This window comes from Acinonyx jubatus, chromosome C2, assembly GCF_027475565.1.
Source record: "Acinonyx jubatus isolate Ajub_Pintada_27869175 chromosome C2, VMU_Ajub_asm_v1.0, whole genome shotgun sequence".
NCBI lineage: Eukaryota > Metazoa > Chordata > Mammalia > Carnivora > Felidae > Acinonyx > Acinonyx jubatus.
The window spans coordinates 127,926,071-128,151,831 of NC_069384.1; the positions used below are offsets into that span (position 1 = coordinate 127,926,071).

The 225,761-nt window shown below is 37.8% G+C and overlaps 4 protein-coding genes and 1 pseudogene across 9 annotated transcripts; 2 read left to right on the forward strand and 3 right to left on the reverse strand.

The window, feature by feature from the left end:
• Positions 1–6,770: 6,770 nt before the first annotated feature.
• LOC128315393 (NADH dehydrogenase [ubiquinone] 1 beta subcomplex subunit 4-like) lies at positions 6,771–11,539 on the reverse strand (annotated as a pseudogene).
• Positions 11,540–61,584: 50,045 nt separating this feature from the next.
• On the forward strand, positions 61,585–104,971 carry NPHP3 (nephrocystin 3). 3 transcript variants are annotated; one of them, XM_027061834.2, is made up of 27 exons: positions 61,588–62,065; positions 64,330–64,455; positions 64,995–65,145; positions 67,238–67,390; positions 68,423–68,556; positions 70,068–70,228; positions 73,434–73,590; positions 77,158–77,232; positions 79,582–79,755; positions 81,731–81,834; positions 83,061–83,175; positions 83,618–83,761; positions 84,237–84,334; positions 85,671–85,773; positions 86,178–86,260; positions 88,766–88,904; positions 90,552–90,716; positions 92,103–92,197; positions 93,196–93,318; positions 96,621–96,810; positions 96,971–97,212; positions 98,262–98,337; positions 99,749–99,876; positions 100,795–101,035; positions 102,309–102,434; positions 103,239–103,354; positions 103,969–104,971. In XM_027061834.2, exons 1-27 carry the CDS (start codon positions 61,670–61,672, stop codon positions 104,147–104,149), a joined length of 3,996 nt encoding a protein of 1,331 aa, XP_026917635.1. In that variant the 5' UTR covers positions 61,588–61,669; the 3' UTR covers positions 104,150–104,971. The 3 variants fall into 3 exon arrangements, with proteins under 3 accessions (XP_026917636.1, XP_053077421.1, XP_026917635.1); XM_053221446.1 differs by lacking the exon at positions 90,552–90,716 and having other exon boundaries at positions 61,586–62,065; XM_027061835.2 differs by lacking the exons at positions 103,239–103,354; positions 103,969–104,971 and having other exon boundaries at positions 61,585–62,065; positions 102,289–102,434.
• A 2,752-nt stretch (positions 104,972–107,723) lies between these two features.
• UBA5 (ubiquitin like modifier activating enzyme 5) lies at positions 107,724–122,289 on the reverse strand. 3 transcript variants are annotated; one of them, XM_015085581.3, is made up of 12 exons: positions 121,922–122,289; positions 120,571–120,616; positions 120,372–120,461; positions 115,299–115,408; positions 114,396–114,482; positions 113,459–113,543; positions 112,211–112,315; positions 111,914–112,041; positions 110,027–110,162; positions 109,661–109,736; positions 109,409–109,515; positions 107,724–108,880 (listed from the first exon to the last, which is right to left on the reverse strand). In XM_015085581.3, the coding sequence occupies exons 1-12, from the start codon at positions 122,080–122,082 to the stop codon at positions 108,797–108,799; spliced, it is 1,215 nt and encodes a 404-aa protein (XP_014941067.2). In that variant the 5' UTR covers positions 122,083–122,289; the 3' UTR covers positions 107,724–108,796. The 3 variants fall into 3 exon arrangements, with proteins under 3 accessions (XP_014941067.2, XP_026917638.1, XP_026917640.1); XM_027061837.2 differs by lacking the exon at positions 121,922–122,289 and having other exon boundaries at positions 120,377–120,461; positions 120,571–120,592; XM_027061839.2 differs by lacking the exons at positions 120,372–120,461; positions 120,571–120,616 and having other exon boundaries at positions 121,922–122,132.
• Positions 122,290–122,532: 243 nt separating this feature from the next.
• ACAD11 (acyl-CoA dehydrogenase family member 11) lies at positions 122,533–210,889 on the forward strand. 2 transcript variants are annotated; one of them, XM_015085571.3, is made up of 20 exons: positions 122,533–123,032; positions 130,393–130,492; positions 133,192–133,317; positions 133,922–134,083; positions 135,623–135,787; positions 150,430–150,571; positions 150,934–151,055; positions 152,967–153,073; positions 154,519–154,645; positions 161,546–161,623; positions 162,377–162,515; positions 166,037–166,144; positions 167,516–167,614; positions 194,410–194,476; positions 195,113–195,198; positions 197,554–197,625; positions 199,120–199,274; positions 206,082–206,198; positions 207,142–207,251; positions 208,095–210,889. In XM_015085571.3, the coding sequence occupies exons 1-20, from the start codon at positions 122,884–122,886 to the stop codon at positions 208,207–208,209; spliced, it is 2,346 nt and encodes a 781-aa protein (XP_014941057.1). In that variant the 5' UTR covers positions 122,533–122,883; the 3' UTR covers positions 208,210–210,889. The 2 variants fall into 2 exon arrangements, with proteins under 2 accessions (XP_014941057.1, XP_053077422.1); XM_053221447.1 differs by lacking the exon at positions 122,533–123,032 and adding an exon at positions 123,128–123,320.
• On the reverse strand, positions 167,976–173,117 carry ACKR4 (atypical chemokine receptor 4). The gene is made up of 2 exons (XM_015085591.3): positions 172,822–173,117; positions 167,976–169,874 (listed from the first exon to the last, which is right to left on the reverse strand). The coding sequence occupies exon 2, from the start codon at positions 169,863–169,865 to the stop codon at positions 168,813–168,815; it is 1,053 nt and encodes a 350-aa protein (XP_014941077.1). The 5' UTR covers positions 169,866–169,874; positions 172,822–173,117; the 3' UTR covers positions 167,976–168,812.
• Positions 210,890–225,761: the final 14,872 nt, after the last annotated feature.

Genomic DNA, 225,761 nt, shown 5'->3' on the forward strand with positions numbered 1-225,761 from the left:
TGTTTCCTCATCTATAAAAGGAGGTCCTTCCCTTGTGGATCTTTACAATGACTTCTACCTCTTTAAGTTCTGTGATTCAAAGCATCTCAGTCAATATGTATATTGTTATCATTTTGGAAATACCCATATTACCACTTTTTCCATTTCATTCTATTACTCAAAAGCATATCAAGACTGTATTATAACTCAATAATTAGAATATAATCCAATTAAAAAGTAAGCAAAGGATCTGAATAGATATTCCTCTAAAGAAGATATACACATGGCAAATAAGCACACAAAAAGATGCCATCAGTCAAATGCAACTCAAAACCACAATGATACTACTTCACACCATTAGAATGGCTATAATAAAAATGATAATAACAAGTGTTGGTGAAAAGGTAGAGAAATCAGAACCCTGATACACTGCTGGTGGGAATGCAAAATAGCGCAGCTGTTTTGAAAAACAGTTTGGTGGTTCTTCAAAATGTTAAACATCGACTTCCCGTGTGACCCAGCAATTCTACTCTTAGATATATACCAAGAGAATTGAAAACATAGGTCTATGCAAAAAGCTATGTACTGATGTTCACAAATCACCACAGCATTATGCATAATAGCCAAAAAAGTAGAAACAACCCAAACATTTACCAATGATGAATGGATAAAGTGTGGTATATCCACATACTGGAATATTCTTCAACAATAAAAAGCAATTAAGTATGAATACATGTTATAATATGGATGAACCTCAAAACATTAAACTAATTGAAAGAAGATAGTCACAAAAGACTACATAGTGTATGATTTCTTTCATTTGAAATGTTCAGGATAGGCATATCCATAAAAATCCATGGAAAGAGAAAATGGATTCATAGATACCTAGAGCTGGAAAGACTGAAGGGAAGTGGGAGCATGGGGATGGGGTGGGGGGGCGGTAGGGACTGTTAAAGGGGAAACAGCTTCTTTGCGGATGATGCAAATGTTCTGAAATTGATTGTGGTAATGTTTGCACAGCTCCATGAATAAACTGAAAACAATGAGTTGTGCACTTTAAATGAGTGGATTGTATGATATATGAATTATATCTCAATAAACTTGTTAAAAAAAGTAAAAGCATATCAGAACCCCTTCTCCTTCTCCATTTCTCCCCCAGTCATAACAGATGACAATCAATGAGATACTAAACTAATGCATTTATGACTATGGTAGTCTGGAATGGAGTGCCATCCTACTGTATCTCATTCATTATTTTAATATTCAAGACGTTTGGATGCAGTGTAGATTGGCCAACACACGATTCTATGTTACCTTAAAATTTTTTTTTAATGTTTATTTATTTTTGAGAGAGAGAGACAGTGCAAGTGGGGGAGGGGCAGAGAGAGAGAGGGAGACACAGAATCTGAAGCAGGCTCCAGGCTCTGAGCTCTCAGCACAGAGCCCGACGCGAGGCTGGAACTCACAAGCTGTGAGATCATCACCTGAGCTGAAGTTGGATGCTTAACCGAATGAGTCACCCAGAAGCCTCCACAATTCTTTGTTACTTTTGTTCAAACCCAAATGCCTAACAAAAAGCATTTACCAAGATGAATGCTAGAAGCTGCTCTTTTTATTATTATTATTATTATTATTATTATTATTATTATTATCATTATCATATTGGAAATGACCACCACAAACTAATGACATGCTTTGAATTGGGCACAAACAGGATATCCAGAGAATGAGCAAAATTTCTCAATTCTTTCTTTAGTCCTTGAATTCATTCATTCATTCATTCATTCATTCAGTGTGAATTCTCAAAGTGAATGTGAGGGGTTTGTATAAAGGAAACTTTATCTCTTCTGAAGCTCACTAGCTTTTTAAGTCACAGACACATACAAATGGTGCTTTGAAAACTTTTGCTAAATTATACACATGAACATAACAATCTAGGAAGCAAGCTCCCAAAAACCTGCAATGATGAGGCTAGTTACAAACATAAATTGGGCCTTACAGAGCATGCTGAATAGGCGATTATTTCCTACCTGTTCTATTTCCTCAAGTTCAAGGTAGACCAAAAGACATTCCTTGTATATGTCTCCATGACTAATTTTTCCTTAATCAAATCAGGACTGCAAATGTCCTTTTCTAATAGCACAGGACCAGAGAACATGATTTTCATTATAGAAAGGACTGTGTATACAAGAGGATATTTTAGAAATCTGGGCCAAATGGTATTTTAAGACATTAAGAGCTAGTAAGAATTTGTGTTATGTTTAACTGCATGTTACAGTAAAACAAAATCTTTAAGATGTAGGAATATAAATAGTTGATTGCTGCTAGTTAATTATGGCTTAGGCTATCAGACTGATTTTAAAAATCACATCTTTAGAAACTGCTTTTTCTATGATTGTTAGCATTTTGAGGGAATGAAGGGCTACTTTAAGAAGCTGCAATGTATAGATCTTATTCTCATGAAAATGTAAGTGGGCATAAATTTTTGCATACAGCTTCATGAGCATACCCCAGGGCAGTTCCACAGATAGCAGTTTAAGATTCCAAGAAAACTTGGAAGAAGAAAAAAAACAAACTAAAGATACCAGGACACACCCATGGCTGTCCTGAAAAAAAGTCTGACAACACCAAATGGCAACAAGGATATGGAAAAACTATAATTCTCATACACTTTGGGAAATTATTTGGCAGTTTCTTAAAAAGTTACACATGCATCTGTACTGTGACCAGCAATGTCACTCTGAGGTATTTGTCCAAAAGAAGTGAAAACATGTGTCTGCTCAAGGTCTTGTATAAGACTTTCCTTAGCCTTATTCTTAACAGCCAAAATCTAGAAACAATTCAAATGGCCATCAATAGGAATATAAATAAATTGTGGCATATTTATACAATGGAATTCTATGCAGAAAACAATAAAATAATGTGCTACTTACATCTGCCATAATATATAGCTAAATTTCAAAAACATTATGCTGAATGGAAGAAGCCAAGCACAAGAAAGTATGAAGTTCTACAACAGGCGAAATGAACATACTTCAGTAGAAATCAGAACAATAGCTGCCTCTGAAGGGTGTGATAGACTAGAAGAAACCTCATGGGATTTTTCTGGAATGCTAGAAATTTTCTACGTCTTGATAGAAGTATGGATTACACAGGTGTATCCACTTGTCAAAATTCGTTGAACTGTGTACTTAATATCTATGTGTTTTGCTTTTTATAAAATATGTCAATAAAACATTTTGTAGAAAACAGATAAATTGGAAATCTGTAAGTATCAGTAGAGTAAGAGAATTTAGATTTTTACCTATATATTCAAGCAAGTATTAATATAATTACTGGAAGAGATGGAGTTGCTTCTTTAAATCGTATAGACATTACATATGAATGTGAAGCTGTAGATAGAAAGGGTGACACCTCTAGAAGAAATATGACTTTGTACTTTTATACGGCTTATTTAGCATTTTTCCTACATCTTTTGTTTGAGTCTCATGGAAACTCTGTGAGAAGCAAGTACGATTGCTACCCCCTTATTGTGCAGATGAGGAAACTGAGGGTTCCACCGAGGCCACAGAGTCCATTTGTGGCAGAACTAAGACCAGAACCCTTATTTTCTTCTTTTTTTTTAAGTTTATTAATTTATTTTTGGAGAGAGACAGAGACAGCACGAGTGTGGGAGGGGCAGAGAGAGAGGGGGAGAGAGAATCCCAAGCAGGCTCCTTACTACCATTGCAGAGCCCCACACAGGGCTCGAACTCATGAAGCTGTGAGATCATGACCTGAGATGAAATCGAGCCAGATGCTTCACTGACTGAGCCACCCAGGTGCCCTAGAACCCTTATTTTCTAAAGGAAGTTTAGTGCTTATTTTACCTCTATTCCTTTAGAGAAAGGAAAATTACAATAGCCAGAGAAACACATAAGATTAGATTCCAGAACATGAATTTTATTTAGTGAATTAAAAATCCAAAGTATCTGATACATACCCTTTAGAGCCTCTAGAGCCCTCCTGTATTTAGGTCTCAATAATACTTTGCTCACTGGAAAAGCATGGCTGGACCATACCAACAACACTCTGGGTTAGTTTGAGCTTCTCTGTTACTCAGCATCAAGCTTCAGTAGTAATTTTAAGGATACATGTAATTAAGAGCATGGGCAAAGCCAGGAGAGGTCCAGGACATGGATGGTAGCTGCCCAGATCCTTTTGTCCTGCATCAGACATGTACTCTCTATCCCAGAGCAATAATAGGGCCTCCAAAGAGATTTGTGGATTACCTCACACAGCAAGGAGATTTTAGGTTATGAATCATCTCCATTTTATACCCAGATCATTATGTGACTGACATGAAATCCACCAAGGAGCCATGCCAATCCATAGACTCTAAATTAGTTTTCCATAAGCAATCCTAATCCAGGGTCATTCCTGCTTAAAGCATTCCATATGTGGATACTCTCCTCCTAGTCAATCTCAATTTATTTACCAGGAGACCAATTATCAGCATGTTTATCAGGAGATTACATCAGATCACTTGCTTTCTTTGTCTCCCAAAAGTGCCCTCCTGGTAGCAGGAGAGAAATACTTGTAGGCCAGCTGATTAATTTTCTCCTCCTCAGGACTGAAATCCAAGTGCTACCTCATGGACCACAATCTAACCCTACCACACCTTAGTTCTCTGATTCTCTATTAGGAGGCTTCTCTTGAGCAAACTGGAGGGCATGGAGCTAGTGAGGCACCTCTGAGCAGAGCCATCTCAAGGACCAGGTAATTGGGTCATGATGGTGGCAGTGATTTAGGGAATAGTGTGAAGAGGGAAAAAGTGCCACCTAAACAAAGAAATTAAATATTGGGGTCCATTTATTGAAGGCTCACTACTACAAGGTTAGAAGGGAGTATCACCTTGAGGCACCTGGGTGGCTCAGTCAGTTAAGCATCCGACTTCAGCTCAGGTCATGCTCTCACACCCTGTGAGTTCAAGCCCCGAGTCGGGCTCTGTGCTGACAGAGCCTGGAGCCTGTTTCAGATTCTGTGTCTCCCTCTCTCCCTGCCCCTCCCCTACTCATGCTCTGCCTCTCTCTGTCTCAAAAATAAATAAAAACAGGTAAAAAATGTTTTTAAATTAAAAAAAGAAGGGAGTATTACCTTGATTTTACTGATGTAGAGCTGAGGCTCAGAGAGGTTAACTAACTTGCCCAAGGTCACACAACAAGTGGGGGACAAAATCAAGATTTAAACACAAAATAGTTTGAGACCAAATTTCAACCTCAAAGTGCTCCCCATCCCCTTCTTCACCGTGCTTATGATGCTAGAGCTTGCAATCTGCAAACCACATTTTGGTTTTTCCAGCTGCTCATTGCTAGGCATTGCCACCAGGGACACTAGAGGAAGACTGCAAGGCTGATGGAGAGAGAAGGGATATGCTTTCTCCTGTTTACTTCCTGTTCCTAAAAGCGTCACACCAGAAATGCCTCTTCACCTCAACATTGGCAGGGTCCTCCTAGAGTAGCAGCTAAATCCAGTTTTTAGTTTCTCAGATGCTTGTAAAACCAGCCTCAGAAACCCCTGCAACAGCCAGCTCCTCCTCAAAGCTCTGAGTCCCAGACTCCAGGACCATTTTCTGAGTTTCCAAGTTTTAATAATTCTAACCTCTTCTATCTTTTCCCTCAAACCTAGGGGTGGTAGCTGCATCCTGCAATTGCTACCTCTCTGATATCTCTGTATTGTCTTTTTGCTCTTTTCAATTATGTAGTTAACAATCCTTTAAATTCCCTCAGCTCAAATACCTAGTATGATGTCTATCATCTACCATACATTCTTGCTCTCCACTGCCCATTCATGTCTTCCATTTGTCTCCATATGGCAAAGTGGGTAGGAGTGTCCCTCTCGCTTACACATATCCTGCTTATGTTAGCTTTAACTTTAGTGGGGATGTAAGGGTCCTAGGAAGGAAACTGAAGTTTATGTAACTAGTGCCCTCTACACCTTTTCAGTCAAGTCCAAGCCAATGAGTATGCTTAATTTGATATATATTATTTTTTACCCCTTTACTGAAGTATAATTTATGGAAAATGAACTGCATCCCTTCAAGAGGTACAATTTGCATTTTGAGACATGTATGCGTCTGGAAACCATTGACACTTCAAGATACAGAACATTTCCTTCCCCTACCCAAGTTTTCCCCATCTCCCTTTTCAGTCAGTCCCTCCCTCTACTCAGACAATCAACCAACCAATTTACTTCTGTTGCTATAAATTCATTTTCATTTTCTAGGAGTTTATATCAATGTAATCATATAATATGTAGTCTTTTTTCTCTGGCTTCTTTCACTCAATGTAATGATTTTGAGATTTATCCATGTTGTTGTATTTATCAGTCATTCAATTCTTTTTATTGCTGAAAAAAGCCGGTTGTATGAATGTACTATAGTTTGTTCATTCATTCAAATGTTGATTAACATTTGGGTAATTTCCAGTTTGGGGTTATCATGACTAAAGCCACTATGAATATTTATGTATAAATCTCTCTGTGGTAAATACCTAGGAGGGAAGATGTTACTTTTAAATTTAGGTGTAACATACAAAAAGTGCACAAATCATAAATATACATATTGATCATTGCTTATATTCATATGCACCTGTGCAACACCATCCAGATTAAGATTTAGAACATTTTTAATACTTAGAAGGTGCCCCTTCCTAGTCAGCAGACTCCTGCAGAGATCGTTACTATTCTTTTTTTTTTAATGATTAATAGAAGATTTATTTAAACAATAATACATAAAGTCATCATTGCCAGACTTAATTTGAAATGTTAAATGTTCAATCCAATTTTCTTTCCTGAATCAGTTTTTCTTTCCTATCTCTGTCAGTTTTGAAAATTAATACCAGAAGAAGAGGCCCAATTCCAAACAGAGCTCCTAAGAATAAGGTCTTGGGAGTAGGTCTGTAATTCGGATAGATATTTGCTGATCTTGCATAGGTCCCACGATTCAAGGCAGGATCTTCTATGAGCCCTCAGCGGCTGGGGTCATTGTATTGAAGCAGGTACTCCCGTTTAAGTCGGGTTCTTGTGGTCAAACTCTTGGCTTGCGCCTTCCATAGATATGTTGTATTCGGCTGGGTCGAGGGTGGAGGATAGGGTGGCCAGGCGCGATGGCTGGTACTTGGGGAACGACATCTTGGCAATCCAGCACACAAGTGCCGATCATCACTATTCTGACTTCTGTCTCCATTGATTAGTTTTGCTTGTTTTGGGACATCATATAAAGGGAATTATAAAGTGTATATGCATCCTTTTGTGTCTGGCTTCTCTTGCTCAACAACTTTCTATGAGATTCACTCATGGTGTTCTGCGGGATTGGAGTCCATTCTTTTTATTGTAGTGCCATTGCATTGTATAAATTGTGTACATTGCATTGTATAAATACACCACATTTACTTATCCATTCCCTTGTTGATGGACATAAGAGTTGTTCCCAGGTTTCTTTTCTTACAGCTACTATAGACATTCTTGCCCATGACTTTGGTGAACATATAATTGCATTTTTCTTGACCCAATAATGGAATTATGGGCCCACATAAAGGCCATGTTTAGCTTTTCACAGTGGTTTTATCTATTTACATACCTACCACCAATGTATGACAATTCCAATTACTTCATATCCTCATCAATACTTAGTATTGAAGGTCTTTTTAATTTTAGTCATTCTGGGAGATGTGCTGTGTGATCTCATTTTGGTTTTAATTTATATTTCCCTGATGAAAAATTATGTTGGGAACTTTTCATACACTTAATGGTTATTTGAATATACTCTTTGGTGAAGTATCTGTTCAAGGCTTTTTCCATTTTTAATTACATTGTCTTTTTATTATTGATTTGTAGGATTTTTTACATGTGCTGAATATAAACCTTTTGAAATATCTCCTTCTTGTCTGTGGCTTGCATTCTCACTTTTCAGTGTTTTTGATGAATATAATTTTTCTTATTTTAATGAAGTCTAATTTATCAACCATATCAACCATAGCTTTTATGATAATTGCTATTTGTATCTTTACAAAATCTTTGCCTAACCCAAGGTTATTTAATACTAATTTAAGATAATTTACTTATGTGAAATTTCAGGGTTTCAGGGGCCAGGGTTTACATTTTGTGTAATGAATTTTAAATTTTGTGCCCTAGTAGACAGTACTGACATTCATGAGAGAGTGAGGGGGAGTCTCACAAAATAAGGAATAAGGATAGAGACAGAGTTCAAAAGAGAAGGAAAGGTATGAAGGGAGAAGGGGATGAGTGAAAAGACATGATGGAAATAAACAGGAGGGAAAGAGAAAGAGGGTGAGGAAAACAAGGGACACCTCCCCAGCCTGAGCAAGGAGTGCTTTCAGGAATCTGAGGACTCAGGCCAGGAAGGGAAAAGCCAAGTAGGCAGACCAAAAGTCCCTCCTCCCGTCCTCCCAAGCCTTCCTTCCCTCTCTGTGCTCAGGCCAGCAAGCACTTACCCTTGAAAAGCATTTTTTTAAAGCACTGCATGCAGGGCACCTGGGTAGCTCAATCCATTAAGCATCCAACTCAATTTCGGCTCATGTCATGATCTCATGGTTTGTGAGTTCAAGCCCTGTATCAGGCTCTGCACTGACTACAGAGCCTGCTTGGGATTCTGTCTCTCTGTCTCTCTCTCTCTCTCTCTCAAAAAAAAAAATTTTTTTTTAAAACATTGGCTGATTTTATTATAAGAAATCTTTATTTCCCAAGAACAAGCTAAGACATCACTAATTAACATGTACCTGAAGACACATCTAGGTTATCACCAATATCTAGAAGTTAACCCTGACAAAATGTGTAGTACTTGTAAATGTGGGTTTTAGAGCCACATAAACCTAGGTGCCATTACTTACCCACTCCTGTCCTTGGGTAAGTTAATCAGCTTCTGTGAAGCTCAGTTTCTTCATGTATTAAATAAGTATTCATTCATCAAATAATTTGTTGAGTACCTGTTATGTGCCAGGGACTGTTTTAAGCACAGTGAGTTTATACATAAAGTGAAAAAGTTCTTTACTCTCATGAAGCTTTCCTTCTAACAGGGAAAGCAGACACTAAACAAAATGAAATAGTATAATGCCTCATATGTTATATAGTGATAAGTAGGGAGTAGTGAAAAGTGATAATATTCTGGGTGTATTTTGAAGGTAGAAGCAACATAATTTATTTCTGGACCCAGTGTGTAGTATAAAAGAGACATAAGGAATGTTAGGAAAAGTTAAGAAGGACACTAAGATTTGTGGCCTGAGCAATTGGAAGAATGGAGTTAACCATTACCCAAGATGGAGAAAATTGCAGGAGATACTGGATGAGCTCACTTTGGGGTACATTACATTTTAGATACTCTTAGACATCCAGAAGATCTCAAGTTGGCAGTTGTATGTACAAGTTCAGAGAAGAAGCGCAGATACATTTGGAAGTCATCAATGAATTAATAGTATTCAGAGTCATAAAACTGGATGAGATCATCCAAAGAGTGATTATGAAGAAAGAATATATAAATGTTGTTTCATTCATAGGGTTGTTGGTGGTAATGTGTGTGTCGTGTGTGTGTGTGTGTGTGTGTGTGTGGTGTATGTGTGTGTGTGTGGTTTAGTTGGATTAATGCTAAGAGTTTTATTTATTGAGTTTTTTGTGTATGCCAGATAATAAGAGCTTAGATCCCTTAACTGATTTAATTTTCTAGGAAACAGGTGATAGCGTTTTCTCCACTTTTAAGATTATTTTCTGAGAAAGTTTATATTTACCCAATGTCATAGGATTAGTAAGTGATAAAACCAAGATTTGAACCCAGAACCCATGTTCTTAACCTATATACTCTCTACCATGTTCTTAACCTATATACTCTATATAAAAATTTAATGTCTGTTGGTCTGTTGGTCATTCTAATACATGATAAGCACTTAATTAAATGCCTCTCCCCACCACTATATACCAGCTTGTACCTTGGACGATAACTGGTTTGACCATGGCTTTGAGATCCTCATTTTCAAATGTGCATATTAATAATCATAATGACTCCTCTACCCAACTAATAGAGCCATTATGAAGGCCAAATGAGGTAATGTCTAAAAATGTGGATCACAGATGGCTCCATACTTGTTAGAGCGCATTATCACTATCACTTCAAAAGAAGCCTGAGTTTTGTGATTATGATAGAATCAGATCAATGAGTTCTGCTCATGAAATATGCACTCCAACTACACAGAAGTATTGTACTTTAGAGAAATGTTATTCTTTGTCTGAGATGTTTGACCTTGACTTGGGACTAATATTTCAACATCTGACTGCTCATAAACTGGAACATAAACTGAAATACTTACTTGCAGAAATAAAAATAGAAAATTCCCATGATGGCAAGAATTTTTTTAAATCAAGGCTTTGGATTTTTTTTTCAGTTATACTACTGGAATTTCTCAACATTCAATTATCTTTGTAAGTTTAATGGACTAACATGAAAGCCTATTAGTTGGGTGAGAAGTATTTGTATCGCTCATTAGAAAATGTTTAGGAAACATTAGAAAATGTTTCTATACATATTCTCATAGCTGGAGGAAATTTGACCCAGTACTCAAAATCCCCAGTCTGTGCTTTTTAAGGAGTAAATAAACAGATGGACAAAGTTCTGACACACTGGCAAAACCTTTACATAATAGGCTTTTCAAATGCTCAGCCTAAATAGTTTTCTTCTCTTCATAGCATCTGCCCATAGATATGACAGAGTGTAAGACTCAAACAGGGAACCTCTCTGGTTATGGGTTACTTTCGTGACCACCAATCAGCAGAGTTTTGTCAGAAACTCCAGAAACTTTTCAGTCAAAACAATACAAGATAGAAAAAACAGAGCTACAATCAACTAAAATCTACTGACCTCTGATTATACACTGATCTTTGTACCCTATATTCTAAAGAGATTTAAAATTAAATAAATAAAAGTTTGCCCCCTCCTCTAGCAGCCACAATCTATGATCAAAACCACACATAGATGAAAAGCAATTTTAAATAATTATAAACAACATTTGAACAAAAATTAACAATATAAGAATGACCATGATTTTTAATATGTGAAGGGGACTCAAAACGAGGAAAAAGTATTAATGGAATGAGTCATCATGAAAGAGTTCATGGAGGTTGACTAGAGGTAGCTGTATCCATTTGAAACATTTTATTTCCTACCAGATAATTTATTATTTTCTTCAGTCATAGATATTGGATGATCTTTAATAGTATTTAACTGCTCTGTGACTCAGTTTCCTCATACAGCAAACAGAAAAACCATGCTCTTCATCTCTTATATAATTCCCAGTGATATTTGGAAAACACCAAGAAGTATCTCATTTTCTTATTGCAGGTATATTTGAGATAAAATGCAGATAAATTATATTATATGTCAAGGAAACTTATATCTATGATAATTAAAAGTTGACACAGTAAGCCAACTTATCTCTGCAGCCTAAACTTAAGGTAGATAAAAATAAAAATCTTATGACAAGGTAGATTCACACAGAATTGTGAATGAAGCTTACAGGTTTTTAAACATTTCAGTCAGCATTTTTAATGACCAGGAGTGGGATGTTGAGAAATAAATCAGTAAGGCGCTTTTGGCAAATGAATAAGTGTTTTTTGTCTTTCGTGGGGGATTTTTGAGAATTAAGTTTTTGAAAAATCAGGTCAAAATTAATTAACTCTATTGCCACCGAGAGCATCTGAACAATTTATTTTCCCTGTGTTAATTGGACACCAGAGATTTCTTTAGTCAATTCCTAAATAAAAGATGTACAAGGAATTCTTCCATCTAATTCAAACTCTGAGAACAGGCCCAGGAAATCTTTGTTAAATAAGTGAATCAGTAAATCAATCAATCATTAAAAATAGACATTTATATACTGAAAATGATCCTGCTCTTTTGGGATGGAATGGTCTGTAATTATTACTATATTTGTCAAGCATTTTTCTGCTCTAAAGTTGAAGTTACAGGATTCTAGAATTCACTTTGAGGTAGTTACCTGGGTGCCAAGTTATCAAACAGAACTATGTAAAGTAAGCAAGCTCAAGACCTATCAATATTCTTTGTTCTACCCATAAACTAAAAACTATAGAAATTCCTGACAAGAAACAGGAATTTACCATGGGTTTTAACAAGTTGTTCCAGCTAAAACAGAACGAGACAAGAAGTTTGTGCTAGAGGCAGCTGAGAAGCAAGCAGAACTGATAGACCCCTTGGAATAGGGCTCACCACTAAAGTCCCCTCAAAGAGGTTCGTATTCACAGGTGAGTAGATAAATAGAACCACACCTAATAACCTGCTGGTGAGTATAGTTCCGACACAATGGAAAGAAATGGACTTGAGATGAAGAAACTACTTCCAGGAGTCACTTCCACCTGTAGCTCAAGGCAGAGGAAAGAAGATACTATGCTACCTGGCTGAGGCTCAAGATAGTTCTGTGTGGGGAGGAAGGCCTATTGTAACAGGCTTCACAGACCAGTGCAACTTCTTCGAGGAGGCCAGGGCCAGAGAATGCAGGTCTAGGGTCTAAACCCAAGGCAGGTTCCTACTAAAGTTTGTTAAGGGAATTAAAATCTGCCCCCGACATAGTGGTAGCCTATGGGGGAAGCCCTGGGTAGACACCAATACCCAAAAGCTTACTTGAGAGCCCTTCTCAGCACCCTCAGATAAAGTTCAAACTCAGCATAACAAACACAAAAACCTCATGATCATTTCCTGAAAAACAGGTCTTTCACCTTTTATTGCTCCCTAACTCAGCAAGTGCATGCCCATCTCTACAGTCTTCTAATTCAGAAAGCTAGGCCTCCCTCTCTCCCACCCTCCACATCCAAGTCTTCTTAAACATGGCCACTCCTCTCCATGTCCTCCATGATGTAGTTCAAGCCACTATCATTTTTATGTGTGTGCATTTATAAGTAGCCTTCTAAAGAATATCCCCTGAACCACTTTTGTCCCCTATAATCCATTCTGTACCCACAGCCAGAATGGGCATCTTTTCAAAATGCAAATCTGATCATGTCATACCACTTAGTCAAAACCCTCTAAAGGCTTCTCATTACTTTGGGGATAAAGAGGGAAACTCTTCAGGGCTCCTGGGTGGCTCAGTCAGTTAATTGTCTGACTCTTGATTTCAGCTCAGGTCATGATCTCACAGTTCATGGGATCAAGCCCCACATTGGGCTCTGCATTGACAGCATGAAGCCTGCTTGGGATTCTCTTTCTCCCTCTCTCTCTGCCCCTCCCCTGTTTGCACGCTCTCTCTCTCAGAATAAACTTTAAAAAATCTATTCAGGGCATCTGGGTGTCTCAGTCAGTTCAATGTCCAACTTCATCTCAGGTCATGATCTCACAGCTCGTGGGTTGGAGCCCCATGTCAGGCTCTGTGCTGAGAGCTCACAGCCTGAAGCCTGCTTCGGATTCTGTGTCTCCCTCTCTCTCTCTGCCCCTCCTCCACTCACACTCTGTCTCTTTCTCTCAAAAATAAACAAACATTAAACAAATTTTTTTTAATCTGTTTAAAAAAAGAGGGAAACTCTTCAACACAGTCTATAAAGCCTGCAATGCTCTGGCTTCTGCCCACTTCTCCAGCCTTTTCTAGTTACACATTGTTCCTCAACAATTGAGCCACTGCTTCCTTCTCTCAAGCCTTTCACACTCACTAAATTCCATCTTACCAAAAGGCCTTTCCATCTTGGAATTCCATCTCATCCTTTCAGGCTTCAGCTCAAATGGCTTCTCCCCAAGAAAGCTTTCCTGACTTCCCTGGCCAGGTTAAGGCTCCCTTGTCTAGGTTCTCATTATATCAGGAGTCCTTCTCATGTAACTCTTCTCATGCCTACAATTTTACATTGACTCACACAATTTGTATTATTACTACTAGTATTCTCCCTAGACTCCAAATGCCCAGAGTATCCAGTGAGAGACTGTTTTTGTCACCACTGGACCTCAAGCTCCCAGCAAATAGCAAATAGGCCACGTATTGCTTAAAACCTAAATGAATGAATGGCACATAAATGGAAGCCAAAAAGACCCAGAGACCATCTGAGTATCTATCTTCCTGTTTCTGGTCTCCTTTATGTGTGACCAAGAATAATTCTAAAACAAAGCGTATTTTGTTACAACTTGCTCCCCTAGCCCAAAACCCCTTGATGAATGAAGATTTGACTGTAGGAGGGTGAGGTCCTTGTTATAATTCCATCAAGAGACAAGGCTTTGGTCACTGCCAAGCTAGCATCTTTAAATCTTGTTGATAAAATAAAGAATTTTGCACCCCAATGTTTATAGCAGCACTATTGACAATAGCCAAAGTATGGAAAGAGCCCAAATGTCTATCAAAAGTTGAATGGATAAAGAAGATGTGATGTATTCACACACACACACACACACACACACACACACACACGCATGCACACACAGTGGAGTATTACTCAGCAATCAAAAAGAATGAAATCTTGCCAGGGTGCCTGGGCGGCTCAGTCAGTTGAGTGTCTGACTTTGCCTCAGGTCATTACCTCAGGGTTTGTGGGTTCGAATCCCACATCAGGCTCTGTGATGACACCTTAGAGCCTAGGGCCTGCTTCAGATTCTGTGTCTTCCCCTCTCTCTCTGCCCATCCCCCACTCACGGTGTGTGTCTCAAAAATGAATAAACGCTAATAAAATGTTTTTAATAAAAAAATGAATGCAATCTTGCCATTTGCAACAATGTGGATGGAACTAGAATGTATTATGCTAAGCAAAATTAGTTAGAGAAAGATAAATATATGACTTCACTCATGGAATTTAAGATACAAAACAGATGAACATAAGGGAAGGGAAGCAAAAATAACATAAAAACAGGAAGGGATACAAAACATGAGAGACTCTTAAATACAGAGAACAAACTGAGGGTTGCTGGAGGGGTTGTGGCTGGCAGATGGGCTAAATAGGCAAAGGGCATTAAGGAAGACACTTGTTTGGATGAGCACTGTGTGTTATACATAAGGGATGAATCACTGGATTCTACTCCTGCAATCATTATTGCACTATATGATAACTAACTTGGATGTAAATTAAAAAAAAAAAGAAAAGAATTTTTTTTTACCTGTAATGTAAGTGCAACTTTAATGAAGGTCATTTTTGAAATGTGTAGAGTATAAAAATTGTTAAACCTAGGACAATGGAAAAATACTTTCATAATAATGTTTATCAAGGTTCTTTTTTTTTAAGTTTATTTATTTTTGAGAAAGAGAGCACTAGTTGGGGAGGGGCAGAGAGAGGGAGACAGAGGATCCAAAGTGGGCTCTGCACACTCACAAACCATGATACCATGACCTGAGCCAAACTGGATGCTTAACCAATTGAGGCAAACAGGTGCCCCTATTCATCAAGGTTCTGATTCAAGATGGTGACTTAGCCAGATCCTAAACTCACCTCTTCTCATTGACACCCCAAATTTACAGCTATCTACAGAAAAAAATTCCTCCAAAAGAAACCCTCTAGAAACTGTGAATAACCCTTTCATATTGAGCAAATGAGATGAAAACCACATTGAAGCAGGTAGAAGCCGAGACACAATCGCCATAAACCCTGCCCCCACAACCCAAAGGGAACTCAAAACCTGAAGAGGAAAGGGTTTGTACCCCACATCAGGTTCCCCAACTTTAAAATTTTTTTTTTATTTTTACATTTATTTATTTTTTGAGAGATAGAGAGGGAGGGAGACACAGAATCGGAAGCAGGCTCCAGGCTTCAAGCTGTCAGCACAGAGCCCAATGCAGGGCTCGAACCCACAAGAACTATGAGATCATGACCTGGGCCAAAGTCAGACGCTTAACTGACTGAGCCACCCAGGTGCCCCCAGGTACCCCAACTTTTAAGACTGACACCTGAAAGATGAGCCTCCAAACATCTGGCTTTGAAGACCAACAAGGCTTGTATCCTTAAGACCCACAGGACTGTGGTGAACTGAGGAATGTCTCTTACAGAGCCCACATGCAGACTCACCCACCCCAAGGCCCCACACAGAAGCAGCCCTTTGAAAAGTGCCCAGACTTTATGTGAAAGATTCATTTCCTAACTTTAAAGCACTGGGCAGGGGCCTGATAGGATACTCTCCAAGATCAGAGGCCAGTGGGCACTATTTTCATGTTCTCCCTCTGCCTTGCTAAAGCTAACAGGCACCATCTTTTTTTATACCTTTCCTTCAGGGGCCACCTTTATGCTCCATCTGGTGGACCGATACCATATGTCCTCTTCCTCTGCCTTGGTAAAGCCAAGGGTCATCAGCTTTTTTTAAAAATTTCCTTTTCCCCTTTTTCTTTTTTTTTCCTTTCCTCCCCACCCCCAATTTTTTAGGTAGATGCCATCTTTGCACTCTCCTTCTGCCACACTTCAGAGTGCCAGTATCTTCCAGATATACACAACTGGGTCCCTGGGGTTTACATCTGGTGACCCAGCTTTTGCAGCTGCCACACAGGGGCTATCCCTTGATTGCCTGGCTCTGGAGGACAGGGGGCTTACATTTCTGGGCCCCATGGGGCTTATACTCATGGGTCACACAGAATTGTAACCAATGAGGAAGGCACTCATAAACAGCTACCCGCCCAGGGCTGAGTAAGAGACAACAGACTAAGGAGCTCAATTTTTCTGTGAAAGAAGCCAATTGGCTCATCATCATAGCTGCAGCATGAAGGGCAGCTTTTAATTAAACATACATCTAAGGGCTGAGTCTAAACTTTTCCTGAGATCTCTGAGGTCTCAGGTCACTTATAAAGCTAGTAGGAAGGTTAAAAGACAAAAGTACTAAAAATAACTATGATTACAATAATTAGTTAAGGGATACACAAGATAAAAATGTATAAAATGTGCCATCAAAAACAAAGCATGGTGGAGGAAGTAAAAATGTTGAGCTTTAGAATGGATCAAACTTAAGTTGTTATCAACCGAAGATAGACTGTCTATAAATAAGTTGCTATATATGAGCCACTTGGTAACCACAAAGCAAAAACCTACAGTAAATACACAAAAGTTAAAGAGAAAGAAATAAAAGCATAACACTAAAGAAAATCATCAAACTATAAAAGGAGTAAGAAAAAAAAGAAAGGCACAGAGAGAAACTACAAAAATAGCTAGAAAACAATTAACAAAATGGCAGTAAGCATACACCTATCAATAACTACTTTAATGTAAATGGACTCCATTCTCCAATCTAAAGACATAAAGTGGCTGAAATGATTTTTAAAAAAGACCCATCTATATGCTGCCTATAAGAGACTCACTTCAGATGTAAGGACACACAGACTGAACGTGAAGTGATGGAGAAAGATATTACATGCAAAAGGAAACCAAAACAAAAGCTGGGGTAGCTATAATTACAGCAGACAAATAGATTTTGAAACAAAGAGTGTAATAAGGAGACAAAGAAGGGTATCACATAATGGTAAAGGAGTCAATCCAACATTTGTACATATTTGTGCACCACCCATTAGAAACACCTAAATGCACAAAGGAAATATTAATAGAACTAAAGGGAGAAATAGCAATACAGTAGTAAGGGGCTTTAATACCCCATGCACATGAATGGATAGATCATACTGACAAAAGTCAATCAGAAATCATCAGCTTTTTTTTTTAATGTTTTTTTCTTTATTTTTGAGAGAGTGCAAGCAGGGGAGAGGCAGAGAGAAGGAGACAGAGGATCCAAAGCAGGCTCTGTGCTGACAGAAGAGAGCCAGTTCTGGGCTCAAATTCATGAACTGTGAGATCCATGACCTGAGCTGAAGTCCAATGCTCAACCAACTGAGCCATCCAGGTGCCATGAAAACATCAGCCTTAAATGACACATTAGACCAGATGGACTTAACAAATATATACAGAACATTCCATCCAAAAACAGCAGAATGCACATTCTTCTCAAGTCCACATGGAACATTATCCAGAACAGATCCTATGTTAGGCCACAAAATAAATCTTAACAAATTTAAAAAGACTCACTTCAAGCATCTTTTCTGACAGCATGGGTATGAAACTAGAAAACAATTTCCAGAAGAAAACAGGAAAATTCACAAATATGTGTGGACTAAACAACGTGCTATTATCAAACAACCAGTGGGTCAATGAAGAAATCAAAAGTGAAAGCAAAGAATACCTTGAGACAAACAAGAAGGGAAATACAACATGCTAGACTTATGGGACACAGAAAAAGCAGTTCTAGGAGGAAAGTTCATAGTGATCTGATATACCTCAAGAAACAAGAAAAATCTCAAACAACCTAACTTTACACCTAAAATAACTAGAAAAAGAACAATGCCCAAAGTTAGTAGAAGGCAGGAAATAACAAAGACCAGGGCAGAAATAAATTAAATATATACTAAAAGGACAATAGAAAAGATCAATAAAATCAAGACCTGGTTTTTTGAAAAGATAAATTTACAAACCTTTAGCTAGACTCACCAAGAAATAGAGCTGAAATAAACAAAATCAGAAATTAAAGGGGAATTTCCAACTGATGCCACAGCAATACAAAGGATCATGAGAGACTACTACAAACATTTATATGCCAACAAATTGGACAATCTAGAAGAAATGGGTAAATTCCTAGAGATATACAACCTTCCAAGACTGAACCACGATAAACAGAAAAGCAGAATAGACCAAACTAGTAAGGAGATGGTATCAGTAATTTAAAAATTCCCTACAAACCAAAGTCCAGAACCAGACAGCTTCACTGGTAAATTCTATCAAACATTCAAAGAATAATGAACACCAATCCTTTTCAAATTCTTTCAAAAAAGAGGAGAGAAAACTTCCAAACTCATTTTATGAGGCATTACCTTGACATCAAAACGAGACAAAGACACCACAAGAAAGGTAAATTACAGGCCAGTATCTCTGGTGAGTACAGATGCAAAAATCTTCAAAAAAATATTAGCCAACTGAATTCAAGAAAACTTTAAAAGGATCATATGTCATAATCAAGTGGGATTTATTTCAGAGATGCAAGGATGGTTCAACATCCACAAATCAATCAATGTGATACACATAATAAACAACATGAAAGATAAAAAATTATATAATCATCTCCATATAAGCAGAAAAAGCATCTGACAAAATTCAACATTCATTCTTTATAAAATATATCCATAAAGTGAGTATAAAGGGAACATACCTCAACATAATAAAGACCATATATGAAAGGCTCACAGCTAACATCTACTCAAAAGCTGGAAGTTTTACCTCTAAGATCAGAAACAAGATAAGTATGTCCATTCTTGTCAGTTTTATTCAACATAGTACTGGAAGTCCTAGCAAGAAAAGGAAATAAAAGGCATCCAAATTGGAAAAGAAGTAAAAGTGTTACTATCTGCATATGACATGATACTATATATATAAAACCCTAAAGAATCCACCAAAAAACTAGTAGAACTAATAAATGAATTCAGTAAAGCTGCAAGATACAAATAAATATACAGAAATTTGATCTGTATATTTATCTCAGATCTCATGACAGTGAGATCAAGCCCCACGTTAGGCTTCACACTGAGTGTGGAGCCTACTTAGGATTCTCTCTCTCCCTCTCTCTCTGCCCCTTTCTCACTCATGCACATGTTCTCTCTTACTCAAAATAAATAAACATTTTTTTTAAAACAGCATGGGGAAAAGTGGATGGCTACATGCAAAAGAATGAAACTAGATCACTGTCTTACACCATTCACAAAAATTAATTCAAAGCAGATTAATTACTTGAATATAAGACCCAAAATCAAAAAGTTCCCAGAGGGGTGCCTGGGTGGCTCAGTAGGTTAAGTGTCCAACTTCAACTCAGGTCATGATCTCACAGTTCTTGGGTTCGAGCCCCACGTCGGGCTCTGTGCTGACAGCTCAGGAGCCTGGACCCTGCTTAGATTCTGTGTCTCTCTCTCTCTCTGCCCCTCCTCTGCTCACACTCTGTCTCTCTCTCAAAAATAAACATTAAAAAAAAATTTTTTTAACAAAAAGCTCCCAGAAAAAAATATGTGGTAAGCTCCTTGACATTGTTATTGGTGATGTTTTTTTTTTTATTTCACACCAGAAGCATAGGCAACAAAAACAAAAATAAACAAGTGGGACTTCATGAAACTGAAAACTTTCTGCACAGCAAAGGAAATCATCAACAAACTGAAAAGGCAATCTACTGAATGAGAGATTATATTTGTGAATCACATATCTGAATAGGGGTTAATAAAATATATAAAAATATTTTTTAAAAACTCATACAACTCAATAGCAAAAAAACAATTTGATTAAAAAACAGGCAGAGGATCTGAATAGACACTTTTCCAGAGAAGACATACATATGGCTAAGAGGTACATGAAGACATGCTCAACATCACTAATAATCTGGGAAATGCAAATCAAAACCACAACAAGATATCACCTTAAACCTGTTAGAATGGCTAGTATCAAAAAGACAAGAAATGACAGTGTCAGAGAATATGTGGAGAAAAGGGAACTCTTGTGCACTGTATTTAGAAATGTAAATTGGTGGGGCACCTGGGTGGCTCAGTCAGTTAAGTGTCTGACTTTGGTTCAGGTCATAATCTCACAATTTGTAAGTTCAAGCCCCGTATTGGGCTCTATGCTGATAGCTCAGACCCTAAGCCTGCTTTGGTTTCTGTGTTTCCCTGTCTCTCTGCCCCTCTCCCACTCATGCTCTGTCTCTCTCTCTCTCTCAATCTCTCTGTCTCTCAAAAATGAATAAACATGTAAAAATTAAAAAAAAAGAAATGTAAATTGGTGCAGCCACTATGGAAAACAGCATGGATGTTCCTCAAAAAGTTAAAAATAGAACTGCTCAACTATCCAGCAATTGTACTACTAGGTATTTACCCAAAGAATACAAAAACACTAATTTAAAGGGATTCATGCAGCACAATATTTATAGCAGCATTATCTACAATAGTAGATAGAATTTAGAATCACGATAATAAGAATACTAGCTTGGGTCGAAAATAGATTAGAATCTCTTTCTGAGGAGATAAAAGAAGTAAAAGCTAGTCAGGATGAAACAAAAAATGCTATAACTGAACTGCAATCTCAAATGGATGACATGGCGGCAAGGAGGGATGAGGCAGAGCAGCAAATCAGCAGTATACAGGATTAATTTATGGAGAATAATGAAGCAAAAAGAAAAAAAGAAAAAAAGAGGGATATTAAGGCAAAAGAGCACAATTTAAGAATTAGAAAAATCAGTGACTCATTAAAAATAACAACATCAGAATCATAGGGGGTCCCAGAAGATGAAGAGAGAGAAATAGGGGTAGAAGGGTTATGTGAGCAAATCATAGTGGAAAACTTTCCTAACCTGGGAAAAGACACAGACATCAAAATCTAGGAAGCACAGAGGACTCCCATTAGATTCAACAAAATCAACCATCAACAAGGCATATCACAAAATACTCAGGCAATGAGAGAATCATGAAAGCAGCAAAAGAACAAAAGTCCTTACGCTACAAGGGAAGACAGATCAGGTTTGCATCAGACCTATCCACAGAAACATGGCAGGCTGGAAAGGAGTGGCAGGATATATTCAATGTGCTGAATCGGAAAAATATGCAGCCAAGAATTCTTTATCCACCAAGGCTATCATTCAAAATAGAAGGAGAGATTAAGAGTTTCCCAGACAAAAAGATATTTGCAAATGACATATAGGACAAAGGGCTAGTATCCAAAATCTATAAAGAGCTCACCAAACTCCACACCTGAAAAACAAATAATTCAGTGAAGAAATGGGCACAAAACATGAATAGACACTTCTCTAAAGAAGACATCCGGATGGCCAACAGGCACATAAAAAGAGGCTCAACGTCACTCCTCATCAGGGAAATACAAATCAAAACCACACTCAGATATCACCTCACGCCAGTCAGAGTGGCCAAAATGAACAAATCAGGAGACTATAGATGCTGGCGACGATGTGGAGAAACGGGAACCCTCTTGCCCTGTTGGTGGGAATGCAAACTGGTGCAGCCACTCTGGAAAACAGTGTGGAGGTTCCTCAAAAAATTAAAAATAGACCTACCCTATGACCCAGCAGTAGCACTGCTAGGAATTTATCCAAGGGATACAGGAGTACTGATGCATAGGGGCACTTGTACCCCAATGTTTATAGCAGCACTCTCAACAATAGCCAAATTATGGAAAGAGCCTAAATTTCCATCAACTGATGAATGGATAAAGAAATTGTGGTTTATATACACAATGGAGTACTACACAGCAATAAGAAAGAATGAAATATGGCCCTTTGTAGCAACGTGGATGGAACTGGAGAGTGTTATGCTAAGTGAAATAAGCCATACAGAGAAAGACAGATACCATATGGTTTCACTCTTATGTGGATCCTGAGAAACTTAACAGGAACCCATGGGGGAGGGGAAGGAAAAAAAAAAAGAGGTTAGAGTGGGAGAGAGCCAAAGCATAAGAGACTCTTAAAAACTGAGAACAAACTGAGGGCTGATGGGGGGTGGGAGGGAGGGGAGGGTGGGTGATAGGTATTGAGGAGGGCACCTTTTGGGATGAGCACTGGGTATTGTATAGAAATCAAATTGACAATAAATTTCATGTATTAAAAAAAAAAAGTTTCCCAGACCAAAAAAAAAAAAAAAAAATTAAAGGAGTTTGTGACCACTAAACTAGCCCTGCATGAAATTTTAAGGGGAACTCTCTGAGGGGAGAAAAGATGGAAAAAAAAAAAAGACCAAAAGCAACAAAGACTAGCAATGATGCCACCAGAAAATCCAATTCTACAATAAATTCTTATCTTTTGGTACTCACTCTAAACATCAATGGACTAAATGGTCCAATCAAAAGACATAGGGTAACAGAATGGATAAGAAAACAAGATCCATCTATATGCTGTTATAAGAGACCCACTTTAGACCTAAAGACACCTTCAGATTGAAAATAAGGGGATGGAGAATCATCTATCATGCTAATCATTGAGAAAAGAAAGCTGGAGTAGCCATACTTATATCAGATAATCTAGACATTAAAATAAAGACAAGAGATGAAGAAGGGCATTATATCATAATTAAGGGGTCTATCCACCAAGAAGACCTAACAATTGTAAACATTTACACTCTAAATGTGAAAGCACCCAAATATATAAATCAATTAATCACAAACAAAGAAACTCATTGATAATAACACCATAATAGTAGGGGACTTCAACACCCCATTTACAACAGTGGACAATCATCTAAACAGAAAATCAACAAGGTAACAGTGGCTTTGAATGACACAATGGAGCAGTGGCTTTGAATGACACGATGGAGCAGATGGACTTAACAGGTATATTCAGAACATTTCATCCTAAAGCAGCAGAATATGCATTCTTCTCCAGTGCACATGGAACGTTCTCCAGAATATCACATACTGGGACACAAATCAGACCTCAACAAGTACAAAAAGATGGAGATCTTACAGTGCATATTTTCAGACCACAACGCTATGAAACTTGAAATTAACCACAAGAAAAAATTTGGAGAGGTAAATACTTGGAGACTAAAGAACACCTACTAAAGAATGAATGGCCTAACCCAGAAGTTAAAAAGGAAATTTAAAAATTCATGGAAGCCAATGAAAATGATAATACCACAGCCCAAAACCTCTGGGACGCAGCAAAAGCAGTCATAAGAGGAAAGTATACAGCAATCCAGGCCTTCCTAAAGAAGGAAGAAAGGTCTCAGATACACAACCTAACCTTACACCTTAAAGAGCTGGAAAAAGAACAGCAAATAAAACCCAATACTAGCAGCAGACAGGAAATAATAACAATTAGAGCAGAAATCAATACTATTGAAACAAACAAACAAACAAACAAAAAAACAGTAGAACAGATCAATGAAACCAGAAGCTGGTTCTTTGAAAGAATTAACAAAATTGATAAACCACTAGCCAATTTGATCAAAAAGAAAAAGGAAAGGACCCAAATAAATAAAATCAAGAGTGAAAGAGGAGAGATCACAACCAACACAGCAGAAATACAAATAGTAATAAGAGAATATTATGAGCAATTATATGCCAATAAATTGGGCTATCTGGAAGAAAAGGACAAATTCCTAGAAACATATAAACTACCAAAACTAAAACAGAAAGAAATAGAAAATTTGAACAGACTCATAACCCATAAAGAAATCGAATTAGTAATCAAAAATCTCCCCCAAACACAAGAGTCCAGGGCCAGATGGCTTTCCAGGGGAATTCTACCAAACATTTAAGGAAGAATTAACACCTATTAACTCTTTCTATGAAGCCAGCATTACCTTGATTCCAAAACCAGACAAAGACTCTACTAAAAAGGAAAACTATAAACCAATTTTCCTGATGAACATGGATGTAAAAATCCTCAACAAGGTATTAGCCAACCGGATCCAACAATATATTAAAAAAATTACTCACCACAACCAAGTGGGATTTATACCTGAGATGCAGGGCTGGTTCAATATCTGCAAAACAATCAATGTGATTCATCACATGAATAAAAATAAGGACAAGAACCACATGATCCTCTCAATAGATGCAGAGAAAGCATTTGATGAAATACAGCATCCTTTCCTAATAAAAACTCTCAGGAAAGTAGGGATAGAAGGATCATACCTCTATATCATAAAGCCATATATGAAAGACCCAACACTAATATCATCCTCAATGGGGAAAAACTGAGAGCTTTCCCCCTAAGGTCAGGAACAAGACAAAGATATCCACTCTTGCCACTGTTATTCAACATAGTATTGGAAGTCTTAGCCTCAGCAATCAGACAACACAAAGAAATAAAAAGGTATCCAAATCGGCCAGGAGGAGGTCAAACTTTCACTCTTCGCAGATGACATGATACTGTATATGGAAAACCCAAAACTTTCCACCAAAAAGCTACTAGAACTGACCCATGAATTCAGCAAAGACTCAGGTTATAAAATCAAGGCACAGAAATCGGTTGCATTTCTATACACTAACAATAAAGCAACAGAAAGAAAAATCAAGGAATCGATCCCATTTTCAATTGCACCCAAACCCATAAAATACCTAGGAATAAATCTAACCAAAGAGATGAAAAATCTATACACTAAAAACTATGGAATTAAAATAATATATATATAATATATATAGAATTAAAAAATATATTATATATATAGAATATATACAGACTACATAGAATATATATATATATATAGAATATGTATATAGAATTATATATATATGGAAAGAAAGAAAGATGAATGGATAAAGAAAACGTGATATACACACACAGGAATATTATGCGGTTGTAAAGACAAGAATGAAATCTTGCCATTTGCAACAACATGGATGCAACTTGAAGGCACTATGCTATGTGAAGTAAGTCAAAGAAAGACACACACTGTATGATCTTACTTCTATGCTGAACCTAAATACAAAACCAAGTTCATAGATACAGAGAACAGACTGGTGGTTGCCACAGGTAGAGTGTGGGAAATGGGTGATGGTTGTCAAATGGTACAAACTTCCAGTTTTAAAATGAATAAGTCATGAAGATATAATGTACAGCATGGTGACTACACCAATAATGAAGCAGCAGAAAAAGAAATCAAGGAATTGATCCCATTCACAATTGCACCAAAACCATAAAATACCTAGGAATAAACCTTATCAAAGAGGTAAAAGATCTGTACTCTGAACACTAGAGAAGACATATGAAAGGAATTGAAATGACACAAAGAAATGGAAAACCATTCTATCTATGCTCATGGATCAGAAGAACAAGTATTGTCTATACTACCAAAAGCAATATACACATTCAATGCAATCCCCATCAAAATTACACCAGCATTTTTCACAGAGCTAAAACAAACAATCCTAAAATATGTATGGAACCACAAAAGACCCCAAACAGCCAAAGCAACCTTGAAAAAGAAAAGCAAAGCTGGAGGCATCACGATTCCAGACTTCAAGCTACATTACAAAGCTATAGTCATCAAGATAGTAGGCACTGGCACAAAACAGACACTCAGATCAATGGAATAGAATAGAAAATCCAGAAATAGACCCACAACTAGGGTCAACTAGTCTTTGACCAAGCAGGAAAGAATATCCAAAGGGAAAAAAACAGTCTCTTCAACAAATGGTGTTGGTAAACTGGACAGCAACATGGAAAGAATGAATCCGGACCACTTTCTTACACTACACACAAAAATAAACTCAAAATAAATGAAAGACCTGAGCGTGAGATAGGAAACCATCAAAATTGTAGAGAAGAACACAGGCAGCAACCTCCTTGACATCAGCCATAGCAACTTCTTACTAGACATGGCTCTGGAGGCAAGGGAAACAAAAGCAAAAATGAACTATGGGGACTTCATCAAGACAAAAAGCTTCTGCACAACAAAACTAAAAGGGAATGTCTGGAATGGGAGAAGGTATTTGCAAATGACATATCTGATAAGGGGTTAGTATCCAAAATCTATAAAGAACTTAGCAAACTCAACACCCAAAAAAACAAAAAATAGAGTCAAGACCCAGGAGACATGAATAGACATTTTTCCAAAGAAGACATACAGATAGCTAACAGACACACGAAAAGATGTTCAACATCATTCATCATCAGGAAAATGCAAATCAAAACTACAATGAGATATCATCTCACACCTGTTAGAATGACTAAAATTAACAACACAAGAAACAACAGATGTTAGCAAGGATGAATAGAAAGGGGAACTCTCGGGGCGCCTGGGTGGCGCAGTCGGTTAAGCGTCCGACTTCAGCCAGGTCACAATCTCGCGGTCCGGGAGTTCGAGCCCCGCGTCGGGCTCTGGGCTGATGGCTCAGAGCCTGGAGCCTGTTTCCGATTCTGTGTCTCCCTCTCTCTCTGCCCCTCCCCCGTTCATGCTCTGTCTCTCTCTGTCCCAAAAATAAATAAACGTTGAAAAAAAAATTAAAAAAAAAAAAAAAAAAGGAAGGGGAACTCTCTTACACTGTTGGTGGGAATGCAACCTGGGCAACCACTCTGGAGAACAGTATCGTGGTTCCTCAAAAAGATAAAAAGAGGGGTGCCTGGGTGGAGCATCTGACTTGATTTCAACTTAGGTCATAATCCTCCGCACTGAGCATGGAAACTGCTTGAGATTCTCACTCTCTCTCCCTCTGCCCCTCTCTCCCATTCACACACCAACACATACACACACACACACACACACACTCTCTCTCTCTCTCTCTAAATTTTTTTTTAATTTTTAAAAACGGTTAAAAATAGAACTACCCAGCAATTGCACTACTAGGCATTACCCAAAGGATACAAAAGCACTGATTCAAATGGGCACATGCACCCCAATGTTTATCATTATCACCAATTGTCAAATTATGGAAGGAGCCCAAATGTCCATCAACTGATGAATGTATAAAGAAGATGTGGGGTGTGTGTGTGTGGGTGTGTGTGTGTATCTATATCTATATCTATACCTATACCTATATCTATATCTATCTATATATAATGGAATACTAGTCATAAAAAATAATGAAATGTTACCATTTGTAATGACGTGGATCGAGCTAGAGTGTATTATGCTCTCTATATATGTAGCATAATACAAAATAAGTCAGCCAGAGAAAAATACTATATGATTTCATTCATATGTGGAATTTAAGAAGCAAAACAGATGAACATAGGGGAAAGAAAAAAAGAGAGAGAGAGAGAGAGAGAGAGAGAGAGAAACCGTAAAAGAGACTCTTAACTATAGAGAACGAACAAACAGAGGGTTGCTGGAAGGGTGGTGGGTGGGGGGATGGGCTACCTGGGTGATGGGCATTAAGGAGGGCACTTGGTGGGATGAGCACTGGGTGTTATATGTAAGTGATGAATCACTAAATTCTAGTCCTGAAATTAATATCACATTATATGTTAACTCACTCAAATTTAAATAAAACTTGAAACAAACAACAAATAAAAACTGTATTTATTACATACTTGAAAGTTCCTAAGAGAATAAATCTTAAAATTTTTCAACACAAGAAAAAAATCCATAACTATGGATGATGATGGATGTTAACTAGACTTATTGTGGTGATCATGTCACAAAATATGCAAATTTTGAATCATTACATTGTATCTGAAACTACATCTGAAACTAATATAATGTTATATAGGTCAATTATACCGCAATAAAAGGAATTTTAAAAAAAATTTTAACATTTATTTATTTTTAAGACAGAGACAGAGCTTGAGGCAGGGAGGGGCAGAGAGAGAGAGGAAGACACAGAATCCAAAGCAGGCTCCAGGTCTTAGCTGTCAGCACAGAGCCTGACACGGGGCTCGAACTCACAGACCACGAGATCATGACCTGAGCCAAAGTTGGCCGCTTACCTGGCTGAGCCACCCAGGCGCCCCTAAAAGGAATATTTTTTAAATGGTGTTTATCATTTGAGGCTAGAAATTTTTTTTAAAAGGTATTTTTGAAGACCTCACTAATGCGATAATATAGAAGAATCATTTTAGAAAAGAGAATTTTTATTCTTTTTTAAGATTTTATTCTTAAGTAATCTCTATACCCAAAGTGGGGCTTGAACTTACAACCCCAAGATCAAGAGTCACATGCTCCACCACCTAAGCTAGCCAGGCACTACAGAAAAATAATTTTTAAATCCAATGTAATATCTATACATATTTTCTGTTGGAGAAGAAACTCTCCTTCAAAGGTTTCCATATTAAGAACTCATTAAAAATAGAACAGGTATAGAGTCATATATTCTAGCTGCTTTAGTTGACCTCTATTCATGTTTTGGAGCAGGGCTTTTTTTATTTTAAAAAAAATTTTATTTATATCTGAGAGACAGAGAGAGAGCACAAACAGGGGAGGAACAGAGGGAGAGGGAGACAGAATCCAAAGCAGGCTTCAGGCTCCAAGCTGTCAGCACAAAGCCCAACATGGGGCTCAAACTCATGAGCCATGAGATAATGATGTGAGCCAAAGTTGGATGCTTAACAGACTGAGCCACCCAGGTACCCCCAAACCAAGATTTTTAATAGAAGTTCTCACATTGTTATTTTCAAATAATCCACGCTAAATATTCATAATATGCTTCCATACTACTGTAATTCTAAAGACAATGTTTGTTCAGTGAAGTCTGTTCCTTATGTGTTTTTAGAAATTCCAAAAGGTTTTGTTTTAAAGCACCAAACCTAAGGAAAAATAGACAAACAAGTTTTTGTAGGCAAAACACCCATACACTCAAATGTGTGCATGCACGCGTGCACAAACACACACACACACACACACACACATCCTCAGTTTTACTACATCATTAATAATACCAATATAATTCATTTATTGAATGTTTATTATGTGCCAGTCCTGTGTTTAACACTTCATGGATACTATCTCCTACCACCCAGTACAACTTTGTGAGACCGACTATATTTCTGTTACTATTTTATCATCCCTTTTATAACTGAAAAAATTCTAAAGCTTAATAGGGTTAAACAAGTTGCTCAATATCATACATATCCATTAAGGGTAATAATACTAACCTTGGTTAAATAAAACATTAGTCTTAAATGGAACAATTACTACAGGAAAAAACTAAACTGTTAATTATTGATTGAATTTAACGTGAGTTGAGGGTTTGGCTTTACCATACCCACATATGCATGGTGACCTAAAACACGGACTCAAAGAAGGAAATAACTGTAGAACAAATGAGATGTTGACTAATATATCATCCTTTCTATCCCAAATAAAGATTTCTATTTATTTCATACATATATGTATGTATGTGTGTGTGTGTGTGTGTGTGTGTGTGTGTAATTAAAAAGCTCAAAAAAGTAATCCTGTAGAAAATATCAATTAATAGTTTGCTGTGAATAAATGTTTGACTTGGTCTGTGATTAATGTTCTAGAAATGATTAGAGCTGGATCCAATGGAGCGGTCTTTCCTGGTTGCTGTATTTCAAGGAGCACAAATCTCCTTCAGCATGAAATCTCCTTCAACATGAATAGACATAATCATCAGGAAACTGGGTGACAGTCACCACTCTGAATAATCATTGTCATCCTGCTTGTGTTTCTATTTCTCACTGGAGTTTTAGTTAAATTCATAAGCAGTTTCATGTTTGGATATTTTATCTTTTCTTGTTTAACAAGAAGCTCCATTCAGAGGCAAAAATTGCAAAGTAATTACCATGTAGCGGTCACATTATTTCAATATTTGTCAGGGACCATCTTTATCCCCACAGAGCATATGTGCCCTCATTCCACCCTACGGCTCTATGCCAGCAAGACCCTTGATGCTGCTCTCGACACAGTCAACACCAATCTTTCCTTTAAGCATCATAGAGCATATTGCCAAAAACTAATTCTGCAGCACCGACTCTACCGACCTAAGTGAGACACATGTCAAGTTAATACCAAAGCTTGTTAGAATAGGAGCAGCATTTCTTCACTCTAATCATTAGTTAAGCAATCCCACTTCTGATTTTATAATTCCTTTTGGGAGTTGTGATGTATACTTCAAAATCTCCTGAGCGCTGTTGGAATATTTCTTTTTGACCTAGAAAGGGGAAACTATAATAGATTCCCTGCTGAGTTAAATCCCCCAAAAAAGAACTGTTTGGTAAATATAGTTATTTAACAACATCTCTATTTCCATTTTCATTAAGAAAAATGTGACAAAATGAAAACACCAAGTTTTACCTTTGCCCAGTGCTTCTACAGATGGAACTCTTTCTTAGCATAGGTTCAGAGAGCTCTGAACCTGGCACCAGAAACTGAATTCTAGAGGTCCAGCACTCTACCATCAGCCCTTGCAACCTGCTAAGAAGCTCAATACTCTTCCTCCACAGCCAAGCTTATTCACTTCTGAAATGGGCTTACACTTAAAAAGCCTACACCAAATCATTGGTACAGTCACTGGTTCAAGTTTTCAAAACACACACAATAGACACTTAATTCAGTAAAACAGAATAAGTGACTCCAAGTATAGGAACTGAAGTTTACTCTGGGAACATCTAATTAAAATACTTTAAAATACTTTAATGTTCTGTAGAAGAGTGTGACAGGAAAAAATGGGCAACTTTGCTGAGCTGGGCCCACCAAGTTAAATATATTGACTGTACATCAAAAATCCCATCTTCAAAAAAACAATTGGGCCCCTGGGTGGCTCAGTTGGTTAAGTGTCTGACTCTTGGTTTTGGCTCAGGTCATGATCTCATGGTTTGTAAGATTGAGCCCTGTGTTGGTTCAGCACTGAAGGCATAGACCCTGCTTGGGATTCTCTCTCACTCTGCCCCTCCCCGCCCCCTCTCAAAATAAATATATAAACATTTTTAAAATCCTGTATTCAAGGGGCACCTGGGTGGCTCAGTCGGTTAAGCACCCAACTCTTGATTTCAGTTCAGGTCAGGTTCTCTCCTCAGTTCATAGGTTTGAGCCCCACCTGAGGCTCTGTGCTGACAGCAGGGAACCTGCTTCGGATTCTCTCTCTCCCTTTGTCTCTGCCCGTCCTCTGCTAGGGCAATAAACAAACAAACAAACTTTAAAAAAATCCTGTATTGCGGCTCCTGGGTGTCTCAGTCGGTTGAGCATCTGACTTCGGCTCAGGTCATGATCTCACAATTCTGTGAGCTCGGGCCCCAAAACAGGCTCTGTGCTGACAGCTCGGAGCCTGGAGCCTGCTTTGGATTCTGTGTCTCCTGCTCTCTCTGCCCCTAACCTACTCGCATTCTGTCTCTGTCTCGCTCAAAAATAAATAGACATTAAAAAAAATCTTGTATTCAATATCTTACTTTCTGATTAATTTTCAGAAATATTCTCAAAAAGCTTCAGACTCCCTTGTCTTCCAGGATGTCCATATAGATACTCATGTGCACACGAAATATGTTTGCAAGGGAAGTAACTAAATTAATAGCATCTAGTTGGGTCCGTTTTTTTACTGATAACTACTGGAACTACATTTTGTCCAAACAACAGTCCATCTAACTTAAAATAAATCTAGATAATAACAAGCTTTCCGCATAGCCTACAGAAAGGAGTTCATTCTGCAAAGGTCAGGGGATCAGTTCCATTTGTCATGCTCTGCAGTAGTTAACAAGAGTGTAGATAGCATGTTTATCACTGTAACACTAGAATGTTTTTTTTTTTTAATTCATCATTTCAACTACTTAGTTTGCCACAACAAAGCACTGGTTTAAAGCACAGCATTGAGCTTTCCTTCTGATTTAAAAGCCGTATGCATCTCTGACAGTTCTGAGCAATGCTTTTTATGGCTTTGTTTACCTTGTTCTAAAATGAAATGACAATTCATTTTTCACAAATAAGCTGAAGAGTCTTCGCAGCAGATATTTTTTCCTCTGAAGTAAATTTAAAAGAGGTTTTCAGAGGTAGACATTTTTCTTAAGCAGCAAATGGAAAATACTTCCAAAAAATTTGCTTTCTGACATCTGGGAGTGAGCCTTATAAAGCAGAATCCATTCTATAAGCAAAGGGCAAACTGTCTGAAAGTCGCAATTTGCACCTCTTTCTTTAAGTAGGCTCTACACCCTACCATGGGGCTTGAACTCACAACCCCAAGATCAAGAGCCCCATGTTCTTACCAACTGAGCCAGCCAGGCACCCCTTTGCATCTCTTTTTAAACACATTATTTTCTACATGTTGAGTTTGGTAGTTTCTTTCCTATTATATTAGAACATAATAAAATCATTGCTTTAGAACGAGAAAACAAGCGGCTCTTGGACAAGTGAACCTTAAGCTAAAAAGTACAAATTTTTCAATGCCCTATTTTTTCATTTTGAGGTAGCTGTACTTTGTTGTTTTTAATTTTTTTTCCACGTTTATTTATTTTTGGGGGGACAGAGAGAGACAGAGCATGAACGGGGGAGGGGCAGAGAGAGAGGGAGACACAGAATCGGAAACAGGCTCCAGGCTCTGAGCCATCAGCCCAGAGCCTGACGCGGGGCTCGAACTCACGGACCGCGAAATCGTGACCTGGCTGAAGTCGGACGCTTAACCGACTGCGCCACCCAGGCGCCCCCGTAGCTGTACTTTTAAAAATTTACTTACTGGAACACCTGGATGGCTCAGTTGGTTGAGCACCGGATCTGGGTTTTGGCTCAGGTCATGATCTCACAGCTTTGTGGGTTCAAGCCCCATGTCAGGCTCTGCATTGGCAGTGTGGAGCCCGCTTGGGATTCTCTCTCAACCTCTCTTCTCTGCTCCTCCCCCACTTGCACTGTCTCTGTGTCTCTCAAAATAAACACATTTAAAAAAAAACTTAAAAATTTACTTACTAACTTCCTTTACTCAATATAGAGTTATGGAAAACTCCAGAGTAGAAGCAAAAGATTTTAGGTCTCATCTAGGCTCTAGCTTTAGTTTTTAGGAAATACTAGTTCTTGAGAAAATACTAAAACTCCTTAGTCCTCAGTTCTTATAACAATAAAACTAGACAAGATAGTCTTCCAATCTTCCAGGTCTGTAACTCCATGAGACTATAATTACATAATATAAAGGAGGCAATTGGATATAAATAAGATGGTTTGAATCCATAATGAAGATCAGTGAATTCTGCTATTATCTACCAAGGGGAGTAGCTATACATGTTAAGACATCAGAAAGCAGAGCTGTGTCTGATGCAAACCATGTCTTTAGAATGCATTCTCTTCATTAAGACTTTCCTTTCTTCCTCAATTTTCCTAGGGTATTACATATAATGGTAATTGAATCTTCTACCAACGACACATCTTTCCTTTTAGGGAGCTGTTTATCTTAAATATAATAGATTTACTTTTGTCATAAAAGTGAAATGATACATGCATTTTTATGACATTTTTATCTCCTATACAAATATATGAAAAAAGGAAAATGGGTCTCTACTTAGCACACAATGTGCAAGCTAAAATAGCTTATAGGCGTAATACTTTGCATTTAATTATCCTGTGCAATCATCCAGAACTCACATAAATTTTTAGTATTAATTCATAAGGTATGTAGTGTTAGCTGTATTTTATACATGGGGAAACAAGCAGAAGATAAACATGGGACCTATTCATGTATAGCTAGTAATCTCTGAATGTGTCAAATATGAAAGTCCTTACTCTGCCATCCCAGTGAAAGCCACTATGCTTAGCTCACTCCTACTACCTTCCCCCGCCTCTGAAGTTTGAAAAAATTTTTTTAATGTTTATTTATTTTAGAGAAGGAGAGAGAGACACAAAGTACATGCAGGGGTGGGGCAGACACACACACACACACACACACACACACACACACACACACAGAATCTGAAGCAGGAGCTGTCAGCACAGAGCCTGACGTGGGTCTTGAACTAATGAACCACAAGACCATGACCTGAGACTAAGTCGGACACCCAACAACTGAGCCACCCAGGTGCCCCTGAAATTTTTTAATTGTTATATTCCTAAATATCTTTATAGTACTGGCAATTATTTTGGCTAGAATCACTAACAATATCAAAAATCATAAGCAAAATTCTCAAGTAAAAACTGACAATAATATGAGCATACAGTAAAACAAAACAAAAGATTAACAGGTTTAATACATACATTTCTGTTACAAACTGATAGAAAATAAAGGTAGAGGCCGTATAGATAAATCATAAATAAGTGAGCATAGAATATGAATTGACTATTCAAAATTAAGGAAAACAAGTTTAATAAATCTATTTTTTACTGGGTTTTTTAAAATTTAAATCCAAGTTAGTTAACATGTAGTGTAATAATGGTTTCAGGAGTAGAATTTAGTGATTCATCACTTACTTGTAACACCCAGTGCTCATCCCAACAAGTGTCCTCCTTAATGCCCACCACCCATTTAGCCCATCCCCCTACTCAATGTTCAAACTCGTTTTAAGAGTAAACCTATCACAATGAGCACTGAGTAATGTATAGAATTGACAAATCACTATATTGTACACCTGAAACTAACATAACACTGCACGTTAACTATACTGGAATTAAAATAAGGAAACTTAAAATTAAAAAAAAAATTCAAACTCATTAATAAAAAAATACAAATTGACACTATCTTCCTTAACATGTCAAAGGAAAAGATTTACAGTACTCCATGAGAGGCTATGGTGAGATAGCTATCCTCATATGCTGTCGGAGGGGATTTAAGTTGTCACATTCTTTCCCAGAAAGCATTTTGGGAATATAATATGCATTAAGAGTCTTAAAGATATTCTGTACTGCTGGGCTCAGTAATTCCCCTTCTAGGAATGCACGCAAAGAAAGATTATCCAAAATGCACATAGATATGCAAAAAGCCTACTTTTCCATTACAAATATTATTTATAACAGAAAAAAAGAGAGAACAACCTAAATGTTCAAACATAAGTAGTTAAATAAATTATGGAACACCCACAATACAGAAAATTATATAGCCCCTAACATTATTCATAAAGTATTTTGAATGATCTATGAAAAGTTGATGAAATACAAGGAGGGGGACAAGTTAAAACGTAAATATACAGTGTGACCTCAAGTGTGTTAATAAAGGGAAACAAACCACAAGAGACTCTTAACAATAGAGAACAAACTGAGAGTTGATGGAGGGAGGTGAATGGCAGAGGGGCTAGATGGGTGATGGGTAGTAAGGAGAGCACTTGTTGTGACGTGGGTGCTGTTTGTAAGTGATGAGTCACTGAATTCTACTCCTGAAACCAATATTGCACTGTATATTAACTAAAATATAAATAAATAAATAAATAAATAAATAAATAAGACCTAAAAAAAGATAGATCATACACCACAACATAAAAATAAAACCATAAACCTTTCCAAGAAACATAGGAGAATATTTTCACAACCTGAGAGTGGACAAAGATTTCTTAGGCAGAATGCAAAAAGTGATAACTACTGAAGAAAATGTTGATGAATTAGACTTCATCAAAATTTAAAACTTGTGCTCATCAAAAGATAATATTAAGAAAACAAATAGGCAAATAACTATAAATCCTATCATTGACAAAGAACTTATATCTAGAACATATAATGAATTATGACAACAACAAAATAATAATAGTAAATGATTAAAAAAGGCAATATACAGAAGATACTTCACAAAGGAAAATATACAAATGGCCAATGAGTACATGAGAAAAATGTTCCACATTATTAATCATTAGGGATGTGTAAACCAAAATCCCAATGAGATACCACTACATATACACGAGAATGGCTAAAATTAAAAAGACTGAAAACACCAAATGCTGACAAAGATGGAGGGCAACCAGACTCTTAAGCATCCCTAGTAGGAACATAAAATGGTAACAACCACTTTGGGAAAAGGTTTGGCAGTTTCTCATGAAGTTAAACACACACTTACTCTTTAACTCAGCGATTCCATGCCTAAGCATTTATATGAGAAAAATCAAAACTTATGTCCATAAAAAGGTTTGTATAAGAATGCACATAGCAGCTCTATTCACAATAGCCAAAAATGGGAATCAACTCAAATGTCCATCATCATGAGAACAGATAAACTGTGATATATTCATGCAATTAAATCCTACTGAACAATGAGAAGGAATGAACTACATATTCACACAACACCGATGAGTCTCACAGACATAATATTGAGCAAAAAAACCCCAAAAAGACAACATTCTGAATTATTTCATTTATATGAATTTCTTAAGCAGACAAAATAAATATAAGGTTAAAAAAATCAAGGGCACTTGGTGGTTCAGTTGGTTAAGCATCCAATTCTTGGTTTCAGCTCAGGTGATGATCTCATGGGATTCTCTTGGGATCCTTTGTCACTTCTCTCTGCCCCTCTCCCACTCACACTGTCTCTGTCTCTCTCAAAAATAAATAAGTTTAAAAAAAATAATAAAACCGCTGGGGCGCCTGGCTGGCTCAGTCAGTTGAGTGTCCAACTCTTGATTTTGGCTCAAGTCATGATCCCGGGGTCATGGGAATGAGCCCTACATCGGGCTCCATACTAAGGAGCCTGCTTAAGATTATCTCTCCCTCTGCTGCTCTCCCCTGCTTGCATTTTCTCTCTCTAAAATAAAAAAAATTAAATTAAATTAAAATTAAAAAAAAATCAAAATAGTGGTTGTCTCAACAGTAGGAAGAAGAGCATCAGGGATAGTCTGGAAAGAAAGATGAGGAAATTTTCTGGGTAGATAAGAATGTTCTCTGTCATTCTAGGGTATGTGTTGGTCTGCTAGAGCTGTCATGAGAAAATACCATACATTGGGAGGCTTGAACAACAAAAATGTATTTCTCACAGTTCTGGGAGCTGAAGTCCAAGAGCAAGGTGCTTGTCAGTTAGGTCTCATTCTGAAGCCTCTTCTCTTGGCTTATAGGTGGCTACCATCTGGCTGTGTGCTCATACAGCCCTTCCTTTTTGTGTGCAAAGAGACATCTCTGTGTCTCTTCCTCTTACTGTATAAGGACACCCTGTCAGATTAAGGCCCCAGACTGATGCTCTCACTTAACGTTTACTATCTCCTCATGGGCCCCATCTCCAAATACAGTTACATTGGGGGTTAGGGCTTCAAACTGAATCTTAAGGAAACACAATTCAGTCCATAACAGTACAGTTACATGAGCAGATCTACTTGCCAACATTGTACAGTTAGATTTTTCTTTTCAATGTTTGTAAATTCTACCTCAAAAATTTTGTGAAAAAAATTGTAAATTGAGGGTTGGTGAGTAGGTAATCCAATGAAATAATAATTACACAAAATAATAATTAGAATGTTGAACAATTTTGAACTTTGATGATATTTTCATGGGATTCATTACTTTGCATATATAAATATTCCATTTACTGTACATATGTTTAAAATTTTTATAATAAAAAGTCTAGTAAACAAAGGAATATATGTCAATGGAAGATACTTTATAGAGATGATGATTCTGTGACATTCTGCTGAACTGAGCTCCATTTTAGCCATGCTTGCATAATGGCTCCTGGGCAGGTCATCTGGGCTTGATTTACTCATCCAGAGAATACATTCATTAGATAGACTTACTGAGTGTTCATTAGGTGTGAGACATTAGACACTATGGTGGGTTTTGCTGACATTATCACTAAAGTGTTATTCAGCATTTAAATTCTATAACCATTTTGTGTCATAAATGCAGCTCATCCTCTCTTTTGTTATATATAATTCTCATTGCTTTTTAACCTTTCTATCTTGTGTTTAGTGTTCCCTCTTGTAGAAATGAGATTTAATAGGCCAGGACAGCAGTCATCCTTCAGCAGATTTATTTCCTACCAAACTCTTTTGGTCTAGTGGGTTTTCTAGGAGACTAATAGGTTCAAGAAAATAGATGACAATATGGAGACTTTTATAAAAGGACTGGACTCTACCTGAAGGAGTTAAGATTCTAGTAGAAATAAGCAAAAACAACTAAATGAATAAATATGACAATAGATGATTCTAAAGGCAGATTAAATTCAGTATTTGTGAAGATCAGTAAAAGTGTTCAGTATAAAATATCCAGAATGAAGAACAGGGAGCATTTAAAAAAATGGAAAATGCAGGGGTGCCTGGGTGGCTCAGTCGGTTAAGCATCTGACTTTGGCTCAGGTCATGATCTCGCAGTTCTCGTGGGTTCAAGCCCCACATTGGGCTCTGTACTGACAGCTCAGAGCCTGGAGCCTGCTTCGGATTCTGTGTCTCCCCCTCTTTCTGCCCCTTCCCCGCTCGTGCTCTCTGTCTCTCAAAAATAAATAACATTAAAAATTTTTTTAAAAAATGGGGTGCCTGGGTGGCTCAGTCGGTTAAGTGTCTGACTTCAGCTCAGGTCATGATCTCACGGTTCATGAGTTTGAGCCCCACATCGGGCTCTGTGTTGACAGCCCAGAGCCTGGAACTTGCTTCAGATTCTGTGTCTCCCTCTCTCTCTGCCCCTTCCCTGCTCACACTCTGTCTCTCTCTGTCTCTCAACAATAAATAAATGTTAAAAAAAATTTTTTAATGGAAAATGCAGAAAACAGATAAAAGACATATAAGATAAGGTCAAAAGGTCAAATATATATTTAATCAAAGAACCAGAATAAAAAGAGAGAGAGAAAGAGATTTGGAAACAAACAAACAAACAAACAACATTTGATTTGTTTAAAACAATATTTGAATCAAAGAATGACTGGCTGGGAATTTATAAAACTGATCACCATCAAGATTTAGGCTCAAGAAACTCTAAAATCCCAAGCAGTGTGCAAAAAAAACCACAGCCAAACTGCTGAAAGTGAAAAATAAAGAGAAAATAAAAAATCAGCCATGTAGGGCAGACACAGGGTAAGCATTATCTTCAAAGGCTCAGTAATGAGTCTTATATTTGACTACCAAACATATGCAATGAAAGTAGAAATCAATGGAAAGAAACAAAATTTAAGATGCTGAAAGAAAAAGCTTCCAGCCTATCATCCAATAAATACAGTATACTCAATAAACTATATAAAAATATAATGCAATAAAAATATCCTTCAAAAAAGAGAATGAAATAAAGATGTCTTAAGACAAACAAAAATGGAGAAATCTGTCACCAGCAGACCTTCCCTAAAAGAAAACACTAAAGGGAGTTTTTCAAGAGAATAAAAATGACCCAGATGGAAGCAGAGAATGTAGCAAGGGATGAAGAGCAACAGAAAGGATAAATGTGGCATAAATATGAATAAATATCAGGGTGCCTGGGTGGCTCGGTGGGTTAAGCATCGGACTTCAGCTCAGGTCATGACCTCACTGTATGTAAGTTTGAGCCCTGCGTCAGGATCTGTGTTGACAGCTCAGAGCCTGGAGCGTGCTTCAGATTCTGTGTCTCCCTCTATCTCTGCCCCTCCCCACTTGTACTCTGTCTCTCTATCTCTCTCTCAAAAAATAAATAAACATTAAAAAAATATACGAATAAATATCCACTATATAAAAATAATTCAGAGGATTTTAAATATATATATAAATAAAATGCATATCAAAAACACAAAAGTTGAAGGAGAGTAAATGAAGTTTATGTTTTCAAATACTTGCATTATCTGAGAAGTGCTCAAAGTTCTAATTCATGATAAACTTTAATAAACCAACAATACATGTTGAAATGTTTAGAGCAACCACTAAAAGATTAATACATAAATGTACATGTAACAAGCTCATATGGAGAGATGGAATAAGTTTAAAATACAGTACCTGATTAATGCAAATAAAGGTAAGATAGGTATATATTTCCCCTTTTAAATAGAAGTAGAACTCCAGCATCTGCTGGATATAGGTCTTTGGTTTATTTTGATGAAAAAAGAAAACTAAGAGGAAAAATTTTTTAATTAAGTCATGAGTATTGACAAAAAATATTGTCAATTTATACGTGGCATTTGAATCTATTATGTTTAAGTCTATGAAGTTGCTAAAGAAAAATTACCCAGGATAGAAACTTTGTGATAGAGTTCAATAATGTATAGAAATTACTTCTACGAAAAGAAATTTCAAAAACACAAGTAGTTCTGGGGAAGCCAATTCACTCTAAGAAGCTGAAATATTCAGTATAATTTAATGTAGAGGGAAGAGTGACAAAAATCACTTTTTAGGAGATGATGGGAACCTGAAATTTTATTGAAGAAGGATCTAATTTACTCAAAGGATGTTTGTTCATAATCTAAGGAAATGGTATTTGATAGATGTGGTTTTGTCCCTTGAGACCTTACTGCAGCAATGTTCTGTGAAACCATAACAGAATTAAAAATTTTTATACTCTTAGAAATTGCATCTCCTAAACTAGAGTTCAGAGGAGATGCCCTTTACATGAATATTTTATAACAAAATATTATACAGAGAATTATATGTTTGTGTGCGCGCATGCGCGCGCGCACACACACACACACACACACACACACACACACGAATAGAAGTAACTGACATCACAGACATTCCACGTATAAAATTTCAAGATAATCGGGAGCTTCGGAGTTGGCGAACGCATGGAGATTTCGGGAGAGTGGTGTGCCTAGCAAAGGCATGGAAACTGCATTGTTTCCCACATACCTTGCCTTTTGCATCTCTATCACCTCGCTATTCCTGAGTTATATACTTTTATAATAAACCACTGATCTAGAATCACAAAGAGAATACTTTGATATGGGAAAAAAAAATCTCAGAAAATTTGTCATTTTTGTAAGAGACTTATCTCCTGAATATTTCTCCAAGCTACCCAGACACTAGTCCAATCTAAATAGGGAGGCATCTTAAGAAATTCCTCACAAACATCCCCAAAAATCATAAAATAAGGGTCTATGATCTTTGCCTATGTAAACAGATAATGTTCAAATCTTTCCACTGACCAAAGAATGAAAATCTTACCAAAAAATAGTTTCAGAGAGATTGGAGCAGGAAACAGATTCAGTAGAACTCTCAGATTGTGTATTCCTTGTATTACATGAATACAGTTATTTAAAATAAAATGTTGGTTAATGGGGAGGCTGGGTGAACAGTTCAGTCATTTAAGCATTTGACTCTTGATTTGGACTCAGGTCATGATCTCACGGTTCACAGGTTCGAGCCCCACATGGGGATCTGCTCTGACAGTGCAGAGCCTGCTTGGAATTCTCTCTCTCCCTTTGTCTCTGCTCCTCCCCCATTCATTCTCTTTCTCCTGCTCTCTCTCTCAAAATAAATAAACAAAAGGGGCACCTGGATGGCTCAGTCAGCTGAGTATCCAGCTCTTGGTCTCATCTCAGGTCATGATCTCATGGTTCGGAGATCCTGCCCATATCAGGATTCTGTCTTGGGATTCTCTCTCTTGGGATTGTCTTTCTTCCTCTCTCTCTGTCCCTCCCCTCCTCTCACACTCTCTCTCTCAAAATAAATAAACATTTTTTTTAAATAGTGAATTTATAAAAAAACAAATAAAAACATTTTTTAAAATAAATTTAAAAATGTTAGTTAAAAAGAAGAAAAAATAATAAAATTAAATGTTGATATTATTTTTAATTTTTTAATATATGAAATTTATTGTCAAATTGGTTTCCATACAACACCCAGTGCTCATCCCAAAAGATGTCCTTTTCTTTTTTTTTTTAATTTTTTTTTTCAACGTTTTTTATTTATTTTTGGGACAGAGAGAGACAGAGCATGAATGGGGGAGGGGCAGAGAGAGAGGGAGACACAGAATCAGAAACAGGTTCCAGGCTCCGAGCCATCAGCCCAGAGCCTGACGCAGGGCTCGAACTCACGGACCGCGAGATCGTGACCTGGCTGAAGTCGGACGCTTAACCAACTGCGCCACCCAGGCGCCCCAAGATGTCCTTTTCAATACCCATCACCCACCCTCCCCTCCCTCCCACCCCCCATCAACCCTCAGTTTGTTCTCAGTTTTTAAGAGTCTCTTATGCTTTGGCTCATATTTTTTTAATGTTTTATTTATTTTTGAGAGAGAGAAATACAGAGTGTGATCAGGGGAGGGGCAGAGAGAGAGGGAGACACAGTATCTGAAGCAGGTTCCAGGCTCTGAGCTGTCAGCACAGAGCCTGATGCAGGGCTCGAACCCATGGACCATGAGATCATGACCTGAGCTGAAGTCAGAGTCTTAACCAGCTAAGCCATCCAGGTGCCCCTAAAATGTTGGTATTATTATAACATGAAAAAAATTTCAAGATAATTGAAATTTCTTGATGAAGGGCCACCAACATCTTTTTTAAGAAAACATATTAACTACTTAGCATCGAAATTTTAAAAAATTTATTACATACTTACCAATATATTTAAACTAACAAAAACCAACATAATATATGCTTTTAATGACAATTAAGGAACCATTATGGACATTGACTATTATACTATCCTGCAATGCTCTCAGGGACTACAGGAGTGCTAAAATAAACGCTTTAAAAAAAACTTGACAGTTGTTGGAGGGGGGCTGGTGGTTACACAAGTTGGCAGAGCAGCATAGAAGTTCTCAGTTTGTCTTATCCCTGAAATGCAGCTAGATCAGCACCATTTTGCACACCTGAGAAATTGATTGGAGGATTAACACAACAATCTGCATAATTTGAGCCACAGAACTTGGCAGGTATGCAGTGCAGAGAGGTGAACTGGGAGGTGGAGGGTAGGGAGCTGTTTTTGCAGAGAGAGGACAGAGAAAGTGGGGGGACAGTGTAGCACACTGGGAGAATAAAAGGAAAAGCACTCCCTCGAAAATAGCTGGAGAGAAAGAGAAGGAGTGAAAACACAAGGGACTAAACAAGAAATCTGTTCCCCAAAACCACTGACAGGGAGAAAAGAGAGGGTTTCAATACCATTAGGATTCTATAAACAGGGGAGGACAGAGTTGGAAGTTCTGGAGCTCAGTGCCTGGCAGTGCTCTGGTGAGGAAGTAGGGTGAACGACCAGAGGCAGGCAGCGGGGTCTGTGGCATCCATGTGCCACAAGGGAAGAAGTGGTTCCCCTGCTTGGAGAGTATTTGGTAGAGGCCATACAGCCTTCCCACAGGCAAAGGTCCCAGCAGACCCCAGAGAGGAGCCATATTTGCTGGTATTGGGACAAAGACTCCAGATTGCCATGAAACGTGGCACCATCTGTGTGTTGTGATTTGCCATAATCTCTGAACCTCTGCCACTGTGCAATCGCAAGAACGTTTTCTGGGGCAAGCTGGTACCCAGCCACTGCTCAATGAGACCCTATACCAGAGGGTTGGTGTGGGTCCAAGCCACAGGGTTCTCTGAAGTGAGGAATTTTGTAATGCAGACCCATCTGAGAAAAAACTCCGGAGCAAGGTGTCGCCTGGCAGGCTGATGGCATGGACACAGACAGGGTAGAGGCGGGGAGTAGACAGAAGCCTGAGACAAAGGAGAGGTGCTTGATCGTGGGTCGGTGAGAGTGCAAAGTTCTAGTGCCAGAGACCAGGAAGCTGGGTAAAGCCATTTCCACCTCTCCTGCACATGCATACACACACACACACACACACACACACACACACACACACACGCATTATTGTCACACTGATCCACCTCAGTAAGCCAAGCAGCGCCACCTAGTGGAGAACTGAGCCATTATACCAAGCCCCACCCAACTGTGCCCTCCAAGCACATCCGCTAGACCAGCACAAGTCTCTCTGCCTGCTCAGTGTATGGGCTATAGAGTGCTTCATAGTTTGAGTTCTAAGGGAAACTGGATGTAACTTCATTCAGGTTTCATTCTGTTTGCTGGTTCCTATATTCGGTTTTTTTTTCTTCAGTCTTTAAATTGTTTTTTCTTTTTTTTTCATCCTTTCTTTTCTTTTTCTTAGATACAGAAAGAAAAACTTTTATTTTCAATTTTTATTTTGTTTTTAATTTTTAAAAATTTTTTACTATGTGGTTTTGTAAATTTTTCATTCTATTTCACTTTCTTTATTTCATTTTATTCTATTTTATTATATACATTTTTTTCTAATTTTTAAATTTTTTAATACCTTTTGAATGAATCAGAAAAAAAGAGGGAAACAAAGGCAAAAGAGCATGATACAAGACTTAGAGAATTCAGTGACTTATTAAAAAGTAATAACATCCATATCATAGAAGTCCCAGAAGATGAAAAGAGAGAAAAAGGAGAAGAAGGTTTATATGAACAAATTATAGCAGAAAACTTTTGTAATCTGGGGAAGGCCACAGACATCAAAATCCAATCACAGAGAACTTCCATTAGATTCAACAAAAACTGACCATCAACAAGGCCTATCATAGGCAAATTCACCAAATACACAGAGAAGGCAAGAATTATGAAAGCAGCAAGGGAAAAAAAAAGTCCTTAACCTACAAGGGAAGACATATCAGGTTCACAACAGACGTATCCACAGAAACATGGCAGGCCAGAAAAGAGTGGCAGGATATATTCAATGTGCTGAATTGGAAAAATATGCAGCCAAGAATTCTTTATCCAGCAAGGCTGTCATTCAAAATAGAAGGAGATATAAAGAGTTTCCCAGACAAAAAAAATTAAAGGAGTTTGTGACCACTAAACCAGCCCTCCAAGAAATTTTAAGGGGGGCTCTTTGAGTGGAGAAAACATGAAACAAAACAAAACAAAAAGACCAAAAGCAACAAAGACTGGAAAGGACCAGAGAACATCACCAGAAACTGCAACTCCATAGGTAACACAATGGCACGAACTTCGTATCATTCAGTACTCACTCTAAATGTCAATGGACTAAACACTCCAATCAAAAGATGTAGTGTATCAGAATGGATAAGAAAATAAGACCCATCTCTATGCTGCTTACAAGACACCCATTTTTTACCTAATTACACCTACAGATTAAAAGTAAGGGGATGGAGAACCATCTATCATGCTAATGGTCACCAAAAGAAAGCTGATGTAGCCATACTTCTATCAGATAACTACATTTTAAAATAAAGACTGTAATAAGAAATGAAGAAGGGTATTATATCATAATCATGGGGTCTATCCATCAAAAGAGCTAACAATTATAAATATTTATACCCTCAATGTGGAAGCATCAATTAATCACAGACATAAAGAAACTCATTGATAATAATACCATAATAGTAGGGGACTTCAATACTCTACTCACAGCAATAGACAGATAATCTAAGTATAAAATAGACAAGGAAACAATGGCTTTGAGTGACACACTGGACCAAATGGACTTAGCAGATATATTCAGAACATTTCATCCTAAAGCAGCAGAATACACATTCTTCTTGAGCGCACATGGAATGTTCTCCAGGATAGATCACATCCTGGGACACAAAGTAGCCCTCAACAAGTACAAAAAGAGCGAGATCATACCTTGCATATTTTCAGACAACAACACTATGAAGCTTAAAATCAACCACAAGAAAAATTTGGGAAAGACCATGAATAATTGGAGTCTAAAGAACATCCTACTAAAGAATGAATGGGTTAACCAAGAAATTCAAGAGGAAACTAGAAAGCACATGGAAGCCAATGAAAATGAAAACACGACAGCCCAAAACTTCTGGGATACAGCAAAGGCAGTCATAAAAGGGAAGTATATAGCAATCCAGGACTTCTTAAAGAAGTAAGGAAAGTCTCAAATATACAACCTAACCTTAAAGATCTGGAAAAAGAACAGCAAATAAAACCCAAACCAGCAGAAGATGGGAAATAATAAAGATTAGAGCAGAAATCAATGCTATTGAAATAAATAAATTTAAAAAAAAACAGTAGAACAGACCAATGAAACCAGATGTTTCTTGGAAAGAATTAACAAAACTGATAAACCTCTAGCCAGATTTATCAAAAAGAAAAAGGAAAGGACCCAATAAATAACATCAAGAATGAACGAGGAGAGATCGCAACCAACACTGCAAAAATACAAACAATAGTTAGAGAATATTACAAGCAATTATATGCCAATAAATTGAGCAATCTGGAAGAAATGGACAAATTCATAGAAACATAAACTACCAAAACTGAAACAGGAAGAAACAGAATATTTGAACAGACCCATAACCAGTAAAGAAATTGAATCAGTAATCAAAAATCTCCCAACAAACAACAGTCCAGGTCTGGATGGCTTTCCAGGGGAATTCTACCAAACATTTAAGGAAGAGTTAACACCTATTCTTTTGAAGCTGTTCCAAAAAATAGAAATGGAAGGAAAACTTCCAAACTCATTCTACAAGGCCAGCATTACCTTGATTCTAAAACCAGACAAAGACCCCACTAAAAAGAACGACAGACCAATTTTCCTGATTAACAAGGATGCAAAAATTCTCAACAAGATACTAGCAAACCGGATCCAATAATACATTAAAAGAACTATTCACCACAACCAAGTGGGATTTATACCTGAGATGCAGGGCTGGTTCAATATCTGCAAAACAATCAATGTGACACATCACATCAATAAAAGAAAGGACAAGAATCACATGATCCTCTCAATAAATGCAGAGAGAGCATTTGACAAAATACAGCATTCTTTCTTGATAAAAACCCTAAGAAAGTAGGGATATAAGATCATACCTCAAGATCATAAAAGCCATATATGAACGACCCAGCGCTAATATCATCCTCATTTGGGGAAAACTGAGCTTTCCCCTTAAGGTCAGGAACATGACAGGGATGTCCACTCTCACCACTGTCATTCGACATAGTGTTGGAAGTTCTAACCTCAGCATCCAGACAACACAAAGAAATAAAAGGCATCCAAATCAGTAAGGAGGAAGTCAAACTTTCACTCTTCGCAGATGACATGATATTCTATGTGGAAAACCCAAAGACTCCACCAAAAACCTGCTAGAACTGATCCACGAATTCAGCAAAGTCTCAGAGATAAAACCAATGTACAGAAATCAGTTGCATTTCTATACACCAATAATGAAGCAGCAGAAAGAGAAATCAAGGAATCAATCCCATTTACAATTGCACCAAACCATAAAGTACCTAGGAATAAACCTAACCAAATAGGTGAAAAACCTACACATTGAATACTATAGAAAGCTTATGAAAGAAATTGAAGAAGACACAGCAAAAAAATGGAAAAACATCCCATGCTCATGGATTCGAAGAACAAATATTGTTAAAATGTCAATACTACCCAAAGCAATCTACATATTCAATGCAATTCCTATCAAAATAACACCAGTGTTCTTTTTTTTTAATATGAAATTTTCATCAAATTGGTTTCCATACAACACCCAGTGCTCATCCCAACAAACACCAGTGTTCTTCACAGAGCTATAACATAAAATTCTAAAACATGTATGGAACCAGAAATGATCCAAATAGCCAAAGCAATCCTGAAAAAGAAAACCAAAGCAGGAGGCATCACAATTCCAGACTTCAAGCTATATTACAAAGCTGTAATCATCAAGACAGTATGGGACTGGCACAAAAACAGACACATAGATCAATGGAACAGAATACAGAACCCAGGAATGAACCCACAAACATATGGCCAACTAGTCTTTGGCAAAACAGAAAAGAATATCCAGTGGAATAAAGACAGTCTCTTCAGCAAGTGGTGTTGGGAAAACTGGACAGCGACATGCAGAAGAATGAACCTGGACCACTTTCTTACACCATACACAAAAATAAACTCAAAATGGATGAAAGGCCTAAATGTAAGACAGGAAACTATCAAAATCCTCGAGGAGAAAGCAGGCAAAAACCTCTTTGACCTTGGCTGCAGCAACTTAACACATCTCCAGAGTCAAGGGAAACAATAGCAAAAGCAAAGTATTGGGACCTCATCAAGATAAAAAAACAAAGAATCCAATGAAGAAATGGGAAGAAGACATGAATAGACACTTTTCCAAAGAAGACATCCAGATGGCTAATGGACACTGGAAAAATGCTCAACATCATTCATCATCAGGGAAATACAAATCAAAACCACAATGAGATACCACCTCACCCCTGTCAGAATGGCTAAAATTGACAACTCGGGCAACAACAGATGTGTGTGTTTAGATGCAGAGAAAGGATCTCTTTTGCACTGCTGATGGGAATGCAAACTGGTGAAGCCACTTTGGAAAACAGTATGGAGGTTCCTCAAAAAGGTAAAAATAGAACTACCCTACGACCCAGCAATTGCACTACTAGGTATTTATCCAAGGGATACAGATGTGGTGTTTCGAAAGGGCACATGCACCCCAATATTTATAGCAGTGCTATCGATAATAGCCAAAGTATGTAAACAGCCCAGATGTCCATTGACAGATGAATGGCTAAAGAAGATGTGGTATATATATATATATATATATATATATATATATATATATATATATATTGGGATGAATACTGGGAGTTATACATAGGGAATAAATCACTAGAATCTACTCCTGAAATCATCGCTGCACTATATGCTAACTAACTTGGATGTAATAAAAAAATAATTAATAATAAATAAATAAATGTAAAATAAAATAAAATTGGAAATGAATATCCAACATAATAATACATAGGATCTTCATAGAGACCTTAGATACTTTCCTGTGAGTCAAGTGAATGTTGGCCATGCAAAGCTTAAGGACTTTGGAGACACCACTTTCCTCCTTTTGCATTTATGTTGTTTGGGTGGTATTCCCCATAGCAGAGGTTTCTCTATAAATGAATTTTTCGGAAGTGACAATTACATGTTTGGGTTTTTTTATTAACAATGCATATAATGTCAGAACCTACTTCTGTCTGAACTTCAGCCCTTTAATTCTTTAGGAAATTGGTTCATTTAGTTCCCAGATGCAAGGGGGTACAGAGGTGAAGGAGAAACGAGCTACCACTGACTGAGAAAGGGAACGTGCTAGATAAAGCTCAGTCACCACTGTGAAACCAAATTTAATTCTTATAGCCAGTCTATGAAGCAATTTCATTTTATTATTAAGGAAAAAAAAACTAACAGAAAAAAGGTTCAGAGAGGTAAAGTAACTTGTCAAAAGTCACACTGCTAGAAAATGGCAGAGCTGGGATTCAAACCCTGGCATGGCTCATTACCTCCTATTATTCCTTCCACTAAGCCAAAGCTTTGGAAAGTCTCAGGGATTAACTGGAAAAGACTAATACTGGAGCGTGTACTATGGTGAAAACATAGCTCCATTATTCTGGGCAATATTATTGTGGATCGAAAACCACAAAGATGAAAAAGATAGCATAAAAATCTAAAATCCTCTAATGAAAAAGTGAATAATCCTAAGTAATGAATAGTATATAATGGAGAAAGACAAGAATGGATTTTAAGTGAATCTGAAGTTTCTTCTTATGTGGTATTTTTAAACTACTCTAAAGGGAAATTATGACCCAGCAATTGCACTACTAGGCATTTATCCAAGGGATACAGGTGTGCTGTTTTGAAGGGACACATGCACCCCCATGTTTATAGCAGCACTATCAACAATAGCCAAAGTACGGAAAGAGCCCAGATGTTCATTGATGGATGAATGGATAAAGAAAATGTGGTGTGTGTGTGTGTGTGTATATAATGGAATATTACTCGGCAATCAAAAAGAATGAAATCTTGCTATTTGCAACTACATGGATGAAACTGAAGGGTATGATGCTAAGTAAAATTAGTCAGAGAAAGACAAAAATCATATGACTTCTCTCATATGAGGACTTTAAGAGACAAAACAGATGAACATAAGGGAAGGGAAATAAAAATAATATAAAAACAGGGAGGGGACAAAATAAAAGAGACTCATAAATATGGAGAACAAACTGAGGGTTGCTGGAGGGGTTGTGGGAGGGGGGATGGGCTAAATGGGTAAGGGGCATTAAGGAATCTACTCCTGAAATCATTGCTTCACTATATGCTAACTAATTTGGATGTAAATTTTAAACAATAAAAAATACAGTTAAGTCATTTATAAAAAGGTATAAAAAAATAAAGGGAAATTATGGATAACCACCAAGGATAAAAATTAACCCGTAGAACGCGTAGGATAAGGCAAGGGCAGTGAACCTGAATCTCTGGAAACTTCCTAGTGACTGAGAATCATGTAAATTTGCATAACTGGCTTTGTGAAAGTGGTGAGACCTTATTGGTAGGTCACAAATGTTACTTAATTGCCTGATTTGAAGATTAAATGGTGTAAGAAAAAAGACTGTGGCTGCTACCCTTTGCTGGAAAAGATTAGAAGATGGGCTTTCCCCAGGTACATTTGAATTGCAAATAAGCATCCAGCGGAAGTACACTTGACAAAAGGTAATACAAAAATGGACAGAGAGGAGTTCAAGAGTGAAAGGGTGGATTTAAATGTCATTTGTACACAGAATGCAGCTGACCTTGTAGCTGAGGATGGGGCCACTCGAAACCTAAATACACTGGAAGAAAAGCCAAAGACAGTTTTGTGGAGACTCCGTGAGTCCAATAGGAGTGCAGAAAACATTAATTACAGGTAATAAAAAGTGATTAGGCAAGCTATTCCCTATTTGCTATAGTCTGTAATTTTGTGCTACCAAATAATGATGTGTCAAGACAAAAATTGTATTCTCTTCTGGTTATGTTTCTTCCTCCATGAAAAACAATGCTTTCTGCCATCCTCAGGGGAGTGTGTTTTGTGGATTTTGGTTTGATTTGGTTCAATTTGATTTGTGAATCTGCTGCCATCTTAAAAACTGATATATGGAAGACATCTCAGATGCTGCTAAAAAGAAGTCTGACATTTCCTGTTTCTTGACCTCAGAATCTAACAGACCATCTTCTTGGAATGATTTGATTGGCTCAAAATGGAACAGCCACAAAAGCAGTCGAGAGATACTGTTTTTAGGACAGTGGTGATGTGTGCATAAGGATGCAGATACGCCAGTGCTTTCTCTGTCACAGAGAGGCCGAGTCTTGGTCTATCAATCCAAGTAGCCTTCAGAGAATGAATATATCTGTCAGGCTTGTCAAACTTCCTTTGCGCGACCCTACTAAGTTACTTAAAGAAGAGAATTAAGCTAAATTAGGTAGTGTGTTTCTGGATTCCCTGAGGAACAAAATATAATGAATTCCAACACTTCTAGACTACTCATTTGGCTGTCCACAGCTGCTATGAGGTGAATTTCTATCATCTTCATTTTCAAAAAAAAAAATTATGTTTATTTACTTTTGAGAGCAAGGAAGACACAGCACAAGCAGGGGAGGGGCAGAGAGAGAGGGAGACATAGAATTCAAAGCAGGCTCCGGGTTCTGCGCTGTCAGCACAGAGCCTGACACGGGGCTCAAACCCACAGACCATGAGATCATGACCAGAGCCTAAGTCGGATGCTTAACCGACTGACCACCCAGGCACCCCATATCATCTTCATTTTCAAATGAGGAAACAGAAGTGCGAGAAGTCAAATAATTTGCACAAGATCTTGCTAGAATCTAAACAATGGAAACTATATAACAACTTGTTCCCTTTCCCCTCTTCCAGGTCCCCTCCCTGCTGGAGCATGTTTCAGACCAGTGGGATGTGCCCACTTTGACCTGTGGCTATAGGTGTCCTCTTTTTTTCTTTTTAAGAGTGAATTTTCTTTATTAAAATAAATAAGACATACAGAAAAGTACACCAATCTTAAGTGTAAATCTTGGCTAATTTTTATAAAGTGAATAACTCATGTTATTGCCTTCCAGATCAAAGATAGAACACAACCAGTACCCAAGAAGTCCCCAGTCTCCCTCCCTCCCTCTCTCTCTCTCTCTCTCTCTCTCTCTCTCATGCCAAAGGAAGCTACTGTACCCTCCCATCATCAGTTACTTTTGCCTGCTTTGGAACATACTATAAATGGCATCATGAAACATTATCTCCTTTGTGTCTCCTTTTGTCCAATATTTGGGAAATGTAACCATGTTACTACCTGTTGACATAATTTATTCATTTCATTATTGTGTAGTATTTGTCTGTGACCATATACCACCATATATTCGTCCATTTTACTGTTGATGGGAACTTGGGTAGTCATGAGTAATAGTACTCTTCACATTCTCGTATGTGGCTTTGGTGCATTTGTGTAAGGATTATGCCTAGGACTAGGATAGGTAGGATATGCAGCTTTAAGAGATACTATGAACAATTTTCCAAAGTGTTTATGTTAATTTATATTCTCAGTGCACAGAGTTGCAGTTTCTCCAAATTTTTATCCTTCTGACACTTAGAAATCATCCCTTTTTTTCTTTTTCCTCTAGTTATGTGGAAGAGTATATGGAGGAATCTTTTTCCAGATTTATTGAGATATAACTGACAAATAACATTGTGTAAGTTTAAGGTGTACAATGTGATGATATGAGATATATATATATATATATATATATATATATATATATATATATATAGTGAAACGACTACCACAAGAAGGTTAGTATATACACACCCATCACCTCATATAGTTACCATTTCTGTGTGTGTGGTAAGAACATTTAAGATCTATTCTCTTAGAAAATTTCAAGTATACAATATTCTTAACCATAGTCACAGGGCTGTACATGCTGTGCCTCAGATCCCCAGAACTTACTCATGTTATAACAAAGTTTGTCCCCTTTGACCAACATCTCCCCATTTCCTCTACCTCCCTACCCCTGGTAACCACTATTCTACTCTCTGCTTCTATCAATTTGACTTTTTTAGATTCTGCATATAAGTGAGATCATGCAGTATTTGTCTTTCTTTGTCTAGGTTATTTCTCTTAGTATAATGCCCTCAGGGCTCATCTGTGTTGTCACAAATGGCAGGACTTCCTTTTAAGGCTGCATAATATTCCACAGGGTATGTGTACCACAGTTTCTTTATTCATTCATCCACCAGCATCCATCCATTTAGGTTGTTTCCATGTTGTGGCTATTACGAATAACACTGCAATGAACACAAGGTGCAGATTATCTCTTTGAGATGGTGACTTCATTTCCTGCAGATGTATACCCACAAGTGGGATTGCTGGTACTTCTATTAATTTTTTGAGGAAACTCCAGACCATTTTCCATAATGCCACCAACAGTGGGGCAAAAGTTTTCCCTTTTCTCCCTACCCTTGCCAACACCTATTACCTCTTGTCTTTATGATAACAGCTATTTTAACAAGTGTGAGGTGGTATCTCATTGTGGTCTTGATTTACATTTCTCTATGATTAGTGGTATTGAATACTTTTTTGTGTACCTGTTGACCATTTGTACGTCTTTGGAAAATTACCTATTCAGGTCCTTTGCCCATTTAAAAATTAGATTCTTTGATGCTTTTAATATTGAGTTGTCTAAGTTCCATGTATATGTAGTTCCTTATATATTCTGGATACTAACCCCTTATCAGATATACAATTTGTAAATATTTTCTCTCATTCCCTAGGGTGTTAATTTATTTATTTTGAGAGAAACAGAGCACATGCAAGTGAGGGGAGAAGCAGAGAGAGAGAGACAGACAGACAGACACAGAGAATCCTAAGCAGGCTCCACACTATCATCATAGAGCCCAACACAGGGCTCAATCTCACGAACTGTGAGATCATGACCTGAGCCGAAATCAAGAGTCAGATGCTTAACTGACTGAGTCACCCAGGTGCCTATTTCCCTTTTCATTTTGTTGGTTTTGTTTTGTTTTTTTCTTGCTGTACAGAAGCGTTTTCATTTAATGTAATCCCACTTGTTCATTTTTTATTTTGTTGCTTGTGATTTTGGTGTCATATCCAAAAAAATCACTGCCAAGACCAATGTCAAGGAGCTTTTTCTCTATGTTTTCTTTGAGTCTTCCTTTTTTCTCAAGTCTAGCTAAAATTTTGTCAATGCTGTTTATCTTTTCAAAAACCAGCCAGCCATTCATTTTGTTGATCTTTTCTATTGTTTTTCCATTCTATTTCATTTATTTCCACTCTACTCTTTATTACTGCCTTCTGTAGTTATCTTCTTCATGGAGACCAACAGTCCACAAATATGAGCAGAGGTGATATCTAAGATTTTATAACCCAAAGATGGATGTGTTCCTAGATAATCTGAGTTAATATGCTGAAAGCATGGCTCTATAGATGACATGTTACAATGGCATCTGAATTATTTTTATTCTGCACTTACCATAAATAGTATTCTGTGTGCTGAGATGAAACAATAACCATCTTATCTAACATTGTTTCTTGAGAAAATATGCTTCAAATACTAAATATCAGATTATTAAATTAATCATTGGAACACAACTCACTTACAGATTGAGGCAATAACTCAAATAACTTCCATCAGTTTTATAAGAGTTAGTAAAATTTCATAACCATGAATAAATCATATCTAAAAGATAAACTCTTCTATATTTTAAACTCTGAAAGTTAAAACCTGCTGTTTTTATTCACATATTACTTGTGAAGAAACAAAAATTTCTTCTTACAACTACCGATCTCAGCTGACTCTCCTCAGTGCCTGACTTAAGTCAGAAAAGGCACATCCTTTTTCACATTTACATTTATACAGTAGAGAAAACACTTCATTTCTCCTTTGTGGGAGCTGATTAAATCTGGCTCCTTGCCTGCTTCCTGCCATGTGGGTCATGGGTGTGGGTAAGAAGTGACAGTCACTAATGACAGCCTAAAGTGGACATTGACTGCCAGATTTGAAATGGGTGGCTCAATTAAAAAAAAAATTAAGGTTATATTCAACTTCAAAAGAACAAAAAAGGTTATATTCAACTTCACAGCTGAATGTGAGTAGAAGGAGGGGGGAAGAAAAATGCTGAACTTGAGAAACAAAGGGACATTTTTCAGCAAGCAAGAAATAAATGGCTTCCTGCACCTCCAAGGCTGCTTCTGCTCTGGAAAGACAGAATCGCTTTATTTGTTAAATAAGTGTCCAAAATGTGCGATCTGTTTTAGGACCACTAGTAAATATATTTGCTATCATATTCTTAAGAAAACCCATTGCAACTCTTTTTAGAGCATGTCTTTCTACATACCCATATATTTATTTAATCCAAGGTAAAAAGCCCAGGGCAACCCTATCTTCAGAGAACACACATCATGAAGAATGGATACTCCATACATAAAATATTCTTACCCAACTTCCCTGCCCACTACATCTGTGTTGCCTTTGTTTCACCTTTGTACTCATCCAGGCATTAAACTCCTCTCCTTCCCCAATTTCTTAAAAAAAAAAAAAAAAAAAAAATCAAAAATTCAATCACAGCCACCTTTTTTGTAAATTTTGTAGATTTATTGAAGATTTAGGACATTTGGGAGAGATCCCGCACAACATTCCACCATCTCACTAAACTCTTCTTTCTCCTTTTTCCATTTTCTTCAGTCTCCTCCCCTTCCCTGTTCAAACTAATTCCGTATGCCCCTCTACCAGTCAGGATGGGCTAACATGTGCTGTGGTACAAAACAACCCCAAACCATGCACACAATACAAACATTTACACAGAAATGAGGCCTTCACTGGTGCACTTTGATAGCACCCATAGGATAATCTAACCCTAAACTCCACATATATATCTTTTACAATGTATTCAGATACTAAAAATATTATAAAATGCCAAGGAGGACCTTACAATTCCCAAAAAGGGCAGTTAACTTTATTTTGGCCTAATGGTTACTAAATTCATATTTGTTGCAGGGTCACATGGGGACTTAAAAAAATTTAGATGCCAGGGCCTGGTCCACAGATATTTTGATTTAGTAGATTTGATGTGGGGTTCAAGACTCTACATTTTTAACAAGCTCCCCAGGTACTTCTGAACATTTTCCAGGTTTGAAAATTGCCCCTGTAGTTCAGGGGTCAGCAAACTACAGCCCTCAAGCCAAATATGCCCTGCCATCTGTTTTTGTAAACCAAGTGGAATTGGAATGCAGACATGCCCATTCATTGATGTCTGTGTATGGCTTTTTTCAAGCTATAATGGCAGAGTTGAGTAATTGAGACAGGGATCAAATGGCCCACAGAGAGTTAAATATTTACTATCTGGTCCTTTACAGAAAAAACTTTGCCAAACTATGCTCTTGTCTGTTTCAGGACTAATTTCCAGACAAGTGTTATTAATTGTGATGGGAACTAAGTAAGGCAATGTAGATGATCACTACTGAAAACAACACTTGGACTAAATTCTTTAAAATGGTATCTTCAAAAAAAATAAAATGTTATCTTCATATGAGGATTCTTTTTTATATATACAAATTACCAGCCAAATTAATTTTTCCTGAGTTATACTGCCCCCTAATGGTAGAAATGTTAAATCACAAATGCTTAATCAGATTAGATGTTGCCCATTGTTTACTAATTCTTGAAATCCGAGTCATACATATAGACTTTGTAGCAAGGGACTTCAGGAATCAGAATTCCTGATTCTGATTATGAATGGTATAATGGAGCAGGACTAAATGGCCTGGGAGAACATTGGCAGTTTTAATGAGAATTAGAATCCCTTCCTTCTGTAAAGTTGCTTGCTCTCCAAGCACTATTACCCCATGCAGCATTTCCAATCAGATTTTTGGGGAGATATAGTGACCACTTGTGATGTCATGTCTATTTCTAAAAGTGAAGCACAATACTAACAATATGGTCAAAATCGCATGTGCACTCACTATGATGAACTGAGATTAAAGGAAAGAAACCTTCAATAGGAAGCTAGATGTATGCAAACATATGCCAAGACAGTTACCAAGGTGGATTGCACACATGCTGGAAATAATGAGACAGCAGAGGATGAAGCCATTGGTATTCCCCCTTGACTGCTGATTAAAATCCTCTGAGGAGCTTTTAAAAAATAATGATGGCCATATCCCCACCTCTGGAGATTTTGATCTAATTGTTCTGGGGAGAGACCCAGGCAGTAGTATTTTTTTTTTTTTAAGTTCTCCAAGTGATGGTGATGTGCAACCAACATTAAAAACATTGTTCTATAGTAGTTTTCAAATTTTAAGGTATATACAAATCACCTGGAGATCTTCTTACTCTGCATGTGATTCAGTACATCTGTGACGGCACCAGAGCCTCTGACTCCTAACAAGCTGTAAGGTGATGCTGATGCTCCTGTCCATAGATCACACTTTGAGTAGCAAGGAATTAGGTCATCCCTAGCCACAATTTTTATGCAATTTCACTGGTTCTGAGATCTTAAACTACATAAGTGTCACCTGGGAGCTAATGAAACCTGCAAATTTGCAAGCTCCAGTCTCAGAAATTAAAATTCAGTGGATCTTAATTTTTAACAGGTGTCCCAAATGATTCTGAGATGCATAGTCTGAGAACCAAATACACAGTCACCACCACAAATGCTATTTATTCTACAAATCACATTTTTAAAAAGGTGGTAGCATTAATTTTACAAGCTACTTTCACCAAATGCGGGGAAATCTTTCTCCCAGATGTGAGAAGAAATTACCTCAAATTCAGTGGCTTAAACTAACAACAATTTTATTATATCTCATGATTTTGTTGGATTAGGAATTTGGGTAGAGATCATCGGAGTGATTCTTCTGTTCTCCCTGTGGTGTTAACTAAAGTCACTTAGTAGTATCCAACTAGCAAATAGTCTGGTCCAGAGAGTCCAAGATGGCTTCACTTCCCATGATTGTTGCCTGGAATGTCCACACATAACCTTTCCAGTCTGGCAGTCCCATGTGAAGTAGTACGTTTCCTTACATAGTGGCTGAAGTCTCCCAGACAGACTGTTCCACGACACAGGAAGTGGAAGCTGCCATTCTCGCAAGTCCCGGACTCAGAAACTCGCACAGTGTCATATCTGCCATAGTCTACTGGTTAAAGCAGTCACAGAGCCCAACCAGATTCAAGGGGAGGAGTCATAAACAAGCGGGAGTCATGGTTGTGCAACCCATGAAGAACCCCAAGTGCTCAACACAAAAGGGCTCTGTGCTTGTGGTTTAATGCTCTGTTGCCATCTTGAGATTCTTTACAATTTTTGAACAAAGGGCAACACGTTTTCATTTTACACTGGGTCCCACAAATTATATAGCCTGTCCTCATAAACTTCACTTTACAATAAAAGGAGTAATTAAAAAATTTGTAGCCATCTTTCATTAGTCATAAGCTGTTTGCCGGAGACTTTATTCCTCACCATACGTCTGTATTCAAAGTTATACTTTCTTAAATTATTTTTAAAATTGTTTTTAATGTTTATATATTTTGGAGAGGGAGAGAGAGCGAGCAGGGGGAGGGGAGGAGAGAGAAGGGACACAGAATCCAAAGAAGGCTCTAGGCTCCCTGACATGGGCTTCAAACTCATGAACAGTGAGATCATGACCTCAGACAAAGTCGGATGCTTAACCGACTGAGCCACCCAGGCACCCCCAAAGTTATCCTTTCAAAATTCAAACTGAGGTATGTAGGTTAAATTCAGCATAAAGAAGAAAAACAAATTATGATGTTGAAAATTAGACTTACAATTAGACTAAATTCCGTGATGTTTTACAATTAAGAAATACATTGAAAACCAACCACGCTATTATGCTGAGTACCTGCTAGTACTCTAGATCTGATCACCTCTGGGCTCACCCAGTTAGGTGGCTTAGGCATTAACCAACAGTTATCCAAGGTCAGTATGCATGCAGTATACACAGTGTCCTTGATGAGAAAGGCAGCTAGTAATTACTATATGGGGAAAGGAAAAGTCTCCATGATCTCAGCAAACTTGGATTTGTGTTTTGGGGCATCTGCTGAAACTATTTAAAGGTTATCAAGGAAGGCAGAGACAACTCACATGCTTTTTGAGAACTCAGCCACATTTAACATCTCTTTGGGTCATCAGTCATTTGTGCTACATTATGTTTCCAGCAGGAGCTCAATAAGGGTTGCTGGGATGAATCTAAGCAACAAATGGCATACCAACAAAAACAAAAACAACTACTGAAAGACCAAGATTGATAGACACAATGAATGAAGAACAAGGTCAGGAAAAGTTAAGTGTAGTACTTTGCACATGGGGGGCAAGGATTACGGAGTTGAAACTACTGATATGATCAACTCAAAAGGTATAATTATCCAGGGCAAGTTTCTGAGGGAAAGAAGGTAGATGTTGAAAGAGATGGAACTTGGCAGACAGTACTGAAAGGAAACAGAAACCCTATTGGCTTGAGGAGAAGAAAATTAGCCCGACTAGGATAGAGTAACGTGGGTAGAGGGATGTTACTGGATAGATGAGAAGTGAAGAAAGGAGAGACTCATTGCTTCAGGCACTCAGTACCAGGATGCAGAATCTGAATTCACTCCACAAGCTGTGGGAAGTTTACTGCAGTTTGTTGGTTACTGGTTTAAAGGGGATGGGTGATGGCTTTTTATTTTATATGCAAGAATAATAATGGAAGTCTTCAACTGAGCTACATTCCAAAGAAGGTGCAAGATTAAGATGCAGAATTTTTCAGAGGAGGTGGTCAGAAACCTAGTGAATGATCCTTAAAGCACGGATCCACATTGAGGGTACAAGGATTGGAAATTAGAGATCAGAAGGGACTTTAAAAGGGAGAGAGTTCCTGAGGTACTGGGATGGTAGTAATGATTCCCTTAATCTCAGGAGACAACCTGAAAACTTAATATGTGTCTCCTGGAGTTTGAAGAACCGTAATGGCCTGGTGTCTGATTCTCTCCTGATGAAAATCTAAAGGGTAAGAGAAAGGACGACTAGCTACTTTGGTGGGGAATTGGCTTGCACTCCCAGAGTTCTTCAGGGAAAAGATTGTGTTTCCTACTGTGGTAGATGTTGTGATAACTGAAAGACTTGTTCCTCCTGCCACTGGAAGTGATACCAGCAGAGAGCCCTCAACTATGAGTCCCCATGGGGATTGCTTTGGCTGAAGAGAGCTTGCTGATGACTGGCTGGTATTAGGGTATAAAGTCCCAGCCCTGCACCCCAATTTAGGACCACTCTACAGGGCCATTCCAGCATCAGAACTCTCTGAGGACTGACTGAGGCCTCCACTGAGATGCAGCAAAGCTCAACTTCTGCTGCTGCGCAAACATGCTTCTTTCCCTTACTTTCCATAGGTGTTGATCCCAAGGACACTCCCTAATAAACATCTTGCATGGCTGTCTCCATCTCAGAGTCAGCTTCCCAGGAAACCTGACCTGTAACACCTGTGGATCAAATGTGGGCCTCTGGGTCAAGTGAACCAGTGGATTATCTTGGATCTGAACAAACAGCAGAGAGGATGTTTAATGTATCACTGGATTCCATCTGGGGAAAGAGTGAGCAACGGCTTGAATAGAGCCACACCAGCCTGGGTCAAGGTTTTTAATTATGAGGGGGAGAGGGGTCTTTGAAAAATCTAACAAAAGTACCGTGAGGAAAAAAGGCCAACTTTGAACTGTTTACCAAGTCCAAAGAGTACCAACATACAGTTCACAGGAGTGTCAGTCAAATACTTTCTTGTCCTCTCTCCCAGGCCTCCCAACCTGGAGAGGTTAGAAGCCCGAGTTAGCAGGGGCAGGGGCAAGAACCCAAGATAGGGTAAAAGACGTCAACCCTACCCCTTCCCTGACTTTATTTAAAACAGTTCCCCCATCTTCTGAAAATTTTCATATCACCTAGAGCCCACCCTTGCCCCAAATACCGTAATACTCTTATCTTTCCCTTTATTTGGTGATATGCCCCACAGCTCCTTTGATGTGCAGTCTCTAAAATCCGTACAAAAAGTCAAAAAACCTCACCTTGTCTAAAGATTGTCCCTGGTGGTCTCAGGCTGCAAGGCTAAAAGCTTTTTCTTGTGTGGTACTATGTCTTGCTGGCCATTCCAACTACTTGCATACCGTGAAACACAGAGTGACAGGTACACAGCAGGCACTCAGTACGTTTCTCAGATTTCCCAACTGCCTTTGGAGAGGAGCGCTGGGTCTCCCACAGCGGCAGAACAGGAACAGCAGCCGCTAAGGTACAGCAACCCGGGACCCTGCCAGCTGTGAGGCACGCCCTCGTCAGGGGGCCTGGGACCGAGAAGACCCTGCTAAGAGGAGCCATGCACGCGCTGGTCCGTAGCCCCCGACTTAGGACAGTATAGGTCCCGCACGCGCGGCCGTCCATCTTTCTTTCTGCCCCGCCCCTCCCTCCTGCCACGCCCCATCCATCCCGCCCCGCCCCGCCCGCCTTGAGCTCTGCCCCGCCCCGTCCTGCTGCCCCTCCCCACCCGAATCACACCGCCCGCCCCGCACGCCTTGCGCTCCGCCCCTCCCCGTCCTGCTGCCACGCCCCATCCCGTTAGCCCCGCCCCTTCGCCCTGCCCTGCCCCTTCTTGCTGCCCCGCCCCGTCTCTTTCGCCGCGTCCCGCCCCTTTCTGGTACACCGCTGGCTGGTAGGGGCGGCCTCAGGCGTAATGGGGACCGCCTCGTCGCTTGTGAGCCCCGCTGGCGGGGAAGTGATAGAGGACACGTATGGGGCGGGCGGCGGCGAGGCCTGCGAGATCCCCGTGGAGGTGAAGCCCAAGGCCCGCCTGCTGCGCAGCTCGTTCCGCCGCGGCGCTGCAGCAGCGGCGGCAGGGGCCGGGCCCGGGTCGCTGCCCCGTGGAGCGGGCGGCGGCGGGCTGCTGGGAGCTAGCTTCAAGTCTACCGGCTCGTCCGTGCCGGAGCTGGAGTACGCGGCGGCCGAGTACGAGAGGCTGAAGAAGGAATACGAGATCTTCCGGGTCAGCAAGAATCAGGAGTTGTTGTCTATGGGCCGCCGCGAGGCCAAGCTGGACACGGAGAACAAGCGGCTGCGGGCGGAGCTGCAGGTAACGCCCGGCCCGCGTGCGCGGCGGGGGCAGTCGGGACGTCCCCCCCCCCCCCCCGTCCCGCCCCGCCCGCGCCCTGCCAGGCTGGGCTTTGGACGCCTAAGTCCGTCCTTCGTCCATCCTGCCCCCTCTCTAAACCAAGTAGTTTTGAAAGTTGGCTAGGAACCGCTCTGCATTTTAATTTGAGAGACACATTCTCTTGGGGTCTATCTAAACTGATTTCCTTAACTAATCCGCCCCTTTTCTATTTCTGGTTCATTCATTCAGACACCTTGAAACAATTAGCCTGAAAGTGTCCTGAAGCAGCAAATGCCAATCTGCATGGGGCTCCAGGAAGTAGGTTAACCCAGGGCTCACAGACACACAAAAGATTTTGGTGACATCTGTTGAAGCCAACTCATCAAATTCCCTAGGAGTTTTTAACTGCACTCCCCGCCCCCTTAAATATATCTCTCAGTTTCTTCGTGTGGAGCTCTTGAGTTTTAATGATCTTGAAGTGAATTTTTCTGGAAACCTGATTTTCACCATCCTAACTGCTTTGATTGAAAACATTCCCTAGGTGTAGTCAAATGCTCTTAATGCACTTGACTAATTTACTCAGAAAAACAATTATTGTGTGGTCTCCCTCTAGGAGATGTGTTTTGACTCATTAAAATGGTATGTAAAGCAAGAGGTTGCTTTTCTGTGAGCAAAGTTGTCAGACTCTGTGTCATCTGTTTTAGGCCTCTCTGAGGGTTGTGGTTTTACTTTTTTTTTTTTTTTTTTTTTTTTAACTGTGGAAGAGACTTCTAGACAGCCCAAGTGTTTCTGGGCTCATCACAGTAGGAATTGAATAAATACCTCACACTGATTTTTCTGAGAAGAGCCTTCTTCAGGGGCACCTGGGTGGCTCAGTTGGGTAAGCGGCCAACTTTGGCTCAGGTCATGTTCTCAAGGTTCATGAGTTCCAGCCTGGCATCCAGCTCTTTGCTGACAGCTCAGAGCCTGGAGCCTGTTTTCAGATTCTGTGTCTACCTCTGCCTCTCTCTCTTCCTCACCGCCCCCAAACATAAACAAACATAAAAAAAAAAAAAATCCTCCTTCCTTCTAGACTAGGCACCTTTCCTAGTAGCTGTTGTAAAATTAGACTGTTATCTGGGAAGAATTACTTACCAGTCTATCTGTTGTCTTACCAGTTTTCCTACTGGGCAGTCTTAATGCACTTGCATTGTATAAAATGGACTTAACGCATTTCAGATACCTGATTTCATGCATCGAAGCTATTGTCTAATGGATGCTGCACATTGGAAATGGCTGTGAGATGGGGGGTAGAAAAGAAGGCTGGACCAACCAGGGCAGAGTGCAGTAAGGGCTGACAAAAGCCAGTCTCAGGTTCCTCCTGTTACTTTATGTAGTAGTTCCGAAAGTTGAGTAGAATCCACTATGCATTTTAGTATTATCTTGAGGTCTAAACTGATTCCTTAACTAACCCACCCATTTTTTTATGCAGCCTTTTTGATTCCTTTCTCATATATCTAGGCATTAAAAAAAAAAAAAAACCTCTTCCATATTTATTTAACCCATTCAGTCATACACTTACTGGGGGCCTTCAATGTTACAGGCACCAAGAGGGCTCTGGGGATAGCAAAATGAAAAAGACATGGAGCCAGGAAGTGCATGGTCACACAGAATTAATTATCCTTCAAGTTAAGACTTACAAACTATATACTTTTTTTTTTAATTTTTTTTAACGTTTTATTTATTTTTGAGACAGAGAGAGACAGAGCATGAACGGGGGAGGGGCAGAGAGAGAGGGAGACACAGAATCGGAAGCAGGCTCCAGGCTCTGAGCCATCAGCCCAGAGCCCGATGCGGGGCTCGAACTCACGGACCGTGAGATCGTGACCTGAGCTGAGGTGGGACGCCCAACCGACTGAGCCACCCAGGCGCCCCATATACTTTTTGTTCTTTTACAGATGGGAAAACTGTGCCATAGGGAAAATTAAGAGTTTGACACAGTATTTCAATTTCAATTCACAGTACTAATTTCCATTAAAAGCTTAACATTGAAGTGTCTTCATTTATTATAGTTAAGCATGTTTGCATTTTTTTTTCATGATTCATTATGTGTTTGAATAAAATGGCAATATGTAGTCCTTGATAACTGGTAAAATAGTAAGTAGATTGGTACAGTTCTAAGGTATGCATGTAATATATATGTAAGATATTGAAAAATTTGAGAGGAATATTATTTTTGTTAGAAATAACAAGGTCAGTTATTTCAGGCGCTTCAAAAAACGTATCAGAAGATACTTCGGGAAAAGGAAAGTGCTTTAGAAGCAAAATACCAAGCAATGGAGAGAGCAGCAACATTTGAACATGACAGAGATAAAGTGAAAAGGCAATTCAAGGTAAATGCCTTATGTTTTTACCTGCAGAGTGATGCAGAATAACAACATATTTTAAAAGTTTCTATAATGCTGCATGAATAAGTAGATGTAGTCCTGAAGGTTCTAAGAACTAGAGTAGAGCACTTTTTACATTTTTGAGATGGACCTAGTAAACGTGAGATCATTTCAAGGAAAATATAAAAAAGTGAGCACTGCAATAGGGATTTGGGGAAAAGAAAGTCTTTCCATATGGGGGTAAGGCATTTGGAAATATTTGGGGATGTTTTGTATGGCAGGGCATTACTGGCATCTAGTGGGAGGGAGACAAATTTGCTAAACGTCAGCAGTGCACATAACAGCCCCACGGCACAGACAGGCCTCCTGCCCAAATTCCAGTGGGTTCCAGTTACAAAACAGTAGAGTTACTTTAGTTATTCATCCTACGGGTCAGGACCGAACTGCATATTGGTTTCATGAGTGAAAGATTTTTTGGTTAAGAGTTGATGACACAACCTTTTGATTATGGGAGAGGTTTCAAAATTAACATCTGTCTTTTAAAGATTTTTAGGGAGACCAAGGAGAATGAAATTCAGGACTTACTGAGGGCTAAGCGAGAGTTGGAAAGTAAACTTCAGAGGCTCCAGGCTCAGGGAATCCAAGTATTTGATCCTGGAGAGTCTGATTCAGATGACAACTGTACAGATGTTACTGGTAAATTTACTTCCTATTTATAATATTTTAAGTTTTCACTATAGGTGTAATGGTATTGTAGAGCCAACGTTGAATCCTTTTAGTTGTGAGTGGTTGCTGTTATAAATAGAATTGCACTTTCTGCCTCTTTCTCAGGTGTTATGACAGCAATTTTCCATGAAGTCCATGACATTGTTAAGAGCCATGTTTTCTTCTGACTTGCATTGCCAACCTCACCCCATAGATTTTCTCTCTCTGGTCTCAGCTCCTTCAGGTCTCACCATGATATCTCCATTTTGGCTGGGGGAAGAGGGAAGGGAATTCATTCCTCTCCTTGAAAGCACAATCTGAAAGGGGCCCCTGGGTGGCTTAGTTGGTTAAGCGTCCAATTCCTGATTTGGGTCCAGTCTTGATCTCCTGGTTTGTGGGTTCGAGCCCTGCATCTAGCAGCAGTGCTGGTAGTGTGGAGCCTGCTTGGGATTCTCTCTCAAAGTAAAGAAGTAAACTTAAAAAAAAAAAAAAGGAAGGAAGGAAGAAAAAGAAAGAAAGAGAGAGAGAAAGAAAAAGAAAGAAAGAAAGAAAAAGAAAGAAAGAAAGAAAGAAAGAAAGAAAAAGAAAGAAAAGAAAAGAAAAGAAAAGAAAAGAAAAGAAAAGAAAAGAAAAGAAAAGAAAAGAAAAGAAGCACAATCTGATACCGCATTGGCCAGCACTACACTCAGGAAGATTGAAGAGTGTAATCATTAGTAGGAGAGTCACGTATCCACGTAAAGTTGGAAATTCTGTTACTAAAGGAAGAAGGGGAGAATGGATATTGGAGGATAGTTGGTAGTCTCTGTTACATTATTTTTCAACATAATGATAAATTCTTTGCAACCATCCATTAGAATATCTGCATGATATTCCACTAAATGGTTTCCAGGACAGTCCCGTAAGCTATTCAAAAAGTTATATTCTATAATTAAACATATAAAAATGTTTTTCTAGAAATAAAGCTTGGAGCCATAGAAGGCAAGGGTCTACCATGTTCTAAGAAAATAATAATAAACTGTGACTGATACTGAAAAATGAAAAATATTCTATTGATAAATGCAGTAGAAAAATGTAGTCACTCTCTCATTTACAGGAACCTGCATTTTATTCTTACAAACTGATTTGGGAGTGAAATATGGCAACTTGACAATTCCCTCTTAGTTTACATTTTAGAACCATTGGAATCTGACCAGCATTCTGGGATTTTTATTACTAACTTTTGAAGGGGAAAAAAATGAAGTGATTCTTAATGGCTTTGAGTGACTAAGAGGATCCTCTTGTTGACCCCACATTAGTCTTAGTGGTTATTTCAGTGTTGACATGTTTTAAAATGTGCAGTGTTTCAAAACTATTATATCGTAATTACCTTGGCAAGTTAATAAGAACAAGTTAGTATTTCCTCCTAGGTCTTTCTTCATATTTTGATTTGAACATAAAGAAAGGATACTGAGGGAACATCATTCATTTCACATTCAAAGACCTACAAATAATGATCTCATTTTTGCCAGATATTGAGTCCAAATACTAGTGTATGCATATTTAGTCAAAGATGCTGTGTTCATAAGCACCAACTGATTCAGACATTAATTTTATTTCTCTGGAAGTTTAAAGAGGGGGCACTCTTTACATCCTTAGCTTACATCCTAATGAATTACCAACGATAATTATGGGTGTGCTAGTAATAGTCTTCCTTTTAAATTCTTTCCTTCAAATTTTACACTGATGCCTCAACTATATGGTTAGAAATCTTGTTTAGAATTTTTGTATGGGGATATTTTTAACTTCTCACAGTTGTTACAGTTCCTTTGGTTACTATATCATTTATTTCTTTTCATCTTTCTCTCTTTAGTCCCCTCTTTGAGTTTGAGATGACAACCAGAATTATGCTAACCAGCACCTTAGAAGTTGCCAAAAGTTGGTGACAAAGTACTTTCAAAATCATTAAAGATTGAATATTTGGGTATTTGTTGTATATAATATTATAGTTGTTTTTTTTAATTAGAAATCCTGTGTAGTACATGTGATAAGTTTTTGAACATTCACTAATTTGGTTTTCACAAGATAAAATCTCTTGCATTTATAGCTGCTGGAACCCAGTGTGAATACTGGACTGGAGGAGCTTTGGGAAGTGAACCTTCCATAGGGAGTATGATCCAGCTTCAGCAGTCCTTCAGGGGTCCTGAGTTTGCCCATAGTTCTATAGATGTGGAAGGACCCTTTGCAAATGTCAACAGAGGTAACACAAGCCATTTGCCAATTACTTTGGCTAATGGTAATGCCTGTTCCTATGCTGTAATCTTGTGTGCTGGGAAAACAACCATCAACCAGGCATGAGATTTTTATTCTGGGTGTCTTCCGCTGTCAAACCAGCATGTACTTACCGGTGCTGTCACTGAGCAGGGCTAAGTAAGTTCTGTAATTCACATCAGGATCAGATGGTGTTCCCTGGCCAGACTGACAAATCAGGTTCTAAAAACTTCGCTTCTGGTCTGAATTCTCAGGGGTTTCAGTTGATCATTGAGAGTGTAATATAGATTAACTGAGAAACAGTAGTTTTTAGTCTTTCCCTCTGTGTTTTTGATGCTTTTAAAGGTTAGAGAAGGCTGCAGAATAGAGTACAAAGTTATGCAATGTAGTATCCTTAGTCAGAAGAATATTTTCATTATTTTTATATAATTTGGTGTCCAAAACAGCTCTGAGATCTGTTCAGAATTTCAATGCCAGTGCAGATCTGAGATGTTATAAGTAGCTCTATTTTTTTTTCTTAAACTATAAGATTATCAGCAAAATGAAAGTGTTTAATTATGCCTTTTGAATTAGCCAAATATGTCTTAAAATGTTCTTCTTCACTAAATAGCATTTCATTTTATGCCATTCTTAAAGTTTCTTTTTGACTTAATATACCTCAAGAATAATAAGTAGGTAAAAGTATAGGCCAGCCTGCAAATGTAGGCCCTCCTACAGTTGCAAACTAATTAAACAGCTCAAGTAACATAGGTTCATGATATTGACTGGAACCACTGGTACCTCAGCAAGGACCCTGGGTGACATTGATTACTTTATGCCCAAGGATAGAATTTGAGGTTAAAGAACTGTTTGCCTTCTAATATGTTATTCCAGAAGGTGTGTCATTATTAACGAGTAAGATCAGATTGCATTCTATGTTGCCTGTTGTGTTTTTGCAGACTTTTAAAAGACTTTTAAACATCTTGTCAAATGTTTTTTGATGTTTTTTTTTTCATGAACTCATGATAAATTTTATTTTTAGATGACTGGGATGTTGCTGTAGCTAGTTTATTACAAGTTACTCCGTTGTTTTCACATTCTCTGTGGAGTAACACTGTCAGATGTTACCTCATTTATACAGATGAAACCCAGCCTGAAGTGGATCTTTTCCTTAAGGTGAGGATATTTGTAAATTCTTTATTCACTGATTTAAAATACAAGTTAATATTGTGTCCTACTTATGACACTACTACATCTAAACCAAGTAGTTTACTACCTATCAGATTATATGTCTTAAAGAGCAAGAAGAATTTGGGTTTTTTTAAGAGAAAATCTTGCTCAGTTTTATCAGTGTATTCAAATAAAGGCTTTGGAACTTAATTCTTATGAATGCTTTATTGTACATTGTGCACAGCGTTTAAGACCCTTTTTGATAGCGCCTGCTTTAGGTAATATCTGCCAGCCCTAGCCTTGAATCTGTTTCAGGTTATAACAAAGTTTAATCTTTATCATGGTTTTTAATTTTTCAAGGCAGTCATTGGGGTTAACCTGAGGGAGAGGGCAGGCATACTCCAGCCTGTGGGCCAGATCTGGCCTGCAGCCTGTCTTTATAGGACCGAAAGCTAAAATTGCTTTTTACCTTTTCACATGGTTGGAAAAAAAATGAAAAGATGAATGTTTTATGACATGTGAAAATTATATTAAATTCAAATTTTAGTGTCTATAAGGTTTTACTGGAACACAGCTAGTGTTCATTTACACACTATTAAGCTGAACACAGCTTATTCATTTACACACTATGTCTGCTTCATACTACAATGGCGGAATAAATCACGAGAGACTAAATGGACCCCAAGGACCTCTGCTAAAATATCAAGTCATTAAGCTATTACTAACTTGTAAGAGTACTTGCCATTTACAGAAAAAGTTTGCCTATTACTGTTCTAACTGAATTTTAAATAAATCTGCATGTCACATGCTATACCTGCTATATTAACATTATTGATTAAAAGATTGTTGATTAATGAATTTATTTAGCTTTGCTTTTTGATATTGTTCAACTTGGGTTGAGAGATAAAATATTTTGAAAACCAAAGTTTCTACTCACTAACTGAATATAGGTTATTACCAAACTGATGTTGAGGGAATTACTCATTTATTGCATAATAATGCTCATCATTACTTAGTAACTTAATTTGTTATAGACCAACATAATTTTTTTATTTATATCTGTTTGCTTTAATGTTCTAATATATCATGGTGGACACTTTTTACAATATAGATTCATGGATTTGGGTTTTCTACTCTTTATAACAATAAAGCAGAAATCATTTATAATAATAATAATAATAACAAAAATAAATACCAAAGGAAATTATCCCAATATTTTTCTTCCATTGTTTTAGGTTTTATTATGAAATAAATTATTTTCTGAGCTAGGAAACAGCCAAGTTACTAAGCTTATATATTTTTGTTTTAAGGGAAACTTGCCTTTTCTCTTAAAGATTTTCTTTAAAATATGATTATATTTTTAAGTTTTAAATTAAAAAAACATTCAACATAACCTATTCTAAAGCATGCTTTTTTATTTTAAGTAGTATGAAGCTGACTAGATCTTTAGTTTTATAAGCTGTGCTTTTATTATGTTTGAATTTCTTGTGTTTTGTTTTGTTTTAATTTCTTTTTAGGACTATTCACCTAAACTTAAAAGAATGTGTGAGACAATGGGATATTTTTTCCACGCTATATATTTTCCAATAGATCTTGAAAATCAATACCTTGCTGTTAGAAAATGGGAAATTGAGAAGAGTTCATTAGTTATTTTATTCATTCATTTAACCTTACCAAGGTAAGCTGAAAATTCTGTCATTTATTACAGGAGTTGTATAGAATTGATCACTTCTTGGCCTTTTGACTAAGATCAAGTGTAGGAGTTGTATAGAATTGAGACTGCCACAAAAAGAATGAAATCTTACCATTTGCAACTACTTGGATGGAACTGAAGGGTATGATGCTAAGTGAAATTAGTCAGTCAGAGAAAGACAGAAATCATATGACTTCACTCATATGAGGACTTTAAGAGACAAAACAGATGAACATAAGGGAAGGGAAACAAAAATAATATAAAAAAAGGGAGGGGGACAAAACAGAAGAGACTCATAAATATGGAGAACAAACTAAGGGTTGCTGGAGGGATTGAGGGAGGGGGATGGGCTAAATGGGTAAGGGGCATTAAGGAATCTACTCCTGAAATCATTGTTTCACTATATGCTAACTAATTTGGATGTAAATTTTAAAAAATAACATTTAAAATAAATAAATAAATAAATAAATAAATAAATAACAAAAAAAAAAGAATTGAGATTGCCAAACGAACTTCAAAGGTAAGTTCTAATTGCATCCTTATAATCAAAAACAATCCACAAAATTCAATAAATGTTTTGGCTTTTCATACAGAAACAAAGAATTAAGAACTTTACACTGTTTGCGTTAACAGGTCCTAATGTTGGCATCATTAATGCAAAGATCATTTTAATCAGGGGTAGCTAACTATGGCCTTCAGGCCAAATCCAGTCAGCCACCTGCTTTTATAAATAAAATTTTATTGGAACATAGTTATATTCATTTATTTATGTATTTTTACAGCTGCTTTCATACTACAAGAGCAGAGTTAAGTACTGCGGTTACAACAAAGACTGTGTAGCTCATGAAGCCTAAAATGTATACTCACTGGCCCTGATAGAACAAGTTGGCAACTCCTGATTTCAATAATCTGCATTAACTTTCATTATTTTCTTTCTTCAGATACAAATTGAGAGCTACTTGAACACTTATATAGATGTTAAATCAAGTTTTTAATTCTCTGAGGAGCTTACTTACTTAATTCCAGTAAAGTGAGCAATTTTCTTATAATGTGAATATAATTAACACCAATGAGTTAGTCTGCAAATAAGGATTTTTTTTTAACCAACTAGATATATAGATGAAGACAAAATATATTTAATAAGAGGTTTTCTTTCTACATTTGCTGTCTGATTGGATTTAACCCTTCCAGAGCATTTTTCTTTTTATTGAGGACCAACTCTGACCTCAACTGTGTGCAGAAGTATGTGGAGCCCTAGGCTTTACCAGAGACCCTGCAGTGTGATCCATCATTGCTCCTTAAGACTGCCCAGTGGCCAAGGAACCACTTGGTCAATGAGCCTCCACCCAAACAAGTTTTAAGGATTCTTTCCACTTGATTCCCTTTTAGTTGGGGTTCTTTTCCTTCCTCGCCCCTTTTCTTTTCCTGTTATTTTTTTGTATTTATTAAGGATATATTCTGTTTTATTATTTAATATCTGGGTAGTATTTTATCTCAGGTGGTAATATGTCATTTGTTTTTCTCTTATTCTCTAATCCTTTAAACCATCTTGTTTTTTCTTTACCTTTTATCCATGTTTAGTTAATAAAATATTGCACATTATTTTTACATTTTTAACGTTTATTTCTATCTTTCTCATATTAAATCCCTCTTAATCTTTTACTCTTCATCTTTTACCCTTTATCCTTCATTTCTTTCATGTTTTATTACTTTGCTTGGCAGATTTCAGCTTATCTTCTTTAACTAAAATTTTATTTATTTTACATTTTAAAAACTTTATTCTTAAAGAATAAGAATTTTAATTTCTAAAATTTAATCATTTCTTCATCTATGCTTTGCCTTTATTTTGCTTTAATTTTTCATATTCCATCTGCTGATTATTTTATTTCCTTAATGTTTATTTCATGGCTGTCAAGAAATATGGCAGTAATTTTAGGCTTCACACCGTAAACAAGGGTTGATAGAACTTTTATTTTTCTCAGGTTGTTCCTTCACCTCTCATGATGATTCCCCCATTCTTCTCAAAAGATGACTCTGGAATCATGTCCCCTGAGCAGTACCCAGTAGCCCCATATTCTTCCCTCCCACCAAAGAATTTGAACCAAATCCCAGATGTCATATCATTTCATGTGAGCCCCACGTGTCAATTTTGTAGGGAGTGATTTTGAAATAGCAACATGTGCCTGAACAGTGGCCCATTCTTTAGTATTCACATGTACCACAGACTTTTCTCCCAAAGTAATAACAAAAGAACCAAAATCCAAAAATTATATAGAACATGGTCAGAATGATTTGAACAAGGAAAAATTCCTTGGTTTGGTTTGATTGGATTGGCACAGAGACGTATGATAGAACATTACTCTGTTTTGTATTGGGGCTAGTATTTTAATATATTATGTAAATTTTGAATCATGTAATAGCTCTCCCTTGCATACACACACTAATTTGCCTCTCTAGACAATCTTTCAATTAATGCTTTTTAGAAAGGGGAATTGGTTGTAATTTTCCTTGCATGTAGAAAACACTGGTAGGTTATTTTAAGATTTTTCTAGAATTTAAATAGGAATAATAAAAACTGTCATTATGGTACCCTGTAGCAAAGTTAGAATTTTTTTTTAACCCTGTACTTCAACTAAGATTTTACTAGCCATCTGACCTCCCCCATCTGCCTCTGAATCTTTCTCATACTGTATCTTGGGTATAAAGATTCAGGTCGTTCATTGGATGAGAAAGGCTAACAGACTAGAGAAGAGAAAAATCTTGAAGCACTGGGTTTGATAATAATTGTATTTTAATTTGGAAATTATTTATTTCTAAGTGGAATTAGGTTTCCATTTATTTGCAAAGTCTCATGAGTCTGGTCCATTATTTTGAGCCATGTTTACAGTATTTTTTGAGAGGTTTTTTTGTTGTTGTTGTTAGATTTGAAAAATTAAAGTTATGTATGCTTTGAGATTCAATTTAATGCAGAATTTATTGTACTTGTTCTGTCTGCTAACGAATGCATTATATTTTCTGGCTAAGCTGGAACAGAGCTATAAAACATCCATTTTTGGAAAGGTGCACTTGTTCTGTCCCTGGGCTTCTTCTGGCCCCTTGTCATTGCTTTAAACTGCCATTATTGACACTTAGGTTGATTGTTTGCTGCCATAGTGCAGTGTAGGACAAGAAATACTGATTTCCAATCTAGCCTTTTATTGGAAGACTGCGAAGAAGCTTTTCTGAAAAACCCTGAAGGCAAACCACGATTAATTTATCATCGCTTAGAGGATGGGAAAGTCAGTTCCAACTCCATCCAGCAATTGATTGATCAAGTTTCTAACCTGAACAAGACCAACAAAGCCAAGGTAAAATTCAGAAGGTTATTTTTTTAAGAACCTGGTTGCCCAAGGGAAGTGTTAGAGCAAAGGCCATGAGGTGGGAGTGAGTAAGGGGAGATTAATAGGACAGGTGACTGGGAGCTAAGGGTAAAGAACCTTGGAGATCACTATAGAAACCTTGTTTTTTTTACTGCGAGTGAGATTTTTTTTTTTTTTTTTTATCTGGGGGTTTTTACTGGAGTCATTGGAAGACTTTAAGCAGCAGCAGAAGAAATACGATTCTGACAAGGATGTTCCTGGGCTGCCGTGTAGTGGAGGAAGGCAGAGTTGGAGAGCTCTTGCAGTCACCAGGTGAAAGATGCTGGTGGCTTGGACCAGGGTGGAGGTAGAGGAAGTGATGAGAAACAGGAATCGGTAAATTTTGACAGAGCCAATAGACTTAGTTGTCGACTATGAGAAAAAGAAAGGGATAAATAGCAATACACAGCTACAAAGGGTATGATCTATGAGTGGAAAAATCAGATTTTTTCCTGTGCTTTTCTCCCCAAGTGCAGAGTCCTTTTGTCTACTGTTGACCAAGGATCAGTGTAAGAAAGAGCCTTTTCATAGCAACCTCTTCTAAGGGCATTGGGAAAAGCAAAACAGTGAATAAGAGTATGAGAGATTTGACCATTCTTAGATGCATGGTGGGATAATATTTAGAATAGAGGTTACAGGCTTTGCCTTACTGCACACTGAGATAACTTAAAAATTCTTACAGTTGTGTTAAGAATACAGTTGAGGGGCACCTGGCAGGCTCAGTCAGTAGAGCATGCAACTCTTGATCTCAGGGTTGTGAATTCAAGCCCCACAATGGGTATAAAGATTACTTAAAAATAAAGTCTTAAAAAAAAAAAAGAATATAGTTGAAAACAACTTGGATTTTGACATTGTTTTTATTTCTCTGTGCCCATTCAAGAAATAAGATCGAATGTGAACACAAGCATTTTTTTACATCATTTAGTATTGAAAAAGCTTGAGCCCAATGTAATATTAAAGAGCCCAACACAAAATAGTGTATTTTGTTATAATCTCCAGAACCATTTCATTATTTGCTTTAATTACATTAGTATGAGCTTAGTCCACTAGATCCTAAGAGGAAAGATACTGACTTTTCTTTCAGATCTCTATTCTATTTGTAAATTGATTTTTAAAATTAATACACTAGAGGGATGAATTTATTTTATAAAATAGGAGTAAAATAAGATCTGTCTACCATGATTATAAATGGAAACATAGGATAAACTTCCATTCTGGTTCACTTGATGTGCTTTGTAAAACCATTGCCCTACTCTAATTTTATCCAATAATCATTTACTAGCAACACACATGTTCTTTATAGGTAGGGCATTCTTCTTTCAGAAAACTCAGAAGACTACTGTTTTACATAGCAGAATACCATTTTGCTTTTTTGTTTTATAGAATTATAGTCTTATTATAAAAATTGATTTTGATGTATTTTGAAGGTCATATATATTGAGTGGTATGGATGTATATAAGACAGAATTTGGATAAGTAAGTGAAAAAAGTGTATTTTTTGTTTTATTGCAACACTGTTCCCATTGTTCACAATAAATCCCCTTGTGTGACCTCCAACAGTTTGCATAACTTGCCTCTGTTTCCTCTTCTGTGAAATTGAGGTATTAACAATACCACCTGGTGGCTCAGTCAGTTAAGTGTCCAAGTCTTGATTTCAGCTCAGGTCATGATCTCACATGATTGAGCTCCATGTAGGGCTCTGCCCTAAGCATGGAGCCTGCTTGAGATTCTGTCCCTCCCTCTTCTTTGCCCCTCCCCCTCTTGGGCACACACTTTCTCTTAAAAAAAAAATTAAAAGTAATAGTGTCTGAAGATAGTGGACCACCATGGAGACCCTGAGTTTGTCTTATCCCTGAATTGCAGCTAGATCAGCACCAAACCCTTTTGAACACCTAGGAAATTGATCTGAGGATGTCCACTCTCACCACTGATATTCAACATAGTGTTGGAGGTCCTAGCCTCAGCAGTCAGACAACACAAAGAAATAAAAGGCATCCAAATCAGCAAGGAGGAAGTTAAACTTTCACTCTTTGCAGACAGTGATACTTTATGTGGAAAACCCAAAAGACTCCACAGAAAACCTGGTAGAATTGATACACGAATTTAGCAAAGATGCAGGATATAAAATCACTGTGCAGAAATTGGTTGCATTTCTTTTTTTTAAGTTTATTTATTTATTTTGGGAGAGACAGCACAAGTGGGGGAGGGGCAGAGGGAGAGGGCCACAGAGGATCTGAAGCGGGCTTTGTGCTAACATCAGCAGCCTGATGCCAACCTTGAACCCACGAACCATGAGATCATGACCTGAGCTGAAGTCAGACGCTCAACCGACTGAGCCACCCAGGTGCCCCATGGTTGCATTTCTATACATCAATAATGAAGCAGCAGAAAGAGAAACCTAGGAATCAATCCCATTTACGATTGCACCAAAACCATAAAATACCTAGGAATAAACCTAACCAAAGGGTGAAAAATCTATACATTGAAAACTATAGAAAGTTTGTGAAAGAAATTAAAGAAGACACACACACACACAAAATGGAAAAACATTCCGTGCTCGTGGATTGGAAGAACAAATATTGTTAAAATGTCAATACTACCCAAAGCAATCTACATATTCAATGCAATTCCTATCAAAATAACAAGCGTTCTTTGCAGAGCTAGAACAAACAATCCTAAAATTTGTATGGAACCAGAAAAGACCCCCTAATAGCTAAAGCAAGGATGTAGAGAAAAAGGAACCCTTTTGCACAAACTGATGCAACCACTCTGGAAAACAGTAAGGAGGTTCCTCAAAAAATTAAAAATAGAAACTAACCTATGACCCAGCAATTGCACACTAGTAGGTAAATACCTTATCTAGAGGATACAGGAGTGCTGATTTGAAGGGGTACATGCACCCCAATATTTATAGCAGCACTACTGACAGCCCAAATGTCCATCAACTGATGAATGGATAAAGAAGATGTGGTATATATGTATATATAATGGGATATTACTCCGTGATCAAAAAATTAAATCTTGCATCTGTTTGCAACAATGTGGATGGAGCTAGAGTGTATTATGCTAAGCAAAATAAGTCCGTCAGAGAAAGACAAAATACCCTATGATTTCACTCATATGTGGAATTTAAGATACAAAACAGATGAACATAAGGGAAGGGTAGCAAAAATAATATAAAAACAGGGAAACAAACCATAAGAGATTCTGAAGTACAGAGAACAGTTTGAGGGTTGCTGGCAGGGTGTTGGGTGGGGGAAAGGGCTAAAGGGGTGAAGGGTAATGAGGTTGCAATGAGCACTGTGTTATGTGAGTGATGAATCGCTAAATTCTGTTGTTGAAAAAAAAAATGTAATAGTGTCTCTCTCATTGGATTGTTGTGAGGACAGATGAACTAATATGTAAAGTATTTAGGATAATCCCTGACATATAACTTCTATAGAAGTATTTACCATCACCACCTCCTCCTGTTATTGTTTTTTTCATGTTGTTGTTGAACTTTTTTCTTTTTTCCAGATCATTGATCACTCTGGAGATCCTACAGAAGGAGTATATAAAATTTATATTTATGTGGAAAAGATTATTAAACAGGTAAAAATATGCATTCCTTGTAAAATTTCATCTAAAATATTCTAAGGAGCGCCTGGCTGGCTTGCTCAGAAGAGCATGCAACTCTTGATCTCAGAATTGTGGGTTGGAGTCCCATGTTGGGTGTAGAGCCTAGTTAAAAAAAATTTTTCTTTCTAAGACTGTTTTCCATAAAGTTGGGTCTTCCAATGAAAACAACTTATTTGTGTTTTTGAAAATAATACCTGGGGGTGGGGGGGGGGGAATAATACCTGGGAAAGTGCCACTGTTTCTGGTGGTTGTCTATCCTGTGGTATTGTCATCGTATTACTAGTACTATGTATTTTTTTAAATTATTGTTTTAAGTTTATTTATTTATTTTGATAGAGAGAGCACATGAGCAGGGGAGGGGCAGAGAGAGAGAATCCCAAGCAGGCTCTGCACTGCCAGTACAGAGCACAATGTAGAGCTCAAACCCACGAACTGCGAGATCATGACCTGAGCCAAAACCAAGAGTCAGATGCTTAATCGACTGAGCCACCCAGGCGCCCCAAGTACCATGTATCTTTATCTGTCATTTGTTTCACAAAGCTATTGGATGCCTCAATACCTGATAAGTGTAAAGTAGATTGCAAAAGTGCCATGTAAAAAGTATAAGTATTTGAGGGAAGATGTTTATCTTATTCAAGGTTTTGTGTGCACCTTGAACTTTTATAAATTAGAAAAACCTTTTTCAAATTTATCCACTACATTATCCCTACAACACAGAGGGGTGAAATCATATATCTAAGAGTCTGAGGTCATGGATCATAGTAAGTGTCTCGGGCTGAAAGTGTCTGTGATATCTCAAGTATTATCTTGTAAATTTATGTGAGTTCTATATCCTGCTTAATGTTATACCTGTGTTTATTTTTAATATAAAAAATTATTTTAAATTATATATCCTCTAAAATGCTAGTAATGAGGGGCACCTGGGTGGCTCAGTTGGTTAAGTGTCCGACTTCAGCTCAGGTCATGATCTCTCAGTTCATGAGTTCGAACCCCACCTCGGGCTCTGTGCTGACAGCTCAGTCTAGAGACTGCTTCAGGTTCTATGTCTCCGTCTCTCTCTGCTCCTCCCCTGCTCATGCTCTATCTCTCTCTCTCAAAAATAAATAAACATTAAAAATAAATAAATAAATAAATAAATGCAATGCTAGTAATGATAATAAAAAGAAAAAGAACCCTTAAAAGAACCCACACCCTTAAAGTAAAATGGGCACAATAGAAAGAAGTACCACGTTTAGCCTGCAGTTGCCCATACCTGCGGACACCCCTGCAGGGTACCTGGGATTCTATTTGGGAAGTTAGGGATTAGATTACTTTTTCTAATTAATTTGTATTAAAAGTATGGAGATTTGTTATCAGAGAAAAAGAATGAGCTCGAGAATATAATGATATGACTTCTGGCAACACATTTTGTACAGTGTTCTTTAGTATAAAAATTAACATCAATTTTTACCTTCTCAACAATCTTGTGAATTTTAGGACCACAGTTAAATAAAATTAATTGAGCAGAATAAATGGCAGCAAAGGAAAGTGGACATATTTGCCATCTTTACTGTTTGAGGAACAACATATTTTCAGTGATATAAAGACTATAAATCACAACACAAATATTTGATATCAAGAAACCCAATCTTAGGAATTAAATTCTCACAAAAATGTAAAGCAGCATATTTTTAAGCATTATCACAATTTTTAAAATTGTTTTCCAGATAGATATAAATGAATATTATGTAACATTTTTCAGAAAATAGATCCCTGAGGAGTCAAATGCTCTGCTTTTTTTTTTTTTTTTTTTTTTTTTTTGTAGAGAGCATGCACTATCAGGGTGGAGGAGGGAGGGACAGAGGGAGAAAGAGAATCTTAAGAAGCCTCCACACTCAGTCTGGAGCCTGACACAGGGCTCAATCCCACAACCCTAAGATCATGACCTGAGCTGAAGTCAAGAGTCAGAGGCTCAATTGACTGAGCCATCCAGGTGTCCAGTTATTTTTTAATGTAAGCTCTGCACCCAGTGTGGGGCTTGAACCCATGACCCCAGAATCAAGAGTCACATGCTCTACTGACTGAGCCAGTTGGGGGCCCCAAATGCCCTTCTATTTTTAATAAAAGAGAAAGATCTTTGTGTTTATCATTTTAATATTTCTTTATTTTTAAACTCATGTTTTTTTATGGTTTTATATTTATTCTTGTTGGTAGTATACGAAGGCCATAGGTTTGGACTTGTCCCCCTCAGTAAGTAAAGGCCACCTTAGGCCTGTGTGCTAACACTGCTACAAGATGTTTAAGTTCTTTATTCACTTTCATGTGCTTGCTCTTGGTGTTCAGGACATCCTGGGCTTTGAGAACACAGACATGGAGACTAAGGATTTAGGCAGTGAAGATTCTATTCCAGAAGAAGATGATTTTGGTGATGTTCTGTGGGACATACATGATGAACAAGAGCAAATGGAAACTTTCCAACAGGCTTCAAATTCAGCCCACGAATTGGGATTTGACAAAGTGAGCATTTGGAGTATTGTTCCAACAAAGATCAGTCACCACTTAAGACTCTGTTATGATTGTGGTTTTACCTAAATATAGTCAAGGTTCATAATTGTTAGTGTTTGTCCTCGTGGCTTGATTATCCATATTGAGGCATATGCTTAACTTTGTATCATATGAAAGAAAAGTGAGGTTCAACTATATTTATGAACATCAAACATTTTTAGTTACAGATGAGGACTTATCAACTACATGTTCTTTATGCTACCATCTGAAGTTCACCAAACCAAGCTTAGGATAGCTAAGAAACTTGATAAAACTCGTAAGGCTCTCTATTCTTCCAAGGCTTGGAGGAATCAAAATGTCAAACATTCAGGAAACAGCACAGTAGGTAATGCAATAGGCTGATCAGTTCATTAGCATCCTCAGATATCTAAACAAATTAATGGAACTTGAAGTACACAATCTATGTCCAAATTCAAAAAAATTAATAATATTTAAAAATTAATGTAAGAATGAATGTTTTAAAGAATACTATCCTAGCTGTCACTAGCAGCAGGATTTGCATAGAAATTTTATAATTGAGACTGTCTGTGTTTATGTCCTGGTTCCACCATTTCCTAACTCTGGATTGTGATCTTTACTAAGCTCTGACCTTTGACTTCCTTGTCTGTAAAATGAGATTTAGTAGTTTACCTACCTGACAGGGTTGTTGGGAGGACTCAGCCAGGTAAAGCACATCGACCACTTGGCACAGTACCTGGCACATGATGAATGTAACTATATAGCATATAAAATATGCTATTTTATAAGAGAGGTATTGCTATCATTATTTCATAATTGAAGAACCTAAAGTTCATGTTACAGTTTGCCTAAGAGAGCACACATGGAGTAGACTGCAGATCTGGGATTTGAACCTAGATCTTCTGGCTCCTAATCCTATGCTCTTTCTTCTATGGCAAGTAGTCTGAACTTGGGAACTATGGTTTTATAAATGGGCTTTATGTGGGAACATGAACTAAGTTGTTAGGATTTACAGGGTTCTAAATCAATGAAGTCTTTTGCTTTTTGAGACGCACCATTGCTATCAGAATAATTTGAGTTCCTGAAGAATATATTCTGTGTTCATAATATGGCAAACAAAAATTGATTGAAAAACTATACCAGATAGTAACTTATTGTAGTTGTTAGAAATTTCTGCTTCCCTAAAGCTAACCACAAGCTACTTATTACAAATTCTTTTAATTCCTTATCTGCTGTCATTTAGACCACTGGTACATTTAATAACATCTCAACCCCCAAGATAACTTTGCCAAGTCCCCAGTAAATACTGAGGTATTTTTTGATTTCTGAGTGTGGCCTTTTTATCTCTGAACAACTTTTTAGTGTCTGGGGAAAGCCTGAGATATATGGGTTCTTGGACTTTGCCGAGAGCTCACTTAATTTCAGAAAGATCTCAGGTAGGCAGTCTGTCCTAACCTGATTCTCCGTGGCAGGTTGGGAGACTCAGATAAAGGGCCCACTCAAAACTGCTCTTGTTCGGATCCATTTTCAGAAATCCCTGGAAACTGTGGGGGTGTGTAGGATGGTGTTCTCCTGACCAGCAGACTGAGGATGCCTGCTGACGCCCTCAAAGCCTTCTGTGATACTTTCTGTGGTTTAGGGAATACAGGATAAAACATTGGCCTTCCTGCAGCATTCTGCAAAATCTGAATGTTGTAAAACCCAAAGGGGATCTTAAGTGTTGTCTCTCATCCGTTAATTTATAGCAGCACTATGTGTAGAAAAAATTGGGACTCATTCTTAGTTTACTATTTTGGGCATATTTAACCAGCCATAAAAATAAGCAATTATGAGGATGCTGTTGACTAAAAGTAGATTTCATTTTCTCATGCAGCTTTTCTCTAATGATTTCAGAGGATGATCAGAAGTTGACTCTAGTGTTATAAGAGGTGTATGCTTCCTTGCAATTTAAATTCATTTTTGTTTCTAGTATTACCAACGGCTTAATGATCTAGTGGCGGCACCAGCACCAATTCCACCCCTTCTTGTATCTGGAGGACCAGGTTCTGGAAAGTCCCTTCTTTTATCAAAATGGTATGATGCAGTCCAGTTACATTGTTACCATTGTCATCATTCGAATTACTGAACTCATTCAACAAAATGTATTATTGCCTGCCTGCCTTCCTGCATGGTCTGTACTAAACATTAAAAAAAGCAAAAACGTATAAAATAATAGGTTCATGCCCCGAAGTGTGTATGTACAATTTGGATGTTAGAATACAGAATGAGAAGGGAATTGGAAATTTGAGCATTTGTGATTGTTTATATTAATTATGTGGGTCACAGCCAAGCACGTGCTGTGTGAGGGAGTGGTCAGTGTGGAATAGAATTAGGTGAATTCTACAGGGGATGTGCCTTTGTTTTCAGTTATCAGCTTCATCTTAAAAGTTTCATTGGGATTTTAATATTGGAAATAAGACAAAGACAGACTGTTTAGAGTGAAATAAGTCATAAAGTACATCAAAATAAAGGATGACTTGGGGCGCCTGGGTGGCTCAGTCGGTTAAGCGTCCGACTTCAGCTCAGGTCACGATCTTAAGGTCCGTGAGTTCGAGCCCCGCGTCGGGCTCTGGGCTGATGGCTTAGAGCCCGGAGCCTGCTTCCGATTCTGTGTCTCCCTGTCTCTCTGCCCCTCCCCCGTTCATGCTCTGTCTCTCTCTGTCCCAAAAATAAATAAACGTTAAAAAAAAAAAACAAAGGATGACTTCTATTATGAATGTAAAGTCATTCTTCAAATTAGGGACTAAGGGTTATAGAGGCTGATGAACTCTCTTTTACCTTCATTTTAGTTCCTATTATTTAAAAACAATTAGAATATTTTCTTTCATAATTATGATTTACATTGAAGAATTAGCATGTGTTGTTTCCTCTTTTACTGCCCTTTTATTTAGTGGAAAATAATATTTTTTTAGAAAATAATATTTTTCTACCTAGCAAAGAAACTTCCTTTTTTCCTCTAATATATTTTTAGTTAAAGGTTAATGCTCATTTCACTAATACTTTAACTTCAAGTATACACTATGTTGGTTTCCATTAGTTAGTATCAATTTTTAATTAAAATGAACCTATAATTTTTAAAGGTTTATTTAAAACAATCTAAAAGTGGAATAAAGATGGAAATCTCCCATGTTTATTCAAAAGTGACTGATAGGTGATTGCTGAGAGCTAGGTAGCATTTGATGTTTAATGCATTGTGAATTCTTTTTTGTATTGATAACAAATGAGTTTTATCAGTCTTATAAAAGGTCTTTTTCTTTCAGGATTCAGTTGCAACAGAAGAATTCCCCTAACACGCTAATTCTTTCTCATTTTGTGGGAAGGCCCATGTCAACCAGCTCAGAGCCTTCATTGATTATTAAACGGCTAACTCTAAAGGTATAATATGGCATGATTTGGAATTACCAGAATTTTTTTGATGTTTATTTATTTATTTTGAGAGAGAGAGGGAGAAAGAGAAACCCAAGCAGGCTCCATGCTATCAGCCCAGAGCCTGACATGCAGCTTGATCTCGTGAACAGAAGCATAAGGCCATAACCTGAGCCAAAATCAAGAGATGATACTCAACTGACTGAGCCACCCAGGTGCCCCACAGAACTATCAGAATTTTTATTTAGGATCAGAAATCGTTGGGGCCAAGTACCCAATAATTTTCAATTTTCAATATTACCCATTTGTTTCGGATTTGTAGAAAGTTAAAAATAATACTTGATGCAGTTGGGTCCTCTTGGTTACTCAAGTTTGGTTTAAAAAGTAGGGATAGAAATTTCCACCAACTGTGATAACGTGCAACTACTTTGTATGTGTTTTCATCTTGTAGTTGATGCAGCACTCTTGGTCAGTATCTGCTCTGACACTGGATCCTGCTAAGCTTCTAGAAGAATTTCCACATTGGCTAGAAAAACTCTCTGCCCGTCATCAAGGCAGTATCATCATCATTATTGATTCTATAGATCAAGTTCAGGTACTGTTTTCACTTTGTAACCTAATGATACTCTCAGAAAGAAACAAAAATATCAGTAATGGCTATAGCAGGCATTTAAATATGTTTATGAGAAGAAAATGTTGATGTTGGTTCTGTTATTTCTACTTAATTTCTAGGGAGGAAGCATGTGGATAAAAAATGTTCTTTATGCCAGTAGACACTAGTATTTTATTGGGAAAGACCAATTGAATTCACCAATTAAAAAATTTGTTTGTTTTGACATACTTTTAGGGCCTGGACATTTCCTTAAGTGTCCAGAACTTGTGTCAGTAATAATAGTATTTTGCCACTTGTCTTTTAATATTCTGAGATAAATCATCCAAAAAAAAAAAAGATTTTATCCTCGATAATAATGAGAGATGTAATGAGAATTTCATTTTACTTGGGGAGCTATTATTGGGTTGTTTTGAAATATTTTGAATTAATAGAATGAATTTTGTTTTTATATTTTAAGCAAGTGGAAAAACACATGAAATGGCTGATAGATCCACTGCCAGTGAATGTAAGAGTAATTGTTTCTGTGAATGTGGAAACATGCCCTCCAGCATGGAGGTATGACCTAACTTTAGCTCTTTCAGATTACTGAAGTGTTTTAAGTACAAACAAGGAAAGGTTTTAAAAGATACGTGTTTGTGTTTTTATGTTTTTCATATAAGTGGCAGTGAGGATAGGGAGAAGTGGATGAATTCAAGAGAAAGATACTATCTATAGGATTTGGTGGGAGGCTAGATCTGGGATGTCAAGGAGGGGAAAGCTGAACGGCCCCCAAGTTTCTGACTTGGGAAATTAAGTAAATTGTGGCTCTGTGAACTGAAATGGGGAACAAAAAGGATGGGAAAGTTTGTGGAGGAAAGGTTAGAAATTTCGTTTTTGGACATGGTTGATTTGAGTTGCCAGGTGTAGCTCCAAGTAGTGATGGCTAGCAGGCAGTTAAATTTACAGATGAGAAAATTGAGAATGCATGTTGCATTGAGAATGCATGTTGCAGGATGATTAAATTCCAATCGGATTACGAGTAATTTGTGGACAAACGCTATCTTGTACTATCTTCATAGGCACGAATACAATACCTATGTTTAGTTTTATTACTAGTATAGAACATAGAGCTGGAAATGTTCTACCACTTTGCTGCCTAATGTATACACTATTTAAAAGTCTTGTTGGGGTCGCCTGGGTGGTTCAGTCGGTTAAGCGTCCGACTTCAGCTCAGTCATTATCTCATGGTTCGTGAGCTCGAGCCCCACATCGGGCTCGTACTCACAGCTCAGAGCCTGGAGCCTGCTTTGGATTCTGTGTCTCCCTCTCTCTCTGTCCCTCCCCTGCTTGCGCTCTGCCTTTCTTCTCTCTCTCTCAAAAATAAACATGAAAACAATAATAATAATTAAAAAATAGAAGTCTTTGTTGGGATTGATTGCTGAAACTAATGATACGCATGTTAGAAAAGAATCAAATATTACCTAATAAGATTAACTGAGATTAGTTTTGCTGGTATTACAAAGGCAATATAAAAAATTAACTCTTGGGGCGCCTGGGTGGCTCAGTCGGTTAAGCATCCGACTTCGGCTCAGGTCATGATCTTGCGGTCCGTGAGTTTGAGCCCCACATCGGGCTCTGTGCTGACAGCTCAGAGCCTGGAGCCTGTTTCAGATTCTGTGTCTTACTCTCTCTCTGACCCTCCCCCATTCATGCTGTCTCTCCCTGTCTCAAAAAAAAAATAAATAAACGTTAAAAAAAAAAAAAGTTAAAATCAATCTTCTAAAAAATAAAATAAAAATAAAAATAAATTTAAAAAATTAATTCTTGTAATGGATTTTGACTTGTGTTTGGGTAGATTACAGCTTTAGTTGTATTAGAAGAGAATTTCATTTTTTTTTCCTTTAAATAAAAGGTTGTGGCCTACACTTCATCTTGATCCTCTAAATCCAAAAGATGCAAAATCTATTATAATTGCAGAATGCCACTCTATGGACATTAAATTGAGTAAAGAGCAGGTAAGTGTTTTTAATTTTACTGCTCTTTTACTCTCTATCGACTGTCCTATAAGACACCTTATATGAGACTTAAAATTCAACGTAGGAACTCTCTATTGTGTTAAGAGAAATTGGAGTCTAATAATTGTTAAATGCATTTGCTCTTTAACAAATATAGAAGGAGCAATAAAAACCTTTTGGGGCTTAAGTTTTACTTTATTAACCAGGTGTTTTTAAAGGCAGAAGAACATATGCATTCCAACCACATCTGCGGTCCCCCACCACATGGCAGTGATGCCACTGATGGCAGGAGCCATGTCATTTCTGCCAGGGATATTTGTTGACGCCTCCATAGTAAAGACCGCTTAATTCCAGGGTGGTTTTGTTTTTGTTTGTCTGTTTTGTGTTTTGGTAAACTGGTACAGGAGAAGAAGCTAGAGCGACACTGTCGTTCTGCTACAACCTGCAATGCCCTTTATGTTACCCTTTTCGGCAAAGTGATGGCACGGTAAGTGGTGGCGAGCTTACATGAATTGCATGTCTTGTGTTTGCTGCAGACTGCTTCCTTGTCTTGGGAAACCGAGAGCTGATCACTGCGACAATCTCTTGTGCCACTCATATCAGATTCTGTTGATTCTAACAGTGACACTAACACCCTGTGAGAATGTGACTCGTGACTGCAGATTGATGATAGCCCATGAATTATAATAACTTGTTGGATATAGTTGTCTAATTTTCATCACGCTTACCATATCCCTACTGGGGGTTGCCACAGAAGGCCATCTTTGCTCTTATTTGGGGTCCATGAGTGTTTCTTGTCACTTGCTTGGGGCCCCTAGCTTTGGGAAAATGACAGGCAACTGAGGCAAACAAATGTTATTTCAGGTATCCTTAAATATTAGTAGGTAGGTATGTAGGAATTTTTCATTGTCTGTGTTCTAAAATCCTGATAAACCTTTCATCCTAAAATGGATTCTTCTATATCAGATATTCATTAGTTGAAGCACCTGGGTGGCTCAGTCAGTTATGCGTCTGACTTTGGCTCAGGTCATGATCTCACAGCTCATGAGTTCAAGCCCCGTGTCAGGCTTTGTGCTGACAGCTCAGAGCCTGGAGCCTGCTTCGGGTTCTGTGTCTCCCTCTCTCTGCCCCTCCCCGGCTTGTGCTCTGTTTCTCTCTCTCTCTCTCTCTCTCTGTCTCTGTCTCTCAAACGTAAATAAACATTTAAAAAAAATTTTTAAAAACAGATATCCATGATATCCATTAGTCATTTCCCTTTAGGTAAGCCTTACAAAATGTAACTACATTTCTTCTTCAGTACAGTCTCAACTTACTTCGACTCTTCACAACCGGAGGTAAAAAAGATGAATATGGTTCTGATGATCATCACAATAGATGGTAATCCCAGTACAACTCATATTCTAGACACTGAATCTAGTACTCTTCTCTCTCTCTTTTTTTTAATGTTTATTTGAGAGAGAGAAAGCATGGGTGGGAGAGGGGCAGCGAGAGAGGGTGAGAGAGAGAGGTTCTCAAGGAGGCTCCATGCTCCACAAGGAGCCCAGTGTGGGGCTCGAACTCACACACCATGAGATCATGACCTGAGCCAAAGTCAGATGCTTAACTGAGCCACCCAGGTGCCCCTGGTACTCATGTCTCTTAATTCCACATTCCCATCTTGAGCACCAAATTGGAAACGAAAACATCTTCTAAAATTTTGAATTGCCCATGATATTCCCACTGTTTTCAGTTTTGGCAGTCCATCTGGCCACTGTGAACATCAACAGCTTGCAGAAGTATGGCTCAAGAGTGTGAGTCCCTTTCCACACATTTCATAACATTTATTGAATTTAGCTATTTTAAGAGTGTTGACACAAGATGAACAAACCTTTTAGAATCTCTTAAAGTTTAACATTTATTTATTTTTGAGAGAGAGAGAACAAGTTGGGGAGGGACAGAGAGAGAGTGAGACAGAGGATCCAAAGCAGGCTCCACGCTCTGAGCACAGAACCTGATGTGGGGCTCGAACTCATGAACCACTCACGAACCGTGAGTCATAACCTGAGCCGAAATCAAGAGTCCGGCACTTAACCAACTGAGCCACCTAGGTGCCCGAAGAGAGTTTTACTCGAGCCCGCAGTAGGACACCTTCCCTAGGAAACATGATCTTCACAGGAAAGAAAGTTCTCTGAAGAATGAACAGTTTTTACAGGGTTATATACTGTTTTTGCATCTTGTGAAATCTCAAAAAATTATGGATTAACATAGGCAGGAATCATGAGTTTTAATGTCAGAATGCAGAGTGTAGGAGCATTGATTGACATCTTAAGGACAAGATGGCTTTCCTTTAGGCTACTTGTTTATAAGGCAAGGTACAATGAATATTTTGTGAGCCATAAATCAGGCTTTTGGTTTAAGCAAAGTTTATGTACAGTCATGCTGACTTAGAAAGAAATCTCAAATGGCTTCATGCTGACTTAGAAAGAAATCTCAAATTAGACCTTTAGAAGGTCTAATTAGACTCTAGACCTTTTTTTTCTTCTTCTCTCTCTATATCTTCATATTGAAAAAAGAAACTATTGGTAAATATTGTGTAATATTTTAAAACCACCCTATTTTCCGATTTTCTTAGCCTGATATCTTCTGAATCCTGGCTCTAAACAAATTTAATTTGCATCGCTAACTAATAACACTTACTTATAATTCTTTTCCTGCTTCCTGTATGTAGGTAGCCTGTCTTACTCATTTCTGTGTTCCATAATGTGCAGTAATTGCTTGACATATAGTAAGTCCCCAGCACGTGTTTACTGCATCGAGTTAAACTGTATACTAAAATAAACTTGATGATGCTGGCAGCCCCATAAAAGTACCATTTTCCTATATCATGTTTTATTGAATTTCTGTTAATTAGTTGAAGTATAAAAAATAGAGACCACGTTGTTTTTATCTACCCTAGATTTTTCACAGATGTTGGCTGTCTGTAAGAAATTAAACCTATTCTCAATTCCAACAGTGCTGGGAGAGCAGGCAATTTAGATAAAATCCTTCATCAGTGTTTCCAGTGTCAAGATACTATTTCATTATACAGACTTGCTCTGCGATCTATCCAGGAGTCCCTGGCAAATGATATAGATAAAGAACTCATGAAACAGGTAAAGGGTAATAAACTCATAGAAGTTTGCATTTATGTGTGAATTGAAGTAAATAGTAATTATTTCTAAATGTGTGCTTAAATATGTTTCAAGCATCTACAGGAATGCTGGCTACCATAGTGTGCTTGTGGCCAGAAGTGGTATCTCAAGAAACTTGCATTTTCCTCATGATCATTGAGATTTTTCATCTGTTCATGTTTATTAGTGATTCCTGTCTCCTTTTATGTGGTTTGCTGATCCAAGCCTTTTTACTTGAGTTTTAATTGAGTCGCTAAATACAAATCCTCTTTTTTGCAGAGTTTGTAAATTAATTCTTCTTCCTATTTGTTTCTTGTCTTAAGTTTTTGGTATCATTCATTGTACAAAGTTTTATTTTGATGAAGTCAGATTTATCAACAGTTTATTTTATGGCCTATGCCTGTTATATCTTATTTTAAAAATCTTTTATTGTCAAAAAAAATCTTTTGTTATCATAAAAATGTTCTCCTGTGTATTTTTTTTCCCTTTAAAATATTTTACAGTGTTGTTCTTTCTGTGTAAGTCCTTATCTTGAGGATTTATTTTTGTTTATTGTGTGAGGAAGGAATCTACTTTTTAATCTTTTATCATATGGTTAGCTAACTTTTCATTTTTTTTTTAATGTTTATTTTTGAAAGAGAGAGGCAGAGCATGGGTGGGGGAGGGACAGAGAGAGAGGGAGACACAGAATCCAAAGCAGGCTCCAGGCTCCGAGCTGTCAGCACAGAGCCCCACGAGGGGCTCGAACTCTCAGACCGCGAAATCATGACCTGAGCTGAATTTGGACGCTTAACTGACTGAGCCATCCAGGCGCCCCTCATTTTTCTGGAGTACATCTTTTCTGCTAATTTGGATATCACACTCACAAATTAACATGACTTTGTTTTCTGAGCTCTTCTGTTCCAGTTTTGCTCATTCCTTGCCAATACCATGGTGTCTTAACTATTAGAGCTTTAAAGTAAGCTTTCATATATGGTTGGTCTGTGGGATGATGTTTTCTCATGCACCCCTTCACTGAGGGTATAGCTTTTGGATCCCTGGTGTTGGCAAGCTTTCTAGTTCCAACTCCTCCCCTTACCGGGTTTAAGGGCTCACCTTCCATCCCCGCTGTGGGTGTGAAAACCCAAGCATTTGAGTTACTGGGAGGGTTGCCTGTCCTGGATCCCCACCTCCCCCAGGGACAGCAGCTCCAGCCCTTAGCCCTCTGATGTTCACTTTCCTATTCACTTCTGGCACCTGGGGGATTTCTTTTTCGTAGGTTCAGCTGTACTTTTAGAGATGTTTTGTTATATGTTGTCTTCTATTAACAGGCATCTGTAGTAAAAGAACTATTTTCTTCTACCATTGTCCCAAAATTGGAACTTTGTCATTAGTTTTAATCTGTTTCCTGAGGCTTTAATTGTCCTCAAACTTTTTTCTGTGTGTTATTTTTGGCATGCTAGATTTACTATATACACTATCTTATTCTTGATTAATGGCTTTTGGAAAGTATGTTTTAATCTAAGAAATCTGTTTCTTTATTAAATCATTTGAACAATAAGTTTGAATAAGAAGTTAATAACCTTTTAATGGCTTTTTGTTACTTACAGAGGTGGCTTATGATCATTGTTAATTCACTTCTCTACCTAGATTCTCTGCCTCATAAATGTTAGTCACAATGGTGTGAGTGAATCAGAATTGATGGAACTCTACCCTGAGCTGTCCTGGGCTGTCTTGACCTCCCTCATTCACAGTTTACACAAAATGTGCTTGTTGACTTATGGTTGTGGCTTGCTCAAGTTTCAGCATCTACAGGTAGATGTTATTGTAATAAGGTTTTTTAACTATAAATGTCAACATCCCATGCTATTTTAAGTGTTTCCATTATAAGACAAAGTTGAAATTTTAAATTTGGCATTACAAAATTGCTTTTGCAGTGATTTTAGGTTAAGTGTAAAATTTGGCTAATATTATTCTTACAAAGTACCTTTATGAAATGGCTATTACAACAGCCCCCCCTTATCTGTAGGAGACACATTCCAAGAACCCCAGAGAATGCCTAAAACCAGGATAGTATGGAGCCTTATATAAACTATGTTTTTTCCCTTACATGCGCCTACCCATGATAAAGTTTAATTTATAATTTAGGGACAGTATGAGATTAACAACAATAACTAATAATAAAACAAAACAATTATAACAATGTACTGTACTAAAAATTATGGGAATGTTGTCTCTTTCTCTCTCAAAATGTCTTATTATACTGCACTCACCCTTCTTGAGATTATAAAATGTCTACATGATGAGATGGAGTGAGGTGAATGGCATAGGCACTGGGACCTAACATTGGGCTACTACTGACCTTCTGACCATAATATCAGAAGGGTGTCTGCTTTTAAACCCCATTTGGCCATGGGTAACTGAAATTGCAGAAAGTGAACCTGGGGATAAAGAGGAACTACAGTACTTTACAAAGTAGTTTCTTTCCAAAAGAGAAAAAATATTTTTTTTTCAATTTTATATTCCGTTGATTGCTAGTGTAATTATTTACGCTTCAGGAGCTTGGACTCAGTAAGTCAGTATGCCTCAGTTCACAATCCAGCTGTTCACAGTTTAACAGCTGTGTAACCTTGGGTAAATTCGGTAAGCTGTGGGTAGATTTTTCCAGCTTACTACAGGGTATGTGAAGAGAATTTGTTGAGATGGTCCTTGACCCTAATGAGGTCCTAGACATGATGTCTAGCACATAGTAGTGAATGTTTAGGAAATACTGACTAGTATAATTGTTATCATCTGCAATGCCATGGTTGATTTATGTGTATACAAATGCAAGTTAAAGTCTTTCATGTGAGTATGCTGCATTGTATTTGTAGGTGTGAAATGTTTGTGATCTTATCATAGGCTCATCTTTCTGTTTTATTGTGTATTGCTTAAATAAATTCCTTTTTAGTACTTTTTCACTCCACATTTCTGCACTAACTAGAAATTTGAATTAAATTGTGTTTTAGGTGCCTCCAGGAGATTTTTATTCTCATGTCAGTTTATCACATAAATGTATGCTGAATTTTAAAATATTTTTATGTCATCTGTATTATACAACTATAAAATTGAAATAATTATAAATTCCTATTTATAAATTAATTTTTAGATATTCAGTGACTAACAGAAAATAGACTACAGTATTTTTTATTTTTTTTCCAGGCTTGGGAAACAGTGAGACTGGAATACATGGAAGATCCCACCATTATTTCTTCATACAGGCAAAAGCTAATCAACTATTTTACCATGCAGTTAAGGTATTATAAATATCCATAGAGTTCTTCTGTCACACATTTTATCTTTGTCTTTATTTCTCTTCCTAAGCTTATAACTTAATGTATAAAAATTTAATTATTAAAAGGTAATAATAAGTTGGCTCAGTTGATTGAATGTCTGGCTTTTGATTTTGGCTCAGGTCATGATCTCACAGTTCATGGGATCAAGCCCTGCGTTGTACTCCACACTGAGCAGGGAGCCTGCTTGTGATTCTCTCTCTTTCCCTCTGGCCCTTCTCCCCCATTCATGTTCACTCACTCTCTCTCTCTCTCTGAAATAAAAAAATTTTTTTTAAATTATTACAAAAAACATTAAATATTCTCCCTATTCTGGTAATGTCAAAAGAACTATAAAGATTATTATGTAAGTCAGTCTTTTAATATTATGCTAAAGATTTAAATTGATTTACATGAAATCAGTGTAGAGTTATTTTATTATTATCATTTTATTCCAGTTTAGTAGTTTAAAAATGTGTGTCTGTGTATATCCATGTGTGTATATTTGGGTTGATTGAGAGTTTTTTAAATAGTTCAATTTTAAGAAAATATCTTGAGAGTTTGATTGATGGTCCTAATATCACTTTATTTATTTTCTTAGTTACATTGACAGAGTTTCTGATTTTGACATAATTTTCTCAGTATTAGATTATATTTAGGGGCACCTGGGTGGCTCAGGCAGTTGAGTGTCCAACTCAATTTTGGCTCAGGTCATAGTCGCAGAGTCATGGGATCTGGCCCCATGTCAGGCTCTGTGCTGAGCATGGAGCCTGCTTAAGATTCTCTCTCTCTCCCTCTGCCTCTCTCCTGCTCACGTGTTCTCTCTCTCTCTCTCTCTCTCAAACTAAAAACAAACAAACAAAAATTTTTTTAATTACACTTAAAGAGTCAGAGAATACATTTTTCTTCCTTCACCATTTGCCTTTTGAGGCAATATCATTGTTGGAAGGTATTATTGAGTGTTGTCTCTTCCCTTCTAACAGTCGGGACCGAGTGACTTGGAGAAGTGCAGATGAACTCCCTTGGCTTTTTCAGCAGCAGGGAAGTAAACAGAAGTTACATGATTGCCTTCTCAATCTCTTTGTGTCTCAAAACCTTTATAAAAGGTAAGAAACTTATTTGGAGAACATCTTTCCCCAGAAAAACAGATTTAAACAATTGATCGGTGTAACAAAGAAAAATGGCATTTTTAATTTAGCTTTAAGACCTTAAGCCATAAAACTCCTAGAAAACATAGTATGTAACTGCTTGATGCCAGTCTTGGTGGTGATTTCCTGAATCTGACATGAAAAGCAAAAGCATCAAAAACAAAATAAACCAGTGGAACTAAATCAAACTAAAAAAGCTTCTGCACCGCAAAGGAAATCATAAACAAAATGAAAAGGCAACCTACTGAATGAGAGAAAATATTTGCAAATCATACATATGCAAAGCAATTAACATTCAAAATATTTAAGAACTTGTACAACTCAATAACAACAAGAATCTGATTAAAACATGGGCTGAGGATCTGAATAGACATTTTTCAAAAAAAGAGATACATGTAGCCAACGGGCATATGAAAAGATGCTCAACATCAGTAATCATTGGGTGAATTCAAATTAAAACCACACTGAGCTATCACCTCACACCTATAGAATGACTGTTATCAAGAAGACAAAAGATAACAAATGCTGGCGAGGACATAGAGAAAAGGGAACCCTGGTGCACTGTTGGTGGGAATGTAAAATGATGCAGCCACTGTGGAAAACAGTATGACGTTCCTCAAAAAATTAAAAATAGAACTGTGATATGATCTAGCAATTTCATTCCTGGGAATATATCTGAAGAAAACAAAAACAACAATTTGAAAAGATGTGCGCCATTGCAACATTATTTACAATAGCCAAGATATGGAAACAACCTAAGTGTCCATTGATACATGAATGGATAAAGAAAATGTGTGTGTGTGTGTGTGTGCGTGTGTGTGTGTGCGTGCATTCATATACATACAATGGAATGTTACTCAGCCATAAAAAAGAATGAAATCTTGCCATCTGCAACAACACTGACAGATCTTTAGGGCATTTTGCTAAATGAAAGAAGTCAGAAAGATAAATACTGTGTGATCTCACTAATATCTGGAATCTACAAAAAAAAAAACAAAAAAAAAACCAAACATGCCCTTGATACAGAGAAGAAATTGGTGGTTGCCAGAGGCAGAGGGTAGGGCAGGGGTTAAAGTGGGTGAAAGGAGTCAAAAGGCACAGACTTTCAGTTATTAAATAACTAAGTCATGGGGAGGTAATGTACAGCATGACGACTATATAGTTAATAATACTATACTGCATCTTTAAAAGTTGCTAAAGAAGTAGGTCTTAAAAGTTCTCATGACAAGAAAAGAAATTCTGTAACCATGCAGTAGGGACAGATGTTAATTAGACTTATTGTGGTGATCATTTTGCAATACCCCCTTTCCATGGGGGATATGTTCCAAGACCCCCAGTGGATGCCTGAAGTCACAGATAGTACCAAGCCCTATATATATTATGTTTTTTCCTGCACATACATACCTATGGTTAATTTTAATTTTAATTAAGTTTAATTTATAAGTTAGGCATAGTAAGATATTAACAGCAATAACTAACAATAAAATAGAACAATTATAACAGTTATACTATACTAAAAGTTATGTGAATGTGGTCCCTCTCTCTCTCTCAAAATATCTTCCTGGACTGACTGACCCTTCTTGTAATGATGTGAGATGATACAATGTCCACATGATATGAGATGAAGTGAGGTGAATAGAGTAGGCTTGTGATGTAGCCTTAGGCTACTATTGACCTCCTGATGATATGTCAGAAGGAGGATCGTCTACTTCTGGACTGTGGTTGATCACTGGTAACTGAAACTGCCGAAAGTGAAACTGGGGATAGGGGGAACTCTGTATATACATATTTCAAATCAGTAGCTGTACACCTGAAATTAATAGTTGTTTATCAGCTATGCCTTGAAAAATAAATAAATTACAAAAAAAAGATAATGCTGTAATAAAAGTGGGATTTAGAGAAGAAAGCAGCTGGCAAGAGGAACATCTGAGCGGGCCTGGAAAGATGGATGAAATTGGATTCTGCTGTAGAATTTAGATGAGCAGAAAGAAGGCTGTGTGTACTATGGGCTGAGCTCTGCTGATAAGCACATTACATTAACCTAACAAGTACTTATTGTATCCCCAAGTGCTAGGGATAAAACATAGCACAATTAAAAATAATAATGAAAAAAAACACCTATAAAAACAAGTCCAGATTCAGTGGTACCTGAAATTTAAAAAAACTGGGAGAAATTTTAAGACAATTTGCAAATTGCCACGAGATCTTTTCCCAAGAGGTAAAGTAAAAATGAATATTGCAGTTTTTAAAAAATCAGAACTGAAATGATCTTGAGATACCTTTCTATCTTACCCTTGCATTTAAGCAGGTTTAAATCCAAACCACCCATGGAGGTGGTTCATGACATTTGCCTTTCATGGCCCTCAGGTATCTCAAAGTATAGCCTTGAAACCAGATTCTGGGCCGGCTCGCCACAAAATCCGACTGGTGTTAACTTTAAAGAAAGGATTACCCCTTTTCAGAAATTGTATTGTCTCTTCTGGTTGTGTTTGAATTTGCCAGTGGCCAGACCACCTTTTCACTATCAAGCTTCTGACCTCTAAGCCTCATGGGAGTTTACGTTACTGTCTTACCTAGGAACTCAGACATTTCTCTTAACATAGCTACATAATTTGTTTTGCTCCTAAGTGAACTTTTCAAATTTCTTTGTTATACCTCCTAAATTATTTCTGATCTCCATTCCAACCTTTGAAATCATGATTCCTTTGAAATCAGATTTACTCTTTAGTTTGCCAGCTCTTCCATCCTACTAATGTCATCTCCAGATGAATACGCTTACTTTTGTATTTCTATTCTGACAGTTGCCTGTGTTTCATTAGTTTCTTCTGTTCTAATTTCCATCATTTAAAATAATGATCTGGGTGAATTTAGCAGTTGACTGCATATCACGAAATGTCTAGAAAGGATTCTGGTAGATTTCCACTGGTGAGTAACCATAATGATAGTAATGATAACAGCCGGCACTATGGAGTACTTGCTGTGTGCTATAATCTGCTTATAGTAACACCTTAGGCAGGTAGTGTCAGTGACCCCTTTCTGCAGATAAGGATGACAGAGTATAAGAGGTCAGACAACCTGCTCAAGACCACACAGCTAGGAAGCGGTGGACTCAGCAGGCTGGAGTCTACAGTTTTCCCTCTCTCTCTACTACACTTGCCTACTAATAAAGCGTCAGTAGCTTATATGAATTCTGGCACTTTCACTCAACACTGGGTTTTAATGTTTGATTTTCATTAAGTTACTGTTTTTTGTTGAAACAGAGGACACTTTGCTGAATTGCTGAGTTATTGGCAGTTTGTTGGCAAAGACAAAAGCGCAATGGCAGCAGAGTACTTTGATTCATTGAAGCAGCACGAGAAAAACTGGGAAGGCGAGGAGAACATGATTTGCCTGGCGGATCTTTATGAAACCCTGGGGCGATTTCTCAGGGATCTAGGCCTCCTTAGTCAGGTATGCTCAGCGAGGAATCACAGACTGTGTGGGTTTTTCCTGTGTGCTCTTCTCTCCTCCCTAGGAGTTATTGCAGCTTTCATTTGTTGTGCTGATCACATCACAGCTCTTAACGGTATTTCACTCACTTTACCTGGCCTTGAACCCTTTCTTTTCCTAGGCTGTGGTGCCTTTGCAGAGGTCTCTAGAAATTCGAGAAACAGCTTTAGATCCAGATCACCCAAGAGTGGCTCAGTCCCTCCACCAACTAGCGAGTGTGTACGTGCAGTGGAAGAAGTTTGGCAATGCAGAACAGTTGTATAAACAAGCATTAGAAATCGCAGAAAATGCTTATGGCGCGGAGCATCCACATATTGCTCGTGAACTTGAGGCACTTGCAACTTTGTACCAGAAACAAAATAAGTAAGATTTAGATGAGTAATACTCTGGTTTTATGATGGGGAGTCACAGTTCTTGATGTACTTATGTGTTAAGCTTTGTTTTGTGGCTATGTACTTTTCCTTATTCTATATTCTTTTCAGTCCACCATGTTCAAATATTATTCTCAGTCTTGGGTGTTTGTGGCGTAAACAGAAAACTAGCACCACAAGATTCATCTCTATTTGAAGATGCGTGCAGGCTAGAGCATGGACTTTGGAGTTGTATAGTTGGGTTTAAATCTGGGCTCATTCATTGACTGGCTTTGTAATATTAAGTGCATTACTAACACAGGGCAGCAAACGATTGCCCACAGGCCAAATCCAAAAGGCCCCTTGTTTTGTAAATAAGGTTGTATTGGAACATAGGCACATTTTATGTGACTGCTTCCATAAACTTCCACACGGCTGCTTCCATGATTCACTAACAGATTTTTATATTTGTAACAGACCACATGGCCCATAAATCCTAAAATATTTACTATCTAGCCCTTTACAGAAAAAGTTTACCAGTCCCTGGTGTAATAAAAAGTCTCATATCTATTAGGCACCCACTGAATGTCATCTTTTCCTCTATCAGAAATCATTGTCTTTGCACCATCGTAAATGATACATATTGGAATTTTTTCTTTTAATTTCTAGAAGTATTGTTTCACACAATTTTTTTGTGAATTTCACATTTATATTTGACCAGAAATTAGCACGTACAGAAGAAGGTGGTAGAACAAACTAAAATTTTAGATTTTCATTTAGTTAGGTCATCCTTTAGAGATTTGAAGTGAGTTAAGTCAGTTAAAAATCTATTAAATGTCAGCTACTTGGAGAGCTAGGTTTGTTTTGTTAGACTGTGTTTTATGAAGTTTTTTGTTAAAGATTTTTAATTCTGTGTGACTGTCATCTTTAGAAATTATGCTATATTTAAGAGCCAAAAACAAAACAAAAACTTTACACTAGGTAAGGAATGTTTTCATTTGCCTGAAATATGATAAATTGGACATGTGTTTCTTTTGTTTGACTTTATTTTTTTTTTTTAAGATATGAACAAGCTGAACATTTTAGGAAAAAATCCTTTAAAATTCGTCAGAAAGCTACAAGGAGAAAAGGCAACTCGGTAATGAGAGATTTCTTTTGTGTTGTGCTTTGAAGCAGAAGAAAAGAGCATGTCTGAATATCATAATATAGATGCATACACCTCACCTATTTAAGAACTTTAGATATTAAAGTGACTTCTATAAAAGTACTAATTAACATTTTCTTTATATGTATAATACCTGCTTAAGTATTAGAATTACTGGAAAGTACAACTTAGCAGGCTTTTAAAAAGTGGAACTAGGGGCACCTGGGTGGCTCAGTCCGTTGCGTGTCTGACTTCGGTTCAGGTCACGATCTCACAGTTCATGAGTTCAAACCTCCACATTGGGCTCACTACTGTCAATGCAGAGCCCTCTTCAGATCTTCTGTCCCCCTCTCTCTCTGCCCCTCCCCTGCTTGTGCTCTCTCTCTCTCTCAAAAAAAAAAATAAAAGAAACATTTAAAAAAAGTGGAACTATATATTACAGTATTTTGCAGTATATACATATTTCAAATCATCATGTTGTATACCTTAAACTCACACAATGTTTTATGGCAATTATATCTCAATAAACATTGAAAATAATTTTTTTTTTACTTTTTTTAAAGTGTAACTATAAAGTTCATTTGAAAGTTAGACTTTGGAAGATGGACTTAAAAGCTGCTTCTTTTCTTTAAAGGAAAAAAAAGATATTTTTAATATATTATGCTAAATGCAAATGCATAGGAATTCTTACCCTTGAGCACACACACAAAAAAATATTTTCATTTTTCTAAGCTGCTGATAAAATCTAAATATAGCCTGTTTATTTTAACTTCAAATGCTATGTACATTTTAATTAAATATTTTTGACATATAACACTGTAAATTTAAGGTTGTACATGTTAATTTGATACATTATATATTGTAATATTATTGCTATTGTAGTGATAGCACCTCTATCCTATCACATAATTATCATTTCTTTTTTGTGGTGGGAATAATTAAGATCTAATCTCTTAGCAAGTTTGATGATTATAATACAGGATTATTGTCTGTATTCACTATACTGTGCATTTGATTTCCAGGATTTATTTGTTTACTACTTGCAAGTGGTATATACGGTTTAAGTACCTGATGTTTAAGTGTTTAGCAGTGGGATTGGTAAATATCTGCAGGTTAACTTTGTGTCCTGACCTTTTTGAAGCACTTGGGGCCAGTTCACTTTGCTAAAATACGTCATCATCACTTTCACAAATTGGTACTTTTAATGAATTTAAAAATGTGATGCCATGTGGAAGTATGTGCATTTTCAATAATCATTGGATTAATTCAGTGTGATACTTAAAATAATTGTAATCTACTTTAAAGGGAACGAAAGGAGCCAGGATTTCTTAGGACTCCAGTATAGTGTTTCAGAATCAAAGACTGCACTTACCTACTAATGATTATCAATTTGTGTTTATTTCAGTATGGATTCGCCCTTTTACGTAGACGAGCCCTACAGTTAGAAGAGCTCACGTTAGGTAAGGACACCCCTGACAATGCTCGGACCCTCAATGAACTGGGAGTTCTCTACTATCTTCAGAATAACCTGGAGTGAGTACCATGATGTTAATTATGAAAACAAGTGTCCGTTTTTTCTCTTAGATGAAAAGCTGGTTTATGTTTCTATCAAGTCAAGCTAGAATAAATTGATAGAAACCATGCCAGATTTCATGTACAGTATGTTCTGAACATAGCCACACTTAACAAAGACCATGGCATAGTCTCTACTGTTTCTGTCACGTCACTTTGTTTCTTTAGTAACTAAAAAGTTACTAAAAAGAGTATCTGTAGCATCCCTAGTATGTTTTATGTTTATGAAAAGTGTTTTGTGTCAGTATTGTATGTGAGACTTCACAAAAGAAACTGGCACCAAGGGATATTAAAGAATAGAATATAGATGGCTGCTAGTTTTGGTCTTCAGTTTATTTGTACTTAAAGGACTCAAAAAAGCATTAATATTTACACTCTGAAAAAAGAAGTGTTTTTGGACTAACTTGGATTTCAGAAAACTGTAACAAATTTGATACTTTGGATATGGGGAAAGTATAACAAATCCTTAGTCTCCTTCACAAGGGGTTCTTGAATTAAAAATTATTTAGTACTAACATCAAAGGAAGGAAGAATGAATACCAAAATCTTTTGAGTTAGGTCTAATAGTTTTATAGGTATCAGAAGTTTGTCCTGGAAAATATTTATGGGTTTGTTTTTTAGAAGTCAGGTGGAGAACTGAGGCAATCATTCCAGATACTTGAGGCCCTCACACTATCAGGAAATAATTTTTAATTTTTGGAAAAGCGCAGGAAGGGATGAGGGGTAGGAAAGAGGGGGAGAGGACTTTAACCAAATGCTTTTTATTAACTATCTTGGATTTAATAATTAAAATGCTTCAGTTCTCCACCTGACTTAGGGTTAAGGATTCTTACTTCTAGCAAATACGTTATTTAAACCATTTTGGGGTTTTATTCATAGAACAGCCGACCAGTTTCTGAAGCGGTCCTTAGAAATGAGAGAGCGAGTTCTAGGACCAGATCACCCAGACTGTGCCCAGTCTTTAAATAATCTGGCAGCTCTGTGCAATGAAAAGAAACAGTATGATAAAGCAGAAGAGCTTTACGAAAGAGCTTTAGACATTCGGAGACGAGCATTAGCTCCTGATCACCCTTCTTTGGCCTATACAGTGAAGCACCTTGCAATCTTATATAAGAAAATGGTAAGTAATCCTTGATATGCTTACATGTGTTTTATAACATACCAATTAAGCCATAATTACTGGCAGCAAAATAATTTGTCTCCTGATGGATAGATTATTTTCTCTGAGCTTTTCAATCATGATTAATTTTTTTTAACAAATAGCTGAGTGGGGCGCCTGGGTGGCGCAGTCGGTTAAGCGTCCGACTTCAGCTCAGGTCACGATCTCGCGGTCCGTGAGTTCGAGCCCCGCGTCGGGCTCTGGGCTGATGGCTCAGAGTCTGGAGCCTGCTTCCGATTCTGTGTCTCCCTGTCTCTCTGCCCCTCCCCCATTCATGCTCTGTCTCTCTCTGTCTCAAAAATAAATAAACGTTAAAAAAAAAAAACAACAAATAGCTGAGTAAAACATTAAAAAATATTATATCAGACTTAACTAAATTAAGATACCAGTCTGGTTTTGTTAAAATACATTCCAAATACAAATGCATTTATCAGCATTCTAATTGGATGGAATTTACATTTCAGAAGTTCTAAAATTCAACCATGATTAAGTTTCCTGTGTTAAGCAGCCATAAACATAACAAATCACCCAGTTGTCAGAGGTGAAGGAGGAATCTTTGTAGGTGATTAAGTGACCATTTAAATTTCACTGTTTCTTTTCTTTGCCTGCAATGAAATGTAACCATTTTTTGCCATAGGAATCTAGCCTGAGATACTTGGAGTTTTTGTAGCTGTTCCCCTCCCCCCGAAAAAAAAAAAAGCCAAAGAGGTCCACTTTCACTTTATTTAGTGTAGTTATAGAGCTGTGTAGACAAGGTCTTTAGACCTTGTGGGACCCTTGCTGGTCAACCTGGCACTGAAGTTGATGATTTAGTAAGAACGATGATGCATTGTTGCTATTTCTGCGCAACTTTCAAGTGAAAAAGAAACAATTAGGAAAACCTGGAAGGGAGTTGGTGGAAAATGAGATTTTATTTTGATGCCAAATCTAAATTATATACAGTAGCAAACATATTTTCCCGGTATTTTTACGTCACCGGGAACTTAGTGGTAATGGGTGATCTTTATAAAAGGGCTTTTTGAATTATCAAAGAAAATGTTTTTATATTCAGTGTGGCTTTACTTCATTAGATTTCAGTTATCTATGAACTTAACCATTAAAGTGGGAGAAAATGCTTCTGAAATTTTTTTTCCCTCAAAATTACTTAATAGAAAATTTTATTTATGGAAAAAGCTCTGATCAGATAGTATTTATTGTTTTAATATTTTTGTTAGATTTCACTTTTGTTTTTTAGGGGAAACTTGACAAAGCTGTACCTTTGTATGAGCTAGCTGTTGAAATTCGACAGAAATCTTTTGGCCCAAAGCACCCTAGTGTAGCTACTGCCCTGGTGAACTTAGCTGTTCTCTATAGCCAAATGGTAAGTTGGCTACATATTAACTCTTTATGAATGGTTTTAAGGTATGAAATATAGATAAATATGAATTAGCTGTGACACAGTAGCAGTAATTAAAGGAAATTTAAGATTGCTAATGCTTCCTTTAGGGACACCTAGGTGGCTCAGTTGATTAAACATCTGACTCTTGATTTCAACTCAGGTCATAATCTCACAGTTTGTGAGTTCAAGCCCCACATTGGGCTCTGCGCTTACAGTGAGAAGCCTGCTAGGGATTCTCTCTCTCCCTCTCTCTCTGTCCCCTCTCCCACTCATGCACTCTCTGCCAAAATAAATAAACTTAAAAAAAAAAAGATTACTAATGCTTTCTTTAGTACTTGGGAAATTATTGAAGTTATATTTGTTAAACAGTCCCTTCCTCTTAGCATAAAACACCTACTGAGTGCTTAGTTCATTGCATAAGCTTGGTTTTTAAATTCTGGAGATTCTGTACATCTCTATATCTAATATTGTCTTTAAGCTGTGGCATTTGTCTATGATAGGTGAAAAGCAGGTGTTGTACCCACAGGGCAATAAATAGGTTTTTGCTTATATTTTTGGATTCAGGTCAATGGTCACCAAGACAGGTCTAAAACTTAGGTTTCTGACTTTCTAGTATACTGCTTCTACCATTATGTTTAATAAATCTTTTCTATCCACATCCTGTGGGAGGTTATTAACCTTTTTAGAGGTGCTTACCCAAGTATATCAGCTTAGTCTAGAATATGTTGATAGTAAGTTCAGCAATTCCATGTGTTCAAGTGAGTGTTGTTACTTTTTTTTAATAAGAAAAAACATATCGAAGCCTTGCCATTATATGAAAGAGCATTAAAGATTTATGAAGACAGCCTGGGTCGGATGCATCCTCGAGTTGGAGAAACATTAAAAAATTTAGCTGTGCTTAGGTAAGAATTTTTTCAGCTTCCTGATAACAGCCAAACTCCATTTTAGAACAGCTTTGAGTCATCATAGAACAAAACAGAATATTTGGTGCTGATTGTTTTTCCTTGGACTCAAGGGGGTAAAGGGGCTGTTTGGGGTTGATTTACTTCAAGATACTAAAGTAAAGTAGTATCCAGAAGTGAAATGAAGGCTGCATAATCTCTGTTGTAGACGAATGTATCAGGTAAGTAGTGAAAGATGGTTTACATTTGCAGCTAACAAGCTCTGGGGGTAATATGGGCAATTTGCTGTGCTCAAAACTAATTTACCATTAAGTGCATGTTGATTTTGCTTTTTCTGTGTTTGTGTATCTCAAGATGCGGAGACTTCCCTTAGCAATTTCACTGCATCCATTACAACATGGTCTCTCTGGTGTCTATATGAGGCACTGAGATATACTTTAGCAGTTCAGATAGAAAGGAGAGTTTGGGTATTGTTTTACTAGTCAGCCTGAGCGCATGCACTGGAAATAGAAGGGAGAAAGGAATTATTCACAGCTTGTTATTCTGTATCCTGTAAGGTCATTTCAAGTTGTTAAGAGGTTATATTCTCATTTCAACAATTTTTTCTCACAAAGCTATGAAGAAGGGGATTTTGAAAAAGCTGCTGAACTATACAAAAGGGCGATGGAAATAAAAGAAGCAGAAACATCACTTTTGGGTGGAAAAGCTCCTTCCCGACATTCATCAAGTGGAGACACATTTAGCTTAAAAACAACCCATTCTCCTAATGTTTTCCTTCATCAGGGACCAAGGTAATGGCAATTACAATTCATTGCAAATGCACTTTCGGACAAAATAATTAAGAAACATTTGGAACATTAGAATTTAAAACATTAAAAAAATGTTAATTTATTTTTACTTTGTGTAATTTGATATTTGCATGAAATTGCATTGGACTACATTGAGGTTTCAGTCATGATTGTGTCAGTGTATGCTGTTTAAAATAACTAACTTTCCTATCGTATGGGACCAATGGATGTGGACACCTTAGAATCCTAAAATGATATGAAGAATTGATCATGAAGAGTGGACTGGTCTGTTCAACAAGAGCTGGAAGAGCAGTAAAGACAAGGAGTTCAATTCCGTAATTCTTTCATCTCTCAGAGCTGCTCTGGCCTCACCATTCCTGGTCATGCTTTTCAGCAGTAGCCTGGCCTGATTCTCTACCTCGAAGTTTCAAAGAATAAAGGGACAATGTTTATGAAAGGTTTGAATTATCTTCTGTAAAATGAACTAGTAACAGTTGTCTCTGCTACCTTTTTAAAAATTCTACCTTTTCCATGAGCAGACTGGGCCAGGCCTAGTCTACATTGTCCTGCTGTGTTACATGTACCTGCATAATCTGAAGCCATTAATGCAGTAACAAGTCAAGCTCTTAGCATTCCTTGACCTTCCCCAAGATAGAGACATGACAGTCTCTTCTTTCTTAAATGGCCTAAATTGATCTCATTTATCTCAAACTCAGATTAGTCTGTTCTGTATTGAAAAATGAAATATATTTTACAGGTTTTATAAATGTTGCCACATTTTGGTTAAAACCATTTATGTATTTATATATAATAAAATCTTTAATTTTAATACTTGTAAGATTCCAACATATTAATTATAAAGGTGAAAGATGTAATAGCTATACTTCACTGTCTTAAAATAAAAGTGCAGGGCACCTGGGTGGCTCAGTTGGTTGAGTGTCTGACTCTTGATTTCAGCTTAGGTCATGATCTCATCAGTTCATGAGTTCAAGCCCCACATTGGGTCCATGCACTGACATTGCAGAGCCTGCTTGGGATTCTCTTTCTCCCTGCCCCTCCTATGCACAGAGGGCTCTCTCTCTCTTTTTTTTTTTTTTAAGGGAAATTTAAAAATAAAAGTACAATTTCAAGTTTTCTTTTTACCACTCCATTTTATACCAAATTGAGTTTTGGTGACTTTATAAGGTTTTGGTTAATGTTCTGTAAGGCTTGGCTATGCACAGGATGGTCCATGAACCAGAATCATCAGTACTAGCTGGGAGCTGATGAAAAATTAAGACTCTAGAAGTTCTCCTCAGACCTACTGAATCAAAATCTGCAGTTTGGCTAGATCCCCAGGTGATTCATATGCACCTAAGTTTGACAAGCAATGGTCTGATTCTAAGTCACTATAGCTGTGATTTAGAAGAAATTGGGCAGGATCTTATAATGAGCCTCCTCCCCCTTTTGTGAGAAGTTCAAAAGGAAAAAAGATAAAACACGACCGTAACACATCTTAATTAAATTCACAAATTACCATACACTCATTTCAGAATTAAGCTGTTAGAGTTTAAAATTTGATTATCTTGGGGCACCTGGATGGCTCAGTTGGTTAAGTGTCAGACTCCTGATTTCTACTCAGGTCATGGTCTCATGGTTCATGGTCTCAAGCCCTGTGTCAGGCTCTGTGCTGGGAGTATGGAGCCTGCTTGGGATTCTCTGCCTTTCCCTGCTTTCTCTCTCTCTCTCAAAATTAAATTTTTTTTAATCTATAAAAAAATAAAATGTATCTAATAGCTAGTAATTTAAAACATTATAAGTAGTAATATTAAGTTTAATGCCTTAAAAAAACTACTTTGTGGGATACCTGAGTGGCTCAGTTGGCTAAGTGTCTGACTTCAGCTCATGTCATGATCTCAAGGTTTGTGGGTTCAAGCCCCATATTGGGGCCTGCTTCAGATTCTGTGTGTCCCTGCTCTCTGCCCCTCCCCTACTCGCGGTCTCTCTCAAAAATGAATAAACATTAAAAAAATTTTTTTAAACTGCTTTTGGAAATAATCTGAGATTAATATTCTAGAAGAACCATGAAAAAAGTAAAAACCAGCAAAAGAATGATATGCATTTATTCTTTGTTCCTACATAATTTGGACTTGAAAACCTTAAGTGGAAACATAATTTATTAGAAGTGACTTGTGGTAAAAATTCATTAATTACAGTTGGGGCTTGAGGACCCCATATATTTCAAGAGATTTAAGTTTAAATATACTTTTGAAAGCTGTATTTTGATCTTACTACTTCTTGTACTGCCAATTCAAATGTTTCTATGTAAAATGCCTACTTAAGATAAAAATTTGCTGAAACAGACATCTATTTGAGGTTCTCAAATAGAACTATTATGTTTACATTGATATACACCTTCACAATGAAAAAGGTAGCTTTGAAACAACTCAATTATACATCTGAATTGGTAGGAACCAAATAATGGTGGTTATAGTTTTCATTAATACTTTACAGAAAAAAATATGGAAAAAATGTGATTGGGGAGGGTTAAATCTTAATATTCTTAAATGGTTACCACCTTTTTGTGTTGTGTCTGTAGGTATTCAAGGAGTATTTTTATGTGAGGAAACCATAATACATTTTTTTACTAAATAAAACATACAAGTAGTACATAAATTAGCTCCCCATTAACAATGGGGAAGGGAGCTGAATATAATTCTTTTACTATAATTTAAAGCCCTTGTGCTAAGGCAATTTTGGAAGTGTGTTTCCTTCTTTCACGTTTCTAGAAACAGTTGTTTTTACAAATCTGATCAAACACTGGTTTTATTTAGTAATGTAAAACTCAGTGTTGATTAATTTCTCATTATCAGCTCCTGTAAGTTTTCATGGCAAACAGATTATCAAAAGAGCACTCCACATAGCAAAAGGTACCTGTTACCAGATTTTTTTCTGGTAAAATAATCCAGTAACTATTTTTTAATGGAATATATTAAAGAATTATATAACTTAGATCTAAGATTTGATGCAGTATAAAACACCAGCAGTATGAAATCCTATGTTAAGAGCAGAATAAAAGTATGTTCTTGCTATTATACTCTATCAAACTATACCATTTTTAAATTATAAGCAAAGCCTTCCCAAATCAGTGTACCAGAGGTTCCAAAGGAATGGGATTATTTTAGAAAGACTTTTTTTTTTGAAATTCAAAACATCTTGAGTAACTAGAAAAAAAGTATTTTACACATGAATTCACTGATTTTTTTTGAATTGCAAATGACCTACCAAGGCAACATAAATAAGTTTCAAAGCTAGAAGAACTATCCCCCTACTTTCCAAACTTCACTCTAAACATAAGAATTACTATATGATTCTAGAATCTCAAAACAAATATATTGAACATATTTGATATTTGGGAGTTTCTGAAATCAGTTTTTAGAACTTTATTTTACAAGGGAATACTGCATTTTTCATTTTGTACTAATGTTCTTCCCTAGAAATACAATTTAGATATTACTATCTTCAAAGCAAAAAATCATCAAAATAGTAGCATAGTAACATCATACTGATAATGGTTACACATGCATATATATATATATGTGTTTGTTTGTTTCTTTTTGGTCTCCAAACCATTGGGAATTTATTTATCCAAGGCTCTCTAAACTTTCATTATTTGTATGCAACTCCAAAGAAAACCAGTTTATCAATTTATAACTTAGTGATCATAATCAGGGTAACTGATTCTCTCCCACTGAATAAGTACACATCAGTCATTACAGAGGTTTTTTACGTCTCTCTTATGCCCACAATACAGGATAACTAATTATCTAGAGAATCAAATTTAAATGAAGTATTCCGAAGGTAGCCCATACAATGGGTATAATCTAGAGGATCTTAGCTTAAATTCATTCCTTGCTGCTCAAAATAAAGTACAGTGACTCCAGATATATACGTTCCACAGATGCTATGATTCCTTTTCCTTGGTCAGTGCAGAAATATAATAACTTGTACTTCCTGAAAGTACCTTTTATGTGTTTATCCGTGAAGAAAGTTTCCTTTTATTTGCCTTTGTCTTGTTTTTAATATATAACTTACAGGTTTACAAACTTTTCCAATGACTACATTTCAGCTTGTATTTCATCAGGTAACATTTGAGAGGATATTTTTATTTTATAGGCTAATTATTTTAAATTCACTGTTGGCCAAGTTAATGGTAGTAGTTTTCTTGTAGAGAGTGATTCTAAACACAATGAGTGGAGGCCTGCTAGCTCTAACCAATAGGTGGTACCCCCTGCCCTGTCTACATTTGAGAACCACATACTACTTTATTGTCCATGGCCTCAGACAACACACCATAAAGAATTACTGGAAAGAAAAGAAACATAGCATATTATTGGTCCATCCTTCCCATCCCTCTCCAAAGGCCAAAACATTTCAGTGGCTAAGTTTTCAAGTTTTCTTAACAGGAATGAAACAGAAGTTTTAGGAGTTCTTGATTTAGTTGAAGGGAGAAAGTGATAAACGATACAGTACTTTCAAAAAGTGTAACAATTCTGTGAAGATTATGTATCAATTAATGTTGCCCTAAGCTTTGTAAGTTTTTAAGTGATTTTTTTTTTTAATTGCAAGGACATTTGCTTAAACTCAGGAAATAAAATGTAGGTCAGTCCATTGTCTACATATTCTTCATCTTGGCCATGAGGTCTTCCAAGCTTTCGCCAGAATCTTCCACAGTTACTTCAGCTACAGAATCTTCTTGCTATCAAATGAGGGAAACATAGCGAAAAAATAACCGTCTAAAATTCTTGATGCTTAGGAATATATAATCACTAAGTTTACTATGTTCAACTAGTTTATAAAGTAAACTTTAATAAATATACCTTCTAATTTTTAGGAGAGACAAAGTCTTTTACTTTCCCCACCAATATTTTGATTTACAAGGCAGTAATTTCAGTATTCTTAAGATCTCTACTGAAGTGGTATTTTTATATGGTATTATGGCTAAAATTCTCAATATAAAAAATGATATCTTCATTTAATTAAAACCTACTTGCTCCATTAATGAGTCAATATCACTATTTTAGGTCTATGTTTCAAACAGATGAAAATGTACTGTATATTTCCACATTAACACTGAATACCTGTCTCACACATCTTAACTGCTATAGCATAAAATATCCAAATTAGGAAATACTGTATTGGCATTATAAACTAGGATGAAGAGAAAGAAGGTAAGTAGACATTTTCTCTTATCTGACACTTATGGTAAATCAACTTTTAGGTGTACCTTTTCAGGAATTGTATATGCCACTGTAATTCCTTCAGGTAAGTCAGGAACTGGACCTGAAGAATTCTTCAGTTCCTCTTCTGAAACCTCAGACACCAACTCAATACCTATAGAGTTAAATGTGATATTATAATAGTTTTCAAGGAAATTTAATAAGCAGTAATTATTCAAAGTTTGTATAATTTAATTATATTTTCTCCCATAAGAGATTATGTTTCATGCTGCCATTTCAATTTATGAAAGAATTCCTACCCCACTCATTGTCTTCATGTATTATCTCTTCCTCTTCTTGAACAACCTCTGGTTTGGGCAGTGCTGCTACCTTTTTCTGTAGAAATCAAACAGTATCAAAGTATTCTTACTCATTCTCAGGCCTCTGAAGCATTAATCAAAAATTCAGACAGGCTTTTTATTTTACCAAAGTAAAAAAGGACTTCAAACAAATTTTTTCTCTTTGGTAGCATAGTGAATTTAATTTCTTACTAACATTTACCCCCGAGAGATACAATAAATAAAAATCCAGAATCCATTTATCTTATTTTTCAAATCTAAGTAATTGTTCTAAAATACTGTCCAAACAGTATGACCTCTCATACATTCTGACCAAGTGATGTATACCTTGTATTCTTCCTGCTGTTTCCTGCAATTTCTGTCATCACACTGAGGATTTGGCTTCATGGACATAGTAGGGAAAAAGTCCTGCATTGCATTATATCCAAGGTAAAAACTAACAGTACCAAAATTTAACAAAAACCTAGAAAAGCAAATCAAAGTACACTTAGATAAAGAAACAAACCATAAAAGAACCCAATTTTTAAAAATTGATCTTTAAGTACTTAATGGTTTTTGTGATAAGCAACAGTATTTTAAGTACTGTTGTCAGATTAAAATGTGGAGAAGAATCCCTGAGATTGGTACTACATCTAACTACTTTTTAAAAGTTTTTATATATAACTTACTATAAGGTTAACAATCTTAAATGTACAGCTCAATGAAATTTTCCAAAAGTCTTTACCCATGTAATCACTACCAGATCAAAATATAGAACATTTCCAACATGCCTTAAAGTTCCCTTGTGTTCCCTAACAGTTCTGATTCCTTTTAGAAGCTTACAAAGAGAGGAAAAATCACATACAAAATATAAACAACAAAAGGAAACACATTTGCACTGAGTGTACAAGACAAAAATTGAGCCAATGATATGAAGCAGACAATTCACAGGAAAATGTAAGTGCTCACCCCTTTTCATAAGTAACTGAAAATTAAAATGAAATACCCATTTTTTCCTATCATACTGACAAAGATTAAAAAGTTTGATAACACCCAATGTTATGAACTGGTATGGGCAAAGCAGGTATTCCTACCCTGTGATAGAAATACACAATCCTTCTGAAGGAGAAATTTAGTAGTATCTGTCAAAATAAATATTGCATAAACTCAGAAATTCCACTTCTAAAAATTCATATACAAAAACCTAACTTAGAGATATATTCCACTTCTAAAATTCCACTTCTAAAAATTCATATACAAAAACCTAACTTAGAGATATATGTAAGGTGCTATTTGCAGCATTGTTAATAGCAGCAAAAAAATCTGTAAGTAGCTTAAATGTCCATCCATAGGGGGCTGGCTAAATAGGACATGTCCTTAAGAAAATAGTTTGTAGCTATGATTTTTTTTTTTTTTTTTTGGAACATACTATAAAATATTTTGTTTGGATAGGGCCTACTGAAGTTTGTACAAGCTATTGCTCTTACATAAAATAGCCCTCGACAGTTGCCTTGAAAGTTCTTAGGTATGCTTTTTGCAATTTCTCTGCTGGTAGCTGACACTTCTGGTATCAGGATACCTCCCTGTATCATGTTGCAATTTGTTCTTATACCGGAAGGCATGGAAACATAACTAAGCTTATTAAAGTTGTAAAGTGAGAAAAAAATGGTCTGAGGAAAGGAACACCTAAAGGCTTTCTCCTTTTAATAAAATGTGAGTTGACATTAATAAAACTCTTTTACATTCATTTTAGCTGCAAAGGAACCTTTGTCCTTTTTCACTATAGTTTAGATGGTGTGGTTGTGAATATCTTTTTTTTCAGAGAGCAGAGGTATTATCCTTTTAATATTTAATCACATTCATATTATTTTTAGTAAGAGTTAAGTAAAGAAATGTGTTTATGTTCTTTGGTCAAACCTGCAGAGATTTAAATCATTTGGTTAATATTTCATAAACAAACACACCAGTACTACTGTACCATTTAACAAGAGCTATTCTAAATGCACAGAGTAACACACATGTATGTATATTATTAATATGTATGTTTATATTTAAATTAGATATACTAATATATGTAAATTCAAAGTATATATATATTATACATATATAAAAACCATATGCTGGATTTTAAGAAACTATATACTTAGATGGTAATTCCAATATTTGAAATGCTTTATGAAATATATTTCTATCAAAAGCAAACAAAACTATTCAGAAAAATTTGCCCTCACTCACTTCAACACATTTTGTACCAAGATCCCAGCAACCACTCCCATAGTGGTAGGAAGACTGGCTGCACAAACACCTTCTCGTTTCAGAGTCTTTTCATCAATATTTGCAGCAACCACAAGTGGGGGAGCACACTACATGAAAAATAAAGAAAATATATTTCAAAATGAAAGGGAAAAAGTAAGCAGGTTCAAAATAGTATTCCATCACGTTCAAAGTTTTTATTCCTTGAATTATAATACATTTTCAATACAAATACATTTTCAATACTTTAGTTAATAAGCCAAAATGAATCATGCATACCGCAAAACAAGCAGATTCTCCAGGAATTATGAGCTGTATATGCCCTGAAACTGCATTTTCACTGACCCCAGACTCCATCCATGTTTGTCCAAGTTCATTACAAGCCTTAGTAGAAACAGATGAAAACAACAAAAAAAACAAGAATTAATTTATCAAAAGTTATTTCATGAAAAACTGGAGCTTAACTAAATGATTACCAAAGGGTGTTTTAAATTTTCAAAAGAGGAAAGTTATCAATAATGGAATTCCTTGGCAACTGCCATTCTCTATTTAAAAAGTAAACTGGGGACACCTCGATTCCTCAGTGGGTTGAGCATCCAACTCTTGGTTTCAGTTCAGGTCATGATTCCAGGGTCGTGGAATTGAGCTCCATCTCAGGCTTCATGCTGAGCACTGAATGGAGCCTTAAGATATTCTCTCTCTCTCTGTCTCTCTCTCTGTCTCTCTGTCTCTCTCTCCCCCTTTGCCCACCCCACCTCCACTCTAAATTTTTAAAACATTTTTTTAAAAAGTAAACTGACAGCATTCAAGTAAGCAGCCAATAAATATTTAATTAAATTGAGTGATTAAGTTTATTGTATTTCTGATTGTAAAAATTCATTTTTCTAAAATAATTTCAGCAACAAAAAACTGCAAAATACCTTCTGAAAAGCTGAAACCACAGTAATTCCAAAGAATTGTTTTTATTTCTGAGAAACAAGGTTTGTAAGCAATGTATACACATTTATATCTTAAAAAATAAAGTAAAATATTAAAACCAATGCTAACATAGAATAACATATTTTAAGATAGTCATTTATTTTAAAAATTGTACATCAGAAGTATCTACTATTTATAGTTTCCTCTACTGGCATAATAAAGAATAGGATACTGAAACATAAGCCACACCAGCAAAGCTAGAGACGCCCCACAACTATTAGAATAAAACTTTTTTAAATGTCTATTTTATTTTCAGAGAGAGAGAAAGAGGACGAGCAAAGGAGGGGCAGAGGATGCTAAGCAGACTTCACTGTCAGCATGGAGTCTGACGTGGGGCTCAAACTCATACACCGCGAGATCATGACCTGAGCTGAAATCGAGAGTGGACACTCAACCAACTGAGCCACCTTGGCACACTAGAATAAATTTTAAAAGTAGGCTAAGAGAATATTAAAAATTAATGAAACACATTATAAAAGGGTTTAAATACAGAACTATACAAGAAAACAGATGAATGAGTATAACATCTTATACAATAGGAATACTCACTGTATTTATTGTCATTCGAGCTTCAAAATTGTCCACACAGCTAAGAACTAGGTCAACGGGTTTTCCCTCTTCTAATCCACCATTACTAGGTAAAGAATATAAATTTTATTTGGGGAGGAAAAAGAAATCAGAACACAAAATACACTCTAATTTGTTTAGTCATACATTTATGCTTTCAGTAAATGTTTGAGTACAGTTAAGGCATAGTATTTAATGTTAAAGATCCAGTATGTATTGAGTAATATGTATATAACATCAATGATACTACAGTGCTTCTCACAGAAGACACAAGAAGTATAAAGTCTGTTCACAAAAGTTACCATTTCCCCATCAGCTTTCATAGACTTTTATTCCTTTTTCACTCCAAATGTAAATGTAATAAAAATTGAATACAATTCAGTATCTCAGTGTTGTTACAATCTGGAGAAAACCACCTTCACATAGAAATATAATCTAGAACACAGAACTTATAGTTGAGGATCCCTTGTTATAACACCGTAACAACAGAGTTTTTGATTTTTGATTTTTAATTGTTGTTACTATTGTCTTTTGGACGTATTTTTACTGAGTTACTAACACAAAAATTAACTACTTTAAAAAAAATATATATCAAATCTACCAACTCGCTGAATTAAACATCAGATTTTTTTTATTAAAAAACTTTTTTTTAATGTTTACTTATTTTTGAAAGACAGAACCCAAGCAGGGGAGGGGCAAAGAGAGAGCGAGACACAGAATCTGAAAGAGGCTCCAGGCTCTGAGCTGTCAGCACAGAGCCCCACATGGGGCTCGAACTTATGAACCATGAGATCATGACCTGAGCCAAAGTCAGATGCTTAACTAACTGAGCCCCTCAGGTGCCCCAACATCAGTGGTTTTCTAATAATACTTGTTTAACTGAGCTGGACACTGCAAAATATTCATAGTAAAATTTTACCTTATTCTATCCATGAAATGTTGAAAGTTTTCTACTGTGGTTATATTGTAGTTGTGTACTTCAAAAAGAACATCTGGATTAATGTTCCTAAGAGGGGAAAAAGGGAATGATTATAAAAACTACTAGTAGGAATATTAAGAGAAAACAGGAAAAAGAACTGAAAAAGCTAAAGATCATGTAACAGAGGTAAGAAAAATGGAATTCAAGCTATTCAAAGAAAATCTAAAGTCCTCTTCCACCTCTTGTGCCCCACTCCAAGGAGAAGACTACATTCAAAACATGTTGACTGCAGGATTACAGAAATGTTCCCACCATCTATGTGCTGGGAATTAAGCCTTTAACACCTAGGTGAGCTATAGCTTAGCCTGACAAAAGAACTTCTTTGTTCCTTAATTCAGTGAAAGACGTTTGGGTTCACAAAGAAACTTCCTAGAATAAGGATTGGCAAAGTATGGCCCTGGGCCCAAGTATGACCTGCCACCTGTTTTTGTTTTTCCGAGGTCTGCAAGCTAAGAACGGTTTTTACATTTTTAAATGGTGGCAGGAGAAAAAGAACAGAACGATATTTCATAACATGCTAAAATTACACGGAATTTAAACTTAAGAGTCCATAAACAAAGTTTTATTGGAGCACAGCCACGTTCATTCATTTTTGTATTGCCTATAGCAGCTATCACACTACAACTACATGACTTGAGGGCAGTTTCATAGTGGGCCCTCAAAGCCTACAATATTTACTATCTAGCCCTATCTGAAAAAGGTTGCCAACACAGTATCAAGAGGTAAGAGAATTGATGTGAAACCTGCATTTCTGTAAAGAAAAATTCATGCATTAGGTTAACTTATACAAAATATGCAAACTAAGATGTCACTAAAGATGTCTTTAATCACTATTCCATTTACCTCAAAGTATATTCTGCTGCTTGAACTTTACTTAATCCTGCTTGATGAGGCTGGAAGAAAAGTCTATTCATATTGGCCAGTTCCACCTTGTCATAGTCAAAGAGTAGCAACTAAAATGAAAATAGTAGTATTTTGATGAAAAACATACCAAGAAATAAACTACAAATAACAAAGAATAAATTAGTGGACTTTACATTTGATGGGTTTAACAGAAATAATACCAGCTAACTCTAAAATACTAGGTGCCATATATTAACTCATTTAATGCTCCCATGACTTAAGTATATGGGGACTTTAATTCTCCTTTATAAATGAAACAACTACAGCACATGTTCAAAAACCTCATTCAGCTAATATATGCAGAAATGCAATTTAAATTCAGGCATTCTCAATCCAGCATCTGCACCCTAACATTTACTGCCTCTCCAAATGATCCACTGAGAAATTAATGTTTATTCCATTTCATTCCAATTGTTTACTAAAGGCCAAGAACACATTAGATGAATGAAATTTTAAAATAAGATAAAAACAGGGGCGCCTGGGTGGCTCAGTCGGTTGAGTGTCTGACTTTGGCTCAGGTCATGATCTCGCAGTCTGTGAGTTAGAGCCCAACGTCGGGCTCTGCGCTGACAGCTTAGAGCCTGGAGCCTGTTTCGGATTCTGTATCTCCCTCTTTCTCTGCCCCTCCCCTGCTCATGCTCTGTCAAAAATAAATAAAACATTAAAAAAATAAAATAAGATAAAAACAAATGCCATAACTTAAAACTATAGTATAACATGACTCCTTTTGTGACTATGACACCATACATACCCACAGCTAAAACATTACTCCAAAGTATATTTAGGCATGACAACATTTCACATACACACACACACACATCTTTTTAAAGATCCCATTTCCTATCAGTAAGAACAGGTTGCACCCAAAGATTTCTAAGGTCCCTTTCTTAATCTAAAATCCTGTGACTTCTTAATACAATTCTCAGCATCCTAAATTTAATAACAAAAACAAAAATGGGGAGAAGGGCAGGGCAAGCATAGATGCAAGGGCTAGAGCAGTGGTTAAGGGGGACTGTGGCTTGTGGTGCAACTGTCCTATGCATGGCTAAAATTACAAAAAAAAAAAAAAAAAGAAGGGGGGGATCTTATTAACAACAAAATTAACTCATCCCGCAGAACATCTAGGTAACCCTTAGTATCTTGCTAGAAAATATACCACCTCTGTCCCCTGTGGTAATTTTCTGACCCGACTTAAGAGTCTCCAAAATAAAGTTTATTTTAGCTCATTCAACAATATTTATTCAGTCAGACCAAGTATTAAATTTTACTCTTCAGCCTTGTAGCTGGCTTATAAGGTGCAGGAAATCCCAAATTTGGGGTTAGGAGGTGTGAGTTGGAGCTCTGTCACTAATAAGCTCTTATAATGGATAAGTCACTCACATTTTAGGCCTGTATCTTCAATAAAGCAGCTAATCTAGATCTGATGGTCCAAGGCACCACAAAGTACTCCAGAAACTTTCAGGGGTGAGAAGTGGGCTCTAAGTCTCCAATTCTCCACTTCCCTACTTCACCCCACGAATTAGCTTCTTGTTTATTTATCTGTTTTACATACTGAAAAAAGAGTTCTGAAACTTACCTATGTACATCCTTAACTTACAAACTTGAGAGTACACTGGCATCATTTAAAAAATACTGATGTCTGGGTCCCATCCCCATAAATTCTGATTCTATTCCAGTTTGGACGTCAAAAGTTTGAACTTCCCAGGGGATTCCAATTACAGCAATATTTGATAACTACTGTTCTAGATCCTGGCTACTCAAAACGTGGCCTGTGCAAGCAGCATCAGCAGCACCTGGAGCTTGTCAGAAATACAGGAGCACTGTCCCAACTTTAACATGCATGTGGATCATCTGGAGATTTGTTAAAATAACAGATTCTGATTCATCACATCTGGAAGGGTCTGGAAGTCTTCGTTTCTAACAAACTCCCAGGTGATGCTGATGTTACTAATTTGGACATCAGACTGAGTAGCAAGGATCTAGCAGTTTTTTTTTTTTTTTTAAGTTTGTTTATTTCGAGCGAGCGAGAGAGAGAGAGAGCGCAGCATGAGCCAGGGAGGGGTAGAGGGGTGGGCAGTGGGGGGGGCGGGTGAGAGACAGAATCCCAAGCAGGCTCTGTGCTGCCAGCACACAGAGCCCAACTCAGGGCTCAATCTCACAAACTGTGAGATCATGACTTGAGCCAAAATCAAGAGTCAAATGCTTACTGAGCCACCCAGATGCGCCAAGGATCTAGCAGTTCTTAAAGTCTGTCCTTCCCCTACCCCCACTAGGAACATCAGAATCACCTGGGAATTTGTTTGAAATTCCAATTCCAATCGAAACCTAAAGAATCAAAACCACCAGGGTAGGGTCTGGCAATCTATGTTTTAAGAAGCCTTCCAAGTGATTCTGATGCACACTCAAACCTGAGAAACTCAATTTCTAGGATATCTACTATCCTAAGTCAATCAGCCAGGGTTCTTATGTCAGCTCTAAGCAATTGGTGGCTGGCTTTTGTAAACCTCTTGAAAAACTTTAAAAGGTCAATAAACATTTTCAGTATTTTTGTATTGCCTTTTCTATATTGATAAATGAATGCCAACTTTGAAACTACTTTAAGAATTTGGGGCATGGCGGGGGGAGGGGGGCACCTAGGTGGCCCAATCAGTTAAGCATCTGACTCTTGATTTTGGCTCAAGTTCACAGTCTTATGGTTCTTGAGATCCAGCCCCACCTCAGCTCTGCTCTGCACCTGACTACTCAAAGCTTGCTTGTGATTCTCTCTCTCCCCCTCTCTCTCTGCTCCTCCCCCTGCTCACTCGAATACTCCCTCTCTCTCTTTTTCTCTCTCAAATAAATTTAAATGCATACATAAACTTTAAAAAAATAATTTGGGGTATGGGATGGACCAACATATTAAAAAGCACTGATAAACTTTGTGGGGAAAATATTTGCTTTATCAAAATGACAAAGGGGTGAAAATTGTGGAAAGTTTTGGTATTCAACCACTAGGAATCTAACATCATGGACTTTGGCTTTATAAATCTGAAATTGGTAGGTATACTAATTTCTAGTATAAGATTACCTCTTTTTCCTACCTACAACCTACATCAATTTTAGGAAAAAAGTAAAAAAAAAGAAAGTATAAGTTAAAAAAAAAGGTACAGGTTAAAAAAATCTAAAGGGATACCTAGCTGGCTCAGTCGGTAAACTGTGGAACTCCTAATTTCCGGGTTATGAGTTCTAGCCCCATGTTGGGTGTAGACATTACTTAAAAATAAAATCTTAAAACAAAACAAACATACATACAAAAAACAACCTAGAGCATTTTCCAGTTCAATTTCAAGAGTAAGAGAGGTATTTATTTTATAACTGGAAGTTTTTCTATCTTAATCCTCCTCACCTATCTCACCCATCCTCCCAACCCACTTCCCCTCTGGCAACCACCAGTTCTCTGTATTTAACAGACTTTGTTTGTTTATTAGATTACGCGTAGAAGTGAAATCATATAGTATTTGTCTTCCTCTGAATTATTTCACTTAGCATAATACCCTCTAGGTCCATCAATGTTGTCATAAATGGCAAGATTTCATAAGGCTAATATTCCATTTTACACTCACAGACCCCACATCTTCTTTATCCATTCATCTATCTAGGGACACTTGGGCTGGCTGCTTCCATATCTTGACTATTGTAAATAAGGCTGCTGTAAACACAGGGGTACATATATCTTTTCAAATTATTTTTCTTTGGGTAAAAATAAGACCTGGAGTTGAAAAGTACAGCATAGAGAATATAGTTAATAATATTGGAATAACATTGTATGGTGACAGCTGGTGACTATACTTATGATAAGCAATCAGTAATGTATAAAACTGTTGGATTACTATGTTGTACACCTGAAACTAATACAACCCTGTCAACTAAAAGGTTTAAAAGTATTTCTGAATAAGTTAATAAAAGGCCACTATTCTTTGGGGAAAAAAAGTAAGAAAGGTACATGCTTTCTAGTTCATCTTGTATAAAGCATGTTTAAAAAATATTTGTTAGGGGCGCCTGGGTGGCTCAGTTGGTTGAGCATCCAACTTCGTCTCAGGTCATGATCTCGTGGTTGGTGAGTTCAAGCCTCTTACTGGGTTCTGTGCTGACAGCTCAGAGTCTGGAGCCTGCTTCGGATTCTGTGTCTCCTTCTCTCTCTGCTGTCACCCACTCACACACTGTCTCTCTCTCTCAAAAATAAATAAATAAAATTTGTTAGGAGGGCCTGGGTGGCTCAGTCAGTTGAGCGTGCAACTCTTGATTTCAGCTCAGGTCATGATCTCATGGTTTTTAGGATCGAGCCCCACATGAAGCTCTGTGCTGACAGTGTGGGGCTTGCTTGGGATTCTCTCTGTCCCCCTCTCTCCCTGCCTTTCCCCTGTTCAGATGGTCACACGTGCTCTCTCTCTCAAAATAAATAACCTTAAAAAAAATTGTTACATGTTTTTGTTTCACACGTTATTAACTGCCTTCTTCTCAAAGCTCTATATCTAAAACACTTAAGTCCAAATTGTAATCTATTACCCCAAACAAAAAATTCCTGAAGACAATTTAGATATTCCTTGTTTTATTAGCATTAATATCACCTTCCATTTGGGTGGTATTATGTCTTTTTTTTAAGTTTATCTATTCTTTTTTTTGAGAGAGAGGAGAGAGAGAGTGAGCAGGGGAGGGGCAGAGAGACAGAGAAAGAGAGAGAGAGAATCCCAGGCAGGCTCCACATCGTCAGAGAGGATCCCAATGTGGAGCTCAAACCCACAAACTGTGAGATCATGACCTGAACTGAAATCAAGTGTCAGACACTTAACCGACTGAGCCACCCAGGTGCCCCTGGATATGGTTACATCTTAACTCCTTTGGGTAGAAAGAACAATCTGAATAAATACACCACAAATCAATAAACCATTAGTAATGAGGAAAAAATTCCTAATTTGTACCTGATTCACTCCATAAGTGAGTAGTTCCCTACATGACAAGGAGAGATGTTTTTACCTTACCAATGCCACATCTTGTCAGCATTTCAGCAGTCACACTACCAACTCCACCAACACCTACTATTGCTATAGCAAAGGTACGGATTTTCTGTGAAATGCAAAATTATACATTTGTTGGTTAACTTTTCATCAAAAATGTCAGAAATTATTTTCATTTACTGAAATCATCTTCAAAAACTTGGAAAGGTTTATCATACCTCATAGTCATTTACAATCCCCATTCGTTTCAATGCCATCAGGCGGCTTAAAACAAAAAAATGTTTTAAATTACAATCTTTTAATATGTGATATAGATAAAAATACATCATCCCAGAAAAACACAAACTCAATCACTACTAATGCTTTAAAAGAAATCTTTCAGCATGCCTTTACCAGGTGAGACTAAATCACCTGGGAAACTTTAAAAACACCCATGCCTGAAGATCCTTCCAAGTGTAGCCTGTGCAACAAGATTTTTTAAAAATGCACCTCAGATGTTCTAATGGGCAGCCAAGGTCAAAAACAATTGACTTAAATGTTAAGTGTCTAGATGAGGCAGGTCAAAGTAAAATTTCAACATTTTCCCATGCTTTCTTAGCATATGTATTTAACATTTAACACTCAGATTAATGTTCAACATCAGTTGTATCTGCCCAAAACGGATGATGTCTACTTTTAGTAAGCACCTACTGTATGCCAAGGACTCTAAGAGGTACTTTACCTAGTCTGCTCTGTTATCTTGAGTTCAATATATGTGTGTGTGTGTGTGTGTATGTGTGTGTATTTAAACCCATATACATAAAATTCCCATTCGTTTACACTTTAAAGAGTCAAATACTTCTACCAGGCTTGCTAAAATTCTGCAAGCTCCTGGCCCCCACGTCCCTTTTCCTCTCCTTCCTCATTTTCAACTGTTACTAACACATCTCTAAATAGCATGCTAATGTTGTTACTTCTGGATTTTCAGTTTTAGGTATTATTTGAACATTTCACTCGTACCATTCGTCCCTACTAAACACATTTCCCATGGTTGCTCAGCTACTAAGAGTTGGGATTTGAATCGAATCAATCTGGTTCTAGAGACCTTCCTCTTAATCCCTGCACTGTATCGAGCCAGCTGACAGTATTGGTAAAGTCAAACAGCTTTAAAACTAAAGCTAATTGTGCTTTCCCCCCACGCCCCCAATTTTGAAATTTTGAGAAGCCTTTATGAAACTCGAAGTCTATGCTTAGCGGGTTTTATATTTAATATCTTCTGAAAGTTATTACTATCAGTTTTATGCACAACGAGGCAGACTAAAAACAGAGGGAGGGGCGTTAGGAAACCGGCCGCGTGTCCTCAGCCGGCCCGCGAGCAGCACCATATGGCTGATTCGCTCGGGTTTTGTTTCTTAAGAGGAAGAATACCGAGTAGTACTGAGACTTGGCCCCGGGCGTTTGGGAACAGGACTCAAGAAGAGGAAGGTGGGCGGCGGTGTGAGCTGCACAGGAAGGGAGCGCCTCACTCCTGACCACCCGGAGACCTTGACCTCGCCCCCTCGCCGGCCTCCCACCCGCAACGCAGATCACCTGTAAGGATTGGAGTCCACCACCTCCGGGCTCATCTTCTCGATGCGGACCCGGCCGCCGCCTCCGTCGCCGCCCCCCAAGACCCGCCGACTCCTCTCCTGTGCCAGTTCCCGCTCCAGCTCCTCCACCCGCTGCTGCAGCCGCTCCACAGACTCGGCCATGGCTGGCACGCCGGCCGCCAACGTTCCCAGCCCCGGCCTTCGCCGTCGCCTCCGCCCCACGCTGCTAGGCCTGCTGGCCCCGCGAGGGGTAAGCGAGAAGGCACCTAGCCGCGGCCTTCCTAGCCCAGAACCCTGGGGAAGTGTTCCCACCGCCTCACGAACACGTCGCCGCCGCTCCCGGGGTCCGGCCGCTGTACCGCTTCCGGTGCGTTGCTGTCACCGCTCCCCCTCAGAAAAAAAACCCGCTCCTTTTTGCTTCCTTCTTCGCCAGGTCCTAACAGACCCGGCCGCACCAGGGCCAGAGTTCTTAGCGACCGGAGCCGGCGGCCTCTGATGGTGCCTTTCCAGCCGGGCGGTTAGGAGAAACACCCAGGATCTTTTATTCCTGGGCCCAAGGTCTCGACGGGCCCATTTCTGAACCGGACCCAGTAGGTCTTTTCCGCCTGTCGGTTCGTGAAATTTGGAGGTAGAAGAGGCCTCTTCATATTAGAAGCTATTAACGTGGCTTTGCCTTCTTCAGAATAGCGGCCTCCAACTGCGAGGCTGACTGAAATTGTTAAATGCGAGCACATGGAGGTCATCTCCCACAACCCGACTAAAGCCTGAATGACCAGATTCAGGGACCAATGTTGTTCAACCACGGTGCCCAGGGATGTGTGTGATTGGCAGAAGAGGCGGGGCCACCTCCGCCCCGTCGCGTTGGGACCTCGCCCCCAAGCCGTGGAGTAGCATTCCTCAGGCCAGAGGTCTCAGCGCGGAAGGCCTGTGGATTCTGCATCTAGGCGGCCGGCAGAGGCAGTCATGGAGGGCGGTGCCTCCCTCGAGCCCGAGACCACCGAAGTGCTGCCCCAGCACAAGTTCGACACCGGGTCCCTGGAGGCCTATCTAAACCAGCACTTGCCTGGCTTTGGGGCCGAGCCAGAGGCCCACCTGACCGTTGCTCAATACAGGTATCGACGCCGGCCTTCTCCTCCAACGGAAACAAATCTGTACAGTGTGCTTTTCTTTCTTTGGCCCACGGTGGGTTCGCAATTTCCCCCCAGTCCCCGCTTCTTTTCCTGCACTGACTCGCTCTGTAGGTGGGGGCTGCCGTCAGTGGTCCCCTGCATTTCGTCCTGGGTATTTCCAATTCGAGGACAATAATGGAAGCACCACAACATTCATGAGTCCAGCTATGAGAAGGAATCTTTGTTGAAGGATGCAGTCCTGTACCTGGAAGATTCACTGAGGCAATTAAGGTTGGAAGCTTTGTGGGATAATATAAAGAGGTTTTCTCTCAACTTCTGTTATGTGACCGTTAGATCTTTTTTTTTTTTTCTGAGAAGCAGGTGCAATTCCGTTGTAATTGGCAATGTTCTCGAAGGTTGAGTTAATGGCACCAGCTGGTGGGCCTGAATTCTAATCCTAGATCTTCCACTTAGCAAATGACAGCACTACTTTGGGCTTTAGTTCTTTTTGAAGTGAGGGAATGGAACTGGATGACGCTCCTGACAATACTGTTCTCCACCATGAATCTGGCTCTGGTCTGTTTTATAATAAACAAATTTTAAAAAAATTTATTCTAAAAGTAGTATTGTGATAAAGGCAGAACTATAGAAACAGTGCTGGCTTCCAGGAAATTCTATCTGCCACTTAATGACTGGGAATTTAAATGTTATATAAACTCCCTGAGAATTAGTTTCCTGATCTGCAATAAGTACTTGCTCCTTTTAATAATTAAATTGCATAATAGTAGGTGAAAGGTCTTAAACACTGTTTACAACACAAGGCTTCTAGGCTGGAAACCTAAGCTGTTTTTTATTACACCTACTTCAGCCTCCAGTATCTATTGGGATGTACCTTTTAATTCTATACCACAAAACTCTCTGATCCATCTCCTTTACCACTATTTTTATTTTCACATAAATCACTAGTCATGGAATACATATGCCAGTGATAAGTGCCAGAGGCATATGATATTGCATATTGTTGCAGGGAGTATGGCCGGAGTCGCAAAAGATGAGTCCACAAAGTGCAGTTAAGTGAAGGTCCTCATACTCGAGTCGGAATGAGTCCCTGACTCCAGAATGAAGCTTCTTTTTATTAGGATAATTGCGGAAGACTATGTGCATAAAGCCAGCTAAGCAAGTGTGTTCATCAATCTAATGGTTTAGCTTTTCAAGGTTGAATTTGAAGTTAATTGGTTTCTATAACACTAGGAAGGGTCAGGTGTGAAGGAGGATCTGACCCTGGACAACGTTAATGGCTCTAGGCGATCTTACAAGCCACAGCACAACCAGCTGTGTTCAGCTGTGTAAACATGCTAAGGCCTTATACCTTCTCCAGCCCTTCCCTTTTGAAGTCTTTTCCTTTGATACTTCTCTCCTGCATCTCCCACAGCATGTGATACTGACCATGTTTCTTTCTCCAGCTGGGTTCAGCTATATGAGTGTAGGCAAAGAGTTGGACTTAAACTAGAATGGGTGGAGTATGGGGGGCGGCAGTTGCCTGGGTGGCTCAGTTGGTTATGCAACTGACTCTTGATTTTGGCTCAGGTCAATGATCTTCCTGAGAACCAGCCCCACCGGTTTCATGTTTCACGCTTAGCAGGAATTTGCTTGGGATTTGATTTCTCCTCTCTCTCTGCCCCTCCTTCTCCCCACCCACTCTGTGCATTTATGCTCCCTCTCTCAGAATAAATAAACATTAAGGGGGAAAAAAACAGAATGGGGGAAGCCAAGCAAATAATCTGGAGAGGGGTTGAATAAGTATATTAAAGATGCATTCAAGAGGGTGGTTATGCAATTTACCATCAAATTTAAACGAGTGAAGGAAGGATGTAGGGGAAGAGAAGCTGAAGGATGCTAAAAGATAGTATGATCAATGAATGGTAGTTTCCAGGATTGAAGGATTGTTGGAATCAAGGTACCAACCAGCAGGAGTGAGTGAAAAGATAATGGTCAGAGATAGAAATGCTTAACGAGGATGGATTATGCAGTGCTTGAACTGGTGTGTAAGGTGTGTCCCCTAGAGTAGGTGACTGAAGTAGTATAAAGGAAAATATCACCGGAGTAGAAGAATTCAAGGAGCTGACACAGTCCTGAGTGTTAGAATGAACATCTGAGTAGATTTTGAAATTATTAATGAAGATAGGAGTAGTGTAAATAAGAGCAATAGTGAATCAATAGGCAATGAGGGGGAGTGATTTAAGAGCAGTTGGTTGCAACAAGAAAGGGTAGAGTGCAGTAGTCTCATAACATGAGATTCAAAGCTGGATTGAAGGGTTTAGGCAGGAGGGAGGGCAAAAAGTTTGCAAGTGGCGATGAGTATCAAGAGGGACGTAGACTCCATCTCCAGGCCTACAGGATAGGTGATGTGGGGGAGGGGGGTGGAATCTACTGTGTAATAAGCCTGCAAAGGAAACAGGGGCCTCATGGAACATTCAAGCTTTAGTCACAGCAAGAAGGTGAAGTGTCCATTCAGAGAGTGAAGCTGTTTGTGATTATGCTGAAAGACAGTTCCAGGGTACAGAGAAAAGATATCAAGAGTTGGGGGAGGGGAGGGTGGGAGAAGAAGACAAAACAGGGCCTGTGCAGAGCCTTATGGGAATTAGAGTATAGTAGGTAAGTGGTGATATGGGAATCTGGGACTTTTGTTGATGACCTAAACAAGGATAAAGAGCATAAGGGGCATCTGCCTAGCTCAGTCAGTAGAGCATGAGACTGTTGATCTCATAATGGTGGGTTAAAGCCCCACATTGGGCATAGAGCTTACTTAAAAACAAAAAAACAAAACATGATGAGACCAATCCTGGGGGGTTCATGACAGTAGTGATATAAATGATGGGAAATAAGAAAAGTGAAGTGTTTGGGACTACAGAGGGGCAGTCTTATACTAAGTGCTCTGGGCTCCAACCCCCACCCCCCCCCCCCCAACAAATGATGCCAATTTAAAAATAACTTTGTTCAGGGTGCCTGGATGGCTCAGCTAGTTAAGTGTCCAACTCTTGATTTTGGCTCAGGTCAAGATCTCACTGTTGTGAGATCAAGCCCCATGTCATTTTTCCATGCTGGGCATGGAGCCTGCTTAAGATTCTCTTTCTTCCTCTCCCACCCTCTCTCTCTCTCAAAAAACAAACAAACAAACAAAAAAAAACAAAGAAACTTTGTTCTCTAAAATGAATAGCACTTTCCATTTATTTCTCATATGAATAGAATGAACCTGTATTCTCTTCCCCTGTGTGTATTCAAGTATTCAAAATGTCTAGTAATAGCTCAAATATGATCTTTAAAAACTGTCACTGATCTCTCTACAAATTAGGATCTTTCAGACTTCATAACCCTGTGGAATGTGTTATGTTGTTTTGGTCAGCTTGGTCTATTACTGCATTCATGGTTCCACAACAGGCATCTTCTGTTTGACTTCATCTTTGATTCTGCTTTGATGTGTCTCATCTTCCACCATGGCCTTACTGTTGAAAATATAGGATCAGAGCATGTCCTTAGGGGATATTTTGCCTCTCTGCTTCTAATCTCTAGCTTTGTACTTCTAAGCCTCTTGTACTGGATACTCAATGTTTTCCATGCTTGAACACCATGACAGTGGTCTTTTAATCTTTAATTTTCTTGATCTCTTATCTAGAGCAAATACATTTAAAATGCTGTTAGCATCAACATCAATAGTTACTTTAGGGGCACCTGGGTGGCTTAGTCGATTTGAATGTCTGACTTCAGCTCAGGTCATGATCTCATGGCTTGTGGGTTTGAGCCCCGTATTGGGCTCTGTGCTGACAGCTTAGAGCCTGGAGCCTGCTTCAGAGTCTGTGTCGCCCTCTCTCTCTGCCCCTCCCCTGCTCGTGCTGTGTCTTTCTCAAAAATAATCATTTAAAAAATTAATGAAAAAAAGTTCAATTGTACAACTCTAAAGTGTGCAGGAGGGATGTTTATTAGTTCAAATTTTCCAAACTACTTGTTATCCTGTATCATTGCTCAATTTCATGAATCTGAATGAACACACTAAACTGATTGTCAGAGTAGATAGTGAAGGTCAAAGTCCATTTGGTATGATCTGTGGTATTGCACGTAATCAGAACATTACTCCATTACTCCACCAGTGGTTTCAATACCAAAGGAGATGGAATGATATCAAAGAGCAGTGAATTTTGAATAGTTTCAGATTTATCCCTGGACAAGAGACAAGATGGCTGCCTACATAGCCGCAAACATAAGTAACACCCTTGTCAGGATTGATGCTTTTTTCTAATTTCTTGCTTTTGAAAGAAAATTCCTATAGATATTTCTAAGTTTCTGAAGCTTGGAGATGCAGCTGAAACCACCCAGTAGGATGACCTTGTGGGCCTGAGACTTATCTAGCAAGATGTGAAGGCTTAAAGAACCTTTTCTCCTTCTCTATGGACAAATTAAGTTAACTTTCTAGCTTTGTTACTCTAGTAACTCCTTAAAGGTGGCATGTCAGCTGTGTTTCTAGGCAACATTACTTCCGGTAAAAATAATATGTAATTGATAAATTCTAATCTAAACTAGAAGTCCTGGAAATGAACTCTAAGTATCTGGTGGGGTACTTTGGGCTTCCCTAAGTGTAGCAAGTTCTTGTACCTGCTCATGTCCCTTGCCAGGAAGCTGGGAGCTATGTCCAGAAGAATGTTACTAGAGACAATAGCTCCTGTGGAACATGAGGCTTCTAAGCCAGGGTGGAACCTATGTGGTCCCATTTCTTAGAACCTGAGCCATCACCAAAGGGACACAGGGGTCACAGAGTAGATCCTAGAATGCTGCATGGATTACTGTGATGCCCCTGCTGTAGAAGTTCATCTGATGTTGCCCTGCTGCAAAACTGTATTTCCTGACTTCATATGCTTCCTCTTCTTCTTCTTTTTTTTAAGTTTATTTATTTTGAGGGGGAAAGAGGGACAGAGAGAGAGGGAGAGAGAATCCCAAGCAAGCTCTGTGCTGTCAGCATTGAGCCCTTATGCAGGGCTCAAGCTCACAAACCATGTGATCATGACCTGAGCTAATATCAAGAGTCAGCCACTTAACTGACAGCCACCCAGACACCCCTGACTTTGTATGTTTCCAAGTGAACTAGTGCAGAGGGTAGTCAATTAGGTTTTGTGAGACTGATTGTCTAATCAAAGTCTTCTCCAGCCGAGTGCATTTCCCTAACTGCATACTTAAATACGAAGATTCCATCTTTGTTAACTAAGATTTGGCAAATCAAAAATACCACCTCTTTGGTTATAGCAACACATTTCTTTCAGCACCAAATATCTTGTCCAACTCCTAAACAGTAGCTATGGCTATTGGCTTATTGATGATTCTTATCATATTGGTACCATCAGTGGTTTCTGGATTATATGGCAACCTGATGTTTAGAGTGATTAAAGTTAGCTATTACTATGTGCACAGTGTTGGTGATGATCTTCCCAAGGTGGGCTTCTGCATTTTTGGGGGTTCTTTTTAGGAACCATGGTATATACGTACACAGAGGAGAAGATTTTAATTGGTGAGATTTTAACAGAAATATGTATTTTTTAATTTATTTTTCTGTTGACGTATAGTGTCACTGGGATTTTTTTGAGACAAAATTTATCTTACATAACATTTAAAATTTGAACTAGTTTTAAATATACAACTTAGTGGGTTTTAGTATATTCACAATGTTTTGTCACCAGCACCTCTATTTCCAGAACATTTCCATCAACCTAGAAAGAAATCCTTACCTACCAATTCTGCCCTCCTCCCATCCCTTAGCAGCCACTAATCCACTTTCTGTCCCTATGGATTTACATACTCTGGACATTTCAAAGAAGTGGAATCATACAATACATGGTCTTTTGTAACTGGCTTTTTTTCACTTAGCGTCATGTTTTCAAAGCCCATTCTTGTTGCAGCATGTATCAGAACTTTATTCCTTCTATGGCTAACAGTCCATTATATGGTTGTGTTACATTCTGTTTATACATCTGTCTATTAATGGACATTTGGGTTATTTCCATTTTGGGGCTGTTGTGAATAGTGCTGCTATGAACATTCACGGACAAGGTTTTATACAAATGTGTTTTCGGTTCCCTTAGATCTATACCTAGGAGTGGAATTGCTGGGTCATATGGTAACTCTATCTTCAATAAAAAGCTTTTTGTTTTTTCTTTATATTTCACTTACGTCATTTACTATGTTGAAAGGCTGGTACTTCATATATGATTGCATCATCAAAAAATGCATCAATCAGACTTTTGGCATTAAAAAAATGTTGTAAGTTTCATTGCAACTTGACTCTTTGTAGCATCACAAATAAATTTTCCCATGTCCCAATAATCAACATAGCTTGAGGTGATCCCATTCTTGACCACTGGCAATGATCTCTATTTTTCCATGTTAAAAGGCACCCACACAGGTTTAGATGGTGCCAAAATCAGTGTTCTTAGATATGATTCCTGGGAAGGATGGGTCTGGCTTGTAGAAGAAAGATGTAGACAATGGAGCTGCTACTGCATTCAATCTGGACTAGTTTTGTCCTTTGCAGATAGAAGCTAAAGGCCTAGGGAGAAACTTCAAAGATTTTTTTTTCACTTCCTATTACCTGTTACCTCAGAGACTGATTCTTTTAATTATTTGTGTAAGGCCTCTCTTTCATGCTTTTGGAATCTTCAAAAGCTGGGTAATTCTAAACTGCTATATTGTGAATGAAGGTGTAAATTGAATAGTTTTGATATCTGGAGGATGTTTTTAGTCCATGTGAGAATTTTTGCTCTCCTTTCAGGGAAAGCCAATGCCCTGGTATCTATGAGTTCCTTGGGGCACTGTTGTATCTCCCTGGCCCAGATGTTCACCCTAGTCCAGACACTTCTCTCTTATCAGAATTCCCATTGTGGAGAGCTATACTTAGATGCTAGCCTTGGTGAAGCATCTGGGGGTTATATCTCTAACAGCAGATGAGGGGCCATTTACCCACCTATTCCAGCATCCTTTAATTAATTTTCTGACTGATCACATACAATCTCTTTTCCCAGCCTTCATTTACTTAGATCTAGGCATTATTCTAGGGGTACTACTGATAAAATTCATGATTTACAGGCAGGGAGTGAGGTCCTCTCTTCTACCTATGTGGATTACAGATTCTCCAGCTGCCACTGTGTTATCATCTGCTTTATATCATCCAAAAACTAGTGTTTTGAGCTGCTGGTAGCACCTCTGTTGATTTCCCAGCACTGAAATTTATTTATTTTCATTTTGTGCTTCTTTTGACATCTTGGTAGCATTTGGGGAAGGAAAATATATCTTTGTAATAGGCCTTTTCTCTACTCTTACCCAGATCAGGACAGTCCAATCCAACCTTTTATCTCCAGAAGGGCTATCAAGCATATGTACTCAGAAAAAAACCATCTGGATCACTTCTTCCTAAAGCACATAAGGTATGGTGTACAAATGCAATAATTCTTTTTTAAGTTTACTTATTTTAGAAAGAGAGCAGGGGAGAGGCAGAGGGAGAAGGAGAGAGAGAATCCCAAGCAGGTTCCTTGCTGATGGCATGGAACCCGAAGCAGGGCTCAAACTCATGAAATGTGAGATCATGACCTGAGCCAAAATCGAGAATCAGACATTCAACTGCCACCCAGGAACCCCCCCTTTTTTTTAAATTTTAGAGTACATGAGCAGGGGAGAGGAGCGGGAATCGGGGGAGAGAGGGAGAGAGAGAGAAAGAGAGAGAGAATCCCAAGCAGGCTCCACACTTGGTGTGGAGTCCAACACCAGGTTCGATCCCGTGACCAGGCTCCACACTTGGTGTGGAGTCCAACACCGGGTTCGATCCCGTGACCCTGGGATCATGACCTAAGCCGAAATCAGGGGTTGGACACTCAACCAACTGAGCCATACAGACACCTCTACAAATGCAAGAATTCTTTGTTGACAAATAAATGCTTTTTATGCACACACACAAAAAAAACATTTTAAATTGCTTTTATTTTTTATTTTTTAAAATGTTTATTTTTGAGAGAAAGCACTCACAAGCGGGGGAAGGGCAGAGAGAGAGGGAAAAAGAGAATCTGAAGCAAGGCCCAAGCTGTCAGCACAGAGCCCAGTGTGGGCTTCAAACTCATGAACTGTGAGATCGTGACCTGAGGCGAAGTCTGACATTTAACCCAACGAGTTACCCAGGCGCCCCTAAATTGCTTTAAAAGTCATCTCATGTTACTAAATAATAATGTATTTTATTTATCAGATGAAAATTTCACTTGAATTGTATCCCTTTTTGTTTTTAAAAAGGACTTGAGGAGGGGTACCTGGGTGGTTCAGTTGGCTAAGCATTGGACTTAAGCTCAGGTCATCATTCCAGCACCAGGGTGCTTACAAACACTTCTGTCACAGCCTATGGCTCTGCTGGCTTCTCTCACCTTGGTCATTGTTTAGTCATGTCCCTGCTCTAGTTAATCTTTATCAACTGCTGCTTTATTACAGCTGTCAAAGTGAGCTGCGTGGTTTCTCCTCCTTAGAAGTCATCAGTCACCGCTGAGTCTGGGGCCAGATGAGTCAGCATCACAGCTCTGCTGTGAGCCATGTCCTGAGGTCCTGAGTGATAGGCTCATATATCTGTCCTGGTTGAGGAGACCCTTTTATCATATTTGGGTTCCTGTTTCAGTGTTAGCTTACATGTCTTTGCCTCCTTTCCCCATGGTTATCTTGAACTCCATGGCAGCCTTGGATACCGGGAAGGATTCCCATCCTCTGCTTTAGAAACAAATACCTCTTTAGATCTCCAGAAAAGCTAGTGCTTTTCCCTTCTACCAACACTCACTGGCCTCCCCCAGCACCATGTAGCTGACTGTGCTCAGAGCCTTAGAATAGAGACTTGCCTGAGCCCCCTTGAGAGACAGAAAAAGAGAGAAAGAGTAAACGAGAGCGAGCCAGTGAGCCGTGAATTGCTGAGAGCATCTCTTTGTAAAATATTATGAAATTTGTGAAATATTGTGGTCAGGAACTGTTGCCTTCATATGAGCAGAGCCAGGATGAAGCCCCATTCATGTGCTATCCTTTAGCCTAATTAAATTTCTTTCTTTCTTTCTTTCTTTCTTTTTTTTTTTTTTAGTGCTGGCCTAATTTATAATTGTAATAATTGCTATGACTACATGACTACTTTTAAGGAAAATATTACCCCCCAGGTCATTTGTTGATACTGTTTTAAAATTGATTTGTAGGGGTGCCTGGGTGGCTCAGTTGGTTAAGCATCCGACTTTGGCTCAGGTCATGATTTCACGGTCTGTAAGTTCAAGCCCCATGTCAGGCTCTGGGCTAACAGCTCAGAGCCTGGAGCCTGCTTTGGATTCTATGTCTCCCTCTCTCTCTGCCTCTCCCCTACTCGTACTCTGTCTGTTTCCCTCTCTGTCTCTGTCTCTCTCTCTCTGTCCCTCTCAAAAATAAATAATAAACATTAAAAATTAAAAGAAAAATTTTACATATTTATTTTTGAGAGAGAGAGAGAGAGAGACATAGTGCAAGCAGGAGAGGGGCAGAGAGAAAGGGAGACACAGAATCTGAAGCAAGCTCCAGGCTCTGAGCTGTCAGCAGAGCCCAATGCAGGGCTTAAATCCACGAAATGTGAGATCATGACCCAAACTGATGAAGCCACTGACTGAGCCACCAAGGCAGCCTAATATTTAAAAAATTTTTAAATAAAATTGATTTCTAGCATTAATGTAAGGTCACAAATCGTTATTAAATTTCTGTGTTTCTAGGGTACCTGGCTGGCTCAGTTGGAAGAGCACATGACTCTTTATCTTAGGGTCAGGAGTTCAAGCCCCACACTGGGTGTAAAGATTACTTAAAAAAAATTAATTAAAACTTAAATTGGGGCACCTGGGTGGCTCAGTCAGTTGAGCCTCTGACTTCAGCTCAGGTCATGATCTTGCCGTTCGTGGGTTTGAGCCCCACATTAGGCTCTGTGCTGACAGCTCAGAGCCTGGAGCCTACTTTGGATTCTGTGTCTCCCTCTCTCTCTCTCTCAGCCCCTCCCCTGCTCATACTCTGTCTTTCTCTCTCAAAAATAAACATCAAAAAAAATTTTTTTAACTTAAATTTCTGTTTCTGATTTTTAATAATCCATCATCCTATTTAGATTGATAGAGAATTTAAAGTCCAGAAAGCTTTGTTTTCAATTGGATTCCCCGTTCCCAAGCCTTTATTGTACTGCAGTGATGCTTCTATCATTGGAACAGAATTTTACATGATGGAACATGTGCAGGTAAATTAACACTTAATCTTTATTGTTGCTTTTATTTTTAATCGTGAAAATTAGATGTTAATAAATAATAGTTTATTAACATTTTAGGTAATTTGCTTTGCAAGGGCTTAAACTTTCATTTGAATTTGAGCACAGGCAATGTAGGAGGGATGAAATAGACTAGGAACAAATTTAGTAATTAGCAGGTGTTGACTTATTCTCAAATTTTCCTCTAGATGGCAATAAAGAGCTATATGTAGTGGCAATAACCAAACCCTCCAGATGGTGGACAGAAAAATACTACTCCAAAGAGAATATCAATCCCTTAAGAACAATAAATTCAAAGTGTTTAAAAAAAATTATTTTGTAAACTGTAACTTGAGAGTAGTTTTGTCCATTAAGTTCATTTTGGAATATCGTTGTATATTCCCTTTGGCATACATAATCTATTAAACATGTTTCCTAAGTGAATGTTTTTCTAGCATATTCTACAAATAATTGTTTTTGTTGGAAAACTGTTATCCTGATTTTTTTTTTTGTGGACAATGGGGATTATGACACTACAAGTAATTGGAGTGAAAAAATGTATTTTGTTTTAAATTATCTATTGTAATTGTTTCTATAGGGTCGAATCTTTCGTGATTTTACAATTCCTGGAGTTAGCCCAGCAGAACGCTCAGCCATATATGTGGCCATGATAGAAACCTTGGCTCGGTTACATTCCTTGAATGTACAGTCGTTGCAGCTGGAAGGATATGGTAGAGGTGCTGGGTACTGCAAAAGACAGGTAATGCGTCCACATGAAGAGCTCCTTTTCTCAAGTTCTTGGAAATAATATCCTTGATTAGTCAAAATAAAAACCCATTATACTTTCCTGAAACTTGGGTATAACTTTTAATATCAACCTTTCTATTGGCTTTTTGTTAGCAGAAAATAATTTTATATTTTTAGATCAGGTTCAGCCTAAGCTTCTGTAACTAACAACATGTACATGGATGCAAATTTAAAGCTTTTCTGCCTCTTCACTTAATTTATCAATATGTTTTCTATACAGTTTTCCTTTTGAAGTTAACATTTATTAAGCACGATTGTGTGTGTTTAATACTTCCTGAGTACACTGTTAAATATCAAGAAAATAGAAATAAGTTCTTCCCCTAAAGGAACATTTTTTTTTGAGAGACCTATACATGAATCTCATTTATGTGAAACTTGAAAATAGAATAAAGGAGTATATAATCTAGTAGTAAATTGTTTGGTACCCATCATGAGAGCTGTTCTATTTACAGGGTGCATATCAGTGTGCCCTTACTTGGGTGGGGAAAGCTTTGTGGGAGAGATCTGCCTTGCACTGTGTATTTAAGTAAAGAGAAAATCTAGAGTGATAGGGAAGAGATGGTGAGCATTTCAAACCAAAGAGACAGCAAGATCAGATATGTATGGGACTATTTGCCTATGTCTGTCTGTCTGTCTGTCTTTTTGAGGGGGGCTAAGGGAAGAGAGAAGGGAATAAGATTTAGAGAGTATTCACACTATGCCAGGCCCCATGGTAGGTAGGTTGCTTTTAAAATCTTCGTAATAACCCTAAGACATAGGTATTATTACCCTCATTTTGCACATGAGGAATCTAAGGCTACTGCGTATCAAATAATACGTGAATAAGTGGCTTAGGCATAATTTATACTTGAGTCTGTATGATTCCACAGATGAAGGTCTTTACTGCACTAAGTTGACCAGAGATACCTTGGGCAATGGGGAGAGAACTATGAGCTGATGAATAATATGGTTTCAATTGATGGAGGACTTTGAGTATAATTTGATTTGTTTGTATTTGATTCTAAGAACAATAAAAAGTCTTTGCACTCCTTATACCTGAAATATATTTAGAAGATTCTGTAGGTAATAAGAAAAAGTGTTAAAATGAAAAGTAAAAATCTCCCTTCTTCTCCCAGCCCCCGTATTTCCTTTTTCAGAGATTACTTGTTTCTTGTGACCCTTCCAGAAATCTGCTGTACCTTTTTATTTGTGTATATATGTGTTTGTGTACATTCTTTTATTTTTTCACAAAATAGTTGCAGAATAGAGGCTAGAACCCACATTTCTTGATCCCTGTGCCAGTATTTTTTTTCCTGATAAAAATCTAAGTTAGTAAAAGGGAACTAGATGGAAGAGAGATTTAAATGTTTTAGGTTCATGTGAACGTCACTTAGAGGGATTTGTCTGGAGCATTGAGGAATGAAACCAAATTTGATATGATTGAATTTTGTTTAAATTTAGAACCTAAGTTCTATGTTCAACTTTACAATTTTTCTTATTTATATATCTTTAGGTATCAACCTGGATAGAGCAATATAAAGCTGCAGCTCATCAGGACATCCTTGCCATGAACCAGCTATTTCACTGGCTAATGAAAAACTTGCCAGATAATGACAATGAAGAAAATTTGATTCATGGAGACTACAAACTAGATAACATAGTTTTCCACCCTACAGAGGTATTTAAGCTGTATTTATAATAAATTAATTAGGTCTTAGCACTTTTGACTTGGGACACAAGTACTAGCTAAATATTCCCCTCAGGGCTCCAATGGAGACCAACCCAACCCAACCTCACTCTTCCTCTTTGGTGCTGTCTTCACCACTCAAAACTTTCAGGAATGAGTCCTACAGATTTTATGGCATAGGTAACTGCCTACCTTTAAGGCCAAGTGCAATCCTCAGGGTATCTGACTTACTGCTTAAAGAGGATTTGGGAACTTACATTCATGTCACTGTTTTCTTCAGAAAAGTTTTTCATCTACAACAAGTATTTAGCTTACCCATATTCTTGCTCTTTTGGTTCACCTTCAGTTCCCTTTTCTTATCTCATGAAGAATTTTTAATGTGACTATTATAAGCTCAGAGAGGACAGAATTCCAAACGCCTCTTTTGACGGTTTGAAAGAATTATATGAGCTTAACGTGACCTTGCTCTGTGTAAATGTACACAGTTTCATCTTTATAAAAGGTTCAAACAAGTAAAAACTATAACCTCCCTCCACTGAGCACAGACTGTGAAGTCTGGGATTGGAGGAATATGGTGGGAGCGAGGAAACCATCTCAGTCCTCCTCATTACCTGTATGCCATTGGACAAGATATTAATTCTGACATTAATGTGAAAGATTTATACTTTCCTGAATCCTACTTGTTAAAAAGAGTTTTTTCTGGGTTCATTAATTTTCTCAGATGCTGAGATGTTTTAGGGCAGTAAGAACTGCTCTGAATTCGCGTGCTAAGCTTCTGGATTTCATGTTCTTTCCATACAGGAAGAGGACAGGAGAAAAATAGCATTGTAAATTACATTGCTGTCATAATTCAAAGTAGTACTGTATCAAGTAAGAATTCAAATATAGCATAAAGACATGAGTACATTCACCAGCAAGACAGAAAACATAGGAAAGTAAATTTTGATATTAAAATTATGTGTATGTAATTATAAATGTGTATGCGTAGACTTTTGTTAATGGCACTGATGAATTCTGAAATAACTTTGTTAAATATAGATTAGGAAAATTAAAGAATGCTAATTAATAACTTGGAAAAAATTTTTAAAAAAATTTTTTAACGTTTATTTATATTTAAGAGAAAGGGAGACAGGGAGTGAGTGGGGGAGGGGCAGAGAGAGAGGGAGACACAGATTCCGAAGCAGGTTCCAGGCTCTGAGCTGTGAGCACAGAGCCTGATGTGGGGCTCAAACCTACGAACCGTGAGATCATGACCTGAGCCCAAGTTGGTTTCTTAACCAACTGAGCCACCCAGGTGCCCCATAACCTACAAAAAATTTTAAAGCTTATACCTTTAAACCTAGCAGGATCAGGCCTGTATTTGATCTGTACCATAGAAGTGTCTAATATTTTAAGAGCCTATCTTTGAATAAGTCACGGTTTTCTATGGGTTCTGTAACTATGTACTTTTCTACTCATTGCTTAAGCAAGGAAGGAAAAATTCAGACCTAGATCTCTTGAATTTTGTGTCATCTACCAAGATGTTTAAATTTAGGATTAATCATAATACGCTGAAAATAATGGCAAAAACACTAAGTACTAAATGGTTACTCCCCCCTTTAATTTTTAATCTCCTGTTAGAAAACCACTTCTTTTTTTTTTTTTATATGAAATTTATTGTCAAATTGGTTTCCATACAACACCCAGTGCTCATCCCAACAGGTGCCCTCCTCAATACCCACCCCCCACCCTCCCCTCCCTCCCACCCCCCATCAGCCCTCAGTTTGTTCTCAGTTTTTAAGAGTCTCTTATGCTTTGGCTCTCTCCCACTCTAACCTCTTTTTTTTTTTTCCTTCCCCTCCGCATGGGTTCCTGTTAAGTTTCTCAGGATCCACATAAGCGTGAACACATATGGTATCCGTCTTTCTCTGTATGGCTTATTTCACTTAGCATAACACTGTCCAGTTCCATCCACGTTGCTACAAAGGGCCATATTTCATTCTTTCTCATTGCCACGTAGTACTCCATTGTGTATATAAACCACAATTTCTTTATCCATTCATCAGTTGATGGACATTTAGGCTCTTTCCACCATTTGGCTATTGTTGAGAGTGCTGCTATAAACATTGGGGTACAAGTGCCCGTATGCTGATGTATCCCTTGGGTAAATTCCTAGCAGTGCTACTGCTGGGTCATAGGGTAGGTCTATTTTTAATTTTTTGAGGAACCTCCACACTGTTTTCCAGAGTGGCTGCACCAATTTGCATTCCCACCAACAGTGTAAGAGGGTTCCCGTTTCTCCACATCCTCTCCAGCATCTATAGTCTCCTGATTTGTTCATTTTGGCCACTCTGACTGGCGTGAAGTGATATCTGAGTGTGGTTTTGATTTGTATTTCCCTGATAAGGAGCGACGTTGAACATCTTTTCATGTGCCTGTTGGCCATCCGGATGTCTTCTTTAGAGAAGTGTCTATTCATGTTTTCTGCCCATTTCTTCACTGGGTTATTTGTTTTTCGAGTGTGGAGTTTGGTGAGCTCTTTATAGATTTTGGATACCAGCCCTTTGTCCGATATGTCATTTGCAAATATCTTTTCCCATTCCGTTGGTTGCCTTTTAGTTCTGTTGGTTGTTTCCTTTGCTGTGCAGAAGCTTTTTATCTTCATAAGGTCCCAGTAATTCACTTTTGCTTTTAATTCCCTTGCCTTTGGGGATGTGTCGGTAAGAGATTGCTACGGCTGAGGTCAGAGAGGTCTTTTCCTGCTTTCTTCTCTAAGGTTTTGATGGTTTCCTGTCTCACATTCAGGTCCTTTATCCATTTTGAGTTTATTTTTGTGAATGGTGTGAGAAAGTGGTCTAGTTTCAACCTTCTGCATGTTGCCGTCCAGTTCTCCCAGCACCATTTGTTAAAGAGACTGTCTTTTTTCCATTGGATGTTCTTTCCTGCTTTGTCAAAGATGAGTTGGCCATACGTTTGTGGGTCTAGTTCTGGGGTTTCTATTCTATTCCATTGGTCTATGTGTCTGTTTTTGTGCCAATACCATGCTGTCTTGATGATTACAGCTTTGTAGTAGAGGCTAAAGTCTGGGATTGTGATGCCTCCTGCTTTGGTCTTCAAAATTACTTTGGCTATTCGGGGCCTTTTGTGGTTCCATGTGAATTTTAGGATTGCTTGTTCTAGCTTCAAGAAGAATGCTGGTGCAATTTTGATTGGGATTGTGTTGAATATGTAGATAGCTTTGGGTAGTATTGACATTTTGACAATATTTATTCTTGAAAACCACTTCTTATAGGATTAAAGTTGTCAAACAGGTGTCAACTTCCTTTAGATAAGCAGAATATTCAGTAGTTCTTCCAACTATTTTTTAAAAAAGAAACAACTTCTAGAGGCACAGCATGAAGCTATTTCTCTGCAATACCAATTTGTGACATGTATCTTTATCTTTTATTAGTTATATGGTATCTAGTAAAATTTCTTCTACTCTATACCCAATAATCTCATAATTATTAGTTAAATTTAATCAATTTCTGCCTCCTATTTAAATATTGTAGCTAATTTTTTATGGAAATAACATATGCTTGGCAGAGTACAAGTCAACTAGCATTTATTCATTACCAACTATTTGCTCTGAAAGATGGAGTTGGAAAGGAAGTACAGCTCTTAATGAGGTCCAAACACAACTGTAGAGAAAAATATATAACAGCAGAGAACAATATATATCCAAGTGCTAAAGTATGTCCTACAAAATGAACTGTAAGAGCAGTCAGAGGGAAAGATACACTGTGCTGGCATTGAAAGCTGTGAAATAGCTTAATAGTTTATCTTTTCCACCCATTTTTTATTTTTATTTACTTATTTTTTAATGCCCTTCTTATTTATTTTCTTAAGTGAACTCTATCCCCAGTGTGGGGCTTGAACTCATGATCCCAAGATCAAGAGTTGCATGCTTTAGCCACTGAGCCAGCCCGGCACCCCTCCACCTCGCTTTTTTAGATTTCATAAGTAAATGGGAAAATATTAGATATGCTTTTTTTGTGAAGGCACTCCACAAATCAGAAAATCAATCCTTGGACTATAGAAAGCTGAATATGTGTCTGTATGTGCTCACCTATATTCCTAACACTATGATTGAAGGCTTTTTATTTTTTTTCTTTGAGGATAAGGATTATGTCTTAATTTTTCTTTTTTTATCTTCGTCTCTAGAGTCTATATGGATGCTCAATAAATGGGGACATGCTACTCTATTACCTCCTTTAAAGCAATGACTGTAGCATTTATGAAGCAGGTGTTTATGTTTCTGAATCAATCTAAGTTGAAAGAATTGATTTTAATTAATCACTATTTCTATATCCTATGTTTCTGCTTAATTTTTATTCTCTGACAGTGTGACCTTAAAGCAAATAATTTAACCTCTCTTTGTGCTTCAGTTTTTATTTTAATTTGTTTTTATTGATGCCTAATTGATATTTAACATTATATTAGTTTAGGTGTACAATATAATGATTTGATACTTGCATATACTATGAAACAGTCACCACAATAAGTATTGTTTCTCCCTTCACCATATGTAGTCATATAATATACAATATAATGTTGTTGACTCTAGACTCTAGTACATTGTATCCTCATGACTTACTTATTTTATGGGGAAGTTTGTACCTCTTAACCCCTTCTCCCATTTCACCCACACCATATAACTTCTTACCTCTGGCAACTATGAGTCTGCTCTCTGCATGTTATGTATGAGTTTGGTTATATTTGTTTTGCTTGTTCATTGGTTTTGTTTTTTTAGATTCCACATATAAGTGAAATCATATGGTATTTGTCTTCCTTTGTCTAACTCACTTCACTTAGCATTATACCCTCAAAGTCCATTCATGTTGTCACAAATGGCAAGCTTTCATTCTTTTTTATGGCTGAATAGCATTCCAATGTGTGTGTGTGTGTGTGTATCTCACATCTTTATCCATCCACCAATGGATGCTTTAGTTGTTTTACTATCTTTGCTATTGTGAATAATACTGCAGTGAACGTAGGGGTACATATATCTTTTCTAATTAACGTCTACATTTTCTTCATATAAGTATACAGAAGTAGAGTTGCTGGATCATGTGGTAGTTCTCTTTTCTTTTGAGGAAATTTCATACTGTTTTTCATAGTGGCTGCATCGATCTACATTCCCACCAGTGATGCACAAAGGTTCCCTTTTCTCCATATCCTCACTAGCAGTTGCTATTTCCCATCTTTTTGAAAATAGCCATTACAACAGGTGAGAGATGATATCTCATTGTGGTTTTGATTTGTATTTCCCTGATGATTAGTGTTGTTGAGCATTTTTTTCATGTGACTGTTGGCCATCTGTATGCCTTCTTTGGAAAAGTGTCTATTTAGATCTTCTGCCTGTCATTTAATCAGATTGTTTTTTTGTTATTGAATTATATGAGTTCTTTATCTATTTTGGCTATTAACCCCTTATGAATATATGACTTGAAGATGTCTCATTCAGGAGGTTGCCTTTTTATTTTATTGAGTTTCCTTTCAATTTTATTTTATTTAGTTTATTGAGTTTCCTTTCAATAAAGGAGGTTTGTAGAGGTTTGTAGAGCTGTGTAGAGGTTTTTAGTCTGATGTAGTTCCATTTGTTTATTTTTGCATTTGTTGCCTTTGCCTGGAATCAGTTACATATATGTATACATATATGTATATATATACTGCCAAGAGCAACGTCAAGTAGCCTACTGCCTATGTTTTCTTCCAGGAATTTTGTGGTTTCTGGTCTTATATTCAAGTCTTTAATCCAGTTTGATTTAATTTATGTATGGTGAAAGATAGAGGTTCAGTTTCATTCTTTTGCATGTGGCTGTCCAATTTTCCCCAATACCATTTATTAAAGAGACTGTCTTTTCCCCATTGTATATTCTTGCCTCCTTTGTCACAAATTAATTGACCATATGTGGGTGGGGTTTTTTCCTGGGCTCTTTATTCTGTTTGATTTACCTTTATGTCTATTTTGTGCCAATACTGTTTTGATTATTATAGCATTGTAATTGAAATCAGGAAGCATGATGCTTCCAGCTTTATTCTTTCTCAAGGTGGCTTTGGCTATATGGGATCTCATGTGCTTCCATACAAATTTTAAGATTCTTTGTTCTATTTCTGTGGAAAATTCTACTGGAATTTTGATAGGAATTGCACTGAATCTATAGATTGCTTTGGATAATATGGATATTTTAATAATATTCTTCAATCTATGAGCATGGGATATCTTTCCGTTTGTTTGTGTGTTCTTCAGTTTCTTTCATCAGTGTTGTATAGTTTTCATTATACAGATCTTTTACCTGCTTGGTTAAACTTAGTCCTAGGTATTTTATTCTTTTTGGTGCAGTTGTAAGTGGAACTGTTTTCTTAATTTCTCTTTCTGATAGTTTGTGGTTACAGCATAAAAACACAACAGTGTTGTATGTTGATTATGTATCCAGCAACTTTACTGAATTTGTTTATTGTAATACTTTTTTTTGGTGGAGTCTTGTAGAATTTTCTATGTGTAGAATCATATTGTCCACAAATGGTGACAGTTTCACTTCTTCTTTTCCAATTTAGATGCATTTTAATTTCTGTTTCTCACGTAATTGCTCTGGACTTCCAATACTATGTTAAATGAAAGTATCAAGAGTGGGCACTCATGTCTTGTTCCTGATTGTTAGAGGAAAAGTTTTCAGCTTTTTACCATTGAGTATGTTTGCTGTGGGCTTATCATATATGGGCCTTTTTAGGTTGAGGTACATTCACTATAATAGCTTTGTTGAGAGTTTTTATCATAAATGGATATTGAATTTTGTCAAATGTTTTTTCCACATCTACTTAGATGATCACATGATTGTTAGCCTTCATTTTCTTAATGTGGTATGTAACATTGATTTGTTTGCACATGTTGAAACATCCTTGCATCCCTGGAATAAATTCCACTTCATCATGTTGTATGATCTTTTCAATGTATTGTTGAATTTGTTTGCTAATATTTTGTTGAAGATCTTTGCATCTATGTTCATCGGGGATATTGGCCTGTAATTTTCTGTTTTTCTGGTGTCTTGCCTATCTTTGGTATCGAGGTAATGCTGGCTTATAAAATGAGTTTGGAAGCATTCCATTCTCTTCAGTTTTTTGGAAGAGTTTGAGAAGGATAGATATTAAATCTTAGTAAAAGTTGGATAGAATTCACCAGTAAAGCTGTCTGGTCCTGGACTCCTGCATCTGCAACTCTGTTTCCTTCCTTAAGTTAGGGAGATTTTCAGTCATTATTTCTTCAAATAAGTTTTCTGTTCCTTTCTCTCTCTCTCTTCTCTTGGACCCCTATAACACAAATGTCATTCCACTTGATGTTTCATAGGTCCCTTAAACTATTTGTCACTGTTTAAATTTTTTTTCTTTTTGCTGTTAGATTTTGGTGAGTTTCACTCCCCCATTTTCTAGGTCACTGATCCTTTCTTCAGCTTCATCTAGTCTGTTGTTGAACCCCTCTTGTGTATCTTTCAGTTCTGTAGCTGCATTCTTCAGCTTTCTAATTTCTGTTTGGTACTTCCTTATATTTTCAATCTCTTTGTTGAAGCTCTTGCTGTGTTCATCCACTCTTCTGAAATCAGTAAGCATCTTTAAGACCATTACTTTGAACTCTTTATCAGGTAAATTATTTATCTCCATTTCATTAAGATTTTTTCTGGAGTTTTATTTTGTTCTTTTGTTTGGAACCTATTCCCTTTACCTCATTTTGCTTGATTCTCTCTTTGTTTCTATGTATTAAGCACAACAGCTATCTCTCCCAGTCTTAAAGGAGAGGTCACAGGAAGGTAGAATGTATTTCAATCTGCTCTCTGTGCAGTCCCCTGAGGGTGGTAGCCTGCCAAGGACTGTCTCTCTGATCATTTCAGTCACCATGGGGCCCAGAAATGCAAACCCCCTGGCCACCAGAGCCAGGCACTCAAGAGGTATCCCTTTTGTGGACAGCATACACCTGCCAGCTTTGGTGGGGCCATAGGGAGGGATGGGTCAGGACAGTACCTTCCATTGGGTTTACTGGGGTGAGGCCTCAAGGGAGCACCCAGCTGGGTAGCCTATTTGCTGAGGTCAGTGAGGCAGAGCCATTTGGTAGCACAGGGCCAGGGCAAGCAGCACTAGCAAGATAGAGAATGCAAAAATGGCACCAGCCATCATCTTTATCCCCAGAGAGAGTTCGAATAGACCCCTGCCACTCCCACAGATGATTTAAGATTAGCCAGTAAATCTTTTCATATATGATCTAAGTTCTTTCCAACCTGCTGCTTTTGTGCTGGGATCCAAGATGGGTAAGTCTGTGCATGAGCCCTTTAAGAGTGGAGTCTCCATTTCCTGGAGCCTTTTGGTTCTTCTGGTGTTTTGGTTTTCAAAGCCAGACATTTTGGAGGCTCATCTCCCTGGTGCAGTTCCCAAGGATGGGAATACCTCATATGGGGCTTGAACCCCACACTCCTCAGGCATATAGTCCATATTTGTGGGATCCCTCCTGCTTGTGGGTTGCCACACTGGAGTGTGGGGTTTTGGTGAGACTACATCTCTACCTCTCCTACCCATCTTGATGTACCCCCCCCCTTTTTTAATATTTTATTTTTAAGTTATCTCCACACCCAACATGGGGCTCAAACTCACAACCCCAAGATCAAGAGTTGCATGCTTCACTGACTGAGCCAGCCAGGTGCCCTTGATGTAGCCTTTTTATCCTTTATTGTGGTGGAGCTGTTCAGCTAGTTTTCAGGTCTTTTTCAGAGACAGTTGTTCTATATGGAGCTGAAGATATGGTGTTTGTGGAAGAGTTGAGTTCAAGGTTTTCCTATGCTACTATTTGAACCACTCGCTTAATTTTTTATTTTAAAATAATTATGGACTCACAAGAAGTTGTAAAATGAGTACAGAGGGGTCTTGATACCTGTCATCCAAATTTCCCAAATGGATCTCACACAACTGTAGTATATTTCAAAGCCAGGGAATTGACATTGTGTGCCTTTTAAGTTGGATAAAGAAATACCAAAATTTCAGGGTTGCTGGGAAGCTAAAACGAAATAATCAGTTTGGAGCAAGTAGCTAGTACCTGGCATAGCTGTGCTCAACTTGTTTCAATTCTTTTTTCTTTTCCATTTTTTCCTCTATTTCTCTATTTTACTTTTCTAAAATTGCCTACCAAGCTCTATTCTTCATAAAACTAGTAAGGTAAAAGTAAGTATTTCATAATATGTACTAAAACTTAAGCAGTGGTTTTAAGGGATCAAATTATAGGAGACTTATAAGTTGTACTTTTCTGTAATGTGTAAGGTTTGAGGTTTTATCATTTTGTGTTTTTTCCCGAAGAATAGCATGTTTTATTTTTGTCATCAGAAAACATAAGAAAGAAGACAAAAACAAATCTAAATGATAAACCTTCCAGGAATGTGTGTGGTAAGCCAGTAAAGGATTACTAAAAAGGGTATGGCAAAACCAAAGCTTATTACTCAGTTTTGCAATCCCTATTTTCCATTTACTTATATGTAAAGTATTTGAAGCATGTTTGAGCGAGTATTTCAGAGTACAACATGCTTACTGCAATGTTTAAAAGAAATCCAGTTTTCCTGAAAAATACTGTTAATTTTTTTTTTTTTTTTTTTTTTTTTTGAGAGAGAGAGAAAGAGTGCAAGCAGGGGAAAGATGCAGAGGGAGTAGAGAGTATCCTAAGCAGGCTCCACACTCAATGCAGAGCCCAACACAGGGCTTAATCCCACTACCCTGGGATCATGACCTGAGCTGAAATCAAGAGTCAGATGTTCAACCACCTGAGCCACCCAGGTGCCCCCTTGTTAATTTTTTAAACAAGATCTTACCTATTTGGCAGAGAAATGTTTAAGGAGTTTAGTGTGCATTTCAACTTGAAAAACAAGTATATTTAACTAAAACCAGATAAACCTTTTCATCTGTATTCATTAATTAGTAGTCAGATATATTTCAGATAACATTAACAGATAACTTCTTCTGAAGTCCTCTATCTTAAAGCCTTCTATATATTAATTTATGAAGAAAAAAGATTTGATATGCAAACAAAACTTGTATTTAAATGGCTTTTTCTTTTTAATTTTCTCCGTTATCTCTTAAATGTTAGTGTAGTTGAGGAGAGGCATAGTTATAAAATTTAATTTTATTGCTAGAAAAGGTGTGGCATTTGGGTTTTTTTCAACCCCTTTACATTACAGATATTTTAAAAATACTCTTTAGTAAGTGCTCAGTGGTAGTAAAGCCAGGTTTTGAACTCAGGCCTATAGACTTGCAATGTTGTATAATTTTTTCTACATCATACTGCTTTTCCCCTCTATTGGAATTGGTCAACTTCACTGGTATAGAAATTGAAACCCCTTGGGTTGCCTGGGTGGCGCAGTCTGTTGGGCGTCTGACTTCAGCTCAGGTCATGATCTCGTGGTCCGTGAGTTCGAGCCCCGCGTCGGGCTCTGTGCTGACAGCTCAGAGCCTGGAGCCTGCTTCGGATTCTGTGTCTCCCTCTCTCTCTGCCCCTCCCCCACTCACACTCTGTCTGTCTGTCTGTCTGTCTCTCTCTCTCTCTCTCAAAAGTAAAGATTAAAAAAAAATTAAAAGTAAAAAAGAAATTGAAACCCCTTGTCTTTGACCACACCCTCTTTACACTCTATTTCTCTCTTTTTTAATCTTTAATTTTTTTTAACATTTATTTATTTTTGAGAGACAGAGCACAAGCAAAGGAGAGGGGTAAACACAGAATCTGCAGGCTCCAAGCTCCGAGCTGTCAGCACAGAGCCCAACGTGGGGCTCGAACTCAAAACTGTGAGATCATGAGCTGAAGTCGCATGCTTAACCGACTGAGCCACCCAGGTGCCTCTGCCTGTCTCTGTCTCTCTGTCTCTGTCTCTGTCTCTCTCTCTCTCTCTTTAAAAGAGAGAGAAAGCACACGAGTGGGGAGAGGGACAGAGGGAGAGAGAGAATCTTAAGCAGGCTTCATGCTTGACATGACCCTGGGATCGTGAGCTGAGCCCAAATCCAGAGTCAGACACTGAACTGACTGAGCCACCCAGGCACCCCTCTTATTTCTTTATACCTCCCCAAGATGCTACAAATTTGATTGCTCGCTCTTCAGAATCCATGAACCCCTTATGACTCTATTTGTCTTCTTATCTTGCCTGGCGCATGTGGGCATGGATCAGTTATTTCAAAAACTATTTTCTTTATTATCAATTGAATTAATTCTTTGACTGTGGATATATACAAGTAATATAAGAGTTATAAAGTCCTGACCTTATATTTTTTTAATCTTCCAGATTCTTCTCACCTCTTGACTTTATAATAGTCTCTAACCCTAATCTTGGGTCATTTTATTTTTGCTTCAGAATAAAGTCATGAATCACGTTAACAGAATCTGGGACATATGTATATGTTGCTTAATTTCATCTAGGCTGTAACCTCATCTTTTCATAAAATCTATGACTTTTATACACTTTTTTTTTTCCAGATCTTTTCTGTTTTTTGCAAACTATGAAGTTGCTTTTCTCATTTAGATTCCAACTCTCAGTGTATTGTCTTGCCTTCTGCTTAGTTCATTTCACAAAATGAACTAAGTGCCAGTCACTTTCTGGCACAAGCTGCTTTCTGGGGATCACAGGCTCCTTGAAGTCCTCTTTACATTGTTGAAGACATTTTAGCACTCTATACAGTCTTTCTTTTTTTTTAGGTTTATTTATATATTTTGAGAGACAGTGCACATGTGAGTTGGGGAGGGGCAGAGATTGAGAGAGAGAATTCCAAGCTGGCTCTGCACTGCCAGCATAGAGTCCAGTGCGGGGCTCGAACTCAAAAACCATGAGATCATGACCTGAGCCAAAATCAAGAATCAGTCACTTAACAGACCAAGCCACCCAGGAGCCCCAACAAATATCTGTTTCATGCAGGTTGATGGGTCAGATTTTTCTTAAGCTTCATTGCCAAGAAAAGTGGTCACTCTGAAGCAGCTGATTTATTTTTAATCTGTATATGCTGTAAACGTTTTGACTGGTCATGCTTCACACTTTATTTTGCCCATTGAAAACTTGAAGCGATGTTTAACTGTCCACACTAACAAAATAACCTTACCTCTAGTTTCATCTTTTTATTTAAAATTCTATTAACATCTTCTTCCCTGCCTTCTTCATCTCCTGTGTGTAATGTTGGATCGCATGTGTTTCTTTTGTTTTGAAGAGGTAATACACACACACACACACACACACACACACACATTTTAATAAAATCCAGTAGTACAGAAAGCACACTTGGAAAAATAAAACTCAGTGTAGAGGATAATCAGCAAAATGAAAAGGAATTTGTTGTGCTGAGGTTTCAGAAAAACTGTCAGAAGTCATTTTTTTACTAAGTTCGTTAGCAGGAAGATGAACTAGTAAATGTTCATTTTAACCACTAGGACTTAGACTGAGTTTGTTACAGCTCTGTACATAAACAGGTGTAGATGGTGTTCTCATAAACTATTGCTGCTTTACACTAATTTATAAAGTTTGATGAACCATCAACGTTTCTTACTAGCCATTTTTTTATAGCTTTGTGTAATTACCTAAAAATGTCTTAGATAAATTTAACTACAGAGAAGATTCCCAGGCTTCATTGAAAAAAAGGTAAACATTTACAGCATAAGCAAGTATCTCATCTCCTTTCCCTGGATGGTAAGAGCATAGAAACAAATAAATTAATATAGAGAAAAATGCACCCAATCCTTTTTATTGTTTTCTTAATAAATCTAGCTCATATAGTAATTTACAATATACTATAACCACAACAATAAAAGGTCTTATTAAGTCAAATCATGGAGGAGGGGGTAATCAATTTTTCCTTTAGTTATAATAGAAAATTTTTGAATGCTCACTATAGGCCAGGCTCTGTACTTATTGAATATTGGCCACCTATTATGTGACAGTTACTTTGCTAGGAACTGGTAAACAAACACCACATGCTACTTGCCCTCATTTAATCTGCCCACTAACTCTATGCAAGAGGTATATTATGGCTGAGAAAATTTGAGGCTCAGAGAGGTTAACTAGATGGTTCAGAGTCACACAGTCATTCAGTGGTGGAGGTATGATTTGAATATAGGTCTGTCTTATTCCAAAATTTGTGTCTTCCCACAAAGTTACAATATGAGTGTGCCAGAGGGGCAGGGGGAGTACAAGCACATACAAAGTTATATAAAGGCATGGAACCCAGTAACCTGCATTGCCTAGTTGAGCCTGCTGTTTTAGCTGGCTTAGATAATCTTGTCTAGATGATTGGTGTAGCCCCTCACTGGCCCCTCTATAGTCTATAGCAGCCAGAGTGACCCTCCTAAAATATGAACCCTATCATGTCACTCCTCTGTACAGAAACCTCCAGTGGAGGTTCCCCCCTCTATACCCGCATTCCTTTCCTCCTGCCTCCATACCTTGAAATAACCACAGCCATTGCCATTAGTTTGTTGTATATCCTTTCAACTTTGGGTATTGGTTTATAACCTTTTTATTTAAACAAAAATAGGATAAACTATATACATTCTATGTATTCTGCAAATTGCTTTTTCTCTTATATTTACAGTTGAATAGCCTATGTTTTTTTTTTAAGTTTGTTTATTTTGAGGGAGACAGAGACAACACAAGTGGGGTAGGGGCAGAGAGCAGGAGACAGAATCACAAGCAGGATCCACACTGTCAGCACAGAGCCCGACATGGAGTTTGAACTCATGAAATCGTGAGATCATGATCTGAACTGAAACCAAGAGTCAGACACTTAACTGACTGAGCCACCCAAGCACCCCAAATAGCCTGTGTTACAAAGCAGAATGAGGAAAGTTTTCTGTTTTATTGGTTCCAAATTACATGACTATTTTATGATACTGCCATATAATTGTGAATTTTATCTACATAAAACAACATCTTTTAAACAATTATATTTTTGTATCTACAACATGAAATAACTCATTTTAAAAATTACTGTTGCCCTAAGAGTGTAATGTTTGTTGTGCAGAAAGATTTTTCACCAGAGCAAACTCTTTAACTATACATGACTTGGCATAGATGCTTGAATTATAAGTAATTATTACAGTTTCTTTAAGAAAAAATCTTTTGATGTTTGTTTATTGAGAGTGTGAGTGGGGGAGGGGCAGAGACACAGAATCTGAATCAGGCTCCAGGCTCTGAGCTGTCAGTCCAGAGCCCGACATGGGGCTCGAACTCACAAACTGCAAGATGATGACCTGAGCCCAAGTCAGACGCTTAACTGACTGAGCCACTCAGACACCCCAGTAATTACTACAGTTTCTTTTTTAATGTAGTTAACTCTCAGTTGAGCAATTTCAACTGCTTTTGCCTCCACTCATTAGTAGAGATAGTAAGGGTATATAGAGTAAAATGTAGGAGAACTGAGGGCCAATAATGGAGCCAGAGGACTTGGCTCTACATGATCAAGGCTAATGAGTTATTTGATAAATGCAATGTGCCATTGTAGGTAAAGACTGCAAACTATGGCCTCAGATTTGCTTTTGATGAAAAACAGGATTTCATTTATTTCCTTGTTTTAGTTTTGTATTAAATATGTTAAAACTTTTTCATTTTTAATTGCAGTCTCGAGTTATAGCTGTACTGGATTGGGAGCTTTCAACCATTGGTCATCCTTTGTCAGACTTAGCTCATCTCTCCGTGTTCTACTTTTGGCCAAGGACAGTTCCAATGATAAATCAAAGTTCTTATTTTCAAGAAAACATAGGTATGAAACCATCATGTTGCCTAAATTGCTATTAATATAAAATTATATTTATTATTCTTCATAATTAAAAGGTAAGATTATATAGCAAGTTTAGTTAAGAACTTTTAATTACTTTCTTGAAATGTTTCTAAATCATTTTGTTCTTGATTTTTCTGAACATAGCATTTCACTTTTAGCAATTTATGTAAAATATAGCCTTTTATATACATCATTCTTTTTAGAAGTCAACATTCAGAACATGTTTCTTATTCGGATTAATGGTTATTATATTCAGTTTTATACACATATGCAATTTTATTACAGTTTGAAATATTCACCATGATATCTTTCATTAAATTTTACAGTATGTGCTATTTTTATAGGGATACCATCAATGGAAGAAATGATTTCAATATATTGCCGCTGCAGAGGAATTAATTCTATTCTTCCTAACTGGAATTTCTTTATTGCCCTGACATATTTTAAAATGGCTAGCATAGCACAGGTAATTCACTATTTTTAACCTGTGTTTCACTTTTATTTATTAATGTAATGTTCACAATATTTTCTGGTCTTCAGGAATTTTACATTCTTTGTCCTTAGATCATTTTGCTTTTGATAATGACAAATACCAAATATGGTTGAATATGAATCCAGAATTTACATAATAGGAACTTGGCAAGGGAAAAAACTGAGTAGCAAAATGTGTTATCACTTTTGGGGGAGGGGAGGGAAGAAAGACATAAAGAGAAAAAGAGAAAGCCATGTGAAGATTTGGTATTACTTGAATATCCATTTTAAGAAAGAGCTAAAATCTTTTAATGATGTTTGCTTCAAATATAAAACCATTTATTAACAAGGGTCATGATAAAGAAAGAAATAATTTTTGCATGTCCCAAAGCCTCGCATAGTACCTAGAATATAGTTGCCTCTTAATATGTTTTTGAGAGAATAGATGAGTAAAATTTTCCATTTTCTAACAAGGTCATATTTATGTGATTAATTTTGAGAGGAAATTGAGCATACATTTAGTTTTTTATATTATGGCTTCGTCTGAAATGTATTCGTCTTTATACTGATTTAGTTTCCATGTGCTTTGAATCTCGGGAGTTTATTTAAGAAACTGAGATGCTTTATCAGTGGCAAAGGGCTAGGGCTTGGTGGAATAAGTAAATAAGAGATTTCAGAAACAAAAAAGAATGGGAAAAGAATTAAGGTTTTTTTCCCCTTGTCTCCAGAGTCCATGCTATCCATGAACAACTGAAATGTCTTCTAGGATATAGTTGTATTACATTTCATCCTGTGTTTTAGAATCATGTTAATCACGTTGATTGGATGGGTTTCTCAAAATAGGGATTATGGTATGTTTTTTATATTTGTCAGCTTCCACAAATAGGCTTTGAATTTAAAATGGATTTTCTTTTCAAACAAAAGTTTGACGTGGGTTATGTTGAAATTAATATGTATGTCATACGTTATATGTGGTAACCTTAGAGATGATCATAAACATTCTATTCTAACTATAAATATGAAATTGGAAATGATGGAAAAACTGTTAGGGTATATTATTACATAAAGAATTACATGAAGAAATAAAACTAAGGAGATTCAGTTGATTGTGTTTGGGTGGAAGAAGCAAGGGAGAGGAGAGTGTGCTATGTTGAAAGCATAGAACATGGAGAAGAGAGGCACCTGGGTGGCTCAGTTGGTTAAGTGTCCCACTCTTGGTTTCGATTCAGGTCATGATCTCCTGGTTCCTGAGTTCAAACCCCATGTTGAGCTCTGCATTGACAGCAGAGCCTGCTTGGGATTCTCTCTCTCTCTCTCTCTCTCTCTCTCTCTCTCTCTCTCTCTCTGCCTCTCCCCTGCATGTGTGCTCTGTCTCTCTCTCTCTAAAAATAAATGAACTTTAAAAAAAAGAACATGGAGAAGAAAGAAAAACTAATTAGAATTCAACTAACACTGGTCAAGGAGACAGTTAACTAATTTAGGAGTCAAAAAAAAATGAGGGAAAATTTTCTTAGAGATCATGTCATTGTTTGTTTGTTTGTTTTTACTTTATTTTTGTGTCTGTAGATTTTCCTCCAGTATGAAGGGAAAATAGTGATCTTTAGAGGTGATATAATTTGCCAATTTGGTATCTTTGTTAGCTTCTGAACTCATTTTCAAGTTTGATTTGATTTCCAGTTATAATTCTGTTAGGATAAGAGTGTGTCAACCAAATTATGCATGTATAACTCTTTAATTTAAGAAGGTATAATTATCCTTGCGTGTAAATAAGTAGAATTGGTGATCTGATTTACATTTTGATACCTTGTGAGTTTAGGGACTCACATAGCTGGGAAACTGGAAAGACTGGATAGCTGAAGAACAGTTTTTAATGAATCTTAATTGCTCTATGTTAATTTATTTATAGGGAGTATATCGTAGATATCTTCAGGGAAATAATGCATCTGAGAATAGCTTTCTGTTTGCTAAGATTGTGCAACCTCTGGCAGAAACTGGATTACAACTCTCAAAACGGTAAGCAAAATGAATTCCTTGGATACCTCAAATTAGAGCCTTTATTAGATATATGAAGGTTGTAAACTTTGGGATAGGGACTGTTTTTATTGATTACACCAGGATTGCTGCTGCCAATCACAGTAGTTTTTTGGTAACTCTCTTATATGCCTGAAAATAAAAAGACTTCAAATATAAAAAAAAATTATAATCCATATTCATGATTAAAAGTAATTTTTTTTTGCCAACTTGAGTATATAAACATATAAACTTTTTTTTTTTCAACGTTTATTTATTTTTGGGACAGAGAGAGACAGAGCATGAACGGGGGAGGGGCAGAGAGAGAGGGAGACACAGAATCGGAAACAGGTTCCAGGCTCTGAGCCATCAGCCCAGAGCCTGACGCGGGGCTCGAACTCCCAGACCGCGAGATCGTGACCTGGCTGAAGTCGGACGCTTAACCGACTGCGCCACCCAGGTGCCCCAAGTATATAAACTTTTAAAGAGATAGATAAAACTCTCAAATGTTTCGTTTCAATAATAAGTTACTTACATATACCTATTTAAAATTACATATTACAGGGACGCCTGGGTGGCTCAGTTGTTTCAGCATCCGACTCTTGATTTTGGTTCAGGTCATGATCCCAGGGTCGTGGGATTGAGCTCCGTGTGGGGCTCTACACTGTGTGAAGCCTGCTTAGGATTCTCCCCAGCCCCTCTCCCCCACTCACACACTGTCTCTGAAAAATAAAGTAACATAAAAGATGATTTATTAACTTTAGCAGTATTGCTCTTTTCATCATATTTCATGAAATTTTATTCAATCACGTCATAAGTGTCTCTGAAATCCATATCTCCATCAGTGGAGCACTTTTCAAGGCATCTAATTCACTTGCCAACCACACACTCCCACCTGAGTGCTGTGATTTATAGCACTTACTGAGTGCATGGATGATGGTGTCCCTGGAAATTCTGTCCAAGCCGTAAGTTCCCATGGCATAACATTAGGACAGTTATGTCTTACAATTCATTTATAGATGGATATTTGTGTTCTCCTCAACATAACAGCTGTGTTGCTCTTCATAAAGATCTTTAAAGTTCTTGTTTATAATGACAGCCAACAGTTGTACTTGTGAGGAATATACTAAGAATAATTACTAAATTTGTTCAATTTCTTCACTTGCTTTTTTTAGAGATTGTGATAAGTGGCTTTAATAAAGATTCAAAACTACCACTGATTAAGGTCAGGCCAGGCTTATGTTTTACCAAGTAGTGCTTTCAGCATTAGCGTTTAATGTTCAAAGTAAAGGGATTCTGCATTCATTCCATAATATGAAAAACTTAAGAAATTACAAAATATGGCTACTCCTGAGGTATATTTTGGGGGAGTTGGGGAAGTCTTCACATTATATTCAGAAGTATGGAATAATGATTTTGGACACCTTTATAACTTTTTTTTAATAAAGGATTTTTGGTACTACGCCACCACAGATTGATACTTCCCAGCAGTTTTTTGTACAGAGTAAGACAGGCCAGGAAGTTCTTATTAGGATGAAGCATTTCATGAAACAACACATCCTTCCAGCTGAAAAAGTAAGTACCATACAAACAAATAGAATGTATTTGTGCTCAAGGACTGTTGATGAATGACGTCTGTTATCTCTGTTTCTAGGAGTACCTTGGTATCCTATCCTATCCTTACCTCATTCCACTCTTCCCCTTAGCACTGAGCTACTGCAGAAGCTGATAAGCTTCTAAAATATGTCAAGGGAATGCTACAGATAAATGACTGGAATTAAAATTCAGTCAAAGGGAATTAACTGTTGTAAAGTTGAGATCCTAAATATATTAGAGTAAAGCATTACTTTAGGGCCTTTGCCTAAGGCTTTTTTTTATCTTTATAGACTCCTTTGAGAATTAAGAAAACTGCAGAGTAAATAAGATGGACATAACCAGAAAATTTTGCATATCATTTCAATCTATTCACAGATATACTACCTCTCTCCCCATAAGTTACTATTTTAAGGTGTTAAGTAAATAACCGTAAGTTCACTGAGGGTAGAGAAGTAACATGGTACATTCAGTCATTTAGTTAACATGTAAGTATTAGGTACCCTAATAATGGGTTAGGCATCTGGAGAACTATTGAAAGAAAAAGAAAGAACAAGACAGAGCTAATGCTTCCACAGAGCTTACACTTTAGCACAAAAGAAAGACATTAAATAAGGAAGATAAATGCTGTGAAGAAAAGATAAAAGCTATTATGAAAATAGATAAGGCGGGTGGGGCCAGGTATGTGTGTGAGTTGAACACTGGTGTAGAAATTATAATGGTTTGATTCTAGTCCATTCCTTCTACAAGTTAGATGGTCATGGGCAAATAACTTTAATTCTCAGTGCCTCAGTCTTTTCATCTGTGATGTGAATAGATATGAGTAGATATACAATAAATTCTCATTTTAATTTTCCATGATTCTGAGAAGTCTACAGCTGGACTGACAAAATCAAATAGGAAACTGAAAAAGCCCAAAATTCTTTCAATAAAAATATTGAGTTGATATGTGTTTATAAGGCAGTTACTATTGTTGCTTGAATTACATAAATATTGTTGCTTGAATTACATTGTTAGTAAAGATCTGGCATGAGATTAATTTTGCTGACCAAGTAGGGTATAGTTTTTATTTTTTGTCTTTTGTTTTTTAAAGAAAATGCTACTTAAATAGGAAGTTCTTTCTAAAATAGTCACCTCTTACATGTGTTCAGTGATTAAGATATCACTTTGGAAACTTTATGAACTAATTAGTACATATACAATTTTGAGTTTTAAAATTCTGAACTTTTGGGTGTTAAAAAGGAAATGCAACACTTTTGATTCAAAATGGCAGTCTGAATTCAGCATTTATCTCCTTTCCCTCAAATAAAATCCCATTAACAATAAAGAAATTTGGTTAAAGAAATAGCATAAATTGCTAAAAGCTCAAAAACAGAAATGGGACACATCAGAGGACTAAAGGTTTTGAAAAGAGAATGGAAATTGGATTTGGAAAGCAGAATGGATCATACCAAAGAATAACCTTTAACAGAAAAAGCCACATCTTAAAATCATTTTGAAATAAGAGAAGGCTGTAGCACAGGCAGTAACTTTTTTCTTTTTTTTTTTAATTTTTAATGGAGTCTCCTGTGATTGGCTGGTATGGAGAGCAAGAGTGAGAAGGAAAAGAGAAATCAAGTTGTTTGACTAATTAACCTGCAAGTGGGCCGTGGGGTTAGGTCTCTAACACTCCTGAATAGTAGTGGCATTTGCTTCAAATGAAAGGCTGTAAGAGTACTTTTAAAAAGTAAATGATCAGCTTAGACTTATCATGGTGATCATTTCATAATGTGTATAAATGTCAAATCACTATGTTGTACATCAAAAGCTAATGTAATACTGCGTGCTAACTATACTCCAATTAAAAAAAAAGACAAAACAAAAAACAAAATGAGGAAATTGAGGCCAGAGAAATTCAGCAAGTTGCCTAAATCAAAGAGAGAAGGAAGCCAATGTGGAACAGTGTGGAAAACCTGGATCTTAGAGTTAGAGCATGGGTTCTGATTCAGACTTTGCCTAAATTCTACCTTCAGCAAAAAACTTACTTCAAACATTTGACAAACACTGAGCACCTCTGTATGCTGGTCACTGTGCTAGATGGTGGGGACATGGTGATATTAAATCTTATTAAGCATGACAATATTAAGCAAAGTTGATATCTTCACAGTCAAATGCAAGAGGAAGACAAACAGTGAATCAACAGTAGCGACACTAGTTAATATGCATTAAGAACTTACTTCTCTGCCAGATACTGTACCAATAACTCATGTACACGTACACTGACTCATGTAATGCTTGCTGAGGGGGTACAGTTATTACTCTGGCTTGAAAATGAGTCAGAGAACATTTAAGCTATGAGTAATACATTTAGAACTCGAAAGAAAGAAAGAAAGGGGGGAAGGGAGGAATGAAGGAAGGAAAAGAAAGGGATGGAGGGAGGAAGGAAGAGGAGGGAAGGAGGAAGGAAGAAAGAGAAAGGACAAACTGAAAAGAAAGACAAGAAAGAAAAGAAAGAAAGAAAGAAAGATAAGAAAAGAAAGAAAGAAAAACTAAAAAGAAAGAAAGAAAGGAAGGAAATGAAAAAGACAATAACAGCAACAACAAATTATCCGTTTCAAAGAAGCCAGGGCTTCAACATGAGGATTAGTCCTCTAGAGTCCTCCATTTTTGGCTTTTTTCTTTCTTTTTTTAGTGGGGGTATGGTGTAGACCCCCAGCTTGCCTGTCAGTTTGCCTGATTCCTATCTACTCACCCTAAAATGAAGCATATTTGTTGACATGCTTGTGCTTGGAACCAGCTGATTATTCGAAAGAGAGGCCACAATTGGCAGAAGAAACCAAGTAGCCTTGCTCTTTCATTTATAGATGTGAATGGGAATCAAAGGAAACATGCAGCACAGAAAAGAAGTATCACAAATTGGCTTGTGATACATCTGCTGAGCTTAATAGCATGCAGCTATGAAAATATTTACAAAGAATTTTCAATGTAAAAGAAAATGCTTTCTTATAAGCAAAAAGCAGTCTATAGCTTTAAAGGGAAGATTGTCAGTATTTTGTGTGGCAAGGAAAGCAACAATCATTTTTTCGTTGCAGATTGTTCAGATCTAGAATACATCCACACATAATAATGTGAACTTTTTCTTCCATTAAAAATCTTAAACTGGGATGCCTGGTTGGCACAGTCAGTGGAGCATGTGACTCTTGATTTCAGAGTTGTGGGTTTGAGTCCCATGTTGGTGTAGAGATTGCTTGAAAATAAAATCTTTGAAAAAAAAATCTTAAACCGACATCTGTAAAAATGTTTTATCCTGTAGAATGATTCTGAACAATACTAATCCCTATCTGTGAACATTGCCATTTGAAATGATATCTGGAGAAAAGTAATTAGCTTTCTCAAAATGGGAGGGAGAAAAGTCTATAAAATTCTATCCAATATTATTATAACTAAGTTTGTAAAAATTAAAAATCATGTCTAGAAAAAAAATGTCTAGAAAGCAAGATTATGTCACATAATGCACCAGTTTTTTTAGCAATACACATCTTTAGTAAGATTCTTAATGAATTTTTCATAATGCTTTTACATATTTTTCCAAATTTTTATAATGGGGAAAAAATAAGCTTCATTTAAACTATTCAAATGACCATGGAAATTCCTTGGATATCTTAAAGTGAGAACATAAGAACCCATTACTTATGAAAATGTTAAAAGGCAGTTCTTCCTAATTAATATGGATAAGGAGTCCTAAAAAATAGCATGTAAAACAGGAACTAGCAACATGTTCTTGAGAACACACTTTTAACGTAATGATAACATTAGCCATATTTTCCTACTCAGTGTAATAATGTACTGGTAAAGAACTATTGTTGCTTCTTTCTAATAGACTTAAGTTTAAAGTGAAAAACATATTATATGGAAAATTATTTGTAGGCTCAGATTTAAGATTCTGAACCAACATACTTCAAAGCCGCATCTCAATCAGTGAATGAGGAAGTTAGCTGTTAAAGGTGTTATTCGGGGAGAATTGATCAGGCACCAAACTTATTTTCTGCTTCCTTCTGTTTTTCATACTCTAAGAACTAAAGAGAACTTCATTCTGATGAGATATTTTAATTCTGACTCCTGCCATACCACAAATAGATTTTGCAGATCTCTTGAATGGATAGACTTTAGAATAGGAATTTTTAAATCACACAAGTTTTTAAATAATTTTATAAACATTGGCATATTTTAACTTCTCAGAACTGTAGTATCATAAACTGTAGTATCATAACTTCTCACAAACTGTAGTCAGAGATGAGGAATTTGTAAATGTATTGCATAATATATTTCTTATCAAACACAGTAACATTGACTATTTCCACGGCAATACGAGGGATGGAAATAATAAACAACCCTAAACAGGAAATCTCCAATTTAACTGACTTCCTGACACAAATGACAAATGCTGTTTATCCTATTGGCTTTGAAAAAGCTGTCCTTTGTCTTCTTGAAGTTTTCACTAAATACATCAGTACCCTGGACTGCCATGCTTTAATAAAAAGAACATTTCTGGGGGCGCCTGGGTGGCTCAGTCGGTTAAGCATCTGACTTCGGCTCAGGTCATGATCTTGCAGTCCGTGAGTTCGAGCCCCACATTGGGCTCTGTGCTGACAGCTCAGAGCCTGGAACCTGTTTCAGATTCTGTGTCTTCCTCTCTCTCTGACCCTCCCCCGTTCACGCTCTGTCTCTCCCTGTCTCAAAAATAAATAAATGTTAAAAAAAAATTAAAAAAAAATTTCTGAATATTATATGACTGTAAAGTGATAGAACAATTTTAGAAAATGATTTTGTAATGTGGACTTGTGACAATATTCATAGCCTTTAATCTAGTAATTGTACTAGCCTAAGTGTAAAAAAAAATAAGTACAGAGATGAATAATAGCAAATATTGGAGAATACCATCATAGACCGTATTTTAGTTCATCTTGATTCTTTTAGTTGCACAAATTAGAGATTATTGTTACTGTTTTATGTAGCTAGTTTTTAAAACTTTTTTAAAGTTTACTTATTTATTTTGAGAGAGACAGAGACAGCATGAGTCGGGGAGGGGCAGAGGGAGAGGGAGAGAGATTCCCAGGCAGGATCTGCAGCACCATCAGCACAGAGCCTGACGTGGGCTCGAACCCATGAAACTGTGAGATCATGACCTGAGCCAAGACCAAGAGTAGGACACTTAACCAACTGAGCCACGCAGGTGCCCCATACATAGCTAGCTTTTAATTTAGATTTACCCATATATTTATCACTTTAGTTACTGTTTCTTCTTGCAACTCAGATGTTTCTTTAACGATCAACTTTCTTTAATGAGAATCTGCTAGTAACCTTTTATTTGATAGTTCTTTTTATTCCTTTTTTCTTTTTTTTTTGCTCAGGAGAGGGAACTAATGATTCAGATTCCTTGTCTCTCTGTCTCTCTGTTTCTTTATTTCTAATGCCTTTATTTTGTCCTAATTCTTGAAAGATTGTTTTATTGGATATAGAATTCTAGGTTGACAGTTACTTTCTCTCAGCAAATGAAGGCCTTGTCCCACTGATTTCTGGCTTCATTTGTTGCTCTGGGAAATCAGTTCTCAGTCTTACTTGTTTATCAGTGATCTGTCCTCCCCTCCTCTTTCTCCTCTTAAGAGCTTTTATTTTTCTTTGGTGTTGTATAGTTTGTGCTTTGGCTTTACTTTGTTTTCTGAATTTGAAGATTGGTATCTTTCATCAGTTCTAAAAACTCAGAAGTAAATTTTTCCAGTATCCCCTTTTGTTATACTCTTGATCTTGGGCCCTAGTTAGACTGATGTGAGAACATTTCTCTATTTGCATCATATCTCTTAATCATTCATATTTTCCTTCTATTGAATTTCTGTGCCTCATTCATAGAAAGGAGTAATTTCTTCATGCTTTTTCTTCCAAATTATTTTTGTTCTGCTATATCTAATCTACTTTTCAACCATCCATAGAACAGTGGTTCTCTCAAAAGTTGGAGAGTGTCAGAATTGCCAAAGATAGTAAAGAATACAGAAGCCCTAGGCTCATTGAAGTAAAATAGGTCATGGATTCTTGTCTTTTCACCAAGTGCCCCAAGTGATTCTGATACCAATGGTGTTTGAGAACAACTGCCATTGAATTTTTAATTACCATGGTTTTTCTTTTCTCAAGTTGCATTTGGTTCTTTTCTTTTCTTTTTTTTTTTTTTTTTTTGGTTCTTTTTCAAATTTGGCTTATTCTGATAACCCTTGTCATACTTTTAATTCTCCTTTATTCTTGAAATCTATTGGACACAAATACTTTATATTCTGTATCTGATCATTAGTTTGTAGTCTTTGGAGAGTGTGAGTCTGTTAAACTATTGGTTAAAATAGTTAAAAAATGTGAGTCTGTTAAAAAATTGGTTTTGCTAATTTTTGCTAATGGTGGCTTGAAACAAGTACTTTAGCAACACTTGAAAACTCAGGCTTCTTTATTTCTGACCTTTGAGAAATTTCCTTATTTTTCTTCTGACATAGCTATTCATTACTACATGTATTTTTTAAATTATTTTAAATATTTTCTCTGGCATTTTTAGTTGTTCTGCTTTAAGAGGGGTTCTTGTGACCATCCAGTGTGCTGTGTTGCTAAAATTGGAACATTCAAATCTTAGTACAAGATTTTGTAAGGCTGTCATCTAATATTGAGGCAGCATAATTTTGTGAGCAGCAAACCTCTAGAATTTTTTATACTCCTATATCTGGCTTCAGAAAGAAATATTACTGATCAAATAGCAGCTTTAAAAACCTCTTCATCTAAATATGTTTACTTTGGATATTAGCAGCTTATGGCATTATTTACTTTGTATTAACTTTAGCTAATGAACTTTTTTCTTGTTATTACTTTAAGGAGGTAATTGAGTTCTATGTTCAAAATGAAAATTCAGTGGACAGATGGAAAAAACCTTTAGTGATTGATAAACTCAAGGTAAGAAAATAAGAAAACCTTTAATAATGGAAAATTTATATACAGGTTTTGGTTTTTTTTTTTTAATGCAGGTGTTTTTCGTTTGTTTTTTGAGACCTCAGTTTGTTATTTGCTGTTGTTCTGTATGTAGTGAATAAATACATCAATAACTTTTTAAAAAGAAAATATAGAATATGTAGTATGCAAATTAGGCTACATAGTGTTTTGTGTATGGTATGTGATGAAGACAGAGACAGCCTCTTAGAGCTGTTCAAAGAAAAAATATGATCAACACCACTCACTACCATCTGTCACTCAATTGAGACAGAAGTCAAGCAAGACATTTGTCCCACCTGGGCTCAATCTAAATTTGATGTTTTTAAATCTTAACCACCACACACGTAAGAAACTGAACTGTGCAAAATAGTATGTGTGGCATAATTATGCTCAAATGTGGGAGATTCTGTAAGAATTCTGTAAGATTCTATAATCATAATTCTGTGATTCAGTAAGAAGTACCCAAGAAAGCAAATTTAGTTTTTCAGCCAAATCTAGGGAAACTTGGAGGAAAAGGCATTTCTTTAATGCCTTTTGATTGTTGTTTTATAATGAATTAATAACTATTTGGTTTCACACACTGTAGGATAAATGAAATAAATAATTTCATAGGTGTTTTTAAATTGCAAAAAGTATAAATAACAATATCTTTTAAAAATAAACTATTTTATTTCATGGTAAATTATGATCACACTGGCGTATTCATCACCTTGACAGGAAATGGCCAAAGCAGAAGGCCTCTGGAACTTGTTTTTGCCAGCTGTAAGCGGTCTCAGCCAGGTGGACTATGCTTTGATTGCTGAAGAAACAGGAAAATGCTTTTTTGCTCCAGATGTCTTTAACTGCCAAGCACCAGGTTACTGCATTATTTAAAAACAAAACTTTCTCAGATATTTTAAGGAGTGTTTGAAATTTGTCTATTTTATGACAGGAAGTTTTTCTACACAAAATCATGGATTTATAAACTTGTCTGTAGTTTTACTTTTCACTTACTTTGATTTAAATATTAAAAAATGGATCCAGTGTCCTCATTGGATTATTCTTTGGTTAAATATCATTACATTAAGAGTATTAGTGAATAGAGATCACCACCAAAGGATTGCATTATAAGGATTGCAGTTTCATGATTGGGTATTGGATATTTCTATGGCTAGTTGGAATGGCTAGAGAGTTCTAACTCTTTTGGTTAGCCTGTCTCTCCATCTATTCACTAATTATTTAGTGTTCTAGATCCTTGGGATATATCAAGGAAAAAAATACACAAAAATTCCTGCCCTCATGGAGCTGATATCCTAATGGAGGGAAACAGAAATAAATAATAAATATAGGGGCACTTGGTGGCTCAGTCAGTTAGGCATCCAACTCTTGATTTTGGTTCAGGTCATGGTTTCACGGTTTATGGGATCGAGCCCTGTCAGGGTCTGAGCTGACAGTGTGGAGCCTGCTTGGGATTCTCTCTCTCCATATGATATCCTATGTTGTCACTGCACAAGTTAGACCTTGATACTGCCTATTGTGCTTATTGTATGGCCCTAGTGCTAAAGCTGTCTCAAAAAGGGTTAATGAAGGATGGAACTGCCAAAAAGAAGAATATTGGATGTCTGAGAGAAAACACAATATGGTTGCATAGCACAGTGTTTGCACCCTGGACTTTAACTCTCATTTATTTCCAACTATTAAGATAGTTCATGGACTTCTGATGATGGTTGAACTTATCCCTGACGTGGTAAGTGGAAGGAAATCCTCTTCAAAACACCAGTTTATCAAATTACTGCTGTACTACATTTTAATCTAATAATGAGGCTATTGTAAAAATCAAGAAATCTATCCTAGAATTTCTAAAGATTTCATCTCATTTGTGTGAAGCTATTATGTTATGCTACAAAGGGGGCATAATTTCATGGAAGGATTACTGGTAGTCTTTTATTTAGAACTTTTTTTATTGCTACTCATAGTAAGAAATATATTTCATATTGTGACCCAGTCTGTAGCCTATGTAGTTTTATGTGTATATTCGTGGATGGATGGATTGTACAAGGCGGGGGGCGGGGGGAAGACTGAAAAAGAGTTCCGTGAAATAATAGTTTCCCTTATTGCATGCAACATATTCAGATATTTTCCACTGAGTCTAATCTAATGTATTCTATTTTGATCTATTTCATTTTTTAAAGAATGTTAGCCATATTCCATTAAATTTATTTCATGACCTACTAATGGGTCATAATATGAAAAATAATGCCACAGAAGACTTCCTCTGTAGACACTGCTCTGCCACTATTTCTTCATTTGACCCGTGAACTCACTTTTCACTGGAAGGTCTTTTTTTCTAGCATTAAAATTTCTAGTATTAAAGTTTCATGAGTCTGTTAGTTGTATTATCTAAATGACATCACCGTTCTGCTGAAATTTTTAAATTGGCCAGGAAAATACATTTTCTTTGACCAAAGTTTGATCAGCAACTCTCCTTAGCAAACAAAGATGTGTAAAACTGTAAATAGAACACTAGGCGTTTACCGTTTGTGGTGGAGCTATCTTCATGAAGCCCTTGGGGATTGGGTTTTGGAGCATTTCCAGAGCAGATGAAGAAGGGAATGTAACTGATGTCAATTAAATACTTTGGGAGTTTTCTTAAGTATAAAAGATAAATTTCTACTCAAGCTTCTCAAATAGTTCTAAAACCTTATGGGAACCATATGTAGCTTTCCAATTTGTCTTTTGTTTTTTTGCCCTTCATTAAGTCATACAGTATTATATATTGGGATATTGAAAATAGGAATTTTTTAGAAATGTTTATTGATTTATTTTGAGATAGAGCACCAGCGGGGGAGGTGCAGAGAGAGGGAAAGAGAGAATCCCAAGCAGGCTCTGTGCCATCAGTGCAGAGCCCCACATGGAGCTTGAACTCACAAACTATGAGATCATGACCCGAGCCGAAATCAAGAGTTGGACGATTAACCGACTGAGCACCCCAGGTGCCCCTGAAAATAGCAATTTTTAATTCTAAAGCTCTTACTAGAAAATTTGGGGCCTTTGGGCTGATTTTGGGGCTGGTGATTTTTTTGTAGAAATAATTTATCTAGGTTTTTTCCCATCCTGTAAAATATAACTTTGTTTTGCCAGCTTCTCAGAATAAACTGATAATTTTTGGAAAGATCTAATTCAGTATTTACTTCATTTGAACTATAACAAGAAACAATTTAAAATAAGCAAAGAAAATGATGAGTTTCATTAATTATAGCTGAGGACTCATTTTTTCCCTCATTCAAAAAGCTTTTAAGCTTTAACAAATTTTAAGAATTTGTTCATCTATACGAATTTTGTGCATTTTAGTATAACTTTGGCTCTGTTAGTAGTGTCTAATCAGAGTGCAAACATATTTTAAGAGACTTAACATGCATTTAACTCAGTTTTCATAGGCATTTCAGTGACTATCCGTAATGTCATTTTAAGAGGTGATATTGAAAAATGCTTCCTCAAAATTTTGAGTAATCAGTTTTCAAAGGAAGAGTTTCAGGTAACATTTTTTGAAGTTTGATAGGAGTGAATATCAGAGGAAAGCCTCTAGAGCATTTTGCTCCATAGCAGACATGAAGTATTCTTTTTCTTATATGAGAATGATACTAGTGTATCAGTCACTGAACAACACCCTCTGATGTGTTGGAAAGGGTCTTTGAAGTTATCTGCCGTCACTTTCTGTTGGGGATTCTGTGTTTAGCATTCTCGAGATTCGACCTGGTACTTTTCTAGATGGTAGGGGGCACACAGAAGTAAGAGCATTGGTAGAGGTAGAGACAATTACTCTGTGAGTTCAGAGGAAGGAGATATTTCTGACTGGGTAATCAGAGATTCTTCACAATGCAAGTGGCTCAGAAGCAGGAATTTACTTAGGAATGATGGGTAGATTTGTACTTGAAAGAAGGCTTGGCACAAGCAAATGTATGAAAGTTAGAAAGCACAGTGTATGCTTGAGGAACAGGAGTCTCAGTGCTGGATTCTCAATAGAACATGTAATGATAATTGTTTTCCAGGAGCCATCACCCCTAGCAGAGCATATTTGCAAGAGAGCCGGGAAAGATTAAGCCAGTAAATTGTTTCCCTTAGTCCTAATTGAGTCAACCTTCATTAGAGCCATGCTTTATTGAGATGAAGCAGACAAGTGTGTGTAATTCACAAGTTGAATAAATGTGCACCAAATGCCATATACTTATAATAACTATTTATGGAATATCTTCATTATAAATTATATTTACATTTCATGTTTCAAAATATTTTTGTTAGCAAATACTTAAAAGGTACATGTGTATATTGTCAACATAAGTTTGGATTTTGTATTGATAAATTTTTAAATGTAAAAGAAATGTTTTTTCTTATGTATAGACACAGGGAACATGGAGGTGCTCCACCTATATGGAAGTGAAAAGCAGAAGCAGCAGTGGCTTGAGCCTCTTCTTCAAGGAAACATTACATCCTGCTTCTGTATGACGGGTAAAAGCAAATCACGGTTCTTCCCTTGTGCAGAGAGTTATCCTGGAGCTATTATGGATGAGCTAAAGAAAGGAGGGAGGTGCCTCTGTGTTTCAGGCAAATTCACCCATGGCTAGAAATGTAAATATGATTGTTTTGAGTGCAGTTTCAAATTTTGGGATTTTTAAATGTGCAGAATAAAATTGCCTTCCCATTTGGGAGGATACCACAGCTGATGTTTTCTGGCTGTCTACTTTAGCCATTTAGCACAGAGTAAACCTAACTTCATAATCTTTTGACTAGCATTTCAAAAATTGTTATCTATGGATATTTAATATCTTTTTTGCCCTTATGATGAAATACTCATATTTGTGATAATTTTATGTTGATAGAAAATATTTAACCCTGCCATAAACCTAGAAAAATAGAACATTCACCAATGCTAGTTACATTGTTCAAATTATGTTCATGTGGGGAAGTAAAATTAGGGGCATGTTAATGAAAAAGGGTTTGGTACCAGTTGTACATAGGAAACAGCAATAACGAATTCTTCAAAGGAAAAAGTCATTGTATAGTTGAGTTTAGAATTAAACTATATGTCATCTGGCCATAATTCTGGCCAGATTTTAAACTCTTCTATAATATTGCATATGTTTATAATAGGAAAACTGATCTTCATTTAAAATCAGTAAGAGGCATTTATTGAACACCTATAGTATGATGTGTTTTCTACAAAGCACTAATTGGAGGTTACAGAGCAAGTACACCACTCCGTCTAAAGGAACTGGGTCTCTAGTTTTAGAAATAGAATATACAAAATATCTGAAGGACCCATTTAAAAAAGCAGGATATTGACAAGTGCACATTACTATGATTGAGGGCTAGCCTTTACATTCTGAAATGCCATATAATAAAGCAGTTGTGTAAGGGTGTCCCATGAAAAACTTTCTGAAGACATTGTGTTGAGCATGCAGAATAAATTGGTGAGATGGAATTCTCAAGGCATAGTTAGAAATTGTCTAAAATAGTAAATTATATGGAAATCTGACTTGTAAGTATTTAGTATATTTCCACTGTGGGAAATAAAGAACAGCATTTTAATCTAGTTTTGATGTTTGGAGAATGGATTCCATGAGTTATCTCAAATCATGTACCAGTGAGGGAGCCAAGAACACAATTCAGATTGCTGATCCCAGTGTTCGAAATTCATTCTTCCAATGTACACTTTTTGAATACCTGTTATGTGTAGGTTCTGGGAGGACCAGGGTGGGATGGGGGGAAGGAAAGGAACATGCCTCTATCCTCAAAGAGTTCACATTTCCTTATTCAAAGTCTCTTTTGTAAGTAGATGATGTCTGCCTGCCCATAAATTCAACCTTTGCTTATTTATAGAGCCCGATGTAGCTTCAAGTGATGCCACAAATATTGAATGTAGCATCCAACAAGACGGAGATAGCTATGTAATTAATGGCAAGAAATGGTGGAGCAGTGGTGAGTATTCAGATCCATCCTTTGTGCCAGGTGCTGTGCTAGAATAACGTGATACATAGTTATTAGTTTTGTGATCATAGTTCCTTAAATTCTGCCTTTAAAAGCATATTGAAATTTAGAAATATTTGCTAAAAAGAAAAGTAATTTTAAAATAACATATCTTGATTCGGTGATATTTAAGAGCAAAAAACATGTCTTTTTTTCAGTTTTACAATTCACAATTTTTTAAGGTTTATGAGAGAAAATTCATATCTGTGCACACTATTTGTGATCATGGTAATTTTTATCAAAATTAAATTTTAATAGGGATATATTAAATGAAATATAATTTATAAATAATTGTATTTAAAGAGATAAGATGTACATGTTATTAGAAATCATTTATTGTGTCACGTTTCTTCATTGCTTAAAAATACAAGTGCTTAAGCAAAAAAATAAGAATCTACACATGAGAAAATGTATTCTTAACCCTCGGTAATAGACTCACATAAATGGATGAGTACTTTAGGAAGTCATAAAATTGGAACCTGGGTAAATATGATTATGTAAAGATTTCTTCTAGAGTATACATGTAAATCTAATAAGATAACCAAGTTATTATTAAAGAAAGTTGACATCATGGAAGCAAAATTATGTGTTCAGAAATTTAGCAGGGATAAAAAGAAAAAGAAAAAAAAAAGAAAAAAATTTACCAGGGATGTATTAAAAGGGCCATTAAAGCTTTTTATGTATTTTTTTATTGTTAAATTGTTTATTCTGTCTGGGGTCTTACAAAATCACAAACTACGAAATGGGAAAAAAGGATTAAATTTTGCTGTATAGTTATTCAAGTACTGAAATTATGCAGTGAAGTCATTCTTATATTAAAATTTAGATCATTTAAAATAATTATAAATGCTCCTTTATATAAGCCTCGGTATTAATCTGTTTCAGATGGCCTAATTTATAGCATAGTGTTTTCATTATTAATATCTGTTAATACTATTTTCCTATATTGTTAATGTTAAGTTCATGTTTTGTGCACTTGTGGTTTCATTTCCTCTTCTTCCTGGCTGCTACGTTCTCCCATCCTCCCCCACCTTTTGATTGTTATAAGTTGGCACCACAGTGTTTAACATTTAAGTTTCAGAATAAAGCAGATGTTTTCTCTGGGGAGAAGCATCATTCATGTGAATCGAAGCAAGAGACAGTTTTACATTTAAATGCTAAAAGTACTGGTTGGCTCTGTAGGATCTTCTGAGTCAAAAGGAATCTCGTCCACGTTTTGTCTTTGTCTTCTCCAGGACCCATATTTCTTGGCAACTTTCATGATGTAGTTTTTAAACGATGCTCCCATAAAAACATACAGGACTGGGTTGAGGCAGCTGTGAAAGAGTGCGATGCTCTCTGTGATTTGGATGGCAACATCCATGCGTTTGCTCATGTCACAATCAGTGATCAGGGAGTAGATGATGTCTATGACTTGGCAGAACCTGACAATGTTATAAGGCAGCTGAGTGACAATGAAAACTATAACCACCGTGAGCAGAACTTTGAGGGGTCGAGATTTTTTAATGTTGGGCATCCTGATGAGTGTCCTTGCTGTGACAAAGTAGCATACTCCCATAATAAGAAAGGGTATTACAAATCCAATGCAGATTTCCAACATTTGAATTGATGCTTTCACTGATGTTCCTAGGTGATATGGAAAGATGGGAATGCACCTAGCCTTGTGATTTACTGTATAAAAAACCAGCTGTGGTATACTCAGCAAGATGGCAACCATCCAGACAAAGAAACAGATAAGCCAGCATGGTTTCCCCACTCCTGATTGACTTGGGGCTTTCGTTACTGCCCAATATCTGTCTATGCTGATACAAGCCAGAAACTGCATTCCAGAGACGAAATTGACAGTGTACAAGGCTGAAGTGACTTTGCACATGATTCTCCCTAAAACCCACCCGTGAACTGCATTAACTGCCCAAAAAGGCAGAGTAAATAGAAGGAGTAAATCTGCCACTGCCAAATTCAGGATGTACACATCTGTTTTGGTTCTCTGTTTCTTGTAATAGGCATAAATCGCCACTAGTATGGAATTGCCTGCAATTCCAATGATGAAAGCTATTGTGAAGAAGGCAGGCAGGAAGACTTTTGCAAATTTTCTGACTTCTTCTTTTATACAGATCACTTCATACTGACTATAGTCATGAGTGCCATTCACTTCATTTTCCTCATAATAGTAATCTGTTGACTGGTTGTGTTCCAAAGCCATGGCTCCAATCTAAATGTCAAAAGGAATACAGAATATTCATTTTAATATTGTTTAAAAGGAAACAATTTTTGATCTAGCATGTATTTGTTCTTTTACTCAAGAATAGATTATTGGGGCGCCTGGGTGGCTCTATCAGTTAGCATCCGACTCTTGATTTCGGCTCAAGTTATGATCTCACAGGCACAGGAGTCAGGCTCCATGCTGATTGTGGAACCTGCTTGTGATTCTCTCTGTCCCTCCCCACTTATGCATACACACACACTCTCTCTCTCTCTCTCTCTCAAAAATAAATAAATATTAAAAACAACAACAAAAACTAGAGAATAGATTGTTGCCATAACATAGGTGAGACTGAATCTGCCACTCTTTGAAATTTGAAACCTTTTAATGGAAACCACTTAGGAATATATCCCCAAGGTTATTTTTTCATCCTTTGGTTTTACAAGTCTGTGTGTAAGAGCTAGGATTTAAACATGAAAGATAAAATTAATACCCTGAGGAATTTTCTTAGTCATTAAACCCTAAATGAAAGTAATGACTTTTATGTAAAAATAGTTGGGTTTTTTTTTTAAGGTTTTACCTTTTTTAAGTAATCTCTACACCCAATATGGGGCTTGAACCCACAACCCCAAGATCAAGAGTCACATCCTCTACCAACTGAGCCAGTCAGGTACCCACAAAGTAGTTTTTAACATATGAAAAATTAGATTTCAGCAAAAGGAATAACAATGTTATTATTTTTTACATATACAACTTTGTGATTCTTATGCAGTATATTGTCAGTAAATTACATTGTTCATCTAAAATAAAATTATTTTCAGGGAGCCAGGTGGCTCAGTCAGTTGAGTGTCCGACTTCAGCTCAGGTCATGATCTCACCATTCATGGGTTTGAGCCCCACCTTGGGCTCTGAGCTGTCAGCACAGAGCTGCTTCGGAGTCTGCTTTGGATTCTGTCTCCCTCTCTCTCTGCCCCTCCCCCGCTCACACTTTGTGTCTGTGTGTGTCTCTCTCTTTCAAAAATAAATAAACATTAAAAAAGACAGAACATTGTTCAAAAAATTAAACATCAAAAAAATAAAATATTTTTCTGGGGTGCCTGGCTGGCTCTGTCAGTTAAGCATCCAACTCTTGATTTCAGCTCAGGTTATGATACTACCGTTCGTGAGTTCGAGCTGTGTCAGGCTGCGCACTGACAGGCAGAGTCTGCTTGGGATTCTCTCTCTCTACCTCCCTTTTTCTCTACCCCTCCCCTGCTTATGTGCACATGCATTTTCTCTGAATAATAAATTAAAAAAATTTTTTTTCTTACTGCCACCAGAGCTCTATCTCTAAAATGTCAATCTGTCACTCTTCTGCTTAGCTCTCCCCTAAAAGACACATTTCTTCACCTGAAAGATGGAATCCAAGCTCCTTAGCATTATGCCCAAGACTCCCTCCCTAATGTGGTCCTACCCATGGTTCCTGCTATATTTCTCTACTATGTGCCTTACGCTGTAGACAGTAATAGTACTCATTTGAAGCACTTTGCTGGCATACACATGCTGCAGCACATATCTTCATCATTACTCATTCTGTTCCTTTATCTGATAGACTCTTTCCTGCTCTTCCCTTAAAGGGCCACTTCCTCCTCAGTTAACCTGGATCTCGCCTTGCCAGAAGACTTTCCTGATCCAATAGCTATATCTACATACATACCTACATTCACTCTTAGAGAATGGACCCCATCCTATGGAAAAGATGGGTTTCCTAGACTACCTTTTCCCTCTGTGCTTAAGTTCCCTAAGAGTGTGACTTATTGGGTTTATGTTTCTAATTAATACCTTGGAGAGTGCCTGGCACACACTAGGTGCTCAGTAAATATTTGTTAAACTAAAGGTTTTACCAGCAGAGGTATAAAGCTATTACTCTAGAATGGATAGATGATGTGCCAGGAATCTTCTTGTCTCATCACTAGTTATTTTACTATATTGGTTATTAACACCCTATAGAAGTAAGATAAGCTTGCACAGAATTCACAAGTTTTTAAAAGTATATAAAAATTACTTTCGGTGTTTTTATTTTAGTGCTGAGTTTTGTTTTGCTCCTTCCTTACCTGTTCTGTTTCCCTTTGATTGCTTTTGTACTTGGAAGAATCTCTAACATTCTTATGGAATCATTAATGAAACTACTATTTTTAAAACAGTATGCCAACTTGTACATTTTCAAAAGAATGTTCTTATTCTTACTAACCCTTTTTGGATAGTAAAGCAAAGAAGGCCCCCCCAAGGAAATATGCCACATAGAAGAACTTCTTTCGTTATGTAAAAACCAGGTGCTAACAATCTAAAATGACTATTTTTATCCTTAAGGTTATTTGAAAAGTTACAATCTGGAAGACCATTCTGATCATCATTTTCTTATGTGTTAATTATTAACACAGTATGCACTTTGTTCTTTCTTTCTCATTCATCACAAATCTTGAACCTGGTGATAAGGAATAACATGCCCAAATAATACAAGACATTAAGGAAATATATTTTTAAATAAGAATCTTATTAAAAATATGAGTAAGTAAAACAAGGACTGGAAATTATTTGCAGACATGATCCTTTGGCAGATATATAGGAATACATTTTAGATGTCTTTATAATTATTACCAGAACAAAAAAAACATAGCATTTATAAAACAAAGTAGAAAAAAAAGGTAGAGCAAAACTTATTTTCTCATTAACAAAGCTGTATAGGCAAGTAATGGTATTAAAATAATACCAGAAATAAAATATTTTCATCCTGCTATTTTCAGATTTAAGTTTTAAGATTAAAGTGTATAGCTGCTTTTAAATAGCTCTTTTTTGCACATATAAACGTTCAGACTTTTATGCATCAAGACTCCCTCTACATAGGTAAATATACAAAGTCTTTGGGCTTTAAAAAACAATCTTATCCAAGTTAGAATGAGAAAAAGAAAAAACCAACCTGTTTCAGTGGGCAGAGAGGAGCAGTCTTGAGTGAAGACTAAAATCAAATGACCTCTTTAACTCAAGCTACTTTTGTTTTCGTTTTACACCCCGCCTTTGTCTTGCATCCAAGAGGGCTTTCCTGAAATTTAACCTTGTGAGCACTTGATCTTTTACTTTTTGTATAACCATCCTGGAAGTCAAATCCAAGTTCTTAAGTGTCCTAAGATACAAACTTGAAAGAATTCCATCTTGTTTCAAAAACTACATAACTTTCAAAGTTTCCACTTAGATGAAGGGGACAAGAATGTGTCTGCAGCTGAGGAACCAATCGCCAAGCTGAAAGAATTCACCCTGAGAGTCAAGGCAGCTAATGAGCGCTCATAGGTAGCATCTAGAGAAATAACTTGTAAAACTTATTTTGTCTAGAAAAGAAAAATGACTTTACCTCAGAAAGTTATCTTTTTGAAGACTGAATTATTGCAGACTAAATTCTGAGTAACAACTAGGCATTTATAGAACTTAATATTTTTATGCCACATCATTTAATATTTTACTTAAACTATTAAAGTACTCTTAGCTTTGCTATATTTCTTCTTTGTCCTTGACGCCAGAGTTAAGTCTTTCCCCATGACTTTAAACTCTCTTGCCTTCTTGTAACCTTTTTCTTCAAAGACCAGCATACAAACCTTCAAAATCCTTTTGTCTGGGGACATTGTTTTTCCCCCGTGCTAACAAACAAATGAAAATGAGAGAAGAAATGCATGCAGATTAAGCCCTTGGGGGTCTATTTGAGCTTGACTTTCCTTACATTTGCATTAATAATTCCCTTTATTTCCTTTCTCCTGCAAGACTAGGTAGGCTCAGTCTCCACCTGCAGAAGTCCTTTTAGAGGAATGTCAATTTTTCTGCAAGCAGTTGATCAAAGTCTCTTGTTAATTCACAGAAAAGAGGCTCTAAGTCACTGGGCCTTCATCTTCCTTCATCTTCCCACAGTATAAGTCTGAGAGTACTGCCAGTTTCTCCTTGTAATCCACCACTCTTTTAGAAAGTCATTTGCATGCAGCTAAACCAGCTCAGGGATGCGCGCACGTGCGCGCACGCGCGCGCACACACACACGCACACGCACACACAGTGCCTGGATTTGTGGTGTTTGTCATTTTCCAATGTGTAAATACTCCCACCCTGGCCAATTTTAAGGTATCAATGTGAAGTCACTGAAGGCAAGGTTGCTAAGAGGGGAGCATTAATTATAAGCTGTCCTGAGCAGGCTCTAGCACACTTATTCAGAAAGAGGCATCTCTTCTTACCACGACTGATCATTAGTCTCTTGCTGACAGACACTGCACTTAATGTTATCCTGCCTGTCTAGAGTATCTGGTTTTTCTCCTCCTCTTACCTCTTGTTGTTTTTTGTTTTGTTTTTGTACAAATATAAATATTTATTTAAAATGAGAGATGCGGGGTGCCTGGGTGGCTCATTTGTGCAAGCATCTAACCTTGGCTCAGATCATGATCTCGCAGTTCATGAGTTTGAGCTCAGAATTGGCTCTCTGCTGTTTGCACAGAGCCTGCTTCAGATCCTCTGTCCCCTTCTCTCTGCCCCTCCCCTGCTTGTGCTCTCTCTCTCAAAAATAAACATTAAAAAAAATAGTTTTTGATGAGAAATATATCACAACAAGCTATAAAACTTAAGAGGCCAACAAACACCAAAACTTAAAGAAAAATCCTCAAGAAAATATTTTAGGGCTCCTGGATGGTTCAGTCGGTTAAGTGTCCGACTTCAGCTCAGATTATGATCTCACAGTTCCTGAGTTCCAGTCCCGTGTTGGGCTCTCTGCTGTTCTCATAGAGACTGCTTTAGATCCTCTGTCTCCCTCTCTCTCTCTCTGCCCATCCCCTGCATGTTCTTTCTCTCTCTCTCTCTCTCTACAATAAAATAAGCATTAAAAAAAGAAAATGTATTAATAAACTGCCTGACACATCTCAATAGTACTATTTTTCCAGAATTTTTCAGCTACACATCCTTTTCCTCCAACTTTAGATATAGTTGACAATTAAAAATTGTTTATATTTAAGGTGTACAAGTTGATAATTTGATACATGTATACATTGTAAAATATTGACCCCAATCAAGGAAATTAACATTGTCCATCACCTCACGTAGTTACTTTTTTGGGGGTGATGGGTAAAAAACTTAAGATCTCCCCTCTTAGCAAATTTCAAGTATACAATATAATATTGTTAACTATAGTTACATGATTGTACCTTGGATGTCCAGAATTGACTTCTCTTGCATAACTGAAACTTTTTGCCCCTTGAACCGCATCTTCCCATATGCCCCTAGTTGCATACCCTTTGATCACTTCTTCAGTTTTGTAATTTTGTCATCTGTTTTCCATGAGAATAGAAATATACTTCACAGGCAGGTGAACTTGCTGTTTGTGTTACTACTGCAGGTTTTTGCCCTCATGAACATAAACATTCATATATCCATTCTATTTCGTGTGATTTCTTCCAAAAATGTATGGTGCATTTTGTTTTTTGTTTTATTTTTTAAATTTTTTTCCAGTAAAGTTAACATACTGTTATATTAGTTTCAGGTGTACAGTATAGTGATTCATCAATTCCATACATCACCTGGTGCTTATAACAATTGCAATCCTTAATCCCCATCACCTATTTGACCCAACCCTCCCATCTCCCCTCTAGTAACCATCACTTTGTTCTCTATAATTAAGATTCTGTTTCTTTCTTTCTTTTTTTTTTTTTTATTCTCAACTTAGTTAACATACAGTGTAGTCTTGGCTTTAGGAGTAGAATCCAATGATTCATCACTTATGTATAACACCCAGTGCTCATCCCAACAAGTGCCCTCCTTAATGCCCATCACCCATTTTTCTCACCCCCTTACTCCCATCACCTCTCAGTTCTCTGTATTTAAGAATCTCTTATGATTTGCCTCCTTCTCTGTTTTTATCTTATTTTTCCTTCTCTTCCCCTACGATCATCTGTTAAGTTTTTCAAATTCCACACATGAGTGAAATCATATGATACCTATCTTTCTCTGACGTATTTCACTCAGTGTAATACCCTCCAGTTCCATCCATGTTGTTGCAAATGGCAAGATTTCATTCTTTTTCCTTGCTGAGTAGTATTCCTTTGTAAGTATATACCACATCTTCTTAATGAATTCATCAGTTGATGGACATTTGGGCACTTTCCATAATTTGGCTGTTGTTGATAGCGCTGCTATTAACATTGGGGTTCATGTGCCCCTTCAAATCAGTACTCATGTATCTAATTCCTGTTGGATAAATTCCTAGTAGTGCAATTGCTGGGTCATAGGGTAATTATACTTTTATTTTTTATTTGCTTAATTTATTTTCTTCATGTTTATTTTTGAGAGAGAGGGAGAGACAGAGCATGAGTGGGGAAGGGCAGAGAAAGAGGGAGACACAGAATTCTAAGCAGGCTCCATGCTCTGAGCTGTTAGCACAGAGCCCAATGCAGGGCTCGAACCCACAAACCACGAGATCATGACCCGAGCCAAAATCAGTCACTTAACCTATTGAGCCACCCAGGTGCCCCAGGGTAATTCTGTTTTTAATTTTTTGAGAAACCTCCATACTGTTTTCCAGAGTGGCTGCACCAGTTTGCATTCCCACAAACATAAGATTCCGTTTCTTGATATGCCTCTCCCTCTCTTTTTTTTTCTCTTTGCTCATTTTTTTAATTATTATATTATTTTCAAAAATTTTTTTATGTTTATTCATTTTTGAAAGAGAGAGACAGAGCACAAGCAGGGGTGGGGCAGAGAGAAAGGGGGACACAGAATCTGAAGCAGGCTCCAGGCTCTGAGCTGTCAGCACAGAGCCCAACACAGGGCTTGAACTCACGAACCGCGAGATCATGACCTGAGCCGAAGTCAGATGTTCAACAACTGAGCCACCCAGGTGCCCCATATTGTTATTATTTAAAGTTTCTTTGAGAGAGTGAGTGTATGAGCCAGAGAGGGGTAGAGAGAGATGGAGACAGAATCCTAAGCAGGCTCCACATTGTCAGTACAGAACCCCACATGGGGTTCAAACTCACAAACTATGAGATCATGACCTGAGCCAAGATCAAGAGTTGGATGCTTAACCAACTGAGCCACCCAGATGCCCCTCATTTGTTTCATTTCTTAAATGCCACATTTGAGTGAAATCATATGGTATTTGTCTTTTTCCAAGTGATTTATTTCACTTACTATTATACTCTCTAGCTCCATCCATGTTGTTGCAAATGGCAAGCTTTCATTCTTTTTTATGGCTGAATAATATTCCACTGTATACATATATAGGACTTCTTTATCCATTCATCAATCAGTGGACACTTGGGCTGCTTTCGTATCTTGGTTATTATAAATAATGCCGCTATATTGGGGTGCCTGGGTGGCTCAGTCGGTTGAGCATCTGACTTCGGCTCAGGTCATGATCTCACAGTCTGTGAGTTCGAGCCCCGCATCGGGCTCTGTACTGATGGCTCAGAGCCTGGAGCCTGCTTCCAATTCTGTGTGTGTGTGTCTCTCTCTGCCCCTTCCCTGCTCATGCTCTGTCTCTCTCTGTCTCAAAAATAAATAAAAACATTAAGAAAAAAAATTTTAGAAAAAAATAATGCCGCTATAAACACATAGGTACATGTATCCCTTTGAATTAGTGATTTTGTATTCTTTGGGTAAATAACCAGAAGTGCAGTTGCTGGACTGTATGATAGTTCTATTTTTAACTTTTTGAGAACATCCATACTATTTTCCATAGCAACTCCATCAGTTTGCATTCCCATCAACAGTGCAAGAGGGTTCCTTTTTCTTCACATCCTCACCAGCACCTGTTGTTTTTTGTGGTGTTTTTAGTCATTGACAGGTATGAGGTGATATCTCATTGTAGTTTTCATTTGCTTTTCCCTGATGGTAAGTGATGACAAACATTTTTTCATGTGTCTGTTGGCCATCAGTATGTCTACTTTGAAGAAATTTCTGTTCAAGTTTTCTGCCCATTTTTAACTGGATTATTTGTTTTTTGGGTGTGAGGTTTCTTGTTTTGTTTTTTAAGTAGGCTCTGTACCCAGCACACAGCCCAACGTGGAGCTTGAACTCACAACCCTAAGACCAAGACCTTAGCTGAGATCAAGAGTTGGATCCTCAACCAACTGAGCCACCCAGGTGCCTGGGTGTTGAGTTTTATTAATTTTTTATAGATTTTGGATATTAACCCTTTATCAGATATGTCATTTGCAAATATCTTCTCCCGTTCTATAGGTTGCCTTTTAGTTTTGTTGATTGTCTCCTTCACTGTGTAAAAGCTTTTTAGTTTGAAGTAGTCCCAATAGTTCATATTTGCTTTTTGTTTTCCTTGCCTCAGAAGACATCTAGAAAGAAGTTGGTATGGCCAAAGTCAAAGAAGTTACTGCCTGTGTTCTCTTCTAGGATTTTGATAGTTTCAGGTCTCACATTTTAGGTCTTTCATCCATTCTGAATTTCTTTTTGTGTATGGTATAAGAAAGTAGTCCAGTTTCATTCTTCTGCATATAGCTGTCAAGCTTTCCCAACACCATTTGTTGAAGAGACTGTCTTTTTTCCATTGGATATTCTTCCTGCTTTGTTGAAGATTAGTTGACCATATAGTTGTGGGTCCATTTTGGGGTTTCCTAGTCTGTTCCATTGATCTATGTGTCTGTTTTTGTGCCAGTACAGTACTGTCTTGATGACTACAGCTTTGTAATATAGCTTGAAATCTGGAATTGTGATGCCTCTAGCTTTTTCTTTTCAAGATTGCTTTGGCTATTCAGGGTCTTTTGTAGTTCTGTACAAATTTTAGGATTGTTTTTTCGAGTTCTGTGAAAAATGCTGGTGGTATTTTGATAGGGATTGCATTGATTGTGTAGATTGCTTTGAGTAGTATAGACATTTTAACAATATTTGATCTTCAATCCATGCGCATGCAATATTTTTCCATTTCTTTGTGTCCTCTTCAATTTCTCTCATAAGTATTCTATAGTTTTCAGAGTACAGATCTTTTACCTCTTTGGTTAGGTTTATTCCTAGGTATCTTATTATTTTTGGTGCAATTGTAAATGGGATTGTTTTCTTAATTTCTCTTTCTGCTACTTCATTATTAGTGTATAGAAATGCAAGAGACTTCTGCATATCAATTTTGTATCCTGCAACTTTACTGAATTAATTTATCAGTTTTGGTGGAGGCTGTAAGGGTTTTCTGTGTGTAATATCATGTCATCTGCAAATAGTGAAAGTTTTACTTCTTCCTTACCAATTTGGATGCCTTTTATTTCTTTTTGTTGTCTGATTGCTATAGCTAGCACTTCCAGTAATATGCTAAATAAAAGTGATAAGGATGGACATCCTTGTCTTTTTCCTGACCTAGGGGGAAAGCTCTAGGTTTTTCCACATTGAGTATGATGTTTGCTGTGGGATTTTTATATATGACCTTTATTATGTTGAAATATGTTCCCTCTAAACCTACTTTGTTTGAATGTATGTTGTACTTTTGTCAAATGCTTTTCCTGCATCTATTGAAATGATCATATGGTTTTTATCCTTTCTCTTATTGATGTGATGTATCACAATTTTTTTTGTGAGTATTGAACCACCCTTGCATCCTGGGAATAAATCCCACTTGATTATGGTGAATGATTTTTTTTAACCTGTTGTTGAATTTGGTTTGCTAGTATTTTCTTGAGGATTTTTGCATCTATATTTATCAGAGATATTGACCTGTAGTTCCCTTTTTTTTTTTTTTTTTTTTTGTGGTATCTTTATTTGGCTTTGGCTTCAGGGTGATATTGGCCTCATAAAATGAATTTGGAAGTTTTCCTTCTTCTTTTTTTTTTGGAATAGTTTGTGTAGAATAGGTATTAACTCTTCTTTAACCGTTTGGAAGAATTTGCCTCTGAAGCCATCTGGTATTGGGCTTTGTTTGACTGATTCAGTCTCCTTGCTGGTAATCAGTCTGTTCAAGTTTTCTGTTTCTTCCTGCCTCAGTTTTGGTTGGTTATATGTTTCTAAGAATTTGTCCATTTCTTCTAGGTTGTCCAATTTGTTTGCATATAATTTTTCATAATATTCTCTTATAGTTGTTTGTATTTCTGTGATGTTTCTTGTTATTTCTCCTCTTCCATTTGTGATTTTGAGAACTTTTTCTTTTCTTTTTTTTTTTAATATTTTTAATGTTTATTTATCTTTGAGACAGAGAGAGACAGAGCACGAGCAGGGTAGGGACAGAGAGAGAGAGGGAGACACAGAATCCAAAGCAGGCTCCAGGCTCTGAGCTGTCAGTATAGGGCCCAATGCAGGGCTCGAACTCATGGACCGTGAAATCATGACCTGAGCCAAAGTCGGATGTTTAACCGACTGAGCCATCCAGGTGCCCCATCTTTTCTTTCTTTTTTTAATGAGTCTAGTAGACGTTTATCAATTTTGTTGATCTTTTGAAAGAATTAGCTCCTGGTTTCATTCATCTGTTCTATTTTTTAGTTTCTATATCATATATTTCTGCTCTAATATTTATTATTTCCTTCCTTTTGCTGGTTTTAGGTTTTGTTTGTTCTTTTTCTAGCTCCTCTAGGTGTTAAGGTTAGGTTGTTCACTTGAGATTTTTCTTCTTCAGGTAGGCCTATATTGCTATTAATTTACCTCTTTTTGCTGCATCCCAAAGGTTTTGTACTCTTGTGTTTTCATTTTTCTTCGTTTCCGTGTCCTTTTTGATTTCTTCTTTGATTTATTGGCTGCCACATTCATTGTTTAGTAGCATGTTATTTAACCTCCATGTATTTGTGGTCTTTCCAGATTTTTTCTTGGGGTTGACTTTTAGTTTCATAGCGTTGTGGTCCAGAAAGACGCATGGTATGACTGATATTTTTTAATTTGTTCAGGTTTGTTTTGTGGCCTAAATGTTGTCTGTTCTGGAGAATGTTCACGTACACTTGAAAAGAATGTGTATTCTGCTGTTTAAGGATGGAATGTCCATCTGGTCCAGTGTGTCATTCAGAGCCACTGCTTCCTTGTTTATTTTCTGTTCGGATGATCTGTCCATTGATGTAAGTCAGGTGTTACAATCCCCTACTGTTACTGTATTACTGTCAATTAGTTCCTTTGTGTTATTAACACTTTTATCTATTTGGGTGTTCCATGTTGGGAGCATATATATTTACAATTGTTGTATATTCTTGTTGGATTGTCCCCTTTAGTATTGTCCTTCTTCGTATACTTTGTATACTTTAGTATACTGTCCTTCTTTACCTCTTTTTACAGACTTTGTTTTAAACTCTATTTTGTCTCATATAAGTATTGCTACTCTAGCTTTCTTTTGACCTCCATTTGCATGATAAATGTTTCTCTAGCCCCTCACTTTCAATGTGCAGTTATCTTTACATCTGAAACAAGTCTCTTCTAGACAGCACATAAATGGGTCTTGTTTCTTTATCCACTCTGTTACCCTATGTCTTTTTATTGGAGTGTTTAGTCCATTTACATTCAAATAATTATTGATATATATTATTGCTATTTTGTTACTTGTTTTGTGGTTGAAGTTTTTCTCTGATCTTCTCTTTCTCTCATGGTTTGTTGGTTTTCTTTAGTGATATACTTGGATTGCTTACACTATATATTTTTTTGTGTATCTATTACTGTTTTTTGAATTGTGGTTACCATTTGGTTTATATATAACATCTTCTGCATATAGAAGTCTATATTAAGCTGATGGTCACTTAATTTGAATTCATTCTTTATTCCTCTCCCTTCCATGTTTCAGATATTTGGTATCATATTTTAAATCCTTTTATTTTGTGTTTCTCTTGAGTGATTTTTAGACATATATATATATATATATATATTTTTTTTTTTGCTTTCGTGCTTCCTATTTTTTAACTCTTGCTTATGGTTTTTTTTTCCTCTCAGAGTCCCCCTTAACACTGCTTATAGGACTGGTTTAGTGGTCATGAATTCTTTTAACTTTTGTTTGTCTGGGAAACTACCTCTCCTTCTATTCTGAATGGTAGCCTTGCTGGATAAAGTATTCTTGGCTGCAGATTTTTCCCTTTCAATATTTTGAATACATCATGCCACTTCCTTTTGGCCTTCAAGGTTTCTGCTAAAAAATCAACTGATAGCCTATTAAGGTTTCCTTTTTATGTAACTCTCTTGTTTTCTCTTTATCACTATTTTTTTTTCTTTTTTCTTTTTTTCTTTTTTGCCATTTTACAACTTTTTTTTTTCTTTTTTTTTTATTTATTTTTGGGACAGAGAGAGACAGAGCATGAACGGGGGAGGGGCAGAGAGAGAGGGAGACACAGAATCGGAAACAGGCTCCAGGCTCCGAGCCATCAGCCCAGAGCCTGACGCGGGGCTCGAACTCACGGACCGCAAGATCGTGACCTGGCTGAAGTCGGATGCTTAACCGACTGCGCTACCCAGGCGCCCCTCTTTTTTGCCATTTTAATTACTGTGTCTTGGTGTGGACCTCCTTGGGTTGAATTTGTTGGGGATTCCTGTGCCTCTTGAATCTAGATCTGTGTTTCCCTTCCCAGATTTGGGAAGTTTTTAGCTAATACATTTTCTGCCCCCCTTTCTCTCCTTTCTACTTCTGGGATCCCTATATTGTGAATGTTGTTATTCTCGATGGTGTCACTGAGTTCCCCTAAGTATATTCTCATTATGCAGTATTTGTTTGTTTCTCACCTGTTCAGCTTGATTGCTTTCCATGACTCTACCCTGCAGGTCACTGATACATTCCTCTCCTTCCTATAGCCTACTAGTTACTTCATCTATTGTATTTTTAATTTCATTTTTTGAGTTTTTCATCTCTGATATGTTTTTATCTCTTGGTCAAGGGTGTCACTGATGTCATCTGCCCTTTTCTGAAGTCCAGTGAATATCTTCATGATCATTACTTTATTTATTTTTATTTTTATTTATTTATTTATTTATTTTTTGAGAGAGAGAGAGAGAGGGTACAAGTGAGCAAGGGGCAGAGAGAGAGAGAGTCCCAGGAGGAGCAGAGAGGGAGAGAAGCAGGGCTCACCCAAAGCAGGGCTCACCCAAAGCAGGGCTCATACTCATCTGAAGTGGGGCTCGAGCTCACTCAGTGCAGGGCTCAAGCTCACCCAATGTGGGACTCAAACTCATGAACTGCGAGATCATGACCTGAGCCAAAGTCAGGTCCTTAATGACTGAGCCACCCAGGCACCCTGTGATCATGATTTTAAATTGTTTATATCATTACTTATTTCTGTTTCATTTAGATCTCCTGCTGTTATCCTGTTCTTTCATTTAGGACATATTTGTCTGTCTCCTCATTTTGTGAACCTCTCTGTATCTGCTTCTGTGTGTGAGGAAAGTCAGCTATTTCTTTGGCTGTGAAAGTAGTGGCTTTATGAAGAAAAGGTCCTATAGTTCCCTGCAGTGCAGTGGCCCCTGTTCACAAGACCCTGGCACTTCCGGGGAGTCTCCTGTGTGTGTAGCTTGCATTCTGCTACTGTGTCCAAGTTGTTTTTCCTTTCAGTCATGACTCTCTGCCTGTTGTGGGCTGTGCTTGCTCTCTGTGATGTTAGTGAGACCTAGGAAGGCTCGTTCTGAGGGGGCATATTACAGAAGGGCTTGGGGGCAGGACATTGGTGTTAGCAAAATTTGCGCTAAGCCACTAGTCCTAGGCTGGATCCTCTGAAATGTGGAGGCATTAACAAAACTTGCACTGAGCCCAGGGCTGAAGACAACAGGCTTGAGGTGTGCAAGTCCTTAGGAGAACTTGTCTGTGGGGTGCACTGCTAGCAGGTTAGGTAGCAGGTGTCTGTAGCTCTGTGTTTATGCTGGGGGGATGGGAGAGGAAAATGGCGCTTACTAGTTCTTTTGTACCCAGAGAAATCCCCCAGTACACTCTGAATCAGTATAAACAGATCTTCCTCCCATTATGTAAACTGTCACTTCTATGTTGCCTCTCTGTGGGCTGTTGTCTCTTTAAGGGTGGAGGCCCAGCTATCACTCCCATCCCTGATTGCTCAGTGCTGACTCAGCTGATTTTTAAAGCTCCAGGCTCCAGGTCCCACTGGTTATACAAACTCATGGAATGCAGCCCCTCTGGTTTTCAAGGCCAGACGTTATAGGATTTGTTTTTCCCCTTGTGGGCTCCCTGATGCTTTCCCCTCTTTGCACCCACAGCTCCCTCCTTCCTTCAGGCACCTCCCAACCACCTTTTCTATTCTTCCTAACCTCTTTGATGTGGCTTCTTTTCTGTATTTAGTTGTCAGTTTGTTCTGCCAGTCTTCAAATAGCTGTCTGGTCTATGCACTTGGATGTGATTCATATCTACTTTTAGACATGGGATGAGGGGCCTCCTACTCTGCCATCTTTCCAAACCTCCTCTCTTACTTCTTGTTCTTGATCTAAATACATAGGAGCAGGAAGAAGTGAACAAGCAACACTCCCCTAAATTCTCAGACTGGCCTACAAAATCCCACAAGGTCTGTCTCCATCCCTCATTGCTTTTCTGTCCTATTTCCTACTACTTTCTCCTTTGCTTATTTGGTCGGCCACACCAACTTCTTTGCTGTTTTGGAATGTACCAGGCACATTCCTTCTTGGGGCTTTTGTACTGACTCTTCTGTCTGCCTGGAATGTGCTTCCTCTTAATATTTGCAAGGCTCACTCCCTCATCTCTCATCTTTGTCCAATCACCACCTCCTCACTGAGGCAGTCCCTAATTACTCTATTTAAAATACCCCTCACCTGCCTATATTCCAATCTACCTTAAACATAGCACTTATCTTCTGCTAATGAACTATATCATTTTGTTTTATGTTTACTATTATCTCTCATCCTGTATTAGAATATAAGCTTCCTCAGAGAAGGGACTTTTATTTGCTTTGTTCATTGATACACCCCAAGTGCCTAGGATAGTGCCTGGCACATAGTAGGTACCCAGGGATATTTTGAATTAATAAATAATTCTACTTTCCCTTCTGATTCTTATCCCATTTTGCTTTACCTTGATGCTATACTTCTTTAATGACTCATTTATAACTGCAGCCTGCATAATTAACAATTATATAATCTCTTCAGTCCATCTGTAGGTACACTACTAGGGGCACCTGGGTGGCTCAGTCGGTTGAACGTCCGACTTCGGCTCAGGTCATGATCTCACAGTCTGTGGGTTCGAGCCCCTCGTTGGGCTCTGTGCTGACAGCTCAGAGCCTGGAGCCTGCTTCAGATTGTGTTTCTCCCTCTCTCTCTGCCCCTCCCCCACTCATGCTCTGTCTCGCTCTCTGTCAAAAATAAATAAACATTAAAAAAAAAGTTTGTAGATCCACTACTATACAATACTGAATTGTGGGCCTTTGCTTGTGCTATTACTCCTATCTAGACTACTCCTCCCACTCCCTAACTTTAGCTCCCTAACTCCTATTTAGGATCAGATTCAGGTCTGAACTTACCATTACTTAATTCAGGAAGCCTTCCTTTAACCCTCCCAGATTAGATGTATGTACTCTTTACCCCGAGAGTACTGTCTCACTCTGTTGTTAGTAAAATCTTTTATCTTCCATAACAATCACATATCCTGCTATATCCTCAACATTTAGTTGGGTGCCTTAGTTATGGTACCAGTTTACTGAGTAATAATTAAATACATGAATGAATGAATGAATGAATGAATGAATGAATGAATCAGTTTCACTTATCCTCCACAGACTTACAAGTTTACCAGTGGAGCTGGAATTTTGGATCCAAATCTTTAATCTTAGACTATTTTCACTTTATCATACTATCTCTTATACATTTTTGTTATTCCATTATGTCATCTATTATAGAATCTTGGTACTTTTATAAAGATATTTAAAAGTATCTATCCTGGGGCACCTGGGTGGCTCAGTCGGTTAAGCGTCCGACTTTGGCTCAGGTCATGATCTCACGGCTCGTGAGTTCGAGCCCCGCGTCGGGCTCTGTGTTAACGGCTCAGAGCCTGGTGCCTGTTTCAGATTCTGTGTCTCCCTCTCTCTCTCTGACCCTCCCCCGTTCATGGTCTGTCTCTCTCTGTCTCAAAAGTAAATAAACGTTAAAAAAAATGTAACAATAAATAAATAAATAAATAAAAGTATCTATCCTTTTCCTTTGTTTTACACCCCCAATAATCACATGTTTTCTTATAAATAGGATTCCCTTCTTGTAAATTAGTTATAATACTATAATCTTTACATCTTTCTAATTTGGACAACATGTTTTGCTAACTCACACACATACCCATGCCCTGGGGCATAAAGGATCTCAGAATCAAGCCTCTTCTGGTAGTATATACCATATGAAATATGGTAAAACTAGTTTGTTGCCTGGCCTTTTCCTATATTTTCCTCCTCCCCAGACGGACTAGAAGAGATAGTGTTGATGGGGAAGACTTGACAAAATATGAAGGGCAATCATGTAGCTTGGAGATTAGGGAAAAGTATCACTTACCATAAGCAACTTTTCAAAGTGCTAACTTGATGTTCTTTTAGTGCCCCCCACCTTTTGTACTTGTCTCCTACTTCTCATTTCCCTAAGAACAGAGTCTTCATGATTCCAACTGGCTGCTCGCCATAAATTGTCTCTCACCCTTCCTGCCTTAACATAGCAATGTCCCTTGTTCCTGAAGAATCTCTCTCACCACACCCATTTATCAGCCTTCCTCTTGTAGCGGTATTTACTACAGATATTTGTAATAGATGTTTGGAAAGCAATCTGACTAAACTAAATATTGTATTATCACTGAAAATATCATGGATATTGAGATATCTATTGAACATTTAGATAATCTCATAACTTCTCTTTAAGTTCATATTGTATATGAGTTTTTTACTTAGCATTTTTCCTGAAGCATTTTTATGTTATTCCAAATTCACTCTGTTGTTTTCATAACTAAATAATATTTTGTTGTGTGGATCATAATTTGCCTTTCCATTCAGCTATTATATGACTTACAGAAGATTTCTAGTGTTTTGCTATTACAAATGATGTTACAAAAAGCATCTTTGTAGATAATGTGGGAAACTAAATTTAATCGGAGAAGTGAAGAATGATTAACCATGTATAATTGTCTCTTTCTTACACAAAAGATAGCATTCTTGCTCTTCTAACCAAAGGATAATCAGAGAGTTCTTTCAGATAAGTGCATAGAAAGATTCCTTATTCTTTTTTGGGAGGGTTCCATTATATGGACACAGCACAGCATATTTCAATAGTCTCCTATTGATGGATATTGGTTTATGTTCCAATTCTTTGCAAATACAAACAATACTACTGCAGTGAATAATCTCGTGCATCTGTCTTTTCATTCAGGAACAGTTATATCTGTAGGACAAACCCCAGAAGTTGGACTGATGGAACAAAGAGTAATTGAATCTGTAATTTTGATGGATATTGCCAAATTGTAATGCCTAGGGATATTACCTTGTACACCCATCAATAACGCATGTGTCTATTTCCACAGAACTTTGCCAGTAGAATGTGTTGTTTGACTACCATTTTGCTTTCTAATGACTTGTAACAGATTCGGTACTCTTCCCATCTTCTTGCCAGCCATGTGTGAAATATTTTCTCCCAATTGTTTTATTTTGCTTTTTAATTTTGTTTTTTAATGTGCAATAGTTTTATATCAACAAATCAATTGATCTTTCTTTTTATTTCATTTGTCATTTTTAAGTTTTAAAATTTCTTTCCCATCCATCAAGTTCATAAATACTAAATTATTTTTTCTTATAGTTTTTTATGGCTTGATTATTTAAATGTTTAAAATTTTTCAGGACACCTGGGGGGCTCAGTCAGTTAAGCATTTGACTTTGGCTCAGGTCATGATCTCAAGGTTCCAGAGTTCAAGCCCCACAGCCGGCTCTGTGCTGGTAGTTCAGAGCCTGGATCCTGCTTCATATTCTGTGTCTCCCTCTCTCGCTGCCCCTCCCCTGCTCACACTCTGTCTGTCTGTCTGTCTGTCTCTCTCTCTCTCAAAAATAAGTAAACACTAAAAAAAATTTAAGAATTTTCGACTCTGATATATTTGAAATTGATTTTGATGCAGCCATATTCTGTAATGATGACAGCAGTAGTGCAGCATTTAACAATAATTGCATAATTACTAGGTATAAACCTTTCTAGTGGTGGAATAAGTGAATTTCAAAGGGTGTTTCCCCCATTAAAAATAACACACACTCCAAGAGAACACATTAAATTGGGTTTTTTTTTTCTTAAATGTGGTTGTATGATCAACATTTTTTTTTAACAAATGGAAATTTCATTGTAAAATGGTATTGAACTCATAACAGTTTTTATTCCAATTTGAATTAAAGCTAAGTGTTAGTATTAAAGCTAAGACCAACTGAAGTTTAAGTATTTCACCTCAGAAATTCAATGTTGGTAGAAGAAATAGCTTTGAGACTCTGTGGACTGCTCACTGTGCTTCATGCTATATATTATTTGCATCATTTTCTTTATTGTTACCACATCCATACCTAATGGCCATGTTTTTTCTCCACCTGCCACCTTTTTTTGTGTTAGAGACTGATTTTGTTTGATAAACCATATGGTTTGTAAACGCCTAAAAAATTAAAACTCACCAGCAAATTTCAGAGAGATGTCATTTTCAGCCTGACTTAATCCTGGCACTTGAACAATCTTGAAATACCACAGAGTCTGAATTAAAAACAACATTATTTTATCTGTGCCATCTGTTTTCATTCATGAAGGGCTGTGACACAACAGATATTTTTCAATGTTTTCTGGCCTATTCAGATTTCCTCTAATATATTTCATTTACGACATTTGGTATCCTGTTCATTAAAATAATAAGAAAAGAGCAAAAGCTCTTTTTAGAAGAAGGTTATGTTTCAGCTGTTGCACCTGCCAAATTCTGCATGTAGCTGAGTTGAGATGATATATTTGTGAGGGGTTTTTCCCAGTTTCTGAAACATCAAGGTTAAATCAAAATATCTCAAAATTTACAAACTATGCATTCACCCTTATTTCCTCTACTTAATGACCCCAAAAGAAGAGCCAGTTTAGAAGTTTTATTTTTTTAGAATCTGAATTGTTTTCCATATTAGATTGAATGAGCAGAAGCAAAGAATTATTTGCCTTGTTTCTTGAGTTTCTTCAAAATTTACCTGATGTCTGCAATCTATTAAGCACGTATATAAAGCTATGGCAACAATTTTTCATGATAGAGCAAGGCAAGAAATGCTATTGGGAAATATTAGAGAAAGATATATTCTGAATATTAGAAAAAGACCCTGGCTTGCATCTAGGCTTGAGGGAATTGTAGAAAAGATTTTGCTTTTGAAGGATTCAGCTTGTGGTCATCTAAGGTTGGATAAAAGATTTATCCAAGATGTCCTTGATTACTAGGATAGCCAGTAGAGAAAGAAAAGATCTCTAATGAAAATGAACCCCAGATTGTGCCATTATGTTCTAATCTGATTTTCTGAAGTATGTCCACATGGAAATCATATGTGCTAAATGAAGCAAGTGGCCTGGCCCTTTCAGGCTGTGGGCCGCAAGGCTTCCTACAACTAAAACTCCAAAAACTCAAAGTAGAAAAAATACGTGAAAAATGAAAAGTGAGCCTCTCTGGAAAAAAATTTTTTCTCTAATTTCCAACTAAGAATCAAAGCACAATTGCATATTATTGCACAGCCAAGACCACTCAAGTGTAAAAAAGTTCCCCAGTCCACTATTTTCAGAGAAGAAATTTCAGTTAAGATCCACAATACACTATGGGTGTGTGTATACACACACACACCCCATATATGTGTGTGTGTATATGTATATATATGTGTGTGTGTATGTATATATGTATATATATGTGTGTATATATATATATACACACACACATATATAGGGGGTGTGTGTGTGTGTGTATACAATCATCCTAATGTTTTTCAGATTCTCAGATTAGTGGAATTCATTTTTTATCTATTAGCACCTATAAAAATCAGAAGGACACACTCTTATAGAACAGTGATGCACAGTTTGGAAATTCAAACATGATTAAATAAGTGAGTTAAGTGGACTCACCATCAAAGGTATAACATCTGAGATTTTTTTAACTTAATTTTGAAATATGTGAATGGGGAGATCTTTTCTCATTAAAATTTGGCAGATGCCAGTTGAAAGAAACATCCTTCTTTTAAAGAGAGCCCTGTGAGAATTGATTGAAAAGGAAATTCCATTAAATATGAAAGAACCCAAATTGTTTTAAAACAATTATATTTTAGGGGCACCTGGGTGGCTTAGTCGGTTAAGCAACTAACTCCTCATTTTGGCTCAGGTCATGATCTCACGGTTCCTGAGATCAAGGCCCACACTGGGCTCTGTAACACAGCACCTGAAAGCCTGCTTGGAATTCTCTCTCTCTGCCCCTCCCCCACTTGTGCTCATGCATGAGCTTTCTCTCTCTCTCAAAATAAATAAATAAACTTTAAAAATTCTTTTAAAACTGTAATAAAACAATTATATTTTAACCTTAAATATATTTTACTTTACATGTATGATTCACAATACAGAGTAGAGGGGATTAGAATTTTAAACTTTTGGTTCTTTGTACTGTAACTCCCTGCCCTTTCCTAATTAGATATTTATTTTATTGTTTTACATTTTTGATTACTTTTTAAGCCTTGAAATGACTTCTAAATCTCTCCTCTACATCCTCATCTGACAGAATCTCTTCAAGCTCTGTTTTATAACATAAGAATATGAGTACTCTTACTGCTGTCTCTACCTTTTATCCCTCCCTTCCATATTGTACCCTATGTCACCCACAGCGTCTATTTTTACATTGTCAAGATTACTAAATTTATGTTCCTTCTTGCAATATCATGATTGACCACAGGATGACTATAAACATTGAAAACCAACAAAAGCACTTGCCTTATAGGACTATGTAAATAGAAGTTTTCTTTCTTTCTTTCTTTCTTTCTTTCTTTCTTTCTTTCTTTCTTTCTTTCTTTCTTTTCTCTTCTCTTCTCTTCTCTTCTCTTCTCTTCTCTTCTCTTCTCTTCTCTTCTCTTCTCTTTTCTTTTCTTTTCTTTTCTCTTTCTGGCTTCATGCCCAGTGTGAAGTCCAATGTGGGGCTTGAACTCATGACCCTGAGATCAAGACCTGAACTGAGATCAAGAGTTGGATGTTTAACCAACTGAGCTGCCCAGGCTCCCCAATTTTCCTGGAGTTTCTAATTGCCATTTTTCTTTCACTGCATTTTTTACTTGTATCATATTATATTCCCACCTATACCCCTTTACACATACACACTTGTACCTTTAAATTGTACCTGTGATTCTAGTGAGTTTTCCCGTTTCTGGAGACCTTTCTCTTAGAGTCGTCATTTAATCCTGTTCCAATCTGGACTGAACATCTTTTAGGCATATTTCAGTACAATTATCCTGGATATCCATAGATTACTTTTCTAGCATCTACCATCTTTTGGATCCTATATCTTCCTTTGCTTAGGTACATTCTTAACTTTTTGAGGAAAAAATGCATAATAAGTCAAATTATCTGAGATCTTATGTGTCTGGATAGGTATTTATTTTGCCTTAACGGAGATTGACACTATGGTATCAATAGTATCAATCAACAGATTGAACTCTTCATTCTATGTAGCATCTCTTATTGCTGATGAGAAATCTGATGCCAGTCTAATCCTCATTCCTTTAGAGGTTGCTTATTTTTTCTTTTTGAAACCATTTAGGATTTTCTCTTTATTGTTGATGTTTTGAAACATCACAAGCATGTGTCTAGAGATAGATTCTTCTTGCCAGTCAGTGGTCCTTTTAATTTGAAGGGTTTTTTTTTTTTTTTTCAGTTTTAGAAAACTTTCTTCTTTAAGTTTCTTTGATAAATTCTTCCCTTCATCTTTCTCCCTTTTTTGGGGGGGAGGGACTGTTTTCTCTTTATTTGGCCTCTTACTGTGATGTTAGGACTCCATATTTTTGCTCTAAGTGTCTCTGATCTTTGCTCTCCTATTTTCAGTCTCTGACTTTTTCCTTTGCTCATGGGAAATTTACGTGATTTGATTTTTAGTGCTTCTGTTAAACTTTGTAGGTTTTTAGCCACCATATGTTAATCTCTAAGAGTTTTTGTTTTGTTCTCTGGTTGTTCCTGTTTCATAACATCCTCTTCTGGTTTTATGGCTGCAATACATTCAAATCTGTCTGATTACATCAACTAGAGTTTTTGTTGTTTGCTTTGGCTCATTTTGTTTTGTTTAGGTTCTCTCTTGTTTTATTTTGTTACTCTATAGTGAAATTTACAGTTTATTTATCTTAGGCATTCATTGTCTTTAATGCTGCAGGCAGGCTCTCTTCACATACTACAGATCTTTGGTTTTGTGTTCATACTTAAGAGAAAAGGAAGCGTAGGTGGTAGAGTTTTTCCCCTTTATTAACACAGAGATTTTTTCCAGCCATGTTCCTCTCCTGGGTGGGAATTACATAAGGAAACTTTTGGTGGTGCAGTGCTGGGACTCAGTTTAGAGTCAGCTGATTGGAAGCTAGCTTTCAAGCTACAGCCTCCAAGTCTCAGAATAACTTTATCCAGTTTTTTGGTAACATTCTACACACTTCTGTTTTTCAGGTTACATATGTGCCTGTAGAAGTGCTACCTGGTACATCTGCCAATCTTGAACTTATTCCCCTTTTGTAGCCTTGCTTCTCAGTCATACCTTCTGACTCTGGGGCCAGAACCCTCTCCCTTTACAGTTTCATACATCATTTTCTGGACTGACTTCTCTGCCCATTTCATTGGTCAACTTGCCTTTATCTTTTTCCTAGATATTTATTGAAATCTCTCATCCGTTGGTCACCACCAACACCCCCAGTTCTATCCCTCACCTTCTCTACTTCCTTTTCTGTTATGGTAATCCCTTCATTGTACTTTAATATTTTTATTTCAGTGGAATCTCAGGAGCAATGGGGGACAAACATAAATTTATGCCATCTTGAATCTCTCCAAGTTGGTTTTAGAAAAGCTACCAATTCAGTTTCCATTCTGAACTCTAGCAAATTTTAGATTGTTTCCACTGTATGGTTTTTTATTTATTTCGTATCTCCTCAGATAGAATGAAAACACAAGAGCCATAACTGTACATTCTATTTCATTTGTTTCTTCTATAGAGCCAGATACTCAACTGTAAGGAATTTTAAAATTTCAAATGTGAGTGTTGGGGTTTAAAGTAAACCCCTTTTCTCTAACTTTACTCTTGACTTTAATCCTTTTGTTTCTTTATCTCTGCTTGCCTTGGTCCCTATTTCTTGCCTAATCAACAACATTCACAAACTTTTGTTATAGTATGTTGTTTTAATTGTTCTATTTTATTGTTAGTTGTAGTTGTTTATCTCTTACTATGCCTAATTTATAAATTAAACTATATTCATGCATATTTCAAATAACACAGATCTCAGCACATACATCTCCTAGTATGATCACAAACTACAAGAAAATAAAGGGGCACCTGGATGGCTCAGTTGGTTAAGCATCTGACTCTTGATTTCAGCTCAGGTCATAATCCCGGGGTCGTGGGATTGAGCATGGAGCCTGCTCAAGATTCTCTCTGTCTCTCTGGGGCACCTGGCTGGCTCAGTCAGTTGAGCATCTGACTCTTGATTTCAGGTCATGATCCCAGGGTTGTGGGATCAAGCCTTGCATTGGGCTCTGTGCTAAATATGGAGCCTGCTTAAGATTCCCTTTCTCTCCCTCTTGCACCGTTCCTCCACTCCCCCGTTTGTGTGCTCTCTCTCTCTCTTCCTCTCTCTCTCAGAAAAATTGCTCTCTCCCTCTGCCCCTTACCCACACTAGTGCACTCACTCTCACTCTCTCTCTCTCTCTCTCTCTCTCAAAAAATATCTAGACCAGATGGCGTAGTCTGGATAGGTACTGAGATCCTCAGACCAATGAACCTTCACCCAAATTCATGCCTGGGGAAATGATATCTTTCTCAGCCACTGGTTGGGTAGTTAATATCATATGAGTTTAAGTACTTTCTTGTCCAGGGTCGCCTGGGTAACTCCAACTCTTGATTTTGGCTCAGGTCATGATCTCACAGTTCATGAATCTGAGCCCTACATGGGGCTAATAGGGCAGAGCCTGCTTGGGATTCTCGCTCTCCCTCCCTCTCTTTGACCCTCACTTTTTGTCACTCTCTCTCCAAATAAATAAACTGAAAAAAATTTTTTCTTGTCCATATGTCAGAAAATATGAGATCTAAACAGGACGAGATACACTAGAAAAATTTCACAACCTTTCTAACAGGCCGCGATAGTATGAATGGGGCAGCCGTCCTTAAGGGTTGCAGCCGTTTCGGGGCTTTGACTTCTGATTATTTTTGTGCAGCAGGTCTCATTAATGAAGTCCATTCTTGGCTTTGCCTGATCATTTTTCTTGGGTGATGTACAGTTTTATACATAAGCATTTTTTAATGAATCAAGGATTTTCTTCCTATTTTTTTGCAAGATAAACTTGGAAGGATTAGAACTTCTAGGGTAAAATGTCAGACTAAAAATTCCTTTTTATGATGTATTCTGCTTATTTTCTCCCTGATTTTAGGAGCTGGGAATCCAAAGTGCACAATCGCAATTGTTTTGGGAAGAACTAAAAATACCTCTGCAGCCAGGTAATAAAATAATTGTGATTGAAAAATTTATTTGGGAATAAGAACTACTCTTTCTACCCACATAATTTACTTAAAATGCACCATTTAGAATTACAAATCATAATAATATAAAGCATATTATGAGATTAATGTTACATTTGTGTTTCACAATTGTTTTGCTGTAAGATTATATCTAGGAACATTTTAGGGGGTGTTTCTATGCATTCTTCAATGTGGAATTTCTTGTATTAAAAAGTGTTGCTGAATCCTCAAAGCTGTTTGGGTCAGATTATGAGACATATAGAAATTTTCAGAACTGTCTGTAAGTAATTAAGTGATTATATATTTAGATCAAAGGCGATAGTCTTGCAACATTTGATACTGTATATCAGTTCCTAGTTTCCACTCTGAGCAATGAGAAGCTCAATCAAATAACTTTAACTTATTTTCAACTTATCACTGTTATTGTTCCCAAATACAGCCTGCATCCAACTGTGCATGATGTATGCCTTTTACACAATTCCCATTCCAGACATCATTGCTTACATGATTACGTGGTAACAACAAAAAAAAAAATGACAATTGCAACTCCACCTAGCATCTGTTTTATTTTTCCACATAGCAAACTTTTCCTAACATCTGCTTTTCTTTAACCAGACACAAACAACACACCATGGTTCTTGTTCCTATTAACACACCTGGAGTAGAAATAATAAGGCCTTTGTCAGTTTTTGGCTATATGGGTAAGTACTCAACCAAGATAAGCATGCATTAGCTAGCAGGAAGACGGGAATAGGCAGTAACACTGAAGGTAACAGCATTATAATATAGGAAATGTGTTCTTAGAAATCCTTTGGTGCTGACAACTATCTTAATATAAATGCCAGTGGTGGTGGTGGTGGGGGGGAATATATATATGTGTGTGTGTGTGTGTGTGTGTGTATGTGTATATACACACACACACATATATATGTATATATATACATACATAAATGTCAGTGGAACTCAGAAGAGAGCAAATAAAGCTGATACAGCACTGGACCTCATGTTGTTTACTTTTGAGAAAGGGTAGATTATATTCAAGGAACAGTAACTCTGGCTGCTATTCATCCCTTTGTCATCCAGCAAAATGGATTAACGAAATAGACTTAGAAAAATTAAATCTATATAATCCACAATGAAATTCACTTTTATCTTCAAGTTTAGCTTTCTTAACCAATCGAACTGCAAGGGCTATTAATAAGCAATGAGTTCTGGAGCACCTGCGTGGCTCAGTTAACTGTCTGACTCTTGTTTTCATCTCAGGTCATGATCTCACGGTTCGTGGGTTCAAGTCCTGCATTGGGCTCTGTGCTGGCAGCGTGGAGCCTGCTTGGGATTCCCTGTCTCCCCTCACCCTCACAAAATAAACAAATAAACATTTTTTTTTAAATCTACTTTTTTTTTTTTAAATTTTTTTTGGCGTTTATTTCTGAGAGACAAAGAGAGACAGAGCATGAGCATGGGAGGGGCAGAGAGAGGAGGAGACACAGAATCAGAAGCAGGCTCCAGGCTCTGAGCTGTCAGCACGGAGCCCGACACGGAGCTTGAACTCACAAACCGCGAGATCATGACCAGAGCCAAAGTCGGATGCTTAACCGACTGAGCCACCCAGGCACCCCTAAAATGTACTTTGAAAAATAAGCAATGAGTTTTGATTGATTTGAATGCTAAACTTTTCCATTCTTCTGTGCTTGGGTGGAATTTCTAAGAAGCAAGGATACTTTTGTTTCTGGCCACCCAGCTCAAGCTCATGTTTGTTGTTGCCTTGCTGCTCAGGTAATTCACTCAGCAAGTATTTATTGAGGGCTGACCACTGTTCTAGGTGCTTAGAATACATTAGTGAGCACAATAGGTTAGGATCTCTGACCTCATAGAGCTTACACGATAGGGGAAAGAGACAGGTGATAACTACAAACATGTAAATAAGTAAATTATAGCAAGTTAGCAGGTAATAAATGCTATGGAAAAGTTTATTGAACCTCAGGCTCTGTGGTGACCCTGGCTTTCTCTTTATTGTTGAATATGGCTAATAAAAATGTTCAAGTAGCAGATGAAAGACTTAGAGTTTTAGAGAACATTTGGCATCACCTTCCATAGGATGCACCCACAGATTAAGTGTCATTTGCAAGAAGGTGATGAACAAGTTCACTGGTGCAAATTGTGAATGGGAATTTGTTGGGTTGCAGAGCAATAGCCTGAAGACCCCCCAAAATGGATTTATAATTCAGGTTGCCTGGAAATAACCTCCACTTCAGAGCCTGTGTTTGAATTTGCAGTGAGACAAATTCACCAGCACCTCTCCAACTCCCCATGCCCAAGGCCAAAAGAAACAATTGTAGAGAAAGTTGATTATTAATGTCTATTCTGACAGGAAAAGGGTGTGGAGTTAGCCTGAGATTATCTCCAGAACCAGGGGTTGGGGAGGCAGTAAGGAAGGGTGGGCGGTGTGACGTAGACAAGAGTGTGAATGTGTTCCCATTCTCTGTCAGATGCCAGCATTTCCCAGAGGCAAACACATAGTGAACAAGCCTGGACTGGGAGAACACATACCTCAAGGCCCAATCTGTGCTGAGCCTGTTCTGTCCCTTTGAGCAGGCGCTTTGCATGTCCGGGCATTGGTTTACACAATGATAAAATAAGAAACCTGAATCACATTACTCACTTTTGACTTTTGAACTATTGGAAGCTTTTTTTTTTCCAAGCATAATTTTCTGTGGAAGGCCATACATAAAAAAAGTCTCAGGAAAGAAGCAATAATCAAACAATAATGATCTGATTGGATGTATGAAAATGCCTTCCCTTCTAGTAACTCTACAACTTCAGAGAATGAGTTTGAAAACCTCTGGATCAAATGATTTCTAAAATCTCTTCGAAGTGGAACAGTTGAGTTTTCTGGGTTCTAGGGTGCTAGGGTTTCAGAGTTCAAGATCTACCTAGGAATATCTGTGACATATGAGGCTTTTAACTTGGACTTCTTTTGAGTAATTATTAATTATATATGAGTATTTTTTGGTCAACCCATTTTGATCTTCAAAATTATATTTTTTATTTTATAGATTATTTACATGGAGGACATTTTGAGATCCATTTTAATCAAGTACGAGTTCCTGCCACCAATATAATATTAGGTGAGATAACTTTGGAAAAATGATTCTCCAGTACTGTGTACTAAAATATTTTCAGGTCTAAATCTGGAAAAGATATGAAGTCTACCTTAATTTAGGTATTTTTCCCTCTTAGATACCTTTCCCTCTTACCCCATTTGTAAGAGAACATTTTTCCATTTGGTGGATTTTCTTACATGGAATAATGTTTTATCTAAGTGTTTGATATGGTTTTATATATCACATTAATTGAAAACCTAGCTAAATACAAAAAATACACAATTCAGAACGACACACTGTTTCCTAAAATATGATCTTCAGGCCTCTACTTGTTTTAAGAAAACCTCACAGTACTTTCTGAATTTAAGTTTCACATACAAACACATTAGAATCATAAATGACTTTGCATACTGAATACCTGGAATGACTTGACCCTCTTGCTTATTGGAATCCTACCCAACCTTCAGAGAACATCTCAAGTGGTACCTCTTTCAGAAAGGTTTTTGTGTTCTTCACCCCATCCACTCAATAAACCCCTGCTGCCTGCCAAGTCCTGAGGATACAAGCTCTCTTTCCTTTGCCTTTCTTTGTTCTCCTCCATATCCCTTATCCTTAGCATCCTTGCCCCCGCTTCTAGATTCCGAACTCCTAGTGAAGGGACTGTGTCTTATTTACCTTTGTAACCATTACAGCATTTATAAAACAGCATATGCATAGTTGGTACTCAGGAGACATTCTTAAATTGGATTAAAATGTTTAATGATTGTGGTTTAAAAAACATAGAGATCAGAGGGGCACATGCACCCCAATGTTTATAGCAGCACTATCAATAATAGCCAAATTATGAAAAGAACCCAAATGTCCATCGACTGATGAATGGGTAAAGAAGATGTTGTACCTATATACAGTGGATTATTACTCAGCAATCAAAAAGAATGAAATCTCAACATTTGCAACAACATGGATGGAACTAGAGTGTATTATGCTAATGAAGTAAGGCAAAGAAAGACAAATATCATATGATTTCACTCATAGGTGGAATTTAAGAAACACAACAAATGAACATAGGGGAAAGGAAGGAAAAATTAAAAAAAAAAAAAAAAACAGGGAGGCAAGCCATAAGAGACTCTTAAATACAGAAAACAAACTGACAGTTGTTGGCAGGGAGAAGGGTGGGAGTATGGGCCAAATGGGTGATGGGCGTTAAGGAGGGCACTTGTTAGGATGAGCACTGGCTGTTATATGTAAGTGACGAACTACTAAATTCTACTGAAACCAATACTACACTATATGTTAACCAACTTGGATTTAAATTAAAAACAAAAAAAAAAAGATTTTCTAGTCCCCCTCTCCCCACAAAAAAAAAGTTCTACAAATAATGAACATTATTACAGAACTGACTTTTTTCCTACCAGAATGCCATTTTCATTGAGGACAGTTCATCATTTTCTCAGCATTTATTTAAATAACAAAGTAAATGGCTGTGGTCACTTTCATGTTCTTCTTTCTTTCTTATAGGTGTAGGCAGGGGATTTGAAATCGCCCAAGGCCGCCTTGGACCTGGTAGAATCCACCACTGTATGAGAATAGTAGGTCTGGCAGAACGTGCTTTGCAGATCATGTGTGAACGGGCAACAAAAAGGGTGGCCTTTAACAAGAAACTGTTTTCACATGTAAGGATGATTACTTACTTGAGTTTATTGTAGCCCCGTGCGCTACTGACCTTGAAACAAAATAGCATTACTTGGTCATAGAGAGATCTCCTCTACATAAATAAGATGGGTTTTTCCCCCATAAAGTATATTTATGTCTGTACGTAAATATAGTCTGATGGAGATCTTTAGCTTTGTGAAAGATTAAATAATTCCTAAAGTGCTTCAACACCTCAGTGCAAACAGTATGGACAATTCCTTCAACTTTCTCAGATTCTTGCTCTCTGGAGAACCTGGTACATTAGCACTTCTCTGTAGAGAAGGCTGTCATAAAGAAGAAGGATTGGCCTTGTTCTTTGGCTTTCTGGAGGGAGTACGTGAGGAAATATAGGAAAATAACCTAAAGCTCAGTAAAAGGAGAGAGATCAAAAAATGGAATGGACTGCCATTCTTTGCCTTTCTTTGTTCTCCTCCATATCCCTTATCCTTAGCATCCTTGCCCCCACTTCTAGATTCCGAACTCCTAGGAAGTCTAGGAAGTGAGTTCCCTGTCACTGGAAAACTGCAAGTAGAAATGGGATCAGTATTTGGTGGGATGTTCATGATGTTTTGAATTCCCAACTATAAATTATGTACTGCTAAGTCTGTTGTTTACAAAGCAGAGTAAACAATATAGTTACATGTGAGCAATATAGTCAGAATTAGAGAATATTTATCAAGAGGGAAAAGAAGCTGTCATTCCAACTTCCTTGGAAAACTTTATAAGAGAAGTGGGATATTCAAGTCATCTCCCAAAAACCCTTGTAACTTTTAAGGCAAGAAAATTTATTTTTTACATATTCAGTACTTCGGATGCTAACGGTTTAGTGGGGTGGTAGAATTGTGTTTGTGTTTGCTGGACACGTGTGTTTTAGTACTTTGGTCCCCTTGTCAAGTACATTTGTGAGCATCTTTTAAAATTTCGTAGTATATTTTTTATTTTAAATTCCTGTAGGCTATGTATGCTTTTTGTGATATTATTTGGCATATCTGTAATTTAGTTGTAACACAGTTTTATGGGAAAATACAGCCTATCTTATGGTGCACACCTGGGAGTAATCTGTGGGGAACCCTTTTAATATATGGTGAGGGCAAGGGTTCAGCTGTTGGATGGACACTGTAGGAGAAAGTAAGGTATGAACTTTTGGGGTTGTGGATACAACTCCGTGCTTCTCTGTGTATGAGCTAAAGAGTTGCTCGTGGCATCAATATCACTTCCTACATACACTTTTCTCTTTTCAAGATTGCCACCCAAACCCCGGAGCAGGATGAAGGGCGGGCACAGAGAGGTTGCCCCACAGACCTCTTAAACACATAAAAGCACTCTGCTTAAGTTTCATGAGAGATGTTTTTAACACTGTATCAGAGGGAGATTTCCCTCCTGCTTTTTGTAAGTTAATGTATCAAGCAGAACAAGCCCCAGCTTTTCAAAAATATGCCTCCCTTCACTGGAAACTTCTTGCACTTGGCACAAAGAAAATAATCTGGCAGAAGCAAAAGAGATGTGGAGGCATATCATAAACAAAAATCTGAGCCAGATTTTTTTTCAATTTATGAAAGTAACATTCCATTTCCATGAATTTGGAGATTCTTTCCAGCTGCCTTCTAAATTATTCCAGGCACTAAAGCAAAAAGTTCTGTATCAAAATTCTGTTTTAGTAAATAAATCTGACAACTCCTTAGAGCACTCAGTTTCTATCCACTTAATGCTTTTAAGCAAATCTAGGGCCTATAGAGACCCAGCTGAGAACACTTTCCTTTATTCCAAAGCTAAGAAATAAATGTATTTGTAGTCTGTTCATGAAGTTATAATCACCCAGCTTTACAGCCATCAAAAATATGCTCACTTACCACTGGGCCTTGTTTGAAATTGTTAATGCATAGCCTGGTTTCAACCTCTAGGGAGTCATCCGATAGAAATATACTGGTGACACACAAATGTAATTTAAAATTTTCTATCAACTACATTTTTTAAAAGTAAAAAGAAACAGAAGAAACTGATATTTGTAATATATCTTAACTCACTATATCCAAAATGTTATCATTTCAACATGAAATATAAAAGTATTATTAATAAGGTATTTTACTTTCTTTTTAAAAAAATACCCATTTTTCTAAATTGGTTGTAGATTTCACACTTGTAATGCATCTCAATTCAGACTAGGCATATTTCAAATGCTCATAGCCACATGTGGTTAATAGCAGCTACCATATTGAATGTCTCTGTTTTAGGGAAACTGATCAAATAGCCACTGTTTAAGAAATGTACTAGCACAAACATAACCAAGCATAAAAATGACTGTGGAAGGTTAACGTGGCTCAAATAATTGTACTGTAATTGGCTGCTGGTCAAACTTGACAAATATGGCTCTCTACTGTAAACAGCAGTTCTATGACTAGGATTGGGAACAACAACAAAAACCCATACGGTTAACCAGAAGCATTTGTTATTGTCTACTGAGTTTCAGTGCTGAATTCTCAATGTTTGCTTGCTTGTGGGATTTATGATAAGTTTTGGTCCCCCTATTCTCCACTTACCTCCCACTTCTCTTCGAAGTTTTTACCAATGGAGAAAACTTACTAAGACAATTAAGAAACAAGTACCAACTTTTTTTAATTAAAATTTTTATTTTGAGGTCATCATAGATTCACATACAGATGTAAGAAATAATACAGAGAGATCCCTTATTCCCTTTCCTAAGTTTCCCCCAATGGTAACATCTTGCCAAACTAGACTACAAAGTCAGAACCAGGATATTGTCATTGATATAGTCCAGATCTAGAACATTTCCATCATTGGGGCGCCTGCGTGGCTTAGTCGGTTGAGAATCCAACTCTTGATCTTGGCTCTGGTCATGATCTCACAGTTCATGAGTTCAAGCCCCACATCAAGCTCTGTACTGACAGTGTGGATCCTTCTTGGGATTCTCTCTCTGCCCCTCTGTGCGTGCTCTCTGTAAATAACTTAAAAAAAAAATTTACATTGCCATAAGGATCCCTCATCTTGTCCTTTCATGGCCATACCCACTTCCTCATTTCTTATCCTCACCTCCTCATTAACCCCTGACAACCTTTAATCTCTTATTCATTTTTATAATTCTATCATTTCAGGAATGGAATCATATAGTATATAAATTTTTGGGGTTGGTTTTTTTTCACTCTGCATAATTCTTGGAGATTCATCCAGGTTATGTGTATCAATAGTTGGTTCCTTTTTTTTTTTTAATTTTTTTTAACCTTTATTGATTTTTGAGACACAGAGAGAGAGCATGAATGTGGGAGGTTCAGAGAGAGAGGGAGACACAGAATCTGAATCAGGCTCCAGGCTCTGAGCTGTCAGCACAGAGCCCGACGTGGGGCTCGAACTCACGGATTGTGAGATCACGACCTGAGCCGAAGTCGGACGCTCAACCGACTGAGCCACCCAGGCGCCCCAATAGTTGGTTCCTTTTTAGGTCTGGGTAGTATTCTTTGGTATGGATTCTCACAGTTTAGCTGTTTACCTGATGAGGCACATCTGGGTTCTTTCCCGTCTGTGGCTGATACAATTAAAGCAGCTATAAACATTCATGTACAGGTGTTTGTGTGAACAAAGGTCTTTTCTTTCTCTGAGATTAATTCCCAAGAATGCTGGGTCATGTGGTAGTAGCATGTTTCGTTTTTAAAGAAACCAGCAAACTCTTTTCCAGAGTGACTATACTGTTTTTCATTTTCACCAGCTGTGTAGTAATGATCCAGTTTTTCCACATCCCCACCAGCATATGGTGTTGTCACTGTTTTGTTTTTAATTTTCTTTTAGCCATCCAATAGGTTTATAGTAATAACTCATTGTGGTTTTAATTTATATTTTCCTAATGGCTAGTCATGTTTGAACATCTTTCATGTGACTATTTTCCATCTTATATCCTCGTTGATTCATGTCTTATGCTCATGCTCTTCCTGGATTTTGTGTGTGTGTGTTTTGCTTTTTAATTGCTGAATTTGGAGAGTTCTTCATATTTTCTAGCTAATTCCATCGCTAAATATTGACTTGCAAATATTTTCTCTGTCTCTGTAGCTTATCTTTTCATCTTTTCATCCCCTTAACAGGGTCTTTCACAGACCAAAATTGTTTCATTCTGATGAGCTCTAATTTGTCAGTTTTCCTTTTATGGATCGTGTTTTTAGTCTCAAGTCTAGGAACACTTTGCCTCGCCCTAGATCCTGACGATTTTCTTCTATAATTTTTTTCTATGAGTCTGCAATCTATTTTGAGTTAATTTTTGTATAAGGTATATGAGAATTAGGTCAAGGTTTATTTCTTTGCCTATGGATGTCCACGTGCTCAGCGCCATTTGTTGAAAAGGCTAGCTTTCCTTAATGGAATTGTTTTACATCATTCTCAAAAATTAGGCATATTTGTGTGGGTCTATTTCTGGTTCTCTGGTGTATTCTTTTATCTATGTCTGCCCCTCTGCCAATACCATGCAGTCTTGATTACCATAGTTACATAATTAATCTTAAAATCAGGATGGCTAATTCATCTCACTTTATTCTCTTCAAAATTCTAGTTCCTTTGCCTTTCCATATGAACTTAGAATAATCTTGTCTATGGCTTCAAAAAATCCTCCTGAGATTTTGATAGGAATTATGTTAAATCTATATATCAGTTTAGGAAGAAATGACATCTTTATTATGTTGTGTCTTCTAATCTGTGAACACAGTATGTCTCTCCACTTTATTTAGCTTTTCTTTGATTCTTGCTATCATCTACGTGTAGCTTTTAGCATACAAATCCTATACATTTTGTTATATTTACATCTAAGTATTTTAGTTTTTTGAGTGATTATAAATGATATTGTGCTTTTAATTTTGGTGTCCATGTGTTCATTAATGGTATATATAAATATAATTGATTTGTGTATGTTTATCTTAAAATTCAGTGACCTTTCCAAACTCACTTATTAGTTTTGTAGATTGGGTGGGTTTTTTGTTTGTTTTTTTGTAGACCATGGTGTCATCTCCAAGTACGAGAAAGTTTTAATTCTTCCTTTCAGATATGTATATATTTTATTTCCTTTTCTGGCTTCATATCACTGGCTAGAACCTCTAACACTTTATTGAATAAGAAAGGAGAGAGTGTAAATCCTTGCCTTGTTCTCAATCTTAGGGAAACATTAAGTAATAATGTTAGCTATAGGTTTTTTTAATGTTTATTTTTGACAGAGAGAGAGACAGAGCACGAGTAGGGGAGGGTCAGAGAGAGAGGGAGACACAGAATCCGAAGCAGGCTCCAGGCTCCGAGCTGGCAGCACAGAGCCCGACTCGGGGCTCTAACCCACGGACTGCGTCATGACCTGAGCCAAAGTGGGATGCTTACCGACTGAGCCACCCAGGCGCTCCAAGCCATAGGTTTTTTTTTTAAGATATTCTTCATTGAGTTCCCCTCTGTAATTAGTTTTCTGAGGATTTTTATCTTTTATCATGAATGAATGGAATTTTGTGAAATGATTTTTCTGCATTGATTTATATGATCATGTGATTTTTCCGCTTTAGCCTTTTTAAGATGGTAGAGTGCATTAATTGATTTTCAAATACTGAACCAGCTTTGCATCCTTGAAATAATCCCAACTTTGTCATGGTGTATAATTCTTTTTTATATATTGCTGAATTCTACTTGCTAATGTTTTGTTAAGGATTTCTGAATGTGGAGTCATGAGGGATATTGGTCAGTTTTTTGTTTTGTTTTGTTTTTGTACTGTCTTTATCTGATTTTGATATTAGGATAATACTGTGTTTACAAAGTGATGTGGGAAGTTTTCCCATCTCTTTTACTTTCTGGAAGAGATTGTCTCGATTGGTGTTAATTCATCTTTAAACATTTGGTAAGAGTTCTCTAATGAACCCATTGGGCCTAGAGATTTGGGTCCGGGAGGTAGCTTTTTTGAAGATTGATTTCCTTAATAGTTATAGGGCTATTCAACTTATCTGTTTTATATTGAATGAATTGTGGGTGGTTGTGTTTTTTGAAGAAGCGGTCCATTTTATCTAAGCTGTCAAGTTTGTTTAGAGACGTTCATAATATTCTCTTGTTACCCTATTGATGTCTGCAGGGTCTTTAGTGACATATCCCCCGTTTCATTCCTGACATTGTTAATTTGTGCCTACTTTTTCCTTTGTCAGTCTTGTTAGAGGCCTGTTGCTCTTAATGATCTTTTCAAAGAATATAAAATATATTAATAGATAAAACTATCCAATATAATTGTTATATTAGGGTTTAACATTAACAGGATCTTTGTTTTATTGATTTTCTTTTTTTTCAATTTTACTGATTTCTGCTCTTTATTATATACTTTCTTTTGCTTTCTTTGGATTTATTTTGCTCTTTTATTTTGGTTCTTGAGGCCACAGCATGGATTATTAATTTGAGACTTTTCCTCTTTTCTAATGTATGGTTTTAGTGCCATAAATTTCCCTCAGTGCTGCTTTACCTGTGTCCCACAGGTTGTGATATATTGTGTTTTCATGTCCTAAGAGACTCTTAAATATGAAGAACAAACAGGTTCTGGGAGGGGATGGGCTAAGTGGGTAAAAGGCATTAAGGAATCTACTCCTGAAATCATTGTTGTACTATATGCTTATTTTTAATTTTTTTTTAAATTTACATCCAAATTAAGTAAAATAAAAATAGAGTAAGGCTTGGGAACAGTCAATAGCCTGGAGTATTTTACCAAACTACAAAGTTCTATTGGATGTGGACTCACAACTTATCCACTCCTCCTTTTTGTTGCCCTTTGCTCCCCCCTGCAGGAGGTTGTGGCTCACTGGATTGCTAAAAGCCGCATTGCCATTGAGAAGATACGTTTGTTGACCCTGAAAGCCGCCCACAGCATTGACACTGTAGGCAGCACTGGTGCTAAGAAGGAGGTGAGGCCCCTTGGACCACCATCTGCCAAGGCTTCTTTAGTTTCTTTCACCCACTGGGCATTTCAGGTTTCGTGGTACCCTGATGGCACTCAGAATATTGGAAGTTTCCATGTGATTTTGGTTTGCAAGATTATAGATACAGGTCACTTGCTAGTTTTCCTTTCACTTGCCTGTTTTAGGGAATGATTTTCAGGGTGCAGAATATCTTCAGTATTCTTGAGATGCAACAAGGAAGAGGGAAATGCTAGACTACACAGACTTGGAATTGTACGTGGTATGTAACTTTCTGCTAGCCATGTGGCCTTGGGCAAAGTATCTGATCTTTCTGCCTGTGGCCTAGGGTTTAGCGAAGAGTGGCAAAGATGACATAGAATGTGTAGCACTTTGCTACCACATAGTGAATGTTTCATAAGAGACTCCTTTCATTCCCTGCTTTATGTTTCTGGCTTACATGGAGTAAGAACGTGATCGTTTAATTCTAAAAGCCAATAAAATTGGTAAAAGAGAACTCATTAGTGAAGTCTCTTGAATTCTTTTTTTTTTTTTTTAAGTAGGCTCCACACCCAACATGGGCTTGAACTCACAACCCTGAGATTAAGAGTTGCATGCTCTGAGCCAAGCAGGTGCCCCTTGAATTCTTTTTTATGATCCCTAAGGTGATGAATGTGATTTATCAGCTGCCTTAAATCCTTTTGGAAACAAGTTATAAATAATAAAATATGATTTGGAAAAGATCTCTCATTCCAGAATGTATTGATTGCAATATGGCCATTAGTGGCATTACAACGGATCTCTTTGATGGATGCCAACAAAGATCCTGTTTCAGTGATGAATGTGGGAAAGTTCCCTTGTCTCATTTCACAAAGAAAATACAGATTATATAAAATTCTGCCACATTGTATATTGTCGAAGAGAGAAACCTTCTTATATCTTGCTTATGCAGATTTCAATGATTAAAGTGGCTGCCCCTCGGACAGTCTGCAAAATTATTGACCGGGCGATCCAAGTGTGTGGAGGCGCAGGTGTTTCCCAGGACTACCCTCTGGCTACCATGTGAGTAGATGTCACTTAGTAATTGTCTTCATCTGACAGGCTTGGAATGGGACTAGAAATCTATAGCTGCCTCGACACTGTTTAAGAAGAAAATACAGACACTAAAAGTATAGTTCAAAGCTAAATGAGGTAATATAGGTGCAATAAATGGTTGCTCTTAGGATCACAATTATTTCACTGGGCACATTGGGGCTCGTGGACTAGCGAGGAAATGGCATAGGGGTTCACCCTGAAACCAGTAGGATCACACAGGATCACAGATGGCAAAGGGAGCCCAGAGCTGGGCATAAGTATGTCCTTAGGTCTGTTTGCCACGTCCGCAGGGATGCCTCAGGCCAGCGACCATCTCAGGTCCAGATTCTGGTGGCTGGGAGCCGAGGAACACTCTCCATTGCCTGTCACCTCGCAGCCCCGTGCCACCTTCTCTCGCACACTGGAGAATCTGGTGCCCCACCAGTTTTTCCCAGAAATCTTTAACCATAAGAAAGAACTAAATATATAGTACTACATATAGAAGTGGTACATATTTAACTTCACTGCCTGTGGCTTACCTGAGGTATCTCTTACGTCTAGCAACTTCTAGAACCCTAAAGCAAACCAAGACTGAGATTAAGCCCATTGCACTGGGCCACTTAAGATTCCTCTTCCCAGGGCGAGAACTTTAAATGGCATTTCCAAGCCCTTGGGCTTACTTTCCTTGATTTTCTTTGTGCTTTTTCTCATCACCGTCTTGGCAAGATTTCAAAAATGAATAGTCCTGGCTTAGAATCAGAGTGACTGACATTAAAGTAGCAGGTTTCTCTTTGATAACTCCTGCCATCCCTGCGCTTTTTGTTTTTCCAGGTATGCCCTAACACGAGCTCTGCGCATAGCAGATGGGCCCGATGAAGTCCACCTCTCCGCGATTGCGGCACTGGAGCTGCGGGACCAGGCCAGAGACATGAGGTCCAAGGTGTAGGAGGCAGCGGCATCTCACCTCCAGACAGACTTCTCGAGCTCCAGCATTTGCACCTCATTCTGTTTTTGCACCAGTTTGAGCACAGGATTAATTGCTCGTTTTCAGTAAAGATGTGAGCATCTGTTTTGATCAGTGGGTCTTATCATTTTAAGGGTCACACAGGTTTAAGTTAAATAACAAATTGTATAGCTGCCATCATTCAGTCTATCACCTAAGCATTCAGCATTTATTTTTAAAACATTCAGCTTGTAAAGAGATAATGAAGTAAACTGCATAGGCATAAAAATATTTTCACCTTTGGATTCTCAGAAATTGTTCCATTTAGATAAATATCCAAGGAGTCACTGTTCTGTAAAAAACATATTGGTGTCATTTTTAACACTGGGTTTAGGGATTGGGTTAACACTTTTAGTATTACAGTGTTTGCACTGGAGAGAGCTGCAGGAGTCATTTAATGCACATAAGCCTCTTCATAATTCAACAGAAAACATTTATACATAAAATCTGAATACAGTTTAAACCTTACTAGAAAAGATGGCATATTATAAGAAAATGTAATTAAGAAAATTTTTAATTCTGTTGATGAGAACAGTGGATAGGTGAAGCTACAAGAAAGTAAGTTAGTTTTGAGAGATTAAAAACCGTCTGCTCTGAATGCCATTCTGTTAATATCAAATCCTAAGCAAACATTCTTGCAGCTTTTTAAATCAGTGTTGCCCAATATAGCGGCCACTGGCCACATGGAACTCTTGAGCACTTGAATTATGCCGAGTGCCACTGAGGAACTTCAGGTTTTTTAAAGTTTAATTAACTATTGATTCTTAGTTACTGGAAAACTTTTAAGTATGCCTATAATAACTTTGGTATGTGAATTTACTTTTTCAAATGTAAATTTTATGAAATCTAAACACGGAGGAAGTATTTTAGTTGAAAATTTAGAATCCAAAGTAGGAAACAGAGTCACTGTAAAATACCAAATTTTAAAGACTTACTATGAAAAAAAAAGGTAAAATCCCTCATTAATACTTTTTAAGTTGTGATTACATATTGAAATAAAATGTAGATATAAGGCATACCTTGTTTTATCGTGCTTCACTTTTTACACTTCTTAAAATTGCGGATTTGTGGCAGCCCTGTGGTCAAGCAAGTCAGTCGGCACCATTTTTCCAACAGCATTTGCTCACTTTGTGTCTCTGCCACATTTTGGTAATTCTCACAATATTACAAATGTTTTCATTATTATATTGAACTGCAATCTCGATAAAATTTGAATGGATGAGGACTCACTTCTTATGGATGAGCAAAGAAAGTGGTTTCTTGAAATGGAATCTACTCCTGGGGAAGATTTTTGAAATGATTAAAAAAAAAAAAAAAAAGACTTAAAATACCACATAAACTTAGTTGATAAAGCAGCAGCAGGATTTCAAAGATTTGACTCCAATTCTGAAGTTCCGCAGGTAAAATGCTACCAAATAGCATCACAGACTACAGAGAAATAGTTCATGAGAAAAATGCAGCAAATTTCACTGTGTTGTCTTACTTTAAGGAATTTCCCAGCCACCCCAACCTTCAGCAATCCCCATCCCGAGCAGTTAACAGCCACCAACATAGAGGCAAGAATCTCCTCCAGCAAAAATATTGTGACTTGGTGAAAGCTCAGATGATGGTTAGCATTTTTTAGCAATTAAGTATTTTTTTTAAAGATTTTGCTTTTCAGTAATCCCTACATCCATTGTCAGGCTCGAACTCACATCCCTGAGATCAAGAGTCACTTGCTCCACCGACTGAGCCACTCAGGTGCCCCCCCTAAAATATTTTTAATAAAGGTGTGTCCACTGATTTTTAGACAATGCCATTGCATACTTAATGGAGTATAGTGTACATGCCCTGGGAAACCAGAAAATTCCTTTGACTTGCTTTATTGTCACATTCACTTTATTGTGGTCTGCAACCAGTCCCACCGCATCTCTAAGGTATGCCTGTGACTGAAGTAAAATGTTATTAAAATCAATTTCACCTGTTTCTTGTTACCTTTTGATGCCACTGGAATATTGGTAAAATTTTAAATTTTCAAATGAAAGTATTTTTATTTCTAAAAACTTTAAAACTCTGTTATATGAGCATACACATCACAAACATTTATTGATGTCCAGAGATTATTTAAATGCCTTCTTGGAGTGGGGAGCAGGCATTTAACAAAGACCTGGCTCTGATTCTTGTGTGTCACATGGGCCTCCTAAACATTTGCCTTTGAGCCTTAACCTCTCTACACCTCAGTTTTTCTTTCTGTGCAGGGGATTAACTTCAATCCTTGCCTTCTGAGCATTCATTGTGACCATCACTAAAGCCATGTAGAAGCACTTGGATATTCTGAACCACAATATTTTATAAGATATCCTCATGTGAAGGAGATAAAATAACCCAAGCTATCGAATCTTATTTCTAGTTTTAAATGTCACTTAGAAGAAATCAGGATTGGGGTGCCTGGGTGGCTCGGTCAGTTAAGCATCTGACTTTTGATTTTGGCTCAGGTCATGATCTCAGGGTTTGTGAGATCGAGCCCTGTGGTGGGCTCTGTGCTGACAGTGCGGACAGAGCCTGCTTGGGATTCTCCGTCCGCCCCATGTGCACACGTGTGCTCTCACTCTCTCAAAATAAATACACTTAAAAAAAAATTAAAGGTTTATGTCTGGTACTTACAATTTTGTTGATAATTTTTTCCTATGCCTTTGAAGAAAATGGTCTCAATTGGTGGTTGACTAACTCATCTATTTTTACTTATGTCTGTCATGAACACAACCATCCCTAAGCCAAGTCACTCCATGTGATCCATATTCACTTCTCTCCCCTACCATTCATTTATTTAGATAAAATATTATAAAGAATGGTAAGGGTTGTTTTGAAAAGGAAAATTACAGTCTCCAAAGAATGAAAAGATCGAGGGATACTTTGCCTTAGCCATGGTGACTCAGCATGGAAACTCAGAGCCATTTCTAGGACGTCCTCAGGCTGTCCCTGGGAGTTGCCTTGTGGCCGTATGCCCAGGGGCAGTCAGCCAGCTTTGCCATGCCATGGTGTTCGATGTTCGAAATGAGAAGTTGCCCTCCATAATAACCACATGGCAGGGAAGGAGGAGCGCTCACCAGGCAGTGCCAGACGTCATGACCTCTCCAAGATCTGCATGTGGTCAGCCGAGGGGAGGAGGGACCTCGGGGACAGCCTGCCAGGGAAGTTCCCAGGAGGCTCCATACAAAAGTGGTCACGCAAGGTGTAGCAGTGCTTGTCCAGGGGAGTGGCCAGTTAAGGATCTCTTTGGTGGTTGATCTTTTACCTTCAAAACATACAGCAGAAAGTTTGTGGACAAGTAGATTTCCTCATCAAACTGCGATTACTTACGGAGGCTTCCCCGAAGTCTGCATCACCCTAGCTCTTTCCATACTCACTTTCTGTCCAAGAGAACTAAAGTGGGTGAAAACAGCAAAGTCCACAGCGGCATGTAGATATTTTAATAGGTTGATAGGGCTTGCAAAAAAGCCAAAACAACACAACCACGTTTTTCGTCCTTTCGTGAATTAAGCTACAACAGTTTCTGAGAAGTTCAGAAGGCAGGCATTTTTTTACCCAGGCTTCTGAATGTATTCAAATTAGTAAAGGTCTTAAAGGATATTATAAAGTGAAATGTATTTAAGAAAATGTCTGGAAAAAAAAAAAAAAGAAAATGTCTGCTATGGGGCACCTGGGTGGCTCAAACGTCCAACTTGGGTTCAGATCATGATCTCACAGTTTTTGAGTTCAAGCCCCACATCTGGCTCTGTGCTGACAGCTCAGAGCCTGGATCCTGCTTTGGATTCTGTGCCTCCCTCTCTCTCTGCCCCTCCCCCACTCATACTAACTATCTGTCTCTCTTCCTCAAAAATAAATATTAAAAAAAAAAAATTTGGGGGCGCCTGGGTGGCTCAGTCGGTTAAGCAGCCGACTTCAGCTCAGGTCATGATCTCAAGGTCCGTGGGTTCCAGCCCCGCGTTGGGCTCTGTGCTGACAGCTCAGAGCCCTGAGCCTGTTTCAGATTCTGTGTCTCCCTCTCTCTGACCCTCCCCCGTTCATGCTCTGTCTCTCCCTGTCTCAAAAATAAACGTTAAAAAAAAAAAAAATTAAAAAAAAAATTTTAAAGAAAATGTCTGCTATGAACAAATGCCCTGTTTCAATCAAGCCAGGTATCCTTGACCAGGCTTCTCCTCAGACATTTGATGATCCCTCCGCAAGGAGAATACAGGGGGTGCAGACCAATCAGCAGGCTCCTTCCTATTAGCGCTCTGGGCCAGTGTTTGTTGCATGTCTTTTTCCACCATTTCTTTTGCCTGAATTACTGTGGTAGCCTCCTGATTGGGCTTCTAGTTTGTTCTCACAGCAGCCAGCATGACCCTTTCAAAATTTTTCAGTGGCTTTGCATCTCACTTAGAATAAAATCTAGAGTCCTTGCCATGACCTACAAGCACTCATCTGAGCTCGTCCCCTGACACCATTTGAACTCATGCCCTAGGCTCCCTCCCTCCATCATGGCCTCCTATCTGCTATTCCAACATGCAACCCCAGCCAGACCTCTGACGCTTGGTTCTTAATGTTTTCTCTGCCTGAAAAGTTCTACCCTGAGATTTCCAGATGCCTATTCAAAAGTCACCCTAGCAAACAAGTTAGCAGCACCTGCTTTGTCATTCTCCACCTCTGTGCCATTCTCTTCTCACAGGACCTAACACCTAACATATTTCGTGTCTACTTATTTATGACATGCTCGCACACATGTAACCCCAGTTTTCCCCTCCTATAGTCACTTACTTCACCTACTTTATACACTGGGGCTCCCCTCAGTCCCTAGAACCATGCCTGGCCTCCATTAAGTACTCAAAAGTATGAATGAATGAATGAATGAATGAGCACGGATGATCCCTGATTTGCAACTGATGATAAGGCAAAACATTTATTTATAGATCTGCAAACAGATCAGAGCAGAAATTTAAGCTCCGGCCCATGAACACAGCCCCAGAATGGGTTATGGGTAGCTGGAGAGGACATCGGTGTCCCAGCAGTGGGCAGTGCACAGCTGTTTGGGCAAATCAGGCGATGAAATAATGTTTGATGAGTATTTGACAATCCAAAGGAGTGCACACACTTACTTTTTAAGTTTTCCTGCTTTCTAATCCAATCTAATCAGCCAGAGTGCTGTGACCAACTCTCAGTTCAAAGGGAAGTCGGGAGTCCTAAGAAAAATAAAACCACTGCTGGTGATCACTAGAATTTCCAAGTTTCCAGATAAACAGGATTCTGGGAAGTATCCTCACTTAATTCAGGGCAAAGAGCATTTAGGGTCTGTGATCCTGCCACAATATTTTTATTTCTCTTTTTTTCAGTATTTCTCATTGTCATGAAGAAAATCCACACACATTCTAGTCTAAGTGTCTGGTTGTGATAAGCTCCATGAAATAAGGACTTTTCTCTACCTTATCTTCACCAAAACTACCTGAATAAACAAAGGGTGATTATCCAAATAAAGGGTGATTATCCCAGAGTTCTGCCTCTCTCTCAGGACAGTACCTTAGCACCAAGCACCCTTTCACCCACTGGGCTGATGGCTGATACCACCTGGGTGAAAAGTCATGTTTCACTTTTTAAATGGGAGAAGATGGAGACTGCAGATGCCTCTTCCCCCCACGCCCTTACCTCTGACTTCAGTTGCTACCATTTTTTCCCTTACCCCACACCAGGCTCATTGGCCTTCTGCTGTTTCTCCAGTATCCTTGATTTTTTTTAAGTTAGAAATATTTGTTTCTTATTATAGGGTCCTCTCATGAGAAAAGAGTATGGAAAAAGAGGCTTCCTGGGTTTTCTCCCATTCAAAACTTTCCTCCTGGTGTAGGAGGGAAAGTTCTCCATCTACTCCTGGGAAATTAGGCTACTCTAGTTTTATTATTTGCATGCATTAAGAAAAAAGTCAAAACCCAACTATTAGCAGGCTATCTGTCCCTTGGTACATATGCCCAGTCCACTTGGACAGACAGGTGTGGACCTCAACTGCCCATCTCCACGTGCTGCCCAGAGTTAGATGGTACATTGGAAATAAGGTGCTCCTGGTTAGGGATCAAAGCCACCCTAGCTCCTGCATAGTGCCTCCAGTGAGACTCTGAGATTCCCTCTTCAGCAAGGAGGACGCTGGGTATATGTAGTAGGGCAGCCCTCTGGCCACAGGCAGTATCTGCTACAGAAGCTTGCTTACTTCTCCAAATTCTCTCTAGATTCCTTAAGTTGACAAGAGTGAATGCAAATTCTGAAATGACACACCAAGTTACACAAGGTAGAAAAAGTATTAAGGCCACAGTCTCTCCAACTCCATGCACAGAACTCTGACCCCACCATTCCCCTCCTTTCATCCTTTGGGACCACCTAGTTCTGCCCACCCCTTCTCCTCAGTGGCAGCTTCCAGCACCCAGAAATCTTGAGCAGCCTCAGCCTCAAAGGCTGGGAGTAGCCCAATTCAGGAACTTGAGGTCATCTTCAAGCCCAAGGTTCTACCTCAAGGTCTTTGCACTTGCTTCTCTATTTACCTAGAAAGCACTTCCCCAGCCCACATTGTCAAGGCTTGCTCTTTTCCTGAAAACATGACATTCTTCGTTTTCCTTCTGTGATCATCCCATCTAAAATTCTTTTTTTTTTTAAGTTTATTTTTATTTATTTTGACAGAGGGAGAGAGCAAGCAGGGGAGGGGCAGAGAGAGAGAGAGGGAGACAGAATCCCAAGCAGGCTCCATGCTGCCAGCACAGAGTCTGATACAGGGCTCAAATTCGAGAACTGTGAGATCATGACCTGAGCCGAAGTCAAGAGTCAGATGCAACGGACTGAGCCACCTTGGCACCCCATCCCATCTAAATTTCTAAGCCCTTCCAACACACACACACACACACACACACACACACACACACACACACACACTCCTTATCCCCTTCCCTGGTTGGTTGGGTTTTCTTCTTAGAACTTTCACCACATAATGTTTCTTTTTTTTTTTTTTTAATTTGGCTTATTGTCCCTGCTTCCCCCACTAAATAGCATGCTTTAGCAGAGAGAGGTTTTTGTCTGTTTTGCTCACTGCTCTATCCTTATTGTGTAGGACAATGCTTGGAGCATGCATAGCAGGTCCTCAATGAATACTTGTTAAATGCATGGAATTCTTCCAGCTGCAGGAGGGCAGGGATCCCAGGCAGTTAACCTCTAAATCAGAACTGTGATAACATAGGCTCATGGTTGCTCCCTGGCCATACAGATGCTTTTTAAAAGACCTAAAGCTAAGCTTCTCAACTCTAGCTAAGCATCAGAATCCCCTGCAGAGCTTGATAAAGACTCAACTGCCCCAGCAATTGAGTGACTTTGGTGGTAACAAGATACACCAGAGACCGCTTCCTGATCAAGTCCGTTAGGGTGTTTGACTGTAAACACCAGGAAGAGACTGGCTAATGTGAGCAAAAAGGGAACCTATTCGGTGGGTGTGGACCTGGGAGACTGAGACATCTGGAGGAGCACCCCAGCTGTGGCTTCCCTTCCTCTGTCCTGGCTGTGCTTGCTTGGGCACAGGGGAGACTCTGGTTGGCCAAACTCAGGTTACACTTCCACCCGCAGCCTATCCTCAAAAAGGAAGAGGAAAGAGAAACAGAATTCAAGCCACATGATTAAAAATTTTCTAGTGCCACATTAAAAAAAGTAAAAAGTTGGGGCACCTGGGTGGCCCAGTCGGTTGAGTATCCAACTCTTGGTTTTGGCTCAGGTCATGATCCCGTGGTTGTGAGATCGAGCCCCCTCTGCCCTCTCTCAACTGAGAGAAGATTCCTCTCCTCCTTGGCTACAGACTTCATGCCGGCTGTCAGGTCATCATATCGCTCGGCCTGCTCGGCCAGAATGGCCTTCTGCAGCAGGTCATTTGTATCCATGACCGGATGTGCCGTGTCCAGAGTGGGTGTGACAGATGGACAGGGGCTCAGACTCAGCAGTCTCTGGGCAGCAGTGGCCAGGCTGAGACTCTGTCCCTAGATCTCACTGTCCACAGGCTATAGCCGTGCGGCAGATACGGGGTTTCCTCCTAGGACTGTTTCAGTTGGCCTTTTGTTCACAGTTTTAATTTTCTGTAGCTTTCAAATCTGGTTGAGGAAGTCCTTAGCCATTTCTTTCACATATTTCTATAGTTTTCTTACAAATAGGCCATCAAATCATTTTGTTGGGACTCGGAGATTGCATTAAGTTTACTTTAGGGACAAGTGACACTTCTACACTAATTAATCATCCTACCAGGAAGAAGATGTGTCTTTCTGTTCAAGAATTCCTTTATGCGGTTCAGTAGAGGGTCAGACAGACATCAGGTAAATCTAGCACATCTCCTGTTAAGGCTGTGCCTAAATATTTAGTGTTTCTTTTTGTTGTGGCAGACAGTATTTTTTCTACCATTGTTTGTATGTACAAAAGCTGCTTTTATAAAGTTTTGGTTTTGCTGATTTTAAAATTTCCCTTAATATGCATTGATATTTTTTAATTTGGCCTTTTTTTTTGTTTTTTGTTTTGATTTGGGAGAGAGAGTTTGAGCACATGAGCCGAGGAAGGGAAGAGAGGGAGAGAATCTTAAGCAGGCTTCACACTCAGTGCAGAACCTGACGTAGGCCTTGATCCCATGACCCTAGGATCATGACCTAAGCCAAAATCATGAATCAGACATTCAACCAATTGAGCCACCCAGGCGCCCCTAAAATTCAGGTTTTAATAAAAGGTGTGTATATCAGAGTTAAAGAGTCAAATTAGGGGCACCTGGGTGGCTCAGCTGGTTAGGCGCCCAACTTCAGCTCAGGTCATGATCTCGAAGTTTGTGAGTTCGAGCCCTGCATCAGGCTCTGTGCTGACAGTGAGGAGCCTGCTTCGGATTCTATCTGCCTCTCCCCTGTTTGTGCTCTCTCTCTCTCTCTCTCTCTGAAAAATAAACGAACGTTAAAAAAAAAAATGAAATCCCCATTCAAAGCTAGTCATGAATGGGGCGCCTGGGTGGCGCAGTCGGTTAAGCGTCTGACTTCAGCCAGGTCACGATCTCGCGGTCCGTGAGTTCGAGCCCTGCATCAGGCTCTGGGCTGATGGCTCGGAGCCTGGAGCCTGTTTCCGATTCTGTGTCTCCCTCTCTCTCTGCCCCTCCCCCGTTCATGCTCTGCCTCTCTCTGGCCCAAAAAAAAAAAAAAAAAAAAAAGCTAGTCATGAAGCACAGCGCTCTCTCCTTCCCATGCTCCAATACGCTCATCTCCTAATCCCATGCACAACCACTTAAAAACTTTTTTTTAAATTTTTTTGATGTTTATTTATTTTTGAGATAGAGAGAGACAGAGCATGAGTAGGAGGGGGGCAGTGAGAGAGAGGGAGACACAGAACCTGAGGCAGGCTCCAGCCTCCAAGCCATCAGCACAGAGCCCGATGCGGGGCTCCAACCCGTCAACCACCAGATCATGATCTGAGCCGCAGTCGGACACTCAACCGACTGAGCCACCCAGGCGCCCCTTAAAAACTTTTAATTGATAAGCATAGCTATCTTCTTCTAAGTAATGCAATTGTACTAGTACTGATGTCCCAGGTTTTTTGAAAACATCTCACATCTTGAGAAAATTTATGGAGCATGGTGCACATCCATATACCGCACCTAGATTCACGCCTGCTTTCTTCTCTCTCCGCTGTTTGAGTTAGTTGCAGACATCATGGCACTTATCTATATAATGATTACACCCGGGAAACATGACCTTGATAAAACACTACTATTCGTATATAGTCTGTTATATTGCTACTCCTTCATTTTCTTGTTTTTTTGCTTTAGCCATCATCTATTGACTTCTGAATTTAGAAGATTCAATGGTCTTTCATCTTCTCTTCCCACCAAACATACATACACTCTCACACACATCCATTCTCTCATTCTCTAATACACTCATATTGGTATCATCATTATGGAAGTACCAGTCAGAACCTTACCTCACCATGTCGCACCACAGAGATTTTTCTGCTGTTCACCTCCTCCAATCTCCTTCCTCTCAGTATGTTCAAGCACAGAGACTTCATCTTCTTGAAGAATTTGTTCCCAGAGTCTCTGACCTGCTCAGGGCTGGGTTGGGCTTGGCTGGTTGTACTCTAAGTCAGCTGCCAGCTCTTGTCTTGATTCAACATCTCTTTTCACGACCTTTCAGAGAATCCCTCCTTTCCTTTCTTGGTTATCCCACTCTGGGGGAGAACATCTTTTAGGACCTTCTTACAAAACTTTCCTGGGAAGTAAATCTGAGAGCTGGTGTGTTTGATAATGTCTAAATGATGTCCCCTCACTTAACTGGGAGTTTGGCTGGCTTTAGAATCCTAGGCTAGGAAATCACTTTTCCCTTAGATTTTTGAAGGCATCACCCCTTTGTCTTTTTTTAGTGTTATTGAGAAATCCAGTGCTATTCTGATTCTTGCTCCTTTCTAAGAAATGTTCTTTCCTTCTCCTGCAATACCCTGGATGTTTATAAGAACTTCTTGTTTCCTATCGTAAAATTTCACAATGATGTGCATTTGTAAGGGTTTATTTTCATCTGTTAGACTGGATACTCAGTGGCTCACTCTTCCTTTCTGGGGACGCTTTTGAGTTTTTTATTTTGTCCTCCACCCACCTTACTCAGCTCAAGCTGCTATAACAAAATACCATAAACTGGGTGGCTTAATTTTCAGTTTTGGAAGCTGGAAGTCTAAGATCAAGGGACCAGCAGATTCAGCAGTGAGGGAGGACCCTGCTTCTGGTTTCCAGATGCTGCTTTCTCACTGTGTTCTCACGTGGCAGAAAGAGCTCCAGGGAGCTCTCTGGGGTCCCTTTATAAGGTCACCACCTCCAAGACCTTGTCCTCTCCAAAGGCACCACCTCCTCATACCATTACTTTGGGGGTTAGGATTTCATCATAGGAATTTTGGTGGGACACAAATCTCCTTTTCAAAACTACTATTGCTTTCTGGAACTTTTTTTTTTTTTTTTTTTTTTTTTGATAATGGGCCTCCTGGACCGGCCATCCCCTACTTTAACTTTGTGTCCTTTATTTCCATCTGTTTCTGCTTATTCTGCTTCTTAAGGAAATTTCTGCAACATTATCTCTCAGCGGCTTCTATTGTTTCTCATTTCTGCTGTTTGGGTTTTTGGTTTTTTGTTGTTTTTTTTCTTTGTTTTTTTTTTTTTTTTTTTGTAACACAGGATTTTCTCTGGGAAAAAAATGTTTTTTACAGTGGCTTCCTTTTGTTTTGTGCATGTAATGTTTATCTCTAAGGGTATTAAATATGATAGCTTTCTTTTCCAATGTTTTCTTTCTCCACTGTTTTCTCCAAATTACCTTTTTCTTTCCTGTTTTGGCCTCACTCCTGCTTAAAATCCTGCCTCGGGGGATGTACTTATTGGCACTTAATCTAAGGTCTGACCAAGCTGAGCCCCTTAAGAGTGAAGGGTGTGGTGTCTACAGCTCTGTGGCACCTGATAACGTTTCCTGCTCTAAACGCAGGAGGTACATAAATATTCTGAACTCATCTTGATCATTTCAGGGTTGACAACGATGTCTGTCTGGACAACTCCCACATTTAAAGCCAGGAAAGACGCTCCCATTTCCTGTCTTGGAAATTGGATAAATGTACATGGAGGGCTGTTCTCAGTCCTGCAAAATATTTAAGGGGGAGAGTGGGGTTTGAGCTTAAGCTCTAATTCACCAAATTTATGCATAACTAAGTATTTGCAGAATTACTTGCTTATGACTTTTCTTTTTAAAGACAAATGACTCATTCCTTCACTGACTCAAGTCACATTTTCATAAGATTTTCCCTGAAATAAAGAAAGTGAGGGCATGGGGTTCTTCTTTTCCTGCTCACAGACATCACCACTTGGCAAGGGCCAGGGAGTGAGGCGAACGTTCCTCGCAGACTGGAGAATAACTGAAAACTCTTCACACCCAGTGACCACATAATCTTGTTAGACAAACCATATACCTTTTCAAAGTTAAAAGAAAATGTAAGCTTAAACACTGATTCTTATTTGTATAAGGAACTGAGACTTCCATTAACAATTCTGGTACTTTCTCTTCTCTTACTAAATTATCTCCCTAAATTGGGGCTTTGTAAAAATGATGAAAATGTACACATCTTTGGTAAGCTTGGTGGAAAAACAAACTTTTTATTTTTTAAAATACGGTGTTTTTTAAAAAAATTTTTTAGTGTTCATTTATTTTTGAGAGAGAGACAGAGTGTGAGTTGGGGAGGGGCAGAAAGAGAGGGAGACACAGAATCAGAAGCAAGCTCTGGGCTGTGAGCTGTCAGTACGGAGCCCGACCTGGGGTTCACACACACGAACCGTGAGATCATGACCTGAAGTTGGACCCTTAACTAACTGAGCCACCCAGGCGCCCCGAGAAACAAACTTTTTAAACTGGCCACCCCTACTTACTGTATTTATGGGGCCCTGGATCCCACAGTAAACTGGCCTCGCCTTTTATTCCTTCAATCTGGACGTTAGTGGACGATCAACTTCAGATGTGAAGTTTTTTTGCTTTAAATGCTGAGTAACATATTAAACACATGTAGTAAAAAACTAGTAATAGGAAAGCGCTGATGACTAGGATAGATTCCATAGTAGAGGACAAAGACAGTCTGTGTCATGATAAGCCCAGTTACTTGTAAGAAACAATATCATACATAATTCTTAGAAGCTATCCAGCTCTGGGCTTTTTATCCGGGGTTAGAGTGGGACTGAGTTCTCTAATATTTAAAAAATATGTCCTTTTGTACATTTTTGTAAAGAGGGCTTATATTACCTTTCATTAGATTCCTAAGAGTGAAATATCTCCTGACGGACCAACCCAGGCAATTTAGAGAGGAAGCTGATGCCCAGGGTCAGAAATCTAACTAGGGCAGATTGGGTCTGCCAAGCTGGTGTTTTCTCCCACCACCACCACCCCATCTAAGAGGCTGGCACTATATCAGGTGTTTACATCCATTATCTCTTAGCTACAGAACAGCACTGTAAGGGAAGTGTTAAGGATGAGAGATCACACAGTGAGGGCCAGGACTGCAGCCTAGATGGCCCTGATGTGGTTCTGGATTGGTGAGGGGGGAGGGGGAGGTTTAGAGCTGATGGCCAAGAAAGAATTCTTGAGGCGTCTTTGGTGCAAAAATGGTGATTTTATTAAAGGACAGGGACAGGACCCGTGGGCAGAAGGAGCTGCACCGGGGTAGTAAAGAGTACCTGGTTATATCCAATGGAGTTGGAGGGGGGGGGGGGGAGGGCGGGTAAAAGACAAAAGGCAGGCTTCTAGAAGGACTTTGATATGCTAAAGAGGACTCTAACTCTAACCCTAACCCTAACCCGAGGCGTTGCTATTGTCAAGCTAAGGTTGTTTTTCCTCTAGTGTGGCATTAACATTAGGACCAGTAGGGAGTTCCTGGAGAAATGTCAGACTCTGTATTTGACTCAAGTATTTGTCAATGGGCTGCAGGTTATAAAGAAATTTAATTTTATCTGCCATTTCCTTCTTGCCTTTGTTCCCTACATCATTGTGGAGGAGAGGGTGATATTAGGGCTCCAGGAAGCTGAGTCTGTAAGTTTCTGGAGATTAGGCTGTTGATAAGATTGCCTTTTTCTTGTAATTTACTAAGATATTTGTGAACTGATGGAGACTCCTGTCCTGCAGGACTCTGAACTCTATCAGCTAACCATCTGTTTTTCCCTTTCCTTTGTTCTTGGGCAGCCAAGAGTACCTGAGGAATGTCACATATATTCCCCCCTTTTGGGGGGACTGGGGTGTGCTAGCCTGTAGTTTGCCCTCAGCTTGCCTTATGCTCTCTCATCAATGTGACAATGAGATTGGCTTGACTGTGTAAATGGTCAGTATTTCAGTTCACAAACAACTCTTCATTCCACTCTGTTGTCCGGCATTCTTCTCAACTTGGAAGCAAATTTTTAAGTCATTCTCTAGGTCTGGCCTCTTGGACCTCATCTGCTGGCAAACGAGCCACGGCTCAGGGACAAATGTATTTTTACTGTGGGAAACCGATGATCTTGCCGACTGAAAACTGTAGCACAGCATCTCTGATATGGGAGCCACGGTAGCTGCTTTTTAGTTAGGGCTTCCCTAGCAACAGAACTACTTCCAAAAACTAATAAAAAATTACAAATGATTTTATGTAGACCTTAAAGTCGTTGGAATTTGTTTTACCCCATTCCTGATCCTAAATAGAATGAGAAAAATTGTTATTTATAATTGCTGACTTGGGTACTTACGATTATTACCACCATCGATATGCCTCATGGTTCCCAGAGTCCTTTCACAGACATATTTTCAGTCCTCACGACAGCCCTGTGAAGGATGGGTTAAGAATTATCAACATTATTTTATAGATAAGTAAACAAGCTCAAAGGAGTCTTTGCATTCTGTGCTCACACTTCCTCTGGTCAAAGGTAAGTGCTATATACTTTTTTAGTAATTTCTGCACCCAATGTGGGGCTCGAACTCATGACCCTGAGACAAGAGTCACATGTTCTAGACACTGAGCCAGCCAGGTGCCCCGAAGTGTTTATACCATATAGTGAAAGGGCGGGCCTACGCCAGCCGACTCCATCTTGTTCTGTGTCCTTCACCTTGACCACACCTCCTCCCCTTGAGTAACCCCCCCTCACCTGCCTAACAGGACTCGGACCCTTCCCCAGCCAATCGGCTGAGGCCATAGCCATTACCTCACCAACTGCCCCCAGGCCCCAATAAAACCTTTGTCCTTTTGAAACTGGCTCTCTTTCCCTGGTATCTCACCGCTGCGTCGGTGCAGGTAGGGGATTGAGCTCGAGCTAGCTCGAATAAAGGCTCTTTGCTTTTGCATCGGACTCGGCTCCCTAGTGGTCTTTGGGGATCACGAATTCTGGGCATAACAATAGGAGGCCATGTGTTCCTGAAAACTCAAGTAGGCCATTAAATTCCTAGTCAATAGGTTGCCAGAAATAGACTAAGTTTACCTGTATTTTTTTTCCAGTGCGCCTGGGTGGCTCAGTTTGTTGAGCCTCCGGCTCTTGATTTCTGCTCACATCATGATCCCTGGGTCGTGGGATTGAGCCCTGCGTTGGGCTCCACGCTGAGCATGGAGACTGCGTGGGATTGTCTCTCCTTCTGCCACTCCACCGCCCCCACATGGGCATGTGTGCTCTCTATAAATAAATAAGTAAGTAAATAAATAAATATTTATTAGTAAAGCCTAGGTATTTAGGGACATTCCATCATATAATGGAATTTAAGATCAGAAAAGGGAATCACAGAATTTCTGGACTGAAAGGGATTCTCCAGCCACCTGGTGATAATCCTCAGGTTTACTAAAAGGGCTCATTCCCTGTGTATTTCCCTGATTAGTGACTCAGCACATTTTTGTGTATGTATTGGCCATTTCTATGCCTTGCTTGGAGAAATGTCTATTTCAGACCTTTGCCCATTTTAAAATCAAGTTGTTCATGGTGGCATTATTTGCAATAGCTAAAATATGGAAACCTAAACGTCCATTGATAGAGAGATGGATGAAGAAAATGTGGCATGTGCATACAAGGGATTATTATTCAGCTTCTTAAAAAGGAAGGAAATTCTGACATATGCTACATGAACAAATCTTAAAGATACTATGCTAAATGAAATAAGCCATTCACAAAAATTTAAACACTATATGATGCCACTTGAGATACTTAGAATAGTCAAATTCGGGGCATCTGGGCGGCTCAGTCGGTTAAGCGTCTGACTTCAGCTCAGGTCATGATCTTGAGGTCTGTGGGTTCGTGCTCCGCGTTCGGCTCTGTGCTGACAGCTCAGAACCTGGAGCCTGCTTCTGATTCTGTGTCTCCCTCTCTTTCTGCCCCTCCCCCATCTCTCAAAAATAAACATTAAAAAAAAATTTTTTTTAAAAATAGTCAAACTCACAGAGACAGAAAGTAGAATGGTGGTTGCCAGGGGCTGGGGGGAGGAGGAATTATCAGTTAATGAGTATAAACTTCCAGTTTTAGAAGGTGATAAGAGTTCTGGAGATGGATGGTGGTTTGTTTTACCCCATTCCTGATCCTAAATAGAATGAGAAAAATTGTTATTTATAATTGCTGACTTGGGTACTTACGATTATTACCACCATCGATTGCACATTATCAATATATCTAATAATACTTATCTGTATACTTAAAATGGTTAAGATAATAAGTTTTATGTTATGTGTACTCTACCACATTAAGGGGGAAAAAAAAGAAAGAAAAGGGGACTCAAGGAACCAGGCTGAAGAAGCTTCCACTGGCAAAGACAGGACATTTACAACTTCAATAAAGATATAGGCATACCTTGGAGATATTATGGGGTTCAGTCCCAGAGCACTGCAATAAAGTGAACATCACAACAAAATGAGTCAAATGAATTTTTTGGTTTCCTAGTGTATATAAAAATTATGTTTACATTATACTATATATAACATATATAGTACAACATATATATAGTAATATATAATAATAAACTGTAATATCAAGTTTGCAACAGCATTATGTAAAAATAAATTTACATACCTTAATTAAGAAATATCTTATTGCTGGGGCACCTGGGTGGCTCAGTCTGTTAAGCGTCCAAATTTGGCCCATGTCATGATCCTGCCCTTCGTGGGTTCAGAGCCCCATGTCGGGCTCTGTGCTGACAACTAGGAGCCTGGAGCCTGCTACAGATTCTGTGTGTGTGTGTGTGTGTGTGTGTGTGTGTGTGTGTCTCTCTCTGCCCCTCCCCTGCTTGCACTCTGTCTCCTAAAAATATATATAAAACGTTAAAAAAATTAAAAAAAAAAGAAATACCTCATTGCTGAAAAGTACTAACCATTATCTGAGCTTTCAGCAAGTTGTACTCTTTTCGCTGGTGGGGGGCTATGCCTCAATGTTGATGGCTGCTGACTGATCGGGGTGGTATAGCTGAAGGCTGGGGTGACTGTGCTAACTCTTAAAATAAGACACAATGGGGGTGCCTGGGTGGCTTGGTCTGTTAAGCGGCCGATTTCAGCTCAGGTCATGATCTTGTGGTTCACAAGTTTGAGCCCCATGTTAGGCTCTGGGCTGACAGCTCAGAGCCTGGAACCTGCTTCAGATTCTGTGTCTCCATTTCTCTCTGCCCCTCCCCTGCTCACACTGTCTCTCTTTCTCTCAAAAATAAATGTAAAAACAATTAAAAAAAAAAAAGGACAATGAACTTCGCCACATTGGTTGACTCTTCCTTCCACAAACGATTTCTCTACAGCACGAGATGTTGTTTGACTGTAGTTTACCTGTAGTAGAACTTCTCTCAAAATTATAGTCAATGCTCTCAAACATTGCTGCTGCTTCATCAACTAAATTTATGAAATATTCTAAATCCTTTGTTGTCATTTGAACAATGTTCACAGCATCTTCACCAGCAGATTAATCTCAACAAAACCACTTTCTTTACTCATCCTTAAGAAGCAAGTCCTCA

Coding starts and splice junctions, on each gene's coding strand:
- NPHP3 (XM_027061834.2), top strand. CDS start 61,670: ATGGGGACCGCCTCGTCGCTTGTGAGCCCCGCTGGCGGGGAAGTGATA. Junction 86,261..88,765: donor TTCGGCAAAGTGATGGCACG/GTAAGTGGTGGC, acceptor CAATTCCAACAG/TGCTGGGAGAGCAGGCAATT. Junction 97,213..98,261: donor TTGTACCAGAAACAAAATAA/GTAAGATTTAGA, acceptor TTTTTTTTTAAG/ATATGAACAAGCTGAACATT.
- UBA5 (XM_015085581.3), bottom strand. CDS start 122,082: ATGGCCGAGTCTGTGGAGCGGCTGCAGCAGCGGGTGGAGGAGCTGGAG. Junction 115,409..120,371: donor CAAGATGTGGCATTGGTAAG/GTAAAAACATCT, acceptor TTTTCATTTTAG/TTGCTACTCTTTGACTATGA. Junction 112,042..112,210: donor GAGAATCTGCTTGTTTTGCG/GTATGCATGATT, acceptor TTTTTCATGTAG/TGTGCTCCCCCACTTGTGGT.
- ACAD11 (XM_015085571.3), top strand. CDS start 122,884: ATGGAGGGCGGTGCCTCCCTCGAGCCCGAGACCACCGAAGTGCTGCCC. Junction 130,493..133,191: donor TTCTTCCTAAAGCACATAAG/GTATGGTGTACA, acceptor CATCCTATTTAG/ATTGATAGAGAATTTAAAGT. Junction 167,615..194,409: donor CAAGAAATGGTGGAGCAGTG/GTGAGTATTCAG, acceptor CCCTGATTTTAG/GAGCTGGGAATCCAAAGTGC.
- ACKR4 (XM_015085591.3), bottom strand. CDS start 169,865: ATGGCTTTGGAACACAACCAGTCAACAGATTACTATTATGAGGAAAAT.